This window comes from Pseudorca crassidens, chromosome 7, assembly GCF_039906515.1.
Source record: "Pseudorca crassidens isolate mPseCra1 chromosome 7, mPseCra1.hap1, whole genome shotgun sequence".
NCBI lineage: Eukaryota > Metazoa > Chordata > Mammalia > Artiodactyla > Delphinidae > Pseudorca > Pseudorca crassidens.
The window spans coordinates 3911433-4155225 of record NC_090302.1 but is presented as its reverse complement, the minus strand read 5'-3'; the positions used below and the strand labels follow the sequence as shown (position 1 = coordinate 4155225).

Genomic DNA, 243793 nt, shown 5'->3' with positions numbered 1-243793 from the left:
AGAGAGGAGCTGATTGGCCAGCTCAGAGCACAGGTGTAACCCTGGTCTCAGCAGCAGCAGTCAGGTTCAGGCCCCACAGGAGAAACACCTGTGGAGGCTGCAGGGTGGGGACAGGCAGACACCCCATAGGAGCCTCTATACCATCTGGATTTCCCACTGGTGGGGAGTAGGGAAGGGACAGGGCCGAACAAACACAGACGTGAGCCAGGGTGTCGGGTGGGAAAAGAGTTTGTGGTGACAACATGATGAAAGAGGCTGGAAATGAACGAGGGAGCTGCTTTAATGATGACAGCATCAGCGATTGTTCTGCAAGTTACCTTAATCAGACCTCAGTGGTTAACTTCAAGCACAGCGGCTGATCTGGAAATTAACACATTTGCCCTCCAGCCACAGACTCCGCCTCTCCTGGGCCAGGAAGCCCCCAGCCAGTATCACTGCGGCTGGAACCGGATGCTAATACACTCCAGCCAGGCCTCCCAATTAGGCCGCGACCTGGAGCTGAGGGCTCCAATTAGAAGAGCCTAATTTGTCCCGGCAGCCTGCGACCCTGGAGCGGGGAAGCTTTGCTATGCAAAGCAGCGGGAGGGACTGTGCGTCGCGGGGGTGAGATGAATACTATTTGTTCGTCGTTTCCGGGGGAGCTATCTACACGAGCAGGAGCGTGTTGGGCCAACCCGGCGGCGCGGCAGGGCCACCGCACTCCCCAATGGCGCGCCCGGAACCGCGCGCCGGAGCACATCTCAATGAAGCCCCGTCCCCGCGTCCAGGGCGGCGCGGGGCCCAACCAAGGCCCCGCCGCGGGGCATCCAGGATGCCTGGGGCTTCGGGACGCCGGGACGCGGCGGGGACGAGCTCCCCCGGGGTAAAGGCAGGGCCCTTGGCAACCCCGACGGCGACGGAGGGAGAAGCAGGTGCCGGTCATCACGTGGAGTTCTGGGACCAGCGAGTGACTCAGGTCCCGACCCCTGTTGCCACTTACCACGCACAGCCTTTCACAAGTTATTTGACTCCTCTGAGCCCCCGTTTCCTCATCTAGGGATTAAAAACAGCACTGACCTCAAGGGGAGCTGTGAGAATGTAATTGAGAAGGGCTGCATTTATTGAGCATGTACTATGTGCCCTATTTTCAGCCTTGGTGTATGTATTCATCACTTCATCCCACAATACGAGGTTAGTATTGCCTAGGAGGCAGTGACTACTTGTTCTCATTTTACAAGGATCCAGAGGGGTGAAGCAACTTGCCCAAGGTCACACAGCAGCATGGGGACCTACACTCCTGGCGGGGACATCACCTGCCTCACAGAGGGGGCGCAGAGCTGGCACAGCTGCTCTAACGGGGTGGGGCAGGTGGAGGGAGAGGAGGGGTAAAGGTGTGGGCAGTCCAGAGAGGAGGTCGTCCACAAAGTAAGCCTTGCTATGTGAACTAAGTAAATGAGCGTCTGATGATGTCCTTGGCTAAAGATCTACATCCAAATGGTATTTCACTGAGCAAAGTGAGACCACATTCTCTGGTACCCGGAATGACACGCAGAGGGGTAGGCAGGCCTGTGTTGGCCACCTCCCTGCTTTTGTCTCCTGCAATCAGGGGGTGCCGGGTACAAGTGGGCAGAGTTTCATCACAGCAACCGGGCCCTGTGGTCTGTACCTGGGACCTCTCCCGGGGCCTCCCAGGGCCCGAGGAGGCTTAATGTGCAGGAGCCCATCGTCAGGGGACTTTCAGGGTAGTTGCTGTTTTCCCTGTAGGGGTTGGGGGGAAGTGGGGCCTGGGAGGGGAGGCCCTGATGGAGTTTCAGGAGGTGGCACCCAGTGCCCGCGCAGCGTGAGGAGAGAGAGAGTCGGGCGGCTGAGCCACGAGGCAGGGGGAGGTGCAGAGGCCGGGATGCTGCCTCTGGAGAGAGGGCCCAGCCCCGGGAGGTGCTAGGGCAGGCCCAGGGCTCGGTCTGAGGTGACGGGGCAGAGGCAGGAGGGCAGGCCCGGAGGCCTGGCTCCAAGGACCCCAGCTGCCGGCTGGCACGTCACTGGCTACCGTGGCCAGCGCCAGGGTCAGATCTTTGCTGGAGGGACTCTGGGCTGCTCCAGGCTGGAAGGGGCTTTAGCCATTAGGCGTAGAGTCCCCGAGCTGCCCAGAGCCCGGGGGCTGGAGTCCTGGGCCCCGGCTGGCCTGGCCTGCTGAGCCCCGCGGGCAGAGCACCAGAACACCGGGTTCAGGTGTGCCACGGACCCGGGTGACCTCAGGCAAGTCACTTACCCTCTGCGGCTTTAGTGTCCTCTTCTGTCGATGGAGGAAATCACCCAAGTATCCTTCTAATGAGGTAAAAAAAATGGTGGGGGGAGGGGCTCATGAAAGAGGATCAAGAGCTCTGTCAGCCTAAGATGTCACTGTCCTGTCCCTCCAGGAGCTCCTCCTGGTCCTGTGGGCTCTGGGGGACCCAGAGGGGCTATTTCCGTGGGAGGTGAAGGCAGGCCTTCCGAGGGGCTCCAGCACGTCTCAGGAAACAGCTAAGTGTGTCTAGAGCTGCCCTGACATGGCAACCACTCACCACATGTGGCCATTTACATTTTTTTCTTTTATATAAACTTATTTATTTTATTTTATTTTTTTGGCTGCGTTGGGTCTTCGTTGCAGTGAGTGGGCTTCTCATTGTGGTGGCTTCTCTTGTTGCGGAGCACGGGCTCTAGGCGTGCGGGCTCAGTAGTTGTGGCTCGTGGGCTCTAGAGCACAGGCTCAGTAGTTGTGGTGCACAGGCTTAGTAGCTCTGTGGCATGTGGGATCTTCCCAGACCAGGGCTTGAACCTGTGTCCCCTGCATTGACAGGCGGATTCTTAACCACTGCGCCACCAGGGAAGTCCCTACATTTTTTTTTTTTAAGCAAATTTACTTTTCCCACAGATCAATTTCCATTACCAAGGAAGTATTTAATTTTAATTTTTTTTTTTTGGCCGCACTGCTTGGCATGTGGGACCTTAGTTCCCCAGGCAGGGCTCGAACCCAGGCCCCCTGCATTGGAAGCGCGGAGTCTTAACCACTGGACCACCAGGGAAGTCCCCATTTACATTTAAATTCGCGAACATTAAGGACAATTTTTTTTTTTGGACAATTTTAAAAACATCTCAGTTGCAGTGGCCATGTTCCCCGCGCTCAGCAGCCACCTGCAGCTCGTGCCGTGTTGGACGGTCAGAGAGCATGGCCCTCATTCCAGAGAGTTCTACAGGACAGGCTGCTCTAGAGACAGCGGCTTTGGTAAACTGCATTTCCTGAGAGCACAGCATGTGCCAGGCTCCGTGCTGAGCACTTCACCACCATCATCCCGTTTAGTCCCAAAGCAACCCCGTGAGGCAGGGACTGTTGTTACCCCGTTTTAGTTGTGAGAAACGAGGGGCTCCGAGGATCGGGTGACAACCCCGGGGTGCACAGCATATTGATGCTGGAGCCACGACTCATCCCAGGTCTGACCTGGTCCGCAGCGCTCTGCTTGACTGCTCTCCGGGACTTTGCCTGTCCTGTGCTCCCAGACCCCCAAACGAGGCAACCTTCCGGCCGCCTCACCGTCAGGACACACGAGACTGCACTCCGCACTCTTTATTGGCTGAGTTTCCAGAAGGTCGGGGGAGAAGGGTTCACTTTGTTCCCCTGGGGGATGCTCCTTTGCTCTTAAGCCATCAGGGAACTTTCTTGGGCAGGGGATTAATGATCCCACTCTCTATGTATTCAAAGACCGTGTACGGGTCCTGGTCCCCGTTGAGGGTGATGGCCTGCCCATAGAACTCCTGCAGCTCAGCGGAATTCCTGTAGAACTGCTCCATTCTGAGCCTGATCTGCTCTTCAGAATCCTTTGGGCTCTGCAGGAGGCGGGCCTGGATTTCCATGGTCGGAGGTGGCTTGTACATGAGGTGGTACCTGCGAGAGGAGGGGAAGCAGGTGACCCCTGGTCCAGCTCAGAGGACAGGGCAGAAAGGGGCCCTCTGTCCTACGGCCGAGCAAGCTGGTCACCATCACCGCCGCCACCAAACATTTACTCTGCACCAGCTGTGTGCACACCCTCAGCTGGGTCCGGGAGCCGCAGACAGACCCAAAGCCCAGGCCCTGCCCAGGAGAGAAAAATGCAGATCAGTAATAGGACAGAACATAGTAATATACCGAGGACCGAATGCCTCTTTCTTTCATTCCCTTCCTTCCTTCTTTCTTCTCGTCTTCATTCCAAACGATATTTATCCGCTGCCGTGGACGCCTGGCACACGTTTGCTATTGACGACGCAGTGGCAGGCAAGGCAGTTGCCTCTGGCTTTATGGAGTCCAATGGGGGATGGGACATTATAACACCAAGTGTGAGCAGAGATGACGGGAAGTACCGCCGTCACTGCTGGAGCGACCCCAGGGGCATGGCCGCGTGAAGGTCATGGTACTTGACACGGGTCAGTGAAAAGATGTCCCCCAGCAGCAAGGCGACAGATCAGACCTATAGTTCAGGATAATCCTGGTATTTCCTTCGAGCCCCTCCTCACTCCCTACTGAGAAACGTGGTCTGGTGACCGAGAAACAGGGCCTTGATTACTGGGAAGATGGAAGCGTCTACCTCTTTGCAATCGCAGAGACTATACATTGGATTTCAGCACCAACACAGTGATTGTACTTGGTCAGATGCGGAATAGAACTCAGGATTTACCCCCGAGGCTGTGGGAGGGCTCGAAGGTGAACTGGTTCCCGAGGGGACGCGTCTGAACAGCAACCACATCTGGGATGTACTGTGGTCACAGCAGAGGCCTGGAGCGCCATTTCACCCGCTGAGCCCAGGACAGAGCCGGCGAAAATTTCAACAACTGCTGTGGAACCCCGGACATTAATTTTCTTGCTGCTCTTCCAGGAAAAGAGGGGCCGACAGGAAGCGCAGAGGAGCTATAGCTGGGGGAACCCCCTTTCTAGAGTCTTCTGTCAGTCGTCACTGGCGTCATCCCTGGAAACATCGGTCAGCTACGTGGGGAGAGGGGGTCCCTGGCGGGGCGTGGAGCCTGGCACAAACCTTTCTCCTGTGACAGGGTCGGTTCTTCTCAGGGTCAGCCGCTCAATGATGGAATCGTATGGCACGTTCAGGAAAAACACCCTACGAGGAAGAACAAGCACCATGGTCAGCTGGAGGGAACCGCAGGCTGCACTCGTCCGAGACCAGGGTGGGCAGCAGCCCCCGAGAGTGGGTGGAGCCTCGGTAGCCATCACTCAGGCTCGGGGTATCAGACTCTGGACGGTCACCTGGGAAAGATGCAGGCGCGGCCTCCCTGCCGAGGAAGCTCTCCGCACCCTGATTCAGGGACGGTGCCCAGCGCCCATCACTCCCGGGGGTAGGGGGGACTCTGGGGGGGGCATCACTCAGGTGAGCTTCGGGGAGCAGATGCGCCATCCTTGTGGCAGGACAGCGTGTTCTCTGGAGTCACACAGACTTGGGTTAGAATCTCACCTCCACCATGGACCTGCTAGGCGACCTTGGGCCACTAACACAAACCCTGTCAGACTCAGTTTCCTCACCAGCAAAATGGGTGCAGTGATAGTTGCTGGTGTTGAAGATGTAAGGAAAAGAAGCATGTGACAAGCTTAGTGCAGGGCTTCCTCACTTTCTCTTTCACAGAAGAGTCCTGGACCCAAGGGAGCAGGACCCTCAAAATCAACAGTCCCAGCAGAAAAGACACAGCTCTCACTTCTTATAACTCAGGACTCCGACTGGGCCTGCCTGAGAATCCATCTCCTGAACCCCTAGTTCAAATGGTTTAATCCCTTCCCTCTTTGGCGGTGGAAGTCTTTCTTTCTTTTCACTTTTTTATTTTTATTTTTTGCAGTACGCGGGCCTCTCACTGTTGTGGCCTCTCCTGTTGCAGAGCACAGGCTCCGGACGCGCAGGCTCAGCGGCCATGGCTCACGGGCCCAGCCGCTCCGCGGCATGTGGGATCTTCCCGGACCGGGGCACGAACCCGCGTCCCCTGCATCGGCAGGCGGACTCTCAACCACTGCGCCACCAGGGAAGCCCTCCTTTAAAACTTTTATTGGAGTAGAGTTGATTTACAGTGTTGTGTTACTTTCTGCTGTGCAGCAAAATCAATCAGTTATACATATACCCACTCTTTTTTAGATTCTTTTCCCATATAGGTCATTACAGAGTATTGAGAAGGGTTCCCTGTGCTATGCAGTAGGTCCTTATTAATTATTTATTTTATATAGAGTAGTGTGTACATGTCAGTCCCAATCTCCCAATTCATCCCACCTCTCCTTCCCCCCTTGGTAACCATCAGTTTGTTTCCTACATCTGTGACTCTATTTCTGTTTTGTAAATAAGCTCATTTGTACCATTTGTTTTAGATTCCACATACCAGAGATACACTACGATATCTGTCCTTGGGAAGCCTTTCTTTATATAAAACCTGAGGAGAGAGGCTCTCGATCAGGGCCGATGTTGCCCTGAGAAGCTATTTGACAACATGTTTGTGGCTGTCACAACGGGGGGCGGGGGGAGTGCTACTGGCGTCTAGTGGGTGGAGGCCAGGGCTACGGCTCAGCATCTCACTCTGTGTAGGACAGGCCCTACCGCAAAGCATTACCGCCCCGTGTCAGTCGGGAGGCAAATGGAACCGGTGGGAGGTGCCAGCGCTCTGGCTGGGGTCCGGCTGGGGGAAGCGGGTCGGGGTGAAGGACCAAGTGTTCTAGCTCTTCCCCACAGATCTAATCCAGGGCCTGTCTTCTGGCATCAAACCATCTCAGTTTGTTTGTTTTGTTTTGTTTTTTTGGTACGCGGGCCTCTCACTGTTGTGGCCTCTCCCATTGCGGAGCACAGGCTCCGGAGGCGCAGGCTCAGCGTCCATGGCTCACAGGCCCAGCCGCTCCACAGCATGTGGAATCTTCCCGGACCGGAGCACGAACCCACGTCCCCTGCATCGGCAGGCGGACCCTCAACCACTGCGCCACCAGGGAAGCCCTCAGTTTGTTTTTAAAAAAATAAGTTCTGGAATATTCTATGGCTCACTTACGGTTTATTCATTACTCTAATTAATTCATGCCTATGTTTATTGAGTGCCTGTTGTGTGCCAGGCTCTGCAGTGAGGCCCTGTGTTTACCAGCCCATCGTATGGGACTGAGACAGGACATTTAACAAGGTTGTCATCTCGGACATCAGCGTCCCATGACTGATGCAACTTCCACTGGGGACGACATCCGTGACAGCGGTAGCGGTGACAGCCTCACTGTGCACCCAACAGCTTGTTCATGTCACTTCCGAGGAAGTAAATTCAGGCGAAAAGCACCTCTAAGTGTAAGAGAAACGTACTCGGCGATTTCCCGCCTTCACAGGTGGGTGGGAGTCTTTTCAGGGCGGATCCTCTGTCTCCTCCTAAGTTAGTGAACAAGAAGCCTTCACCGGCATCCCAGGAATTCACCAGGTGTGTTGATCAGGCCGCCAAGAGGCCAAGCTTTAGTGGGTCCAGTGGCACATTGGTCCCCATGGGCCCTGGACCAGCCTCTTGGGCCCAGGTGCCACCCCTAGGGCCAGAGCCATGACCAGCCCCCAGCCAGTGTCCTGACACCCGGGAAGCACTCAGGAAAGGAAGGAATAAGTGAACAGGTGGCACACCATTCTAGTGCTCTATTTAAATACTCTCTCTGCCTCCTGACCGACTTTCCTCCATCCCAGCCAAAGAACTCAACCAACTGGTAGAGTTGAGAATGATGCTAAATTCCGGGGCTGGAAGGGGTCAGCGTTTCCCTAATTCCCGGGGACCAGGTGCATCAGAATCCCCTTGGGAGACTGTGACTCTGCTGCATGCCAACACCCTGGCCCAGAAATGCTGATTCAGCAGACATTGGAGGGCGCCCAGTATTCCCCCCTCCCCACCACCCAGTGCCTGGAATCCGCTGCCTTGGAGAACACCTGGGCCAGGCACTCTGGAAGGTCCTGTGACCCCTGGAAATTACACACAAACTATGGAGTACGTGTGATTTTTGGGAAGGGATAGATCCATGTTTCACAACAGATTCTCAAAAGGGTCCTGGTTCTTAAAAAGGGTTAGGTGTCACCGGTCTGAGTTTCACAGGGCAATGAAGGATGTGGCCACAGCCGACGTGAGGAGGTGGCAGAGCTGGGCCGCCCCAGATGCCACACTCTGTCTTCACACTGCTTCCTGGCGATTTTCCTGAGCCCCTCTGGGGAGCCACCCGCCCACTTATCCCTATGACTTGTTTGGAGTTATCTCATCCCCGGGCTGTGGGGCTGGGCATGAGGGAGGCCCAGGTGTGGCCAATTTGAGTGCCAGCTCCTCCTGGCCACAGAAGTTGGGTCAGGGTGCAGACTGATCGAAGCCAGGCCAATGAGACGCTGCCCCAAGGCTTGCCAGAGAGAAAGGAGCTTCACTTTTTCTGGGGCTGCTAAGCTGTTGGCACGGGAGCCTGGGGTTGCCTGGGGCCTGCACCCAGAGACAGCCTACCTGAGAATAAAGCCCACCCCGAGAGAGCAGAGAGATGGTGAGAGACACTGTTTGGGGCCCTGGATCAAGCTGTACCTGAAGCCAAACGCCCCTCAATGTTTCCCCGACATGAATACATAAATCTCTTTTGCATAAACCAGTTTGAGCTGCGTTTCCTGCAATTGTTATCCAAAGGCCATCTACTACATCTAGTCTCTCCACACCTGCTTCTGGAAAATGTGTAAATTAAAAAAAAAAAAAAAAGAGTCAAACATGAGCCAAATGCTCTCCTTCAAGACCAGCATCTCCCGGGCTTCCCTGGTGGCGCAGTGGTTAAGAATCCGCCTGCCAATGCAGGGGACATGGGTTCAAGCCCTGGGCCGGGAAGATCCCACATGCCGTGGAGCAACTAAGCCTGTGTGCCACAACTACTGAGCCTGCGCTCTGGAGCCTGCGAGCCACAACTACTGAAGCCCGCGCGCCTACAGCCCGTGCTCTGCAACAAGAGAGGCCACTGCAATGAGAAGCCCCCGCTGGCCGCAACTAGAGAAAGCCGTTGTGCAGCAACGAAGACCCAACGCAGCCAAAAATTTTAAAAAAGACTAGCGTCTCCCACTGACTTTCTTCTCGTTCTCTCTTTTTGCCCACACCGTTTGCTGAGGTTCACTTCTGCCCAGTTGCCAAGAAGCCCCTCGCTGGTAGCTGATGAAAGCTGCAGCCTCCCTTCCACGAAGTGAGCACAGCCTGGGGCGTGGGCGGGAGCCATGAAAACCCACCTCTTCCCCCGCGCACATTCTCGACAACGATCTCCATTCCCCACGTGCCTCGAAATAACAGCCCCCAAATAAAACATGCGAGATCAGGAGCGTCTGAACACCGGAGCACAGATGTTTCAATGTGCTTTCATCTCTTACACTCCAAACATGCCTGCCCCCCCCCCGCACCCCCAGAACTTGAGAGGCCCAACAGCAACACCAAAACGTGGCTGTCACCGCAGCTGGCGGCTGACGGTGCCGCTCCGGATGCCGACGCCAGTAGAAAGGGAGCCAGTTTGGAAATCCGTGATAATGGATGCTGCTTCACAAACAAAGGAGCCCCCGTTGAAAGATTTTTAACCCAGCATATCAAGATCGCTTGTCGTCATTCAAGGGAATGGCTTGTGAAAGGCTGGCGAGATCAGAAGCGCAAAGGACACCAAATTGGTACTTGAAACACGTCGCTGGGAAAAGCCTCGCTGGGGAGGAGCTGTGCTTCCACACTGGAAGCTTCTGATTAGCCAGGCTCACGGCGACCTGGTGCCACAGCCAGGTGGCGGGGAGAGCGGGGAGCCTAGTCAGCTCTGCTGCCCTGTGCGTGCCCCACCTGCCGGTTTTGGGTATCATTTACAATAACAGCTAGGAAAGACAGAATGTGAAAGCAAAGAATATTCAAAGCAGGGCGCACCGGGCAGAGACACCCCTGGCATATGTGCTTGGGTTCACCAGGGCAGGGAGCTACGCCTGCCTTGGGGTTTGCAGAATTTCAGGCTGGTGGCTGCCTCAGGAGGGAGCTGGAAGGTACCTCTAATCCCTCACTCCTCGCTCCTGGACCAGCAGCAAAAGTACCAGCCCCACCACCCACCCACTGAATCAGAGTCTAGAGGGATGTGTGTGCACACCGAGGCTGCAGAAGTGCCGCTCTGATCGCGTGTCTCCCAGATCTGCCTGGTGTTGGGGACCATCTGCAGGGCTTGTCTAAAACACAGATTCCGACCTGAGACTAACACACGGTTGTAAATCGTCTATTCTTCAAAAAATAATTATTAAAAAACAAAACAAAACAAAACATTCCAGGCAGCCCTCCCAGAGCTACCAAGACGAAACCTCCACGGGAGGGGCTGCGGGACCTGTATTTGTAAGTCAGCAGCTCAGGTGATCCTCCTGCTCAGGCAGGTATGGGAAGCATGGCTGTTATCCCAGGTCTCACCTTGGCCAAACCTTGGAACCGGAAGGGGAGCTTTGAGAATACTGAGGCCTGGGCCCCACCCGTAGGGATTCTGCTATAATTGGCCCAAGGGGAGGCCTGGGAGTGGAGATTTTTAAAAGCTCCCCAAGTGATTGTTGTATGCAGCCAACTTTGAGAACCACTGCTCTGATTCAATCGCTCCGTGTACAAGATGGGGAAACTGAGTCCCAGAGAGGAGAGGGCTCACACACTGTCACCCAGGGCACTGATGACAGACAGTGAATGACAGCGGGGAGCTCCTGACCCACCCCCATTATGACCCCTCTGACCATACTGCCTGGGGCTCTGTCTGGGGAGCAAAGGAAGCCTCTTCCTCAAAGGCCTTGAAGCTTACCCCCTGCTCCAGAGCTAAACTCACTGGGGACAGAGGGATAGAATTTTCTCTGGACCCATGGATAGATTTGATAAATTGAGAGATATGACATCTAAGAACTGGCTTTAAATAAATATGATGTCCCGTTCTGTCCAGAGGCAGGGGTCTGCCCTTATTAGCCTCTTGATCTCAACCAATAAGTCTCTACTCTGTGCAAAACTCCATACAAAGCACCATGATGTAACTACAATGAGATACCACTTCACACACAGCAGAGTGGTTATTATCAAAAAAACAGCAAAGGGACTTCCCTGGGTGGTCCAGTGGTTAAGACACCGTGCTCCCGAGGCAGGGGGCCTGGGTTCGATCCCTGGTCAGGGAACTAGATCCCGCGCGCGCCAACGAAGGTCCCGCGTGCCGCAACTAAGACCCGGCGCAGCCAAATAAATAAATATTTTAAAAAACAGCAAATAACAAGTGTTGGCTGGTGAGACTGTGGAGAAAGTGGAACACTTGTGCATTGCTGGTGGGAATGTAAAATGGTGCAACAAGTGATCCAGCTATTCCACCTCTGATATATACCCAAAATAAGGGAAAGCAGAAATTGGAACAGATATTTGCACACCCAAGTTCACGGCAGCATTAGTCACAACAGCCAAAAGGCAGAAATAACCCAAACGTCCATCAGTGGACGACTGGATAAACAAAACGTGACATACACTCACAATGGAATATCATTCAGCCTTAGAAAGGAATGAAATCCTGACACCTGCTACAACGTGGATGAACCTTGAAGACATTACACTAAGTGAAATAATCAGACACAAAAGGGTAAGTATTATATAATGGCATTTATATGAGGTACCTAGATTAGTCAAATTCATAAAGACAGAAAGCAGAATGGTGGGGGAATTTCCTGATGGTCCAGTGGTTAGGACTCAGCGCTTTCACTGCAGGGGACCCGGGTACGATCCCTGGTGAGGAAACTAAGATCCCGCAAAGCCAAGCAGCTCAGCCAAAAAACAAAAAGAATGGTGGGAGCCAGGGGCTGGGGGGAGGGGAAATTTGGAGTTGTTGTTTAGTGGAGATGGAGTTTCAGTTTGGGAAGATGGAAAAGTGCTGGAGATGGATGGTGGTGACAGTTGCACAAGGAGAATGTACTTAGTACCACTGAACTGTACACTTAAAAGTACTTAAAATAGGGGACTCCCCTGATGGTTCAGTGGTTAAGACTCCAGGCTTCCACTGCAGGGGTGCGTGGGTTCGATCCCTGATCGGGGAACTAAGAGTTTACATGCTGTACGCATGGCCAAAAAAAAAGGTTAAAATATTAAATTTTATGTTATGCATATTTTCTCACAATAAAAAATAAGCACAACGGTGTGGTTAATAGACATTATGATGAAGGTAGGAGGAGGGGTGGATTTCTAGCCTTGAATAAGTTTACAATTTAATGAGGTTCTTAATATGCATATGTATACAAATAAATGGATGGACCAGAAAATATGAACCTATAATAGTACTAATTCCATACTAATTATAAGGCCAATGCTATACATACTCAGAAAATAGAAAAGGAAAGAATAGAACTTAATTAATTAGGCTGCCTTTCCCTGATACCAAAAACCAGACAAAGACACTACAAGAAAACTATAGACCAATATCCCTCATGAATACAAGATGCAAAAATACTCAATAACATATTAGCAAATTGAACCCAGCAATACATAAAAAGAATAATACATTACAATAAATGGGGTTTAGCCTAGTAATGAAAATCTGGCTCGATATTTGAAAATCAATCAATATAACCATATTATTAGACTAAAGAAGAAAACTGTATAATCATCTCAATAGATGTAGGAAAGCATTTAACACAATTTTATATCAATTCCTGATAAATATTCTAAGCAAACTAGAAATAGAAGGTAACTTCCTCCTCAGTCTAATAAAAGGTATTTACCAAAAAACTACAGCTAACATCAAGACTGAATGCTGGGTTTCTCTGGTGGCGCAGTGGTTGAGAATCCACGGGTTTGACAGGGGTTCGAGCCCTGGTCTGGGAAGATCCCACATGCCGCGGAGCAACTAGGCCCGTGAGCCACAACTACTGAGCCTGCGCATCTGGAGCTCGTGCTCCACAACAAGAGAGGTCGCGACAGTGAGAGGCCCGCGCACCGCGATGAAGAGTGGCCCCCACTTGCTGCAACTAGAGAAAACCCATGCATAGAAACAAAGACCCAACACAGCCAAAATAAACAAACAAATAAATAAATAAATAATTTGAAAAATAATAAATAAATAAATAAAAGACTGAATGCTTTCCCCTTAACATTGGGAACACAGCAAGGACGTCCGTTTTCACAACTCCTATTCAACATCTTACTGGAAGTCCTGGATAGTGCAATATATCGAGAAAAGGAAATAGCAAGCATACAAATGGAAAGGGAAGAAATAAAACTGTGTTATTTGCAGATGACACGATCATCTAATTCAAAGCCCCAAAGAATCATCAAAAAGGTCACTATAACTAATAAGTACGTTTAGTGAATTCACAGACTACAAAACCAATAAACAAAATATAAACCAACTTTTCAAGACACTAGCAATAAACAACTGGAAACGGAAATTTTAAAGTACCATTTACTATAATATAAAAATGAAATACTTAGGTATAAAGCTAACAAAATATGTATAAGATCTGTCTGATGAAAATTACAAAACACTGGTGAAAGAAACCAAAGACTTAAATACATATGGGGAGCTATACCATGTTCATGGACTCAGAGACTCAATAGTGTTAAAATGTCAATCCTACTAGATCTGCAGATTCAATGCAATTCTAATCAAAATTACAAGAAAGTGTTTTGAAAATTCCACACAAGTTAATTCTCAAATTTATATGGAGCGTTTTTCTGGAAAAGAATTAGAATCACTAAAACACGTTGAAAAAGCAGAGCAAATTGATTTCAAGGCTTACTACAAAGCCACAGTAGTCAAGACAGTATGAGTGTTAGTGAAAGGCTAGACACAATGGATTAAAGAGTCTGGAAGTTGACTCATACAAATATGACCAATCGCTTTTCAACAAAGCTACCAACACAATCCAATGGAGAAAGATGGTTTTTTCACCCAGTGTTGCTGGAATAATTAGACGTCCATATGCAAATAATGATAATAATAATAATAATCTTGACCCATACCTCACACCATACACAAAATTTAAATCAAACTGGATCACGAACCTAAATAGAAACCTGAAACAATTAAACTTCTGGAAGAAAATCTCTGTGACTTTGGGTTAAAGAGTTCCTACATATGACACCAAAATCATGACACATAGATTTTTAAATTGATAAATTAGATTTCATTAGAAATCTAAAAATTAAAGACTTCTGCTCTTCAGAAGACCTTAAGAAAATGAAAGAGATGCCATAGACTGGGAGAAAATAACTATGAAGTCTATACCTGATAAAGGATTTGCAACCAGAGTACATACAAATGTGAATTACACGCACAACTAATGACATAAAGGAGGACGCACAAATAGATCCCTTAGTACCTTGTGTTTCCAAATTTGATGTTCAAATTGGGAAAGTCTGGTCCAGGAAAACAGTTTCCTGAAAATGGCTCAAACGACTCCTCCTTCCCCAGTTCCTTCAAAGCCCGGAAGGAAGGCAGCGGAATTACCCACGCTTTAAACCAAGACTCAGCCTCTGCCACGCGGAGCCCTTTTTCGGGGCTGGAGCGTAGGCAGCAGTGGCTCTCAAGCTTTGATGTAATCAAGGGGTCTTCTCTCAAAGGGGAACTTTGCCATGACTGCCACTGAAGCAAGGAAACAGAGAGAAAGGAGAGCCACCAAGAAAAAAGGCAAAGTGACACTGTGCAGTAGAATGGTCTGCTCACCTTTAAAACGTCTGCCCCTGACACATCAGAGAGGTGAGGCAACATCAAAGCTATTGCAAAATAGTCCTCACATGACTGCAACAAGTGGGGCCGTTGGATAGCACAAAGCAGGAGTAACCATTGTTATGGACGCCTCAGGACAAGGTCTCCGCCTAGTCCAAGGGCAGGGAGAGGCCGCGTTGTGTCTAGAGGTGACTGCATTTGGGGACGGCAGTGAGGGATGGGCAAGCTGTTAGAGGACTCTAATGGGAATGATGAACGGAGAAAGATGGTAGGACTTGGGAGAGAGTGGTTCGAGGCAACAAGTGAATTACGCACAGACTATCAAAAAAACAAAAAATAAGAACTGGGTCAGCTGCAGAAGGCTCCACACCTCTGAGTACACTGTGGGAGGAGCTGTCTGAGGACAGGGGCTGGGCTGCCTTGTCTGTGCTGCAACCTTCGTGCGGGGATGCGGGGAGGGCTGAATAAACGTGCAGCGAATGAGTGGATTAGCACATGAGGGAACCAGCTGTGATGCCAGGCAAGGCCCTATTCCATCTCACAGGGACGGCCCCGTCAGCTCTCTGGGATCGGCCCCCGGGTCCACCCAGCCACAGGTGCAGGCTGATTCCCGTCACAGAATGCGACGCTGGACAGAGTTTGGAGGCAAGGCCTCCCTGGAGACCGGAAAAGTCCCCGGCCACAGTTTTAAATTTTTTACTATGTATCTTTTTTACTCTGACAAGAGTACAATTTGAAAACAAAAGGCCAAACGTCTCAACCTCATTTTAAACCCCTGCGCAGCATGCCTCCTGCCCTCAGGTAGCCGCTGCAGGGTCCCCTCCCCGCCCGCTCCCCACTCCTTCAGAAAACAAGGCTCCCACTGGCCATTTCTTGTTTAAAACTGTGCATAATTGATAATGGCAAATCTACACGGCCCACCTCTAAAATCTCTCCAGGGGCAGGAAGAACAGTCTCCACGACTGTCATTAAGTGGGAAATTAACAAGCACGCCTGGCGGTTCAGCACGCGCTGTGCAAAGTGCCCCAGTCCGGTGTAAGGAGAATGACCCCAGGTTCAAATTCCTGCATAATCCGTCTCCATCTGAGAGTCCTTGAAACATTTCTGCCTCCATCACCACTGGGAAGAAAGAGAATAATTCCTCTGTACACGGCCACCCAGACACTTCCTAGATGATCATGAAATGCACATCATTGGAAGTCAGAAAGTTCTGCAAACTTTTCCCAAAGAGAAAGGCAGATGAGCTTAAGGCAAAAAAAATGACAGTGGACAAGTGGAAAGCAAGCTAGAGCTACACTCCAGGACTAGCCAGTCTCTGCCAACTCGGGGCGCCAGCTATACCAGTGGCTCTCAGACTGGACGTGTGTGGACACAGGAGGACTCTAAAAATTCTGGCTTCCCCCGGGTCCAGGCAGGCCCGGTGTCCAAACTCTGGCAACACTGCCCTCTCCCCGCATCTCTCGTGCCCACACAAGGTCAGCAAGTCAGCCATCAGTGCAGGGCAATCACCTGGGCGGGGCCAAAATGGCTCTCAGGGGCCACTGGGCACCTACACTCATCACTGCCTTTCCCTCGGTCGTCCTTCAGCTCCGTGTCTGTGTTTGAGGGGGCCTGGCTCACCACCCAGCTGGTGTTCTTCTGTGTGAGAAGTTCCTGTGTGTTCCTGGAAACCCGTCTTCCCTGTGCAGTAGCCAGAAGCACCTTCTATCTTGCGCTCAGAGCACCTGCAGCCGCACCAGCACCTGGCTGCCTTGGGTTCCCTCCTGACAGTGGGAACACAGATCAACGCTGGTCAACCGTGACGCATGCCGGCGTGGACACCAGTTCAGTCCCGAAAGGACGACTGGGCTGGTGAACATTCTGTCAGTGCCCCGTGGTCTGGCCGACACGTGGACGCTCCGTCGGATCCGCCGCTTCAAGAGAGAATTTGTGTCTCAGCTGTAAGGGGCAGGGTCAGCTGACAGCCTCCAGCTGTAAATATCTTCCAGGGACTTGAACCCTATGTTCTTTTTTTTTGTTTTTAAACATAGCTACTGAGATATAATTCACCCCCCTAAAAGCATACAATGCAGTTCTTTTTAGTGTATTTACAGCGTGTGCAACCGTCAATGCGATATAAGTTTGGGAGATTCTCATCACCCCCAAAGGAAACCCTGCACCCGTGAGAAGGCTGTCCCCACCCCCCCGCTCCCAGCCCCTGGCAACTGCCAGTCTGCTTTCTGTCTCTGCGGATCTGCCTCATCTGGACACGTCATACACATGGAATCACACAATGCGTGGCCCTCCAAGTCTCCGTTTAGGAAAATTAAGGAAAAAAAAAAAAAAGAGGACCTCACAAGGTCGTTTTAAAAGTTAAACATAATAGTGCATATAAAGTGCTTAATGCGTAATAACAACATAGAATATCCACGTGGCCCTACATGCCGGGCATCCTGCATTTAGCCTAATGTCTTGAAGGTTCATCCCCACTGTAGCATGTATCAGAACTTCATTCCCTTTTATGGCCAAATGGTGTCCCAGGGTATGGACAGACCAGATTTTGTTTATTCATGCACCGACTGATGGACCTTTTAACCCAAGCTTTTGAGCAAGGTCACATTCTTCTGGGGTGGCCCTCGGCCAGTGAATGAGCACGGACGGGTACCAGGGCCTGGCCACTTCTGCCCCACACAGCCCTCCCTCAGGAGGTCCCTGCTGGGCCAGTGGAGTCTGGGTCAGCCTGCCTCCTGATCCCATGGCTCCCCCTGCCCCATCCTGCTTCATCCCTTTTCCTGGCTCAGCTCTTACCTGCTCACAAAGCCTTTTCCACCCCATGACTGTCTCAGCCTCTGCTTCCAGGAGAACCCAACCTGCGACATGTGCCCTGAAAGGCACCAGGAGGCTTAAAGTATTCGGTCCCATTAATGTGAACACAACTTCCTGTTTGCATGCCCATCCTCCACCAGGCTATCATCTGTGAGGCAGGGACCAGTGCATTCGTGTGGCAGTGGAGAAGAGGGGACTGGCTTGGACATGGGTTCTGAGGTCAGAAAGACCTGGGTTCAAATTCCAGCGCCACCTTCTGGCCCACTGTGGGACCAGCCATTTTTACCCTCCAAGTCTCCATACGTGAGGATTAAAAAAAAAAAAGTACCTTGCAAAGTTATTTTAAGGATTAAATATGAAAATCCATACAAATTGCTTAGTGTGTGATGATAAGACAAAATATCTATGGGGCCTACATGGCAGGCAGTCTTCTAAGACTTGACCTACCTTAGGTCATAACTCCTCATTGTGACCTTACAAGGGGATTATTATTATGTCCATTATAGCATGTGAGAAAACTGAGGGACAGAGAGATTCAACCTGCCATAGTGCCCCAGCTAGAAAGTGGCCATGATGGTTAATTTTGTATGTCAACTTGAATAGGCCATAGGGTACCCAGATATTTGGACAAATATTATTCTGGGTGTATCTGTGAGAGTATTTTTGGACGAGATTAACATTTAAATTAGTGGAATACAGAAGAAATTAATACAATATTTTAAATCAACTATACTTCAATAAAATAAATTAACAAAATTAATTAGTGGAATGAATGAAGCAGATTGCCCTCCCTAATGTGGGTGGGCCTCATCCAATCAGTTGAAGGTCTAAATAGAACAAAAAGGCTGACCCTCTCCCGAGTAAGAGAGAATTCCTCCTGTCTGCTTGCTTTTGAATTGGGACATTGGCTTTCTCCTGCCTTCAGATCTAGTGGGGTGGAGGTGGGATCGACAAGCTCATGTACCCCATCCTCAAGGCTCACTGGACCCCACTTCAGCCTTCCTGCCTTTTGGCCCTTCCTGGGGCTCCTGCTTTCGGACTCACCCCACAGATCTTGCAGCTTGTCAGTCTCCATAACCACATGAGCCAATTCCTTACGATGAATCTTTCTCTACATATAATACACATCCATTGGTTCTATTTCTCTGGAGAACTTTGCCTAACACAGTGGTGGAGCCAGGATGCAAACGCAGGCAGCCGGCTCCAGTGTCCGTGCAGCTGAGCACAGCACACCATCATGAATCTGCTGAAAGATGGAGGAAGGAAAGAAGGAGGGAGGGAGGCGGGGAGGGAAGAAGGAAGGGGAGAGGGAGGGAGGGGGGAGGGAGGGAGGGAGGAAGGGGAGAGGGAGGGAGGAAGGGGAGAGGGAGGGAGGAAGGGGAGAGGGAGGGAGGAAGGGGAGAGGGAGGGAGGAAGGGGAGAGGGAGGGAGGTCTTGGCGTCCACTGCTCAGCGCAAACCCCAAACCTCAAATCCCAAATGTGTGGCCCAGCTTCAGCTCTCTGGGCTGAGCTGCAGAGTCAGCTGGAGTCAGAGCCACCTTCCTCTGCTTTAAGCAGATCAACTGGAAGGGCTGTGGGGCAGGAGATGGGCAGATGCTCTGGCAAGGGGGCCTCCACCATGTGCTTTCCTCTCAGCCGCCCTGCTACCGGGCGCGCATCCCAGGCGCTGCTCCAGGAGCAGGAATTCGCTTCAGGGACCAGAGAGCAGGGTGCGCAAAACCTGGACCCTTGGACCGCCTGGGAAACAAGTGCACTCACCTCGTTGCCGCTCCCCGGAAAAGGGAAGCCGAGGGAGGGGGAGGGGAATTAATTTCGAGGTTTCCTTTCCCAGAGCCAGTCTCCCTCAGTGACAAATGGCACATGAAGACCTGTCCTGGTGAAGAGTTACATAAGCATGTCCCGGCCACCATCCGAATCTCCACTCTTGACTTTTCCACTCTATTTTTTTTAATAAGGTGCTGCAGAGAAGCTTTTGCTTTAACCCTTTCCACAGCTGGAGATTTCCTCAATGAACCTCTCTAGCGAAAAGCATTTTACTTCTTGGCTTCAATTTTTAACCCTTTGCCGCTCATTAATCTCCTCCATCACCATCATCACCTTCATTGCAAACCTTTCTATACTTACTACGTGCCAGGCACCTGCACTAATAAGCATATTACACATGTGTGTTGTGCCATTTAATCCAAGTAAGGTCCTGTGATCCTGCCCATCTCCAGGGTGAAAAAACTCAGGCTCCCAAGAGGTTAAGTGCTGCCTCCAGGCTGGGCTCCAGGTCCAGCTGCCTTTAGGTCACTCTTTCACTACCTTCCTACGTGTAAAATAACATCACTTGTTCCCTGCAGCTGTTGGAACATCCCTGAAGTCTCTGGTGAGAATCAGAAAGTGGGAAAGGGACCGACCCTGAAGCAGTTTAGGAGGGGAGCGAGTGGGGTGAGGTCCACACTGTCCATGCATCCCAACCTCAAGTTTCACTGAACCCCACCTCAGACTCCTTCGGGCCAAAGTCACCACCTCATCTGTGTCCTCCATCACCTGACCGATGGCTCCCCAGCCGCTGGGACGCCCGCCTCAGTTTGTCTCCCTGGGGACGCCGTGCACAGTTGCCTCTCAGGGTTAAAGATAAATAATGTGGATTCCAAAAGATCCTTCATCCCCAGTCGCAGCTGTCTTGCCTAAGGATTCCACCACTGTGTTTGTTAAACCCACACTTTAATTACTCCAAAATTATGTTAAAACCTTGCATAAATATTGCAGTGACATCTTCCAAAGAATTTCATTACAGCAAGTTGGGCTGCTGCCAGAGCTTCGGTTAAAAAGTAAGAGGAGAACAGACACATGCAGAAAAGATACTGTTTTCAAGATAAAAAGGCAGGGAGGTCATCCTTTGTCAGATCACCCAGGTGTCAAAGAGAAACAGACTCTCCCATTTCACAGACTGAAAGGGGAAAATGCCCTTCGGCCCTCCCACCTAATAGGTTTTACTTCTCGAAAAACCTAAATCTGATTAAATATTAATAACCAGTGGTATTAATTAAGGGGGAAAAGTCCATCAAGAGAACCCCAATATGTTTACAGTGTCCCCAGGAAACTGGGGAAATTCACAATCAAGTGTGTAAATGTTCTAAAAAAGGGTCCTGAATATTTTATGAATATTTGTCATAAAACAGAAATAATAACCACTGTGCAGAGCTATTAGAATTAATATTTATGCTGCCCGCCATGAAATATTCATGGGGACAGAGAAAGGGGGGGCTGTAAGACAAGAATTAATTTACATTGGGCTCGGTTTACCCGCTGGCTTGATGTTTAAAGACGGTTGACAAGCCTTCGGATGAATCCGCCAGTCACTTCCCGAAGCAGCCAGTGGAGTGGAGGGGGTGGGGACGGGTCCGGGCTGCTGACAGCTCACAGATTGAGTTTCTGACAGCCCTTAAAAAACCTAAACGGCCCCCCACCTTTTTTTCCTTCTTCCATTGCCCAAGGCGCTCTGTTCTGCCACCGCGCATCCGAGCTCCCCTTCCATCTGCTGAAATTAACGAATTAATGAGCGCGACCCGCTTTACAGCGGGGCCCTATGAATGTTTACAGGCGATTAAATTATAATGCGGGGCGGCTGTATAATTCATGAACCAATTAAAGGAAGTGTTAGTTGATTTGATGGGATGAGGACGTACAAAATGCATTTAACTAATGGGGAGCCACGGGCTGCGAGGGCCGGCTCCCTCTCTCTCGGATTACGCGGCTAATTGCCGCGCTTTATGGGGCTGTCACTGATAGCCATGCATATTTCATCGTTCTCAAATACTTCAATTGTGTGCGTCCGTGTCGCGGCTGTAATATGGAGAAGCCCGGCCAAACTTGGCTGTAGTTACAGCGGCCGGGCTGCGACGGAGGCTGGAAACCCGAGCCGGGGCATCGGGTGTCTCCTGCCATTAGGTGATTAAAAGGGCTCAGCGTAGGATCGCCTTTGCTTTTACTGACAATTGCGATGCTGGCTTCAGGACGGTGGCCACACCAGGGCCCTGACCCCCTTTTCTGCGGGGGAGGGGGGAGGGGAAGTCCACAGCCGCTGTATTGTTCCCAGCACGCCCACGTCTAGAGTTCAGGGGTCCCTTGGGTCACCCAGAGGGCCCAGTGTCCCCCAGGGCAGTTCACCAGGGACGCATCCTGAGCTAAGGGTTTCCTCCAGGCCCGACTTTGTCCGTCGGCACAAGGTAGCTGCTCAGGGTTTCATTATTCGCAGTTGGGGGCAAACTTGGACCCATCGTGAAGCTCTGCCATCAGCACGCTGCCGTGTGCTTGGAAGGAAATCGCAGACAAGAGGAAGCCTATTCTGCTGCTCCGGAAGAGAGAACTCGAGTCCACGGCTCTGGGCCTGAAGGGCAGGGAGAACGCGGCCCAGCGGGTGCCTGGTTCTGAGAGACGCCACCTTCATGCCCACCATCCCGGTTCACTCTTCGAGGCCTGGGCGAGCGCCCCCCAATGCACCCCAGACCATCAGAGCTCTGCCTCAAGGGTCTGCTGCTCTCAGTAGCCTGGCCAACTGGCCGGCCTCTGAAATGGCTCCGCTCTCTCCCCTGGCTTCTAAGTCTGGATTTCACGGGCGCTAAACACACGTGCGCACGTGACACACACACCCCTAAAATAAATGATTTAAAAACCCTGGGGTTCATATCTTCAATCCCCCGGTGTATGCCTGAGAAAGAATTTCTTCTGCTTCCACTTTTGGCACCCAGAGCTGGGAGGAGAGACTGGCCAGCGGCCAGAGCTGCACTCTCAGATCAACGCTCACATGCTTTCTCCACATCCGCGCTCGAGAGCTTTGTGACCCTGGGCAAGCCTCAGGCTCTCTGGCTCCATGATGGGGATGGGGTAGAAGAGACTCGGCCCCACACTTAGGGTTGGGTCCGGCAAGTAATAACAGCCCACGTTATTTCAGCCGATATTATTATCGTGTGATATTAGAGATTCTAACTTATGCAAGTAGGGAGGCCCATCTCACCACTTTTCTCCTCCGCAATGCACATCGTGGTCAGGGTCGGCCTCCACCCCCCAGTTGCACATGAATGCTCCGCTGTCCACTGAAGTGACTGCTGGTCTATCAGAAGGCCCAAGGAGTCAGCAGACCCTCCTCTTACAAGCACGGGGTGTCTCTTTGACTAGATCCAGGTGGAAAGGCTGCGGGAAGCGAGGGACCACAGGTAAGAAGAGCACCCAAACGGCTGCCACTTCAAGGATGGAGGAAGGGCCAATGGCAAGCTAACAGAAAGTAAGTTAACTCGGCCTAAATTATCTCCTTGCAACCTACACTTAAAGAGCAATGGGTAGTCCAGGTGGATTTAATGCGTTCTGGTTTAAAAGAAAACGAAAGTGTCATTCATCAAGTGCTTACCGTGGGCAACCAACTGTCCTACCTATTTTGCAAACATGACCTTATATCATCTTGCGAGGTAAACAGTAGGATCCTCAGTGCACAAACGGGGAAGCTGAGGCACAGGGCAACCGACCATCTTGGAATTTCTTCCAAGCAAATACTTGTGTTGACATTGGTGAAGAGGCCAAGACACACTCTTAAATTTAAAACAAAAAGTTATATAATAACATATATTATATGAGCCTGTTTAACAAGAGAAGTAAATCTAGAAGGATGTACACCAAGCTAGCCATAATGTTTATTTTGCGGGGAGGGAGTGGGGCAAAAGGGGACTTTTTGCTTTATATATATCTGCTTTTTTTTTTACAATGAGAATGTATTATTTCTACAATTAGGAAAAACGCTAATTATACAATAACAAGAAAAAGCTAATTTTTAAAAAGGGAAATTATCGATTTTAAGCTAAGGACCAGCATGATGGTGCGAACGCATATGCGTGGACCAGGTTTTCTTGTGCCCACAATGTACAGAGTTATAGTTTAATGGGTCCAGGCACCAGCCTGACACCCTGACATCATCATGGAGTCAGCACGTCATTTCACAAGAGCGGGCAGACTGGAGACAGGACACCACAGATGGTGGCCACCGAGAGCCACAGTGAGATGAATCTGTGTGTAGACCACACTGCTCACCTAATCTCCCACGTGCCCAGGTGTCAGAGGGGCCAGGTGAGAAAATAGCTCAGTGCAAACCAATGCCTCTGCTTTAGGAGAATCAACTTATGTTCATTCGTTAAACAAATATTGACCCAGTCCCTCCTGTGTGCTAGTCACCCACTGTCCCAGGTACCACGGACCTAGCGGTGAACGAGCCAGACACAGTCCTGTCCTCACAAAGCTTCCAAGGTGTTCTCGTATACATACAAACAAAGATTTCCTGCTCTTGGCACTTGGGTTTGGTTCTGCTATTAAAAGATTAAAACATGTAGTATGAAAAGACCAGTTGGCAACCAACACAGAGATGAGATGCACAAGGTATTTGGCAAACGTGGTTCAGGCAAGGCGGGTGAAGCACACCCTAATGTCTTAAGTGAATAATTTTCCAATGAAATGGCTGTTGTTAATCAGCTAACATTGACAGTGTTTGTTACGGGCTAAGCATGCTACAGATATAGCAAGTCCCCTACACATGAACGAGTTCCGTTCCGAGAGTTTGTAAGTCCAACAAGGTTAGCCTGGGCACCCAACTAACATAATCGGCTAGATAGTACTGTACTGTAATAGGTTTATAATACTTGTCACACAAATAATAGATAAAAAGCAAACACAAGAAATAAAGACATTTTTAATCTTACAGTACAGTACCTTGAAAAGTACAGTAGTACAGTACAACAGCTGGGATACAGGAGTGGTGTCGAGTGAACAGGCAAAGAGAGTTACTAACCAGAGGAGGGAGAAGAGGTGGGAGATGGTAGAGCTGAAGGATCGTCAGCAATAGGAGACAGAGGGCGAGCTGCAATTTCACTCACGCCTGACGTTCTCATCTTTGAAAGTTCGCAACTTGAAGGTTCGTATGTAGGGGACTTACTGTATAATGTTATGTCATGGAATCTCTCCCTGTACCAGGGAGGTACAACTATTATGCCCCATTTAATGGGTGTGGGAACTGGGGCTCCAAGCAGTGAGTGAAACTCCCAAGGTCACATCCTCATTAACAGCAGACTTTTTTTTTTTAATAAATTTATTTATTTCATTTACTTATGTTTGGCTGTGTTGGGTCTTTGCTGCCACGCGTGGGCTTTCTCTAGTTGCAGCGAGCAGGGGCTACTCTTCGTTGTCATGTGTGGGCTTCTCATTGCAGTGGCTTCTCTTGCTGCAGAGCATAGGCTCTAGGCGCATGGGCTCAGTAGTTGTGGCACGCGGGCTCAGTAGTTGTGGCTCACGGGCTCTAGAGCACAGGCTCAGTAGTTGTGGCGCACGGGCTTAGTTGCTCTGCGGCATGTGGGATCTTCCTGGACCAGGGCTTGAACCCGCATCCCCTGCACTGGCAGGCGGATTCTTAACCACTGCGCCACCAGGGAAGTCCCAACAGCAGACTTTTTGAGTTCAGGTTAGTCGGACACCCCAGGCTGAGCTGTAACCATTGGGCCACAGTGCCCCTCCGGACGCTCTTGCGCAGAGCACCTCGTAAACAGCTCTGGCTCCTCAGATATCCCGTGCCTGGCATCATGCTGAGGACGTGTGGACACCACCTCCCCATTTCACAGATGAGGCAACACACTCCATCGCCCTCCAGAGCATTTTCACTGCCTGTATTCAAAGGAGACCTGTATTCTGCTTTCTGTCTCCATCACCCTCCAGAGCATTTTCACTGCCTGTAATCAAAGGAGACCTGTATTCTGCTTTCTGTCTCCATCGCCCTCCAGAGCATTTTCACTGCCTGTATTCAAAGGAGACCTGTATTCTGCTTTCTGTCTCCATCGCCCTCCAGAGCATTTTCACTGCCTGTAATCAAAGGAGACCTGTATTCTGCTTTCTGTCTCCATCGCCCTCCAGAGCATTTTCACTGCCTGTATTCAAAGGAGACCTGTATTCTGCTTTCTGTCTCTGTGGGCTTGCCTGGTCTGGACATTTGGTATAAGTGATCTCACACAGGACGTGACCTTCCGTGACTGGCTCCTGTCACTCAGCATCGTGCTTTTGAGGTCGAAGTCGTTCTGAAACCAGGCCCATTTTACAGATGAGAAAATGGAGGCTCCACAGAAGGGAACTTGCCCAGGCCATGAAGCCAGTCAAGGGCAGAGCCAGGCTCTGACCGGGTCCATCTGATTCAAGAGCCCATAGCTGTACCAGCTCCGTGGCTAGGCTCTCAGTTCCTTTAGATGATTTGTTTCAGGAGGAACCGACTGAACGTGTGCACGTGCTCAGCTCAGCTCCTGGGTGTTGGCTGCTCACAGACCCCCAGCCCCTCCACTGCCCCGGCTCCTGACTCCCCGGCCACACGGCCTCCTTGCTGCCAGGAGCACACCCTCCGCACAGGTGGCCCCTGGCCCTCGGACTCCCAGTGGCCACGGGGCCGCCCCTTTCATTGATGCAGAGCTCCGCTGAGACGTCTCTCCCCGGGCCCCAGGGGTGAGCAGGGTCCCGGCGTCTCACGCCTCCTGCTTTGTTCCCCTCAAAGCCCCCCTCCCTGGGAGACATCACAGATGCATCTGTTTGTGTTTACTCTCTGTAGGCACAGATGTGTCTGGGTTGTTCTCTGCCCTACTGTCAGCTCCTAGAACTGGGCACAGCACACAGTAGGTGCTCAATAAACGTTTGTTGACTCAACTATGTTGTCCTCAAGAATCTCGCCCTGGGACTTCCCTGGTGGCACAGTGGTTAAGAATCCACCTGCCAATGCAGGGGACACGGGTGCGAGCCCTGGTCCGGGAAGATCCCACACGCCGCGGAGCAACTAAGCCCGTGCGCCACAATTACTGAGACTGCGAGCCACAACTACTGAAGCCCGTGAGCCTAGAGCCTGTGCTCTGCAGTAAGAGAAGCCACCGCGATGAGAAGCCTTTGCACCGCAACGAAGAGTAGCCCCCGCTCGCCGCAACTAGAGAAAGTCCGTGCACAGCAACGAAGACCCAAGGCAGCCAAGAATAAATAAATAAATAAATTTATTAAAAAACAAAAATAGAATCTCGTCCTTTGAAGGGTGGGCTGGAGCTGAGGGCGGCTGGAAGAATCAGGGGGAGGGTAGCCACAGCCACAAGCCATAGGGACATGGCTACAAAGGCCACCACGCAGGGTGGATAGGGCTCAGCGCCTGCATGTGTCTCCTCTTATCTCCTCCACCATCTACTTCCCCTACCTTCCTCTGCATGCTGGATTCACACTCAGCTCACCTTTACTGAGTTTCTGCCGTGCACAAGCCTCTGGGGATGGGCCAGGCCTCACCCACCCGCCGTGTCCCCCTGAACTAGCCTCTCCTCTGTCGGGCCTCCACCAGCTTCACTTCGTCCACGCATTTTTCCAAAGCAGAGGCCGCAGAGACCCTACGGGAGACACACCTCCACGGCATTCCCGACACAATTCAAAGGACTTCCCAGAATGTTCCAACTCTAGGAGATCCCCTCTGGGCTTCCATTCCAGGAAAGGTACTTTCTCTTTCTTCTCAAATGTCTAAAATATGATAGAAAGCTCATACTTGTGGGCTAGAAAGACACAGCCTCAGATTCTACAAAGCCAAATAGACTCCACCTGGAGAATCCCAGTGCAACTCAGACCTTCCGCCGTGGGCAGCCTCCGAGAGGGGCGCCCTTGGGCCCCGTCCCCTCCTGAATCTGCACCCAACTTCCGGGTGCATCCAGAGACAGTGGCTAATGGAAGTTGGGTAGAAGCTGAACCCGGAACTTCATTGATCGAAACCCGAGGAAACTTCGATGTGGGGGATGCAGGACGCCTGTCCTGGGAGGCCTCGCTCAAAGCACAGCCCCGAGGTTTGGCACTGGCAGTGCCAGGAGAAGACGCCCCTGATCGCCTACTGAGGAGAAACCCAGGGTTAAACTGTTTATCTGGTTACACTCCTGGGTTAAACTTCTTAAGTGAACCTACCTATGAGGTGAAACCTGAGTCTCCAGTTAAAGCTTTTCCACATCCTTGGCTGCGGACACAGGTCTGCAACTTGAAACTTCTGGGTTTCGATAGTTGCCTAGGAATTGTATCTATTATTCGAGCCCAGAAGCCTACGGGCTCTGGAGTCATCTACCCCAAGGGCATCTCCCTGCAATAATCCTGTGTCTGTGTTGGGGCACAGCCGCTCTCAAAGGAGAGCCGTGCGGCCACTAACACAGGGGCCGGGAGAGTGTTTGTGAACAGGGATTCACGACACATTAAGTGCAAGAAAAGGATGGGATACAATGTATGTAGTTAAAACCCTGTTTTTGTAGCATATCCCTGAAAATGTCAGAATATGCATACTATATCAAAATGGTAACAATGATTGTCTCTGGGTATTGGAAATATTCTTACTTAGCTACATTTTCTAGCTGTTCCACAAACAAATGGATTCCCTGTGTAATAAAATGTTTGAAATATACAGACAAGACCCCCAGGCGACCCACAGCTCCCAGGGGCCTCCCCTGGCCTTGCCCCGGCTTATGAAGGGCTGGGTCTCAGCCTCCCCGCTACGCCCTACCCCCCGCCCCAAGATGAGCTGCCCTGGAACCTGCCTGCATGGCTCTTCCTTCCCTCTCCCCACCGCTGGCTCCTTTTCATTCAAGTCTTAGCTTAAACAGCCCCTCCTCAGAGGCGCCTTCCCCTTAGAACCTGCCACGTCGCCCTTCTCCGCCCCACTCGGCGGTTCACCGCCCCCCGGGGCACTCTGTCCTGGCACACAGTTCCCCTTTGCTTGTTTGTGTGGCGTGTGTCTCTGCCCATGGGAATGTTGTGTTCACTGCTGTAGCCCCAGGGTCTGGGACAGGGCCTGGCAAAGATCAGCCCATAATAAACACACATGGAACGCACAGATCAACGCGTGGGTGCTTTCCTTGTTAGTAGGAAAGGCAGCTGCCCAACGGGGCTCTGAGTTGAGCGCTCTGCCCAGGGAATCACACGGCATTCCCACGGGAGAGGAGCCAGTCTTACTCTTGGCCTCTTTCAGTGACGACGAGTCAAACGTTCAGAGACGCAAGGTCACCACCAAAGTCACCCTTCAACGAGCGTTCACGTCCTGGGCCTCTTCATCTTGCCCCTCCATTGCCAAGACGCCCACTGGAGGGGGTAGGCCTGGCCCCAAGGGCGGGGCCCTGGAATACCTATCGAGGAAGGGCTTGGGGCAGTGGCCTGGTTAGAAGTGATGCATGGGACGTGTCTGCAGAGTCTCGTGCTGCTTAGACGATGGGTGGGAGCTCATGGGGGGAGGGGGCTGAAGCCGTCCTGGACTCTCCCCCAGGTGAGAGTCCTTCCCTATCCTCGGTAGGGAAGGGCCCGCTTAGCTCCAGGACATACTAGTTTCCTTGTGGGGGACTGGAGGTCATCCCCCTGAGGCGGCCCCCCTTCCCCCGCCTGCGGGGGTGGAACAGGCACCTTCACGTGGCGGGGCCCTGGCGACCACAGGAGATAAATGCTCTCACGGCCCATCCCTGCAGCCTCCTGGGGTGGCACTACGGTGACAGTGGGTCGGCAGGTGGCAAGCACAAAGATGTCCTGCCAGCTCTGAATTAAGAACTACTATCACCTCCATTCTTCGATGCAGAGAAGGGGCCTGGAGGAGAGATAACTGCCCTCAGTTAGTGCAGCCCAGAAGGGGCCGGCCCTTCGCTGTCACTCCACGGGGCCGCTCCCTCAACGACCAGCTACAGGCCGACCTTGAGAATCCACTCAGCGCAGCACAAACTCCGGGGAAGGAAGAGACAAGGATGCCGACGGCCAGAACCTCTGCGCCACGGCTCCCAGAAGACGGGGACGCGCGAGGTCGGGGAGGGGAGACGCCGAGCAGATTGCTCTCTGATGTTTCTGAAGTGCCTCGGCCGCAGGCACGCACACAGGTGCTTCCTGGTTCAGGACAGAAATGGCTATTTGCGTTTCATTATCTTTGAGCAGGACTGCAGAGACGAACGGGGTGATGATGGAGCAAAGCAGCTTACTGTTGGGCGGGGGGCGGGGGGAGCCCAAGGTGACCCCAGCCTGTAACACTGTCGCTGCATCACCGATCACTCCGATGATTACGTTTTCCTAGAAGATGGCTCAGCACGCAAGTGAGGGAACAGCCCCAAGCTCCCGGGCCTACCTGAGTGGACGTGGCGGGTGTCAGGAGCGCCTCCGCCTTTTAACAGCACGTCTCCATCCAGCCAGGTGGTGTTTGGGGCTCCCATCACTCCCGCCACCGCGCTCTCTGTGGCTGCTGGCTCGTCCTGCGGCCGGCCGTTCCACGCAGGGACACCTCAGCCAAAGGCAGCTGCCCTGACTCTTCCTGCCCAGCCGTGCCTGCCTCGCAAAGCCAGCTGACTTCTTCCCTTCTGATTCCACTTTTCCCCAACCACTTACAGAAGAAGGCCTTGCGGCCCAAACATGACCGCTGACCCGATTAGCCGTGCTTTGCTGATATCTCTATCAGCATCTTCCCTTCTTCCAGCTGACAGCAGGGAGCGCTCTGTCGGGCTGGGATATTTGGATTATAACTTGCTCGTCTCAAATACTTAACAGGGTTTCATATTTTCCGTGTGTCGGGGACCTGGAAGGTCACGCGTCCTTGGCTCCCCCTCAATTGTTTTCCTGTTGAGGGTGTCTTCCCAGGGTCGAGTGCCCTACCCTACACCCCAGGAAACACCCCCAGGAGACACTGCTATGGGTTGAGCACCCGCGAATCCCCTTCTGAAAGGCAGACTTCCGGGGGGAGGGGACCGCGTCTCACCCATTTTGCATCCCCAGAGCCTGCACTGTGTGCACGCAACACTCACCATAGGGCTAATCCTAAGTTTGCAGAATGAATAAATGACCTTCCTATTTGCTGAGATCCATGCCCATGAGCTCCAGAAGCGCAGCCCCAGTAGCGGTGCAGTATAGCACCCCAGAATCAAAGAGAACCCCAGAAGCCCTCCAGTTCTGCAGGCAGAATTGCCTCGGACCAGTGACCATCGCTAATTCTCAAAGATTTCCAAGGGAAGAGATTTATCGCTCAGAAGCTTTGCTTTTTTCTCTTATCATCACCTTTACAGACACAACAGTTCTTTTTGTCCAGACTCTTGTCCATTTCAATTCTGTTTCCCTTTGTTTTCCTCTCATAGGAAATCCCAAAGCAGCAGCTCACTCTTTATAGGTAGAGAGAATTACCCTCTCAAAAGGAGCCCCAGGTTCTACAGAGAAAAAGCTTCAGTTTCAAACCCTCTTGCTTTCTGCAGCGTCCAGAGGAAGGACGACGCTCGCTCGGGCACAGGGATGCTGGGCGCGGAGGGGAAGCAGGGCGGGGTGTGGGGGGCGGGGCCTGAAACCTATAAGAACATTAAATAAATCGTTGGCGTATTTTTATTATTATTATTTTTTTTTTTTTTTTTTTTTTTTTTGCGGTATGCGGGCCTCTCACTGTTGTGGCCTCTCCCGTTGCGGAGCACAGGCTCCGGACGCGCAGTCTCAGCGGCCATGGCTCACGGGCCCAGCCGCACCGCGGCACGTGGGATCTTCCCGGACCGGGGCACGAACCCGCATCCCCTGCATCGGCAGGCGGACTCTCAACCACTGCGCCACCAGGGAAGCCCCATTCGCGTATTTTTAAACTTTCACTGTTCTTGGTAACAAATTCCTTCTGACCCACCTGCCCACCAACCACAGACCCACGTCTCACCCCACAGGGCAAGGGTGCCCTGGCAAGGGGAGGGCACCCCGGGGGCCACGCTCCAAAACACACATCAAACTTGAACCACCCTCCCGCCAGAATCGCTGGCACCCCTGCTGGCATCTTTCCAGACAAGTCCGAGTTCACTGGATTATCTCACTCGTTTTTTTCTGCCGCGCCTCACGGCTTGTGGGATCTTAGTTCCCCGACCAGGAATCAGTCCATCCTGGGCCCTTGGCAGCGAGAGCTTGGAGCCCTAACCACTGGACCGCCAGGGAATTCCCAATTATCTCACGCTTTGGAGCTGAAAATGTGCTCTCCTATGCAATGGACATGCATCACCTAATTGATTTCTCACCAGCCCGGGGCGCAGGTGCCATTATATCACGCCCACTTTATAGAGGAGGGGCGTGACCTGCCCGAGGTCCATGGCCAGTAAATGGCAAAGCAGGATTTGAACCTGGGCAGTGTGGACGTGACTGCCACACGGCTGCTCTACTCAGCCTCAGGGACCACAGCAGGTCAGGGCTTCAAGGCAGGTCTTGCCCTGCACAGGTACACACCTGGCTGACCTTCTGGCTAACGCGGCGCTGTGTACCGGCTGGTACCCCCAGCCAGCTGTACCTCTGCCCCTCGATTCAGGTAGCTGAAGGGCACACAGCTCGAGGCTTGGTGTGAGGCAGTGCCGCCCTTGTGGCTGTGCTCGTCAAACTAATGTCTGCACACCCATAAAACGGCGCACTCACGATCGTTACCAACCCTACGGATACAGCTCACCGGATTGGTATCTAGAGAGTTCTGCCTGCTGATTTTCTCTGTTCTTCTAAGTACTCCACAACTAAATGTTCCACAAAGCCATTTCCTCCCCAAATATTTATGTTCTCAAATGCTTATTAGCCTCTCTATCATGATCAAGATTTTATGAGCACTCTATACCAACTGTGAATTAAAGACATAATTTCGAATCCATCAAATTCCAGGTTGGCGCTACATTTGTCTCTATTACGCTGCAGCAGTCGTCATGGGCGCCCGGCAGATGACAACTGAAAGCATCTGTCCAGGGGCAGCTGAAGTGACTGATGTTTCAATCCGGAAGCAAATGGGGGATTGGTGTCTACCGCCAGCAGCAGCAGAGCAGTTTCCACGGCTCACTGACACGTGGAGGATTTGAGAGCAAAAGGCAAATCTCCGGACGACACTCTCCCACCCTCGTTCTACCAACCAGGCCGCCCCCAACCCACTCATCTCTGGCACAGGAGGGCCGGCATCTCACAGCAAATGAAAAAGACAGATGGCAAAAAACAAGCAAGGCTGTACCTTCCTCTGATGAGCCTGCCTGGGGGCCTGTTGGCTAATCCAGTTCTCTTTCTGAAACACGGAAGGAGCAACAGCTCACCAAGCTGGCACAGAAGTGCTAACTGCTACCGTTTATTATTCACATTCAGTAGAAGCCGCCTCGTTGAACCTAAGAGCGCCTTTACACCATACAGGCCATTAATTCCACTTTGAAAATTCCACTCCCACCTAGAGGGTAAGCTGGTCCGTCTGATCTGTTCACTGTCCCAGCACACAGCACGTGCTCACTACTTGTTTGTCCACTAACACCAATTCAAACTCAAGTCTTTCAGCCTACGGAACGGGAGAAAATATTTGCAAACTATGAGACCGACAAGGGCTTAATTTCCAAAATGTACAAACAGCTCATACAACTCAATGACAAAAAAACAAACAACCCAACTGAAAATGCTCAGAGGACCTACACACACATTTCTCCAAAGAAGACAGATTGCCGAGAGGCACATGAAAAGATGCTAAACGTCACTAATCATTAGAGAAATGCAAATCAAAACTACAGTGAGGTACCACCTGACACCGGTCAGAATGGCCATCATTTAAAAGTCTACAAATAACAAATGCTGGAGAGGGTGTGGAGAAAAGGGAACCCGCCTACACTGCTGGTGGGAATGTAAATTGGTGCAGCCACTATGGGAAACAGTACGGAGGTTCCTCAGAAAACTAAAAATAGAATTACCATATGATCCAGCAATCCTACTCCTGGGCATATATCTGGACAAAACTCTAATTTGAAAAGATACATGCAACCCAATGTTTATAGCAGCACTATTCACAATAGCCAAGACATGAAAACAGTCTAAATGCCCATTGACAGATGAATGGATAAAGAAGATGTGGTACATATATACAGTGGAATACTACTCAGCCATAAAAAAGAATGAAATCGTGCCATTTGCAGCAACATGGACGGAACTAGAGATTATCATACTAAGTGAAGTAAGTCATAAAGAGAAAGACAAATATCATATTATATAACATACGTGGAATCTAAAATATGGCCCAAATGAACCTATTTACGAAACAGACTCACAGACATAGAGAACAGACTTGTGGTTGCCAAGGATGGGGGCACAGGGGAGGGATGGACTGAGAGTTTGGGGTTAATAGATGCAAACTAGTACATGTAGAATGGATAAACAACAAGGTCGTACTGTATAACACAGGGAACTATATTCAGTATCCTGGGATAAACCATAATGGAAAGGAATATAAAAAAGAATATATATATGTATATGTATAACTGAGTCACTATGCTGTACAGCAGAAATTAACACAACTTTGTAAATCAACTATACTTCAACTAAAAAAAAAAACAGGGCTTCCCTGGTGGCGCAGTGGTTGAGAATCCACCTGCCAATGCAGGGGACACGGGTTCGAGCCCTGGTCTGGGAAGATCCCACATGCCACGGAGCAACTAGGCCCGTGAGCCACAACTACTGAGCCTGCGTGTCTGGAGCTTGTGCTCCACAACAAGAGAGGCCGTGACAGTGAGAGGCCTGCGCACCGCGATGAAGAGTGGCCCCCGCTCACCGCAACTAGAGAAAGCCCTCGCACGGAAACGAAGACCCAACACAGCCAAAAATAAATAAATAAATAAATAAATAAAATTAAAAAACAAAAAACAAGCAAAAAAAACCCTCGGGTCTTTGAGTCCAAAGCTCATGTCTTTAACACTAAACCTACGGCTTCTAGAAGATGTCATGGCAACGCCAGCCAGAGGTCTGCCCCCAGGGGAGCCGAGCGCGCCTGCTTCCAGGTGGAGCTCTACGTCCATGCTCTTCCGAGGTGCACAACTGTTCTCACAAAGGACGGACGAGCCTGGCATGTTTCTGCCACCGGCACCAAGACAGGCAGCCTGAACGAAGAGCGGAGTTTCCAGGGCCTTGTCTTCCTGAAGGCTGGATGCCTGGGTCCCATGCCAGTGGCGAGTCGGCGCCCATGCTCTACATGTGGCAGAGGCACTGAGGTTTCTTGGAGAGGCAGCACGGCTCTCACGAGAACCACTTTCTTTCACGATTGGCCTTTACGTTCATAAGCCTGTCATGTTTTAGCTGTGGCTAGAGGCTCAAAGCATTAAAAATTGGAATAATTGTCATTACTTAAATACTCTAAGTAAATCAAAGAGGAACTGCCGTGAGCAATACAACCATTCTTGAAAGAAAACATTTAGGCATCTTTTAAATCCATCATCGAGCCTAAGAAAAAAATATGCTCCCTAAAACTTAAGTTTCCTGCAGTCAAACATTTCCACGGCTTGAGCATTTGCGTGGTGATTCAGCCGAACTGTGTCACAAACCTGGGTGGTTCCAGGGACCCACTTTGCTGCCTAGGTGTCCTCTGGAGTCCTGCAGCGTGGCATCCCCAAACCTACATGAAGTCTTTGTTCCTTGGATGGTCTAGCGGTTTCCACACACACACCTCCTTTGGTCACACAGTGCTTTATCTCCACCAGTAGAGTCCGGAGCTCTCAGGCACTTCGGTAGCACCCACTGAAAATAAAAATTACAATCCAGCAACTCCACTTCTTAGGATTTTAATCTGTAGAGATAGTCCCATGAATATGCAGAACCACACTACAGGACATCAACTGTAGCAGTGTCTGCAAAATGAAAGAAGGAACACAGCCTAAATGCTCTTCAGTAGGGACGCGGTCAAATTGCTTACTGCCTAGTCTAAGGCTGGAACACTATGTGGCTATTAAAAAGGATGAGGCAGAGCTAATGTGCTACATGGAAATATGTCCAGATACGCTACCAAGAGAAAAGAGAAAGTAAGCAGTGTGTGCAGTATGTCTCCATCTCTATAAAATAAATGCATATCTTTATAATCTCCTTATTGATGCAGAGAAATTTTCTGGAAGAATACCCTAGAAACTACGAAGAGTTGTTGCTTATGGGGAAGGATGAGAAGAAAATATTTTCCCCATTTCTTATTATGACATATTTTGATACATAAAAATAAGTTATGTAGCATATAATCATTCAGGCCACAACTCTATTTTTTTTTTTTTTGCGGTACGCGGGCCTCTCACTGTTGTGACCTCTCCCGTTGCGGAGCACAGGCTCCGGACGCGCAGGCTCAGCGGCCATGGCTCATGGGCCCAGCCGCTCCGCGGCATGTGGGATCTTCCCGGACCGGGGCACGAACCCGTGTCCCCTGCATCGGCAGGCGGACTCTCAACCACTGCGCCACCAGGGAGGCCCCAGGCCACAACTCTTTCTGGAGCACCTACTATGTGCCAGGTATTATTATTTTAGGAGCTTGAGATAAATTGGTGAATCAGACAAAGAATCCTTTACTAGAATAATTTCTATTCTGCTGGATATGGTCACTTAAGAAATGCATCCCTCCAATATTGACGTACTCTGGATGCTCCTAACCCATCCCATCCCTCTGTCTGCACACACACCCCAGGAGAACCACCGTCATGAATTTTGAAAAATGTGTATGAACACTTAAACAACACGTTACTTATATATAGTATCATGTCATTTGCATATAATGACAATTTTATCTCTTTCCTTCCAATTTGGATACGTTTTTATTTCTTTTTCTTGTCAGATTGCTATGGCTAAGACTTCCAATACTCTGTTGAACAGAAGTGGTGAGAGTGGGCATCCTTGTCTTGTTCCAGATTTTAGCAGGAAGGCTTTCATGTTGAGTATTATATTAGTGGTGGGTTTGTCATAAATAGCTTTTACCCACTTCGGTTAAGAGTTTTTATCATGATTGGATGTTGAATTTTATCAAATGCTTTTCTGCATCGATTGAGATGATCATGTGGTTTTTGTCTTTTCTTTTGTTGATGTGGTGTATCACGTTGATTGATTTGCATATGTTGAACCATCCTTGTGACCCTGGGATGAATCCAACTTGGTTGTGGAGTATCACATGGCTTAGTTTTGCTTGTTTTTGGTATCATGCTGTATATGTTCTTTTACAACTTGTCTTTCCACTGACCATAACAAATGCATAAATACGTGTGTGTGTGCACCATTGTTGCTGCATTGTTTATAACAGAAAAAAGAAAACAACTGTAAATAACTTAAATGCCTGCCAACAGAGGGCATTTAAAGACCTTATAATACATCTGGACTATGTAATCCTGTTCATAAACTATTACTATGTAATAGTTTGCAGTGTAATACTATGCAAGCAGTTAATGAGTTATAACTTTACGTAAGGATAGAGAAAGATGTCCAAAATATTTTATTAAGTACAAAAGCAAGTTACAAAAGGACATACACATGATTTTATTTTATTTTATTTTTAGACAAATTCATTGGAAAGCAATTTGGGTTTTAGTCCCAGCCACGCCACTTGAACAGTTCCCTACTTGGTTCAATCATCTAGTTATCAAAGGTGAGCATGATACAGTCTCTGCCCTCATCGAGGAGAAGCAGACAAGGCTGTGAGCGGAGAGGGAGGGGCTTCAGCAAGTTTCCCAGGAGACAACATTAAATACTCAAAACACAGTGCAGAGGGGTTGACGGAGGTGCTGAAAAGGCAGGACAGTCCTGTGGGCAGGGGGCGTAGGGCAGAGCCGGGAGCACCACACCCCATCCCACTGCCACCACTCCCTGCCAAGTGGCCTTGAGCTCCAGCCTCCCTGAGCCCCCAGTTTTAGGGGGTAAGAGATTTGCACTGACGATCCTTAAGGATTCTTCAAAGTCTGAAATTCTCTGCTGACATTCGTCAAGTGCAAGGTTGACTCAGGGCGGAATCCCAAACCTCTGGGGGAAGCTGGGGGTCTTGAGCCCAAGGGAACCCTCTACGGGGACACTCCCAAGGGCAGGGACTCCAGCCTCGCAGGCCAGAGGCACTCAGTAAATGCGAGTGGAATGAATGAATGATGGAATGAGTGAAGTCAGCGTGCAAGGAAGTGCGTAACAGAAGGGTTCGAGCACGATTTTAAAGGGAAAATTTTCTAAAATGGTTCTTCAAGGTGATGGTGAGCTCGCCTCTAGCACAGCCAAGTGCTGGGAAGAAAAATCAGCAGACAGGGCTCCCGTCTCTCATTTCTCACAAAGCCGAGGCCTTCTGCCCACTGCCACTTGCCACTCCTGCTAGGTAATCAGACCATTGTTAATTAATAAAGCTGTCAGGTGAATCGTCCTCTCTGGTCATTAGTGTCCTTCCAGAAAGAGGATCCTGCTATCACTACCCCGTCCACCCCTCGGCTTGCAGCTCAATTAACTTAATGCTATGCAAATGAGAGGCTCTTCTCATCATTAGCTTATAGCCCTCGAATGTTAATCGCGTAATTGGGCCTTCAACAGGGTAATTAGACACGATTTCGTCCATTAGTCTTACAAGGCTAATTATTGTTGAGAGGAGAACGGGGGACGCTCCCAGAGCTCCACACGAAGAGGGGCCTCTGGTTAAAGCAAACACAAGGTGGAAGCTCTTGTGGAACCTCCACCAGGTACAAGGGCGGCCACATTCCAGGCCGTCCCAACCCAGCATCCTAATCCGCCGGGGGTCAGGCGAGGGAAGGGAAGGGGGACATGGGGAAGGACAGCAGATGTGCCGGGTGGAGAAAAAGAATACACACGGCATTTAAAAGCGAAACAAGAGAGCGCGGGCCTCCCTGGTGGCACAGTGGTTAAGAATCCGCCTGCCAATGCAGGGGACGTGGGTTCCAGCCCTGGTCCGGGAAGATGCCACATGCCGCGCAGCAACTAAGCCCGTGCGCCACAACTACTGAGCCTGCGCTCTAGAACCCGCGAGCCACAACTACTGAAGCCCACGTGCCACAACTACTGAAGCCCGCGTGCCTAGAGCCCGTGTTCCACAACTAGAGAAGACACCACAGTGAGAAACCCGCGCACCGCAACGAAGAGTAGCCCCCGCTCGCCGCAACTAGAGAAAGCCCGCGCGCAGCAGCGAAGACCCAACGCAGCCAAAAATAAATATAAATAAATAAATAAAAATAAAGAGGTGATTAAGTTAAATGAAGTTGTCAGGGTGGGCCCTAACCCAATCTGAATGGTGTCCTAGAATTGGGGGAAATCTGGACACACAAAGAGACACTTGTACACAGAGAAGAGAACACATGAAGAGGCAGGAAGAGGGTGGCTGTCTAAAAGCCAGGGAGAGACGCCTCAGAAGAAACCAGTCTTGCCAGCATCTTGATCTTGGACTTCCAGCCTCCAGAACTGGAAGGAAATGAATTTCCATGTTTTAAGCCACAAAGTCTGCGGTATAGCAGCCCTGGGAAACCTGTTCAGATTTCCTAATAGGTATCTCACTCTTACCATGTCCAAAATGGAACTGGTGGTCCCTTCCCCCAAACCTGCTCCTTCCACATCCCTGGTCAGTAGATGGCCAGCCCATTCTTCCCGTTTGCTCCAGCAAAAACTGGAGTTGTCCATATCGACCGTGTCTGTTCTGCCTTCAAAATGTAGTCAGAGCCCAAGTACATCTTGCCACTTGCATGGCTACTACCCTGGGCCAGGCCACCAGGATCTCTCACCTGGGTGATGCCAACTGCCCCCTTCCTGGCCTCCTTGCTTCTGCCCTTGTCCTCATGCCTACAGACCATTCTCCACCCAGGACTCCGAGTAATCCTTTTAAAACATAAGTATCACCACTCAACTGCTCATCACTCCCCACCCCCAGTGGCTCCCACCGGACTCAGAGGAAAAGCCCAAGTCCTCCAGAAGGCCCGTCTACCTCTGACTCACCACCCCCCCCGCCCCCCCGTCGCTGCTCCATTGACAACAGCCTCCATGATGCCCCCTGAACTTGCCAAGCACATTCTTACCCCAGGGCCTTTGCACTTGCTGTTCCCCTGGCCCGAACTGCTCTACCACAGATCATCCCAGGATTTGTTTAAACCTCTGCTCAAATGTGCTCGTAACAGAAAGGCCATCCCTGACCACCTTCCAAGCGATGTGCTACCCCGCCCATCCCTCTCCACCTTCCTGCCCACCTTCCCTTCTCCCCTTTACTGTTTTACTGCTCTCCATGGGACCCAACAGAGTATGCCTCTGTTGGTTGTATATAGCCTTTCTCACGCCAGCAGGAATGTAAGCCATGTGACAGCAAGTATTTTTGGTTTTGTTTCCTTTTGTTTTCCCAGAAGTCAAGCAGTACCTGCGTGTGACAGATGCTCTGTAAATATCTGGTGCTTATCTGAACAAAATCATCCCTGTCTTGCACAGGCGGAGGCTGAAGTTCAGAGATGATAAAAAAAAAACCCTGCCCAGCCTCACACAGCCTATATGAGGCAAAGCCAGGTTTCTGGGGCCTCTTGCTTAACCACTGTCCTGTTAAGCTGCTTCCCATCCGCAGGACAACGTGTAAAGTGCCGTGAAGGTGCAGAGCAAGGAGAAGCATCAGGGAAGGCTTCCTGGAGGCGGTGGAGTTTGAGCTAAGCCTTGTAGGAAAGATAAGATTTGGACAAAAACCCAAGGTGCTCTGAAGGAAGACACATTAGGAGCAAACACTCGGTGTTTAGCAAGCAGGAAGCAGGCAGGTGTGCTCAGGTGCGGGGGCAGGAAGGGGAGGGATGGGTGGGAAAGAGGGAAGCCCTCCTCTCCTGATGCCCACCCCACTTCCTACTCTGAGGGTGGGAGTTCCAGGCCGGATGGGTTTCTTCCCAATGCATGGAGTCCTTTCCTAGGATCTAGAACCTACGCTTCATGAGACAGAGGCCCAGAGAGAAAGGAAGGGCCCCAACAGCCACATGGGGGTTCCGACCCACTTGCCCCTGGGGGAAGGGGCGGGTGTTGGGTGGGGTCTGGAATCTGCAGACGCCTCAAAGCCAACAAGGAGGCAAGGCCCAGGGTTCTATAGTCTCAGAAGAAGTAAGGCTGAACTTCAATTTGTGGGAGACCTTCCTAAAAGTTTTTTTTTATTATTATTAAATAATTTCTGTGATATTTAGGGAGGAGAGCTTCAAGCTTTTAGACACCTGCCACGTGAATCTGGCAGAGGCCCAAGCTTTTAAAGCACGAGCGGGGTTCAACAGTTCAGCACTTTATTCATGCCTCCAAGGAAGATGGAAAATTGAAGTACACTCTGATGCCTCCCGAAGTCTCCTATGGGTAAAGGAAACAAATATGATTCCTCCAGGTCATCTCGGCCTCCGTCCTCTTGTCTTTCTCTGGGAAATGAATTTAAGTCAACGGTCTAGAGTTGCGCCTGCCAAAAATGGGGGCATCTTCATCAGAGCTGGACTCAAATGCCAACTACCCGGGGCTCCATTCTGCGAAAGGTCACCTGTCACTCTCCACCGAGGCCTGGAGATTGCTTTAGATGTCTGATAGCAGGGAAGGTGTGTTTATCTCCCCTGATGTCTCAGTCACCACCGACTTAGGCCCAACTGTTACTGTTGGATAAAACCCGTTGCACCCCTAATAAGAGCTTAGAATCCACAGGGGAAACAGAAATTGAGATGTGCTTTGTCAGTGAAGAATAGTCAACCTTGATGGGGGGAAAAGGGAGAGCCGGGCAGGAGAGAAATTTTCTGACTGTGAAGGTAATCAGACGCTAAACTAGGAAACTGAGAAAAGTTGTCACTTCCTCCCCAAATGACACATTTACACGGTGTCATTTGGGGAGAAAGTGTGCTCAAGTAGAGTGTGGCAAACTCACTCTGGACCCCTCCCTAGACCTCTTAGAGACAGCAGGAGAGCCGGCCAAGCAGAACTGGGCTCTCAGAAAGTTCTTAGGAAAAAAAAAATGTTAATGGTTAATAAATACACTGAGTTAGGGACTCCCTTGGTGGCGCAGTGGTTAAGAATCTGCCTGCCAATGCAGGGGACACGGGTTCGAGCCCTGGTCCGGGAAGATCCCACATGCCGCGGAGCAACTAAGCCCGTGCACCGCAACTACTGAGCCCACGCACCTAGAGCCTGTGCTCTGCAGCAGGAGAGACCACTGCAGAGGCCTGTGCACCACAGCGAGGGGTGGCCCCTGCGCGCAGCAACGAAGACCCAACACAACCAAAATAAATAAATAAACAAATACACTGAGTTTCAATATACTACAGCAAGACGGTTAGCGTCAGTCTTTAACTAACAAAGTTACTAAGAAAATACCACGCAAATCCCTTGTTACATGTGTGCCCTGTTTCTTCCTAAAGACTAAACTCCCCGGCCCTCCATCACCCAGCACAGGCTGCCTCTCACGCCCCTGGACTGCCGGCTGCCCTGAAGTTTCCTGCCACCAGCACACCACGCACGCTGCCTGCTGAGGACAGCAGAGCTAAGCCTGTGGTCGTCTGCGCTCGCTCTCTTTCTGAGAATTCACTGTACTTTTATATTTTATACTCTGCAAGATCCTGGAGGCTGCAGGCAAAGAGTTCAAAGGTAATGTACATTTTTGACGTCCCTGCTTCAAAAGTAATTGCTCTTATGCTCTTCCAGACAGACGACAAACCTTAGTAATAGACTGTCATAAGCTAAGTTTTAACCCTCGAAAAAAAGCGGGGCCGACCTTCCACATTTGCTCAGAATCATCCTCACCAGACTTTTTCTTACACAAACATTGGAAATAAAGTGGTAAAATGTCAACAGTCCCCCGCCCGCCCCAGCGGGTGAGCAGACAAGCCTCTCGGGCTGCTGAGGGATCTTCCAAATTCAGTCGGAGAAAAAGAGCTTCATGCAGCAGGAAGGATTTGGATTAGACAGTCAAGGACTTTTTCCCTGGGAAGTGGCCAGAGGAAGGAGTGCTGCCAAGATGGCGGAGGAGTAAGACGCGGAGATCGCCTTCCTCCCCACAGATACACCAGAAATGCATCTACGCGTGGAACAGCTCCTGCGGAGCACCTGCTGAACGCTGGCAGAGGACCTCAGACCTCCCAAAAGGCGAGGGGATTAAGAACGCTGCTTGAGAGAGCTCCGGGGACGGGCGCGAGCCGCGGCTGGAAGTGCGGAGCCCAGAGACGGACATGGGACGCTGGGGCCGCTGCTGCCGCCACCGGGAGGCCTGTGTGCGAACGCAGGTCACTAGCCACGCGCCCTTCCGGGGAGCCTGTGCGGCCCGCCACTGCCGGGGTCCCGGGGTCCAGGGACAGCTCCCCCGGGAGAACGCACGGCGCGCCTCAGGCTGCAACGTCACGCCGGCCTCTGCTGCCGCAGGCCCGCCCCACACTCCGTGACCCTCCCTACCCCACGGCCTGAGTGAGCCAGAGCCTCCGAATCAGCGGCTCCTTTAACCCCGTCCTGTCTGAGCAAAGAACAGACGCCCTCCGGCGACCTACATGCACAGGCGGGGCCAAATCCAAAGCTGAGCCCCTGGGAACTGTGAGAACAAAGAAGAGAAAGGGAAATCTCTCCCAGCAGCCTCAGAAGCAGCGGATTAAAGCTCCACAATCAACTTGATGTACCTGCATCTGTGGAATACATGAATAGACAACGAATCATCCCAAATTAAGGAGCCCTGTGGATGAAAGGCTCTTGGTGCTGCAGCCAGGACTCAGTGCTGTGCCTCTGAGGTGGGAGAGCCAACTTCAGGACACTGGTCCACAAGAGGCCTCCCAGCTGCACATAATATCAAACAGCAAAAATCTCCGAGAGATCTCCATCTCAACGCCAGCACCCAGCTTCACTCAACGACCAGCAAGCTACAGGGCTGGACATCCTATGCCAAACAACTAGCAAGACAGGAACACAACCCCACCCATTAGCAGAGAGGCTGCCCAAAATCATAATAAGGCCACAGACACCCCAAAACACACCACCACATGTGGACCTGCCCACCAGAGAGACAAGATCCAGCCTCATCCACCAGAACATAGGCACTAGTCCCCTCCACCAGGAAGCCTACACAACCCACTGAACCAACCTTAGCCACTGGGGACAGACACAAAAAACAACAGGAACTACGAACCTTCAGCCTGCAAAAAAGGAGACCCCAAACACAGTAAGATAAGCAAAATGAAAAGACAGAAAAACACACAGCAGATGAAGGAGCAAGATAAAAACCCACCAGACCTAACAAATGAAGAGGAAATAGGCAATCTACCTGAAAAAGAATTCAGAATAATGATAGTAAGATTGATCCGAAATCTTGGAGATAGAATGGACAGTAGAATGGACAAAATGCAAGAATCAGTTAACAAGGACCTAGAAGAACTAAAGATGAAACAAGCAACGATGAACAACACAATAAATGAAATTAAAAGTACTCTAGATGGGATCAATAGCAGAATAACTGAGGCAGAAGAACGGATAAGTGACCTGGAAGATAAAATAGTGGAAATAACTACTGCAGAGCAGAATAAAGAAAAAAGAATGAAAAGAACTGAGGACAGTCTCAGAGACCTCTGGGACAACATTAAACGCACCAACATTCGAATTATAGGGGTTCCAGAAGAAGAAGAGAAAAAGAAAGGGACTGAGAAAATATTTGAAGAGATTATAGTTGAAAACTTCCCTAATATGGGAAAGGAAATAGTGAATCAAGTCCAGGAAGCACAGAGAGTCCCATACAGGATAAATCCAAGGAGAAATACGCCAAGACACATATTAATCAAACTGTCAAAAATTAAATACAAAGAAAGCATATTAAAAGCAGCAAGGGAAAAACAACAAATAACACACAAGGGAATCCCCATAAGGTTAACAGCTGATCTTTCAGCAGAAACTCTGCAAGCCAGAAGGGAGTGGCAGGACATATTGAAAGTGCTGAAGGAGAAAAACCTGCAACCAAGATTACTCTACCCAGCAAGGATCTCATTCAGATTTGATGGAGAAATTAAAACCTTTTCAGACAAGCAAAAGCTGAGAGAGTTCAGCACCACCAAACCAGCTCTACAACAACTGCTAAAGGAACTTCTCTAGGCAAGAAACACAAAAGAAGGAAAAGACCTACAATAACAAACCCAAAACAATTAAGAAAATGGGAATGGGAACACACATATCGATAATTACCTTAAATGTAAATGGACTAAATGCTCCCACCAAAAGACACAGATTGGCTGAAGGGATACAAAAACAAGACCCATATATTTGCTGTCTACAAGAGACCCACTTCAGACCTAGAGACACATACAGACTGAAAGTAAGGGGATGGAAAAAGGTATTTCATGCAAATGGAAACCAAAAGAAAGCTGGAGTAGCAATTCTCATATCAGACAAAATAGACTTTAAAACAAAGACTATTAGAAGAGACAAAGAAGGACACTACATAATGATCAAGGGATCGATCCAAGAGGAAGATATAACAATTGTAAATATTTATGCACCCAACATAGGTGCACCTCAATACGTAAGGCAAATACTGACAACCATAAAAGGGGAAATCGACAGTAACACATTCATAGTAGGGGACTTTAACACCTCACTTTCACCAATGGACAGATCATCCAAAATGAAAATAAATAAGGAAACACAAGCTTTAAATGATACATTAAATAACATGGACTTAATTGATATTTATAGGACATTCCATCCAAAAACAACAGAATACACATTTTTCTCAAGTGCTCATGGAACATTCTCCAGGATAGATCATATCTTGTGTCACAAATCAAGCCTTGGTAAATTTAAGAAAATTGAAATTGTATCAAGTATCTTTTCCGACCACAATGCTATGAAACTCGATATCAATTACAGGAGAAGATCTGTAAAAAATACAAACACATGGAGGCTAAACAATACACTACTTAATAACGAAGTGATCACTGAAGAAATCAAAGAGGAAATCAAAAAATACCTAGAAACAAATGACAATGGAGACACGACGACTCAAAATCTATGGGATGCAGCAAAAGCAGTTCTAAGAGGGAAGTTTATAGCAATACAATCTTACCTTAAGAAACAGGAAACATCTCAAATAAACAACCTAACCTTGCACCTAAAGCAATTAGAGAAAGAAGAACAAAAAAACCCCAAAGTTAGCAGGAGGAAAGAAATCATAAAAATCAGATCAGAAATAAATGAAAAAGAAATGAAGGAAACGATAGCAAAGATCAATAAAACTAAAAGCTGGTTCTTTGAAAGGATAAACAAAATTGATAAACCATTAGCCAGACTCATCAAGAAAAAAAGGGAGAAGACTCAAATCAATAGAATTAGAAATGAAAAAGGAGAAGTAACAACTGACACTGCAGAAATATAAAAGATCATGAGAGATTACTACAAGCAACTCTATGCCAATAAAATGGACAACCTGGAAGAAATGGACAAATTCTTAGAAAGGCACAACCTGCCAAGACTGAATCAGGAAGAAATAGAAAATATGAACAGACCAATCACAAGCACTGAAATTGAAACTGTGATTAAAAATCTTCCAACAAGCAAAAGCCCAGGACCAGATGGCTTCACAGGCGAATTCTATCAAACATTTAGAGAAGAGCTATCACCTATCCTTCTCAGACTCTTCCAAAATATAGCAGAGGGAGGAACACTCCCAAACTCATTCTACGAGGCCACCATCACCCTGATACCAAAACCAGACAAGGATGTCACAAAGAAAGAAAACTACAGGCCAATATCACTGATGAACATAGATGCAAAGATCCTCAACAAAATACTAGCAAACAGAATCCAACAGCACATTAAACGGATCATACACCATGATCAAGTGGGGTTTATTCCAGGAATGCAAGGATTCTTCAATATACGCAAATCAGTTAACGTGATACACCATATTAACAAATTGAAGGAGAAAAACCATATGATCATCTCAATAGATGCAGAGAAAGCGTTTGACAAAATTCAACACCCATTTATGATAAAAACCCTGCAGAAAGTAGGCATAGAGGGAACTTTCCTCAACATAATAAAGGCCATATATGACAAACCCACAGCCAACATCGTCCTCAATGGTGAAAAACTGAAAGCATTTCCACTAAGATCAGGAACAAGACAAGGTTGCCCACTCTCACCACTCTTATTCAACATAGTTTTGGAAGTTTTAGCCACAGCAATCAGAGAAGAAAAGGAAATAAAAGGAATCCAAATCGGAAAAGAAGAAGTAAAGCTGTCACTGTTTGCAGATGACATGATACTATACATAGAGAATCCTAAAGATGCTACCAGAAAACTACTAGAGCTAATCAATGAATTTGGCAAAGTAGCAGGATACAAAATTAATGCACAGAAATCTCTGGCATTCCTATACACTAAGGATGAAAAATCTGAAAGTGAAATCAAGAAAACACTCCCATTTACCATTGCAACAAAAAGAATAAAATACCTAGGAATAAACCTACCTAAGGAGACAAAAGACCTGTATGCAGAAAATTATAAGACACTGATGAAAGAAATTAAAGATGATACAAATAGATGGAGAGATATACCATGTTCTTGGATTGGAAGAATCAACATTGTGAAAATGACTCTACTACCCAAAGCAATCTACAGATTCAATGCAATCCCTATGAAACTACCACTGGCATTTTTCACAGAACTAGAACAAAAAATTTCACAATTTGTATGGAAACACAAAAGACCCCGAATAGCCAAAGCAATCTTGAGAACGAAAAATGGAGCTGGAGGGATCAGGCTTCCTGACTTCAGACTATACTACAAAGCTACAGTAATCAAGACAGTATGGTACTGGCACAAAAACAGAAATATAGATCAATGGAACAGAATAGAAAGCCCAGAGATAAACCCACGCACATATGGTCACCTTATCTTTGACAAAGGAGGCAGAAATGTACAGTGGAGAAAGGACAGCCTCTTCAATAGGTGGTGCTGGGAAAACTGGACAGGTACATGTAAAAGTATGAGATTAGAACACTCCCTAACACCATACACAAAAATAAGCTCAAAATGGATTAAAGACCTAAATGTAAGGCCAGAAACTATCAAACTCTTAGAGGAAAACATAGGCAGAACACTCTATGACATAAATCACAGCAAGGTCCTTTTTGACCCACGTCCTAGAGAAATGGAAATAAAAACAAAAGTAAACAAATGGGACCTAATGAAACTTCAAAGCTTTTGTGCAGCAAAGGAAACCATAAACAAGACCAAAAGACAACCCTCAGAATGGGAGAAAATATTTGCAAATGAAGCAACTGACAAAGGATTAATCTCCAAAATTTATAAGCAGCTCATGCAGCTTAATAACAAAAAAACAAACAACCCAATCCAAAAGTGGGCAGAAGACCTAAATAGACATTTCTCCAAAGAAGATATACAGACTGCCAACAAACACATGAAAGAATGCTCAACATCACTAATCATTAGAGAAATGCAAATCAAAACTACAATGAGATATCATCTCACACCAGTCAGAATGGCCATCATCAAAAAATCTAGAAATAATAAATGCTGGAGAGGGTGTGGAGAAAAGGGAACACTCTTACACTGTTGGTGGGAATGTAAATTGATGCAGCCACTGTGGAGAACAGTATGGAGGTTCCTTAAAAAGCTACAAATAGAACTACCATATGACCCAGCAATCCCACTACTGGGCATATACCCTGAGAAAACCATAATTCAAAAAGAGTCATGTACCAAAATGTTCATTGCAGCCCTATTTACAATAGCCCGGAGATGGAAACAACCTAAGTGTCCATCATCGGATGAATGGATAAAGAAGATGTGGCACATATATACAATGGAATATTACGCAGCCATAAAAAGAGGCGAAATTGAGCTATCTGTAATGAGGTGGATAGACCTAGAGACTGTCATACAGAGTGAAGTAAGTCAGAAAGAGAGAGACAAATACCGTATGCTAACACATATATATGGAATTTAAGAAAAAAAAAAAATGTCATGAAAAACCAAGGGGTGAAACAGGAATAAAGACACAGACTTACTAGAGAATGGACTTGAGGCTATGGGGAGGGGGAAGGGTAAACGGTGACAAAGCGATAAAAAGGCATGGACATATATACACTACCAAACGTAAGGTAGATAGCTAGTGGGAAGCAGCCGCATAGCACAGGGAGATCAGCTCGGTGCTTTGTGACCGCCTGGAGGGGTGGGATAGGGAGGGTGGGAGGGAGGGAGACGCAAGCGGGAAGAGATATGGGAACATATGTATATATATAACTGATTCATTTTGTTGTGAAGCTGAAACTAACATACCATTGTAAAGCAATTATACTCCAATAAAGATGTTTAAAAAAAAAAAAAAGAATTTTGCTTCATAGCCAAAAAAAAAAAAAAAAAAAAAAAAAAAATGTCAACAGTCCCTAGGCGGGAAAATAATGGGAGAACTTCCCTTTTTCTACTTCAGTCCTTATTTACCGAAGGATTAAAATGCTCCAGCCCCGGGGGCCCCGACTCCACCACTGGCCACAGTCTTGAGCTGGAGGCCCAGGGTGCACCTCCTTTCCTAACTCCAGACCCGGTGACCCAGCCACCGGCTCTGAGAACCACCGCCTGCAACCCCTCCGACCTCCCGGGTGGCTGCCACATTCCCATCACCAGCTAGTATTTATTTTTGCTACAAGGAAGCGCAACACACACTCTCAGAGCCGGGACAGTTGCTGCGTGCTTTCACAATGTGCTAAGCGGCTGTGTAACGAGCGTAGTGGAAACTGAGCTGGTGGCCTGGGAAGATGGCCTACGTCTTGGGGGGAGTAGGCGAAAGCGAGGACAAGGCAGTTTACCCGAACGGGACGCCGGAGCAGGTGATGGCAGAGATTTCAGAGACGCTGGAGAGATGCAAGTGTGGCCGGGATGGAAGACCCTTGGGCTGAGTTTTAATCTCTTCAAGGCTGTCTCCAAAAGTATGCCTCGACCGTGGAAAGGTGAAGCATACAGAATGAGGACAGGTGGGCAAAGTCCATCCCAAGAAGGACAGGTGTGATACGGCATTTCACAAGTGCTGTATCGACCCAGTTTTCAAGTCACGGCTCACAACCCTCTTGGGCAGTTTGCCAAGCCCCACTCCAAGCACTCCCCTTACCGGACTCCTACACTCCAGCCGGGGACAGCCCCCAGGCCCCGGAGCCCCTGAAATTATTTAAATTAGCCAATCCAGCAAAAGCCTGCAAAACCTAGCTAACTGCCCTCCTGCCAGACAGAAGATGCCTTCCACGGCTCAGCTGCGGTCACCCTGTGCCCAGGGTGAAGCCCCCGCACGGCCCCATGTGGCAGCCACCTCTCGTTTGGAACTGTAAGTAACAGAGTTCTGCCTTACACCGCTCTGAGCGTCATTTGGTTGTGTCCTGCCATCAAAAGAATCTTTAGGGAATTCCCTGGCGGTCCAGTGGTTAGGACTCGGCGCTTTCACTGCCGGGGCCCGAGTTCGATCCCTGGTCGGGGAACTAAGATCCTACAAGCCATGTGGCATGGCCAAAAAAAAGAAAAAAAAAAAAAAAGGAATCTTTAAATCTTACAGAACAACAGGGGACCGGTGATGCACGCTTTTTCACGGCCGCCACACGATCTGCGAGACTGTTCTAGCATTCCGATTTCCCTGTTTGTCTGGCTCCTTGGCTTCTCTGACAAAAGTGCAGTTTTGTCTTTGTGTATCTGCAGGATCATCTTCTGCCCCGCCCATCGCAGGTGAACAAGGAAGTACCTTCCTCCACCCAGAGGGGAGCAGTGTGCTCCGAGCAGCCGAGAGGCCAGCCCGGGCCACAGTTCCTTGGTGAGGAACTGGTCTGACCTTGCTTTGCAGAAGCTCTGGTCTCCACGCACAGGCCCAGAGCTCCCAATGTTTTAGGAATAAATGCGGCTGCCACACCCGGAGGCCCTCGTCCATACGCCAGGCTCTGTGCAGAGTGCTTCCACATCACCGCCTCCTACCCCCGACCTGACGTCCCCAATGCCACGGTCCCTGGTCCTCAGTTGAGGAAACTGGAGCGCAGAGAGGATAATAACTGGCTGCAGGAAATGCAGGTTTCGATATGTATCTGTTGACATCATCACCTTGGCTGTACGGAGCATTTTCTAATTCCTAGTCCCACCCATATGCATTTTCCCAGGAAATACGTACATGAATTCAGCAAAGGTGAGGTAAGAAGGGCTGGGTTATCACCCCATTTGACGGATAAGGAAACCGAGGCTTAGAAAGGTTACGCAGAGCCCCCGGACCACTTACCAGTGAGCCGCAAAGCAAGATTGTCAGAAACGCGTGTCGAACTATCAAGAAGGGGAAAGACGGATGAAAAAGAGACAGCTGCTGAATGATGAAAGAAAGAAAGAACCAGAAGAGACAAGGCCTGGAGCTGCCCCCACTCCCACCTCCATCACATGCACACTTTCTTTTTTACCCGTGACCCCATTTTGTTGAGACAATGGCTACTTCCTCCAAAGCCCTCGAACCCAAGTGGACATCTGCCCAGAGGGGCCAATGGACACCATCGCTTGTGCGACAGAATCCGAGTGGTTGGGGACCCTGCTGTGGACAGGTGCACAGCGACTCTGCTGTTAGGAGGGGACTTCCGGCTCACCGATGTTTAGGGAAGATCTTTCTTCCAAAAACAAAAGGCGCCTTGGAGCACGCAGTCCATGATATGTATTCCAGCCCATGTCTGGTAAACTCTCGGATGGTGGCAGCAAGGCAGGGTCAGCCGGGTTCTATTAGCTCAATTAATGAGGAGTAAGATGAGGCTAACATCCCACTCGTTGGGCGGCTTGGCACAGGGCTGGAGTAATGGAGTTATTAACCTCAGTCAGCCACTGAATTTTGCTGCTGATTCCAGCTCCATTTCCTAGTTCAGGCCTCCATTAATGGGCTGTTTATCATCCCTAATCCACATAAGGATCAGCTGCAGAAATATGAGAGCTTCCTGGAAGGACCAAGTGATAATAAAAAAGAGAGAGAGAGAAAGAGAGAGAGGAGAGGCGAGAAACCCTCTCGTTGCGCATTTTAATTTTTCTTTGGTCCGACTGCTGCTCTCCTAAGAGATTATAACAACCTTTTCACTTGGGCACACGTCAGAAACGGTGAAGCCATTCTCTGAGGGTTTCGCTGTGTTGTCCTCCAGAGCACAGTGTCATGTGCAACTAAAAAATAATAAGCTTTTAAGTTAAATTAGAGAGCTCTGGCACATTAACTACATATCAGTTCAGTGTTTACCTTCATAACATACCCTGATTTTCCATAGTTTACATTTAACATAGCTGAACCCAAGAAATCAAACCAGCATTCAGCAGAATAACGTATCAACATTGTTAAACGCTCTGATCACAATTTTCCAGTTTGCCTGGAACCACGGGGCCCTTCCAGACAAAAGGGTGATTTTTGTCTTTGTCTATTTCAGGGCCACTCTCTCATCCCACATGCCGCCTGGTGAATGAGGAGCTACCTTCCCCAATTCCAACCAACGGGAGTCTTTAAAATGTCTTCTGTAGGTAAGAAAAGCAAGCAGATTGTGACTAGACGGAAAATATTTTGAGTAGAAATGAGTTATTTGTACCAGCCCACAGAGTAGATACAGCAATTACTCTCTGACAGTCGTCCTTCTGAGTATAACAGTATTTGCCATTTTAGCCTCTTTTTTTTTTTTTTTTTTTGCGGTACGCGGGCCTCTCACTGCCGTGGCCTCTCCCGTTGCGGAGCACAGGCTACGGACGCGCAGGCTCAGCGGCCATGGCTCACGGGCCCAGCCGCTCCGCGGCATGTGGGATCCTCCCGGACCGGGGCATGAACCCGCGTCCCCTGCATCGGCAGGTGGACTCTCAACCACTGCACCACCAGGGAAGCCCCATTTTAGCCTCTTTTTGTGTAATAGGAATTCAAAAGCACATGGGTAACAATCATAATAAATGTTTGCATGTTTCCATGCTTCTTAAAGTGTAGGCAAATCAGTAGCTCACCTATTTAGGGCATGGAGTGTGTAATTTATTTTGTGACAACAGGAGAGAAAACGATATCCTACACTTTGAATGAGAGTCTGTCCTCCCAGAAAGAGCTGTGGGAGGGATATTCAGAGCCAGCTCATAGAGCCCCCTGCATCCACGGCACCTGCCAATTATAAATCACACTCACACATATTCCACTTACTCTCCAGAGCACTGGTGCTGTCAGGTTAAAAGGGTAGAGGTTATTGCTCCATTTGACAGACAGGAAAACTGAGGCTAATTGTAGTTTTTTTCAAGCCAGCAAGCCAGGGGGCAGGGATAGACGCTCATCGCATTGCAGAAAGGGCACAATGGAGCCGTTCAGAGCAAAGAGCTGGGGTCCCGGTTGGTCTCCTCCATGTGGCCTGGGGCAAGGGACACGGCTCCTCTGAGCCCACATGCCTTTTACTGAACCAACCTACTTTATGGGGCTACTGAATGGATTAAAGGAGACGCAAAGCAGGCACACAATTGGCACTCAGTAGACACCAGATATCACTATCATCATTCCTGTTGTCAGGGTGATGATGAGGGTCCAAGATGAGGGGGCAGGACCGGGAAGGGGAGAAGTGTCCTCAGGGACGAACAAGGCAGGACCCCTGCAGAGCAGAGTCAGAAACTGGATGCGAAGATGCAGAGGGGAGAGGAGGAGAGCAAGGGATCCAGCAGCAGCCACCTGGTCTGAACATTCTGGGCCGCCTCCGACCACTAAGCAGAGGCTTGTTTCAAGGGTCTGGCCCAGGAAATATGAAAGCTTTCAGACCCACGTGTCTGAGGGGCCAGGCTTGCACCGGGCAGGCTCCGCTTGGGTGTGGGAGTCCCAGCTCCTCCAGGCTGGGAGTTCACATCAGCCAGCCTGGGTCCCTTTGGCAGCTCTGCTCTCTGGTTCCCTGGGGGAAAGGGCTATGCTTTTAGCAAAAGCCAACAAGACACCCAGCACCAACTGGGATCCAAGTGCAATGAGAGGAGACCTGTCACTGCTTTCCCAGGGACAACTGAACCCCTCTGGGCTCCCACAGTTATGTGGGACACACAACTGTCTAGTTTAAGAAATAACAATAAACAGGGGCTTCCCTGGTGACGCAGTGGTTGAGAGTCCGCCTGCCGATGCAGGGGACGCGGGTTCGTGCCCCGGTCCGGGAGGATCCCACGTGCCGCGGAGCGGCTGGGCCCGTGAGCCATGGCCGCTGAGCCTGCGCGTCCAGAGCCTGTGCTCCGCAACGGGAGAGGCCACAACAGTGACAGGTCCGCGTACCGCAAAAAAAAAAAGAAAAGAAAGAATAAAAAATTAAAACCCACCACACTCGGAAAGGAACCTATACAGCAGTTACCAGTTTGCACAAAACAACCTGGGACACAACAAGCTAATCGAAAATACCTTCCTTGGGTGATTTCTTCATAGCCCCAAATTTAGTCCAATCGAGTAGAGAAAGAGAGAAATACTAAAGAAAACAGCAATAATAAAATCTCTGCTACCATTCTGCTCAATTCTATTGCCACTGACTCAGCGAGGGTCCCCTCTTTTACCCTCTTTCCGGGGATTTCTGAGAGACGCAGCAGCAGCTCTGACCTGGGACCTTGCAGCTGGACGTGACCCGGACCTTGCCCGCTGGGCCTGCAGCAGTACAGCCCGGGGGCCGGGGGAAGAGGTTCAAGGCATGGCCCGCCCCGCCCCCTCTGCACAGCATCAAGGTGAGGCAGGATGCAAAGGAAAAAAACAAACAAACAAAAAACCACCAGTCTGTCTGATACACTGCAAACTTCCCGACATCAATCAGAATCCTATACTCCCTCTCCATAGTAAACATTAATTTTAAAAGGAAATACCGTGCTACAAACTCGAAGCATGAAATGAATTATTTTATAGCCAGGCAGAGGGCAGGTTTCTGGATGGAGCCTTAGATACTTCTTTCTTTGTTTCTTTCTTCTTTCTTCTTCTTCTTCTATTTTTTTTTTTACTATTATTATTATTACATTTTAAGAAACTTTATAGCCCATTTTATTTGTTCTCAAATAACTTTTTCTCCTTCTTTGTGACACATCAATTACTTGGTTTGTTTCCCTCAGTGTGGGATGTTGGAACCAGGAGTTGGATACTGCTCAGCGGAACATAATTTAGTATTATGTGCCCTGGGTTTATGAGCTAGAAGTGAAACAAAACGTGGCATTTGAACACTATCCATTTATTAGCTCTAAGAAGAGACTCGTATTTGACAAGGAGACAATAACTTTGTTCCCTGATAAGCCAGAGGGGTCTACTTCTGTGTCCAATACAGAGTAGCTTACCCTTCCCCAATAACTCTATTTACTAGTATGAATCTATTTTACTAGGAAAATTGATAGATATGTAAATTTATTTTAATCTAATTTCATTGAATCCTCCTAAAAACAAAAAGAGCCTTTGTAGACTGTTTTCATATCTGAATTATAGATTTCTGTATCGTATTCCCAGATTGATTTCTAGGCTATAATTGTGTCAAGATTTCCTCCTGGTGTCAGAAACTGCAGCACCACAGCTAGGCTGCTCTATAATTGGCATCACAACCGAACCAGAATTACAGCCCTGATACTCATCCCAGTGCTAGGTGGGTTCATTTTAGAATGTTTCTCTCTTCCTTAGCCTATATCTGGACTTGAAGGTTCATGGCTAAAATTACTTTCTGAATTAATCATAAAAAAATACTTAATAGCAAGCTAAGGTGGAGGAAATGGATTGGTCAGAGGTGACAAAGAGGAGGAGAAAATACACCCTCAGTGATGGGAGAGAAATACAGAAGGATGACTGAACAGTGGCATAGGATTAAATCTATGTTGTAAACAAATATCTTTTTTATTTCTCTGCTTGTCCTCTGCCTTAGGGTCAAATAAATTAAATTGGCATTATTTACTAAGTCTTTAGAAACTGCTTTTTACTTCGTGGTGAACGGAGAAGTATTTCCTTGCAAGCCTGCCCTAAATCAAAGAGGTTCTTGAATAATCTTCCCTGCGGTGCTTTTAATAAACACCGTGTCCTCCCCCTGTTGGTCGTGCAGTCCTGGCATGGTGCACAGGGCTGGTAAATAAAACGGGCGTTCTTCCCCTCGGGGTTCAGAAAAATGAGCACTAAGTTCCCTCCCTATGTCTTGTCAATGACCCGCCCCCAGTCTTCTTTTAAGGGACTGTTTTTGCATTTTCCCTGATGCCTTTCATCTTCAGGTAGATGAGTTTACTCAGAAGCTAATTATTGACACAAAAGTCTGTTCCATCCCCAGCAAACGGAGGGTGGAAACTTCGCCTCATAGCACTGTGTGGTCCCCTGGAAATTCCCGGTCAACACAGGTGGAAAGACAGGATGCTCAGGCTGCCTGCTGGGTCCCTGCTGCCCTAGAACTAAACAGACCTCTCAGTCTTCTAGGAGGAAGCTCTCCGGACCCAACTCCAAGGATATAATTAAGACAGAATTGAGGAGAATCCAACCGTGAGGGACAGAATAATGCCCCCCACCGAGAGGTCCACCTCCTAACCCCCAGAATCTGTGAATATGTTACTTTACATGGAAAAGGGGATCTGCACATGAGATTACATTAAGGACGTTGATAGGTAAGATTATCTGGGTGGACCCATCCAATTACACGAGTCCTTAAAATCTGAGAACTGTTCCCAGCTCTGGTCAGAGGGAGATGTGGCCACAGAAGAAGACCAAGTGTTGCAACACTGCTGTCTTTGAACACAGAGGAAGGGGGCAGTGATCCAAGGACTGGGGGCAACCTCTAGAAGCTGAAAAAGTGAGGAAATGTACTCTTCCTAGAGCCTCCAGAAAGGAACGCAGCCTGTCTGATGTATTGATGTTAGCCTTACAGAATTGTAAGACAATAAATGTGTACTGTTTAAGCCACTGAGTTTGTGGTAATTTGTTACAACAGTCAGAGAAAACGAATTTTCTATCTATTTTCTAAAACCAACTCATGCTATTCTTAGACAAACCACAGAGCTATTCAAGGACAAGCGATTTGCAAAATAAACCCACCTTGGGACTCAGGTATAGACATTGCCAAATAAGGGTCCTAAAAGTTAAAAGAGAGAGAGAGAGAGAGGGAGAGAGAGAGACATAGACAATGAATACCCTTTGGAAGAAGAAGTACTCTAGGAAACAGCAGAACATTTTAGATAAAACCTTATCAATGTGCTCAAAATAATTTAGAGAGAACAGACTCTGTAATACAAGAAATCAAAGAAAAGAGGATGAGATAAAATTTAAAAGGAGATGAAAGAAAACTGGGAAAAAACTAAGGGAAACGTAAAAGCATTATAGAAATGAAAAATAAATTAGAAGCAACAAGAAATAAATATGATAAAAAATAAAGTTATCATGAAGGACAGATGTGAAAAATAATACAGAAAAGGGCTTCCCTGGTGGCGCAGTGGTTGAGAGTACGCCTGCCGATGCAGGGGACGCGGGTTCGTGCCCCGGTCCGGGAGGATCCCGCATGCCGCGGGGCGGCTGGGCCTGTGAGCCATGGCCACTGAGCCTGCGCATCCGGAGCCTGTGCTCCGCAACGGGAGAGGCAACAGTGAGAGGCCCGTGTACTGCAAAAAAAAAAAAAAGAAAAAAAAAAAAAAAACAGAAAAGAAAAGGAAAAGATAAGAGCTGCTAGAAAGAAATTGTAATTATGGAAACAGATAATAAATATCCAGCATGGACGTAATTGGTCTTCCTGAATAAGAACAAGTGAACGAACCAGAAAAATATTAACATATGAACTGGAAGAAAATTCTCCTGAAATAATGGAAATGGAAAGGATTCATAATATTCCAGAGGAAAGTAATAAAGAGAACCAGGACTGAGGCACGGCCTAGTGAATGTAAATGAACTGAGAGACAGAGCATCCAGACATAAGCAGCACATCACCTATAATGGAAAAGAATCTCGCTGGCCTCAGACATTACTGCAAGCCCACAGGGGTCAGAGCACAGTATAGAAACGGTATGGGATGCTCAGGGGTAAGAAATGTGATGGGAGAACTTTTTACCTTGCTAGACGCTGTTTACAGACGAAGCTAACAGAAGGACATTCTCACATGTGCAAGGATTTAGGAAGTTTAGCATGTCTGAACCCTTGCTGAAAATGACTCAAAGACATAATCCATTCAAATGAACAATGAATCAAAACTGATAAATGGAGAGGTTGAATCATGTAAACAGCTGGCGTTGAAATCTGAATCCAGTTGAAGAGAGAATGAAAACTTCACAAGTACAGTAATACAGCTAAAAACAGAATGTAATTGTTATATTTCTAGAAAGAAAAGCTTAGCTATCTTAAAAATAATAATCTGTGTATCATAGACTGAGGCCAAAAAATTTCAGAATGAGTCTGTCCCTCCCCACCCCCAGCCCCAGCCTGCCAGAAATGGAGAGTGGATGGGGGAGGGGAATGAGGAGGTGGTACATATGGGAGCATTTTTTCTTTCATCTTTCACTGACAGAGTCAAAATATTCTGTTTCATTTCAGAACTGACAAATTGAGAAATACAAGTTTAATCAAACCACCTTGACAAGAGTAGTAGAGCTAGAAACAGATTATCTTCGAAACCAACTTGGGGAGAGAGGAGAGAAGCCAACAATAGCAATAATAAAAGAAGGGGCTTCTCTGGTGGCGCAGTGGTTAAGAATCCGCCTGCCAATGCAGGGGACATGGGTTCGAGCCCTGGTCCGGGAAGATCCCACATGCCGCGGAGTGACTAAGCCCATGCGCCACAACTACTGAGCCCACGAGCCACAACTACTGAAGCCCGTGTGCCTGAAGCCCGTGCTCTGCAGCAAGAGAAGCCACTGCAGTGAGAAGCCCGCGCACCACAATGAAGAGAAGCCCCTGCTCACCACAACTAGAGAAAGCCTGTGCTCAGCAACGAAGACCCAACGCAGCCAAAAACAAAACTAAATAAATAAATTTATAAAATAAAAAAAAAAGGAAAACGCAGGCCATTAAAAAAAGATGGAAAACAAAGGAAACCATGATGAAGCATAAAATAAAGTGATGAAAGTAAAAAATAAGTGGGATAAATTCAACTGTTCAAAGGAAAAGACAAGCAGGTTGAATAAAAAATGTTAAACCCAATTTCATTCTGCCCTACGTGACAACTTAAAATAAAGGAAGCAAAGGAGTTGAAGCTGAGAGACACGCGAATGCAACAAAGCAATCAAGGGTTGAGTTCCGGGTAGAAATGGCGCGTTGAAACACGCATCACATTCTGTTTCCTCCCCAAACCCGACAGAAGATTGACGGGAAAGGGATTCTGAGAACCTACAGCGACGACAGGGAGAACAGCGGAAGGGAAGGCAACGAAACAAGTGTTTTTGAGGCTGGAAGGCAGCTGGACCTGTGACAACAAGCGACGGAGACGTCAGCAAAGGCCAGATCCCGAGTCAGCAGCAGGAAGAGCTGAGAACAAACCCGGAGTCCTCACCAGCACATCCTCAAAAGGAGGATGTGCCGAAACGGAGCAGGGCCCCGTGGTCCCTCCTCCCACGTCCTCCGCCTGCCTTTTGCCTGTGGAAAAACTTTAGCCAACGAATAAGTGTAATCAGAAAAACGCAGAGGCAAAGAAAACAGTCAAACAAATAATCATAGTTTAGTCATTACGCAGAGTTAAGGACCTTTAGTTCCTCCTCAGGGGCTACGGATAATATTCTGAGCCGTATCCTGTGAACTGTCTCCTAGATACTGAACCCCCACCAGGTGGAAGAAGCTAACTACATGATGACCAGGCTGTAGCCATGACATAAGCTGCCACAATTCTAAGAACTGGCCTCAAGGAAATGGGAACAAACCGACCCTGGAACTGAAGACTAACTGTACCTAAAACAGTCAAAATGACGCTGGTCAGACCACCGCAGAACCAGTTTCAAGGTGAGTGTCAGAGCTGACTGTGCTGTCGCTACATGTAGCTCCCTCCCTCCGTCTATAAAAGCTCTTGTCCCCTGACTGTCAGGAGGGGGAAGTCAGCCTTTGGACAGGAGTCCCGCCCCTCCCCCCTTGGGTTGCCAGCATTGGAAATAAAGCAAACTTTCCTTTCCACCAAACGTGCCTCTTTACTGGCTTTTGAGCCGTAAGCAGCACCTGTAACAGTCCACTTGGAAACTGGATGGCTAAAATAAGGACGATTGGTTAAACTTGCTTAAGGAGAGACTAAGCCCCAGATGCCCTCCTCACTCCACCCAGCTGAGTGAATCAATCCTCCTCCGCTTCGGTAGAAATGGGAGGTTTATTCTCTAGAGAGGATATAATACAGGCTCCTTGGACTTGAAGAATGCTGAGCACAGCTGAGAGTCTGAGTCTGTACCAAAATTAGGGGAATTAGGTTAAAAAAAACATATGCATATGGCGTGCAGTGTGTGAGACCTCTGCCCACCTTCTCCCAGTCTCCACTGTCCTGCTTCTCCCTCGGACCCCAGACCTTTACCCTCCAGCAGGAGATTGGGTGAGTCCTCTGTGAGGAATCTGACATTTCCAGAGGAAAAGACTTAAAGATGTTGAGTTGGTGGGAGGATTCTGCACAAAAGGCCCGAATCGTTCATCCTACACTGAAGACAAATTCTATGAGCTCCATCTATGCCCTCAGAGCTCCCAAATAGTTTTTTAGTTTCCCGTTCTTACATGTGAGCAAACAACCAAGGGTAACGCAACATCTTTCTACTGAGAAACAATGAGACCAAGACAAACAAAAACTCAGTAGGAACAGACTATGCAAGAGGGGAAAAAACCTCTCCTCATTACCCTCCTGCAAAAACAAGCTTGCCATTAACATCTTCAAGAGATAAAAACAAAAATCCATGAAATAAGATCAAGGAGCTATAAAAGTAATATTCAGATGACCAAAAAAAGACCTCTTGAATGTTATAAAAGTAAAAACTGCAGCAGGAGTTAGAAATTCAGTAAAAGGGTTGAAAGAGAAAGTTGAGGAAACCTCCTAGAAAGTAGAGCAAAACAAAACAAAGGCAAACCACACACATACACAAACACAAAAACAACAAAAGATATAGGATATGAGAGAGAAAAGTTTTTTTTTTTTTTTAATTTACAAGGCCAGTCCAGGAGATCTAACACCCAAATAGCGGGTTCCAGGGAGAACAGAAAAAAAAAAAAGAGAAAAATCAACAAAATAATTCAAGAGAATTTCCCAGAACTGAAGGACATGGGTTTTCACATTAATTTTTGGCCCGATGGAGTAAATGAGACCCAGACAAAAGAAATAAATGAAATTTCAGTGTGAACTTCTTCAGTATGGAGCACACGTGATGAGGGTGTAACAGCCTACTGTCGTCAAACCATCTTTTTAACTTGAGAAGCAACTGGAAGGTATGCTACACTAAAACAAGAGAGCATGTGAGAAAGAGGAAGATGTGTGATTCAGGAAACAGGGACTCCAACTCAGAAGACAGGCCAAGGGAAGCCCTCTAATCACAGTGCAGAAAAGTCCTGGAACAGCCCTGCAGTAAGCCTACAGAAAAAGCAGTCCAAACAAGAAAGGAACGGGAGTAAATAAGAAAAACCTGGAACTCACAGTTTACGTAATATGATGGACTTTGTGGACTATTGTTCTGAGGGACTATTATAAGCTGTAGGAATAAGTAGCAAATAGATACAAAGAAAACTAGGCAAGCGAAGAAACCAGGTGATTATTAACATCAGGAAAAACAAAACGAGAAGAGAAAGGGAAAACAGACAAAAAGGACATAAAAGACCTCCTTCCAGCTGAGTTAGCTCTCTGAAAGCAGGTTTTCCGGAAATTACACTCACAACTTTGTGCTTATATCTGATTGTCCAGAACTTAGTCCTGTGGTTCTACAGAGCTGTAAAGGAGGCTGGAAAATGGGGTCTTTCATTTCAGCCACCAACGCGCTCTACTGAAAACTGATGTTTCGTTACTGAGGAGGAAAGGGAAAATTCATGTTGGAGGAGACAAGTAACGGTCCTGTCACAGACAGTCGCTTTCATCAAGATGGCACTGCACAATGAACACACAGCTGACAAAAACCTTTATGAACTAAATAACATGGCACCAAAACATATAAAGCAAAAACTACAGGAAACACAAAATCAAATCATTAATAAGCTACCTCTCCCCCAAAGGGTCAGCTCCAAGGAACAGTTAGTGTTTTAAAAACTATTCCAGATACGGAGGAAGAATGAAAACCTATGAAATGATCACATCCTTGATACTATAAGCCTGACAAAGGACAAAAAAAAAAAAAAAGGAAAAATTCAGACCCATATTATATATGCATATTAATGCAAAAAATCTAAATAAAATATAGCCAATACCATCCAACGGTATATTAGTTTCCCATTGCTACTATAACAAATTACCACAAATTTAGTTGATTTAAAAAGTTCAAACTTATTATACTACTGTTCTGTAGGTCAGAAGTCTGGTACAGGCCTAACTGCACTAAAGATCAAGGTGGCCCAGGATGACCTCCCTACTTTAAAGCCAACTGATCAGTTACCTTAATTACACCTGCCAAGTTCCTTTTGCCATGTAATATAACATTCACTGGCATGACATGGCAGGGAGGGGGACTGCTCACTTTTGATGGGGAATCAAAACTGTACCTGCCACAAGCAATATATTGAAAGAATAACACGCCAAGACCAAGTGGCAGTCATTCTAGGAATGAAAGGCTGACTTATTATTAGAAAACCTGCTAACATAATTCATTATATTCATACATCAAAAAGGGGGAAAAAAAAACACATTTGTCTTAGAAGATGCTAAAAAGGCCTTCGAATAATATTCAGCATCAACTCCAGATATTTTAAATTCTAAGAGCTATACTTCTTTAACTTGATAAAAACTGTATATACCTCAAATGACAGTAGTGCCTTAGTGGCAGAATGCAGGACAGTCCTTCAGGTCAGGGGAAAAAAAAAACCTGTCCATCATGACTCAGTTCTGGAAGTACTGCCCAATGCAATTAGCCCAAAGAGTAAAATGATAAATATAAATATCGGAAAGGAAGAGGCAAAAGGATAAATATTTGTAGATGTGACATGATCACCATCCTGAAAAGCCCAAGGGAATCAACTGAAAAACTATCAGAAGCAGTAAGAAAGTTCTAGTAAGGAAGCTGGAGTATAAAGCAAATAAGAAAAATCGATATCTTTCTTATACTCCTGAGAAATCCAGTTAGAAAATAAAATGGGTGAAAATACCCTCTTATCACAACACCAACAAGAAGAACAACAGGTAATATAATACCTAGAAATGCACTTAAAATGAAAAGCATGGGCCCCATAAAGTGTTGGTCATTTCACGAAGGGGCAAAGAGAGGACAGGGCCGTAGACTGCAACAGACCAAGGGATAAACCTACTGCAATTCTAGTTAAAATGTCAATGGCAGGGACTTCCCTGGTGGGTAAGACTTCTCGCTCCCCATGCAGGGGGCCCGGGTTCGATTCCTGCTCGGGGAGCTAGATCCCGTGTGCATGCCGCAACTACGAGTTTACATGCTGAAACGAAGATCCCACGTGCCGCAACTAAGACCCGGCGCAGCTAAAATAAATAAATAAAGTATTTTTTAAAAGTCAATGGCAGTTCAGGATCAAATTATCATAGTACTCATTTGGAATAACAAACGTATAAAATAGACAATAAAGAAGAGTAATGAAAGGGCTTTGTCCTGCACTGACTTGAAATACATGATAAAACTAAAGTAGTTAAACAGTGTGGTACGACTGCAGAAATAGACTTGTGGGAAACAATAGAAAGTTTAGAAGTACAACCGAGCGTACTGAGAGACTGTATTTACGAGCAGACGGTGTTCAGACCATATATAAATACCCATCCCCTGCAGCCACCAGCCCAGGACCCAATCACCATCTGCAGCAATCAGCCCCCAACAGCCAGGACTTGATCAGTCACTAACAGCTGCCCTAATTTTGCCACCATTTCCAATTTAGACCCAAATGAGAGAAAGCTGAATATGTTCCCCTAACCAAGCACATAGGACACCCTGCTTCCAGCTGGCCGCCCCCAGCTTCCCCAGGCCCACAGCCTCGCTCAGGGAAGCCCTGAAGCCTTACCTTTCCCAGCAGAAGGCTCTCCCTCCCCTGTGCCTGCCTTTGAGATCCGGCCAGCTCCCTTGCTATATATAGCAAGCTCTGACTAAACAGCCTTTGCTTTTTTCATTTAGGAGGTCTTTGTTTATTTCCACAATATCTACTGTGGCGGGGTGATTTAGGAGGTCTTTGTTTATTTCCACAATATCTACCAAGGCGGGGTGCCCTCTAGTTCAAGTGAGTGGGAGAAGGACAGAGTAGTCAACAATATTCAACATTTGAGGGGGAAAAGAAAAGAGATTTGTACTGCATACCCACATCAAAATAAATATCAGACGCATCAAAGAGCCAAATGTAAAAAGGAAGTTGTGAAAACAGTAGAAGGAAACACGGATCGCTCGGCACCACAATCCCATGAGGAAGGCCAGACGGGTTGATGCGTATTGTCACTCACAGGTGAGACGCTCAGGTCCAGCAAGGCGAGCGGCAGAGCCAGCATCTGAACCCAAGCTTGACTCCCAGCTCCCAGCGTAAAAGGGACGAGTGGGTGGGAATGGGAATGACTAAGAGACACTCCCCTTCCAGAACGTGGTAAGGCTCCGGCAAGCTGCCAGCAGTCAGCCGGATCTGGACAGACAGTGCCTGGGGGTGGGGACCTTCCTGGGAGGCGGCGTGGCCAGGGCCGAGGCCCCGCCGGAAGCGGACTGCTCACCTGTTGGGCTTGTAGCCCATGCTATCCATCAAGCACGCCTGGTCCCTGTCTCGCGGGAAGTCGTGCAGCACCCACCCTCTCTCAACGCAGTCCTGCTGGTCCAGGCGCTGCTTCAGCACCTTCATGATGACGTAGCTGGGGACTGCAGAGAGAGGAAGACAGCTGGTCACTCTGCCGCCCTGGCCACCTCTCCTGACCCAACAGGAAGGTGAGGGAGCCTCCGCGGCCATGGCCCACGGCCTTCCTAACTTTATTTGACCCTGATTTGAACAGGTGAAGAGGCCGTTTTAGGTGGACAGGGCTGTGGGCGCCCGTTTCCCAGGACCCTCCGAGGTCCTAGCAATGGGAAGAACATGGCCACCCAAGAAGGGAAAAAAGCACTGGGTGACCTTGACCTTGAGCTTGAGTTTTCCCTGACTTTGACAGGATATATGCCCATCGGCCACCAGGGTAGCTCCCAGCCCTCCAGTGATATGTGGGCCTCCCTCCCCGATCCCCCTGCAACCGCAGGGATCCAGTTTTTGCAGCAAAAAGACTTTTCACAGAAGCATACCAATCCCCAGTGGAAGGTCTGGTTTTCCTCCAGTGGGATGGCAATGGTGCCCCCGAGGCTCTCTGCTAATTCACCATACACAAGCGACCCCCTTCTTTTCCCCTTGCCCCAGTTCTCACCTCCTTGATGTTCAGAATCAAATCTCTCTCAAGAATCACAGCTTTAGTTATAACCAGAGACTGAAATCGAGTCTCACGGAGAAGGAGATGTTGAGAAGCCCCTTGTTTACATTGCTGCAATTGACATTTTCCTGAAATTTATACCTCTCTTCTCAGATTCATTAAAAGGCCTGTGTTGCCGGTGTACTGCGTTCTGGCAATTTGCACTGCATTTCCTGCACTTTGCATTCATTTTTCCAGAGATACTTGGTAAATATTACCATTGTTTGCTATGAATGTGGGCCCCCCCCCCCCAACGAGCTGGTTTCCTGGAGCTGCAGTGACAGGCGGCTCAGCAGCCTTTCTGGAGATGCCCCGTTCCCTCCGTGAGTCAGCCAAGTGGCCCTAACGCACACGCCAAAGGCCCCCGGCTGACAGCCAGGTGAACGTGGCGGTGAGAGATTCAGAAAAATTACTGCTTTCCTCCATGGCTGTGACGCGCCTGGTTACTGCCCTGTGGCCAAGAACCATAAACCTCATCTAAGTCATTTGCATTTCCCTGATTTTGTTCTTTCTTACATCTTCAGCCTTTCTTCCCCAGTCCCTAGGAAAGAGCAGGAAAGGGATTTTGCTCTAATGAGAAGATTTGGCTGAGACAGATCGGTGAGAAGTTGATACAGCTAATCCCATCCCTTCCCTGCTCAAACCTGCCATGGCTCCCCAATGCTCTGGGGATAAGAGCAGTACCCTTCCCCGTGGTCAACAGGGCCCTGCAGGACCCAAGTCCTGCCTCCCCTCCCTGTGAATCTCCCCCAGCTCTTCGCCTCCCCTTGAATGTGCCGGTCCCTCCATCCAGAGCATCCTTCCCTCATGCCTTGCCCGTGGCCAGGCCCCAGAGGAGTGTCCGCTCCCTGGACGGCCCGTCGCTGGGTTAGCACCTGTGCTTCTTCACCTTCACTTGCCACCCCTGTTATTAACTCTCTGGCTAATTCTTTGTGTAACGCTGCCTCTCACGAGGACAAAGGACCATGCCCACCTCGCTCTTCCATGATAACACAGTGCCCGGCAGATAGGAGGCATGGAGGAAAGAGACAGGAGCCTGCCCTTTTCAAAGCTGCAATGCAACTAAACAAAGATGTTAAAACCAACTCGACCAGGCTTTGGGGAGCTCAGAAGAAGAGAGGAAGGGAAGGAGCTGGGCTGGAGGCACACACGAATGTGGGGGCTGGTCTCAGCCCTGCCCTTAGGTGCCAACCGACCTCCACTCGGTCAGGCAGGCTCTCCCAGTCTCAGTTTCCTCAACCGCCAAAGAGGATGCTGGGACCTCTCACCACAGGATCAACACGACGCACAGCTCCAGGCATGTGGGAGATGGCACTCAGATGGGGGCTGGTACTTTCCAGTTTGGGAGATGTATGTCAGGAAACAATGTTTCATGAATATGCTCATGTTTTCCCCAAGGTCAAGGTCACGGTGTGCTGAGTTGGCGCCTGGGATAAAGGATGGTTGACTTCAAACAAGCCTGGGCAGTTAAAGATGGAGAGACTTAGGGCTTCCCTGGTGGCACAGTGGTTGAGAGTCCACCTGCCGATGCAGGGGACACGGGTTCGTGCCCCGGTCCAGGAAGATCCCACATGCCGCGGAGCGGCTGGGCCCGTGAGCCATGGCCGCTGGGTCTGTGCTCTGCAGCGGGAGAGGCCACAACAGCGAGAGGCCCGCGTACCGCAAAAAAAAAAAAAAAAAGATGGAGAGACTTAGGTACCTCTGTCCTGAGTCCTCTGTTCGTATTCCGGGGGTAGTAAACCTACTGATCCCCCTGCCTCCACTCCCCAGGGGCTGTTTACATTCAGGGCAGCGGCGGGGAGGACAGAGGGGCAGCTGTCACAGCTTCGGCTCGTCCACCCCGTGCCCCCCTCCCCGCGCACGCAGGGTGCACCGGCTCCCACCGGCGGCCCCTGTGAGGAGTCAGGGTGCAGAGAGCCAGCACTAAGGCTACTGTGTGAATAAATAAGGGGTCTTTTCTCTGATCCAGAAACCTCATGTTTTCTGTCAAGAGAAATACAGATTAAAGACAATTGTGTGTTAAGAATCTACCATAGAGCTTTCCAATCCAGGTCTACCCCTAGATATGTACAGATATTCTCAGTGAAATAGTAACTAACACAAAAGCAAGCCTGTCCCAGGGATCCGTCCACTGGAGCGTTACGAGCATCTGTGCTGCGTCCAGGGACAAGGGCTTGACGCTGCCACACACACAGCACACAAGAAGCCAAGGGCCCTGCCCTCCTGAGGCTGACGTTCTAGCCAGCGAGACAGACAATACATAGATAAATGCCCATTTCAGAGTCATAAACACTATGAAGAAAGCAAACCAAATGATGGGATGCTGCTGGTTTGACTGGGTCCACGATGGTCTCTGAGGTCACAACCGGCCGAGATCTGGACGGTGAGTCCAGCCTCGTGAGATCTGGGGAGGATGTTCGGGGTGGCACTGGCAAAGGCCCTGAGGCTGGAATGACCTTGGCGCGTGGAAGGGATGGAGGAAGGGCCAGTGTGGCTGGAGCAGAGTGATCTCCGGGCAGTGTGGGTGGGGAGGCCCTGCCAGGTCTTCAGGAAGGAATGGGATCTGGCCACCCCCAGGCCATCTTGGGAATGCCCATGCTCTGGCCCTTGGTGCATATCTATTGAATGAACACGTGGGGGTTGATCTCAGGATCCTGAGCTAGGACGTCCCGGAACGCGCGCTTTGCCACGTTCGCACAAGGACTGCTTATTTTGTGGAATCAGCCAGTGGAGTCCCCAGTTGGGGTCCCCAGGTCCCATGGATGTGGCGAGTGAAGAACACTTTACCTCCTAGAAAGTCTGCAAAGAGCTTGGGCTGAGGACCCCTGAGTGCAAACCAGCTGTGAACAGCTCCAGCTTTCTAAATTTCTAAAAGGAAACCAAAAAAATTTTTTTAAAAAAAGGAATTCCCTGGTTGTCCAGTGGTTAGGACACGGTGCTTTCACTGCGGTGGCCCAGGTTCAATCCCTGCTTGGGGAACTAAGAGCTTGCAAGCCGTGTGGCACAGCCAAAAATAAAAAAAATAATAATAAATAAAAGGAAAGAAACCATCTTTTGCTGACCCCACAGGCACAGCGCCCTCAAGTCCTTGGGCACCCTGAGCAGCTGAGGGGCGCCACAAGCCTCCAGCGGCACCCCGTTAGAGAGAGGCCGGCTGTGGCAGAAAGAGCTCTCTGCACCCCTATCCCAGTCCCAGTCTCTGCGTCAGCAGACGGGGAAGGTGGGTGGCCTGAGCTCTAAGTGGGGGGCTGCAGGAAGATTTGTAAATACTGCTGCTTCTATGAGAGTTCCTTAGAATAAAACCCAGAAAAACTCAACTCTTAGCTCCCCTGGGTTCCTTTCTTCAAGCAAGTGTGAGCGGAGAGCCCAGTGGTCCGGCTGTGGGACCTCCCTGACCCTCAGAGTCCTCCTCTGGGACACCTGCCTCACTGGCTGTTATGGGGCCTGGAGACAACTTGTGGGAGCTGCCAGATGAGAGTTCTTCTTAAGGGGTGGGTCCTCGCTGCGCGCGGGCTTTCTCTAGTTGCGGCGAGCAGGGGCTACTCTTCGTTGCGGTGTGCGGGCTTCTCATTGCGGTGGCGTCTCTTGTTGCCGAGCACGGGCTCTAGGCGCGTGGGCTTCAGTAGTTGCCGCACGCAGGCTCAGTAGCTGTGGTGCACCGGCTTAGGTGCTCTGCAGCATGTGGGATCTTCCCTGACGAGGGCTCGAACCCGTGTCCCCTGCATTAGCAGGCAGATTCTTAACCACTGCGCCACCAGGGAAGTCCCTGTGTGCGTATAGTTTTAATTCCTCCTAAAAGTTTACCCAGATTCCCATCAGATGGCTACAATGAAGCTACTGGCAAGAAAATGGGATCTTTAAATTACAAACATGAAGTCCAACATCTGAGCTTGAATCTGGCTTTAGGAGAAACGGGCTTGCCCTTGGGAGAGGAGGTCATTGGGTAATTACTTTGCTGACCAGTGATACCCCAGGCCCATTAAGGCCTCAGTTGTTTGGTGGTGAGAATGGCATTGGGCCAATAATTTGTTTTCTTCAATAGTCAGGGCTTCCCTGGTGGCGCAGTGGTTGAGAGTCCGCCTGCCGATGCAGGGGACATGGGTTCGTGCCCTGGTCTGGGAAGATCCCACATGCCGCAGAGCGGCTGGGCCCGTGAGCCATGGCCGCTGAGCCTGCGCATCCGGAGCCTGTGCTCTGCAACGGGAGAGGCCACAACAGTGAGAGGCCCGCGTACCGCAAAAAAAAAAAAAAAACTCAGTGCTGTTTGGAAACCAAGCTGCACTCCAGGAGGGATGTCTGAGCCACTGAGCTTCTAGGGGCAACAGTGGGCTGCTCGTGCAGCTCGGAGCCTTGGCGATTCAGAGAGGGAAAGACCTGGTGGTTCATCCCTTTGACCACCCCCCTCATTTCAAAGTTGAGAAACCAAGTCCCAAAAAGATTGTGCCTCGAGTGACCCACCCAAGCCAGTTTCTCAGCCTGGAAGAAATCTGACTTAAGGTCAAGAAATCTGACCAGATAAAAACACAAAGAGACTTTTTGGTCTGTGGTGGTTTTTCTTCCCTATTAAGTTGGCAAAGATTTCTAGAGGGAACTTCCCAACTGGCATCAAAAGTTAAAATGTACATGCCTTTTAGCCCAGCAATCACGTTCCTAAGAATTTACACCTAAGATACAACAGCACATACGACCAAAGATGTGCACATAAAGATGTCCATTTCAGTGCTGTTTATAATAGTGACAATCGGAAACGATTTTAAATGTCCGTCAGTAGAGGACAGCTTAAATAAAGGATGCACGTCTATGCAATGTGATATTAGGTAAGCTCTAAAAACTCATTTATATTTATGTTGACTCGGAAAGAGGCCTAGAACAGAATATCAAATGGGAAAAAAGCAAGTAAACGGCTTGTATAATACGGTCTAATTTAAATATATATTGACATACATATACACACATGCACATATCTACACACGCACGCACGGGGGAGAGAGGAGGGCCCCGCTGATGCCCCATGAGTGACAGACGGTCCCTTGGGGGCTCAGGGTCCTGGAGTTGAGAGAGACAATAACACAAGTCAACACATCCTGGCTGGAAAGCCCTAAGGACATGGGAGGCGTGGCAGTGCTGAGCGCTTTGGAGGAGTGCAAGGTCACATTTCCGGAGGACTGGGGAAGACGACGGATACTCACACGGACTCCAGCTTCGAGCCAAAACCAAAACAAGCCCCTCTCTTCAGGCTCTCAGATTAGCCCTTCTCCTCCGAGGGCCGTACCACAATTGTGAATCAATCATTACTGGTGCAGTATTTGTTTAATGCCTACATTCCCACCCTCACCCCCCTCTGGAGAAAGCAGGGACCCCGTCAAGGTGTCTCATTGCTACACCCGCACATTCGGCATTGTGTCCCGCACATGGCGTAATAAACACACTTAGAATGAGTGAATGAATGAATGCAGAGTACCAATTCCCCCAAACCTGGAGCTCTGAGTCAAGTCCTGTGGCAATGGGAAACAGCCCTTCCCCCAGGGTTCCCTTCATCCATGCCACAGCCCGCCCATGAATTAAATATGCAGTCAACAGAAGACGTGTTGACGTCTGGGATTTGTTTCAAAATATTCCTGATGGAGAGGGGGGATCTTCCTGGCAGATTCCACATGCACCGGGGGTGACCATGAGCTCACATGGGCTCCTCATACTGGTTATGGGTCCCTTCATGTTCCTTATTCTATTCTCTCTGCTTTTTGCATACGTTTAAAGGCCTCCATTAACAAAGTGGGTTTTTTGTTTAAAGGAAACAATTGAAAGGCCTAAAGGAGGTGGAAATGACCACTGTGAGAGACCACTGCAAAACGACAAAGGATGAAATCTCCCTGGAGGTCTGTCCTTGAACCCCAGAAGCGGCTCCACTTTGGGGGGACCTGAGGGCTGGGCGGAGCCCTAGCCCTTCTGTCACTCCGCTCTGGGCCCTGGAAGCACTGCCCAGGAGCCTGGCATCTGCACGGATCTGCCTTCCTGGGCAATTCCGGGAAAGCTGCTGAGACCCGCACACCAGGCCATTACCCTCTCTGTGTCTCAATCAAGGTTGAACGCTGGTAACTGGGGCTCCTGGGGCCTGGGAGACAGAGGCTGCGAGGCCACGGAGGTTCGCTGGTCCCCTCCCCCTCCAGCACGGACAGCTCTGGGCAACACCAAGGGTCCCCTCGCAGGGACGGGCTGTGCTCCCCCATTGGAGACGGGGAGACACTGCTGGCGGCGAAAACAAATGACAGACCCCTCTGGATACCGCCTCGGGGGCCCTCCCGGACACAGACACGGCGTGCGGGCCCAGGGGTGAAGGGTAAGGCGGGAAGATCCTGCCTTAAGTGCATTTCCCGGCCGAACACCTGCAACTCCTGTATCAGGTTTTCTGCTCTGTGCCTTCGTTTGGCTGCCGCCTTTTTTCCCCCTGTAGGCCATCCGCTCACTTTTCCAACCCCACATGGTCTGACCAGCCGGTTCAGCAAAAATGCAGCCTTTTCAGAGCAGATCTCGGCCGCCGTGTTCTGCTGGAAGTTGAAAGTCCCCTTGATAACGCTGTCCATCGCCCTTCATCCCCCTCTCGGAGAGAGAGATTTTCAGTGTAGTCGCAAGTCTTTCTCCACTGAGTCAGGTGCCTCAGGCTTGATTTCTGGGCTTGACAGTTAACATCTTACCCTGCGTATAAGCTACTGCCAAGGGCTACCTCTCCGGAATGTCCTGTCAACCCTAAATTTAGCAAAGTGCAAGATATGAATATCCCATTATTTCATAAAGGCCACATCACATGGTTTCGGGTGTTTTTTTTTTTTTTTTCTGAAAATCTTCCATAAAAGATGGCAGTCCTCACGTTGACCTCGAGGTTATTAAAATCTCAATCCACGTATTCCCTGCCGGCCGGCTGTGCTCGAGGGGTGGACGGGGAGCCTCGGTCACAGGCGAGAGGTTCCCAGGTCCCCCACCAACCCCACCCGGGACACCCGGCCCACCCTTGGTCTTGAAGGGGAGGCGTTCCTGTTCAAAGGCCTGGGCCCCAGGTCAAAGCCCCCGCCTGCATATCAATCCTACGGCTCAGACGGAAGAAAGTACCCCCCTGAGTCAGGCCACCATGAGGTGACTGGACAGGACTCTTCTTCCCAGGCTGCAGGTGTAATATCCTCAGTCAAGTCCAGCTCAGAATGCCAGTGGCATTCGTTAGCGAGGGCCCCGAGAGAACAGCTAAGCCAGCTCATGATTTGTCCTGTGGAAACCAGAGCCGAAGGCAGAAGGGACTCTCTCGGAGCCCTTCCCCCGACCCCTTCCTGCCGCCTGTCGTCCAAGCCTCTGCATCCCTGACCCGGGGCTCGGCTGCTGGGGGAGGGGCCCGAGGGGCACCGAGGTTGCTGGCGCTGGCCCTGAACGGCTAGGACGGAAAGTGGAGAAAAGGAAAGAGCTCCCTCAGCCGGTGCTTCAAGGTAAAAAGACCCAAGGTTGATTGACGCACCCAGGACAAGCCATTTAACCCTCCCACCACCCCCGGGCAGATCAGAAAACGCTGAGGACCTCACCACACACCCTACACACTCCCGACACACACACTCAGAAACCCACCGACACACTACACACACCCAGGCACTCACCTATAATACCCCTACACACCCCTACAGGACACGCACGTTACACACCTGCTACACGCGTACCTGCACCCTACACACGCTATCCCCCCTTGTGCAACACACACACTCTACACCCCACACCCCTCTACACACAATACAGTGCACGCGCTTACCCCCTCCCCTACACACACACACACACGTGGACACACACACACGTGGACGCACACACACGCACACACATACACACACACACGCAGCCTGTAACTGCCCCTGCAACGTCTTTCCCTCTTCAAGGCCCCATTTGAGAGCAAGTAAAGGGGACACTTGGCATCTGTCGGGGGTTGTGGGAGACTCAGCATTTCCCCCCCCTTCCCAACATCCCGGCGCAGCCCCGGACCCCGCCCCCTCCTGATCAGGCCCAGTGGGAGAGTCTTGGAAAGGAACCCAGCTGCGGAGGAGAAAGAGGGGTTGCTTTCGTTTCTGTTTTTCATTTCCATCTCATGCATACTGATGCTCCAAAGAAATGGGGCTCCCATTCCCCCCACACATCTGTCTCTTCCCCACATTGCTGGGGGCTTGACCCAGGATCTGGGTTGGGCTCTTCCGGGCCCCGACTTACTATCACTGTAATTCAGTGAAAGCTAAACTCCACCATTTCTGGGAGACCGTTACCCTTCGGATGACACTGATTCCTGGCAGCTGAGGCCTGCGAGCCCTCCTCTCTGCTGTAACCAGGAATCAGGAGTGTCTTAGAAGGACCTGCAGCGCCACAGTGCCAGGACCTCAGGCCAGGCTTTCCATTAGCGACGCTCTTTGTTTATTATTTACTGCCACCTGCTGGTCAACCATGGATCCTGCGCCCCAAGTGAGCACTTAAAATGATAAACAGAACATTTCTAAAACTCGTACAGCAGATGACAAGGAGAAACCAGCTTGTTCGAATTGGTTGTACTCCACAATTCTCTGGGGGGAGCAAGCCCCTGGGAGAGCTTGCCTCCTTCGAAAACTCAAGTCACTTCCCCCGGCCAAGTGCCTGCCTTGGCCAGCCAGTGTTTCCCAGGCACAAGATGGAACGGATGTCTTTTAAGACTTCTTCAGGTTCCAAAAGTCTGTATCCTAATATCTCTATTACTTAACAACAACATTTAAATCTGCTTGGCAGACAGTGGTGCCAGGAAATAACGATTTTTAAAAAATAATTTAAAAGTTTTTGGGACTTCCCTGGTGGTCCAGTGGTTAAGACTCCACACTCCCAATGCAGGGGGCCTAGGTTTGATCCCTGGTCGGGGAACTAGATCCCAAATGCTGCAACTAAGACCCGGTGCGGCCAAATAAATAAATAAACAGATTTTTTTTTTTTCTTTCTTTTGGCGGTACGCGGGCCTCTCACTGTTGTGGCCTCTCCCGTTGCGGAGCACAGGTTCCGTACGCGCAGGCTCAGCGGCCATGGCTCACGGGCCCAGCCGCTCCGTGGCATGTGGGATCTTCCCGGACCGGGGCACAAACCCGTGTCCCCTGCGTCGGCAGGTGGACTCCCAACCACTGCGCCACCAGGGAAGCCCAACAGATTTTTAAAAAATAAATAAATAAAATAAAAGTTTTATTTCCTGCCACAATTAGCAAATGGGTTTCAACAGGAAGTTTTCTTCTTAGAGTTGACAACAATTTTTTAATATTGGCTTTTTTTCCCAAGTCCAAAAGAGTACATTAGGCCTGGGACTCTGACCAACCAGGAGGCTGGTCTGTACTCCTCATCCCTCGGTGAGCGGCTGCCCGCTTTCTATCACTCCCCTCTCTGCCACGTCTACCGGGGCCAAAAGCAAAGTTAAGATTGAGGTGCCAACACTGCTGACCCATTCACAGCTGAGAGGCGGCTCTCCAGCAGTGGGCCCCTGGGCTTCTCTTGCTAATGAGGTTTTAGACGAGTAAAAAAAGACCATTTAAAAACATTCTTCTGGGGTGGGGTGGTGGTGGTGGGATGAACTGGGAGATTGGAATTGACATATATACACTAATATGTATAAAAGACAGAACTAATAAGAACCTGCTGTATAAAAGATAAACTAAAATTCAAAAACAAAACCATTCTTCTGTAAATAAATGGGGCTTCACTTAGCAAATTAATAAGACTTTTAATAAAAATGCTCACTTAGACACATTGTGGATAATGATTTGGTAATTGGTTAATCTTAAAACGCAGCTTTACATCTTTCAGTGGAAAGTGAGAAGAGGCCAGCAGTCCAGATGTGGACCAGACTGTTGTAAAGTGCAGAGTATTAACATTAACGGTACACTGCGGATCAAAGGGTTTAAGGGGCACGGTTTTCCTTCCATTTTAACGAAGTCAGGGCTCAGAATCAGTTACTTCCGCCCACATCTCAAGGGCAGCGAGAATGCCGTTGCCCACATGACCCGTGAGGAGAAAATCAGCGACTACTGGGAAACCAGGAAACAACCATAAGCCCCGTATTCTGGGGTCAAAAAGACGCGACGGCATAGTTACTTAACAAGCATGTGTGCCAGTGCTTACTATGAGCTCAGCTCTGTTCTGAGCATGAATTTTCTCTGATACAAGTATTGATTCATGTAATCTTCATAACAACCCCATTTTACGGATTAGGAAACTGAGGCACAGAGAGAGGAAGTAACTTGCCCAAGGCCACACACTAATAGGTCGTGGAGCCCAGAATTAAACCCAGGCCATCAGGCTCTGAGGCCACCTGCTCCACCTCTGCTCTCTGCCTGCCTTTCAGAGGAAGAAACAGCATGAATTCTGCCCTCCATTCTGCATTTTGTTTGCAGCGTGCCCTTGGGTGAGTGACTTTACCTCCCAGCTGGGTTTTCTCCCTCTTTAAAAGAGAACTAGACTCTCAGTTCTCTAAGCTCCCTGAAAGCCCCTACGTGGCACGTCTGAAGTCAGGCCACCCCCAGCTCTGAGGACCCATGAGGCCATCTGGGTTCAGCCTCACCGAGTCATGGGATGCAGCCAACCCTGAACCAAACCAGAACGTTCAATGCAAGCTTTCCCTAGGGTGGCAGATTAGAGGTGGCCACTCCTACCGCTGAGAGGGGACTCTAGCCCCCCACCCCTGCCTTGAATCTGGGCTAGTCTTATTGACTAGCTTGATGGAAGTTCATTCTGGGACTTCTGAGGCTGGCTCAGCAGAAGACATAGCTCACCCCATCCACCACCCCATCCACCACCCCATCCACCGCTGCCGCCCTGGGCCTCCTTGGGATGCTTGTTCTGGGGGAAGCTAGGACCACATAAGGGGGGCTGATCAACCCGAGGCCGCCATGCTGGGAGGAAGCCCAAGCTAGCCGTGTGGAGAGGCTGTACAGAGAGAGGTCTCACCAGCCCCATATGGTCCAAGCATCTCACTCCAGGCCCCAGCAGATGCAATAGGGAGATGGGGATGAAGAATCCTGCCCCAGCAGATGCAATAAGGAGAAGAACCAAGGAACCAGGTTGACACCAGAACCGAGGACAACATGTAGGGCCCCAGAGGAGCCAGCCCAGTTGCCTCTAGCTGTTCAAGCCATGCCAAGTTAAGGCCCAAGGCAGTGCGGGGTGGAGCCGTCCCTGCCACACCCTGCCTGAAATCCTAGTGCACGAAATGAGGAACAAAATGAAACAGATGTCCTTTTATGCTGTCACATTGCAGGGTGGCTGCAACAGATAACTGAGCCCCAGACGTGGAGCAGACTGGACTTCTGCCAGTTCCTGGTGACCATATAGGGACCAGGCACCCAAAGCTGACATTAGTCACAGGAAGAGAATACGATACCCAGAAAATCCACCTATGAAACATCCGTCTACCGAACAATCTTGCTGCTACTACCGTGAGTTCTCCTACAATTACGACAATGAAAATACCGTAACTATTAATAATCATACTAGTAAGTATCCAGTAAGTGGCCTATCGTGTGCCATGCACAGCGCTAAACATTTTACAGAGACATTCTCACTTAGATACCTAACACGCCATGACTCTGATACTGTGAAAAGCTCCCCCTTGCAGATGAGGAAACCGTAGTTCTGAGCGGTCGGGTGACTTGCCCAAGGTCACGCAGCCGGGCAGTGGCAGGAACCGAGCTGGAATCAAGTGGTGATTGCACAGCCCAAACCTGCAGCCGCTCCCCTGACTGTCGAGGAGTGACCGTCGCTGGCCACCTGTCTAGAAACCCGTCAGGCTGCCTGCTGCCTTCTATCGCCTGTTCTCCCTTTGTTCCTTTGAGACAAACGGGGTCTCACCTACACAGAAATGCAGGCAGCAGAGGGGAGCTTCCGGGCCCCCGACGCCACAGGGCGTGCCTGCCTGCTCTTGCCGCCCCACACTGCCCCAGGGCACGTGCTGGGCGCTCAGCTGTGAAATCGTTCGTTCACCCACGAACAGTAGCTGAGCTCCTGGTATGAGCCACGCTGGCCATGGGGACTTGGGGGCAGACAGAGCAGAGCAGAAGCAGAAGCATGCAGCGGGAGGTGCTGGGAAGGGTCCCAGAGGAGGTCTTTCTTACCTCCCAGTAACCTAACCGTGGCCCAGTGGAGAGAGGGTGGTGAGATCAGAGTTCTAGCAGCCAAGGTCACAGCTCGGGTAAATGGAGGTCTGTGGTGAGAGGTGACGAAGAGGGAGGTGTCTCTCCCGCCCCCTCCCCTGGGTCCCAGAGCAGGCCCCAGGGAGGAGGGGTGGGAGGGAAGGGCACAGGCACTTCCCTATACGCTCTGTACTCTCCCTCACCTCCCGCTTCCTGCGTCTCTCTGCCCCAACCCCCGCTCCCTTCGTTCTACCCCGAGCCCACTTCTCGCTCAGGGCAAAGCTGGAGGGCATGGGCCCCCGCACTCCCCTCCCCGGCCGATCACAGCTGTGCCACGTTCCCCATGGGGAAGCTGCAGCGCTGCCTTCTAGCTGACAAACTCCGGCAGATCTCCAGGGACGGGACGTGGCGACCGTCCGACGTGTAGGGGTCGCAGAAGGTCACCGAGGGCAGCCTCCCCTCCACACCTCAGGCCTCACTCACAGCCCAAGGAGAAAGCCGGTGTCAGCTCCCCCTCCGGGGCATTCTGAGGGGAAGGGGCTTCGAGCTGCACCTGCCTGGAGGGGGTCGTGAGGGGCTGGCCAGACGGTTGCGCAGGGAGACCTCCTAGCTGGAGGAGAAGGCTGGGCCTTGGGGCCTGGCCTGTCGAAGACGATTTCACAGCTGAGTGGCTCGGAAACCACCAGGGCTGCCCGTGGAGGGGAAATGCTTCCAGAAGCTTTGGTCGGAGTGAGAAGGACACCCTGCACCTCTGGGCTCCCCTTCTGTTTTGTGATCTGCACGCCTGACACACGGCAAGCCCCCGATGAACATTCAGCCCAACAAAAACAGCTGAGCTGCCCCTCTTTGGTGACATGGCAACAGTAGACAGGCCCCACTCTTGGGGGGAGAGAGACGTTTCATTGACCAGATGCACGAGTGAACTGAGAGCCCCTCGCTGCCTCAGTTTCCCCGCTGCTCTGGCCACTGAACAAACAGCTTTGCAACCTTTCGGCCACAGACTTTGGGCTGATGCCCCAGCAAAGCATCATTTTAATAATGATGCTTTTGCAAATCAAAGTCTAGTTTTTACAGACTAAGAGCTGGTCCCCCTAGGGGCGCAAACCTGTTGATAAAGCTTTCTACGGCTGTCCTCATTACGGGCCTCTGGCCCTCACGACGCACCCCGACTTTGAGACCCACTGCTTCTGCTGGGCCGTCTCAGCAGGAAGACTCCTACCTAGTTTCCAGAAGGAAACCTTTGTAGTGGTCCCAGCGGAAAAGTCAAAAGTTTGACTGGAAAAAAGGAGCTACTTCAAAAGCATTGTCAGACCGCGAGGTGCGGGTGCCTTCAAAATGCATAAATTACAGGGGTGTCCATTCATCAACCGACAGGCAGCCCGACGGTGGGGCTCTGGGTGGGGGCACCAAGGGGACGTGTGGGGACACATGCGCGGGAGGTGCAGTGCGTAAAATACACGCTGGATAGAAGAGTAAATTAATGTGTTTATTACTCACTGCTTGGAGTGCGTGTGCGCGCGCGCGCGCGTGTGTGCGGAAAAATGAAAGAAAAATGTAGAGTTTTTTCAATAATAAAAAGGGAGTTGCACTGCGGGGCCCCTAAAGCTTGTGAAAAATTAAACTCGATGGATTCAAACTGTCCTATTTCCACTTCAAAAGAGAAGAGGCACTGAGCTCTTCCCAAGTTATCTTCAAACGCCCAGCACCCTAGAAAGTTTCTTTAAAAAAATAAAGGCTCCTGTTCCCCCAAGCACTGTACCGGTTACTGTACCCACTGTCTCTCCCTCTTCTAATTATACCCCTGTGAGTCTATTAATCAACTGGTAAATTATTTAGAGAGTCATGCGCTGTCTTCAGCTGGTACAAACACACCACATGCAAAGACTTGCTGGAAACGGGCTGGGGTCCCTCGGGGTCTCCCCTCTGCAGTAAGACAGCTTGCAGCTCACCAAGGCCGCACTGTCAAAAAACAAGAAATAGCGTTCCGCTTACCTCCTCGGATGGGAAGATTTACTTTGTCTTTCAACTCAGCAACTCTTTGCAAGGTTTTAACAAAGGAGAAAAGCGGATGTATTGTCGAATCTTTGGTGTGCATTTAGTGATGAGAATATTAATTCCCCCTAAAAAAAAAAAAGGCAGCACTTCGGCTGAGCTCTGATCCATGCCTCCTGGGATGTGGACTCGTGGAAGGCTCTCGAAAACGCTCATAATCATGCCAATTTGGGGCTGGTTTGGCTTGTCTGTGCTCCGATGGCTGCGTTGGCTGTGGTTGAGGTCTCATTACCAGAAAGGGTGCAAATTAGAGTCTGGAATCTCCCTCAAATCTCCCACCTCTTCTCAGGTTCTATTAGGCCATGAGGGACCTTCTCCAGATAGAAATATTTCAGAGACACGGGGTATACGGGAGGGGGCACAGGTAACACTTGGTAATGATCTGTCTTCCGCGTTACCTTTTCTACACACCAGGACTTGCGCTTTCAGGGGAAAGTTATTACGCCAATTAAATAGCTGTTTTCTCAGCTGAAAGTCAGTATATGTGTGGCATGTGCACCAAGGAGTTTGGGCCTTTTTTAATTGAATCACTCTAGCTGTCGGAGTGCTGGCAGGGGCTGGTTACAGAGGTAGAGTGACTTAGGAGCTCCCTGTAACTTGGCCAGTGAGCCAGGTTGGCAGGTGCTGGGGTGCACAGTTCTCCCTTCCAAGGCTCCTGGAGAGACAGGAGATGGGAAAAGCTAGGGTCTAACCTGAAAACCCCACCCCGGGGACACGCCCTCGCCAGCGGTCCCCCAACCTGACAATCCCAGCACGTTCGGAGCGCAGTGGGGACGGATCTAGACAAGCATCTCACACACTTAGAGCAAAAACTTAAACCAACGAGGACAAAATATGCCTTTGGCTGTTTTAATATCTCCCCTGGGTCACCGGGCTCCGGAGAAAGCGCAAGCAATGTTCGAGAATGAAAACAAGGCCCAGAGCCCGGGTAGAAGGCAGCCCTGCTGAACCAAAGAGACGGTGGTGCACCACTAATTAGACCCAGCAATCTGGAATGAGGTTACACCTACTGCCAACAGCCACGGGACCGTAAGTTATGGCCGAAATTCCCAGGAGAAGGACTGAAAATAAAGCAACGCAGACTTCTCTCTGATGGGGTGAGTTGAGGCCCATGAGAAGGGCTGGTTTTTGTACTAAGTGAAACTTGGGAAATGAGACATTCCGATGGGCAAAGACAGGGGCCCCCTTCCTCTGGAAGCTCCGCGTGCTGAGGGTTAAGGAATGTCACCTCCCAGAAGGCCCTTTGGTAGGAATGAAGCCCAGAGAAGGCTCAGGGCACATCATTTGCAGGTGGTGGCCGCTGTGACTCACCGGTGATTGAAGCACAGAACTGAGCTCTAGCTGCTCCTTTGCCCGATTTGGGGGAGAAAACAAGAACAACTGCACACGTGGCCCTAGTGCGCACTGGCCATAGCGCTCACCAGCACCGACCGTGGGACTTTAAATGGCATACGAGCAGGTGAGAAGTTATTTTTCCAAAGGCCCAGAAGAGTTTTTACATGTTCTGCACCCACATAAAAGCGACGGGAGCTCCCGGGCCGTCAAGCCTGCATGACACGCGGCCTGGCCCTACGGGTCATGGGCGGGCCCCGCTCCGTGGCTGCCGGTGGGGGGGGGGGGTGTGTGGCCACGCTGGGAGCGCTGCACGGAGTGCAGCTCAAGTCGGAACGAGTTTAGGAGGTCAGACCTACGTATCTCAAAATCCGGAGCTCGGAATAAGCATCTCCCCACAGCACCCAGAGAGGCCGCCAAAAGCCCAGGATCAAGAGACTTAGGACGAGCTAAGCCGGGGCCCTGGAGTCCTTAGCCCAGTACATGTGGAAAGATGGGAAAGCAACAGTTATTAATTTTGCTGCTGATTTGAAAGGAGGAGGTGTTGGCAGCACCTGTGAGGACAAAAAAGAACGTAACTGAGCCTGCAGAGGTCACAGCTGGGACATCACATCATGAGGCCCCGCAGGGGGGAAAGAAGAGGAAGTGGCTCCCTGGGGGGAAGACGGCATCTGGATCTCTTCTCGGAGCTGCTGGTGGCGGCAGGGACCTTGAGGGTGGCCGGGATGCAGTGATAACCCTGCTGCCCGTCACTGGGGCCTGCAGCTCCGAGGCACGTGGAGAGAGAGATGGGCAGCGGGTGAGGCCGAGTCAGCCAGCGGCCAGGAGCTCGGGGCAGAGTCCCCAGTGGAGGAAGTCCAGCCCCCGGAAAGGCACTGCCTGCCTTCAGCCGGCGGGGGGGGGGGGGGGGGGGGGGTGAGGGGGGCGGTTTCTACACTAGGTTGACTGCAGGGCAGGATGTTCCGGCAGTGACATCCACCAGCTCCGAGGTGCTGGGGCTCTGCCCCTGGGGGGTGAGGCCGCTATGTCCTTATGAGAATCTCTGCCCCTTTAGATGAGCTCCCTGAACCTTGTAGGATTTCTGGAACCTTCTGGATTTCACGTGCAAACCACTGGCAGGGGCTTCCCAGGAATGCTGCTGACACCCAGCAGAGATGTCCGACACACGCCCAGGGTTCTGTGAAGGGAAATCTGCATCGCCTCGATGGTCCCACAAGGCGGAGAGGCAGCCGTGTCTCCTCCTCCCAGAAAATCCTGTCAACGGGCTGAAAGCGTTCGGGGCCACGCCTCGCTGCTCATGAGGATTCGGGAGGAACCTTCTGATCCAGGGCAGTGCTGGGAGGATGTGCTGCCTCCACCCCGCCTCACTCTTGCCTGGAAAGGAGAACCACTCATCCGACGGGCCTTGTCCCTCCAGCTGGCAGGCCCTCGCCCCTGGTGTAGAGGGATTCCCTTCCCACTTAAGCCCCTACTCGGGGCTCTTCCTGGGGAGCCTGGGCTGTTCTCCCCAACCTCACTGTCGGGGTGTGGCCGTTTATTGTAAGGTGTCACCCTTGCATCCCAAATGGCTTGTCCCCAGGCCTGGACTTGGGGGGCGGGGGTCATGTTAGGAAGCCCAGCTGTGCCCTCAGATCCCGGCCACATTCTCCATCCGATGCTCCCAGCAGACCCTGGGTCTGTCTCCTACTGGGTTCAGAACTCAGGTGTGATGTGGTTGATTCCCACCCCCAGATCTGCACCTGCACCTGAGACCCCAATGCCAGATGCCAGCGATGCTGGCTTCCAGAAGCTGTCAGCCGCTGTCATGAGAGGTGGCCACGCAGAGCTTCCGGGTTCAGTCTGACCTCGTTTTCAGACCCGACTTCAGTGGAGAATCATTTAAATTTTGGTCCTGTTTCCGCTGGTGGTGATGCGGGCGGCCAGACCCGGGTGGTTCCCGAGCTCGTCCTACCAGCCGAGCACTTTGGTTCTCCCGGCAGCGTTTCCACAGCCCACTAATGAGCCCCTGTTAGTGGTGATGAATGTAAATGCATTCTTTGTTATCCCTGTGAGATCGGGATTAGTGAAATGACAGAATTTATTGCTTCTGTTAGGAAGATATGATATTGGTGGTGGTTGTGTCTTTCATTCTGTAGGAAGTGCAAAAGTATAGAGCTACATTGTCTAAGTAAAGAGAAGGTCGCAGAGGGAAAAATTTAGCACAAAGCGTTGAAGATCGAAGCTACCAGGGTCTCGCTCACTTCATAGGAAATTGGGAATTTTGCACCGTCTCCTAGGTATACACCAAAAAAAAGAGAAAAAAACAAAACAAACCCCCTAAACATCTCTGCCTCTTGCCCACCAGTGAAAAGGCTCCTTGGGTTTATTTTCAGGGGTCAGAGAGAGAGAGAGATTGGAAGATGCTGTACTACTGACTTTGAAGACGGAGAAAGGGGCCTCTGGAAGCTGGAAAAAGCAAAGGAAACAGATTCTCCCCAAGGGATTCCTCAGGAAGGAGTGCAGTCCTGCCAACACGTGATTTTAGGACTCCTGACCTCCAGGACTGTAAGATAGTAAATCTGTGTTGTTTTAAACCACTAAGTTTGTTTCAGCCACGATAGAAAACAAATAACCTGGCAATACCCAGAGATGGCCAAGCCGTGGAGGACTCGAGCGTTCCGGGCACGGCTGGGAGGGGGACGCCTTACTTCGGTGTCACGAGTCACACCCGCTCATGGGTCCCAGGCATCAGTTCCCCCTAAGATGCTTAGGGGTGTCTGCAAACCCGTGCCGGCACAGGGGACGCGTCACAGTGCTGCTGAAGGAGTGCAGATGTGGAGACCACCTGAATATTCACTTTCCGTAACGTTTTATGTTGAAAAAAAATTCAAAAGTACGGGAAAGTTGCAAGAAGAGTCAAGGGATTTCCGCCTCCCCTTGTCAGAAATTTACCCACTGTCCACAGGGCCTCATCTGCTTGGCCATCGTCTCTCTTCCTGAACCACAAAATGCTTTCTCGTGGAGAATTAAACAGATTACCCTCCAGTCCGTGCAGTGGAATACTACGCAGCAACGTTTACAATGACATAAATCTATTAACTTGTTATCCTATTCACTCATTTATGCAACAAATGTTCTGTGGGGTGCTCATCACCTCCCCACCCCCCTGCCCCAGTAAAGGGGAAGCTGGCCTCGCTGGAGGGCAAGTGTGCTTGAGGGGGTGCCAGGCCCCCGTCCCTGCTTGCTGCTCCCACCCCTGGGTGCACACACCCCAGCCTGTCCTCACGGCAACCCTGCAACCCGGGGTTTCTGTCTCCATCTCGCCACTGGGAGGCCTGGGCTACGTGGCCGGGGTGGAGGGCAGCGGGACCTGAACCGGACAGGGAAGCACCAGAGCTGGCACTGGTTTTCACTGGCGCCCAGGTCTCCTGTTCACACATCATCCTATTCACCACCCCGGTGACTCAGGAGTGAACAGACTCGCCTGCCGAGAACATCATGTCTCACCACGCAGATCACTGTGCCTGAGGGATCCCATGCTGCCTCACCTGAACTTCACCCTGGAGACTAGAACACCTCAGGGAAGGCCTTGGGAGGGCCAGGGCGGGACATCCTTCCTGGGGGGCTCTTTGGGCTGAGGTCAGGAGCAAGCGGCCTGTCCCACGCCTCCCAGTCACAGATTACTCCATCCGGAAAACAGTAGGAGAAGGGGAGGGCATCCTCACAACACGCGCACTGCCCATCACAACGGCCCCTCCTCTCTGGGTCAGTTTTCTTCACAGCAAGTACCTGTCCATATCAGACTTGATAACGAGCCTGTGCTGATTGCACAGAGGAGCTACAGCCCTTTACATAAGAGTGGAAGAGATAGGTGTGGGAAACGCACTGCCCGGGGATGAGCCCAGACGTGAACTGGCTCTGAGGTCCTCAGTACCTCGGTCCCTTCTCTGTGGCTCCTTTGTGGACTCAGGAGACTGGAGAGAGTGGTCTCAGTGGTGCCCTTCCTGGGGGTCAGATCTGGGGGATGCTTTCAGAGCATAGGTCACAGAGGGGTCTGGAAAGATGATCTGGTCCAGCCTCCCCTGAGGACCAATGGCTGGTCAGTCCTCCCTATCTGCAAAGCTCTCTGAACCTTCTAGCTTCTGACTGCTGATTAAATTGGAATCTTGCCCGATGGTATTTTTCTGTACACCAATTAATGAGGTGGGCGGCACTATGGCCTCTCCCGGCTCCCAGGTTTTTTTTTGTTTTGTTTTATAAATTTATTTTATTTATTTATTTTTGGCTGCGTTGGGTCTTCGTTGCTGCATGCGGACTTTCTCTAGTGGCGGCAGCTGGGGGCTACTCTTCGTTGTGGAGCACGGGCTCTAGGCACGCGGGCTCAGTAGTTGTGGCTCGCGGGCTCTAGAGCGCAGGCTCAGTAGTTGTGGCGCACAGGCTTAGTCGCTCCGTGGTATGTGGGATCTTCCCGGACCAGGGCTCGAACCCGTGTCCCCTTAGTTGGCAGGTGGATTCTTAACCACTGCGCCACCAGGGAAGTCCCCCCTGCTCCCAGTTTTAAGCGTTATCAGTTATGGAAAGCAAGCATTCTTGAGAAACAGGAATATTCCACACCACCAGTGAAATGCATCATGTCCACGGACCCCTCCCCCTCACTTGGAAGCCAAAGGGACCAACCAGGGAACAAAACCAGAGCCTTTGCCTGCCGGAAAGCCCAATTTCCATTCCCTGGTTCTTTTCCCCAGTTTGGGCCCCCGCGTGCCCAGAAAGCCTCACACAGAGGACTCTCTCTTCAGAGCCTAGAAGGTCGTGGCAGTCATGGCAAGTGTGGCCTACCTGCGGTCTCCTTTTCGAAAAAGGGCTGGATCATCTCGCCATACTTGGACTTGTCTGCCATGGCCTCTTTGAGCAGTTGCCCACAGCAGACTAGAGGAGAGAGGAACAGAAAGACGCCCGTTAAATTTTAAATAGAAGGAAGAATGAGAAAAAAAAGAACCCCTCCCAGTGCTGCCTGCTGCGGGGAAAAAAAAAAGGTCACTGAAAAAAAATATAAAAGTGTTTTTCTGAGTGTGGGTGTGTGTCCAAGTGAAAGTAAGTATCAAAAAGGAATAAAAAAGAAGCCAAGGAGGAAGATGCGGAATGAAAAAGAATGCATTTGGCAAAGAACATATTAAAAATGGACGGTGTGGAGAAGACACAACAAGGAATGTCACCACCAGAGAAGGCCCCGCAGGGCCTCGGCGATACCCAGGGTTGCTGGCCCCAGCCCCGGAGGGTGTTGAGAGTGAACGTTCTGGCGGAGAACCGCGTGGACCTGCGTGACATCCATGTTCACGCTGTTATCACGCAGGGGAGGGTGGGGACGCTTCTTGTTTCCATAGCCCCCTGGGATGACGGCTCCACAGACATCATCAGTTTCTATCACAAAGGGACACACAGGTGCCTTCCTGTCACAAGCACCACTGTGTCTCTAGACCCCAGCCGGGGCCAACACACAGGGCGTGTCAGTTAACTAGTGTGGAAGGAATTAACACAGCTGCCCTCTCCTTGGCTATGAAAACCGTAACAGCCAAAGCCAGAAGGGCCCAGCCATGTTTTCATGAGTTGGTAATTGCACAGGCTTACTTTTCTTAACTTTAAAGCTAAGGACTTTACTTCCTGCCTTAAAGAAACCGAAACCAATCCTAAAATTAACTGCATAAAGGGAATGTTTAAGACAATGACCACCACCAAAGACGTATTCTTCCGTAATGACATGTTAATTCACTGTGTGATGGCGGTGATCGTATCCAGCGTGGCTGGCAGCTTCGCTCACTAAGGGAAATGTAAGGACTAATAAAGGCTGTCAGCTACTGAGACCTCTAGTTACGCCAAGCACTATGCTGGGCTTGCTTTGTATTGTCCAGTCCTCACAACAAACTGTTGCTTTGTAGATAAGGAAACTGAGAACTGAAGATGCTGTACATACTGTCCTAGGTCACGGAGCCAGTAAGTGGCGGAGCTGGGATTCACACCCAGGTGCGTGTGACATCAAACCTAGGCTTAGCTTCCAGTTCAGGACAGGAGGGAGGTGCAGGTATCATATTCACCTTCTGTCATACAAAGCCATAAAACTTAACAAAATATAAGAGGCAACTCTTTTCGGGCACTGGACAAGACAGGCACGGGCTGTGATCCTTGAGAGACGGGACACACACAAAGTGAGACCCTCACTCGCCCTGGATTTCGACCTATGGGCACTTTCCAAACCATGGCTCGGGAGGAGCGGAACCCAAACACAGCAGCAGGAGACAAGGATTGGAGTTTGGGGCCCTGAGGCAGCTGGACCATGTGGGACAGAATAATGGAGGGGGGGTGGGGCAGGAGGGGTTCCGGAACCTGCCTGAGGGTTTACTTGAGTCACTAGTCAATGCAAAACTGCACGTGTGCAGGGGAGACGCCACAGGGCCTGGGAGACAAAAGCTATGGGGAAGCTGGGAACTGAGTGGCATCTGCCAGCCAGAGTGAGAGATCTCGCTCAACACCCCAGACATGCAGCTGAGACTCCAGGAAGGCCACGCTTCAGGTGTAGGGATACACGAGCCCTAGGGGAATCCCACCCTAATCCCATAGTAACGAAGACTAAAAATAAGCCTCAGTGGGGTCAGGTTGGTCCTCCAGTTACTTAACCGCCTGTTAGAACTCAATTCTTTTTCATGCGATATTCTCAAAGCAGGATCACACAATCCAGACTCTCAGGAATGTGAGAACCACAGTGTCCAGCATATAATGAAAAACTACTGGAGAGGAAAATACCACCAGGGAAGTGTGACCCCTACAAGGAGAGAAAACGGGCCATAGAATCAGATCCAGAGATCACACAGATATCAGAATCTGCACCTAAGAACTACAAAATGTCTATTATGAAAATGTTTAAACTTTAAAAGATGATTAAAATGAATGAAAAGATGGGGAATCTCAGCAGAGAAATGGAAACTATAAAAAAGAACCAGATGGAATTTCCAGAACTGGAAAATACAATATCTTAAATGGAAAACATCACTGGATGGGCTGCCATCAGTGAATCTGAAGACATGAAAACAGGCACTAGAAAGCATTCAAACTGAAGCAAAGAGAAGGTGGGGAGGGGACCGGAAATAAAGAAAAGGAATAAAACCTCAGGGAGTTGGAGGATAATAGCAAACAGTTTGACATACATGTACCTGGAGTTCCAGAAAGGGGGGGGGGGAGGGAGGGGGAGAGAGAGAGAGAGAGAATATCTGAGAAAATAATGGGAGGAGAATTTCAAAATTGGATAAAAATATCAACCCACAGATCCAAGATTCTGATGCCCAAGCAAAACAAACACAAAGTAAATCACACTTTGGTACATCATCGTTAAATTTCTGAAAACTAAACAGAAAATACTAGAAGCAGTTATGGGTGGGAGTAAGATGCTTTATATATAGGAGAAAAAAAATAAAACTAATCTCTGAGTTCTCATCAGAAGCAATGCAACGGAATGCATCAATGCAACAACGAAATGACATCTTGAAAGTGTTAAGGTGGGGGGGGACCCTGTCAACACAGATTTCTATAAGCAGCAAAAACATCCTTCAATAAGGAAGGTGAAATAAAGACATTTTCAGACAGATGAAAGCTGAATTTCACCAGCAGACTTGCACTACAAGAAATGTTAAAGGAAGTTCTTTAGGTTGAAAGAAAATGATATCAGATGGATCTTAGATCTAAACAAAGGAGTGAAAAGTGTTGATATTGAGTATATATAAAAGCTCTTTCCCCCCATATGTTGACTTAAAGAAATGACTGTTTAAAGCAAAAATAATTACAATGTACTGTAGGGTTCATAACATATGTAGAAATGAAATGTATGACTACAATTACACAAAGAACTAGAGCAAGGTGAAGGGAAATACACTGCTGTCAGGTTCTTGTGTTATACATGAAGAGGTATAATATTAATTCAAGATAGACTGTGATAAGTAATGGATAACAGTTAACCCCTAGAGCAACCACAAAGAAAATAAAGCAAAGAGATATAGCCAAAAAAGGCAACAGAGGAAATAAAATGGATTACTGAAAAAATACTTGATCAATCCAAAAGTTGGCAGGAAAGGAGGAACAAAGAACAGATAACACAAGTAGAAGATAAAAAACCCAGAATGGTAGACTTGAAACCAACCATATAAAAAATTACTTTAAGTGGAAATGGACTAAACAATTAAAAGGCAGAAAACGTCAGGCTGAATTTTTTTTTAAAGCAATTATATGTTGTATTCAAGACACATATTTAGAATATAAGACATAGTTAAAAAAAAAAAGAATAGAGTATATACTTATCAGACAAAGTAGACTTTGAGAATTTACTGGAGAGGTAGAGGAGCATTTCCTAATGATAAAGGGATGATTTCATCAGGAAGAGATAACGATCCTTAGTGTATACCCACTTAACATAGCTTCAAATTACACGAAGCAAAGACTGGCAGAGAAATAGAGAAATCCACAGGTAAAGAGTTGGAGATTTTAACGCACCTCTCTCAGTTACTGAAATAACAAGTAGAGAGAAATCATTAAGGACGCAGAAGAAGTGAACAACACCATCAAACATCTTATCCTCATTGACATTCTTAGAGCACAATATTCAACAAAAGCAGAATACATATTCTCTTCAAGTGCACATGGAATTCACCAATCGAGAGCATATGCTCGTCCATAAAAAGTATCAATACATTTCAAAGGATTGAAATCATATAGGGTATGTTCTTCGACCAAAATAGAATTAAAGAAACAAAGAAAAAAAAATCTGGAAAATTTCCAAATATTTGGGAAGTAAGAAATACACTTCTAAATAATACATGGGTCAAAAAAGAAACCACAAAGGAGATTAGAAAATATTCTGAACTGAATGATAAAACACAACACATTAAAATTTGGGGAGATGCAGCTAAAGAAGTGTTTGGAGAAAAGTGTGTAACGGTAATGTTTATATTAGGAAAGAATGGTTTAAAACTCCTGTCTATAGCCACCTCATTCTGCAAGATCCTATGAAGACAGTACTGTTAACAGTCTGCTCTTCCTAGAGGTTCCAAGTACTAAGGCTTTAGACACACATGACCTGGGACAGTGTTGGGAGGAGCCCCGCCCCACCTCATTCCTTCCCCCAGCAGGGCCCACCTCCATCCTGAAGGGCCTCTCTTCTTCTTTCTACATGTTCCCTATCTGTGTACCAAATAACATGCACTGCATATAGCAAGCACTCAGTGAGTAAAATTAATAGTATTTTAATAAAATGCTCCATGGTTGTTCCTTGTCAGAAAATTCATGCTCGGTGCAGGGAAAAAAAAAAAGTCAGAATTGTGTAATACGTGTTTCTACAGAGAGAACCAGTTTGGTCCTTCAGCTGTTTTCTTGAACATAGATTAACACATTTTTTTGAACAAAAATGAGATCATTTGGGCTTCCCTGATGGCACAGTGGATTACAATCTGCCTGCCAATGCAGGGGACACGGGTTCGATCCCTGGTCTGGGAAGATCCCACGGGCCGTGCAGCAACTAAACCCGTGCGCCACAACCACTGAGCCTGCGCTCTAGAGCCCGCGAACCACAGCTTCTGAGCCCGCGAGCCACAGCTACTGAAGCCCACGCGCCTAGAGCCCGTGCTCCGCAGCAAGAGAAGCCACCGCAATGAGAAGCCCGCTCACTGCAACAAAGAGTAGCCCCCGCTCGCCGCAACTAGAGAAAGCCCGTGTGCAGCAATGAAGACCCAACGCAGCCAAAAATAAATTACAAAAAAAAAAAGAGACCATTCCCTGAACACTGTTGAGTGACTTGCTTTCCACCCCGCCCCAACATAACAATACCTCACGGACATCGAGTCACTTTACAGGTTTCTTTTTAATAGCCGCCCAGAGCTTACTTTAACTAACCCCCTCGCGAACAGAGTTTGGGGTTGCCTTTGTTTTTCATTATGCATCCTTCACATCTCTTGTTGAATACTGTGGGGAGTGTTTCAGCAGAATAAAGTCCTGGGCGTGAAATCACTGGACCAAAGGGTTTGCACAGTTAGCCTGGAAATCAGGAGTGGCCTTTACCTTTCAAAAGGTTGTACCTGTTTATATACTCGCCGATTATAGACAGGAGCCTTTCAATAAACCTTGTTGGAGTGAATGCTGGTTATTTGTCTGGAGATGTATTCCCACGACCGAGAGGTTCATAAATATGGAGATAAGAGCCAAGGCAGGGGATGGCCGGGGGGGCTGGGCGGGCAGCTCCTGGAGCCCTGGGTGCAGACAGGACTCCGCAGAGAGACCCCAAAGGACAGCTCGGTGCTTGCCTCTGCAGACCACAGGTCCCCTAAACAGGTTTACGGAAATCTCATGAGGTCCTGTATTTCTCAAGAACACCTTTGAGAAATGTCAACTTTCTGAGCCAGTCTCCAAGTGCTCGGTTATTGAAAAGAGGCCCCAAATGGCTCTTCTGCTGCAAAAGCAAAAACGATGGCGAGCTTTTCTATTTTCCTTTTTGGAAAAATCTAGGCAGGTAGTTTCATTTCTTTATGATTGGTGTGCTGAAAACAATTTAAATTTAAAAATACTTTTCTTGAATGGGAGCGTCTGCATAAACAAACTCCGGCACAGTGACAATTATTTAAATTAGGCTGTGCACTATATTAAGGTGTCACTGTTGTGTTTTTCAGACCCTCCCTCTGCCATTAAGGCTCTTCTCACTGTAACTCTTCGTATGTCTTCACGTAACAATAAGTGCAGGCGCGTAAATAAATGTGGGTGTGGCCACACGCAGACTGTGGCCCATTCTTTACAAAGTCATCCCTAACCACAGCTGGAATTTTATTCTTATAATACTCTTAAGAGGAAAACTCCGAAGGAGAAGGAATTATTTGAATAATTCCATTAAAAACACCCGTTGATACAAGCATGTTTTATCATAAAGCAGCCAGGTGAGTTTTCCATACTAATTAGATCAGAATACTGCTATTTAGCATTTCTACTAAAATACTAATACAACTATTAGTGGGTTTTTCCATACTAGTCAGAATAATTGCTCAGTTCTCCACCTTCAATCTATGGGTATGATATTTGTCATTGATTCCTGGCTGGGAATCTCAGTGGCTTTGGAATCTTAAGCTGGAGGAGACCTAATTGAAAAGGATTTTTATTCGAAACTTGATCTTTCTGGGGTGGCATGTATATATTTGTGCATGTCAGTATACATGTATATCTGTATGGTGTATATATATCATTTGCGGGCATATACATGCATATTTCTGTATTTGGGGGTGCAGGTCTCATGTCTCCTGCTTAAATAGAGGTTATTGAGGCTTCTGGAGCACCGAAGTGGGAGGGGGTCAGTGCCTTTAACTCCCTCCAGTGCTGTGTGTCTGCTATAGCCTCCCTTCCAGCCCTTTATCCTCCTGAAACCACGCTGGCATCCAAGACCATCTGGGACCACCCCAGGAAAGACCTGGAGGACTAATTTCAATATTTTCTCTCTTCCTGGTAAAATATTTATTGAAACTGTGCTGAGCTAGAAGTCTTCCTCCGGTTCAGAAACTGTTTGCCTGTAAACACACTGACCTGGGTTTGGGGAACCAAACAAGACCGGAGAAAATAAATGAACAGCAGGTCCACATTATGCAAGAACTCCGGCTTCTGGGGAGACTGCAGGGGCAGAGCACAGAAAAACCACTGCGCCAAAGGACGTAAAAAATGATGACCAGAAAACGTTCCAGCTCTTTGGGCTGCGGGCGTGTTTTTATTGGTTAATGTTTTTATGGCCATATTCTTTGGGAGGCAAAAACCTTATCCCTGCAAAGATGGATTAAATGAAAATTGTTCGCAGCAGAGAGCAAGAAAGAGAAGTGATGCCGATCTCCTCGCCGCTCCCGTAACACGGGGAGGTCTGGGAGGGCAGGAAGCAGGGGAGGCTCTAGAAGCCGGGTGGCCGCCGGGGCACTCACCGTTGACGAGGCCATATTTCTGGGCCAGGAGGGCGGCCTGCAGACTTTTCCCGCTGCCCACGGGCCCGCACAGCAGCACCCTCGGGGTGAACGGGGCGTTAGATCGATGGATGGTTTGGACATAGGTCAGAGCTGGAACGAGAGGATGTGAGGATAATAAACCAGGGTCCTAAAGAAAGGGAACCAGCTTACGACACCTCTGCCTGGGCTCTTTTAACGGCAGTAATTATTTCTCTTTTACAGCTCCGTGGAAACCCTCTGTGAATCTGCCGGGTAACCACAGGGTGAAGCTGCGGGGAAGGAATTACCCTTCAGGCCGGGGCACCAAGGCGGGAGGGGACAAGGAGAGGCACAGAAGCCACCCTCCGAGCAGAGCACTGCCCTGGATCCCTCTGACACAGCACAGGGGCCGTGCTGCCCTCCTGGTCAAAGGACGGCTGGCCGCGTGGTTGGGGGCTGGTCCCAGGACACAGAACACACACTGAATACTGGGTTAGGGTGTTTCCAAATTGAATCCGGGCTGAGCCTCACCCTGAAGCCCCGGGACCAGGCCGACCTCCTAGAGTCAGACACGGGCTTTGATAAACACGACAGGCCACGCGGGGGCCTCGTACTCGGGGACTTCTAAAGGCCTTCGGAATTGGTGGAGAATAATTTGCAGCCGCGCTCCAGTGACACCAACTTTATTGCAAGTCTCCAAAGAGGCAGTGAACAAATGGGTCCCGGGAGTGGGCAGATGTCGCCCTGGCCCAGGGTGCCCCTGGCAGCTGAGGAACAAAGAAGTAGGGAGACAGGGCTGAGGTACGTGCACCGTGGGGGTCACTGGATGCCCAAAGCGACTGAACATCAAACCAGGTCACCTCCCTTGAGAGTGGAGGGCAGAGGAGGGGGCACGGGTGGGCTGAGGAGGCTGCTGAAGGGCAGCCACTCGGCACCTGGGTGAGGGGAGCGGCCCGCCCGCTGAGGCAGAGGGCGGGGGTACCTCCTCCTCAGTCCCCCTTGCATCCAAAGGGGGTCTCCCTCCCCGGCCCCGCCTCCTGCCCGGGTCCCCGGACCATCCTGCGCAGGTGCCGGGCTGCCTGAAGTCAGCATGTTGGCCCCTCGCCCAGGATGGAATCCATCCGAAGACAGGAAGGTGTCCCCAGGCACCACCTCGAAATCCGCGACAGGTGTGCAGGGTCTTCCAACCTTGTGCTTGACGTCGGGGCACCTCCCCGGCCTCTGCCCACCAGTGCTGTCACGCTCCCTAGCTGTGACAGCCACAAACGTCTCCAGACATTGCCACGTGTCCCACTGTGGCTAGAGGGCAACATTGAGAACCAATGACATATATTCACTGGGCAAATTTTGAACTCTCAAATCTTTGTAGGATGTTTTGATTGGAAGGGACATGAGAGATGCTACGATTCCCCTCTGTTTTAGAACTAAAGGTGCAGGTAAGTTACCTGTCTTCAAGGTCAAGATGATAGCCAGCATCTTCACGGCAGGGATGCATCTGCTGCTAAGCTAAACTCTACCGGCCTTACCTTATCTGATCCGTGCACGGTCCCACGAGGGATGTGCTTTCCTTGTCCCGGTTTTACAGACAGTTGGCAGGGCTGGGGCAGCTCTCCCAAGCCCACTGCCACGGGTAACACTTTCCATCAGCGAGACGAACCCGGAGGAAGAGATAAAGATAAAGACAGCAAGGCTGTCTTTATCCTCAGACCTTCCAGGATCCAGCCCGTCTGAAGAGCACAAATACTACAGGCAAAGCAGCCTGCTTACAAATGATGCTTAATTTACAGTAAATAACCAAGTTAATTAGAAGTAATGATCCCCCAGACGGTCTCAACAGCTAATTATTCTTTTGAAAAATATGTGGTTGCTGGATGCATAGCAGAGATATTAAAAAAAACAACACAGAGAGAATTTTGCATTCCAATGTTCAATTTCTCTCTCTGCATTATTAATTAATAATAATTAATATTCAGACACTCACATTTTTATTTACAATTTCAGGCATGAATTCTTTATGAACGATCGTATGAACTTTTAAATTTAATTAAGTAGTTTGGAAGTAATTAATGTGTAAATTCAGAATCATGGCATAAGATAAATGTTGTGGTTGTTTATCTTCGGAGCGCAGTGTTTGCTACTAAAGACTCTTCCGAGATGCGAAATCACTGGAAATTTATACGGCATCCATAAGCCTGGCATTTTTCAAAGTAGCATCACTCTCCAGACATGCCCCCTCGTATACCGACCCCCTTCGGAGAGCGAGGCTGTGCCGGCTCCGGCTCTCGCTCTCGGTAAAGCAAAGCCGCTCAGACAACAAGGCCACCAGCAGGTGGGGGCCGGTGGGAGGGCCGCTCCGGGGAGCTCAGAACAACCTCCCCACCAAAAGTAAACGTCTCTTGAAGAGATTTGAGAGAATATACCAAAAAAGGGCATCGTAAACCATCAAGTGTCTTAAAGTCCCTGCGGAGCTATTTTCATTGTGTCAGGCACCGGCATCGCACAGAAGGGGATAACTGCTTGTGGAGACAACTGAAGCTCGGCAAGACTTTTAAAAAATGAGGGAATTCCCTGGCGGTCCAGCGGTTAGGACTCCACGCTTTCACTGCCAAGGGCCCGGGTTCGATCCCTGGTGGGGGAACTAAGACCCCCAGAAGCCACACAGCGTGGCCAAAAATAAAATGAAATCAATAAAAGAAAATAATAAATTAAAAAAAAATAAAAATGATAAATGCAGCTGCTTTGGGGGAGAACTCGTCTAACTTTCCTTGTCTTTCGGGACCGGATGTTGAATCCTGATGATAGCAACGTCCGATGTTTACTGAGCCGTTCTCTGCACCAGCTACTGGGCTCAGGGCTGCAGATACCTGCGTTGCAGGATCTCACGGAGCCCTCACCTAAGTCCGTGAGGAAGGAAGGATTTCTGTTCCCATTTTGGGGATGACAGAACTGAGGCTCAGAGGGGTTAAGAGAGTTGCCGCAGACTGCAGAGCTGACGTGTGGTGGGGCTGAGGTCACCTGGCTCCAAAGCCTCGGGACTCAATGGTCACACCCCTGACCCCCAAACAGGCCTCTTTCAGCCCATTTCTGAACATCTGTTACTGTTCCCAACGGCAGGGCCGTGCCCGGCATGCAACTGCCTATCCCTGCCCTCAGTGGGCTCAGGACATCTGAGTTGTGTTGTGGTTTTTTGGGTTTTGTGGCGCTGGTGGGTTTGGTTTGTATGTTTGTTTGTTTGAATATTTATAAATTTTCTCTTCCTCTTCCTTCATCCTCAGGGCAAGACTTCTTGCTGCATGTCCCTCCCACCCCGGCCCTCACCTCTCCTCGCCCCCACCCCCCCGTCACTGTCAAGTCCGCTGACCATGCGGGCTATAGAATATTAGCCCAGGGTCTCAGAGGACGACGCTCCCAGGGACCCCAGACTCGTTTCTGGGCAGGGACCTTGGGCCTTCCGTGACTTGACTCCCGGGCTCCCAGGCACACCCCGGACACTGGACACTGGCATCACTGCCAGAAGAAGTGACACCAGGATGAGAGGGGCCGAGGGTCCACCTGGATTTACCCTGGTAGAAGACGTCCACGCACGGCTGGTCGGCAGTGATGACTTTCACGATTTTGGGGTACGAGGGGAGGATCCTGACGATGTTCCTGTGATACTCCAGCAGCCTCCGCGCCGTCTCCCCTTCCGAGATGCCTGCTGGCACTATCAGTCGGTTCTGGATTTCGGACTCGGGGGGCCAGTCGAAGGTGGCGTGATAAATCTCTACCAGAGAAAGGGGCACGTTTAGAGTTGCCCGCCCGACCTGGGGGCAGAGCCCGCGGGTCCCAGGGGCGCTCGTCCGCCCACCCCGGCAGCACCGCGCTCGGCTTTGGCTCCGGGCCCGCCCCCCCGTCGCTATTAACGACAGCGAAGTGGCGATGATGTTCAGCGCGAGGGGAAGGGTGGCCGTGACTTTCGGAGCGCTTCCTCTGTGCCAGGCTCCCACCCCCAGGCTCTCATGTCATCCTCACAGTGAGCAGATCACAAGGCAGGGCTCAGCGTGTTCATCCTCAAGTCCAGGTGAGAAAACTGAGCCTCAGAGACACTGGGCGACTTGTCCCATGTCACACAGCTAGAAAGGGGCAGGGACCACAAACCCGGGTCTGTCTGCTGCCCAAGCCTGAGAGTAAGTGCTCAGTGAGGGGTGGGCAGGGCTGTTACTAGGATTCCCTGTGAGACCCCACGGGGTGGTTGGGGGAAGGTGGAGACAGCCGTACCTCCTGTCTGAGGGTCGATTCTCTTCCCCAAATTTCTCTCAATCAGGACCGTGTCTGGAGCGCTCAGCACGACTGGGTAGAGAAGGAAAGAAGCAAAACCAGGCGTGGTGGGCAGCCGACCTGCTGCTGTAAAAGGCATTAGAGCAACCACCATCTCCCATCCCCAGCAATGCCTTAAAAGAGAGGTCAGAACACAAACACGTAATCTTAGGACAGAGGAAGCCCACGCTTGAACACTTCGCCCGAGGACAGGCTTCAGTGACATATTTGTGCAGGACGCTTTTGCCACATTTGGGGATTATCTCCTAAAGAGAGTTTCTCAGATGTGAGATTCCTGAAACAAGGAATCACCAGGGTCAGAGCAAAACCTCACGTTTCTCAGAACAAGCCCCGAATGCACTTAGCTCCGTGGAAAATTCGACTGTGCTGTCCTCCTTTTTCCTGTTGGGCCACAGGCCCATCAAACCCCCTTCGGGGATGGTGCCTGGGCACCGGGGAGCCGCTGACGCAGAGTGGAGTGCTCACTCGCGGGGGCTGCAGGTCTGGGGGGAGGGCTCTCCAGGCGTGGGTGGGGCTACTCACTGACATGTCTGGGGGAGACGCCGAGGGTCTGGATCAACAGGGCCTGCTCCCGAGTTTCAGGGATGCCATCCAGAATCCAGCCCTAGGCAGAGAAGGTGGAAAGGTGCTCACCTATGTTTACTTTTCCAGATGTTTTTGGAACTATTATAAAAGGAACATCATACCTTTATAGAAAGACTGGAACTTTTAAGGTCAGAGAAAATAAACGTTCCTGACAGCCGCCTCACCTCACTTAACAACTCCTCTCATAATACCACATCCCCTTCTGAATCTTACTTTTAAAATGATAGTCACACCATACGTATTTTCTGTCCTGATTTCTTCCATCCCGCGTTATAACCACCACCGTATTTTTCCTGTCGGCCCACCTCCTCGCTGGCCATATAACATTCCACCGAGTGAGCTGCCTCACGCGCTGAGCCGCGCCCCACGACCAAACGCTTCACCTGCTGCGCGTTCGCACCGTTACCAATAACACCATAAGAACATCTCTGTGCTACAGCTCTTTCCACATTTCGGATTATTTCCTAAAGGGAGTTTCTCAGATGTGAGAGAAAAGGAACCACCAAGGGCAAAACAAAAACCCACTTTTCTTAAGAACAAGTCCCGAACAGAGCATTAAGGGGCCCGAGTTCAAGTTTCTGTTCCTAAGTGAACTCGTTATAGGGCTGAAATCCCTCAGGCGTCTTCTTGGATCAGCTGGGGAGCTGGTTTAGAAGATTTATTTTCATTAACCCTTTAAGTCCAATTGTGAGAGTCACATATGACTGTTGTACACTCTGTGGGAACACTAAAGAGCTGAAATAATAATGCTAGTCACTGGTAACACCACCGATCCAAACTAGCCACTGTTAACACCAAGGTGTATCTCCTTCCGGGCTTCACATAGAGATATCTATTCTCCTGGCTGGCAGGGGGCGGGGGGGGGGCGCAGGGGGGGTGTGGGGGGGTGTGGAGAAAAGTCACACTGCACGTACTACTTTGTAGTCTGTTCTTTTCACATAGTGAGAACGTTTCATGCATATTTCCCATGTCACAGGATGCTCCTCTCCTGGGAGTTTCCGTAGCTGCCAGGCATCGCTTGAATTGACCTGCCAAATGCGAATGCATCGCATACTGCTGCTCATTTAGTTTCATTCCATTATAAAAAAAAAACAAAAACTATTATTTAGGGACTTCCCTGGTGGTCCAGGGGTTAAGACTCCCTGCTTCCACTGCAGGGGGTGCGGGATCGATCCCTGGTGGGAGAACTAAGATCCTACCTGCTGAGCAGCCTGCGGCCGAAAAACAAACAAACAAAAACTATCGTTTAAAAAGTGCTATAAGTACATCTTGAGGTACACAGAATATCCTCATGATAAAGTTCTAAAAGTTGACACCTTCTTTTATAACTTTTGACACCTTTTGCCTCATCACAGTTTCAAAATTGCCCACCAGTTTCTGAATCCAATGGCAGATCACCTGTTTCCCTGCATCTTTGTCAATGTCAGGCTTTATCCTGGGGGAAAACCTGTCCAGCAAACTAGAGTACACGGTAGCTGCTTTAATTTACATCTCTCTGATCACTAAGGAGGTTCAACATTTTTTCCATATGTGTATTGGCTATTTGAATTTTTTTCTTTTCCAAAATGTCCATTCATGCCGTCTGTTCACTCTGCCCTTGGGGTTTGGTCCTCATTTGTTTACAGGAGCTCTTTACATATTAAGAATATTAACGCGTTTTGGCAACTGCTACCACAGACTCTGAGAAAAATGATGTTGCCAACATTTTCCACAGTTTGTCTTTTGTGTATGGTGTTGTTTCTGACACACAAGTTTTTGGCCAAATCAATCAGCGCTTTCCTCTTTGGATTCTGGTGTTGCGTGGATGTATAAAAAGGCCCTTGCCACTGCAAAAGCTGATACGTGTTCACTTGCATTTTAGCTGAGTTCTCTTAACCGTTTACTCTTTACACTGAAATATTTAAAAGAGCCACATTTTATTTTGAAAATGATGTGAGCCTTGATCTCATCTGTTTCTTTGTGGATCTCCAACTGTCCCACGGTCATCTATGAAATAGCCTGTCCCCTCCCCTCTGAATGTCACCTTTTAGTCACAGCTACATGCTGATACGATGTTGGCTCTGACATCTTTCTGCCTGTAGACTCTTGCGCCATCCTCACACCATCTGAATTATCGCTGTTTTGTAGTTTATTGTTCTATCTAATAGGAGATGCTCCTCCTTCTTTTTATTTTTTTCAAAACTTTGTTCCTCCAAGTAGGCAGAAAACTATTTTGTCAAGTTCCAAAATATAAATTCTACAAGGTTGGGAATGACATTAAACGTATAGAGTAATTTATGGAGGATGGACATTTTTACAATATCAAGTCAACACATTACCTTCCTGGGAATCTCCTGGCTGTCCAGTGGTTAGGACTTGGCGCTCTCCCTGCCGGGGACCCGGGTTTGATCCCTGGTCTCAGAACTAAGATCCCACAAGCTGTGCGGCCAAAGAAGACCACAAAAAAACCCAAAAACCATGATCTTCCCATTTGCTTACGCTGTTTTCTTTTTAATGTACCTCAGCAATGTTCACATTCAACAATTTCTAAAGTCCTTTCAAATCCTATGAGCCTAGAGTTATACACACATACACTAACACCTTCCATCTGATGCTCAGATAAAGTAGACAAAGTGAGCTTTGGAAGAGTGAAATAAAGCCGCAAATTGTCTCAGGTCTCCATTCTTTTTTTTTTTTTTTTTTTTTGGCTGCAGTAGAAAAGGATAGCTTTATTACTTTGCCAGGCAAAGGGGGACACAGCGGGCTCCTGCCTCGAAAAACTACGTGTCCCCCTCAGGTCTCCATTCTGCAGTGAGGCGGGGTCAGACAGCCCCAAGTAGAAGCCCAGGTTTCTGATGCGGGCTCCCAAAAGGGGCCCCCTGCTCTCAGTCATTATAAGAACTTGCCTGCCGTAAGGTCAGAGGATGGACTGATAGGGTGAACTGAGACCCAAGGTCACCCATAACTCGTAACACCTGATGTACAGAACACCGTGTGGTTGAGGGCAAGGAATGTCTTTCTTTTAAAAAAAAAAAAACGGGGGGAGAGCACATTTCTTCAATATTAAAATATTTAGGTTCCAACAGCCTCAACTGACAGTTAAAAAAAAAAGCTAAACAAATTTACAGAGTAAAGAGTATTGGAAAAATCAGGCATGCTTTCATTAATTCCTTAAATTATGCAGGAGAACGCGCAGCTACGGAGCCCCTGGATTCTAGAACTAATGAAGCAAAACTGCAAAAAAAATTTTTAACAGCCTTTTGCTCCCTCAAGTCCTTGTTATAGGCAGCCAAGCGCTGGCTGCAGCTCTTACAAAGAGCAGACACCTACAGATGTGCGCACCCCTCCAGGAATCAGGAAGCACAGGGTCTGAGAGCTTCCCCACTTACAGTTCTGGAAGCTGAACCCAAATGTTCTGAACCTTGGCTTCATTCAGACCCCTTTATTTTTTCCTTATTTGGAGGGGAGGGAGTCGGAGCCCCCTGACTGCTTCTTCTAGGACAAGGGCTGGTAATTCTGTTTCGAATCCCTTTTTGAAGCTGAAAGAAGGTTGGAACCCCGCCTTCACTCAGCACTGAGAAAGGCCTCCGCTTTTAATATTGCATTACTGAGCAATCATTATAATCTTGCCCGTAAATTTGCAGCTGGTATCGGTATGTGGTCCAAAGCTTTTAGAAGTATTCAGGGGAACAGCTCTCGCCGACTGGAGAAAGCGGGCCTTCCAATTACACAGGAAAAGTGCAGCAAAATGAGGAACATCTCCCTAATTAACTGGCCTCATTGGTGCCTCATTCTGGTTTGGATGTGAAATTTAAGGAAGGAGAAGAGAAGGTGGGTGGGGCGCGCTCGAAGCGAATCCCAGGCCACCTGCTCTCTGGGTTACTCTTTCAGACTCAGGGAGACGGCACCATCACCCAGGTGCAAAGAAACGAGGGCCCTGGAGGACCTCTTAGGGCAGCAACCCCACCCCACCGGTGCAGCTGTGGAGACCCTTCATCCCCGCATCAGTCCGCTTGGGAAGGAAGGGCACAGTGACCACGGCCTCTGCGTCACGGAGTGTGGGTCCTGGAGCATCCTCGAGATGGGAGCCCCAGGCTTAGCGCCTGCCAAAGATCTTCCTTCCCAGAGCTCTTGACTTTATAGAGGTTATATGCAACTGCCCAGTGGCAAAATGGACCGCACTTTCAAGGCGAAACAGCACTTCTGGTTGAGAGCAAGCTAATGGCTGCAAATTCTGGCAAAGCAAGGAGTCACCGATCAGTCAGTAGCATCCCATGCCGGGATGGGACGCTGGTGAGGTGCATCGCGAGGGTCGCGGTTCTGACTTCCAGGAACGGCTGGATGCGGAGAGAGCAGTCAGTCCCTAATTAGAATACATCATCCATCTTCCTGACACTTCAGTGAAATGTCTGTTCCACTCTGGAGCTGCAGCTTTGTTCAGAGCAGGTTAATTGATATTCTGATGCCTTCGCTCGCCGTACCCCTGTGGCTCGCTTCTGTTTTATCACACATCAAAAAGGCCGTATGCTCAGGGCACTCCCTGCACCGGCACAGAGCTGGAGGTCTGCACAGCTGCGAGGGGTACGGTATCACAGGAGGGACAAGCACCGAGCAGATGTCACAGATGAAAAAACGGGGAAGAAAAGCAGCCAGCCAGCCTAGGGAACGTGGCGAGGCCCGGCAGAGCGCTGCCGGATGCCGAGTGGGCGGCCCGCCCTGTGTGAACACTGGCCTCTTCTGCCCTTCTGACTGTTATTAAAGCGCAGTTAGCAACTTCCCACTGCAGGACTCTTGCCCTCTGGGCCCCCCGCCTGTTTGATGCGGTGGCCCTTGTCTCCTCCCCTCTCCTCAAAGACCAGAGCGGGGTGCTCCCCTGGGTTCTCCCTAGGACGCCCTGATCCAGCTTCCGGCTCCAACCGCAGCCTCTGGAGCCTCCAATCCCAGGCGCTCCCCGGAGCCGAAGGCTGATTCCTCACCGTCCCAAGGAGGCCGACTGAGGCTGAAGGTTTGGACTCGATCAGACGCACTCAGCTCAGAGTGTGAACCAGGAGACACACCGCAAGAGGCATCATGGGCCACCACCTCCCTCGCTTTTTTCTGATGAAACGTTATACGGTTTCCCAACATATAAAAGAGGAAAAACCGGGAGATTTTTATCAGCCAGAAAAGAAATGCATATTAAAAGATCAAGTTTGGGAAATTGATATGTTTCAAGACAATCGGTGAGAACAATTTCGATGAATACAAAAAAATGTTGACATCAAATTGCCCCAGTACTGGTTCCTTTGGTTTATACAGAAACATGACAATCTTAGCCTGCCATGGCATCTTCGGACACCTTCCACATGCAACTCATCTGAAAGGTGACTAGCGGGAAGTTTTACTTTGAAGTTTCATCTCAAACAATAGGCAGCAGCTGCCGGCATTCCTGACCACGTTCAAGCACGCGCTGCAGCAGGGTGAGACACTCCTGTAACTCGCCAGCACACTGGCTCTGCCGCCCCACCGAGGCTTGGCCTGGCCGTTTCCTGTGTGCAGCCCAAAAACGCACGTGCCCAGACAGGCTGAGACGGGCAGGAGAGATGTTTCTGAACAACCGACAGTGCCAAGTTCCACCCTTGCTAGCAAATCGGTGGACACAGGCCTGACGTTTTTCTATACAAAGGTGAATGTGGGAAAATCCGTACTCCTAGGTCTGCAGGTTAGAAGCCACTGATCTCCAGGGTGTTAAAATTTGGTAAAGCACAAACGTGAATGTCTAGGAGGCTTTTTATTCGTTCCAAATAGCTAAGAAAATGTTTTAAAGTCAAATTCATATAAAATGTCTGTGGGGCCACTCTGCAGAGGAAGATACAGTCAGAAAAACACACTGTTCCATCCCCAGCAGACCAGTCCCACCCCAGCTCCAAGGCTGGGCGATGCCGAGATGACCCACCGCAGAGATAACGTGCTTCACGGCATCACTGTCTAGTTCCCAGGTTCAGACACAGTGGCCTCTGGTTGAAAGCACAAGAAGTGGATAATCCAACAACGTCCAGTTAATGGGTCCATTCCTTTCAAACACTTCAGAGGATGTTTGTGGTGTGGACCCATCTCTTCAGAAAGACGATTAGTCTGTTAGGGTGTCAGTTTATCATATGCTGGTGCAGAGCAGGGGCTTGGGAACCAGCCTGTGCCACTGCCAGCCGTGGGACTTTCAACCAGGGACTCAGTCCCTTGGGGCCTCGTTCTCCTTCTCTGCAAAACGGGGACACTAACAGCAATCTACCCCACAGCTGCTGGGACGAATAAATGAGGACCATAAACAAACAAACACATAAACAACAACAAAACAAGCACAGTGCCTGGCGATGGGGAAACGGCCCAGTCCATGTGAACTGGTTTTATCATTATTATACTTTTGAGCAAGGTGAACTCTGTTCTTTTCCTCTACCTCCTGTCAGGAAGGAACCCCACTTAAGACTGTAGAACTTGGGGACTTCCCTGGTGGTCCAGTGGTTAAGACTTCACCTTCCAATGCAGGGGGTGCAGGTTCAATCCCCGGTCAGGGAGCTAAGATCCCACATGCCTCAGGGCCAAAAAACCAAAACATAAAGCAGAAGCAATATTGCAACGAATTCAATAAAGACTTTAAAAACGGTCCACATCCAAAAAAAAAAATCTTAAAAAAAAAAAGACTGCAGAACTTAATATAAAGAATTCATTTCAAAAGGCAATCTCAGGACTTCCCTGGTGGTCCAGTGGTTACGACTCTGCACTGCCGATGCAGGGGGCACGGGTTCAATCCCTGGACGGGGAACTAAGATCCAACGTGCTGCGCGGTACGGCCACAAAAAAAAAAAAAAAAAAAGGCAATCTCTTGGAAAGAGCAGTAAGTGGCATCCCAGATGTGAACTGAGGAAAGCTTTCTAATCAACGAGGACTTGGGAAAAACACATTTCGGTAAAAGTGAGGGAGTCTAGCGAGTCGTGGGCTAGCGCACGCTCACTCCAGCGTGCTCATCCGTTTTCCAGTGCCTGCCCAGGAGCCACCTGGGGCGCCAGCCTGGGTCCAGCAGACGGGAAACAAAAACCATGCTTTTACAGTGGGGTGGGCATTTCCACAGGAAGACCTGGGGTGCATTCATTCGTTCATGCACCCATCCGTTTATCAACTCATTGCCGTATTTATCCACCACTGTGTGTGGTACACTGTTCTTTCATGTTGAAAAGTTCAGAAGCCCTGGGTCTGGGGGCTTGTCCAATAGATAGCACCTGGGGGTGGTCAGTCACTGGTTCATGTAACTAACTACCCCCCCCCAATCCGGCTGACCCAACTCTGTTACTTAGGACTCTTTCCTAATTGGCCATTTGACTTGTGCAAGGCACTGAACTTCATCTGTAAAACGAGAGGATTGGACCAGGCAACTTCTAGCAAAGACATTTATGGTCTAACAAAGATATTTTAAGAGTGAACAGCTACTCATAATTATGCAGGGAAAATAGGCATCAACCAGGACGAGGGACTGCCCTGCCTCTAAGGGTCTTTGCACATTAAAACATGATAATTTACTTGCAATCATGCAGCCTGATTCTGCTGTGAAATTCTGCCAGCTCTCGAAATCATGAAAAGAAGGGGGAAAGCCCCGTAGGCAGTGGGGGCAGAACTTGGGGGCCGCTGACGAGTTACCTGGGTCTGATCAACACCTGTAATGACTCTTCTCCCAGGGAATTCCGAAGTACACACTGAAGGTCAAGTGCTGGGTCTGAGCTGGGTGCACACGTCAGCCCAGAGCTCCTGGCCTCATTCTCAGAGGTTGCAGTGGCCCGAGTTCACTGACCCGATGGTTTCTCAGGCCTCATTCCTCTCTCTCCATTCCAAATCCACTGATCCTGGCACGGCTCGCAGCCAAGCAGCCAGCCTGTAGCTTCACGCCTCCTCCTCAAGCTGGTGCCCTCTCCCCCTTTATCCTGGGACCGCCACACCTGTCCATCTGGGCCCCGGTGCAGGGAAAGCACTGGCCATGGGCAGAGTTGTGGCTGGGTCCACAACTGGGCTCCAACACTGGAGCCTTGTGACCATCGATTACCTAAGCCTTGAGTCTCAGCCTGTAAGGTGGGGGCAGTCAGACCCACCTAAGAGAAAATCCCTGCAATGATCGCACAAGATTATTGATGACACGTGTGAGGACAAAGCTCCTGACCCAAAGCAGGCGCCTCGCAGACACGGGTGCCTTTCTCTCTCCTAAGAACCGTCTGCAGTGCGAGGGCATTTGCGTTTCCGCAGGACTGAAAGAGGCTGCATCTCCAAGTGGCTGACTTTACAAGGCTGCCGTTTCAGGCCCCAAAAGGTGGGCAGTAGTCTGGGGGACGCTCTGGGCCTCACCTTCATCAGGAACAGCTGTCCCTCCATCCCCTCTGTCGGTGGGTGCTGGTCACCACTGGTCCCTTTCCCTCTGTCCGGCTGCCCCTGGCGTGTCTGGGTCATTTCCTTCAGAAACACGTCCCATTTTCATTCCCTCTCTCCCAGTCAAAACAGCCTTCCCCTGCGGGCTCAGTTCCTTGGGGACATTCACTCTCAACACACCCGGAGGCCTGGACCACTTTCCACATCTTCCTGGGCTCATCTCAGCTCAGGCCTGTGTTCTCCTGCTGCCAGAGACCAGACACCACAGTGTTGCTCCAGGAAAACCCGACCTGACCAGCTGTGGAAAGCGCAACGTGAGAGGATCGATGACGCGTTCAGAGAATGAGAACTCATCAGTCTAAAGACTAGTGAATTCCACACAGTCTCAACAAATAAAAGGCACGCCAAAAAATATATATATGTTTGCTCTGGTATTCTAACCAATACTCTCATTTATAATTAATATTATAGGTAGTATGTTTATAATTAAAATTGGGGGTACTTAATATGTTACAGATTATAGCTAAAAATCATCCACTTTAGTTTCCACAATTCTTCCAAATCCCACTGACTGACGGTATTAAGCTACAAGCGGACCCCCAGACCCCCACATACCAACTGTTTAACAATCTCCTTATCTGCAAAGTAGGGATAATGCTGACGGGCCGACACTTCCTGGTGTTCAAGGTTAGGTGCAGTGATGAGCGTACAGGGCCAGCTCAAGGTCTGGCCAATTGCAGGTGCTGGAGAACAGCAGCTGCAACCGTCTCCGGTCTCTGGCACACGCCATGTTTTCACAGTTGACAGCTAGCTGCAAAACTAAGCCACAACAAGAGCCTGGGAATGGGCGATTGAGGATGCCCCTCTGTTCCGTCCTCCTGGTGGGCGTTTCCAGCTCTCGGGAGGCAGGTCTCTGATCTGGCCCCTGGATCCGACCTCAACCTGCCAAGGGTGACGTGGTCGGTGGTTCTGAGTCCAATGCGGTCTCCAACATCACCGGGCCTCTCCAACGCTCTCTGCTGCTCCGAAGTCCACTTACAGTGGCTCGAACATCGGGCTCTGTCCTGCGTTCCAGCCATCTTTTTTCCCTCCCCGATGGCAGTTAGAAGGATCCTAAGGGCGTCCCAGGCACCAGCTGCCCGCAGAGCACCCGGGGTGCCTGCTGCTTAGCCAGCAGATAGGTGGGCCACACACACCATGAACAAGCCCGAGACCACACCGCAGGGTCCAGAAACACCCACAAACGAGGGACCCACAAGGGGGTACTCACGGCGTCCAGCCCAGCCCGCAGAGCCCTGCCTCGCTGTGACGCATGCCGTTCAGTTTTCCGAGTGGAGTTCCGACCTCCCCTCCAGATGCCCAGCCATCCTGACTGCATTTGTGTTAGAGGAACACACAGCCCCGGGCCTCAGCAGAGCTGTTGATCAATAAACCCGCACTCCTCAGAGGACGCGAGTGACATCTACAAACCCGTGAGTGTCAGAACAACGGCAAGAAAATCCCGCGTTCCCACCGTCAGAGGATGAGAGCTGGGTAATTCATGCCAGCCCAGTGATGCCGCCAGGAGAAGTAAAACAAACAGCGGGGGGTTCTGTAGACCAGAATCGGGCTTCTGCGTTCCGTTAGCGTTTCCACTATAAAACACTCACTCTCGTTACGGGCAGGGATGCGTCAATCTGGGACCAGACAGGAAAAAGTAAACAAGAGTCTAGAAATCTGCCAAGGAAATGTTAGACTCTCGGTTCTACAGTCAGAAGTGTGCTCCAGCAACATCTCCTTTATCATAAGTAACGGAGCATCTCCACGATATGAAATGAGATCAAAAAGAAGTTGACCTGTGAACGCAAAGTCTCACTTTGCATTTTCTGTAAAGGAAACACATGCACTGATCACGGGGGGCGGTGGGGAAGCGACCCCCTTCCAGGGTGCCTAGGAGACCTTCTTCTCCCTGACTTAGCAAGCTGGGGGCGTGGTCAAAGTTTTGCCTTTGGTGATGTCGTTCTGCAGCTCAAGGAGGGAGATGGCGAGGTGCCAGACACCGGAACTTGCTGGATTTCTGGAAGAGCAGTTCTTTTTTCAGGCAACACACGGATCCTTCCTTTGGGTCAGCAGTGGGGGTCCGGCACTGCAGCCTCCTTTTCTGTAAAGTGGGAGAATCACAGTGCTAAACGCCTACCTGCACCACCAGCCACGGGCCCGTGAAAGCGGGCACTCTGTTTCCTTCGTTCTGTTTTGTCCCTCACACAACCTAGAATGGTCCCTGTCACACAGTACGTGCCTGTAAGTCTTGGTTGTTGTAAACCTCACAGCACAGCTGTGCGGATCTCACCAGAAAGTGCCTCTGAGCGTGGCAGTGACTTGCACCATGTGCTAGTCAAGGCTGGCTAACCTTTGGTACCTTTACCTCAATGGACCCGCATTGCTGCCCAGCACCTGTGCTGGGCTCAGTGTTGGCCTCTTCGGTGTTTTGTTTTTTAAATTTTTATTGGAGTAGAGTTGACTTACAATGTTGTGTTAGTTTCAGGTGTAAGCAAGGTGAATCAGTTATACATATACATATACCCATTCTTTTTCAGATTCTTTTCCCATATAGGTTATTACAGAACATTGAGTGGAGTTCCCCGCGCTGTACACTAGATCCTTATTAGTCATGTATTTTATATATAGTAGTGTGTATCTGTTAATCCCAACCTCCTAACTTGTCCCTCCCCCGCCCCACGTTTCCCCTGCGGCAGCCATGTTTGATTTCGAAGTCTGTGAGTCGGGCTCTGTTGTGTAGATAAGTTCCTCCGTATCACTTTTCATTAGAGTCCACACGTAAACGGTATCACACGATTTTTGTTCTGACCTTCACCACAGTCTCAGGCCTGACGAGTCACGGGCTGGGTTGATATTTCCTGAGCTCCCTGAAGGAGGGGCCTGCTTGCATCCCATTTAAGTAACCACAGGTCCCCGGGGAAACGTTCCGTTGTTCACGCCTCTGCTTTTTGTGGAGGCGTTGGGAAGACTTCCTGACCAGCGGCTGGGGATGAGGGGGTGCTTAGAACTCAGCACCCTGAGCGCAGGCAGGGCAGCGTCCCTCCGCAGGCCTCTGCTGGGCCGCCCCGGGGGACGCGGACGCAGCAGGTGAATCTGTGTTATCAGGGTGTGTTATCCGCTCGGGTGGGTGGGACTCCAAGCACCCTGGTTTGGGAAACAGAAAGGAGAGGTGCTGCAACACAGAGTGCGACCAAGGGGGGTGCCGACTACCACGTGAGCGTGCCGATCCCTGCCCAGGTCACACTAAAGGTCGCTGCCGACGGCCCCGCTCAGCCTGCAGGGGCTTCTGGCCTCACACCTGGCGAGAACCAGCTCTAACCTCCGGAGCAGTGAACTCCAGCCCAAGTGGACGCTCACAGAAGGAAAGAAAAGCCAAGGCCAATGGACAGAAGCCAGGGCCGGGGAGGCTCCAGGTAGTTTTGAAATTTCATTGTTTTTCCCTCCAGGCACTACAATTAAAAGACTGCTGGGACTTCCCTGGTGGCGCAGTGGTTAAGACTCCACGCTCCCAATGCAGAGGGCCTGGGTGCGATCCCTGATCAGGGAACTAAGATCCCACATGCCGCAACTAAGAGCCCACATGCTTCAACTAAAGATCCCACACGCTGCAACTAAGACCGGCACAGCCAAACAGATAAATTAAATTTAAAAAATAAATAAATAAATAAAAAGACTGCCAACTCTCATCCGTGCAGGTACGGGATGTTCCAGAGCTCACTGGAGCAATGACTCCAGAAGCATGCTGTGGGCTCGCTGGCGGGTCAGGAGCCAACCCCGGAGGGTACAGGACCCCTGCCTAACACACAGGGAGGCCCATGGGGGCAGCAGGCTTCCCCCACCCGTTAGTGATCCTGGTTTGCTCTCACTCGGCTCACTTCGCATGGGAAAGCGGGGTAACCCTGCCCAGTGGGCCACAGGGCCAGGCACGGTGCTTGTCCGACGCGCTGCGCACCCCAGAGCCCTCGAGGCCTGCCTGCAATCCCCGGGCGCCCACACCGAGCCGCACTGAGGCCCGCCCAGCTCCCCCACCAGGTCCTGCTGCCGCCCACCAGCCCAGATGTGCGAGGGATGGCACAGGCCAGCAGAGGCAGACACGAGCCATCCGTGAAGGCCTCTGACTTTTCACGGGTGATGAAACTCCCAGCGCCTGACAAGCCATCATCGTTGGGCACAGCTGCTTCCTCCCCACAGCTGGGCGAGGTGGCTGGCCATACACGGAAACATCTCTTCTGTCTCTCTTAGCCTGATGGTCCCTGTCTGTGACATTCCAATCAGCCTGGTCCTGGTGATGCAGAAATACCTTTGTCAAAGGGATGGCACAGGGTCCCGGGTTCCCGGGCTGAAGCCGGGCCTGGCAGTCAGGTGTGGTGGCAGGTCCACACCTGTCCTGGCCCGCTGGTCCCCTGACCTAGGCTAAGTCCCTTCCTCCATTCGGACCTCAGTTTCCCCTTTCATAAAAGGTTTCAGGTAGGAATAGTTCTCAAGACAACGTTTAAAAAAAAAGTTGATGAGGGCTTCCCTGGTGGCGCAGTGGTTGAGAGTCCGCCTGCCGATGCAGGGGACACGGGTTCGTGCCCCGGTCCGGGAAGATCCCACATGCTGCGGAGCGGCTGGGCCCGTGAGCCATGGCTGCTGAGCCTGCGCGTCCAGAGCCTGTGCTCCGCAATGGGAGAGGCCACAACAGTGAGAGGCCCGCGTACCGCAAAAAAAAAAAAAAAAAAGACAGATGCTTCTCTGTGTAACAAATACTCTTCAGAAGGATGTTCTTTCAAGGGAGTGTTAACAGCAGCTGACTCCAGGTCAGCTTGGTTCCAGGGAAGGGAGCCAAGTGGCTGGGGGACAAGAGTTTGAGGGGGACCTGGGTACCTTTGAATTTTGAACCATATGAATGTTCTGCAGTCAAGAAATAAATCTGTTCATTTTTTAAAGCAATCTCTCTGGCAGCGATATGAAGGCAGGATTAGGAAGAAAGAGACCACGGTAGCTGCAGGGAGATGGATTAGGTGTCAAAGAAGGGAAAGGGATTCTTGGTAATCCAAAAACAAATGGAGAGCAAACGGTGACTATGGTGAAGGTGAGATTTAGATTCTCTTTGGTACTGAGCCTTTCCCCTCACATTTCCTGAACTCCCTGCCTTACTTCTTAGCTTCCCTTTGCCCTACAGATGTGGTCTCAAGAACTGGGCACTCCCGGACTCCAAGAACTCAGCTGCCCCTAAAGAAAAGTCAATTGGTCCCTGAACGCAGTGCCCACCTGCTTTCGATAATTCCAATACAAAGTGCTAATTTCTCTTTCTCTAATGTATTTGATGGTCACTTCAAAGACATTCTTCAAAGAGATTGCATGAGACCAAAAAAAAAAAAAAAAAAAAGAAAGAAAAGGAAAAAAGGCAACATTAACTACAGAATCCTGAAGGGTTATGATTGCATTCTTTTTCCCTGAACACTATTCCCTGCCTCCGTTTTGTGCTCTAAATTACCAATTCTAGTCCCTGCGAAGTTAAATAATAATCATCACCATATAAATGAATATGCATATGTGCCATTTTTCTCCCTAAAAGCAAGAAAGCCTGTTTATTTTGGATGAGGGTTCGTTTTGTTTCTGAACAACCAGAGCACATAATTAGGACCTCATCTCTTACTCTTGAAATCCTGTCTCCACCGGGAAGAGATGAAAAAGGTACTGGATGTCCCTGGAAGCTCAGAGAAATTTTCAAACAAATTAAAGAAGATATTTCTTTGCTCTGCAGGTAACAATGGCTTGGACACGATCAGAATCAGAATGTCAGGCCAGAAGGAGCTCCAGTGCTCGAGCCCGAGTCCAGTGTTTTACAGATAGAGCAACAGAGGTCCCGGGAAGTGAAGTACTCGCTGTAGACACACAGCGTGTGATGGTCAGACAAGTACAGAGTGGCCCAAAGCATGACTCCATGTTTGTATCCTGGTTCTGGGACTGACTGTGGGGCTTTGTGCAAGACTCTGCAAGTCTTAAGCTGCTACATCCCTAAAACAGGGGTGATGACAGCCGCGAGGCTCCATTGCGCTGTCGTACAAAGGAAATGAGATCGCTGATGTGGCACTCAGCCCTAAACCGCCCATCAGTGGTCACCACCAACAGTATAATAATTACAGCCTCTCTGCGTGGGGTACTCTCAGTGGGGTGTAGGGGACCAAGTGCCAGACCGGGGCTCCCAAGCCTCTGTTTGGAGTCCAGACAACATCTGCCACCATCATCAGAATAGGAATGATAATGATAATGAATATGATAAATATTAAGACAAATAGTATTAATCCCACCGACAGTGTTAAGTGTAATGCACAGTACAGTCACAGAGTACGATGTAACTAACAGTGACATCACTTTGATATAATTACTTAGTAATGCTCATAAACGTTATGACCATTTTGAGGATGGTGGTAGCTGTCGGCAAGGACCTGGGATGCCTGGGCTCACGCTGTGTCCGTGCTGCAGGTGAGCTGTGCAGCCTGGGCTTTCAGAGAAGCTCCAGAAAGCCTTATGGAAGTTAAATGTGTGTTTGAGAGACTATTCTAGATTACTGAGGGCAAATCTGGGATGTCCAGTTGAAATCACAGAGAAAGTCATCCTATTTTCCCCAGAAACCATGACTCAATGACTTACAGAGGTTAAAAAATTTTTTAAATAGACAATCAGGGCTTCCCTGGTGGCGCAGTGGTTGAGAGTCCACCTGCCAATGCAGGGGACGCGGGTTCGTGCCCTGGTCCGGGAAGATCCCACATGCCGCGGAGCAACTAAGCCTGTGCGCCACAACGACTGAGCCTGCGCTCTAGAGCCTGCAAGCCACAACTACTGAGCCCGCATGCCACAACTACTGAAACCCGCACGCCTAGAGCCCGTGCTCCACACAAGAGAAGCCAACGCAGTGAGAAGCCCGCGCACCGCAACGAAGAGTAGCCCCCGCTCAACCCAACTAAAGAAGGCCTGCGTGCAGCAACGAAGACCCAGTGCAGCCAAAAATTAATTAATTAATTAATTAAAAAAAAGTACAGCCCCCATCCCGCTGAGGGGTTCCGGTCTGGGTGACTTGGGTGCACTCATACCAAAGAAGTGACACCCACCATGTGACAAGCAGTGCTGGTGAAGAGGAGAAACAGCTCAGCTCCGAAGAGCAAAGAGACGAAAGGCAGACCCAAACGCTTCCTGCCTGGGGATCCGCAAGGCCAGAGTTGAATTAGACTCGGCAACTCATAACCAATTACGGATTAAGGCAAAGAGCGTTTTGTACGAGAAAGTCCCGTCCCGTTTCCAGTCACTTAGGGTGCTCTGCCCTCCCCTTCACTCCTGACAAACGATTCTTTCACCATTTCCCAGATAAGAGGGTGACCGATGGGTGGGTCAGTTTTAGGAAGAGTTGGTCTGAGGTTGGTTGAACTAAGGTGGTGGTAGGGGTCGGGGGAGCTATATTCCCAGTCCTGCCTTGTCTGCCTGCCGGCCCCTCTGCCCAAGACAGCCTCTCCGCAGACTGCCCCGCCCCCATCTCGAGAGGCTTCGGTGACAACTCGACTCCCCGGGGCCTGGTTTCCCTTCACACTGTGTTTGTGGCCCCATCACGAGCCTCCCCAGTCGGCTTTGCTTTGGGCACGTGAGGCTCTGTCTCCAACTGCATGTGGTGAGCCTGGGGCCCAGGGTACCACCCTGCTCATGGGGAATTGAGAAGGGTGAGTGGGGGCAGGGGGCAGGGTCCCAGCAGGATGGACAATGCCGTGCCTACAGCGGGCACTTGACTGGAGTGGGTGGAATCGAGCCGGGGGGCTTGGGAGCCGGGTCACTGGGAGGGAGCTTGGTTACAACCAAAGTCTGTGGTTAAGTGGCCTTTCTCCTAACATTGCTGGAAGGTGGAGGTCTGTTTTTTATTTAGAACTGAAGAGAAAGGGTAGAAGTGTTTTTATCATCGTGTGAAAGTATCATTTAGGACAAGGGTTAGCAAACCACAGCCTGCTACCAGTTTTTATAAATAACGTTTTACTGGAACAAACCATGTCCTTTCATTTATATATCATGTATGGCTGCTTTCACATTACATCAGAATTGAGAAATTGCGACAAAGACTGTACGGTCTGCAAAGCCTAAAATATTTACTATCTAGCCTGGACAGAAAAGAATGTGTCTACCCCCGACGTAGACTGGCCTCTGAGCTCTGGGCGCTTGCCTAGGCCTGGGCAGTAAGAGACAATCAGCTCGCTGGGAACAATCTGAAGTCAGAGGAAATGAGGCTGTTCAGACCAGACTTTGAAACTCAGACTGCAGCTTACCTGAGGCTCTCTCGTGATTTAGACCCACGCGGCCGAGGACCATGCAGAGCACGCCTGTGAGAACTGCTCCTCCTTCACCAGTGCCCTGGGAAGGTGCCCAGGCATCTTTCCAGATGTGGGCCTCTCAAGCAATTTTTAAGCAAGAGAGTGTATGTATGTGTCTGTGCGTGTGCGCACACGAGTTCTGGTTCTGGGCAAGACAGAGTAAGCCCACTGTAACCTGTCACCCCCACTGAAAGCAGCTACGAAGCACGGACAGAATGCAAAGGGCGGCCGTCTGAGGACTCAGAGAGTATAAATACAGTAGTAGGTGAACTGGGGAAGAAGATCAAAGTTCAAGATCCCTGCAAGCCGGCGTCCCCGAGCTGGTCTCTCCAGGCAGCCTGAGACCTGAGATGGGCAACAGGGAGGGACAGAGACGGGGCCAGGAGCCCCTATTTCTGGCTCGAGAAGTAAGAAAGGGGACTCCTGGGCTTCCCTGGTGGCGCAGTGGTTGAGAATCCGCCTGCCGATGCAGGGGACACGGGTTCGAGCCCTGGTCTGGGAGGATCCCACATGCCGCGGAGCAACTAGGCCCGTGAGCCACAACTACTGAGCCTGCACGTCTGGAGCCTGTGCTCCCAACAAGAGAGGCCGCAACAGTGAGAGGCCCGCGCACTGCGATAAAGAGTGGCCCCCACTCGCCACAACTAGAGAAAGCCCTCGCACAGAAACGAAGACCCAACACAGCCAAAAATAAATAAATAAATAAATAAAATTAAAAAAGAAATGGGACTCCCAACACGCAGAGAGAGCAGGGGAAATCTCCCTGTGTTTTTTTTTTCTTTTCTGTTTTTCTGCACTCCTGCCTTGAGGCCATCCTGCCTGACAAAGGGGGCCTGCGGGGGCCTGAAACTCTTACAGCGCAGGGGACCCTTCCTTCCCAGTCCCTAGAAAATGTAGCAAAGTCCCGTGAATTTTTCCTCTCACTGTCCTCCCGCCACTTGGCCCTGGTCACAAGCATTGTCACAGGAAGACTGTGACAGAGCCAGGTAGATAAAGGCCCAGCTTTCTGGCCAAAAGATCAAATAGAGGGACACCAGGGGACTGGAGGTCACCAAGAAGACGGCAAAGAGGGGAGCGCGCGAAAGCAACCAGATGACGTCGTTTATGGAGCCCCGGCTCACCCCCGAGGTGTGCACGCATGGGGCTGGCCCCGAACAGCCTTGCAGCCTTCCTGAGAAACGACCTACAGCACGCCGCTGCCCAGGCCCCCCGGGTGGCACCCACGCAGCACAGAGCTGTAGAGGACCACACAGCTCTGCAAAGGCTTGCGAACAGAACTGAGCTGGAGACCACAGCCCAGAGAAGGCGGTTAGGACTTGCGACCGAGCCCAACTGAATCAATTGTCTGCTAAGACGAAAATATCAACATTCGCCGTAGGATTCAAGCAAGACCCAGAGTCTCAGGGCAATATTTTGCACGTTCAGGTACAAAATTACTTAGCACAGGGAGAACCAGGAAATTTCAGCTCACGTGGGACGGGACATTAGACACCACTACCAACGTGACTCAAGGGCTGGAACTGTCAGACAAGACAGTGGAGCAGCTATTACTGAAACAACGACAACGACAAAGCTCCCTGTAGACAAAGGCACATAGAAATCCTCGGCAAAGAAACAGAAGACAGAAAGGAGAACCACATGGAACTGGCAGAACTGAAAAATACAATAATCAAAATTAAAAACTCACTGGGCGGGCTCAGGAGTAGCCTGGAGATGAGAGAGAAGAGATTTAAGGAGGCTGAAGCTAGTTCAATACAAATTATCAATCTCATCAACAGAGAGAAAAAAAGATAGAATAAAACAAAACAGAACAAAACAACAGAGCTTCAGCGACCCATGAGAGCACACCCGATGGCCTGACCTTCATGCCAGTGGCGTCTCGGAGGGAAGAAGAAAGAGAACGGTGTGGGAATTTAGTTGAAGAAACAATGGCCGAAAGCTTCCCAAGTTTGGAGAAAAACATAAACGTATAAATTCAAGGAGCCCCGCAGAGAATAAATCCCAAAAAATTCACGCCCAGACGCATCATAGACTTCCGAAAATACAAACAAAGAAAACAAGCTTGAAAGGGGCAAGAGAGAAAGGACACGTTATTTATGAGTTTGAATGACTGGATTTTCACCAGAAACCACAGTGTTAAAAGTGAAACATTCTGCAAAGGGCTGAAAGCAAAAACTGTCAGTCTAGAATTCTGAATCCCGAAGAAACTATCCTTCAGGAATGAAGGCAAAATAAAGACATTCCCAGATGAAGGAGAAGCGAGAGAATTAACTGCCGGCATACCTACCCTAGGAGAAGTGCTAAAAAGTTTTTCAGACGGAAAGGGACACTTGGAACATCAGGAAGGAAGGGGGAACAAGAGCAATAGTAAATACCTGAATAAATATAACAAACTATTCTCCTCTCGAGTTTTTAAAATATGTTTGACGATTGAGACCGAAAATTATAACATTTGCCCGATGAGATTTTTGATGCATATAGATGAAAACATAAGACAACTACAACATAAAGAGAAGACAGGAAAGAGACCAATATTGCACATTCTGCCTGAAATGGTAAAATACCGACTCTAAGTAGACTGTGGAAATCTAAGTTTGTATATTGTAATTGTTAGGTCATCCACTAAAAAAAAGAAAAACAAAAACACCTACAAAGAGATAACAGTAAAACACACAAGGGAAAAATTAACATGGAATACTAAAAAATTCCCGAACAACTGATAAATGGGACGAAGACCAAATACACATTTCTTCTTATAAATCACAATATCACAACCCCCGCCCACGCCCCAGGAGGCTGACCTCCACGGACGGCCTCACCCGGACCCCTGCCCTCTGGCTTCACGGGGTCTGGCGGAAGAGAGCGCTGGCGAGAGGTCAGAGGATGGAAGGAGAGTTCGGGGGCCCCCCAATCCTCCCTCTGCCCCTCCAGGTCCAGGGCGTCTCCCTCCCCACTTCTGCAGCTGTCCTTCCATTAAAGGCTCTCCTGTGACCCCATGGGGTGGGCCAGCTCTTTCCTACAGGAATCCCGATGGGCTCCCCAGATGCCACCTTGCTATTTTTCCTCCATCCAAGGTGAAATCCACGTGTACGGCCTGACCTTCACCGAGTTTAGGTTCTTACCCTTCTCTGCAGGTCATCTCTGCTCTGGGACATAAACACACGGCCCTCAGTCTCCTTCATCTGGTAAAGGAGGCCCCCTCTCCCCGGAGCCCCCGCTGGCTCCACGCAGGGCTTCTCACCCGCCTGACGCAGTCCTCTTCCCTCAGGCGTTCCTGAAGCAGTCTGACGAGCAGCATGTTGGGCAACGTCTACAGGAAAGATGACACAGGATGAGAGTCTGACCTTCCGTGTGGGGCTCAAAGGGACACAAGCTGGCAGGCCAGCAGGCTCGCTAAGAACCAAGGACCCGGCCCTGTGGACGCGAAGCTTCTCCAGGTCCCGGACCAGGGCCCTGTGGCCTCTATGAAGCCCAGGCCCAGCCTGCGGCCCTGCCCTCGTCCAGCCTGGGCTCCTCTTTGATGACCCCCCCAACATGCATGCGCACCCACCTCCATGCTCTGGCTTCTCCTGAGCCCCCGCCCCAACGCTCTGCCCCACCGCCACCTGGGCGACTCCAGGTTCCCGCTGAGCCTCAGCCCCAAGTGCCACTGCCTCCAGGCAGCCCTCCCTGACCCTTCCCGGGCTGGGTCAGCGGCTGCCATAATCCTCGATGGCAAACTCTGTTACTGCACTAACCAGACGCCCTTCCAGGGGCCTGCTCACATGTCTGTCTCCCCAGAAAGTTTCACAGTTCCTGGAGGAAAGGGACTGAGTCTTACTCGCTTTGTCCCCCAGACAACGGTGTACGAGAGGGAGCCGGTGGTGCACATCTCTTCCCAAACCCATGTTCCGTGACCTCACGGTGGTAGCCTGAAGCAGGCCCTGGTATTCTGTGGCATTTGTACCACGGAAATAGGCAAATGCTACAAAGGAGGGCTTTTTCCCTCAGAGAGCTGGTTGTGAAACATTGACCAGCACACCTCTGCCCCTGTACCAAAACAGCGTCAGGGATGGAGGAAGCCCCTGCTGACTGATGACTTAACGAAATTTCACGTTCCCTAATTCGCTCAGTAAGTACTGAAAATGCTGGTGGTTTCTGCTGAGCGTGTGCTGGGTGCCAGGCTACAGTAGTCAACGTTTACAGCTCTGTGCAGTCTGTACTATTTTCATCCCCTTTATACGGATGGGGAAGCTGGGCGCCAGAGAGGTTAGGTCACCTCCCTGGGCTACACAGCCAGGCAGGAGCAGAGGCAGGACCTGAACCCGGGCCGGCCAGGTTTGGGAAGGACAAACAAGCAGCGGTCGTGGGGGACGCGGAGTGACACCTAGAGTGGCCTTCCTTCTGCTTCCTCTCTTCTCAGCTGTCTCTCTCGGATCAGAAGTGACATCCCATTTTTCACAACCAGGTCTGCTCTTTCTAACAAAACCTCAAACGCCCCAGAGCCCATGCCCCTGGAAAACCCACTCCCAGGTGTCCCCTTGACCTCCGGTCACTAAAAGCGGGTGCTTCTCCCCAAACTCCCCAACACTCGGCCAAGGGAGACTCCTGGGCCAGCCCTGGGCCACACATCCCAAGCTATGTCCGGGCTGACCAGCCTCCAGGAGGGGGCAGGGCCTCTGCCACGTGAGGGTGAGGGCCCTCAGGGCCACGGCCCAGCAGGGGAGTCCAGAGGCACCCAGCTGTGCAGTGAGGGGCAGGGGAAATCTACCTTACACTCCTTTTGCCAAGCTGGGGACCCTGAAGGCGGAACACGTAGGTCCGGGGGAACGAGCACTTTTCCCTAATTTCCCGAAGTATCCTTAGGGCAAGCGGTGGGCCTGGCAACATGTCAGTGATGCTGGAGAAAAGTCTGGACCTCTCATTTTAGAGTCAGCGTCCAGAGCGACCAGATCCTGCCTCGGGAATGCTGCCGTGTCTGCCTGGAGTGGTGAAGGAGCACCTAAAGGGACAGAGAGCTGGGACATCATGGAGCCTCTGGGACAGGCTGTGGGAACGCTTGGGGCTGCTGACTTAGAAATGGCATTTTAATAAGCGTCCATGCACGTGGCAGAACCCGTCCACACCTCACTCTCGTTACGTCCTGGGAGCGAGAGTCAGGGGAATAGACAGCACTCGGCCCCCTCCACGTTTACCTGCGCGCAGTGAAGCGGCTTTGGTCAGTTCGCACACAGAGCGATTCCGAGAGAGGGCGTGGGGAACCAGATGTGCAGAGAAGGGCTGGGAGGTAGGGGGCCAATCCCCACGGGGGCTCGAGTTCTCCTTGATTCTACAGGCGGCACCCTGACCTGTCTTCTCTTTGAGCCGTTGGAATGGGTTCCCCGACAAGAGCAGGCTGGGCCTGGGCATGTGGAGGTGGCAGTGAAGGGTGTCCCGGGAACCGGCTCACAAGGGAGGGCCAGGGGCTAGAGGGGGAGGAGGTGGAAGGCCTGTGAGCTGTGATCCAGAAGGCTCTCTCCGGCTTCAGGAGAAGGATGGCCCGAGTGGGGAAAGAATGTTCCCAGGGAGCACCTTGGGGGACGACTGGATTGGCCGGGGACTCAGACACTCATGATTTGGACCTTGGTCACCTGCTGAGTGACCCTGGACAGTGCCTTCAGTGCTCTGAGCCTCACTTTCCACATCTGTAAATGAGACGAAGACCAAGTGCTTCAAAGAGTTGCCATGAGGATTAAATGAGGTAATACACGTGACGCCTGGGACATGCGTGGCCCCCAGCAAGGGCTTGGTGCTATGGAAATTGTTACCCTCAGGCCCCCTTAATAAGCCCTGCACCTCCTTCCTCAGCAAGGATCTGGATGAGGAAGCAGCTCTGCCCAGTGGGCCACTGATGCCTGGGCCCAAATCTCTCCCAACTCCCACTCACACCTCTGATAAAAGATGTGGGAAGTCAAAATAAATTCCAAATGCTAAGGCCCATTGCTGGGGGGTGGGGGATTCCTGGAACAGACGTTTTTATGTAGAGCAGAGACTCACCCTCAGCATTAGGGCTCATCCCCCCAACCCCTGCAGGAAACTTGCTTTCCACTGGATCTGGAGCTGAGAGGATGTAACAGCTGGAGCTGCAGCAGCCACTTTGCAGGCACAGGGGGGAGTATAAGGGAATAAAACCAGTACAAAAGGGGAGAGAGAAACCAGGTCTCTCAGCCCCAGAATGGCTTTTCCAGGATGTGGAATTGGAAGAGGAAGAGCAGACAGTAAGAGGATAAGGGAGGGGGCGCCTCTGATGGGAACTTGTAATGTCTCCCCTTGAAAGTTATGGGGCCACTATGGCTTCTAGAAGTGGACAGCAAAAGTCAAGAACAAGAGTGAGCGGGGGAGAGAGAATGAATGAATGAGTAGGCCAGAGACAAGAGGGAGGCTAGCCGGCATCTGGTCCCTGGATTCAGTATCTCCTAAGACACCTCTGTGTCCTTACATCTGCCCTCTGCCAATTTCCTGCTTCAGCCAGTAGTTCTCAACTTGAACGTGCATCCCGGAAGAGCTTGTTAACTCACAGATCACTGGCCTCGCCCCAGGGTTTCTGACTCGGCAGGTCCGGGTTAGGCTGGGAATCTGCATTTCGAGTAGGTTTTCAGGTGATGCTGAGGATGCTGGTCGGGGGACCACACCTGGAGCATCACCGACTTAAGCAAATTCCAGCACCCAAGACCCTACCCCACGTGGAAGAAGTTGCTGGAGAGGGAGAGTGTCCTGCTGGTGCCCATATGCCCCAATGATCCCAGGAACCGCCCCACCCCCGAGGCTGCCAAGAGGAACAGGGAGCAGCCCTGCCCCTCCCCTCCACATGTCTTCTATCCTTTCCTGTCCCCTGATGTCCCCCGCTGCCCCAGGCGCAGCTGGTTTCCATCCTGAGATTCCTCTCCCTTCCCTGCCATCACCCATTCGGGAAGCAGCATTCAAACAGGTTCTGGGACGCGGGAGACGAAGGGGGTGCAAGCTAATCAAAGAACACGGGTTGAGGGCTTCCCTGGTGGCGCAGTGGTTGAGAGTCCGCCTGCCAACGCAGGGGACGCGGGTTCGTGCCCCAGTCCGGGAAGATCCCACATGCCGCGGAGCGGCTGGGCCCGTGAGCCATGGCCGCTGAACCTGCGCGTCTGGAGCCTGTGCTCCGCAACGGGAGGGGCCCCAGCAGTGAGAGGCCCACGTACCGCAAAAAAAAAAAAAAAAAAAAAAAAAAGAACACGGGTTGAAAGGCAACAGGCCCGGGTGGAGCGCGGCGCCCCCCCACGGCGGGGGACAGGCCGGCGACTTTGAGCGTGGCCCCTCGCGAGTGCTCTCCCCGCCGCTCACTGCCTCTGTGCTGTCTCGGTGCCAGCTTTGATGTGTCACGTCAGCAGCGGGGGCTTCCCAGGGGCCGCTGCTCGGAGTCCTGCCAAACTGTCTTTGCAAGAATCAGGCTCCCTCCTTCCCGAGCTCTGCTGTGCTCTCCCACCCCAGCCCCCAGAGCCTGGCTTTTGGGGGACAGTCAGGGACAAACAGATAGAGCCCAGTGCAGCCCCTGCTGGTCACCTAGAAGGCCCAGCCCAGGTGCAGGCCCCTGGCCCCCCGGCATCCCACTCGGTGGCAACGCGACCGCCAGCCTGCCTCCTTGCCGTAAAGGGCAGAATCAGCTGTGTTGGCCCCGGTTTGGACCTTTCTTCTCCTCCCAGCTCCCAGTGCCCAAGCCCGGGGCAGAACTGCTAGCCTGCGAACCTCGGAGGTGCCGCCCCTGCCCCAAAGACGCAGCCCCTGGAGGCTCAAGCCCTGGCTCTGGCCCCTGGGGCACCTCACTGAGCTTCTCCAGCCTGGGCTTCCTCCACAGGATGGCAGCAGCCCACAGTCCCATCACCAGGCCCCAGCCTCAGGGCCCCTGACGTCACTGTGTCATGTTCGGGTAACACTTGCTCAGGAGTTGTGGGCATGTTGCTGATCAACTGTATGAACTTCCATCTGGAGCAAAGCAGAAAGGGGAAGAGTTGAGACTCCTGGTCTGCCAGGAGGGGAGAGGCCTCCCTAGAGGGGCTGCTGGTGGGGGAGGGAAGGCCCGTACTTGGACTTGCGCTCACTTAAGAACTGATCCGAGAATCCTTTAAAGACAACTCTCCTTTCAAAGTTTCTGCTGCTACTCGGGGCTGTCAGAGCAGGTTTACATGGCACGGACTCTCCTGGTTCTGAGAGGCAGGGCCCAGGCAGAGTCTGGAACGGGGACAGGAGGTGAGAGGAGGGAGAGGACAGGAGATGAGGCTTTGAAGGGAGAGCAGAGACCCCCACCACGGGGCACCGACAGGCCCACAGAGGGAGGTGGCCGGGAAGGGAAACCCGGTAGTGGGAAAGGCCAGTGAACTTTAAAGGAGCTACAGAGACTGGTCTTTGGGTTTCTCTGTCTCCATCCTGGGCTGTCCCCATCCTCCCCCCGCCCCAAACCTTCCAAAAAGGACCATTCCGCACCACTGCCTTGGGTGTCGCACAGGGAAGGACAGAGTGTGCGGGCTCCTGCTGGCTCTGTCTGAACACAGCCTCCAAGACAGAGAGCAGCCAGGTGGGAGATGGAATGGCCGGAAGGGAAGGAGACAACCCAGAGGACTTGGAAGCCAGGACTGCGGGGCAATTCCGGAAATCCTCAGAAATACTTGCAGGGGACTACACCTCTCTGTGTAGACAGAGGCAGGACAAGGGCACAAGCGCTATTATTTGGATGTTAAAGAACGGTGACTAACAACTGGACGCTTGGGTACATCATGTTACACCAGGTTCTTAAGTTTTAAATGGGACTGAAGTTGGGAATTAAACGGACTGAAGGTGGGAAGAATCCAGCTTTGGCTCCTTCTGGTCTGAGCAGCCGTTAGAGTGTGGCTCACTTATTCACTCAACAAACACAGGCAGCTCTGCTCTAACGCCAACAAAGAAACCTTGATTTAGCAATAACTGTGCTGTAAAAGTAGTAACTGCCATGAGAAAGGGGGAATGGTGTCTGGGCTGGGCTCCCAGACGACCAGACGAGAACTCCCTAGGGAGTGTGTTTACATCCAGATGCCTGGTCCCCCACTTCCAGGGATTCAGACAAAAAGAGTCTGGTGGGGGCCCAGGTGAGTCTAATGTGCTGCTCAGGTGGAGCACCTCTGGACTATGCAGTTTTAAATTTGCAAATACATATGCTTCCTGCAGGGATTTCAATAATAAAGCTTTCCTTTTCTTTCTTTTCTTTTTTTTCAGTAAAAATCTAATACACTCTAGAGCAATCAGCTCCATCCAACTCCTGCTGCAAAGAAATGTCCTTTCCCCATGGAACCTGTATGCTCTTCCCCGCCCAGAGCCACGTCTAGGGCTTAGCAGGTGCTCACAGGACACTCAGTAAATGAATTAGTCAAGCGAGCCACCGACTGACTGTATGAGGGCTTTCTGGCCCTGCATCCTCGGTTGGGTACCCTCGGTCTCCCCCACTGGCTAGAAGTTCCCAGGGGCGAGGAGAAGGAACTCATCTCTGGGTCTCCCACGGCACGGCACGCAGGACGGTGCTGGGCATACAGGAGGCGATGAGGAAGTGTTTCAGAAACCATTTGGAAGTTCCGAAGATGGAAGCGTCTTGGTTAACACCCGCTACATAAGAGAATTCTGTATAGGAGGGCAGAGCCAAGATTAGCAGGAGAAAATTATGTATTTGAAGGTATTATTGCTGCTTGCAGAAAGAGCTATGAAGCCTCCAGGTCAGCAGATGCTCTAAAGACAACACTTAATGAGTGGCCTCGCTGGGCGGCTGCGTCTGCGGCAAGGCCACGCACCCGCCCCCACTCCTCAGAGCACGTCCCTCCTTGATCAGTCCTGACGCCTCGGCCTTTCATCTTCCCTCCACCGGCTTCCGAACCAAAGAGCCCCAACAAGACACCCTTGAAAGCACTTGGATGTAGTCTGAAATATGCTGATAATTAGAGTAATGAAACCCAGGAGGAATTTCCTTAAACGCCCTCCTCGCCGTTGAATTTTCTAACCCTAATAAAAGCACCTTTATCCTAGAAATGAGCCTGCCTCTCCCACCCTGAAAAGCTTATCTTCTGCAGGAAATGAGAGACCCACTTTCTTTCTAAAACTGTATTCCCACCCCAAAAGCTGGTGTCCCCCAAACTCTGACCACACGCTCTGACTCCTGCAAGACGGCAGGGCAGTGCAGGGGTGTCACTTGCTTGCCCTGAGAGTCCCGGCCAGGTGATGTGGGGTCCGGAAGTGCTCTGGGTTAAGCGGTGTTCGAACCGGTTCACCATTTGGGTAGCGGGGCGGGGGGTGGGCGCTGACCTTGCTGAAGGAGGTTTTCCTTCACTTCCCTCAAACTGTTACTATCGGCAAACTTGAGGTTGGGAGTTTGCCTAAGTGACACCCTCATCTCCAGGAACTGCCCGCACCCTGCCGGGCCCTCCTGGCCATGGCCGTGCTCCATGGCCTTGATGCACCTGCTGTGCACACCCCTCACCAGCTGGCCTGGCCCTGGGGCCACCTGACCAGCTAGCCCACACAAATCCCTTTTCTGGAAATTTGGCCTTGCAGCTGCCTCTGTGGGTGGTGTGAACCGAAGACACGGGAACCTGGACGAGGGTGGTGGTCGTGAGTGGCCGTGGAAGGCAGAAGACGAAAGGAAAGGAGAACCACAGGGAGAATGGAGACAGAGACAAGCAGCTGCACGGGGCAGAGGCCAGGGTGCTGCCCAGTTTCCGGCCACAGAGCCAGGGAGGTGGGTGCTCCCTCCATCCGGGGCCCAGGAGTCACTGCATCCCCCTTCCGATCCCCTTCTCTGCCCTGGGCAGCCCGGGCGGTCTCTGCTACTTGTCCCACCAGCCATCATTCATGGGCAGCCCACGAGGTCAGGAAGCTTCCTTCCGAGTTCTTGGAGGAACAGTGAGCACACGGCCACATGGTCAAGACCCGGCCTGATGAACGAGGATGAACACAAGAGGGGCGGTGACCAGCTCTCGGCTGCGGCCTCTGCAGAGACGGGCAGGAGAGCCAGGGTTCTCGGGTGGGGCAGCCCCGGGTGGGGCCTGAATCCTGCCCTGGCCCTGGGCACTTACTCAACCTCACCAGGTACCAGCACACCTTGCAGGAAAATCGTGAGGCAAGGAGGGGAGGCCTGCGCACACTTAGCGCTCAGCAGACACCAGGATCCCTACTCTTCTCAGCTGTCTCCCCTCACAAACAAGAGAAAGCCTGCGTGTCAGCACAGGACACCCGAAGCAGCAGCCCCGCTGCTATGGGCTGAACGCCTGTGCCCCCGCCAGTTCATGTGTTGAAATCCTCAAGGTGACGGTATTGGGAGGTGGGGCCTTTGGGCGCCCTAAGAAGAGGCTCCAGAGAGCTCCCTGCCCTCGCGCCACGTGAGGCTACCGTGAGAAGACGGCGGTCGGCCAACGCTGAGCCTGCGGGCGCCATGGCCTTGGACTTCCCAGCCTCCAGCATTGTGAGGGACATTCTGCTTCCAAGCCACCCAGTCTCTGTGACAGCAGCCTGAACGGACTGAAGCATCTGCTTATGCTCCAAAGGGGATTTTGCAAAGATATTTGGAAATTTCTATTTGCATTTAAGAGAACCAACATGATCAAGCCCTATATTTCCCCTTTAAAAATGTCTTTTGGGCTTCCCTGGTGGCGCAGTGGTTAAGAATCCGCCTGCCAATGCAGGGGACACGGGTTCGAGCCCTGGTCTGGGAAGATCCCACATGCTGCAGAGCAACTAAGCCTGTGAGCCACAACTACTGAGCCTGCACTCTTGAGCCCACGAGCCACAACTACTGAGTCCACGTGCTGCAACTACTGAAGCCCGCGCACCTAGAGCCCGTGCTCCGGAGTAGCCCCTCCCTGCTTGCCGCAACTAGAGAAAGCCCGTGTGCAGCAACAAAGACCCAACGCGGCCAAAAATAAATTTTTTAAAAAAGTCTTTCAAATATAGTGTTGGTGGGATTTTAGAAACAGACCCCTGATCCTCCTGGGATGCCACAGGGTGCCCACCCTGAGGGGCGGAGAGAAGTGCCCCTGAGCCGCAGCACTCAGCGTCTTTCCACTCTGGGGAGAGCTGGACCACTGCCCTTTAAACTCCCCGCCAGCTCAGGCCTGCAGGCCCTGGTGCAGGCCAGCAGGCGCATCACCTATGGGATGGAGACCCCTGCCCTGCCCCCACCCACTTGATCGGGCTGACCCTAAGAAGAGCAGGGCTGGGCCACTCCATCGGTACAGAACAGCATCCTCACAGCTACTGATTCTTTCCCACCACAAACCCCTCACCTCCGTGCCCACCGGGACCTGTGTGCCCTACTGAAGAATTCTCTCCTTCCTGCTGTCACATCCTTCCTATATTTCATTTTACCCCAGTATTTTCTCTCACTTAATCCACCAGGAAATGGAAAGAGTGGGGTAGGTGATGGGGGAGACTTGGGAGCTCTCACCCCGTCCTGTTCCCCAGGACCCATCCTACCTGGAACTTCTGATAATGCGTCCTGGCACTTGCAGCCAGAGAGGAATATTCTTTTGCTATCAAGTTCTCCACGCTGAGCAGATTGCTATTCAGATGTTTGCCAAGCCACATTGCCTGAAGAAAGGAAAGAGGAAAAGAACATTTTTGTGAAAGGAATAATTAAGAGGACACCATTACAATGCCCGGGTCCTTCCATATGCTACTAGAAAAGGCTGTCACAGGGAAGCATAATTATTTCTGGCTGGAAGGAGGCCACCAAGGGAGACAAACCCATAAAACCCCTCCCAGCCGTGGAATTCTGCTTGCCTGCCAGTTCTTCTTCAACCAGCCATTGACTCTAAATGGACCTGGGAAACCTATGCTTTACTGCCCTGGGCCTGCCTCTTCAAGCTCTGTGGACCATGAGTTCTTAACTCAAGAAAGGTTTGGAACAGGAAACACGGGGACAGGCCCTAATAGGGGTCACGACCCATACTCAATGTTCCTTTTTTCTTAAAGAATGGGGGATGGCATATTCTCGCCAAGTGAATGTTTAGTTCATCAATGGCCACTATATATACTCTACCAGGGAAGAACACATTTGAAGGTATAATCGTGCAACAAAATGTTCTTAACACCAAGATTATACTGATGACCATTTCAGCAGTGGGATGATTCAAAAGGCCCCGGAGGGGGAGTTCCCTGGCGGTCCAGCGGTTACGACGCGGCGCTCTCACTGCCGGGGCCAGGGTTCAATCCCCGGTCGGGGGACTAAGCTCCCGCCAGCCTCACGGCGCGGCCAAAAAGAAAAAGAAGGCCCTAGGGGTCCCCCAGGGCGGGTATGAACCCTCATCTTTCTGTTCCTCGTGCTGGGAAATGTCAGTGACAAGATCAGGAAAGAGCCCGTTAGGCTTTCACTAGGTATCATCTTATTGTAAAATGAGATTTGTGTGTCCCTACAGAGCAGACAGGGGTGGAAACAGTGAATTCGTCCAAAGGCTTGTAGCTGAAACACCAGTTAGCGCCAGCGACTGCCAGGTCCCCAGGTCCAGGAGCTCCTGGTTTCTAACAGTGAAATGGTGATCGGGAGGGTGGACTGCGGACAGGAGTGAAAGCTGACAGCCTGACCCTGAGGAACGAGGCAGAAAAACTACAGAGAGATAGACGGATGGATGGATGAACGGATGGACAGACAGATAGGTGACAGACAAACAGAAGAGCTGGCTATCCTAACTCCAAAAGCAGGGCAGATGCACGTGGTTTTATGTAAGGACCAGACATCTTGACTCCTTTTCAGAATAAAGCCAGGCGCCAGCTAGTCGGGGGAAACCACCTGCCGCATCATCTGGGCCCAGGAGGAGAGCTGACAGCGATGATACAGCGATCAAGGAAGAGTTCGCTAATGTTTATTTTTTTAAGTAAAGTATATAGTTGATTTACGATGTTGTGCTAGGTTCTGGTGTATAGCAGAGTGACTCAGATATATATATATCTCCTTTTTCAGATTCTTTCCCATCACAGGTTGTGACGGGATACTGAATATAGTTCCCTGTGCTCTACGGTGGGACCTTCTTGTTTATCATTAACTTGCGTTACCTGATGCTCACTAACCAGGCTTTTGCAAACAGAGTTCCATCTCGGATGAGTGTAACTGAAGACGCTTTGGCACTTAAAAAAGGAGCCGAAAGACTAAAACCATACATGGAATGAAGCTTCAGCTTCACGACAGGGGTCGCCTCCAAGGAGGGAGAGACAAAAAGGAGTGAGGGAAGTGGGGTGAGGGATTTGCCGTATCCTTAAAGTTCTACTATCTTTGAAATGGAGAGAAAGTCGTCAAAGCAAATATGACAAAACGATAAGTACCTGTAAAATCCAGGAGTGGGATACATGAGTATCTCTGGTGTAGTTTCTCTGCTTTTCTGACTGGTGAAAACATTTCATAATTAAAATTTTACGAGTGAATCTGAAGATTCCACACCAAAAGTCTTTGCAATGTGTGTGCCATTTGACCCAGCGCTTCCCCTTCTAGAAATGTATCCTAAGGATGGAACCAAGGGTTTGCCAGGATGGTGGCCATGTAGCCATGAGAAAACCCTGGAAGGAATGTCCCACACATTCAAAGAATGCTTATCTCTGGATGGTTGGGGAAGTCTACTTTTGTTTTTTGTATTTTCTAGGTTTTCTACTACAAACACATACTGCCTCTTGTCATGAGAAGATAAGAAGTAGGAGAGAGAAAAGATGAAGAAAAGCTCAGTTATGTTGAAAATTCGCAGACGTGCAGTCTCATTCCATCTCTGCAGGACAAATGAGATACTCCCGTATTACCACACTTAATATGATACACTTACTATAGTTGTTTTCCCCGAGGCGGGTGGACCTAATATTACAATCTTCGGCACTGTGGAATAAAGAGATTTGAGTGTCACCATTCAACATGACAAAGCAACCTCCCGCGTCTGCAGAGCTCTGGGTGTATGTATTTCTTTCCTCCCCAGATTTCATTTTCTGGGAGTGACGCGGCCGTTTGTAACCCAGTGGCTCCGAGATGCTCCCACCACAGAACATACTCTCTGTGTTTAGAGAGGTAAGTGATCACTGAGATGGTTTATTTTTCTGTCTCCAGGGGGATGTGGACAGGGTAACTTGTTTGCCAAACTAATAAATATCGAGAAAAATTGGGATTTCAAACACCATAAAGCATTTTAAACAGGGACTTTGTCTCAGGGACACGCTCTCAAATAAAGCTGTATTTTATGTAAATCGACCTTCAAAGGTGGTTTTTTTTTTTTTTTTAATATCTATGCCTTTTTATTTAGCAAATTGTATTCCCCATCATTTTACAGAGGGAAATAATGGGGAAAAGCCTGGAGTGTATGGGCCAGATTTATAAAACCCCAGATAGAAAAGGCTTTGTTTTCAAATACGGGCATTTCTATGAGGATGGAAACCACTGGCTTCGGTGTGATACTCCTGGGTCTGGAAGGCTCCCGACCCTGCAGAATTCCCGAAGACACTACCAGACTAGCAAGTAGGTACTGGCCATTGGAAAAGAAAAAAAAAAAAAAAAAACCAGCATCTTAAGAAAAGTGCTGGAAGGCGTGTGCTTGGGTCAAAATGAAGGAAACGTAGTGTGGTGTCTGGACAGGTGAACCCACACTGGTTCCTCCCTGAGTGCCACCTTGATGATGTCATCCCTCCTCCAGCTGTGGGAAGCGAGGGGTGCAGCACCCAGGTTGCGGAACCAGGCCTCTGCCTCTGCCTGTCAGCCTGGCCCCAGCCCACGGGGAAGGATGAACAGTGTGCACAGCAACTCACGGGTCCCCTTCCTGCCAGGCCTCCGAGAGGGAGCCTCATCCAGGTGGAGGACCTCCTAGTTTGGGAGTGGACACAGAGAAGGAACTAGAGGGTCTGGCCCCCGAGTTCACGATCATCAGCAGACCTACACCTGGCCAGGCTGCTTGGGTCTAAACAGACTTGTGCCCCAGTTCACAGCACCTTCTCATTTGCAGGGGAAACGCAGAGGGCAAGTTCAGGGTAATTCACTGATTCACTCCACAAACACCCATCGAGCGCCTCATCCAAGCTCGCACTGGGCTGGATGCCGCCGAGGAAAGCAAGGTGGCCTGAGGCCCGCACCGGGTCCGCGAGGTGATCGCGTTAGGCCAGACCTGAGAGGCAGGGCCGGCCTCTGCCCCGTCTCCGCGAGGAACTGCCTCTCCTCAAGCCCACGAAGGATGTCAGACACACGTCACAGCTTTCTGCTGCTGCCTGATGTCTGTGTGCCTCCAGCTGGCGGCCTCAGAGCAAACGCTGTCGCTGTCCATGTTTCTAAATCTGGTCCACTGGCCCCACTGCTGTGAGATGTAAGCAACTTGCTTCTCGGAAGCCCAAAGCCTTTCCTGGGGCTGGCGATGTGAATCAGCGGTGTGGGACAGGAAGGCCCTGGTTGGGCAGCACCTGGCCTGCTGCCAGGAGGCGCGGCCAGGCTCCAGCTCAGCAAACCCTGCACATACCCTTTCTCTCCAGGTCACGCTCGGCAAGGGAGCCTCTGGGCCTCCTCAGCAGGGCGGACTCAGCTGCCAGTGTCCTTCTGGCCAAGGGGCTCTGTGTTCCTTTAAGTCCCCTTGGACCCTTGTTGAGGGGCCTGACCCTCACCAGGAGGCTGGGATGTGTCCTGGCATCCTAACAGCCTCGCCTAGCTGGGGACCCTGAAGGTCGCCCAGGAGCCCCGAGCAATCCTCTCCCTTGACCTTGGACTTCCTCGCTCTTCTGATGATGTTCTTCCCATGTCCCTACCTTGTCACCCGTCACCTCCCCATCAGGAATGTCCTCCTCACCCCAACCCCCCCAGCCCCACTGGCTTCCTCTTCTGAGATTCTCACCCCACTCCTGATTAAGGGGCTGCTGCAGCCTTGGTGAGTTCTGAGCCCTGCTGAGCAGCTGACGGGTCCCCAGGGGGCAGCAACCAACTCTCCTCCTCCTTTCCTGCAGCCGGCGTTGCGAGGAGCCACACACGCAGCAGGACCTTGGTGGCCTCCTCCTCGGCTGCCGCCCTCTGTGGCCACTGAGTGTTTGGTTACCTTTGTCTCCACCATCACTACCTCCTCACAAAGGCGTCTTCTGCCAGCTGGCATCCTTGGTTGCAAGCTGCAGGAAGCAGATGAGGCTGAGTCGGGTAGAGAGGGGTTTATTCAAAGGCCAGCGTGGCTCAGAGAATCCTGCCCAGGCGGGAGGCAGGCCCGGGGCCACCCACCAGGAACAATGCCCCACGTGAGGCCACCAAGGGGTGTAGGCAGAGCAGCACACACTGCTGCACACGCTGGGCCCCTGACACTGCAGCCTGCGTCCAGAACGCCGCTCACGCACGGCCACGGCCACCGGGAGCCGGGCTCTGCAGGGCCGCCAGGGACAGCACCTCCCAGACCGTGTCCACAGTCGGGGCTCCACTGAGTGGAGCAGCTCAGGGCACAGGCCCAGGGCAGGCAAGGCACTTTCGGCTGCGGGGGTGGGAGCCAGGGCGGGGCTTCACAGCCCATTCTCTGCTCTGGCCTTGTAACCTGGGGCAAGGCCTGCCGGGGCCCTGCAACCTGAGGGGAGAAGCCACAGCAAGTGGAAAACACTGCTTATGGGATGAGCCTGGAAACCAGGTGGCTTGGGGAACACTTGGTCAGGGGAGATCGGAGCTGGGATGCCACGGAAGGCTGGCGGGGAGGGGCAGGATCAGGGCAGCAGGGAGGGAGGTCGAGGGCGGAGGGGACTGGTGCGCTGACGCAAAGAGCTCGCTCGGACCGCGGGGGAACGCCTGCTTGCCGAAACCAGAGAAAGACAGGGCGGTGGGGCGGCGGGGGGAGGATGGGGGTCTGGCTCAGGTGCCCGACGCCCTGCTGCCTCTGCAGGGCTCTAACCCCAGGCCTCCGCTGAAGCTCCCTAGAACTTGGGCCAGACACAACAAGGCCCAGGGCCTGAGGGACCGGGCAGAAGGGGCTGGCCGCACCTTGACAAGAGCATTTTGGGAACGAGCTGACTCCCAGGTTGCACGTTCATTTTGACAAAAGTTATGAGGCTCCATGGCTGCTGGGGAAGCCCTCCCCTTCCTGGCTCTGTAAGCGGCACCCAAATTGTACACATCTATGAAAATGCTTTAAAAGGGGAACATCCACGGCCTTTCTCCCCACCTAATTTCTTGCACACATTTATGTGATTAATTTCAGTTTCTTAAAATCTAACACCTTGAAACTCCAGGCCTGCTCATGAGTAATTATTTATAAACAGTGTCATAAAAGGCTGCTTGACTGCCAAGAGTAATCAACTTCTTCAACCCACTTCAAAGGAAATCAAAAACCCTTTCCATCCACAGAGCCTTTTGAGGTTTAACTAGGAGCATGATTTAAAATTCACAAGAAAACCCTTAGGTATTGGAGCTCTAATACACAGCTTTCTTGGACAAACGTTTGATAAAAAACGAAACATACCATTATACACACCATCGCCTTCTTTCATATTGCCCAGGGCTACTGTAAATGCTCACTTTGTACTAAATCTGGTTTTCTCGCAGTGAAGGGGCTGCCAGCCCCTGTGCCGGCGGCTCCCCTCATTCCCTCACATGCACGCTCACCGCCAAGAGTCCAGAGTCTTCTGTCCCTCTACACTAGCCAATGGCCATGCCACTGTGCGTCACAGCGAACCCCTACGCACCCGATGCCCACATCCAGGAGGGAGAGGGTTGAGCGCCCGGCTGCAGTTAACACGGGCCACTGCATGGCCGGGAGAAGGCAGGACCGACCAACCCACTAGCCCGGGGCTGCAGAAGTGCTCGCTGGACATCAGGGGACCTCTCCAGGCCTCCTGTGCTCTTCTAGAACCACGAGGGTTGGGTGAAACTCTTTTCACCTTCGCCCTCTCCTAGAGAAATTCCGGAAGCATGGTCTTCTCCCCTCCTCCTCCGGCCCCCCTCTTTCTCCCACATTTTTCTTCACTTGCAGGTGGAGGCCTGGGCACGGAAGGGGAACTCAGAGATGCCCCTCTCTTCATTTAAGTGGTTGAGCCAAGGGGCAAAGATGTCCCAGCGCCCCTCAGAGCTGCCGGCCCAAGGCCTGGGAGTGGGGATGGAGGGCTCTGGGAACAAATCAACCCCTCATAACAGTGGTTACTGGGATCCAGTGACTCGATTCCCTGAGAGAGCACCTGGACCAAAAGCCTGGACTCCAGCCATGGGGGAGGACAGCCAGGAGGCCCTCCAGCTCCAGCTGAACGGGGAGGGTCTGAACTCTCCACCCCTACTGGAGAGCAACAGAGCAGGTGTGACGTGGAGAAAGGAGGCAGGGCTCTGTGGAGGGCAGCCTTGGAAAGGAGGCCCTGGCAAGAATGGAAAGGGGTGCTGAGGAGGGTGGAGGGAGGTGGGAAAGGGCAGAGGAGCAGGTTCTTACAGGTGGCTGCAAGGCCAGCGCCCGAGAGGACGGTCCCACCGATGCCGACTGCACTGCATCAGATGACATTTGAACTTAAGAATTCTGGTCAAGTGGATAGTTTGACACTGAAAATCATTTCTGCACACAGAGGAGCAAGATTAAAGCATAAAGATGGACTGCGCCTCAAATTTCAGGCTCTTGAATTTCTAGCAGGGAGACTAACGAAGCCTTCAGGTCTGTGGTAGAACACACAGCGTGGCACACACGCCCCTAAACAGAATTTTTCAAACCATAAGTAGCAAGGGCCACCACAACCCAACTCAGGGTCAAATGGTTGTATTATTATCAAGTGTGGTTTTCATTTAGAAAATCCTCATTAAGCTTTTTCACAAGTGGACACTTGCGTGGCACCACCTGAAGCCCGGCGGCAGCATCAGGGCCTTGTCATCCCTTCCCACGGTGTCACTGACCAGTTGCCATGGATGAGGCCGGAGCTTTGCCGCCTCCATCTCTGTTACCAGACGTGCCCATTTTACAGAGGAGGAAACTGAGGCCGAGAGAGAGCAATGATCTCTCGCCATTTCGTCGCACTTAACTAGGAGATGTGAGCACAGATGTGCTGGAGGCTCCCTGGTGGGGGGGATGGCGGGAAGGGACACCTCCCCGAACTGCACTTCCCTGCACTTCCCTGCTTTTGCTTCGCTCTTCACTTTGAGTTTACTTCACTGTTACTTTACCTTTATCTGGCCTTCAACTTTTACTTCTTTTGACTTTGCTTTGCTGTATTGATTGGGAGGGGGCAGTACGAGAGGGGAACACGGGCAGAAGTGCTCCCAGCAGCCCTCAAGTAACAGAACTTAGCAACACCGGGCCCCGCGAACAGCCGGGGGGCAGGGGGCTGCAGAAACGTCTTCCTCCGGCCAACGGACGCCACTTGGTGAGGCCAGGGCAGCAAGCTGGGGTCCGGAGCAGGGACCACCAGGAAGCAAGGGGGCTTCTCACCCCACAGAGCACATGAGTCTCCCTCCCGCCCTGACCAGAGCACCAGGGAACGGAGGCCCCTTAGAAGACTCTCCACGGGGCAGACTGCAGCCCCCACCTCCGTCACCCCCCAGCTCAGTCTCCGCCTGGGGCACACGTGCTCACACTCAGTGTCCGTTCTTGAATACGCCTCCCTGGAGGCTCAGAAAATGGCACTCCTGGGGCTCTCGCAGCACACTGAGCCGCCCTGCTTAGGCCTCTGAAACGGCCCCTCACTCCGATGCCCTGACCCTGCCCAGGCCACGGGGAAGAGGCCAGGTGTCCCTGGCAACCTGCAGGCTTGGAGTCTCCTCTCTCCCCGTTTCTTTTTTAAACTACTTAGCATCCCCTCTCATCTTAGGCCTCTGAACCCCATCACGGGGCACCTCAGGCCTCCATCCCTCTCGACTGCACCAAGCCCTCACTTCACTGGTGTGCTGGTAGCCCCTTCAAAGCGGCTAACGCTCCAGTGAAAGACACATCACAGCTCCGAGACACTGGCCTCCCTGACAGCTCACACAGGACGGCAACGAGCCTCCACGTGGGCCGAAGCGCCTCCTCTCCCACCTCCCTGTCAGGGGCTCCGGCCTTGGGTCTGGTCGGCCTGCGCTCGCTTGGGCCAGGTTTAGGGAGCTCTGGAACTCATTAACGGGCGCCGACAACAAGACCATCAGGAAAACCCGAGTGTTGCCTGTCTGGGTAGACCAGAAACCACATTTACACCTGACAAGTGGAGTGATCACAGCGCTTAAACCCAACAGGCGACATCAGCTGGGGCGTGCCAAGGCATTAATAATTAATTCTGCGGGCCATTCTGAGGTTTTCATTTTAATCACTTGGCAGGAGAATTTGTATGAGTTGTGTGCTCCAAAAGAAATTAAGGCATTTTTCAATTAACCACCTCCCCAAGTTGGCAAAACCTTTCCCCACTCTGTTCTGACCTCCCTTTAGACATGGGGAGGACAGAGTGGTTCCCAGAGGTTCCCAGGAAGGGGAGGGGAGGGAGACAGAGGGGGAGGGGGGAGGAGGCCCACTCCAGTGCTCACCGTAATCATTGTCTCGTTGCAAATGCTCAATCATGAATGTGATGGGGTCCTTGGGCTGCTGGATCAGGAGCTGCTCCAGCATGTTCTGTGGGCACAGGGCAGACACCCAGGTGGTTAGCACCTGCATGAGCACCCAAGGCCCCAGGCTCAGGCGGCCCAGCACCCTGGTATAGCAGTGGACACCAGTTACGGGGCCTGATCTCCCCCCTGCCCCCCACCCTAGCTGGCATCTGTTTGGGTCCCTGTGAGCAGAGGCGTGAGGGAGGGGCCGTGTGGGCTTTGCTGGGGAGGCACCCGGACAGAGGCGGAGCTGGAGGGATGGAGCGCCTGACTCAGAGCAGGCAGTCTCGGGGCCCTCGCCCCTCACTTCCTTGGTGACTCCCAGACCAGCCTCCTCTGGGTTTCTCTCCCGCGCTGCACCCGTTCACCCCTCAGAGCCCTAGCAAATGCTGTTCCTTCAGCTTGGAACACTTTACCTCAGGCCTCAATGGAAACATACCTTCCCGATGATACTCACTAGGTCAATCCTGTCCTATGTCCCTGCAGCCCCCGTGCATCCCCTTTATCGCCTCCCCCTTGTCCCAGTGCCCGGCACAATCCCAGTAGGTGCCCCACGCGGACGTCTGCTGGGGGACGTGGCCATCGCTGCTACCTGTGTCCCTCCAGAGTGGAACAGATATCTAAAAGAGTCCTGGGATTGTCTGGTTATTTAACTCTAAGGGAAAGCAGCTTCCACGGTTCCAGAACAAAAGGCTCAGAAATTAACCAGGTGGCTGACAGCAGCCGGGCTGGTGCACTGAGGAGCAGCCTTATGCCCTAGGGACAAGCAGGGAGGGGCTGTAGCCCTTTGTGGGCAGAGGGAGAGCAGGGCAGTAAAAAACAGCATGAACCATGAGAAGTCCTAGCCCCACTCCGCTTCTCACCATCAACACCCTTCCCTTCTCCGGGCCTCAGGTTCCCTGCCCATTAAAAGGCACAGTTGGACGAGATCCCTAGTCATGTATCACTGGTGAGACGGTGTGAGATGATTTTAGGTGGTTCTCAGATGAATATTTTAAATTTCACTCGTACACAGTTGCATATCTAATGTGTATTAGAAAAATCAGTATGTTGGGCTTCCCTGGTGGCGCAGTGGTTGGGAGTCTGCCTGCCAATGCAGGGGACACGGGTTCGGGCCCTGGTCTGGGAGGATCCCAGATGCCGCGGAGCAGCTAAGCCCGTGAGCCACAACTACTGAGCTTGTGCTCCGCAACGGGAGAGGCCGTGACAGTGAGAGGCCTGCGCACCGCGATGAAGAGTAGCCCCCGCTAGCCGCAACTGGAGAAAGCCCTCGCACAGAAACGAAGACCCAACACAGCCAAAAATAAATAAATAATAAAATAGATAAATAATCTGGTTTATACTTAAAAAAAAAAAATTCAACTTGATGGCAATACACTCTGAAGAGTAACTTTAAAAAAAAAATCAGTATGTCAAACCTATGATTTCAAGGATATTGCTTAGGATGAGGTGAAATAAGTTAATATTTTTAAAGTGCATTGATTTAAAGAAATGATTAAGTTAAAATGGAAATCTGGTTTTGGTTATATGAATCTATACCTGTGATAATATTTCATAGACTCATACCCAAAAAATGAGTGCTGGTAAAAATGGATGAAATCCAAATAAGGTCTGTACTCTAGTTAATAGCATTGTACCAATGTCAATTTCCTGATTTTGACGATGTACTACAGCTACCTTAGATGTTACTACTAGGGGAAGCTGGATCAAGGGTACACCAGAACTCTGCACGATTTTTGTAACTTCCTGTGGGTCTAAAATTATTTTAAAATAAAAACATTGGGAATTCCCTGGCAGTCCGGTGGTTAGGACTCAGTGCTTTCACTGCTGTTGCCCAGGTTCAATCCCTGGTTAGGGAACTAAGATCCCACAGCCTCGCTGCACAGCAAAAAAAAAGCCAGAAAATGGAAATGGTAAAAACCATGGAGGGAGCACACAAATGACTAAGGACTGGAACTACTGGACCAAAAGCTTCCTCAGGCTGCTCCTTCCAACAACTGCTATGAGATACACCAGATTCTCTAGAGCGCAGCACAGTGCTCCCAGGAGTTGCCCCATCCTGCCCACCACCCAGCGACTTAGGACTCAGCTAGCCATCTTCTTTAGTTAGATTGGCCACCCAGTTTTAGAACTCTCTCATGTGCCCTCTATCAGTTAACACTTTCCAAAGGAAGCCTGTGTTTGCTGGAGACATGGAGACTCAGGTTTCTTAGTCTGAGTTCTTCTCTCAGAGCTGTCAGAGGCTCAAATGGCCACTGGCATCACCAAGGAGGTGCCTCTGGGGACGGGGTATACCCGGAGGAGCAGACAAATGCTCCAGCTTCCCTTTGGCCCTCAGAACCTCGGAGTGGCTGACAGTTCCTCCAGTCCGGCTCCTGAAAGCCTTTACTTCCACGAGATGCAGGGACCTCTTCCAGATCATGGACTTGACTGGGGCGGGGCCAGGACCAAATCATGGCCAGCATGGCCTGCCCCCTTTCCTCCCTCCAGGGAGGGTCAGGGAGCATCTTTTGGTCGAGCGGTCCCTTGGGATACGATGGCACAGGAGTCGAACAACCCAATTTGGGCGTCCTCTTGTGTAACAAACGTGACCCCTCCCTGATGCGGCGTCGCCGGCGCGCAGCCGGACCGCAGCAAAAGGTTCCCCGGCCACCGCCTGGTGTCGCGACAGGGCAGGGCTGCCCGGGTCACCTGCATCAACTCGAATACGTGGTTCGCCTCCCCATACTGGGGCATTTCCGGGGGTATGCGGTGCGGGGCCGTGGTCGCGTCCATATCGCCGTACAACGCGTCCGCTCCCTGGTGACCGCTGTCGCTAGGGCCTCGCGTCATCAGCGCGCGCCGCTCCCTGGTGACCGCCGTCGCCAGGGGTGCCGCGCCGTTGCGTCATCAGCACGCGTCGTGCCCGCCCACCGGCGAGGCTGGAGCCTGGCCCGGGCACCCGCTCGTCCTCCGGCGCGCTCAGCCGCCTGGGGCAAGTGCTTCCCTGCCCTGGCCTCGTCCGCGCCCCTCTGCGCGCCCCCAGCGGGGCACCTCAAGTCTCCTCCAGCTGTGGCCTTCTGGGGTCAGAGGTGTCCCCTGATAGGGCCCCCCTGTGCTGAGAGACCCCAGTTAGGAGCTCCTTGAGCCACCCCGGCTCTGCTCTCAGGGCCTCAGTTTCCCCGTCTTTAAAATGAAGACGCTGAGTAGATGTGGGACAGGGTGCTTGAAAAAGGAGGGGCGGGAGGGTCGAGGGTCCCGTCGGAAACCCTCAGCCCAGCTTGCACTTTCTGAGCCCCCGAGACCCCGCCACTTGCTCCCGGGGCGGGGCGGGGCTGCCCCGTGACCCGATTGCTATGGCACCGGCGGTAACAGTCTGGCCCACGGCCCCGCCCCTTCTCACCTCAGCTCTCCCCACCCCACCCACCCCTTCTCCCAAGCCCTGGGAAGGGCCTCCCCGCCCCTCCGGGGCCCCAGACACACACGGAGACACTCCAGCTTCAGGGCGCTCTGTGAGTGAAGGCCGCTCTAGGACAAGCAAGGTTAAAGCAGGCCCGGGGAGGGCCCACCCAAGCCCTGGATTTGGAAACTGGAGGGTGAGGGGGGTGGAGAATGGAGGGGGCCGCCGCTGCTGCCGCTGCCCTGAGAGAGAGAATTGGCGTGGGACGCGGAGGGGGGAAGGAAGTCTGCGAATCGTGTTAATCCCCGGTGGGCAGCCTGGTATCTGACGCGGCACTGAATTGGGAGCTCTAGCTCTTCTCCGTTGCTATTCTTAGGAGGAGCTACCGTAATGTGAGCATTATGGAGCGGGAGTATGGCATAGTCAATACAGATTGCCCAGAGTTCAAATCCTGGCTCCGCCCTTACTAGCTGTGCCAGCCTGCTCTGTGCCTCACTTTCCTCCCCTATTAAGTGGGGATTATGGAAGGTTTCCATGAACTAATATGTCAGAAGTATTAGTAACTGGTGTGTAGTAAGTGCACAATGCATAGGGGCTACTATTAGTAATATATCCCATTTAATCTTTGCGCCAACCCTGAGAAATAGGTACCTTCATTCCCATTTTACGGGTGAGAAATTGGAGGCTCAGAACGGTAAAAATTGGTTAGCTGAGCCATTTCCCTTTTCTGGACCTCTTTCCTCATCAGCTGTTGATCATGGAGCGTTAGAATCAGAAGAGCCCTTGAAAAGCCTCTAATCCAAACTCCCTCATTTTACAGATGGATAAACTGAGGCCTGGAAAGGGGGAAATTCTAGGCCAAGGTCACTTGTTAAAGGTAGAGCCAGGCTGGAACTACGTGTCCTGACTCCTAGCCAAAGCAGCTACCAGCCTGGAGACATGCCCTCCAAGGGGAAGAGGCTCGCTCCCCCTCAGAACTGCCTTCTCAGAGCACATACACACTTTGGTAGGCTTGTCAAATTCAACTGCAAAGACAGCTGGGGAAGAAAAGGAAGCTGCCTCACCCTGAACAAAGAACACAACCACCAAGCCTGCAATTTGCACTGGAGAGGTTCAGTTTGCTTCCTGGACCTTTCTGAAATGACTTGCCTTCCTCCTCATTTATTTTAAGCCCTAGGCGCTTTTCATACCACGATTTAATCTTCTTTAGCAGCCTGAAAAAATACAAATCAATTAAAGCCTAAAACCTATCGGATAATCAGTTTTTTCCTTCCTCCTCCCCCAGATCAAGAAGTGCCTGCACCCTGCGCCTTTCATCCAGACTAATCTGGCTGCAGTGACGCTTGTTCAAGGGACGATCACTTTGGATAGCTTATTACAGCTCCTCTCACAATACTCCTGGTGCACGTGTCACAAGTCGATAGGATCAAGAACCAAGTCGGTTTTGCTCTCAGGGGCTCTTGGGGCCACCAGTCAAGGTAGGGCTGCTGTATCCCTAGAGAACTTGGCAGTTCCAGGAGGGTGGCAGGGAGCTGGGCACACGGGGCAGCCCCCTGAACGCTAGTCCTCGTTGCTCTGCGATGCGGAACAGGGAACAGTCTCACTCGAGCGGAAGTGAGGCTCAAGGGTCTAGGTAGTGCAGGCCCTTGGTATCCACTCCCCACCCCCACCCCACCCCCACCCCCAGCCACGGTCCATCTGGTATCTGGCGTGTTTCTCTCAATGGGCCATCACTGGGGGCTGGGGGGCGGGGGAAGGAAGGGAGGTATCCAAGATCCCAGGCTAAATAAAGTCGGGCAGAACTGAGTGGGGAAGCTGGTTTGCTCCCGTCCTAGCTGCCTGACCTCGGCTCTGTCATCTGTCGTCTGTCGTGTGGGGGTGATCGTGGTACCCCGCTGAAAGGGCTGTAGCAAGGATCTGAGGTGATGCCTGTCCAGGGTTTACCCAGAGCCTCATCGAACCAGCTGGTATTAGGAGGATTGGGCCGAGCCATCTGGGATCTCAGCTCCAGTTCACCCTGCCCTGCACCCACCCACCTCCTGCAAATGCCCCCCTTGCAGACTGTGTAGCCCTTCTGGCCATTCCCATCTGGCTTCCCTGCTTGCTTTTCTCCTTCTCTAAACGACCGTTCACTTCACTTATCCTCATTGTCTGCCTCCCACTCTTAAAGTCCCTCCAGGGTAGGGAGTTTGTCTATTTTGTTCAATGCTGTGTATCCAGCCCAGCACCCTGCAGGTGTCTGGCACCTGGTAGGCACTGCGGCATAAATGAATGAACGAATGAATGAACGCCTGGAGTGCTCTGCACCTCCTTGGCTAGAAGCTTCTGTGTTCGCTCCCACAGCTCTGCCTGACAGTGGGCCCTCAGCCTCGCCCTGCCCACCGCCCCCGCACCTGCTCACGACATTCCCTCTTCCCACCCTCTGCCCAGGGTCCCACCCCTCCGCCCACCTGCCCTCCTCCTCTCCAAAGCCGGCCTTCTTTTCTTCTCTATAAATTTACTTATGTATTTATTTATTTTTGTCTGTGTTGGGTCTTCGTTGCTGCACATGGGCTTTCTCTAGTTGCGGCGAGCCGGGGGCTACTGTTCGTTGCGGTGCGTGGACTTCTCATCGCAGTGGCTTCTCTTGTTGCAGAGCACGGGCTCTAGGCGCGCAGGCTCAGTAGTTGCGGCGCGTGGGCTCAGTCGTTGTGGTTTGCGGGCTCTAGAGTAGTTGTGGCGCATGGGCTCAGTTGCTCCGCAGCACATGGGATCTTCCGGGACCAGGGCTCGAACCCGCGTCCCCTGCATTCTTAACCACTGCGCCACCAGGGAAGCCCCCGGCCTTCTTTTCAAACCTCCCCTCCCCCAGGAGGTCGAGCCCTCAGCAGCCTTGGCTTTTCAGGGTGCACATCACGCCTGCTTTTACCTGTCTTGATTGCTGTGTTTCTGGCACCCGCTTACCTTTTGCAGCAAGGTGTGGGCCTCGCTCTCCTTGCCCTAGGCCAGGTCCTGGTAAGCCTGCCTCCATGCGAGGTAACAGAAAACCACTGCACCCCAGGTCGACTCATTTCTGCCTCCAGGATGGGGCTGGGGGGCCTTGGCTGGCTGTGGCACATGTTCAACAAACAGCGGGTCCCACAGCGTCCCCACAGCCCGGCTCCCCTCTCAGCTTGTGCTGAATGGGGCGGAGGTTGAGTAGAAGGAGGCCACTGCCCTGCGTGGCCCTGGACCAGGCCTGTCCCCAGTGGAGCTGCGCTGCTCTGTTGGCAAACACAGGCTACGGCTCCCAGGGGTGGCCTCAGGACGCTGCCGCTAGAGCTGCTCCATTCAGTTTGCAGTAGACCCACCTGGGCTGGTGGGGCACGATTGTCGGGCCCCCTCCTGGCATGGTTCCTTTTTTTTTTCGGCCGTGCCTCACAGCTTGCGGGACCTTAGCTCCCCGACCAGGGATTGAACCCGCGCCCTCAGTGGTGAAAGCTCAGACCGCCAGGGAATTCCCTGGCGCGGCTCCTTTATGGCAACGGGGCTGCGTTTAGCTCCCAGCCCAGGACTGCGGCTCCCAGCTCCAGCTCCCCAGCCCTCCCTCCTGTCGTGTCGTGGAGGCCACCTGGTGGTCTGTTCGCCTTTCATCCCCCTGATGCCGTCTCCTCTTACCACAGAGACTCCCTCATTCCGGTCCTGCTGTGTGAGGACGCTGAGGGAGACCCATTAGAAACAAGCCTCCTCTCCAGCTGGGAGCTGGCAGGAAGCCTGGCTGTGTTCTCCGCACCCCCCACCCCAGTGTTCCGGCCCCTTCCACTTGCAGCATCCCACTGGGGCCCCACCTCAGCGCAGCCTCCTCTGACTGACGCAGGGCACGTCCAAGCCTGGGCTCCATGTGTGCCAGGGCCTCGTGGTGCAGGGACAGCCGGCTGTGGCACCTTCAAGGATGCTGGTTAGACACCAGGAAACCCAGGACCTAGTGTGTCTCTGGCACAAGCCTGCTGTGACCCCCCGGGCCTCAGTCTCCCCCGGAGGTTAAGGGGAGTTGATCTACTGAGCTTCCTTCCAGCCTAAACGTTCCATAGATCCGTGACCTGGAGCATTTTGCACGTGCCCAGCAGAACTGTGATGTCATGGGGGGCAGAAGCCGCTGCCTTTCTCTGCTCAGAGGAGATTCTGGACACGTCGTGGACCTCCTGGATGACACTGGGACAGTTTGTGAGGCACCAAAGGACAGTACCTCCCCGCAGCGTCAATGTTTCCAACCAGGGTCATCCCTGCAAACTCCACAGGAGGCAGGGAGGGGGCACCAGCGGCCAACTGAGGCCCGGAGAAACTCACGTCTACAGCTGAGGGAAGGAAGTCTTGTTTCACGGCAAAGAACGTGCCCCTGGAGGGTAAAAGGGCTTTGGGTTGGGCTTGGCTCCGTCGCGGACAGCCTGCCGGGTTCTTGAGCAAGTGCACAGCCTCCTAGGGCCTTGTTTCCTTCTCTGCAAAATGGGGATGAAAACAGTCCCTGCTCCCCAGCGTTGTGGGGAGCTGCTGAGCCCTGTGCGCCGCTGAGAGGGGCCGTGGGCATCTCACAACCCCCGAGCTGGATCCGCGGGTCTGGCCCTGGGAGCTCGACTCTCCTCTTCCTTGCGCAGACTCCTCCTCGCCTGTGAATGAGCAGACAGGATGATGAATGAGGTGAAGGAATCCCTTCGAAGTGTGGAGCAGAAGTACCAGCTCTTCCAGCAGCAGCAGTTCACCTTCATTGCTGCCCTGGAGCACTGCAGGGAGAATGCCAGCGACAAGATCCGGCCCATCTCCAGCATCGGGCAGGTGGAGGCTCGCGGGCTCACGAGTGGGGCCGGGCCTCATCCCCTCACTTGAACGCTGAAAAAAACCCCAAGGCCCAGAGAGGGCCAGTGCATGTGTGCCAGAATCAGGCTCAGATCCTAACTGGTGGAATGAGCCGTTCACTCGTTCCCTCACCAAATATGTGAGTGAATGGCAAAGCGGTTGAGAAGTGGGCTCAAGACTCAGCCGGCCAGGGTTTAGGTCCCGGCTCTACCACACGCCACCTCTGTGACTTCGGGCCAGTGATTCATCTCTCTTTATACATTTCATCTGGGAAATGTATAAAGAGCAGCGCACACCTCCTAGGGCTCTTATGCGGATTTAATGAGATCATCAGCAGAACCCACTCTGTCGGCACCTGGTGGTGTCGGCCTGGGCTCAGGACAGGGATGTATGGGGAACAGATGCACACGGTCCCAGCCACTGGGTTCCACTGTGGTTTAGAAACTGCGACCTGCCACGCACATTGCTAGTCACATTTGCAGACGTTGCAGACAGGCCAGGAGAAGGGGATCACAGACCAGTTGTTCCCAGAAGCCCAGGAAGAAGTGGGATGTCTGGAGCCCGATCCCATGGGCGTCAGCACCACTAGCGTGGTTCCCTAATTCTGAGCCCTGGGGAATCCGCAACACTACCAAATTCTGGAGGAAGCTGTTTAGATACTAGGGTAAAAAGAGTCAGAGGGGCTAAACGGTGTACTTGGGAGTGATCAGAGCAGGCCTCCACAGCTCGTGATCCACGCCTTTCACACCAGGATCTCCTGGGGGCTCCTGGGCCCTAAACCCGCTCAACCGCCATGTCTGGCACCGAGAGCCTGGCCTGGTGGGCGCACAGCTCTAAAACCTCCCAGGGGGGTTCTGCAGCGGGGGCAGCTTTAGAAGCCCCTGCCCGAGGTCTGGGCCGCGGCACGGGAGTCCCTGGGGCAGGGCTCAGCCGGCCCCTCTTGCCGCCCTGCAGGTGGCCTCCCGACATGGCGAACTACCTCAGCTGTCACGAGGCCAGGAACCACTGTGGAGGCGTGGTCAGCCTCATCCCCATCGTCCTAGACATGATGAAAGAATGGGTCGCCCACTCGGAGAAGCTGCCCCGCAAAGCGCTGCAGCACGTGAGTGAGCCCCAGGCCACAGGTACCCAGCCTCGGCTAAGAAAAGACAAGTGGGCAACCGACACAAGACAGCCTCAAACCTATAGGGGCAAAACAGTGTTCAAAACCGCCCTGGAGACCAGCTGGTGGGAAACTGTAACTCAGCTGGTGACCTGCTTGATCCCAATCCCATCCTGTCCCATCCCGTCCCGTGGGGCACTTTGCTACTAAGCTTGGTTTCCACTAGTTGATCCATTTTCACTGGTGCCCACAGTCTTTGCCACTTATTAACCCCCAAGGGGACCACCCCACGTATGACTGAGGACCTCTTTTCCTCTTGTGCTGTGACTTCTAAATTTTCCTCACCTCTGAGCGTCAGGCTCCGTACTGATGAAGAGGACCCTCACTTAGTGTTGCCTGTAGAGGGTGTCCCAGGGAGGCCGGGAAAGGGCTAGGGCACCGACTGTCCCACCCAGGCCCAGCTTTCCCAGCTGAGCCGTGCAGCTGGAGGAGGCCACTCAGCTCCCTTCCCGCCGCAGCGGCAGCCATAGGCGAGACGCCACTCTCTGCAAGACAGGGCTGCTCCCGCCTCCCGGGATGCTGAGGGCAGCATGCTGAACTGCTCAGTGTGATCAGGTCTCTGGACCAAAGCCCAAAGGGGAACGAACCCACCTTGCCTCTCCTTTACTTGGGAGAGACTGAGAGAAGCCGGAAGAATTGATTTTGTGGTTCCCGTCCGAGGACAGTTACCTGGTTTTCACAACATAATCGAGGCCCAGACATTGTAAAATGCGTCACTGGCTTCCGAGCTTGCCAGAAGTACTGTCTGACTGTTGGTTTTTGCCTCTTCACAGGGGGCAACTTAGCTTCTGTATTCTTGCTTCCTAGGAGGCGACAGTCAAGAATAAAAAGCGTTCTGCCACCTCTTTGCCTGGCCTGGTTTCCTGGGATTTATCCCTTAAAGAAAACGACATTCACCCTAAGACCCCAGAAGATGCTGGGCAGTAGCCCCACGAGCAAAACCACTAGCAAAGCGCTACCACTGTGGAGGAGAACACACCCAGCTCCAAAGAGGGTCTGCTGTGAAGAGGTTTCTGCCAAAGGCCCACAGAAGGCCAGCCCAGTAACTCCTTGTATAGTTAGAGACCTACTCAGACAAGAACATCTGAATTTTCCAGACAAAACTTAGAACTGCCACCTCGATGTCCTGTCCCGAAGGAGCTGATCCCGCTGTTAAATGGGCAGAGCTGACCAATTTCCAGGGCAGCTGGGCAAGCGAGCAGTGGAAAACCACACTGCAGACGTAGCTCTTCACCACTGGTCCTTTCCCAGTAAGGCCAGGGTGGATCTTGCAGTCGTTTGAAGGTAGTTTCCCTCCTTCCTCCAAACACCTGATGGCGTAGGGAAGGTGGTGGACGCGAGCTGCACTCCCTCTTCAGCACACTCGTAAGACACAATCGGCAAGGCTCAGGGTCTGTAAGCGTTTGACAACTTCGGTGCCACCTGCGCTCCTCCAAAAGGGCTGTATTAAACCCGATGTGCCGGCCAACCCCCAGGAAGGCAAGCACACACCAAAAGCAAGGCTGGATGGCTGTGCAGACCCAGCCCGCCACCTGGTTTTGAGAGCTTCTGGTAGAGATGGCTCCAGTCACCTCCCCCCACACCACCATGACACTTTGTGGGAAGAGCGTGAATTTGAGGCAGATACAGGTAGGATTTGTGGCTCTTTGCCAGAACAAAAGGATCTTACAGGGACTAAAGCCAGATTCCACTTGTCAGCACCCGCTCCAGCCACCCAAGGTCACCAACCAATCCAGACCCTGAGGCTTTCCATCTTTGGACAAGTTCCTACTTTGCCTATAAGCCCCTCAGAGGCCAACGTGAGTCACTTCATGTCAATACAGCAAAGTAGTGCAAAACAATAAATTTTTATTTGTTCACAGTTAAACACAAGCAACTGCCTTGACATTTTAGAACATTCTAAGAAGGACAGCAAACCCTTTTGATTCCAATTCCCATTCACTAAGATTGTACCATTTCCTCTTGCAGTTCGCATTTATGGCATCTGATGTGGATTGTTTGACATGCTTTTAAGATCAAGACGGGAAGGTGTAAACCTTTTGACAAGAGATGACTTCCTTAAATTTAGCTAAAAGCAGTCAGCCAAAAAAAATCTGTTTTTCAGTGATGGGACCCCTTTAAACTGCAAGTCAGCCACATATGGTTGATCCATGATTGAGTTACAAAACTAGATTATGTCTTAGCGAAATCTGTTCCTCCATAATGTATTTATGGTCCATAGACGTCTTCTGAAAAGTGATCACTGATTCTTCCTAGTGCAAAATGCCTGGCTGCCTCTTCAATAAGCCAAAGTCTCTGCCGCCAAGAGCAGCGCCGTACCCTCCTGTCCAAACCCTGTATCAAGGTGGGGAGAGGGAGGAGGGGTTGGCCTGGGGGGGAAGGGTCTCCTCTAAAAGGTCTACTCCAATGGTTCAACTAGTCTACTTATCCCCGAGGATGGACAATTTTGTGGCACCGGGACGGGAAGGGGGAGAGAAAGCTCCTCTGCCTTCGTTAACTCGTTTCAAGGCCAGAAGCCGTCGTGGGCCCAGGTGCTCGACTATCGCAGGCAGGTTCCCCTTGTAGCTACAACCATCTTCTCTCAGGGCGGCACATACAGACTGCAGGACGGAGTGGAGAAGACGGAAACACCACTCCCCCGGGCACATCAGAGTCACGGACGGGGAAATGAGCCACGTGGGGACAAGGGTCACAGCAGCAGCCCGGGGGCCAGGCCCCAACCTCAATGTGTTCTTTCATCTATAAAGAAAAGCTTAATCAAGTGCAATCAATTCCTCTGTTGTGGTCTGGGGGAGGGCAAGGGCACATGTCAGAGAACTCTGGATGTAAACAGATACGCAAACATCTTCGCATACTCGTGGCTGGTCAATTTTAACGCACGTACCTCGAACAGTGAAAATGCCCAGAGTGAGACGTGCCGATTTGGGTCATTCCACGAAAGACAGCTTTCTTCCCCACGCGAGACGCACACTTCTGGGTGGGCTCGGGCTGCTCCCGGAGCCACTCTGAGGAGACGGCGGCCTCTCAGAGCATCCGCACAAGGTGGGTGGCACTCCACCTCGAGAGCAGCTCTGGACTGAGTCTTCACTCTGCCCAAACCCTCCTTAGACCTGTCCACACTTTCTAACACCTCTTACTGCTTTTGGTTAGAAAAACCGCATCTCCACGTAGTACTGTCTTTCACTTGTTCTTCAGTTATTTCTTTCTGGCTTCAAGTGGTATGTTCTAGTATTTGGTGAAAATTCACATTGACTGGTCATAGCACTTTTGTTATATTCTCTACACAGAAACACCAATTTTTTACTCTTAACCGTGAGTCTGAACATCTGTGGTCTCCACGGACCCTCTCTCATCATCATGATCATCTTATTTATCCTCTTTACAAAACTACTAGAGTTTTATCTTTCTCAACAAAAACACTGGAAACTACATGTGCTGTTGCAAATGGGGACGGCCCAGGTCTGGAGTTTTGTTTCCCACTGTCCTGGTTTTGCCCAGTGGGAAGCCGGCCTCTGTGGCCATGGTGGCACGGTGGGCTAATCTTTCCAACTGTCAGTGGCTTCCAGGACACTTCCCTGGATTGTAACAGTTTACCTTTTAAGAAGAGTTTGGACTATTTCCACCTAAACACATGACATATATTCTGGCTCACAAAGCAGCTTATCTATCACTTCTCTCTCCACTCACAGAGCCTAATAGGAACCTTCAGCAGCTTATTCCCAAAGGTTGGGCAGTTCTCCCTCCTGAAAAACCCTGCTGACAAGCCTAGGGAGGTCACATCTACCCATCCACCTTATATGGTTGGTCCCAGCACTCATCTCCAAGGAAACCTCTGACCCAAGAAATGGTCTTCATCTCCTACCTTTGGATTTCAGTTAGTTTTCTTATTCATGACCAGATATTTCTTCCAATTCCACAGTGACAAATTTCATAGACTTGTGACAGAACCTTGTCAAAAGCTTTTAAAATCCGTGAAAGCTCTGTCTGATAGAGATTCATGTACTTACCTACCTGTAGTAGATTCAGGAGCCCATTCTCTCTATGGAGACCATGCTATCATCTCCCCTCCCGCCCTCCGCAACGATGCTGCAGTGCTCCCTTTTAAAACAAGGGTTCGCGCTCCCAAGACTCCCAAGAAGCAGACTCCAATCTTCTCTCAGGGTCTACGCTGACCCTGGTTAGTGTCAAGTGCTGAGCGGAACAGGTTATGGACACTTTTGGCCAAACAGCTCTGAAGCGGAGGCAAGCCTGCTCCAAGCGACTCCGGTGGAGGTTAACCCTAATGTCTGTGAATACAGGCTCTGCCTTGAATGTGACTGTTCTACTGCCTTTGCCCTGCCTGTTCCCAGGCCTGAATTCTCTCTCGGGAGTTCCTCTACCACTATCACCTTTCCATCCTTAAAAATACTCACTGCAGCATAATCGACTGACCCGCTGACTCTTGGCAAGTCTATCATTTTCAAAACCAAACCAAACTTTACTATCGATTTACTATCGACTCAAGTCCTCTGCAATATAAAAGCCTAAATGTTCAGGCTGGTAACTTCAGCACGACTCCAGGCCTCCGTCCCCCAGCCGTGGCTGAGTAAAATCCATGGCCTCCTAGAGCCCAGAGGAAGCTGCGCGCAGCCGCTGGGGTCGGCCCGGTTACGAAGCTGAGCAAACGCATGCCCCGGCGGGAGGAGTATGCCAAGGGCCTCCAGCCCGGGGCCCCAGTCCACTGTACCACGCCGCCTCCTTCTTCCCTGTATTTTTACAATCTGTCCATTAAACAAATGTTCTCCTTTCTTTACATTGGCCCCCTTGCTTTTGCAGTTAGGGTACAGGCCTTGATTTAAGTGCCTGGTGCCTTTGCTCTGTGGCACAGATCTCCTGGGCTTGGGGAGGCGATAAGCATTTAGAAACAGGTTTAATAGTTACCTTGTAACTTTTCTTTTCCTGGATTTGTTCACGTTTTCCTTTTCTAAATAAAACTGTAATAGGAAACCAGAACGTATTGGATTTTAAGCTTTCCTTTGGAAAAAGCTGAATTAAACATCCATGGTGTCATTAATACTCCACATCAGGCAACCAGCGGCAATTGCTGGCCCCGCGCTGGGCTGGAGCAGTCGGGCACACACCCTTCCTCAAGCAGGGATCCATCAGTCACACCCAGAAATCCTGTCCCAAGGAGGTGGTCTGCCAGTACAGCCATGGTGACGTGGAGCCTCATTCTCTAGCTCCCTTTGGTTATTTAGGAGGCTAGAATATTTATTGCCACACTTTAAAAAACAGACTTTAACCCTCATGTGCTGGAAGCTTCCATACGCACTAAAGTTTCGTACCATTTCAGTTTGCCGTTTCCCTCTTCATGGATGAACGCTTCTACACTTTTAACTGAAAGATGAGAAAGAAAAAAGCCAAGTTCACTGGCTCTTTCCTACCAGTCTCCCCCTGCCTCAGCCTCGGCTGGATCACCAGGCAACAATTCTTAGGCTTCTAGCATTCACTTCAGGAGCACCTGCTGAGTTCAGATTCTCTGCCACGACCCATGTTCTGACTTGCGTCACCTCTCCCGAGCATGTGCAGGCAGCCCACTGGGTCCAGGCAGCCAGCTCTGTCAACCCTCTCCAGGACTCTGCTTTAATGCTCTGCCATGACCAACATGTGCAAGGGCAGCAGCATCAAGCCCCCTGCAGGGTCGGCCCCTGAAAGTCAGCATTGGTGTGAAAAAGCTGTTACCTTTTTGGTGGCCTAGAATCTACTATAGCGAGGCAACTCTCACAGCCTGAGACACGATGGTCGTAAAACTTTGAAGAAACTCTTTGGACCTTCAGAGCCTTTCTGCTGCAGCATCCCAGAGAAGCTGACGTAAACAGGAGGCACATGGGACAGGGAAGAGAGGCAAACAGCTAGCACCGCCCCGCCTGCAGGGGCAGGTCCTCATCCCTGCACTTTCCTTTTCAGGGAGCTGCTCCAGCCACCATCCTCCCTCCTGCAGAGAGCACGCCTGACCACCCACACCCCAGCCTGTAATCAGAACAGTACCAGCTTTCAAGCAAACGCCACATAGGCAAGAGGTAGTGGGGTAGGGGGACAGAGCGTTCCCGAAGGGGAGCATGGTCTCCACAGTGCCAGCTCCAGACTTTTCCAACAACAGACCTTTGTTCACATGGAACTTTCTAGGAAGCTTATCAGAACCGCCAAAAGAACTTAAGAGAGAATAAACCATCGTTTTTCTGGATCTGCGGCTTTAGATGATGGATGTTAGAACCAAAAGCAGTGACAACATCTCATGTAAAAGCTCTCATGTGAAGATGATCAACTTTGCATGTCACATCCTCCTGGAAAGGGACAAAACCAGACTTACCTGTGATGCCAACAATGACCTGGGCTCACAGAGAGCCCGCCCAGCTAACTGAGCTTCAGGAAAGGAGCGGGTGGTGTGTTAGACTCCAGGATTACATTTGGCCTCATATTGCACAGGTTCAAAGGACACAACGATTTGGGGGGAAAAGGAAGAAAATAAAGCTAGTGAGGAACGCACCCTGGCCCTCGGGTTAGTACACGCTGCCAGGTAAATGAAAGAGAGGGTGGCCGAAGGGAAACCGAAGAGGCATTTCAATGCCAGATGCAAAAACCGTTCTGCATTCAGTCAACCGTCAAAGGACCCCCATCCCATTTCCTCTGCGGGAGCTATAGCCCCTCAACGCCTGGAAACAGGAAAGCTCTGAAACGGGCACTCGCGCCTCCCGTTCCAGGCCGGCGATACACAAGTTAACACTGATTGACACCGTCCCTAGCTGTGCTCGTGCTGCGCCTCATTGTAGTCCATGATACGGAGCTGTCCCACGCTGTCTGGCTTTGGGGGAGGTGGCTGCGGGCCGTCTAGGTTCAGGGGTGGCTTGGCTTCCACACCCGAGTCTTTGCCCAGCTCTGTCTTTAGGGTCTCAGAAAGGCTACTGCTGGTCAGGCTGTCCTCATCGCACTGGCTCTCACTCTTATTACGAAATAGCTCTCGAGCCTTCATGCCCAGGAAGCTTTTTGAACTAGGAAGTGAGCCGACAGTCATAGGGATGCCCGTAGTGGGCTCTCCCACGGCAGTCTCCCACCGACTGCTGCATGGGCCCACCCTCGGGTTTGGGGGTTTCTCTGGGGTAGAAAGCTCACTGCCGCCGCTGCTGCTGCTGCTGCTGCTGCCGCCTCCGCCTCCTCTACTTCCGCTACCGCCCCGGGCGCCGCCGGGCCTGGGGGGCTTGGTCTCCCCGTTAGGGCCAGATGCCTCTTCATTGTTGTGCCCTGTCACAGAATCCGAGCAGCCGTCACGACAACAGTCGAGCCTGTAAGAAATCCGAGGACGAGAAAGGGAGCCGGTGGTTGCAGTGCCCGTGTTTGGGAAGCATGGAATTACCCGGACGCGCGCTCGCCCCGACGCTGAACTCTGCCTGCCCCCCCTATGTTCTAGAAGAGAGGACTCCCGTGTTGAGAGCTCATGAAGAGAAACCTAAGCCACAACCAGGGATATCAGATGGCGATCTTAAATAGGAACGCCTCCCAGGACCATTATCAAGTGCCTCGGGCCCCAGGACAAGGAACTCAGAAGGGTGGCTGGGTGCTCTGAGGGATGCAGCTGAGAGCTGCAGGCTCGCCTTGTCAGGCTGGGACCGCTGCTACCACCACGCGATGCCTCCCTGCTCTGTCAGCGGCAGCCTCACGATGAGGCCATGGCTGCCGACTCTTTGCTCCTACCTTTCTTCCGCCGCTTCGGCTGCTTCTGTTTTTTCTTCTTCAAGTTTTTTCAGGAGGCCATCCTTCTCCAACCTGCCGTATAAATCTAAGATCTCCAATTCAAACACTTGGGTGATCCTCTTCTGAGCTTCATACCTGCTCTCTGCGGCCTGCAGCTGTCCTCTGAAAGATACAGACCACCCCAGAATGTGGGAAGTTCTACTTAAATACATCACAGCAAAAACCTTTCCCCCTGAAAGTTACCTTGCCTGGAGTTTGACATCCTCTAAATATTTTTTCTGTTCCAAAAGAAGGTGGTCTTTCTTGGCTAGATGAGATTCCAGTTCCAAAATCCGTTTTTGAGCAGTATCCAGCCTCTGATTCTGCTGGAGAACATGGCTTCTGTTTTTTTCTAGTTCTTTCCGATATGCAGTTTTCATCATTTCTACTTCCTGATAACAAAACAAAACAAACAAACAAAAAAGGAATTGGAGTTAGTACTTTTAAAAAATGAACATGCCATATCCACTTTGAAACATCAATGTAACAAACACTGAGAAGGTACTTTATTAGTATATTGCTAGTGGAAATAGAAACTAGTACAACTTTCTGGAAAGTAGGCTGGCAGTAAGTACCTACTAATCCTTCCCTGAAATCTATCCCTTAGGAAATCATTTGAAACATGAATAGACATTTGGGCACAAAAATAATCAGCACAGCATATTCAGAATAGCAAAAAACTAGAAACTATGAAGTCTAACGTCAAGAAAGTAAATTAAAGTACATCTTCTATTTAATAAGATTTTTAAAATTATTTGTATCAGTAAAAGATAAAAAAGCAGATTATAAAGCCACGTGAATAGTGTGATCAACTATGTTAACACACACATTCTGAAAACACGCCAATATTCAGTTATGATTTCAACACAGTGGAGGCGTGGGCCGGCACAGTGGTGGTGCAGTTCAGTGCAGTGGAGGTGCAGTTCAGAGTGGTGGCGGTGTAGGCCGGCGCAGTGGCAGTATGGGTTGTTTGTTTTCTTTTATACTCTTCTCCCTCCCCTAATACCAACTAAGATAAAGCTAGAGACGCAACAGGAATGAACATCTGCAGACCAGGTACCCTGACAAGGTTTGTCAATCACGCCAGGAAGACAACCTGCCTGCTGACCGATGGAAACAGCAAGTGTGCGCTATGCTCAGAGAGAGGTGGAAAGGATGCTCTTCTAACAAGTATATGCTACGTTTGTGTTGTGTGGCTTTTTTATTGTGGTAAAATATGCATAAACTTGAAATTACCATACATTTGTCTTTTTAAAAAAGATAATAAACCATACGGAGCAAGGAGATGAGCTTGCCTGAAGGCACCCCACCTCGAAGATGGCCAGCAAGCCCAACGCTTCCTCGGTCAGAACGGGATCGAGTTAAGCTCAGGACTGGGACCAGATAATGCGGCCGCTCCAGCTATGCCTGATGGCTCCAGGCTTCGGCATAGGTTAGGTAAACAAACTGAACTCTTGTCGGAAACGACAGTAAGTACTTATGGAGAATCAAACAAAGCACTGAACTAGGAACATCTATGCACTATCACTAACTCTCACAGCCATGTAAGAGGGGCTACACCCAGTACCTACCAGCCATTCCCCACCTGATGCTCAGATACCCATTCCTCGTCCCCTACTTGACTGACCAAGAGGAAGCCCAGCTCCAGGTCCAAACACAGGTTCAAAGCCATGGCTAGCTAGGGATGGACACATGACATAATCGTGGCCAATAACAAGGGTGGGAGGTCTGGTGGAGAGTTCCTGGGAAAGGTTTCCTTAATGACAGAGACCTGCAGGAGGCGATGCTCTCCTCCTCCAGGGGACATCATGACATCTACCTGTGACAGTGTTCACTGTGGCACACACTTTGCAACCAGGAGCACAGACTGCCCAAAGACAAGGTTGAGAGGATAGGTCGAGTGGTGCAGAAGAAGGGAAAGAACGAGGCTCCTTGCTGCTGTCCCTCAGCTGCTGACTTGACCAACCTGGAACTCACCTGCCTCGGGACTTCTTGTCAAGAGATATAATGAAACTCTTTATGGCTAAGCTGGTGAAGTCTTTTTTTGTTGCTGCTTACAGCTGAAGGTTGCAAGTCAGTATCACCATGCGCATTTTATGAACTGTGAAGCCAGGCCCAAAGAGGTCAGGTGGCTTGCTTGAGGTCCCAAGGGGGTAAGTGTTCCAACCAAAAGACAGCACCGTGGCACCCATCCACATTTCTCTCGGGAGAGTTAGGAGTGTGTTTAAGTAAGCTTTTTCAGAGGTTCTCTAGTCCCTCAGGTCTCTTTTCCCTTCTTTCTTTTTCTGAGGCCATTATACTTCCAAAATTAATGAGAGCTGGTTTCTAGAGAAAGTTCCACATTTAACATCCTTCTAAAGGGAATCTGAATCTGAGAGTTGAGAGAAGCTGAGAAATAAGAATAACTATTATGAAAATTCCATCTCTCTGATTCTAAGACTACTCCCTACATTTGGCCAAGGGAAAAGAAAACAAAGCTTTACAAAGCAAAAGCCCAAGAAATCCTAAAAAGAAAGCCTGTGTGTGATGAAGAAGTTAGTGACAGGAAGCATCTAAGCATTTATTCTTAAAATTCCATTCCCAATTCATTCACCAACATTACCCGAGGCTATTTATAAAGTGACATGAAACTTCTGCCTCAACACCACTGGTAAGGCACTAATTAACGTAAGATCATCCCGACACTGGCCTTGTTGCCAGGCCTGAACCACCATCTGCTGAAATCAAATTCAACATTACGAAGAAAAAAAATATTTCTAGCAGTATAAACCCACAGCCCAGAGAGTTATATGCTAAACAGAATTGGCTCCCCATCCTTTTTCTTTATCTGTTAGCCTGTCTCTCTCTCTTTAAAGACGGAGGCATGGGTAAGAGAAGGAAAACACTTTTGGGACTTCCCTGGTGGTCCAGTGGTTAAGACTCCACGCTTCCACTGCAGGGGGCACAGGTCTGATTCCTGGACAGGGAACTAAGATCCCGTATGCCACGCGGTATGGCCAAAAAAAAAAAAAAGAAAGAAAAAGAAAAAAAAAGAAGAAAAACACTTTTATCACCTAGTCTGTACCAATTACCATTATGTGCTTTCACATATAACTGATTTAATTTCAAAGCAACCCAACTAAGGGAAACAAGTTTGTGTGACAGATGAAAAGTGCCTGTGTTGCCAGACCAGGGAGAGATGGAAATGACATTAGGTCTGCCACGCCATCTTTCAGGAAACAATTCATAAGCCATTCTCTGTGCTGTGCCATAGACATATTGCCTGGGTCCTAACAGCGTCCCAGGTAGGGTCTGGTTCCTCAAGCCCACATACCTTTGTGGTGTCTGAATGCTTGTTCTGCAGTTGTTCCAAATACAGCTCGTTGACTTCCCCGAGAACCAACAGCTGCCTGTTCAAGAACTCCATCTGCTGTTGGACCGACTCACTATTTGAGAGCTAACAAAAACACAGAAACAAGCAAAGTGAAAGATCTGACGACACAAAGCTAGCAAATGGACATTCAACAGGGAACCAGCTAGGAGCACACTATTTCAGGGCTGAGTCAGTGTAAACAAGCCCCATGGTTTCAAAGGCCACACCAAAACGGCTGGTGGGGAGGAAGGGATACAAGGGCAACAAAAATGGACAGAAACGTACTTCAAAATTGTCCCTATGCAAAGGGGAAGAGGCGCAAATGCTCCACATCAAAACTGGCCACCCACAGGGCACCTCGAGGAGATGGGTATGTACACAACCACCACAGCAGGGACGTTAGGTCCAGTGGGATAAAGCCCTGGAGTAAACCCACAGGTTCTTGAGTAAGTGATTTACATATGAGTGCAATGACTTCCAAAGAGGGAAAGATCATAGCTCAAAAGCCTGAATGAACTCTTCACATTTATGTGAACGAAGTATTAAGAACAAGTTCCCAGGATACACACAGACCAGGGCTCAGGCTAGGTAGTTCCCTGCTGCAGGGCCGTCCATGCACTGTCTGATGTTTAGGAGCACCTCGGCCCCTCCCACTCAATGTCAGTAGCATCAAAAACGTCAACCAGTGGTGGTGCAGTGGTTAAGAATCCGCCGGCCAATGAAGAGGACATGGGTTTGAGCCCTGGTCCAGGAAGATCCCACATGCCGCAGAGCAACTAAGCCCATGTGCCACAACTACTGAGCCTGCGCTCTAGGGCCTGTGAGCCACAACTACTGAGTCTGCGTGCCACAACTACTGAAGCCCGCATGCCTAGAGCCCATGCTCTGCCACAAGAGAAGCCACCGCAATGAGAAGCCCGCGCACCACAGCGAAGAGTAGCCCCAGCTCACTGCAGCTAAAGGGGGCCCACGCATAGCAATGAAGACCTAATGCAGCCAAAAATAAATAAAACACAAAACAAAACAAAAAACGTCAGCCAAAAATGTCTCCAGATATTGCCCAATGTCCCCTGGGGGGAGGGGAGCAGAATCACTCCCTGTTGGGAAGCCCTGACACAGACACACGAGTACTACACGTGTCCTGTCTGGAGGAAGGACATCAGCAGTGGTGTGAGCATGGCCCAGCTTGCTCGCCTCTTACCTTCTGAGACACCTGGCTGAGCAGCAGCTCGGTGTGGCACACCTTGCTGTTGGCCTTCTTCAGCTCTATGCGCAGCTCCGCGATCATGTTCCTGCAGTCCTCCAGCTTCGTCTGCCCAAGGAGACATGCCAGGAAGTTACAGGGTGCCAGCAGGCCAGGCCACGGGTGCACCTGGCCATCGGCCCACAGAGAACCGGGAAAGCCTCGTGCCTCTGTTGCTCTACTATTCTTGGGCCATCAGGCTTAAAACTAACTTAGCTTTAAAAAGTAAGTTATAGTTAATTTCTGAGTTTCTGACTGATTATCAAAAGGAAAAACAAAAAAGCGCTTATTAAATCTGCAGTTCCCAAACTGCACCAAAGAGCCCTGGGGCTACACAGCAGGCTCACAGAGGCGCTGTGGGGCTAGTTTTAAATTTCGAGGGAAACACAGCGACATCTACTGGTCATGATGTGAACTACTAGCTAGAGGGAGCTCAGCGTTTCAGTTATCAGGTGCTCTACGTGCCTGTGGAACACGTATTATCTTTGCAAAGCTGGGCTTGTACGCGGTTGCTGTGATAAACATCACCATGAGAAAACCAATGTGAAACAGGAATTGAGGGCGTCAGTGTCTCATCTGATTCCAAGGTCTGAGACTCGGCAGTGCCCAACAGGTACACACACCGCATTTGTAAGTGACCATGGTCACTCAAAAATGAGATTGAAAATTGAAAAAAAAGTATGTGTATTATTTTCTAACAGCTACTAAGTCATTAGGACCTAAATCCTAAGTTGTCTGGATCTACTTACTAGGCAGAACTGTTAGATGTTTCTTTTGGCTGTGGAGTACCAGGAAAAAATTAATGAAATGCCGACAGAACCGTGAACCCAGAAAGCTGGGGACCCTCTGCCCTAAATAAAATGTACCTGACGTGAAATCTACGTGCCACGATTTCAGAGCTGAATCAGGTGCCTTCCCGCCCTTTCCTGGCGGCCTCTGCCGGGCGCCGCAGCGCGTACCTGTAACTCCTGGCTCTGGTTGTAGAACTCCTCCCGGTCATGCTGAAGCTGTCTGATCTGGCTGTGGAGCTGGGTGACCACCGTGTCTCGCTGCTCCTGAAGCTGACTGTATCTGGCTTGTTCTTTCTGCAGACTAACCTTCCATATCTGGATGTCTTTCTCTTGTAACTTCAACTGGTCTTTCTAGCAGAGACCAAAGAGGCCATCATTTTAGCTGCCTTCCAGCACGGGCAGTGACCCTCAAGTTCAATGCATGCTGCAGACACTTCATCTGAACAGGCACGAGCTAACCACAGGCCCAGAATCTGACAGCTCACTGCTGTCTAACTTGGCTTTTGGGCAAGGGTTTCCAAATTCCACATTAGCAAATGGATCAAAAGTTGCTTAAAGGACTTTTCTCAGCGATCAACTTGCTCCTGATACTTTCAAAAGTCCTAAGCACCAGCAATGAAGTAAGTGCTGGTACTGGCCAAGGTCGCTCAAGTGAGGAACACTGACTGAACGCTTACCTTGCACCAGCAATGCGCAAATGCTTACTGACACGGTTTTTTTAACCACCACAGTTAGAAAGTAGATGCTGCTATTATTATTCTCATTTTACAGAATGGGTAACAGAGGCCTCCAGAGGCTAAATGACTTTCCTAAGGTAATGAGTGTTAGAGCCAAGGTCACTCTCCAGGTCTGACTGGCTTAACTGCCCTCCAAGTTTCTGCCATAAAACTGCTTCAGGAGAGCCGGTTTTACATTTGGAGAAACAAAATCACCTTTGCCTCTGTTATCATCATAGCCAATTACAGACCAACAGACACAAAAAAATCACTTGTCCCCGTGGATTAGAAGAGCTGCAAGGGAATTCAGGGATGTGGCCGTTCACATATTAACCTCAGAGACGAAGTGACCTGCCCCAAGCCGCACGAGCGGGCAGAGCCAGGATGGAGAGCTCTGGCCTCGACCCCCGCCCGGGCCCCGAGGTGCTCACCATGGCAGCGTTGTGCTCCTCCAGAGCGGCTGCCCTGGTCACCTTGCGCAGGAGCCGCCTGTTCCGAAGCGCGTGCTGCTGCCTCTTAAAACGCTCATAGAGTAACTGGTTGTGCAGTAAAAGCAACTGGTTACGGAGGGAGCGGGTCTCATCTGAGGGAGCGGAGCCTGATTGTAAAGCAGAGGGAGGGTGGCAGAGACGCCTTTTACACAGCGGTCAGTCAAGCCCCAGCCAGCGGTTTGTTAGCTTAAGAAACACGATTCTTGAAGAAACAAAGTCACTCACTTTGCAAACGACCACCTGGTTTCCAGCCACAGTCACTCAATGGGGAAGGGGGAGGGGCAGTACCTACTACCCATCTTCCTTTTAAAGGAACGCACAGGGGTACAATGTAGGATGGCTCTTTGAGAGCTCCAAGTGTTTTTCCCCACAAATCTGCTATCTATCTATCTATCTATCTATCTATCTATCTATGACTCCATTTCTTGCTTCTTGGTAGGTTATCGCTCAAGAACTGTCCCAGCACCACTCACTTCACTTGGATCTTTTCTAGGGAAGGCTGGCATGAGGCCTGCCTCTTTGCACTTCTGTTCTCAAGCACGTGGTACTTGCCACTTTTCAAAAATAGGAAATGCTGACTTTGCAACACGTGAGAGACTCTGTACCCAAGCAGATAACCCAGCTGGAGCAGTAGGGAAGGGGAGATGTTTCCTATAGGGCGCCTCCTTCAAGGACAGAAAAGGCAACAAAGCAGGATCTCTATGGGCTGGATTTGGAGCTAAAGTAACAACTTTACCTCCGAAGTGGGTCCAGTCGACAGACTTGCTGGGTAAAGACAACCTAGGAAAAAAAAGTTTTTGAGTGAGAAAGTTACAGATCTTACCTAGAAAAATTTAACTGGACTTTTAATTGCAGCAACATTAAGTCACTTCCTTGTGGTCACAAGTGCACAGGCATGAGAAAGTTTCAAACACAAAGTCCACCTGGGGTAAGAGGAGGGGCCTTATAGCTGATGGAAGGGGCCCCCATTAAGCACCACCAAGTTTCCAGAGTGGAAAGGCCCTAACTCGGAGCTCATACTGTAGCCTCTGAACTTTGGTCAGCTCTCCAAGGCAACTGAGTGATCAAACACACTGAGAGCTGTTTTCAACCCTCTCTGTTGAGAAGCTACTGTCACCCAAGGTTAAGGAAAAAGCAGGTAATTTACCTGAGTCTATTACACTAAACTTCATTCAAAAAGGGATCATAAACATTAATCTGTCAAATTCCACCTTAGGTTATTCTACAGAAGAAAAATTTAAACTAGCATTCCCCAAGAGCCTGTTTAGAAATGGCATCACTGTGGACTAGTGATTCCCTTATTCTTTCTCTAGATCACCTTTAAAAGTGTAATAAAGAAGGGGTGAGAACAGTGCTCTCTGGCAGGTTCTTAACCCATGTGAGCAGGGGCAGGCTGCCATGAACTTGCATTGAAATGCTGACGGTGTTTACCTTCCATCTAATGGACTATGTTACCAAAACAAAACAACAACAAATCTGCAGCTGGAGAAGGAGACTTCGTGACCACTATTTCTATATTATTTGAACACCATAACCTCATCCTCAAATTTTCAGAGAGCAAAGATGAAAGCATTTGAGCTTCTTCACAGCACAGTGGCACAAAACAGCCCAATATAAAAGACTCATTTTTAAATGGCCTGTAACCTAAGGAATTACCTGAGTTTAACGCGCCTGTGTGGAGGATACACACATTCATGTACGTCAAAGGCAACAGGCTAGAAGGACGCCTGACAAAACAGCGAACCAACTGCCTCTGGTGAGCACAAGAATAATTCCTGTTTCCAACCACCAGCTTCTTGTAGTTTATAATCAAACGGAACGTTTAAAGGAAAAGAGAACAGCGCTGCCGCGCCTCACCTGCTGAGCTCCTTGCTGTGCGCGTCTGCCCCTTGCTGTATCAGTCTGTCCAGCACTTCCATGGGGGAGGCAGAGGGCATGAAGTCCTCCTCCGTGTTCCCTTTTGCTTTCTTTAGCAGTCCCTCCGTCTTCTTGCTGACAAAATGACGGGCAGTCTTTGGCAGTGCCACCTCAAAAAGATGATCGTATGGGGGAGGTTGCCCACCGCCAAACCCCACTCCCCTCTGAGGTGGAATTTTAAAAGGGCTGGGAGTGAGGATGCTGCTCTCCAGAGAGGCCTGGCGCTCTCTGTCCCCAGCAGGGCTCTCCTCGGCGCCTCCGCAGGGCAGGTCTATGGGGGTAAAGGCTTGCTTTGGGGTGTCAGGCCCCAGCCTGTCCAGGGCGGAGTTCAGAGGCTCAGGGTTCGCACCGGTGCCCTGGGCACTGGAGACGGCTGAGTGGGTCTTCCGCGGGCAGCCCGGGAGACTGTCCCGGTAGAAGGGAGAGTCAAAGCCTCCGCGAGGAGCTAGGGGCTCGGCGTCGGCTGTTGTGATCTCAGAGAGTTCTTTAGATATTGCCGCTGCGAGCAGGGAGGGAGAGAAGAGACAGCACAGTCAACAGGCCAACCTGGGTAAGGTCAGGCAGTGTGGGGTTGCACGCTGCCCTGGGCCCCCCAGAGGGACAGATAAACAGTGGCCTCCCTTTACTGGGCACAGGACTCAGAATACAACTCCCATCTCCTCCCCCAAGAGAAGAAAAACCAAGCAAGCCTGTGTGTGTTGACGCTAAATCCTGGTACTAGGGCACAACGAGGGCTTTACCAACTCGCAGCGATCCCACGCAAGGCCAGGATCCCGCACGTGTTACCTTCTTCTTTATCTTTTTCAATACTGTCTTCTTCAGAAGCCAGGTCACCTAAAAACCCTGGAAGATCACTGAGAGTGACAGACCCTTTGCTCCCAGGTAGCTCTTCTGAAGAGAAACAAAGACAAAGAAACACACTGGTCACCCCCGTCACTGTGAAACTGCTTCCACTGTAACAGAATAGGTCTACTATGGTTCCTTCTGCTGAAGACAGAAAGCTACCACAGAAAGCCAAAATATGACAATCATCTAACTAAAGGTACCAAAAAAGAATCCCACAGAAAATATAACTCTCTGTTCTTAACATCTCGGAGAACAGATAAAGCCACAGTTCGACCAGCTCAAAACACAGGCACTTAAGAGCTCTGGGGGCTGTTGTTATGAGGCTGGTTTTTCGAATTAATTATGTTTCATTATCTCTGGGCTTCAGTGATTTGCGGTGCTCCAGAATGTCCCTGTCTCCACACATAGCCCGTCAAGAACCAAGCAAGGTCTCCTGTTACCCGAGGTTTTACCTAATCCTCTGTCATTCGGAAGATGGTGTTGTCTATGTAGACAGGGCCTTGCAGAATCTGTTCTCTCTTCCTGAAAAGACAGGTACCACTTATATCACAAGGCAGAAAATTGTGTACATGTTCTCTAATATTAGAGAAATATCCTAAACACCTACAATTTTAGCATATTGTAGCGGAGTTTAAAGTTTAGCCCCATGGTTCTCAAACTGTTTGGTCTCAGGATGCCTTCCTATTCTTAATAATTATTGAGAATCTCAAGGACTTTGTTTATGTAGTTATACCTATTGATAGTTATCATGTTACAAACTAAAACAGAATTTTAAAATTATTAATTCACTTAAAAATAACAAACCCAGGAATTCCCTGGAGGTCCAGTGGTTAGGACTCCGGCTTTCACTGCTGAGGGCAGGTTCAATCCCTGGTCAGGGAACTAAGATCCCGCAAGATGTGCGGCGCGGCCGAAAAAAAACGACCCAATACACGTAAACATAAATAACATTTTTATGATAAATAAAAATAAGTTTAGTGAGAAGCGTCAAGCTGCTTCACATTTGTGCAATCCCTTTCACATCTGGCTTCGGGGAAGAAAGCTGGGTTCTCATGTCTGCCTCTGCTCGCTGCTAGGCTATTCTGGCTCAAGTGTATGAAGAAAACTCTAGGGCCCACAGATAAGTAGTTATAAAAAGTAAACAGACTGTTTAGATAACTGTGGATAGCCATCTTTGATACTACACTAAAACTTGACAAGGGGTGTTTCTTCAAGGTTAGTTACAGTGCAGAATCTGGAACCATGGCAATTCACTCTTCACACCGTGTCGAGATCCACTGGTCTGCCTTGTCCCCCAAATGCGTCTTTTACCTACGTGTGATTCTATAACATATACACTGGGCATGTAGAATACTGGGTCACCAAGGTATGCAGATCTTCTAAGTGTGGCAACATTTCATTATACAATATCAAAAACTCAAATTATTAACCAAGCTTCCCAAGACTTTTCAATCTCATCATAAAAGACTTGGGGAAACTATTAAGCTCTTGGTGCCAGATATCAGTTTTTTAATATTCTAGTTTCACCTTTTTATCACTGGCAACAAATACCGTCCGTTGTTTATCTTGAAGTGACAGACCCAGTTTGTCATCTAAGAAGCTAACTGCCTGCCAGACACTCAGGTATGAGTAACCATAGTTTGTCACCAGTTGTTCTTTCAAACAAAACTGCTGCTCCATGAAAAAAAGCAACTAGTTCAGCTCTTAGCTCAAATAACGGCACAAGTGCTTGTGGTGGCCACCACACACCGGTACGCACTCAGGTGCTTGATGTCTATTTCCTACTTCATCACAAACAATATTAGACATATGCGTTCTTTCTATGGAATACGCAAGGTTTGTTTTGTTGTTGTTTCTTTTCTTCTGTTAAACTGAAAGAACGCATCGAGGAAGAAGAATGCAATGCCTACTAGGAGAGTGTGATCTGTACTAAGGGGCAGCCCTCTTACCCACCATTGTTTCTGTGCCATGAGTGTAAGTGCCAATGTGGTAAAGAGGGCGAATAACCACTTAGTATTACTAAGAAAGGAGTTCTGACCTGGCAGATGCCCTTGAAGCGTTTTGAGACCCCTGCAGTGAGCAGATCACACTCTGAGAGCTGCTGGTTAGTCTATTTTTTCTACCTCAACAAAATAAAGGCCATACAGGGTTAGTCTATTTTGAATTGATCTGATTCAAACCCATTACATTTTAGGTCAAACTTCTATCTGGCATAACAGGCTTCACAAAGTGAGGCTGGAAGCACGTCACCGTGCTCGGGCGGGGGGGTGGGGAGGGCAGCAGAGGAGCCCAGGCAAACCTTCTTGGGGGCTGTGGCCATGGCCTGCGGGAGTGAAATGTGCACGTAGTCGTCCGAATGGCAGGGTGGGGCTGGAGGAGGAGAGGTTGCAGGGGTTCCCAGAGGAGTTCCTTTTCTACCTGCTCAGAGACAAGAGCAGAATATACACACTTTGAGGAAGTAAAACAATTAGGAAAACTGCCAAATTTGTTTCCGCTTAACTATTACTGCAAAGAAAGCTGCTAGAGTTAACTTTCTGGGGATCTAGATCAGTCTTTTTTTTTTTTTTAGGTTCACTTTATGTGTTGTGAAAGCTCCAGGGGTTTGTATTGTCAAAAATAGGTTTACTACTACAAATGGCTCTCAAACTCACTATTAGATCTAAGAGATAGTTCCTTATCATAAAAGGCCAGCCCCAACCAACCAGTCAAATCTAACCTAAGACATACATACCCGCTGTACCAAAGACTTTACTGTAAGGGTGTGACAAATCAGGTGGGACATTTCCAGGAGAAGTTGGAGGAGTGGTCATCCCACAAACCACAGATGGGCTCCAAAGAGTAGCCTAGAAGTTAATAAGGCAGGTCAGCGATGAGGAACGAACAGCTACGCCTCCCGAGTTTTAAGTCCATGATCAATGATCTTAAACTTAGCCTTTCAACTGGAAAAAGGCATCTTATTAAAGCCTTATCAAGAGACACATTGCATTTTGTAAGTCTAGACTCCAAGAGAAAGCCAAGTGGCAACAGTAACTTTTCTTGCAAATGTCATGCATCCTTAAAAACTAACTCCTGAAATGAGCAGTGAGAGATTTTCCCAACCATAGGCTAAATCCTGACCCAAATGGTCAGCTTCACCAGCAAGCAGAGAAGAAAGCAGGCACACTATTTGACACCATACTTGTGGCGGCTCAGTTAACAGCCGTGTCGACAGGGAACTCAGAGTCTGAGGTAGCTGCCCTGGCGTGTTTAACAACATCAGCCGAGAAGTGGAGTGAGGGGTAGAAGTAGCACTGCCTACAATGGAAGGGAAAGAACACAGGGGGTCAGCGTGTGGCTTCAGATTATCCTGATAAAGAATTACGGTCCTCGAGACCATTTGATCATTTAAAAGCCTCTTTAAATACCCTTTGGAAATAAAGTTTAGTAAGGTTTGATGTCTAGTTAAGCTTTAGGATAACTTGAAAAAGCACAACCTGTATGACAACTTCGCTGGGTGCTACCTATAGATAAGCCTAGACTTTTACATGAATCCAGTTCTGAATTGTCCAGGTTCATTCAAAACTGTGTCAATGTGACAGCCCAGAGGGCCTCACTAAAAGTGTCTGAAAAAATCTAAGATTCCTTTATGAGCTGGAGCCTAGAAGCCAAATCCTTTAATCCATTTTCTTTGTTAAGTGTTGACACATCCCAAGTCTGTTGACATACTATCAAGAAGGAGATCAAGGACATGGGACTGTAAATTAAACTTAGGGGAAAATGGAGCCAAATTCAAATTTTAAATATTTGGGAAATAGTTCCTAGGAGCTGACCTAAGTCTTATTCTAGGAAAGGGAAAAAAACTCAACAAAAATAAACAATGCTTTCTAGAGACAAAGTTGTAAAGCAGATAAGTACCAAAGTCACTTTTTACCATAGCTATTCTGTGTGTCAACATAAGAGCTGGCGGTGACATCGGCTGAACGATGAGGAAAACGGGCTGAGATTTGGTGAGACACAGAATAGCCATCTTCATATGAGGCTTCTGTAGGGTCCAGAGAGATTTTGGCACATTCTATGACAACATCATGTGTTTCTAATCTCTTCCACCTGTGAAAGGCAACGAAAGTCAAGAAGTGCACGTTATAATCCATTTATTCAAACCATCAAATACTGAAGAGTGCTAACTCAGTGCCAGCCACTGAACTATGGCTAGCAAAGAACAGGCAGAACCGCGCCAGCCCAAGTACTAATCAGCACTATGATATAAAGAATTAGCCATTCATTTTACAAACCTATACCCTCCCTATTTAAAATGGTTATATCAAGTTATCAGAAACTAGTCCGAAACAAAAATTCCATCAACAAAAGACCAGGCATAGCCTCAGAAGAGAACACAAACTATGCAGAGCAGCCACCAGGGGAAACTCTCCTTTGGCACAAAGGTAATCAAACAAGAGGGAGACCTGGAAACCGCCAGGTAGCTGAGGCTGACTTAAGGTCTCCTATCAAAGCCTCAGGATTCTAATCCATCCCTAGACCAGAAATACAATGCAGCAAGTCTCAAACTGAGAGAAAGCCCATGAGGATATCTGAAGAATTGTCTGAAGAGTCCTGTTATGTGATCCAGAGTTCCACTTCTAAGAATTTAGCCTATGGAAATAGACACACATCAAGATGGACAACACTCAGCGTAGCTTGTAATAGAAAGAAGAAAGGTCCAACCAAAGAGGAAGATTCTACAGAAGAAAAATTATTACACCACCGTGAAAAAGCATGCTTTCAGCAGATCAGTGGTTGCCAGGAGTGAGAGAGGAGACTGAACACCCCTCAAAGGGCATGAAGGAACTTTTTGGGCAGCTTCCAATTTTAGCTGCTTCCAGCTGAATTGTTACCCTACCTCCATATTTCTATGCTTCAAATTTCCTGATGTCTGAATTTTTAGACATCAACTATTTTTTTAAATTAATTAATTAATTTATTTTTTGGCTGTGTTGGGTCTTCCTTGCTGCACGCAGGCTTTCTCTAGTTGTGGCGAGCTGGGGTTACTCTTCGTTGCGGTGCAAGGGCTGCTCATTGAGGTGGCTTCTCGTTGCGGAGCATGGGCTCTAGGCGTGCAGGCTTCAGTAGTTGTGGCACGCGGGCTCAGCAGCTGTGGCTCGCGGGCTCTAGAGAGCAGGCTCAGTAGTTGTGGCACACGGGCTTAGTTGCTCCGCAGCATGTGGGATCTTTCCGGACCAGGGCTCGAACCTGTGTCCCCTGTGTTGGGAGGTGGATTCTTAACCACTGCACCACTAGGGATGTCCCAAGACATCAACTATTAAGGTCCTTATGGTAGGAGAGGATTTAGGTCACTTCCGTATATCCTTTTCCCTTCTCCCCAGTGCTCTCAAAACAGTGTGTCATTGTTTTGTTGTTTCAAAATTGATTTTGAACAATTCATTATAATGACTAGATAAGCACCACTCATGGCTGAGCCAAAGAATATACTACAGTATTTCCTTTGCTGCTCAATCTAGTTTCTCCTGGAGTTTGAATGTTGTTGCTCCTTTTCCTCAGTCTTCTAATGTGTCTATTACTAATCCTTCCTAATGTGGCTCTAGCAGTTCTGAAATAATGCCTAATATAATTTGTTCATAATGAAATGCAAATAGTCTACCAGGATTATTCACCCTCTCCTAAAGAGCTCCCTGCTGGAGCCCTCCCTCTCCCACTGGTTGTTCTCAGCATTGCTGTGTTATACCAAGACTTCCCTTGACCAAGACCCTAAGTCAGGTCCTCCATTTCGTGAACTCTGTGTCTTCCTCGATTTTACTCTCGTTTTGGTGGAAGACATGCTCTAGTGGTTCACTGAGGAAGGGTACATGTGAGGTAAATTTGAGTCCTTGCATGTCTAAAAATGTCTCATACTTGATAGGCAGTTTGGTTGGGTATAGAATTCTAAGCTGATAACCTTTTTTCTCTCAATTTTGAAGGTGTTTCAGAAGCTAACCTCATTCTGATTTCTGATCTTTATAGTTTTGGTTTTTTCTCTCTGAAAGATTTATCCCTGGTGTACTGAAATTTCACAATATTGAGGCTTAGTAGCATTCTTTTTCATTGACTGTGCTGGGAACTAGATAAGCACCTTCAATGTGGAAACTCACGTCCTTCAATTCTTGTATTTTCTTGTATCATTTGTACTTGTACTGGAAATTTTCTTCTGTTATTTCTTTCACAATTTCTTCCCCCACCAAAGTTTTCTCCTCACCTTTAAAGACTTCTTTACTAGACTTCCTGGACTGATTATTTTAAATTTCTTCTTTCATTGTACTCATCTCTAGCCTTTGATTCTGCTTTCTGAGATATTCTCAACTGTACCTTTCAATTCTTTTACTGCAATGTTTATTTTGGCTATCATTTTTCATTTTCAACAGTGCTTTCTTTAGTCTCTGACTGTGCCCTTCTGTGGCATCCTGACCTTTATCTATGCACAAATGCTTCCTCTCTGTAGGTACTGTAGATGTTTTCTTCTGCTCTCTGTATTATCATTGTTTCTAGCTCCTTTTTCTTCTCTTTACATTGGTCTCTTATCTTTGGTGTTAGAACTTCCTTCAAAGGCCAGATGACCCATCTATCCAAGGTGAAGGAGGCTCTGTAAGTTGATCCAGGAGGCTTCCGAGTTAACACAGATTGGACATACACATCCAATTGTAGACTCTCCCCAAACCCCACCAAGCCTAGAGTAAAGATTCCTTTATTTGTTTCCTTTTAAATATAAACCCACAAGAAAGAAAAGAATGAGAAAACAGAGAACAGCACCACATGTTTTTGAAACTAGAAAGCAGATAGGCAAGTGGTGACTGACTCAGTGAATCCAGGAAAGCAGAATCCTAAGCTGCCAATGTTTCAAAGCTAAACGTCAACCTGATTTATACTGAGGAACCCTTAAAAAGCTAAAGAATTGGTATACGTCGAGTACTTCTGTACACCTGTACTTCTGGAGATGAGTGACAGGTAGGTGAGGGCAGCCAAAATCAGTAAGACAGGGTAGAATCTACCGAGGAGCAGTTAGAGCCCTGAGACTCTGACTCTACACTCCCACTTTTCTCACCAGAAATCCAGATTATTCTCTGAGGAGGTTAAACAGAGAGTATCGGGACTGAGGTACTCCAGAAATGGCTGAGGGCACGAGTACTATTCAAACAAGAGGATTAAGTGAGCAGGTACATTCTGAATGCCAAGACCACTAACCTCTCCCCACCAAGCAGCCTCTTCCCTCTAGGAGTGGCCAAATCCTGGCCAGATTAGACACCAGAAGACCCTTTCCTGAAAAAGTCCGACCAGCTCAAATGGGAACCAATACTGACATCAGCATCTCCGACAGATGCTCAGATCGACCTACAAGTGAACAAGCCCCATCCCTGTGAGCAAAGCTTTTTAGTCTCCTCACCCAGATATAAACCAATCTCTGCAGAAAGCCTCAAATTTTTAAAAAGAATAACAAAAGAGCAGTTTAAAGGAAACAGGTTATGTAGGGAAAAGAAAACCTTAAAAAAACGCCTATCAATCTTATCAAAGACATGAGAGACTCCATCCATGAAATAAAAACAGGCTACTATAAAAAAGGAGCATTCAGAGAACTAAAAAGAGCTCTTAGGTACTGAAAACGTGGCAGAAATGGAACTATAATAGAAAGATCAAGAGCTAAAGACAGGGAAATCTTTAGGAATATTTCCTAAAGAGAAGAGGAGAGCAAAGAAAAGCAGAGAACTGCTCCAGGAAGTCCCAAGCAGAATACTAAGAGTTCCAGAAAGAAAGACAGAGACAGTCAAGGAAAAGAAATCAAGCACAAATAATTAAAGAAAATTTCCTAGAATTTAAAGATAGGAGCTTCCAGATTGGACAATGAGAACACATTCATATCAAGGGACATCACTAGGAAATTTCAGAATATTACAAGAACAACCAGAAGACAGTAAACACAGATGATCAGAAATCAAAATGTCTTTTGATTTCAATAGCAGCATTGGAGGCAAGGCAGCAATGGAATAATGCCTTCAAATTGCTGAATGAGAATGACTCCCAATCTAGAAATCTATACCCACATAGAAAATGACATCCTTTCTCTAAAAGCTACTAGAAGATATATTCCATGAATGTAAGAGTGACCGAAAAAAGAAGGCATGAGATATGGGAAATGGGAGAACCTGCACAGGAGAGAGGCACAGAGAAGCCCCAGGAGAACAAGATGATAGCTGTGTACGAGGCACAGAAGACAACCTGGTCAGATCAGAACAGACATGCCAAGAGACAAGTGTGTTGCAGGCCACCTCTAAGGTTTCTGCTGCCACCATACCCTCTTTGTAACTGAGGGACAGAGTGTCTAGGTGACAATAACTTGTTGGTACTGAGCTTGTCTTGTTATGCACTAATGAAGTTCCTACTCTCCCTTCTCTGCCAGGATCAGCTGAGGACATTCATTTCATCCCACAGAATGATTCTGCTCTGACCTATTCCTGGAAGCAGCCACAGTGATTTCAGGAGCACAAACAGAGCAGTCCCCTCCCTCTGCCATATTTCGGCAGCACATCCAGCCCCTGGCCCTCACTATCTGGCCTCGCCAGATGCCCTGACTAGGGGAAGCCTTATGTTTCCCAGGACTTGTTCATGACTTTGCCCACCGACTTCCCTGGAAGGGACTCCTGTAAACTCTCAAGGAAGGGGACACCCAACCAAGACTCAGACACTCAGTTCCTCCTCTCGCCTCCTGGGAACCTTCACCTCATGATGACAAGACGGCCTTTTCCAAGGCCAGACTTTGCTTCCTAATTAGCTTTTCAAAATGAAACGATACATGTGGTCAAACTATAAAGAAAAGAAAGAGAATGATTAAAATAAAAGCAAGAATAGTAGGTGCCTCTGAGGTGAGACATGGAACAGGGAGAAAGGTGGCTGCAATTGCGGAGGTTAATGTCCCATTTTTTGCAGCCAAGTGGTAGCTACACAAGTATCCATGTGTTATTACTAAACTTTTCTTACACATTTGCTATGTTTCTCTACATATATTTTACAGCAAGTTGCTTTAACCTGAGGTTCGTGTGGCAGAAGGAGGGCTCGTAGAGAAGTGAAATTTGCTGAAGGGGGATCATGCCGTGAGCCACCTTTCCCAGTGGGAGATCCTCCAATGTCAATACCCGTGGACCCCTTGTCCCCCAGAAGGCTTCAATCCCCAGCCTGGGGAGCATGAGGCTGGCAGCCAGCCAGAGAGAAGCGGCGGGGAGGGGCTGAGCCTCTCACAGCTCAGTGTGTAGGATTTCATCCTGGTCCCCCCTTTCCAGTCATGACTCAGCTCCACCCTCCATCATGCTTGGCGTCCTCAAATCAGGAGCCTTGCAGGCTCCACTTCCCCAGAGGAGGAACCTGGGCACTTCTGCCAAGCCCTGTGGAGGATGGCAGTCGCTTGGCTAAGCAGGACAGAGAAAGGGACCCGGGGAGCCCGGCCACTCGACGTCCAGACTCTCCACAGTGCACTTGGTTGCAACCACACACCTCAGCGCCCGCCTTGCACAATCACACTGAGCTGCGAGCCTTTCTGGGGTTCTGCGGCGTGGGTACCTGCACTGCAACCTCCTCCATCCTGTCTGTGAGGAATACGCTTTAGACTCACGCATACAAAGTTATTTTACTGTAAAAGTCCATATGGACTTTTATGGAATGATTCCATAAACAGAAGAACATGCTTCCCCAACAACACCTGAGAAGGGACACCTCTGAGGTCACATTTTCAATTTCTTAAGTGAGCCTATAAAATTCTGTGTCACTAGTTCAGTTTCTATACCTTCGAGGGTCCAGTTCATGGTCCTTGGATCCAGTCACTAATTCTGGGTGAATTCGCACATGCTCCATCATTGGCTGGAAGAGTTTGGGTTGACAAGTTATAAAAGGCTTAACTTTCTATGGTATTTCTACACAATGAAATATTATTTGACAATAAAAAGGAATGAAGTACTGATACATGCCACAACATGGATGAATCCCGAAACATTATGTTAAGTGAAAGAAGCCATTAACAAAAGACCACATATTATATCATTCCATATAAATGAAATGTTCAGGACAGGCAAGTCCTATAAAGGCAAAAAACAGATCAGTGGTTACCAGGGCTGGGGGCAGTGGGCAGCACAGGGAGAAGGCTGAATTTCTTTTCAAATTTCCCTGTCTATCATTTAATACAAAAGTTATAAATGCAGCCTATCTACACAGTTGCTATGTAGCAAATAAATGAGCTTTTGCTACTTACCTTGACCACCTCTTCAAAAGTCTCCAGGTTCTCCTTCATACTGTAGTGAGAACGTAGGAAGGAGACAAAGTTGCAAGGGTACATCCCATACAGGCGATGGAAGAGAGCGTAAACGCTGGCATGGAGGTGGACGAGATAGATTTCCGTTACGTGGCCTGAAAAAGAAAACATTGAAAGGAGTCACCGAGCTGAACACAAGACTGATGTGTGTGAAACAGACATGAGAACAGGGCTGCCAGCGTGACTCTGCGTACATGTGCTCCTACCCTGCTCCAAAGACAGTTAAGTAAGTAAGAGCGGTTTTCTAAAATCCAAATCTGAACACACCAGACACCCCTGTCTGAAACCCATCAGTGGCTCCCCATGGCCTCTGGATAAACTCCTATCTACTTAGAGTGACCCATAAAGGCTCACACCGATCTAATCTCTGCGCTCCTCTCCAGTCACCCCTAAAATAGGACCCCAGACATTCTCATAATACTGAACCGCCTTTACAACGGTACTCCCTGAAATCTGTAATCACACTTCTCCACGGCCCTCCTCAGTACACGTCTCTTGAGAACAGCACTGACTCACTCACCTCTGTACCCTTAGTGCCTCGCACTGGGCTTGATGCATGAGAGGCGTTCATATATTTGTGGAACGAATGTGTGAGAATGTTTTAAAATCAGTTTGTAGTCTTAGCTATGCAGATTTGTAACTATAGAGTGAAAAACTACCACCCAGAAATTAGCTTAAAGAGCTAAGAGTGGGAGAATTAGAAAATTTAATTCATCTAGTGTTACCTAGACCCTATGGAAAACCCCAAGTCCACAGTATACATAAAGCTCCTCTAAATTAATGGACATCCCCAGGAAAAGCCTACGAGACAAGCCGGCATCACATGCGCCTCAGGCTTGTCACTTAATCCTGCACAGGAAGCCAGAGTATTCCATTTCCCAGGGCTGACACATTTCATTCTTTCAACACGAATATCTCATGCTGGGATGACCAAAGGATTCCAAATTTTGCGTGTTTATATAGCTTCTGAATCATTTTGATAGAGCTGTACTACCTGTCGATATGGAAACAAAACCCCACTGTATTGGAAACTAGAACACTAATTAGGACGTGCTGCATTCTCTCTGCTCCTTCCACATTTACGATGGACAAGTTCTCTGAATCTGAAGCTTGTGTTCTGTCACTATAGACCAGCAGAGGAAGACAAAAGATGTACCACAAGCTTAGTCCTATACTGCTATGACACAGATTGAAGTTGTTTTTCAGTTTATTGAAAATCAGGAAGTTGTACCTACCACTCAGTTTCTCTGACAACTAATCCTTCTAAGCCAACAATATAAGGAAGGTATCTCAACAGTCGTGCTGCTTCTTTTTTTTTTTTTTAATTTGTTGGCCGTGCCACATGGCATGTGGGATCTTTGTTCCCTGACCAGGGATCGAACCTGCACCCCTTGCACTGGAAGCATGGAGTCTTAACCACTGGACCACCAGTGAAGTCCCAACAGTCATGCTTCTTATTTGTGCCTCTGGTGGACGTACCTGAGGTATTTCCTCATCTGGCTGGTGACAACCAGCCATCTGAGCTTTAGAATGCTACAAGTCCTTCCCTTCCAGCACGTGATCTGTTAACCAATCATGAAAGCACTGACTTGGTGGGGCATGACAGGTATAGAAGGAGATCTTTACCTGGTTTCTTCAGGCACCATGACGAAAGACGGCCAAAAATATCAAAGAAATCACGAAGGTGCTGCTTCCCCGACTGTGGAATCATCGGTAGCACGGTTACCAACACTAAGGCCCCTGTTGTGAGGACAATGGCGTCGGTGTCCACCTGCAGGAGGGACGGTCAAGAAAGAGGAAACACCTGTCAGGTGCAGCATTAGAATCCGCACGCTTGGAGGTTCTAACACCAAGGGGTCACAGGTTAGACGCCCAGCACAGACTCATCCTCCTACCCCTAAGGGTGGGGGCACAACACTGAAACAGACGCCACCAAAAGCCACTGGGGACCAGCCCGGCCATGCTAAGTCTGCAGGGACCACGCTGACGCACCAAACTCATCTGGGGTAGGGGCCTGAGCGGGGCGTGGGGACACCCAAACCCAGAGACTTAGGATGTGCTATTTCTAGCCCTTGGAGGGAAGCACAAGAAGTTGCTTTTTAACAGAACAAAAGAACGCTGCTATTCTTGTTCATTCAACCAAATCATAAAATACTTACTTTTTAAAAGTCAATTAAAAAGAACCTTATACATTGACAAGTCGTTCACTATTTTCAAAGGATTACAACAGAAGTATAATTTAACAAGAAATTAGTATAGTACTAACAAGTCTACTTAATGGCTCACCTTCACAGCAATATTTAGAGACCAGCAAATAAAAGAAGATATGGTGACCTCTGACCATGTCTACAGTTTAAATATCAAGTCATATAAATTTAGACTAATTGAAGACACTTAATAACCAATGAATAATGAATCAACTCAGACTAGCTACAGCAGCTCACATGATCCATAATTAAATTATGAATGTTTGCCAAGTAACTGGAATTCAGATTGAAGAAACAAGATATTAATCAAAAGACTACCATGCAGGCTAAGACATTCATTATTCCTACTAAAAAAGGAATCTACGAGTCTGGAAATAAAGTTTTAAATATATTTAGCTTTTACAGCAAGCACCAAGCCATTTGTTGTGGCGGATATCTAGTAGGAAGAACATACAATACTGGTAGGAGAATCAAGAATCTATAATGAGTTTGGATAAAAAGGACTAATCCTAATTTTGGTTAACAAAACATTCTTACTGAAGGTTTGAATAACAGTCCGTAAGTAATTTTCAAGGTTTATCTTTTTGGAAAAGATAAGTATTTTGCAATCTGAACTAAACAGTGTGCCTCAAAATAGGATTATATTCTCATCGATCCATTCACTTAAAAAAATTGTTAAAATTGTTCCTGCTTTTCCTTAACATTAAATGCACATTTTTATGATACCCTACCAATATGACTCCTTGAGATCCACCTCTAGGGAGATTAAAACAGTTACCCTTGTTGGCAGAGACAAAATCAATTTGCATCGTGCTGTGTCAGATGACTCCAAAGGCACTGCCATTCTGGCACAAACACTACTGGATATTTTCATGTCATATCTCTGTGAGGTACAGATAGTTCATATTAACCACATTTCCTTATTTTATAGATAGGAAACAAGTCCAGGAGCTAAAACAGACTAAGCAAATAACGCTGAGTATTTCAGCAAGCCACGGTCAAAACTAAAAGCACAAAGTTCTACTTAGGTTTTGACTCCCTCTGTAGAAAAACACATTACGGTTAGTGCAAAAACGTAGAATGCAACTCAGCTGCAACCAGAACATGCTCCTAAATAGCTGAAAGAGCCTTTCAGCCATTTTTCTATTAGCCAAAAGAGAACTTAGAAATGGGGGTTCCCTCAAGACAAACCAGTATGTTTTCAACAGAGGAAAGGCTAGACAACGATGAAATCAAAAAGGGCTGCAACAGCATAATGTCAACCGATCTGACCGAAATGTTACCACATTTGCTTGGACCAAACATATTGCAATAGTCACAGAGATGCACTGAGAGCTTACTAAGTACCAATTTTGGACTACGTTACATTCGAGAAAAACCAAATGTCCAGAAGTTTTCAAACTCTCAAAGTTAACATCTAGCTTGCTTGCTTTAAGGTACTCAGAATTTCAGAAATTATATTCACAAAGCTATTTCGTTCAAATCCTTACAAACACTGTACCTTGAGACATTTTAGTAAAGAAGGCAAAAGAGGTGCTTGAGAGAGCTTATGTTTCCAAGACGGCTGCAGCCTCACAACGTGGCCCAGTAACGAGAGGGTGGATAACCGAGAGGCGGCTTTGCCCACGTATTCATTCATTTTGTCCAAGAGGTGCTGAAAATGCACAAGAACAAGAGAAATATATCTCAATAAAGCTGGGAAAAATCAAGGGACCAAGGGAAACGCACATATGAATGTATGAAGTTCACACAAAGAGAGGCAGCAGTGATACAGCCCAGTCTCTCAAGTCTTCCCTTTGATGTAAAGAAAGGCTCATGCAGGTAGAGATCAAATTCAAGATTTTTTAAAACCATGCTAGCAAACAACACACTGTTGCCTTTGGCCTGAGGGAGGGAAGCCAGTTTGCAACTTCTGAAAGAGGATCCCACAATACAGGTCTATAAGCCGGGGGGAGACTCCTTCATAGGCCTTCTTTCTGTAATACATATAGGCCACTTCTTATAATAACCAATGTTATAATAAGCCTGTGGTAGGTTGTTGAAGCTTCATGGGATCCTGCTGGAAGCAGTTACTTATTGCTCCCATAGCCCAGCCTACATGGATTTGGCCCCAGATATAAATCAGGTAGTAGTAGAAGTTAAAATTCAGCCCAGAGTTAAAAAAAAAAAAAAACACCCAAGATGTACTGTAAAAGGCAGACAATGGCAAGGCCTTCAAATCCCAGTAAAGTAAATCACTAACACATACAAACTCAAGACGTACCAAAATCTGTAATTGCAATGCTTTGTTAGCTATTTACCATCAACAAAAATAAAAACAAAACATGAAGGAGTCTTCCAAGTGCCTGGTGCTGTGAAACAGCACTAGTCAATTAGCCCCATTAGTTGCCCACACTTACAGATTCTGCCATATTGATTAAAAGTCTGAAAATCCTACTCAGAGCATGGGTTTAAAGATGGGTACCTTATGGATCAAACTGTCACTATACAATTATAGTTTAGGATTACAGGATTTCTTTAAGCAGAAAGAGCCTTAAAAGCCTCTTGAATATGTTGTATTTTGAAAACTTTTCAGGAAACATAGGTCCTGACAATTGTTTTTATATGTAGTTATAATCTGGGGGCAGTATCATCAATGGCACGCATAAGTTGAAGGAGTGAGCTCTGGACAGACTGTGCACTGGGGCTGCACAGACACTGTCACACCACTCATAGAAAATGTATTAAATCTCTACCATCAGTTCCAGCAGTTACCTTATCATGTGGCTCTTGCAAGGTAGTCAGGATGTGCAATACAGGCTGAGAATTGGTTTCCAGGTAATAATCCACCAAGGTGTTCACAAGCATCGGACCACGGTCTAAAGAAAGAAAAGGGCAGTTTATAATAATTTCCTTTAACTTCTAAACTTACCTCAAATAGTTGCCTGTCACAAAATCCAGAAAACGTCTCTTTGTATGCTACCCAAAGTTATATGAAGTGTTGTATTTCTGCTTCCTTAAATGAATTTAGGTTTAACAATAGGATAATACCAAGTTTATTTGCCTAAATAGCCGTAAGAGCACAAGAAATACTATCTTCTTTTTTTTTAATATTAATTTATTTATGTATTTGTCTGCATCGGGTCTTAGTTGTGGCATGTGGGACCTTTCACTGTGGCGCACGGGCTCTCTAGTTGTGGCGCGCAGGCTCAGTAGTTGCGGAGCACAGGCTTAGTTGCCCCGAGGCATGTGGGATCTTAGTTCCCCAACCAGGGATCGAACCCACGTCCCCTGCACTGGAAGGTGGATCCTTAACCACTGGACCACCAGGGAAGTCCCCTATCTTCTTTTTTTCTTGCTTTTTTAATTACAAAAAGAATTCATGTCTATTGTTAACAATTCAAGTTATATGAAAGTACATAACATGCAAGTGAACATCTTCCTCACCACCTGCCTCCCAACCCACTCTCCAGAGACAAACACCCTTGGGTTTGGTTCATGTCCTTTCAAAACTTTTCACACTTGTACAATCACACACACCTAGGCCCCGTGTCCATATACCCATGGTCTGTGTATGTGTGTTTTTTCCACTCAGCAAGGTGTTGTAGACACCTTTCCATGACAGCATCTATGACTTACTTCATTCTCTTTATTGAGCTCCTTGTTCTCCACTGCACGGCTCTACATAATTAATTTAACCATTCACCTGCTGAAGGACACTTAGGTTTTCCCAAGTTTCCACTACATTTCATTCAAGGCTATAATGAAATACAGACTCTTGTAAGTCTGTAAGCCAAATGGCACACGCTTTTAAGTTGATGACAGATACTCCAAAAGGGCAGAGCACCCATGTATTCGCCTGCTAACAGTGCCCATTTCTATGACCAATATTTGATTCCTGCCAGCCCGGTAAGGAGGAAAGGGTACTGTTTAAATTTATATTTCTCTGATAAAAAGAGAGGTTAAGCATGTTTCATATTAAAAATTACATGTGATTTACAAATGAAATGATATACCTGGGATTTGCTTTAAAATACCTGGGTGGGGGGAAGTCAGGGAGGTAAGATGAAACAGGAAAGGCTGGGTATATGGAGTTCATTATGTGACTCTTACTTCTATGTTTGTGTGTATATTTGAGTATTTCCATAACTAAAAGCTTGAAACACATGTAGAATGTAGAATGAATCCACCGATGTATGCTTTTCCTTGGTGGTTTTAAAGACTCTCTTTAGAAGATGAAAACCAAAATTTATCAGTAGGATTCTAGTCATCTCTAGGTCAATCTCGTCTGATTAGCAGATAAGCTAACCAGGGTTCGATTCTGCTTACCAGAATTGAGGTTCTCTTTAAAGACAGCTGTTACATCATCACGCACACTCAGCATGGGGGAATCCAACATGGAGAGGAGCTCCCCAATATTTGCTTGTTGGGCCATTATCTTACACGAATGCGCTGTGCTGGGTCCAGGATGTGTGTTAAAGACTTTGAAGGCTCTTCATTGGTGCCACTACCAGACTGAAAAGAAGAAGAGGAATGGTGTAACAAAATGGCCCCATTTTTCCCCACAAAAAACTACCTGCCAGACAAACTGAGCATATATTCGAAGCAGTGAAAAGTTTGTCCAGAACTTTGCTGATAAAAGAAGCTAGGGCGTGTAAATAATTCTGTCCTTGACACATTTATGAAGAGGAGTTCTAGGGAATGCAACAGAGAGAAACCTAAAAAAAAAAAACAATACCAGTTGGAATCATCACAGCAACTTAATAATGGGACCAAATCTAAGTTTTATTCCTACTCTAAGTCTCCCTTGGGTTTTGGCTAAGACTATGTTTATGTTTCAAATCAGTGATCTAAAGAGTAGATGAACTATTTTCAGAAAGAGAGCTGAAAGCATGCTATCTTCTTCTTGACAACCCCATCAGAGTCTAGAAGTTAGTATGGCCAATTAGGTCACAAGTGCATAAACCTCATTTGAACCAGGGATGGTTCCTCTATTTTTAGTGTACGCGCCTCACCCCAGACGTCTACCACACACTCAAATGCTGCTAGTTACAGGGAAGTAGGCATGAACGGGGGAAGCCTGCACCTTCAAAAACTCAGTCCTTTATGGCAGTGGAGCAGTCACCTTATCTTTATAGAGAAAAAGCAGCTCATTCTCCAGTGTCACTATACACATTTACAATTATTCATTTCTCCCCACTATGGTCCCTAAAGCTATATTTTCAAAACCAAGTAAAGACAGCTACCATTTATTAGACAGGCACTGCACACCTTTCCCAAACATCATCAAATACACTCCTTACATAACTACAGTATGACTGGCTCTTTTGTCCCCATTTTACAGGGAGAGGAACAAAGATCAACCCCATTTGCTTACGGTCAGAAAGCTAGCAGGAGGCAAAGCCAGGGAGAACTGAAATTTGAGCCGAAATCTGCTTCACTCAAAGCACTAAGCCCATAATTGTGACATTAAACTAACTTGTGGTTTTGATCCTCACAGCAACTGTGAGGTAAGCAGATATTATCCTTATTTTACAGATGAGAATATGGATACTCAAAAAGGATAAATAATTTTGCCAAGGTCACATAGTAAAGCAGAACTTAGATGCCTCAGCTCCCAGGCCAACAACTGTATACATCACTTGCAGTCACATCAGAATATATTCTTATTTTCTATTTGCTTGTCTTTGGGTAAGCTAAAGTAGCAGTTCTCAGGCTTCAGTGTGTATCCAAACCACCTCGGATCTAACTTCTGGGCCCATTCCAGAACTGGATTGTGGGCTTAGGAATATGCATTTTAATAAGCACCCCAGAATAATTCTTATATGGGTGATAAATAAGCCGCACTTGAGAAACACCACGCTAAGGGAAAACTCCGCTAAAGAGTTAAGCTCCTACAAGGATGCCAAATTTAAAGTAGCAATGACCCCTGAAACTGGCGAGTATTAACTTACTATCATCTATGCTCTGGTTTAATTACAACCTGGTGATATTCACTGATTTTGCTCTTGGTGAATCAGAAATTCATTAGCCAGAAAAATCAATTAAAATGTATAAATGTATTTTTGATAGAAAATCCTGATGTAGAAAGTATGATGTAGGAATATAATACAAATTTATATTTACATAAATATAAATCTTACAGGTAAATCATAAAGGAAGTCAATTTCAAAGGACTCAGAAATGTGAGACCATAACTGGTAAGATTTTATTGTAAAAGTTCAAAGCTGAAAACAATAAAATTTCACCTTATTGTGAGATGGATTAAATTAAATTTACAAGTGAAGATAATACCAACCTGTCAGGGTTTATTGTTCACCAAGAGGATTAAATGACACAACGTGTATCACACAGTTAGCACAGCACCCGGCACAGATAAACACTCACTGAGTAGTACTCACACATTATCAGAAAGAATACTGGTAAAAACCTTTGGGCCACCACTTTCAAGATGACTGGAATAGCACATTTATCTAGCTAGCCTCCACATTCATTTCTACTTCAGGTAAATCACAAATGATTCTCAGGCTTAAAAGTAATTTGCCCCTAAGTTTCGTTTTGTTCCAATAAAACTGCTACTTACCCAGTCTCAGGCTAGTGAGACTCCGCGTTTGTCTTCTGTATATTCAGAAGACAGTAATGTCAGAGCTGTCCCTCCAAATGCAGGCAGCCCAGAGCAGAGCGCCATGAGCTCAAATCTAAACAAAGATGGCGCCCATCCAGTCACCTTGGCGATACTCAGGGCTGACCGTCATGGGTCACCTAGCTTGTTTTTCAGATTGTAAATGTAATTTAGGTATAAAAGTCTGATTTCTGGAGCCTACTCTTTCCAGATGCTTTACAGAAAGCAAAAATAAGGTTTTATTCTAACATACATTAGTATCTATTTTTGGCAACAAGCTTTTGTTGCTCTTCTCTCCAGTTCTAAAATTCTACCTTTTAACCATATTTTTTAAACCTCAGAAAAAATATAAATTATGGGCTTTGTGTGGGATTCTTCATTTAAGTGCCTCAAGTTCAAGGATTTTTGACATTCTAAAAAGCCCTCACGGGAGTTCAAGCATAAGCTTTTGGAATTAGTTCCATGATTGGAATATCTCCCCTTTTAAACTTATTCAAATATTTCTTGAGGGACTGAGTGCAGGATGCTAAGTAGGGAAGACAGACTTAGCAAGTGCAATGAAGAACTATATGTACACGAGCAGGAAATGGACATGATTTAGTGAGTACACAAAGGAGGGAAGGGACCAGCTTCACCTGGATGTGGTGGGAATGGGTGAGTTGCACACATGTTAAACACACTTTACAGCCTAGAGAAGATAAGGGGAAAGTCCCTGAGAGGTTAGCACCACAGGCACATGAAGCATCCACTTCAGCCATGAAAGTCTCTCTTGCATCTTGGAAGTAACCAAGTATAGAAAATAGACAGGAGAAGCCAAAAGTCAATATTTAGTTAATACATTTCTGTACCCTACACGCCAAAGCAACATTCCATTTAGCTTAATATTATCTTTGGGGCTTCCCTGGTGGCGCAGTGGTTGGGAGTCCGCCTGCCGATGCAGGGGACACCGGTTCATGCCCCGGTCTGGGAAGATCCCACGTGCCGCGGAGCAGCTGGGCCCGTGAGCCATGGTCGCTGAGCCTGTGCGTCCGGAGCCTGTGCTCCGCAGCGGGAGAGGCCACAACAGTGAGAGGCCCGCGTACCGCAAAAAAAAAAAAAAAAATTATCTTTGGCGCCCACAAGCCACAGTACCGCGCTATCGATGATGCTATTTACATTAGGGAGCCATGACTTCCAACGCCCGCCCCGCCCCCACCCCAAGACCTGTCACTCTGATAGTCTCCTGGACCTCAGTAAAAGGCATGGTCGTCAGTCTCTAGCAAACGTCTAGGTGACATCCGTGCTCTTCCACCACTCGTACCCTCACATCTAATCCGCTGGCAAACCCACTGACTTATCCCTTTTGTTGTCACCCCAGCCCAAGCCCCCATCATCCCCCCTTGGAGACAAGGGAGCAGCAGGCTCCCTCACTACCCTCGCCCTACAACTTATCTGCCACCAAACAACCACAAAAGACTCTGAAATAGGGAAATCAGAATCTTTCACTCCCCTGTTTAAAATCATCCAGTGGCTTCCCATGGAGCTAATAAGCGCCAGCTCCCAAGGGGCTGCAAGGCTCCACCAGATTGGGCCAGTTGTGAAGTCCCCACTCCCTCTGCCTCCGTTTCACAGCACTCCACCCCCTCGTCTCTCTGCTCTAGTCTCAGGCTCCTGAAACTCAGGAAAACAGCTTCTTGCTCAGGCCTCTGCACTTGCTGTTGCTCTTTTCCCAGATCCTCGTGTGGCTGTTTCAAGTCTCTGCTCAAAATGTCACACCATCTCTGAGAGGCCTCCCCGACCACCCAATCTAAAGCAACAGCGGGGTTCTTAGTCACCACCTTTGAATAAGCCAAACTGAAACTCTACACTGGTAACCAGATTTGAGATTTATGGTTGGAAAATAGAGATTTACCAAAGTTCGATTTTAGTCTCTATACTTGGCCAAAATCTGGCTGCGGCCTTGGTCTTTAGGACTGAAAGTTGAACAATCGCCCACTTCTGCAGCATTTCTGGCATCTCTGACTGTGTATGTGTGACCAACAACTATATGTTAATGTTACCATCATACCTAATCCACATGATGTCAGTAATGCGGACAAGGCATGCATACAGAAGTACTATTAATATCTGAATAAAGGTAAAAACATTCTAGATGTAACATCTAAGTTTTGTGTTTTATTAAGTTGAAATTCTGTCAATACAATACTTATTTATACATTTATTATTACAAAAATAAAAGCTTCAGTTAACGATGTGATTTTTATGTTCAAAAACAATTAAGAACTTTCAAACAGTTAAATATATTAACTAATATTATGAGTATTAAGAAAGTAGATTCGCTAGATAGCTTTACAAATAACAGTAATTATTCTTTGAGCCAAATGTTTATAAAAATTTTAGTAACACATGGTTAAATAACAGAAATTAAACTATATTTTAATTCTAACTTTTATAGAATTGTTTTATAACATTTATTATGAACAGAATAATCTTTAAGAACTTCACCTAATTTGTAGTCCTGATTTGTAGTCTTTCAAGAAAAAGTCATATTTGGGAATACCTCATATCTTGTGAGGGTGAATTAAAAATAAAATGCCAACCTGTCACCTCAATTTTATGACATGAAAAAACCCCAAAATCACAGTCAACAATATCCATGATAAATCACCTTCAAGCCAAACATAAAGAATATATAGAGGGGCTTCCCAGGTGGCGCAGTGGTTGAGAGTCCGCCTGCCAATGCAGGGGACACGGGTTCGTGCCCCGGTCCGGGAGGATCCCACATGCCGCGGAGTGGCTGGGCCCATGAGCCATGGCCGCTGAGCCTGTGCATACGGAGCCTGTGCTCCGCAACGGGAGAGGCCACAACAGTGAGAGGCCCGCGTACCGCAAAAAACAAAACAAACAAACAAAAAAAACCCAAAGAATATATAGAGTATGAAGAAAACAATGTTAAGAAAAAATGAAATACTCAAACACATTTTGTACTCACTAATAAAATTTCAAAACAGACTTTACAAAACTGTTTTAAGAAGACAATTTCTTGTAGTTGTGTGTATACAGAGGCTAAAAATTTAATCAAAAAGCTTTTCAAAATGATTGGTATAGGGCTTCCCTGGTGGCGCAGTGGTTAAGTGTCCGCCTGCCGATGCAGGGGACACGGGTTCATGCCCCGGTCCGGGAAGATCCCACATGCCGCAGAGCGGCTGGGCCCGTGAGCCATGGCCGCTGAGTCTGCGCGTCCGGAGCCTGTGCTCCGCAACAGGAGAGGCCACAACAGTGAGAGGCCCACATACCACAAAAAAAAAAAAAAAAAAAGATTGGTATAGACTGTCAACAATTTTTAGTAGCTGAAGATGAAGGATCCTTGAGGCTTGCCCAAGCCATGAATCCCAGGTACAGGTTCCTTCCAGAAAACAATTTAGCAGAAACTCTCCCGAATTACATTCTGCTTTGTCTAAAAAGGTTAGTGACGGGACTAAACGCGGCAGCTGAAGACAAATGTCCTTCCGGTATCAAACACGTGTTAACCCAGGAGCAATCTAGCGGCTGACACAGCTGACCAATTTGCTAAAATTTCAAATTTTAACAATCTGACTACTAAAACGGAATACAAATGCAATACTGAAAAATGTTTAATAAAATCTGAGATTTGTGGGACTTCCCTGGTGGTGCAGTGGTTAAGAATCCGCCTGCCAATGCAGGGGACACGGGTTCAATCCCTGGTCCAGGACGATCCCACATGCCATGGAGCAACTAAGCCCGTGCGCCACAGCTACTGAAGCCCGCGCGCCTAGAGCCCATGCTCTGCAACAAGAGAAGCCGCCGCAGTGAGAAGCCTGCACGCCGCAATGAAGAAGCCCCCGCTTGCCGCAACTAGAGAGAGCCTGTGCGCAGCAACGAAGACCTAATGCAGCCAAAAAATAAATAAATAAATGAATAAAAATTAAAAAAAAAAAATCTGAGATTTGTGATGTGTGATGTTCAGCTTGGGTCTCAATGATTTGATCATGACCATCTGACACTGGGTTCAAATTCATATGCAGTAGATTTCCGACAAAGGACAGGGTGAAGTACACATAAAATATTTTAAAGTAAAAAGTTAAACTTAGAAAGCTTCCCCTACTCGTGAGGGAACAATACTTCCACCTTCTTGTTAGACAGTCTACAATCTGTATTAAGTCCCTGTTTGTGAACAGACACCAATCTTTAAGGCAAAAATCTCCACCTTATTTCACAATTCCTAGGAGGTAAGGTGAGGAAGACAGTGACAGAACACAGCAAATAGCAACCAGTGAGGCATTAAATGAACCCCATCAGCCACCTGTGTATAAAGACAGCAGACCAAACACTTCCCTATCTCCCCTACACCCTTCCTGCAGACACGGAACGCTGTTGCAGTGCACACCCCTGCCAGTAAACTCAAAATTAGAGCTCAGGGATCAGTCAGGTCACTCAGACTACACTAGTATCCACAGAAATGCCAAAGCCTCAATATTTAGGAAGGATATATTCCAGGGCTCTGAGAATCCTCCAATTCCCAGAAACCACGATAGCATGCAACTCATCCCCAAAAAACTAAGACAATTAATAAATAAAGCCACGTTACAATGTAAATGCTAATTCCTTAGCTCAGGGGTCCTCAGCCCAGGACGTACATTATAATCACCTGGAGAGTCCACACGATCCTGAGCAGGTTAAGGGGTGGGGTCCAGACAGGACGTCTGGCTTGTTTTATAGGCCTGTGTGGATTGTTAAGGCACAGCCAGGGTTGAGAACCTCTGTGCTAGTTAAATGACTTGCTCAGACACACAGGCTTCAATTTTATCTAGGCGTTAGAACCAAATTCTGCTGCTAGATTGAACTGATTTGAGTCGCAGGTACACCAGGTACTAACTATACAACCTTAGGAAAATTACGTAACATTTCAGAGCCCAACTCCTCATCTGTAAAACGGAGATACACCAAAAGTGTGGCTGTGAAGAACAAAATAAATAACCACAGAATGCACTTAACACCATGCCTGGCACTGAATAAGCAGTTAAAAAATTACCGGTAATTTGACTAATTACTTCACGACACAGAAGGTCTAGTTCCTGGCAAGTAGCTAAAACCATCAACGTTAATCCTGAATGCAAAGAAATATCTTTGCCCCAGTACAACCACAGACAGGATAAATGATTCTCTTCCACCTTCCCCCAACCACTGGATTGAGTTTGCACCTTACCTGTTCTGGGGACAATTGGTACTTCAGTTTCCAGTGCTGTCAACCTGGTGTCTTTCATGGTCACTGAAGAGAAGAAACACGCATCTGTCAATATCAATCTCACAATGAAGTGAGATCCCAGAAGCAATCAGAGGAAGTTCAGGATTCACTGGCTTCCACCTCTTTCCTACTGCACATCCCTGACAGGTGGCCATCCGGTTTCCGCTGGAATGAACACTTATAATCACTGGGTGCACATGCCTCTCCCCGTCTACATTTCTGAACAGTTGGTTGCTGGAAAATTCTTTATATTGTGCTGAACTTGTAAACTCTGCCTTTTGTTAACTGTCTTTATTAGAGCTATAAACGAATGGGCAGGAAATGCATGGGCAGGATGGGCTCCAGAATTAGAGCTCCGAGTTGAAATCCAAGCTCTGCCACTGAGTAGCGGTGTAACTTTGGGTGATTTATCTTATGTCTCTAATGTCCAACCTTAAATTACGTCACTGTACAGTGAGAAGAACGGTGGCGTCTACCTCACTAATCCAGGAGAGGAACGCCCATAGCCCTCGGCACGGTACGTGGCACAGAGAAACCACCCGAGGAGCCCGAGAGGAAGAGCAGCGCCAGGCACGAAGCGCTTGGTGGGTCTGCATCACTTCAAACCCACCACGCCCCCTCCCTCCCCACGGCCCTGCCCCACTAGCCACACAGTCTCTCAGCCAAGCCACACACGTCCCCACTTCAGGACCAGGTACATGTTGTCCCTGTGCCCAAGAGACTCTACCTCTGCCCCCTCCCAAGCTCAGTCTTCACCCTGAAAAACCTCAGCTTAAACATGCGCTTCATCAGAGAAGCTTTCACTTCCCTCCACTCAGGACCAGACCAGGTCAGGCCCCATCACATACTCTCAGCAGCCTGTATTTCTTGGTGTCACGGACCACAACCGACTAAGCAAGTGTAATTAGTCACTGAATATGTCCCCCTCACCAGAACAGCAGTTCCAGCCAGGGAGAGACAGGGGCCTCTCCAGTACTGTGCCTCTTGCAGCTGCCACAGTGCCTGGGACTTGTTCACTGAATGATAAGGAGTTAAAATATTTCTTAAATAAATGTACAAAGTTGAATTCTGCCTTTGAAACCACACAACCTTAATCTAATCCTTCTACATGACAAGCATAAAATATTTGAGAACAGCTATCATTTCTCCCTATTTTCTTTCCCTTTTTGCCCTGCTTTCTACCTAAATTACCTCATATTAAATATCCTTGTTAAATATGAGTATATGTAAATACATTCCAGTTTGCTTTTAAAATGTGGGCCCTTCAAACTATGTTTAGGTACAGCCTGATCACTAGATTGTAAGCTCCATGGGGAGAGGGACCCAGGGCCTATTGCAGCATCTGGCACACAAGGGGCAAATATACCCCGTTCAAGTCAACAAAGATTTCATCAGCTTCTTTGGTAGCCATTCCAGGGTTGAATACAGATATGAAAAGCTGAACCTCATACACTATATATGCCTAATTACACTGAACACGGAAGAGGTAGGAAACAAGACGTTCCACATACAGTCCTGGTCAAAGTTGAACTAGTGTGTTGAGCAGCTCTCTAACAATTAAAACCTCTTGCTCCAGATGACGCGGTAATTATACTTCCCTGTAGAACACATTCTAGGCACTAACGCCGTTAACTGTGGTCCTCAGTGGCATACTGCAAGTGTGTGCAGAGCTGGAAGGCGGGCTGGCTTTCCAAAAAGGCCAACGAAACCATTCACACAGGGGGTGCTTGCCCAGCCACAGTCACTCAACCAAAAGAGCTAGAATTAAAACACTGGAGCCTCTGATCTTTAGAATCTTAACTTCAGCTGTTACTCCACTGAGTCATGTAGACTTCCTCTTGCAATTAATCCCAGTTGGATCTTTTACCTGAAAAGGAATATCTAAGGCAAGGGTAAAATTAGGATGTATACAAGATGAGATCTTATAGCCTGCCTAGCCAGGATCACTGTCCTATATAAAGGAACTGGCATAGGAAATCAGAATGTTTTTTGTCCAATGCTCGACATTGAGACTTCTTACCTTCTTTATTGCTATGCTAAAAAATGGTAATGGTGATAAATGTTGGCCAGTCAGGGGCTACCTGGCATTATTTATATTTTAAGTGTTTACTTATTCATTTATATTTAAATCCTGCCCTATGGAGGTACTACTAGGTAAAATCATGCAACCTGTGAACTTCCTGATCAGAAGTGAGGAACGGAGAAGACCCTCTTCAAAAATGTGTACCCTTGGGGGGTACGGATGGAAACACCTGTCAGAGCATAACAGGGCCAATCCATGTTCTTATCTTCGAAAGCCAAATTAAAAAAGAAACATGCCCTCAGATCTGGACTCTTCCTCTTGGACCCAAAAGTTGTATTCTCATCAGAAAGCAACACTGTAATTGCACTTCTACAAGTCTTTTTGAATAGAAATAAAGGATAGGTTTGGGGAAGATGACAGCTCTGTGCTTTAGTGTTTTGAGATTAAGCAGAAGGAATATAGGTCAACTTGTTTTCACATTTCACCTTCATTTCATTCTGTAGGTGTTTACAGAGCGACGGTGTGTATATGTGGGGTACACACAAACTCCAGCTCAACAGCCATGTAGAGATGTCATTAGCAGGACTTGTACACAGTTTTTCACACATCTCTGCCCTAGGCAAGATGCAGTACGAGGCATGAGAGACCTGAGAGCTGTAATATACCTTTATGAAATACTATTGGCAGGTACCTAAATGCCTTCACGAAGTATTTTATCTGAAAATATCAGCTGAGCATTCAGACTTTTGGAAAATCAGTGTTGTGTGTGGCCTTCTATCCCCTAGGACTCCTCAGAACCCCAAATCACATAAAATATGTAACTGCATATCACATCGCCTAGATAATTTTGTGCAACTTTTCTATGATGTAAAAACACAACTACAGGTATAAACGAAAGCAGATGTCTCTTCACTGTAACTTGTTTTCTGTACTGAGGTTTTTATCTAAAAAAGTTCAAAGACAATTCAGATACAGGTTCAGGCATAGATAGACTATTTCATTATCAAGTACAGTATAAGTAGAACAGAAACATTACACAGATAATACAGATAATAATAATATGTCAATAACACACTACTGGGCTTCCCTCGTGGCACAGTGGTTAAGAATCCGCCTTCCAATGCAGGGGACATGGGTCCGAGTCCTGGTCTGGGAAGATCCCACATGCCGTGGAGCAACTAAGCCCGTGTGCCACAACTGCTGAGCTGACGTGCCACAACTACTGAAGCCCACACGCCTAGAGCCCGTGCTCTGCAACAAGAGAAGCCACCACAATGAGAAGCCCATGCACCACAACGAAGAGTAGCCCCCGCTCGCAGCAACTAGAGGAAGCCCACGCACAGCAACGAAGACCCAACACAGCCAAAAATAAATAAATAAATAAATTTATTAAAATTAATAATACACTACTACACAATTATGTTTGGCTCAGCAACGCTCAGGTGATTTCTTAGAGTAATATTCTATGAAGTGAATAAAGTTGCCTTCAGCACAAATGCATCCAAAAAAGGTAAGCTACAAGCTCCAATTCACTCTTCCTACCAATGCACAGAAGGAAAGAAAGGGGTAGGAAATACCACTCAGTGTGTGAAAGTAAAACAGCTGGTAGCAAAACCTGCCAAACTGTGTAGTCACGTGTGATCTACATGGTCTCAGCAGTTGTGGTCTCTCTCAAGGCTGTATAAACAGGGGCAGGGGAGCTCCAGATTCTCCACTCAGAACTTTTGCCATGAGGGACCTGGAAGGACAATTCGCTGAAGCGTATACCTACCCTATTTCAGAGGTAAATCCTCTAGTAACTTGCCTGCAGGGACAGAGCTTGATTTTGGTAAGGTGTAGCTCTTCTATAAACAATGTTTCTTATGTTTTAACTTTCTATTAGCATGAACAAAATTATTTACCAAGAAAATAAACCAAATATCATGTATGTTTCAAAAACAGAGCTTCCCTTAAAAGAAATCTGAGAGGGGCTTCCCTGGTGGCGCAGTGGTTGAGAGTCCGCCTGCCGATGCAGGGGACACGGGTTCGTGCCCCGGTCCGGGAAGATCCCACATGCCGCGGAGCGGCTGGGCCCGTGCGCCATGGCCGCTGAGCCTGCGCGTCCGGAGTCTGTGCTATGCAACGGGAGAGGCCACAACAGTGAGAGGCCTGCGTACCACAAAAAAAAGAAATCTGAGGAAAACTGTTAAGATTTCTTTAGGTTTCAAGTTCACAAGACTAAAACAGAAATATCCTAGGGAATAAAGGCACAGGGTTTGATAGTCTAGGACTAACACATGTGGTTCTCAAATGTGGTCCTCACACCAGCAACATCAGCATCACCTGGGGATTTGCTAGAAATGCAAATTCTTGGGCCTTGAGCCTTGGTGGTCAGAGACCTCTGAATCTGGGAGTGGGTCTTCCTGGCGATTCTGATGCCCACAAGAGGTTGAGAACCACTAGTCTAGGAAGAAGGATGAAGGCAAGAAATATTAAAAATATATATTTTATATACACTTTTGAGGTTCTAAAGGAAAAAAACAGTGCATAAACCCTGGGGAAAAAAGCCCAATGGAATTCTGCCAGGTGCTAAAGGTACACACAGACCGAATGCCAAGCTTGACAAGCATTTAGCAAGGTACACACCTGAGTTCTCCACTTATAATTTTTTTTTAATGTGGCACCTAAGGTTGGTCTCCCAGTGAAGTGTAAAGAACCTTTCAATATAACAGTTTAAGAAAATGATTTATAATACAAACAGTACATAGTCCATCTTTAAAAGACGTGGGCCTTTCCTATCTACTGTTTTGCTTGTTGTTTCTTTTTTAAAGCCCAAGTCCATTTTTAAGAGCAGTAGTCTATCTAGAATGATCAGCTGGGCTTTAGGCTGGGTCTGTGAAGTTCCTGAAGCCATATCCAGAATTTCATATCTGTATGAATTTTGTTCTTGGTGCTGATGGGACAGAAAACGATATTTGGTCCACAGCTTCCCACAAATCCTCAGAGGGTAACGGAGGCCCCCCCAAAACTTAAGAACCATTGACCTTTGAGTTAGTTTATGAGATCAGCAGTTCAGACAATTTATCACAGTGCAAGATTAAATGTGTGTGTTCTAGAGTCAACCAACAGGGCTCAAATCCCAGCTCAGCCACCAAATAAGTGACCTTAAGCCTCAGCGTGCTCATCTCTCTCTCCCGCCCCTTAAGGCTGTGGGAAGAGCTAACAGGATCATGCATGTAAAAAACATAGCACATTGTTTGGCACTGTGCCAATAAATATAAACTTTATTATAACAATATTACTACTAAACAAAATGGGTACATAAGCCTTAGAAGTCTACATTTAATAACTTATACTTGAAACACTGATACAGTCATCCTGTAGCTTAAAATGGATACACTTCATGTTTGCTGCTGTACTCGTGTGCTCTGTGGAACTACTCAGAGCAGCACAGGTCTTAACAACTGCAGACATTACGGTCACCACATCTGTTTTTTCTTACCACGGCCCATTGTGTCCTCTATCACCGACCAAAGGGTAAAGTTGTCCCTTGTTACTCAAACACGTCTTGGCTTCTATTGCCATTATCTTTACTCTAGAAAGTGACCTGTGAATTCTAGGCCAGTAACTACCATGTCTTGCTCTGTATCAAAGCTAGGTTTTTAGGGCACTTTACTCATTAGATGACAATCTGAATCCATTCAACCTTAAAAAGTGTTCTATAACCTTTTGCTACTTCCCTGTATAGAACAAAAGTTAGTACTGCACGAGAGAATGGACAAGAAGAAATTAGCAAGGTCCTGGGATTACATATGTTTCATATATACATATTTTTTTAAATTCTCCCCCTCCCAAAAATAAACACTAGACATTAAATTACTAATGTCTAGGAACTACACGCTTAATAAGTAAATCAGAAAAAGAATAATCTAAAATTGCTGATGGTAATTTTAAACCAATTTAATTGGTCTAAAACCTTTTTCAGACCAATAGAAAAAATAAGTATTTCATGCAAACTAAACACTGAGGGGGGAAAATTCAGTTTTTGAGTATATGCTAATTATAAATATATATGTATTTTTAAAGCAAAAAGCTCGAGATTTAAATGCTATCGAGTATACTTTTCTTTCATGCTTGCAGCTACTTAAATGACAAACAAAACTAATACAAATAAAACTAATCTCTCGAAGAGAGATTTATAATATGAGGAACTTTTAAGGAATACCTTCTTAAAAATGTGATATAAAGGAAAGGATAAAAACAGGTCGCGCTAAAGGTCATCCACTTGCTCAGTTATTATAAAGCCATTAACACTTTGATTCAATCAATGTAGAATCTTTAACTGAAGCCCCAGAAGGACTTGAAATCTCAGAAATTTAGACTTTGAAATACTCATTTACAATCCAACTCTCTTATTTCACAAATGAATAAACTGAAGCTCAGAGAACTTAGTGGCTTGTTAGAAGTCGAAAGCTATCTGACTTCTAGAAAAGCTTGAAATGGTTGATGTATTGCTGTATTTGGCTCATCTGCAGCCAAGAATATCCAGTTAATTCCAGAAAAAGTTAACTTTAGTCTACCATGGCCCTAAACCCGGAAAAGAACCATACCTGTACCTTAACAAACTCTGAAAGAAGACAGATCTGTACGATCAAGTCAGCTCTAATTCAGAGCCCCAAACTTACCCACCACTATATACACCAGAGGTTAGAAGCTATTTTAAGAAATGCCTCTGCAATAAATTATAAATTAAAAGAAAAATAGCCAAAGTGGCTACTTTAGCCACTGGTCCGCAACCCCTGGTGCACATCAGAATCACCTATGACTTCTTCCAAAATACACTTAAAGACCAAATATGCAAATCTACCTACTAGGGGGCCAGATACCTGTGCATGAAGGTTCTGATGGACATTACTGTTAGAGATCTCTCGTTTCCGGTAATTTCATTACTCTATAAACATCCCATAGACAGGCATGTATTTGATTTGTCCTAGTAAGACTGTTCAGTTTCACCTCACAAATGAAAACAGGTATGCACAGAAAGCATCTTATTACACCCGGACAGCAGCAGCATGGGACATCTTTGCTCTCAAGAAACCAGTGAGGAAGAGTACAACTGAGTCACAAGATTTGGGACACTCCAATTTCATGAAAACAAGTAAGAATGCGTGTAGTTGCCTAGGAATCTGTCTAGCTAGGCAATTAGGAACATCCCAAAGTCTTTATGACACCAGGAAATGCGTGAAGCAAAGAAAGCTTACATCGTTCGCCCTTCCATGCACGTGACGTAAGAGCGTCTGGGTAAGATATATAGTTTGGTAAGAGGATAGTTTCCATTGACACCCTCTATAAATACCCCTTAAGTTTACACCAGGTGGTTAGAGGGAGAACCTGTGACTCCCCAGAGAAATAGCAAAGAATCTGTCAGTGTTTCTGAGGCACCTCATTGGCCCGATGCGTGACTGTTAAAGGTGCATTTCCCCGCTCGACCCTACATCAGTTTTCACACGTGCATGTTCCAGGTTTACTCAGGAACGGGCAACTTAAGAATCACAGGTGGTTGCTCTGTAAATCAAGGGCTCCCACAAGGGTTGGTTTTATGACGCTTCTCGAAATTTACAGCTCCACTTTGCCGGCACGTGTGAATTCAGACGACTCCAAGTTGATCCCCAAATTATAAACCGATGGATCTCAGAAGAGTATTATTCTATTTTAGTACTTTTACAGCTTACGCTATGTAAAATGAAGGGCTATTTCCATGCTTTCTATAAAAAAAACCCAGCAAGGATTTTAGCACGACTTCTTTCTGCAGTAAACGCGTGAGTTTTATGAAAACATCAAATACTTTCTGGCGTAATTTAGATTAACATGTTTACAGGCACAACCCTGCCACCCCCAACAAAAGCTAAGGTATATAAGCAAGGGTGTCCCTCCTCAAAATTAAAGACACACACACACACACACACACACACACACACACACACACAGGCACTTATGCACAGACCTCGGCCAACTGATTAATTCTAATCACCTACTTAGAATGACGGGCCAGCTTTGATCAAATAAGAGATAAATGAGAGAGTCATAGGTGTACAAATAGAGACAGGAGCACAGTCTGGGAGGCAGTCAGACCCCAGTTCCAGTCCTGGCTCACATAATCCTAGAGGGGTGACCTTGGGCAAGGGACCCTCATCTCTCGGGGCCTCAGTTTCTTCATCTGAGAAATGGAGGCATTAAGAGTGGCTGCCTTTCCCCTTTGTCTCGAGGGCTACAGGAGAGGATGAGTGCAAAGCACTTGCACAGCGAGCGCCCCATAAACAAGCTGCTGTTGTCGAGAGGACCGCGCCCCCTCCAAAGCCTCCCCCCACACCCCCAAATCCGAAGCAAAACTCTTGCAAAGGAAACACAAAGAAACAGCTTTCATTCTCAAAGGGCTCTCTGACTGCGGGCTCTTCACCCTCCAGTTCCTCAAATGAATGAATGAGCGTCTAGGAGTGGCTCTGCAAATAGCTGTCTCTTAAGAATCACCTCTGCTGACTCGAAAGCAACTGTCTTTCACCGTCGATTAAATACCCACGAGCACACCCGGAGCGACGCGCTCGGTCATGCAAATTTCAGCGGAGACACCGAGTCCAGGCGGGTCCTTGATGCCCACAGGCAGCCTCCATTCATCCCCCGCCCCCCCAACCCCTGACCCCTCTCAACAAGCCCGGGGGCCAGCCCCACCGCCTGGCCCCGCCCCCCAGCCGAGGGTCTCTCCCCCGCTCTCCGCACCCCGCGGGAACCTGTCACCCCACCCAGCGAGGGGCTGGCGACCAGGCCCACCTCACCCCTGCCCTCGGCTCCGCGGTGCGGGGGTGCAGCCGTCCCCTCCGTCGCCGAAGAGGGGCGACGTGCCGGCCGGGGCCGCCTCTCCTCCCCAGAGACCCGCCAGCCTGGCCGGGCCCCGCCGGAGATAGAGCGTAATAAGAGGGAGGGGAAAGCTCTCCGAACCCTCCTTCCCGGAGTCCCTTCTCCGGCAAGAGAGCCCCTTGCCCCAGCCCCACAGGGCCTCCCAGACTGAGGCCATGGTGCCAGGACTGCCCTGAGAAGCCCCCATGAAAGGGAGGGGGCGACACCCTCATCCTCACACACCGTCTCCTCCCCCTCAGCTGTTTACCTCACAGCTCCTCCAGCCTACAGGGCGCCGCCATCTTGGACGTACAGCACCTCCCCCCTCGTCGTGAAATGTCCGCGGCCGCTGCAGCCTCCGCCACGAAAAAGAGTCCCAGCAGGGTCTCGCCCCCCACCCCGTCGAACCCGACGACAGATGACCGCGGTCGGCAGCACCTTTGGAAGGAAGGGGAAGTTCTGCTCATTACTGATGATGCTAACCAGTCGAGAAAGAACCAAGGAGAGTTTGTAAGGTAGGGGGGCGGGGACGGGCGGAAGGATTCCGAAAGGGAGCCGCTGAGAGGTCTTGTGACTGCGAAGGAGGCAAAAAGAAGGGCCGGCGCGGCGGGAGGAGCTACGTGAGAGAGCGAGGGGCGGGGCGGCGGGCCGGGCCGGGCCGGGCCGGGCCGGGCAAGAGGCGTAAACAAGTTGGCCCGGCTGGGTGTGGTTGGAGTGCCGCACGCCTTCCGGAGGTTCCTTCTCCGCTCGCAGACCCGGGTGCCCCTTCCAGGGTCTCCGTGTGCCCGGCCGCAGAGCTGCGTTCATGTTTCCCGAAGAGCCCGTAGGGCCCCTGTGGGCGAAGGGTCTGCTGTGGAGCCTTGGAGGAGTGGCAGCTCATCTGCGGAAAGAGAAAAGCTGCACCAGGGCAGCCTTCTTTCCTTCGCGGAGTATTTACAGAAGCCCACTTCTGGGCCTACGGAGACCCACGGTGGCTTCTACCCTCAGATTGCTGGCGTTTCAGACCTGGTCGCGACGTCTATGGAAAACCACCCTGATCAGAGCAGGCAGCTTTAAAAGCAGAACCCCTCAGTTCAGTTCCTGCTCCGCTGCTTCCTAGCAGTGTAAACCTGGGCAAGTCTTGAAGGCCCTTGAGCCTCAGTTTCTTCCTCTGTGAAATGGGCATAAGAACAGGAGTGAAGTGAGGATTCAGGGAGAAAAAGTATGGAGAGTGTTTAGCACGGCGACCCGCGCCGAGTGAATGCTTGAAGGATGATGGCCCTTATCAGAGGCAGGGTGTAGCAGACGCTGTGACTGGTGCAAAGCAGCCTGAGAGAGGCCGCAGTTGAGCTGTGGTGTCTGAAAGGCTTTCTGAAAGAGTGAGCATCCCGCCGGGTTTTAAAAGAAAGGTAGGTTTCATGAAATAGGAATGGGAGAGGCGTTTGGGAAGAAAAGAACTAAAGTTTGGAAAGAAAAGAACTAAAAGAAGCAAGGGCCTGCCGGGCCGGGGGAGTTATGGAAATAACACGTTTGGTCATGGGAACTAGTTGGGTCACGAGGCAAGGCGGCATATGGCTTAAGGGGCCTGCTGTGTGAGTCGCTAGCACGTTGGGTGCTGTCAGAATTCCAAGAGGCCCAGGGGGGTCGGCTACTGTTAGTCCGTGGGTTGCCTTTGTGAGAATTAAAAAAAAAAGGCACTCCTTCTGGGCCCATAGCCCACGTGAGCAGAGCCCGGGCTGTATTTTGGCCTCTACCCACCTACCCGCACCCACACTCCTCCTGGGGACCCTTGAGCCGTGCACATCCTGTATAATCATTCTGGCTTCTGGGGGAGGTGAGCATTGACCTGGAAATTCCACCAGCCTAACACACCATGGAGGCAGCTGGGGGAAGCCAAGAGGTCGTGATTCAAACAGACGAGCGTGAAGGCAGGTTTCTGCCATCGTGCGGACTGGGTGAGCCTTAGTTTCCTCATCTGCAGCATAGGGGTAATAATAATGCCTACCTAATGGGGTGGATTCAATGAGACGTTAAGATGTAACCAGCATAGAACCTATGTCAATAAATGTTAGTTTTGTTAATTTGTTAACTGCACTCACAGTCAGCATGCAGCCACTGCCTGGAGTCAGGCCACCCAGTGCTGACTTCCGTGTAGTTACCCAACATAGTCGGCTCGGGGCCCAGAGATGGAAAGTTTGGGGGAGAAGGGATGGGGTGGTCTGGGTTCAGGAACAGATTCCTGCCTTTGCGTTAGCACCATGGCAGGAACTCAGGGACATTCTGAGACCACCAGTGAGTGGGAGAGTTAGGTTAAGGGATGGAGTCGGGGGATGGGCACTGCTCCAGAGCTCCAGCCCAGGAACCCCCCTTCCCCACCCACAATCTTCCTGGGCTCCGTGATCTCATCCTGCTGGAATGCTCTCCTCCATGGAAGGGAGCAATGATACAGGAGCCTCATCAGCTCCTGGACCTCAAGGGGGCCATAACCACACTGTTACTGTTTATACAGTGTCTGGAAGAAGAATGGTAATTCTCTCAATATGGACCACCAGGGGCTGTGAGAAGAAGCTGGGAAGAAAGGCAGAGGCAGCCCTGCCACTGTCTCCGTCCACTCCCCAGGGGCTGCCTTGCTATTTTCTGCTTTTCTGGAGTTGATTTTTGTCATTGGCTAAATAGACGTTAATCAGACCACTACCTTCCACGTACCACCCTGGAGCCTCCCCATGGCAGGGGCTTCCTGACCGGGCTTTCTCCAACCATCATGTCCAGCCTGTATGAGTGTGACAGAAGACAGAAGGGGTGAGCCCTTGGAGGCAGGTGGCACCCACTTGATGTGTGTGAGGCATTCATCTGTACAGCAGCTCCCCCTCCCCTTCCTGGGGACAACCACAGCATCACCCTCAGGCCACAGGCACCTGGACCAGGTCTAGCCAATCCAAAGTCCTGGGCATCCAGCCAAAGGGCTTGGTACAGTTGGACATGTGACCCAAGTTGGGCCAATCAGGGTGCTTCCCTGAGTCTGTATACATGGATGCTGAAAGAGATGTTGTCTTTCCTCTGGGGTCACTAAACTGGGATGAGAAAGCTGTGACCCTCCCCCTCTCCCTCACCTACACCAAACGCTGTGAGGAGTCCAGCCAAAAGATGGAAAAGACACAGAGAAACAGAGACAAAGAGAGACGGAGATGGAAAGAGAAATGTAGGTTGCTACCCCCTCAAACTCCGGAGTCCCTGATGCCAGCTTCACCCTGGTCCTCCGAGTTCCATGAGGCAAAAACTATTTCCGCTGTTGTTAGTTTCAGTTGGGTTTCTGTCCCTCACAAACAAAAGACCTTCCAGATGCAATGAGATTTGAAGGCCTTTGGAAAGACACCACTAGTCAAAAATATGTCCTTTTCTATGTCATAAGTTCATCCATTTGAGTAGTTCTCTTGCTTCAGCTTTCTGTGTGGCAGCCCCTTGCTTTCAGGGGTCACACATTTACTGGAGGGTGGACTCCAAGCTCCTGGCAGTAGCCCCCGAGACTCTCAGCAGCCCTGGCCGCTCCAGTCCTGTCATTGTGCCCTTGCTGTCTAGCACTGTGTCCGAATGGACACATATGTGTATAAATATATGCATATATTTCTAACTTAGTTGAATGGATTATGTCATCAATGGCGATCTGCTTCTTACTTTTTTCCCCACTCAACTTTATGTCTTGAAGCTTCATGTTCCTTGCCCTGTATATGTGCAGCCAATAGCTTCTAACTGCTGACGATGATTCAATGATGTGGATCTGCCCTGATCTGCTCTCCACTCTCCCAGGGAGCAACACCCATAGTGCCACCAGAAACAACACTGTGATAAACTTCACTACTTGTTCCCGTACGCGTCCAGCTGAGAATTTCTTTGGGATACGTAACTAGGACTAAAACTGGTGGATCATAGACTATGCATGGACTTACTCTGTTGTTTTTAGAGAAAAAAAAATTAGCTTTACAGGGGTATAATTGATACACAAAAGATTAATGTTATATCTTGATGACTTTGGACATGGCATGCACCTGTGGTACCATCACCACAGCCCAGGTACTAAACATATCCATCACCTCCAAAATTTTTACACAGACTTACTTTTAAGAAACACCACCCAACTGTTCTCCAGGACAGCTGCCCCAGGCTACAGTCTCACTAGAAGTCTACAAAAATGCCCACATCCCTGCCAACACTCTTAATTGTAAAGTATAATAGGGCTATAGTGACCCATTCTTGTTTTAACTTACCTCTCTCTTAATGAGATGGAGCATTTTTTAATATTCTTGTCAGTCTTGTGGGTTTCATCCTCCATAAATGGTCAGTTCTTATCTTTTGACCATTTTTCTCTCAGGAGTTACTATCTTTTCCTTGTTGCTTTGCAGGATTGCAACACACGGAAATGTGTCCTTTGCTGACTATAGATATTTCAAGTGTCTTCCCCCACCTGTTATCTTCCTATTAACTATATTGTACTTTGCTGGAAAAGAGACATTAATTTTGATGTAATCAACTCCTCCTTTTTTGACTTATAATTTGGGTTTCTGTGGTTTTGTTCAAGAATGCCTTTTCCAGCCCTTACTCATAAAGGACAGTTGGCATGGCGGCCACAGGTGTGCAGTGCGCGAACCAGCATCTGGGGAGGACAGAGGGAGTAAGGCTGAGTTGGGATCCTGGTTCTACAACTTGGCAGTGTGCCCTGGGTGAGTAACCAAACTTCAGTTTCTAAACCTGGACGTGGGGATGCCACCAATAACCTTAAATACCCAACTCAGAGGGTCACTAGGACGGTCCAGTGAGAGACTCATGTAAATGCCTATCAGAGCGCATGCCAAAGTGTGGGCACCTATGAGTATCGTCATTACTGTTCCCTGATGCGTGAGTGTCCTCAGGCTGCTGTGACAAAGTACACAGACTGCGTGGCTTTAAACCACAGAAGTGCGTTCTCTCTAAGTTCTGGACGCCAAAAGTCTGCAATCAAAGGGTCAGCCGGGCTGGTCCCTTCTGGGGTCTGTGATGGGGAATGTCCCGTGCCCTCTCCTACCTTCTGGGGGTTGCCAGCCGTCTTTGATGTTCTTGGCTTGCAACTGCGTCCCTCTACTCTCTGCTTCCCTCTGTGCGTGGCCGTCTCTCTCCCTGTGTGTTTTCACATGGCCTAAATTTGGTCACTGGGTTAAAGAGGTGACAGCAGAGAGGCGACACACTTCTCTGTATGTGTCACTGCGTGTCCTTTCTTTTTATAAGAACACCAGTCATGGGGAATTCCCTGGTGGCTCAGTGGTTAGGACTTGGCGGTTTCATTGTCGCGGCCCCAGGGTCAGTCCCTGGTCAGGGAACTAAGATCCCACAAGCCACGTGACACAGCAAAGAAAGAAACAAAGAAAGAAAGAACACCAGTCATTGGGTTTAGGGCCCACATCAATTCAGTATGACTTCATCTGAACTGAATTACATCTGCAAAGACCCTATTTCCAAATAAGGTCACATTCTGAGGTTCTCGGTGGGTGTGAATTGGGGGTGGGGAGAGAACACTTGTCAATCCCCTACACCTGCTTTTAAGGTGCATGGAGTCCAGCAGATGAGACGGAAGGGGGACCCACCGCAGTGTGACTCAGAGTCAGGTCCAGCCCAGAACCACTTTGCAAAGTGGCTGCACTTGGAACGATGAGGGCAACTTATTGGTGGGGATGATGTTTGAACTTTGCTTCCAGTTTAATCAGAAGTCTGATAAATGGTGTTGAGGCAGGTGGGCTTTTCAGGAGGAAGACCCAGCTTGAATAAAGGCATGGACGTCAGACCACGTAAGGCTCATTGGCTGATAAATTGTCAGATTTAAGATATACATGAAACAGGAGATAAGAAAGGCAAGGCATGGAGGGTCCCGAGCTGAAAAAAATAACGAAGACTGATGGATATAGATACGCTACCAAATGTAAAATAGACAGCTAGTGGGAAGCAGCCGCATAGCACAGGGAGATCAGCTCGGTGCTCTGTGACCACCTAGAGGGGTGGGATAGGGAGGGTGGGAGGGAGGCGTGAGAGGGAGGAGATATGAGGATATATGTATACATATAGCTGATTCACTTTGTTATACAGCAGAAACTAACACACCATTGTAAAGCAATTATACTCCAATAAAAATGTGAAATAAAAAAGGAAATAAGCCTGAACTGTATCTGGAGGCAAGGAGGATCCTCTGAAGGTTTGAGAGTTGAGGAGAGAAGAGGCGGAAGTTGTCTGTTGAATATTGACAAAGGCTCAATCTTGACTTTCATGCTTACCAATGTAACTTTGAAATCCTGGGCTATCTGTCTCCTTGGCAGGCCACTTCCTCACCCAAATCCCCAAGCACATCTCTGTACACCCCTTGCAGTATGATGTGTAGGACCACAGTACGCAGTGTTCTCCATGTTTAAGAGTTTCCTGGGGCTTCCCTGGTGGCGCAGTGGTTGACAGTCCGTCTGCCGATGCAGGGAACGCGAGTTCGTGCCCCGGTCCGGGAAGATCCCACATGCTGCGGAGCGGCTGGGCCCGTGAGCCATGGCCACTGAGCCTGCGTGTCCGGAGCCTGTGCTCCGCAACGGGAGAGGCCACAACAGTGAGAGGCCCACGTACCGCAAAAAAAAAAAAAAAAAAAAGAGAAAAAAGAGTTTCCTGGCCATCATGAGACCGTCCCCTTCCCCAAAGCAGAAGCATTCACAACCAGAGGTTTTATTTTAGCTGGACCCCCTTGAAGAATATGCAGGGACTATTTGGGAAAGATAAATCTGGATCCCTACTTCACACCCTGTAATCAGGAAAAAACTCCAAAGGGATCAGAGCTCTTAGGTGTCAAAAGTGGAACCATAAAAGTGCTAGAAGAAAACAACACAGGTGAATTTTCTGTAATCAAGAGTGAAAGGGTGGGATAGGGAGGGTGGGAGGGAGGGAGACGCAAGAGGGAAGAGATATGGGGAGATATATATGTATAACTGATTCACTTTGTTATAAAGCAGAAACTAACACACCATTGTAAAGCAATTATACTCCGATAGAAACGTTAAAAAAAAAAAGTGAAGAAAACCTTTCCGAAAATGGCTGAAAAGTCAGAAGCAAAAGAAGAAATGGCTGATGAATCAGACGACCTCCAAAACAAAGTAAAAAACAAAACAAAACAAAACTCCTTTTGTAAGGCAAGAAGAAAACAAGCAAAGACAAAACAAATAAGCTGAGACAAAATATTTGCAGCTTATTTCACAAATAAGCCTCCTAATATAGAGAGAATTCCTTAATGTCTTTTTTTTAACTCACTTATTTCCTAGAAAAAGAGGGCAAAAGACATGAACAGTTCACAGAACAAGAGATGTAATTGATTTCAGACTTCCGGCCTCCAGAACTGAGAGAGAATACACTTCTGCTGCACAAGCCACCCAGTTGTGGTCGATTGCTAAAGCAGCCCTCAGAAGCTAATACACTGACCATAAAAAGGAATCTTTGGAATGTAATGTAAATCATTGAAAAAATACAAATCCATGAATTCATAGTGATACTCAGAATTAAGGGGGGAAAAGGAGAGAGAAAATTTTAAAAATCCAATTATGCCAACACCTTATTATGGAAATCAGCAATTAAAAAGAAAAGATGAATCATTTACACCCTGATATTTGGAAGAACTCTGGCTCATCCACAGTTAATGAGGGAAAGCTCATCTTTACAGAAAAAAAAACAAAACAGTTAATAAATGTGGAAGGAGTGGAAGAATTAGAAGGATCACCATTTTGCAACCATCAATGAAACAGTTGATTCAGCGGTGGAAGCTGAACCCATTAGGAGAAGCTGTGGGGAACAGGATGCTTGCATGACGACAAAGTCCTACTCGACAGCCTGCTTCTCACCTCACCTTTATGATGGAGAGAGCTGGCCGTCACCTCTTTAACCCAGTGACCAAACTTAGCATCACTAAGGTGGGACAACCTGACATTAGGTACCGCCAATGCTGCGGCACACACAGCATCACCTGAGAAATATCCTTGCCTAAGACATCTCAGCTGAACAGCATCAAGCCTTGGCCCTAACGTCCAGTATACATGGGATGGAGGAACAGGTTAGACGGCACCTCAAGGAAACAATCAGACAAATCCGGAAAGCAGACCCTTCTACCAGGCTGGCCTGAGCTCTTTTGAGGGGGTGGGGGTTGGGGGGGGGAGGAATCAATGTCAAAAGAAAGGGGTAGGGGGCGCTGTTCTATCATAAAGGAGGCTAAAGAAACAGGCAAACGCAATGCTTGAAACTTGGCATAATCCTGATTCTAAAAGAGCCACTCTACGAGAAAATGGGGGGAGATTGCAAAAAAAAAAAAAAAATGTGAGTCTGAAATGAATATGCAATGATACTAGGAAATTATTGACAGTTTTCTTAGGTGTGATAATGACAGTTACATGATGATATAAGAATATCTGTTTTTAGGAGATACATGCTCAAGTATTTATGGGTGAAGTGTCATGATGTCTGCAATACATCTTCAAAGTGTTTTATCAAAACGAAACACATTTATATGTACATATATATGCATATAGAGACATAAAGCACAGTTGGCAAATGATAACTTGTTGAATAACAGTGAGGGATATATAGGTGTTCATCAGACGTGTTTCACTTGCTTTCTTTTTGGAAATTTTTCATAATAAAAACTTGCAAAAATACGTGAAGATCAGAAAATAATAATTGGACTGCACAGCGAAGGGAAATCTGAGATCCTCATCACGAGATGGTGAGATACTCCGGGCTTCACTCTCACTCTCTGTGTCTGTGAAAATGAAGGATTGGGCAGACGTTTGTTTTTAACTTTGGTAAACTGCGCATCACATGACATTTGCCATCTTAACCATGTTTAAGTGTACGGTTCGGGGGCATTAAGCACATTCCCATTGCTGTGCAGCCATCACCCCCATCCATCTCCAGGACGTTTTCATCTTGCGAAACAGAAACGCCGTACCTATTAAATAACTCATCCCTCACCCACAGCTTCTAGCAGCCACTATTCTACTTTCTGTCTCTGTGATGTTGACTTCTCCAGATACCTCGTGTAAGTGGAATAAAGTATTTATCTTTCTGTGATTGGCTTATTGTACTTAACAGAATGTCTTCAAGGTTCATCTGTGTTGTAGCACGTGTCAGAATTCGCTTCCTTTTTAAGGCTGAATATTCCATTGCACAGATGTACTCTATTTTGTTTGCTTATTCATTTGTCGATAGACCCTGGGTAGCCTCCCGCGCTTGGCTGTTGTGAATACCGCTGCTGGGAAGACGGGCATACGGGTATCTCTTTGAGTCCCCACTTCGATGCTTCAGGTGCACACCCAGGAGAGGAATGGCTGGATCTGGGTGGGGTGATTTGTAAAGGATTCTTTCCTGCTTTCCAAATGAGCTTATGACACGTGTCCTTTTAAACTGCAAAACACTCATCTTGCAGAAACGCGTGGAGAGACCACCTCTCAAGGATGTACCAGCTGTAGTCACAAGACTGCTATGTCCTCACCCTCTCCCCAGCTTCTACATTCTTTTCTTCAGAGAAGGAGACCTCCCTACATGCTCTTGGGTAGATAAGAAACAACCGGAAGAGAAAAATGCTCACCCTTCAGGGGACAGTGATAAAATGGTAATTTGAAAACCTCTGAAGGTACAGGCAAAATAAATGTAAATTGAGTGCAAATCCTAGAAGCTGGAAGGCAGCGCCCCCTGCAGGTCACTTCTAATGCTGATCAGCCTTGAGATAGACTGCTCTTTCCCAGATGGGTTTGTATTTCGAGTTCTCTGCAGAGAGGTGTATGTCGTCCTGAATGTCTTTCCTCGGCTCTCACTTCTTTATGGGTTCCTTTGAGGCTTTGCTTCCTCGGTCTGGAGACTGAAGCCATGCCCCAGGCCCAAAGCCCCCTGACGCACGTAGGATATCGGGGGAGAGAGGGCCTCTCCCCGCTCAACAGCCACAGAAAACTCTGATGGCTGAAACTACGCAGGCAGCAAGGCCACCACTCCCTGGGGCTACCTGATGGGGCTTGACCGAGGAGGTGAGGACCCACTGGGGATTTTCACCCTCCTCAGGCTGGCTAGTGAACCACCCCCCCCACACACACACACACGCACAGTGCTTGTTGGGAAGAATACAAACTAGCATCCATGCGTCACAAGCTCACTGATCCTGGAATGTGCCAGGCATGGTGCTGGAGAAACCCTGGGGAATAGGAGGTGGGGTCCTTGCCCTGGTTGGTCAGGCAGATGCCCCCACTTACCACTGTGTGGACTTGGCTATGGTACCAGCTGCACCTGGGGGGTGGTGCTTGGTTTCCCATCATTTGGTCATTACTTCCAAGTGACAAAATGCTACCTGGGACTAAAAGAGGCGAGGCTTGTGACAGCCCTGCACCCTCTCTGGCATGGGTGAATGTTCACGAGACTCTCATTCCTTCCTCTGTGCCTGCAGCCTCGCGAGGGCTTCCTGTGAGTATCCAGAGAACACAAGCGCGGAAGTCACCGGGAGTTTATGGCGCAGTAACCAGATGCCGTGTGTTTCATTAATAACCAGCCTGCCATGTAAATTAGCACAGCCCACCTGGTAGGAATCAGGCTGACGCGCCCTGTTTGCTTGTTTGCCCTCAGCAGCTAAGGCTTCTGGACTAGCCCATGAAAGAGAGGGCAGAGTTCCACAGCTGAATATTTCTGGTGAGATGTGATAACTTACACATTTAAAGCATTTTAGCATTTATAAAATGTTTTGCATGTATTATCTCATTTGCTACCTACAGCTCCAAGGGAAGCTTTATCTTAGCCCTGTTTTAGAGACGGCAAGTCTGAGGCTCGGGGAGACTCATGTCTGCCTGTGGTCTGCAGCGGGTGTGTGTCAAGGCCAGGAGCAAGCCCAGGTCTGAGTACAGGCACGATGCACCCATTGCCCCCAAGTGACTCTGGAGAATCCGACGTTATCCGCTCTGTTAATTGCCACCGGGGATTTATGTTTTATAAAACATATATGAGGGATCCCCTGGTGGCACAGTGGTTGAGAGTCCGCCTGCCGATGCAGGGGATGCGGGTTCGTGCCCCGGTCCGGGAAGATCCCACATGCCGCGGAGCGGCTGGGCCCGTGAGCCACGGCCGCTGAGCCTGCGCGTCCGGAGCCTGTGCTCCGCAACCGGAGAGGCCACAACAGTGAGAGGCCACAACAGTGAGAGGCCCACGTACCGCAAAAACAGCAACAACAACGAAAAAACAAAACATATATGAATCATCTAGAAGGGAGGCAATAAAACACCAGTCTCCATTATGAAGGGCTGCCTCCTGCCAGAGGCTTTCATGAAGTCGCTGTGGGGTAGAAAGAGCAGACGAGCTACTTGACAGGGTCCCAGCGCTCTGTCTGATGCCCCTCCCGGGGATGCTGGGAGGCATCAAGCAGGAACGCTGGCCCTTGAAGGCTCCTCTCTTGTACCCCCTGCTTCCCTGCCTTCCCTGATTTCTCGAAGCCCCTCTTTCCTGTCGTGCTCCTCTAGGCGAACCAACCATCTTGTGAAGTGAAGGCACCCCAGAACCTCACGCCGTGGTCTTCCACCAGGAAGCTGCCCGTCCCCATCTCGAGACTCCTGGAGGCAGGAGGATGGGAGGGTTGAGCTCACAGACCGAGGGAGATAATGCCTGTGTGGTACCCAAGAGCAAAGGGCCAATAAAGATTTGTTTGAATCGAAAACATTATACACACATATGTATGTGTGGGGAGAGGGAGACTGGAGACAGGGGGAGAGGAAGGAGAGGGAGAGAAAGGGAGGGGGCAAGAGGCAGGGAGAGAGGGAGGGAAATTAAAAGGATACACGTCAGGATGGAGGTGCATATTTTATTTTCTTCTTTCTACTCTGATCATATTTCATTCTTGTAATTTAAGCAGTAATTAGATAGATGGATGATGGATGGATGGATGGATAGATAGATAGATAGATAGATAGATAGATAGATAGATAGATAGATGGATAGAGTTTTCGGGCTGGTTTTTGCTAAAGGAAAAGTAGGCAGGAGCGCCACCGTGTGGCGAATTGCTGCCTCCCGCGGAGCCCGGGCGCCTGGGAGGTGGGGTCGGCCCGCACGGAGTGCCGTCCGCGAGGGGCAGGCAGGGCGGGGCTCCCTCCACCTCAGCTGCCTGCAGCTCCTGGGCTTGGACAGAGCTCCCCAGTCTCCCTGAATGACTGAGTCGCAGCAGGACCGCGATGGGTGCCTTTCCGGCGCCAGGAGACAGAGGAGGATTGGTGGTGGTGGTAGGAGGGTCACCGTTGGGCAGCATCTCGGAGCCCTCACCCCCAGGGCAAAGACCACCTGGTCCATCCTCTCGTCCCCAGGACGGGTGGGCTCAGCTCAGCTCCCGCTTGCTGCATTCTGTGGCCATTCTAAGCCAAGGCCATAAATGTACCCAAGGTCACAGAGCCGACACCAGCTGATGCTGGGACCAGAGGCTGAACCCTGCAGCACACCCAGCACAGCACAGGCCAGCCTTACTGGGGTCAGTCTGTGCCTGTCGTCTGCTGAGACAGGATTCCACAGGATCCTTCCCCTCAGATAGCTGCTGGTCTTATTAAGAAGCAGCTGAGTGCCCATGACAATGGACAGAGACAAGAATCCAAGGGTTGTCGTGGTGGGCCAAATCCTTTATACTACAGGTGACCCAGAGATTGTGGGAAGTCTGGAAGGCTTCCTGGAGGAGTAGACTGAAGAAAAAGGACATTCCAGGCAGGGGGAACAGGAAGGGCAAAGGCAGGAGTTGGAATTTGGTCTGGTGGATAAAGAACTCACCTGCCATATCAGTAAACAAAGGATGTTGTGGCCACCAAGCCCTCAGCCACTGCAACCACACACAACGGTGCACCCCAGGGGATTCAGGATGGAGAAAAACAGGATACTGACCCTAGATAGTTAAGATGCATATCAAAGGAATAATTTCATTAAGCCCAGACTGTTGCATTTTCCCATTCATAGAAAAGCCCTAAATTCATTAACTTGAGGTGCCTGGGTGTTTTGGCTGTGCTGTGCGGCATGAGGGATCTTATTTCCCCGACCAGGGGCAAACCCACGCCTTCTGCAGTGGAAGCGCGGAGTCTTAACCACTGGATCGCCAGGGAAGTTCCCCGGTTTTTCTTTAATTAGCAATCATCTTTTGATGTTCAACTACCTGCTTTTTGTTTTGTTTTGTTTTGTTTTGTTTTTGCAAAAACTCCTATATATCCTGGCTCCTCCCTTACCTCTTTAGAACAGTCCCTCAGAGCTACCTGCGAGGCTGTCTCCTGGGCTTAAGTCCTCAGTAATGCCCCCAATAAAATATAATTCTCAGCTTTCAGGCTGTGCTTTTTTTTTTAATCGACAGTCTCCAGCAGGAAGGACACAGCATATTCAGGTGACAATGAGAAGATGGTTAGAAGGTGGGAGCTACACCCCTAAACACTTTTCTGGCTTTATTCTGTGTCCTTGCCCAAACCCTTTTTCCACTCTCCCGTGGTTTTAGCAGGTCGGCCAGCCCGGGCCAATGAGAGGCCCCTATCCCTCTCCCCGATACAGTGAATGGTGCAGAGATGAGCCAATCAGAGTCACTCCCTGGCCTCTAACTGAAACTATTGCGAGAGCAGCTTTCTTTGCACTGGAGTTTCTAAGCTTATAGACTCAAACTGGTAGTGCTGAGGATCTCAGCCGCAGGCTAAAGCAAAGCTGAGAGATGGAAAGTGAGACATTCATGCATTGATTGATTGGTCCATTCATTCTGTAACTACGTCATCAGCATCTACCATACACTGAGATTCAGCTGTAAGCCAGGGAGATGAGACCCCTGCTCTTGTAGTGCCCACATTCCTTGTGGGCAGTGAGGCCCCAAAAATAAATAAAGAGGAGATAAATCCAGAAGATATTTTCAGTTAATTATGAATGCTAAGAAGAGTAAGGCTGATGAAACAGAAAGTGTCTGGGGTGGGAAAGTCAGGCTTTAGTTAATGGCAAAGGAGGTCTCGCTACAGCGGTGACATTTCAGCTGAGACCTGGATGACAAGGGGTCAGCCATGGAAAGATCTGGGGTTGGGCCATCCAGCAGAGGGGACAACGAATGCAAATGTCCTGAGGCTGGAACGAATGAGATCCAGGCAATATCATGTGAGCCTCTGGATCCAGCCATACCTGAAGTAGACTCTTTGCAGTGACATGAAGTAATTGTTTTGTTCTTTTTTTTTTTTTGACAACTGTGTGGCCCCTGACCACAGGGAACCATTTTCTTTTTAAATATTTATTTATTTATTTATTTATTATTTATTTTTTGGCTGCATTGGGTCTTAGTTGTGGCATGCGGGATCTTTCATCGAGGTGCACGGGCTCTTCATTGCGGCACACGGGCTTCTCTCTAGTTGTGGCCCACAGGCTCCAGAGCACACAGGCTCAGTAGTTGCGGCATGTGGGCTTAATTGCCCCGTGGCATGTGGGATCTTAATTCCCTGCCCAGGGATCGTCCCCTGCACTGGAAGGCGGATTCTTAACCACTGGACCACCAGGGAAGTCCCTTGTTGTTCTTAAACAAGTTTAAATCGGGTTTCTGCAAGTTGCATCTGAAAAAGTTCTGTCATTTGAAAGAGTTCTGACACCATGAAAACACTGAGCGCTAATCTCTGAAGCTGAGATTTCTGTCCTGTGGGCAAAGGGAACTCCTTAAAGGTTTTTTTTTTTTTTTTTGCGGTACGCAGGCCTCTCACTGTTGCGGCCTCTCCCGTTGCGGAGCACAGGCTCTGGACGCGCAGGCTCAGCGGCCATGGCTCACGGGCCTAGCCGCTCCACGGCATGTGGGATCTTCCCGGACCGGGGCACGAACCTGTGTCCCCTGCATCGGCAGGCGGACTCCCAACCACTGCACCACCAAGGAAGCCCCTCATTAAAGGTTCTAAGCCAGGCAGGAATCTTCCTGATCGTGCTCCTTCTTTCCTCTCTAGGCTCATCTCTCGAGTGTCCTATCCTTCCCTCCCCTTCCTTCAGTTGCCACCCTCCACTCAGACTGAACTTGGCTGCTGTCACTTCCCTGAAGGTCCTGGCCTCCAGCCCTTTGCACATCCTTCCCTACTTTCCTTCTCCCAACCAACTCAGCCTGGCGTCAACTTAGATGCCACTTCCTTCACTAACTCTCCAAGTCTGGGTCCATTTCCCGATGCCCCAAGCTCCTTGTTTACATAAAAACCACGTTCACATCACAGCACTTATTAGCCCAAATTGTAAATGTCTGGGTATTCTGTCCCACCTGCTAGACAAAGAAGAAGCTCACTAGGGCTCCTGTCTGGTTCTTGTTTGAAACCCTAGCATCTGGTACCTAGTAGGTACTCAGTAAACATGTATTAGCTAAGGGAATGTAATGGACCAAATGTCTGTGTCTCCCCAAAATTCATATGTTGATGAATGAATGTGATGGTATTTGGAGGTGGGGCCTTTGGATGGGAGATAGGTTTAGATGAGGTCATGAGGTTGGGACCCCCATGAGGGGATTAGTGTCCTCTTAAGAAGAGGAAGAGAAACCAGAGCTTGTCCTCTCTCTGCCATGTGAGGCCTCAGCAAGATGGCGGCTGTCTACAAGCCTGGAAGCTTGTCCTCACCGGAGACTCAATCTGCTGGCAACTTGACCTTGGACTTCCCAGCCTCTGTGAGAAATAAATGCTGTTTAAGTCACCCAGTATGTGGTGTCTTGTTCTGGCAGCCCGAGCTGGGAGGAGGGAAGGGGGAAGAAGGAGGGACCTGGCACGTGAAAGGTACCAACAGAACTCGAATGAATGGGCACAAGGATGCTGATGTGACCTAGCCCTTGGAAGAGTCTAAATGAAGGCATTTAATTTCCAGGACTGCCTACCAAGAGGAGTGGTGTTGGCTCTGCAGGCAGCCCTGGAAGGGATCCAGAGGCTGGGAGGTCTCAGTCTGCAAGAGCCTATGAGAGGCTGCCTGGGGCCTCCTGGCTTCAACTGATGTGCTCATGGGGCCTGGCCAGTGCTCTCCCATAGAGGGGCTCCCAGGTGGCTCCAGGGAAGGCCTGCCTTTACTTGCAGGCTGGGATCCTGGTCTAGGAAAAGAGTCCCTGAGTTGGTTACTCAAGGGGGAAGAGAAGGACCCTAAGTGGGACTACATCTTAGGACAACAGCTGAACTGTACATGCCTGATACAGCAACTTTACACTAGAAAATACCCCACAAACTAAATGCCCTGAATGGAGATGGTGATTGGTAAGGTAAGCCATGAAAAGCCGTGAAATCATTAAACATGTTAATGAAAGCCACAAGAGAATTTAGGAGGGCCTGAAACAAAATAACATTCAGTGAAAAGAAAAAAAGACCTGCTGGTTGACAATAGCAAACTGTGGACATGTGTGTATACCAAAGTGAATTAAGGGACAAGTCCTTGAATTAATTTGTATTTTTCTTTTTATTTCTACTATAATCATTTTTCTAATTATTTTTTTATTTTCCTGAACGTCCTTGAATTCTTTGCATAATGACAAAGAGTTCCAGTTGACTATGGGCAAACTGCGGCATCCAAAGAATATTCCAGGAGTTTCCACTAATCTCTCTGTCCACCAAGAAGAGAGACCAGTCGTCTCCTGTGTTTGGCCTGTGGTCCAGAGAGTACCAGCACCGCACAGACCAGGGTGACCCACAGGCTGGCGCTCCCTCGATGGCCTGGCCCAGCAGCAGTGAGACCCTGCCCGAAACCCCGCCTTTCTCTCCATGTCGGACCTTGGACTTCAGTTATGTCGGGGCTTCCTGTTGCCAAACTCGTTTTCTTTAGGAGGGAAACATAATCTCTCCAGCTCTGGGCTGGCAGTGCATATGCAAATCAGCCTAACACTGCTCTATTTTGTGAGTTCTCATATGCAAAACCTCCTGAAATAAATCAGCCATCCCGTAAGCTGGGGGAGGCTTGAGGGGCAGAGGAGGAAGAAGGAGGTGGCTTCTGTGCCCAGTGGGCTGAAATGTCCGAGACTGGCCATCCCAGCCTTCCCGCTGGTGACAGACACCTGGAGGCAGCCCCCATCGCCCGGCCCTCCCAGTACTCCACAGCGGCCACCAGATGGCAGCACACGCGGGCCTTGGGACCCGAAAGCAGCCTGCCCGTGGGCCTGAGCGGCTGAGGGTCCCGCACATGCGGGAATCACCCACGTTCAATATCACACCTGCTGCTCCCCACTCGCTCTAGCGTCAAGTCTGGGGAAGCGTGGATTTGACTTTTTTCTCAACGGCGACCTCTGCAAGGACAAGAGGGGCCCCTCTAAAAGCAGTTTGCAGCAGCACAAGCCAAGGGCTTTGTAGGGGAGTGCTCCAGGCTGGGGATGCTGAGTGCTGGGCTCCTGGAGTGAGGGAGGGAAGGAAGGAGAAGAAGGAAAGGGAGAAAGGAAGGAGGGAGGGAGAGAGGAAAGAGGGAAAGAAAGAGAGAAAGAAAGAAAGAAAGAAGAGAGAAAGAAAGAAGAAAGAGACAAAGAAAGAAAGAGGAAAGAAAGAAGAAAGAAAGAAAGAAGAGAGAAAAAAAGAAGAAAGAAAGAAGAAAGAAAGAAGAAAGAAAGAAAGAAGGAAGGAAGAAAGAAGAAAGAAAGAAGAAAGAAAGAAAGAAGAAAGAAAGAAAGAAAAAAAGAAGGAAGGGAGGAAGGAAGAAAGAGACTAACTTATGAGTTCTCTACACAAAATCAGGTTTATAAGTAAATGTTTTATTTTAACTCCAATTTTTAAAATTTAATAATTTAGCCATTACTTTTTAAATCCACATGTTATTAAAAATTTCCGGAGAGTGCGTGCTGCTCCAGGAGTGGCGGGTTAGAGAAGAGAATGGAGAGTCTTGGCTCCTGGAAAGCTTTGATAAGCAAATACAGCCCAGAGCTCTGGCGCGCTCTCTATTGGCTGTTCCTTCACCGCCAGATTTTGACACAAATAATCAGATTGAAAATCAGGTAGGGAAACAGAAGAGGAAACACACACACACACACACACACACACACACACACACACACACACACACGGAGAGAAGGGGGGGGAAAGGAGAAGTATCTACTTGAGCAGAGAGTCACAAATTGACCGGGTGGCACCGTCCCCATAGGGAGCAGCAAGCTTCCCACCGTGGACGAGGAGCTCCGGACAGGTGAGTGAGTAGAACGCCCCTGCCTCTTCTTTTGAAATTTGCATATCCGACTTAGATCGTTTCCAAGCAGTTTACCTAGTCCCTTTGGCAGTCCTAGGAAGACTAAGGTGGGCTGGAAAATCTCTTTTATGAGAGGTGGCTTTTAGTCCTTGAACCCAGAGAAGAGGTGGCAAGGAGACCGTCTCCTCTGAGATGCTGCGAGCCCCCCGTGTACCTGTGGAGGAATTACCTTCCGCCAATTGTGCATGTATACCCGTTGTTGTTGTTATTTTTGCTTTTGTTTTTTGGCCGTATGGCATGCGGGATCTTAGTTCCCTGACCAGGGATGGAACCCGTGCCCCCTGCAGTGGAAGCGTGGAGTCTTAACCACTGGACCGCCAGGGAGGTCCCATGAACGCCCTTTGAAGATTTGATTTTAGGCTGACGGAGATCACCTACCTGCACGATGTCATACCCACACCCCAGCTCTCCCAGGGACCTGGGCAGGCGAGGCAGGACACAGGTGGAAGTGCCCGAGTTGGTGTCCATCTTCGGGGACAGACTGGCCCTGTCCCCAGGGCACTCTGAGCCTTTCTTTGGCTGTGAAATAAGAGAGTGGGATTGAGGACTCTGAAGGAAGTCTTAGCTTCAGCACCCACAATCCCAGGCGACCTTCCCCAAAGTTCCTGGGACGCTTTGAGAGGGAGGCATTTCACATGCAGAGCCTCCTAAGGGGAGCAGGGGACTGACATCTCCACAGCGCCGTCTCACCCAGCCTCCAGGAACAAGAGATGGGGAGGTGGTGCCTCAGCCGCTTCTACCTAATTTTGAAGAAAAAGCCAAGTTAGAGTCTGGGCGTCTGGGGAGAGGTGCTTGCTCTAACGTAGGGCTTGTTAAGGGGGGCAGTCCACTGAATCACCGTGGGTATGTGCCTGTGTACGTTTTGCTGGGAAGAAAGTCCGCAGCTTTCATGAGATACTATGGTGGGAGGTGCAAAGTAATTTTCGGTCTCTGGACGTGGATCTGGTGGGAGCCAGCTGAGCTGCACCTGCCCACACGGGCTCACTCCTCTGCACATTTCTTAGTGGGCAACGGGTAGAAGACTTCAGTCTTAGAGAAGGGGCAAGTTTCTTGTCCTCAGAGGTGGTGCAGAAGGGATTCTTTGGATAAGAAGGTGTGTGAGGTTTCTTCCAACTCAGATTTCGGGATTGGAGGGAATTCCCTGGTGATCCAGTGGTTAGGGCTATGTGCTTCCATTGCAGGGGGCACGGGTTCGATCCCTGGTCGGGGAGCTAAGATCCTGCAAGCCACTCGGCCAAAAAAAAAAAAAAAAAAAAAAAGATTTGTGGGTTGGTATGTCAGTTTCCCAGCAGAAAGTTCTTGGGGACCACCAGGGAGTTACACTTGGGTTAGGTTTGATTGATGGAGTCACTCAAAACCAGTGCAGAGCACTTTCTCAAGGCTTTCAGGAGACTGGGTGGTGGTGTCCTACCGGAGAGTACAAGGGCTCCCGAAGCCTTTGGGGCCATATCCCCCCCCCCCGGGAAAACTAACATGATCACGTATGATGCTTCACTGTGACACAACCTCTCAACCCTTTTCAGAAACAACAGAAAACTTCACCCTTCCTCAGTCTAGAGGGTGGTTTTTGTTCCTTTGTTTCCAGGAATTCAAACCAATGGGAACTGCTTTAGCTCTAATTCAGAGATGCTCAGGAAATGTTCTGTTCACTCCTTTTTGTTTTGTTTTTGTTTTTGAAATTAATTTTTATTGGCGTATAGTTGCTCTACACTCCTTTTTGTTTTTATTGAGGTAAAATACATATAACATGAAATGGACCATTTTAATCATTTTTTAAGTGGCCAGTTCAGTGGCATTAAGCACATTCACATTGCTGTGCTACCGTCACCACCATCCATTGATAGAACTTCTTTCATCTTGCAAAAAACTGAAACTCTGTCCCCAGTAAGCAATAACTCCCCAGTCCTCCCATCCCCCCAGCCCCTGGCCCCCACCATCCTACTTTCTGTCTCTGAATTGGACTACTCTAGGTAACTCACGTAGGTAGAATCCTACAGTATTCATCCTTTGGTGTCTGGCTTAATTTCAAGTGGCATAATGACCTCATTGTTCACCCATGTTGCAGCATGTGTCAGGATCACTTTCCTTTTGAAGACTGAATAATATTCCATTGTGATGTCTATACTATATTTTGTTTATGCACTCATCCGTTAATGGACACATCGGTTGTTTCCACCTTCTGGCTATTGTGAATAACACTGCTATGAACCTGGGTGTACAAATATCTGTTCAAGTCCCTGCTTTCGATACTTTTATATACCCAGAGGTGGATTCACCTCTTTTTGACATTGCATCCTCTGAACTTAGGAAGAGACATTTGAGAACTCCTTCCAAATTTTGAATAAAAGTAATGACTACGCTCTGCTGGGGCCCCAAAAAGGACCTGGGCTCACGTCCCCTGACTCCTACATGGAAAGGGTGATTTGTTTGTTTGTTTGTTTGTGTTTCCCCTTGAGTCGCATCTTTAAGCATAAAGGAAGTCCAAAGGGTCCTCTGTAGCAGACTCTGAGAAACAATGGAGTGTCTTACTCAATCCTCCCAAAAAGGGAACCCGAGTGATGAGTTTCTTAGTCAAGGTAGGTCGGTCCCGTGCTAAAAGTCAACGAACCCCAGCATGGGATTTTAGAGTAAAAGGGAAGTTTAGAAATCTCTTAGTCCAACCGTCCCTTCTGAGAGATAGGAAAACCAAGCCCCAGGTTGACGGCTGACGTGGTTAGGCTCAAGGTCACAGAATCCGATTCAGCCCCACGGGAGGCGCCTCGTTGCACGGAAATCACAGGCCTGCTGCTCTGGCTCCGTCTGGAAGTCAGGGTGCGGGGCTGCCCCTCTTCAGAAGTACTGGCCGAGATTCTGACTCAGGGTCGGGGAACCCTCTATTGGGATTGGGGGTTTTTGAAGAGATATTAACAGCGAGGCTCTTTCCGGAGGCCCGATACCATCAAGGCCTCTGTTATGAAGAAATCTTGGGCTTCTTACACAATCTCTGCTCGTAGCTCTTTCTCAGGACAGGTTAGTGTGAATCAAACCGTGTGGTTGTTAATTAACTACAGTATAGGTGATTGGTTCCTTTTTTTTTTTTTTTTTAACTCAGCTCACAGGGGTCAAAAGGAAGTTCTCTGGGTGCATTTGGCTTGATGGCTTCGGTGAGCTTCATGGCTTCGCCACTGTCACTTTGCCAGGCTGAGCGGAGAGAATGTTCTAGGGAGGGAAGGGGAAGAGATTGGGGGCCCCGGGGGGATCACTAGAGTGGGCCCCGAGAATCACCTTCCTGGGACCCCCTTGCTCCCCTGTGTACGTGCTTCTGAACCCCAGAGAGCCATTGTGTTGTCATGCCAGGTTCCAATGAGCTGACCTCTAGGGTCTCCTTGGGTTCTGAGCCAAAGGGATCACTGAAGCTTCCTAAAAGAAGCCTGTTCTCTCGCCTGCCTCTCCACCCCAAACTCCTCACGAGCCTAGATGGGGCCTGCTGGATCCTGGAAGAGTCCAAAGATCAGGGGAATTTGATTTGTCCCCCATCTCGCCCCACCAATGAGACTTCTCCTCCCTTCTCCAGGCAGGCTGTCTTCATCCGGTGTTGAAAGGACCACAGGTGCAGATGGGCAGAGCTTGGGGCCAGGAGTCAAGTCCTAGCAAGCAGGGGCTCTGGGTCTGGCTCTGCTGTGAGGCCCTGGACAAGCCACTTGCCTCTCTCAGCCTCAGGTTCCCCCCGTGACCCGGGAAGACAATCACTGTTTCCCTTGCCCCGGTGGGTGTCAGATTCAGTGACGCAGTACACGCTGGGGAGCTTCACGCGCTGTCCTGGTTTCCTCCTTAGCTTGTCAGCTCAGTTGCCACCGCCCCGAACAAGAGCCCACCCCGTGGTCTGACAGCCAAGAGCACGGAGGCCTGGGAGGCAGATGACCAAGTCCAGCTCCGCCTCACTCTGCCCTGGGATTGTGAGCCCGTCTCTAAGCCTCAGTTCCTCCTCTGTAAAGTGGGGTAATAGCCACACAGCTCACAAGCCAGGATTATCAGAGCTGAGGCTCTGCAGATCCAGGCTGCAGGAAGTATTTCCTGGTGTTCTAGCTCAGCGGCTTAAAGCCTACTTTTGGTTCTAGTTGATTGACTAATAAAATACTATGTTTTTAAAAAATCATGGCTACGGAGGTCCCCCCAGAATAAAAGGCGAGGGGAACCCAGCCCCACGGCCCTCCCCCAGAACGTGAGGGTCTCCTCTCGCTCTGCCCAGGCTCTGGCCTCTTCAGGGGGCTCCTGAAGCCAAGAGTTAGAAGGGGGCAGGAAGGGGCAGTGTGTGGAGCCCCGGGCGGGGGGAGAGGGGGAGGCATGAGGAAGAACACTGTCCCTGGGAGATAAGAGCTGCCCCACAAGCCTGGGGAGGACAGCAGGCTGGCTGAGCCTCATGTGGTCAAAATCTGACAGCTGGACCGGACCCCAGAGGCCATCAGGTCCCACGCCCTCATTTCAGGGCCCAGGGGGAGGGCCTGGAGCGTGTCCCGGCTCCTGGTCAGGGCTTGACCCCATCCATAGAGCGTGCCGGCTTTGGGTCAGGCGCTGGGGATGCCACCAGACCAGACAGGACCCAAGGAGTGCCTGCCCTCCCGAAGCCTCTCCTCTGTGGGCTGAGCACCTCCGTCCCCCCAGCAGCCCAGGCACCACACTGGGCCCTCTACACAATTGTTTGTAATAAATAAAGTTCCCTTCTCTCCCCAGCAGTCCCAGGAAGTTGGTCTGAGATCGCCATTTAGCAGATCCGGACACTGAGGCCTCCATTCAGGAAGGCTGGGCCTGGGATGGCCCCTGGCAGAGTGGCATGGCCCAAACTCCTGCTGCCCCCAGAGGGGCGGGCAGGTCTGGGCACGGGTGTGGGTACCTCTTCTGCCTGCTCTGGGTCATCCCCTTGGGGAAGGGGTGGCTCCCAGGGCCTCTCCCAAGGCAGAGCTCCAAGCTCCCTCTCTAATCTGCCTGCTCCCAGCCGGCTCCTTGGCCACGGCCTTATCAACCAGGCCCTCGCTGTTGTTCAGAGCTTTTTCCCGTGATCTGTTTCCCCGCGCTTGGCCCTATCACGCCTGCAGCCTTGCCTGGTGCCTGGGCTGGCCCAGGAGTGGGGGGGCTCCTCCTCTGAGGCCGGGGGAATGGGCCCAGCTGAGCTGCCATCAGCACCGGCATCGGCTGGGTATTTCCTCTGAGCTTCTGCCTGGGGGGTGGCGTGGGGGGTGGCGGGGACAGAGGACCACCAGGAGATGCTCTGTCTCCTGGGAGCCCTCAGGAGAGCCTCCTGGCTGGGCGCAGGGATGTGAAACATCTTGGGGGGTTGGGGCAGCGGGCAGGAGATGCTCGCTGCCCCAGAGGGCTCTGCACCAGAAGCCAAGAGTACCGGGTAGTCAGGCTGGTCCAGCTCTGCACTCCCCGACCCGCTGACCCGTGGGTTCAGTGATGGGCCTGGGCTGGGCTGCCCTATGCTCAGTCCCTAGAGTTGGTGGACCTCGGCCTCTTCCTCCCTGTGCACAAAATGACCTCAGGCCTCCAGTGGGGTCCTCTCAGGCCTCGAGCTCCACATAGAAGCTCAACCACTTCCTCCACCCCCGAGGAGAGAGGAAAAGCCCCTCCCTCTCTGGGGGCCAGATTCTGGGCCGGAGCTGTGGACAAGGTGCAGCCCCGCTCTGGCTACGTCAGCACCCAACTTGCACAATAACGTGGATTTGCGATTGAGGTGGCCCCCCTCGTTGCAGCCCACCTGCCAGGTTCCTCTCTGATAGGCGCTGAGCACGTACTAGGCACTCACCAGCACCATCAACCTGGATTACCATCTTACAGAAAAGGTAATAGGCCCAGAGAGGTTAAGCGTCTGCCCCAAATTGCACAGCGGGTGAGCTGGGATTCTAACCCGTGAGCATCTGACTCCAAAACCTGTGCTCAGACCACAACTTTCCACGGCCTCTGAATGCAGACCCCACCGGGATGCAGATGCAGTTTTCTGGGTGCAGGGTGCAGAGTGTTTCACAAATGGAGGTACCCCTGCCCTTCCTTCTCGGCTCCCAGGGTAACTCAGGGCATGCAGCAGGGGCAGGCTGACCTGGGGTTTTCTAGAAGTGGGTGTATTGGTTTTCCAGCAAGAGAGGAGTGAGGGACACTAGGCTTTGTAGCTGCTGTAAAAAAAAAACATAAACTGGGTGGCTTGACACAACAGGAATGCATTCATTCAGGGTTCTGGAGTCTAGAAATCCCAAATCAAGGTGTCGGCAAAGTCAGCTCCTCTGGAGTTTCTGAGGGAGCATGTGTTTCAGGCTTGTCTCCTAGCTTCTGGTTTGCCAGCAATCCTTGTCTTGAAGCCGCATCCCTCCAAATCTCTGCCCCCATCTCCATGTGGCCCTTCTTCCTGCACATGTCTGTGTCTGTGTGTCCAAGTTTCCTTCTTCTTATAAAGACACTTGTCACATTGGATTTAGGGTTTCTCTGCACCTAGTGTGACATCACCTTAACTTGATTACATCTGCAAAGACCCTATTTTCAAATAAGGTCACATTCACAGATTCTGGGTGGATGTGAACTTTGGGGGACAGTATTCAAACCAGGACAGTGGATTTTGATTTTAGGAGGAGGTCCTAAAATATAGAGGAGTATCGTCCTCTCGTCCTTCCTAAACTTTCTCGTCTTCTCCCCCTATAGGTGTGGGGCACCCGGTGACGATGCCACGCTCCTTCCTGGTGAAGAGTAAGAAGGCTCACACCTACCACCAGCCTCGTGCCCAGGAGGATGGGCTCCTCTGGCCTCCTGCCCTTGGTCCTGGTGAGTCATAGCCCGGGCTGGCCTTCTGCTGTACCCACCAGGACTCCCTGCCCATGTGATGGGGGTGCAGCAGCATCCCACCGGAAGTAGCCGCTCTTCCAAGTCTGGAAACAGGAGGAGTTCAGTAAATGTGGGTTGAATGAATGAATAAATGCACCTATCTCTTCTCACCCCATGGGGGTGATGAGAGCATCCTGATTGGCGCTGTCCTCAGCAGCTGACGTGTGACTCGTAATCAGAAGGCTGATCTAGGGCTGAGGGTGGGTGCTCAGAAAGATGGAGACTGGTCCGAGAGCTCTCCTCGGTGGGGGGGAGGGGGGAGGGGGAGGGGAGGGGAGGGGGGAGGGGGAGCGGAGGGGAGGGGGAGGGGGAGGGGAGGGGAGGGGGAGGGGAGGGGAGGGGAGGGGGAGGGGGAGGGGAGGGGAGGGAGGAGAGAAGGGGGAGGGGAGGGGAGGGGGAGAGAAGGGGGAGGGGAGGGGAGGGGGAGAGAAGGGGGAGGGGAGGGGAGGGGAGGGGGAGAGAAGGGGGAGGGGAGGGGAGGGGGAGGGGAGGGGGAGGGGAGGGGGAGGGGAGGGGGAGGGGAGGGGAGGGGGAGGGGAGGGGGAGGGGAGGGGGAGGGGAGGGGAGGGGGAGGGCAGGGGGAGGGGGAGGGGAGGGGGAGGGGAGGGGAGGGGGAGGGCAGGGGTCTCCTCCTGGCCTCCACGCTGCTCCCACCATCCTGGGAAGAACCAGGGGCGGCAGCAGTGGTCTCTCTCTGGTGCCCCTCCTTCCCCCAGTCCCTCCGGACTTCCCAGAGCTGAAGTCTGACGGTCTTGTCTCCCCACAGTGGCCAGGGACCAGGTCCTGAGCACCAACCCTGTCCTCAGCACCCTGTTCCCAAACCAGTGCCTGGACTGGACTGACCTCAAACGGGAGCCGGAGCTGGAGCTGGACCAGAGCTTGATGACCAGGATGGCCTCCGCCCCAGGTACCCAGCAGGGGACCCCCACCACTCCCCAGCGGGTGCAAGGGGAATGGAGGATGGATGGGTCTGTGGAAGTGGGGCCCCTCGGAGTTGTGGAGTCAGGGAGGATCGACAGTCCAGGCTCTCAGGCTTCTGCTTGAATCCCTCCAGGACGGGGAGTTCATTCCCACATGAGAGCTTCTGTGTGGTGGGGCAGAGGAAGCAGCTGGACAGGCCCACGTAGTGGGTGAGGTGGGCACTCTGCAGGGCTTGGGGCACATTTCTGGACTGAAAAGTCAAGGAGCCACAGTGAAGACCCAGACCCCCCCCCCCAGTAAATAATCGGGGCTACACACCAAAGCCTCAGCATGAGGTCACAGTGGAGGGTGGCGGGGAGTGGGTGCCCTGCTTTTAATGTCACCACTAGGTATATGTCCCACTCTCCACAGAGGGGCCTGCTGTGACGTCCCGACCCCAGGATGAGGGCTCGCCATCCTCCGACTCACCCCCGTTCTACAAGCCCAGATTCTCCTGGGATGCCCTGGCTTCATCCTACGGGCACAGCTACCAGCAGGCCCACTCCACCATGCAGTCTGCCTTCCTGGAGCGCTCCGTCAGCCTGTACGGCAGCCCTCTGGTGCCCAGCACAGAGCCGCCCTTGGACTTTAGCCTCCACTACTCTCCGGGCTTGGACGCATACCACTGCATCAAGTGCAGCAAGGTGGGTGGCCGGGATGCGGGTGGGCTCTTGGGTCCTGCTTGCATCGCCTCTCCAGCACCCTGGCAGCTGCGAGTGCTCAGAGCTGGGTGCCCCCTGTGATGTGACTCTTGGGTCCTCTGGTGGGATCAAGGACTCACAACATTCACCCTCATCACCGTTCATTGAGCCCTGACCATGTGCTCATCCCTGTGCTAAGCACTTGACATGCATGAGCCCCGGGAGGTGGACGGAGGGCTAAGGTTCAGAGACGTTGAGTCACTTGCCCAATGGCACGCAGCAAGTAGATATCACAACCAGCATTCAAACCTGGCTCTGCCCAGCTCCCACTTTTTAACCGCCATTCAGCCTCCAGATAGGGCCAGGAGGGGCCTTCCAGATCCCCCCTCCCAGACTCCATTCTATAGACAGGAAAGCCAGCCGCAGAGAGGGAAAGGGACCTTCCCAGGACACACAGCACGTGGCAGCAGAATCAGCAATCCAGTGTTCCTTTTCCTGTACACCCACCTGTGGCTTAGCTGGGTGCAGAGGTGGGACCCTGGCCCTCTCCCTCTCTGCACCCCCGGGGCCTCATGCTCTGCCCTTCCTGCAGGTGTTCTCCACCCCACATGGGCTCGAGGTGCACGTCCGCCGCTCCCACAGTGGGACCCGGCCCTTCGCCTGCAACGTCTGCGGCAAAACCTTCGGCCATGCAGTGAGCCTGGAGCAGCACACGCACGTCCACTCCCAGGTGGGCAGCTGGCTGAGCACAGCACCCTCACTTCCCACCCCTGCTCTGTGCTCCCCCCAGGAAGCCTAGGGGGCATCGGTGGGTCTCTCTCTGTGCCCCTGAAGGTGACAGATTGGGGGGCCCTCATTATCTGCCGCCCTGATCTGGGTCTCCGTCACCCGCCCTTAACACGTTTGAGTCCCTGATGGACCAAGCTGGCTTCATGTACAGTTGGAAGAGGCTAGGAGCTCAGGTGGGATTTCGGGGGCAGCGAGATGTCTGGGATGCTGAGGAATGACCCCACCTCCTGGGTGGTCAGGACAGGTTTCTCACCTCTGAGACCCTTGACTCTTAGAATCTTGAAATCAGGCTTAAATGTTCATCTCATCCCACTTAGCCCTGCCTGATGCCGAAATCCCTTCCTCAGAGTCCCACTCCAGGGAAAGCACCTGACACTGACCTGAGTTGCTAACACCTGGGTAGATATAAAAGCTCAGGTGGGAAACGCAGGAAAAGATGGTTAGAATGTGCCACGTGCCAGTTGCCAGCTCAGTTCCCGACCTCCAATCCTCCCAACGATCCTTTGAGGTCACTACCCATAACGATCCAATGTACAGATGGGGAAACTGAGTCCCAGGGAGGTTCAATGACTTGCCAAAGGTCACGTGGTGAGTAAGAGGCAGAAGCCAGAATTGGGCCCCAATAATTCAGCCGCTTAAACAAACCACAAGGGGAAATCCCCTAATAGGAGGCCACTCAGGGGCCAGGCCTCGGCCCCTCCTAGGAGGCAGGAATGGGGGTCCCTGGTTCCTGCTCCTCCAGGCCCCATCCTCGAGGCCACCCCAATGGAGTGTCCTGTTCCTCAGGGGATCCCGGCCGGGTCCAGTCCCGCGCCCAGCCTGGCAGTCCCGGGTCGCGAGGCCCCACCTGCGCCTGACCCCCCGGGGCCTCGTTTCCTCCGGCAGGGGCGCAGCTTCGAGTGCCGGATGTGCGGCAAGGCCTTCAAGCGCTCGTCCACCCTGTCCACCCACCTGCTCATCCACTCGGACACGCGGCCCTACCCCTGCCAGTTCTGTGGCAAACGCTTCCACCAGAAGTCGGACATGAAGAAGCACACCTACATCCACACCGGTGAGGCCGCGGCCCGCGCTCTGCCCCAGCAGAGCTCCTCCCCGGCCTGGGTCCGCCGACCCTCCCCCCACCCCGCCCCCACCAAGCCCCCCACCCCAGGGCCCAGACAGAGCCTGCGGGCACCCAACCTTTCACTGTTAAAAGGTGCGGGCTTTAGGCCCCGGGTGGGGAGGGATGGGGGTGTCAGGTTACACAGGGGAGGCCACCCCGCTCCAACAGGAGGGCGGGGTACGCTGTGTTACTTACTGCCTAGAAAAAGTACTGGAAGGAAATAGCAAAATGTCGACACTGATAATCTGTGTGTAGAAGTGAGACCAGCAGGTGAATTTCTCCTTCGTTCATCATTCCTTCATTCGCTCATTCCTCCAGCCATTCATTCCTTCATTCCCACATTCATTCATTTCCCATTTGGTCATTCATTCAGTCATGCTGCTACTCACCCTTTTGGTCCCCCACTCATTCACCCATTCCTCGTTTGGTCACTCATTCATCATCCCTCCAACCATTCATTCATCCTCATTCATTCCTCCATTCCTTCATTCCTCCATTCCTTCATTCCCCACTCTGTCATTCAGTCATTCATTCCTCCATCCATTCATTTGTTCCCCCATTTGGTCACTTTTTCGTTCGTCCTTCCAGCCATTCATTTATCCATTTCCCTATTCATTCTTTCCCCATTCGGTCATCCATTCACTCATTCTTCCAACCATTCATTCATCCCTCCATTCATTCATTCATTCATTCCCCATTCATTCATTCCTCAGCTGTTAGCCAGTGCCTCTTTTGTGCAGGGTCCTGTACCAGGTGCTGGGCTTCATTGATAAACAAGGTGGACCCAGTCCCTGCCTTAAAACTGGGGTACAATTGGCCGAGGGGTTGGGTGGTCAGAGTTGTATTTTTCTTGTCTCCCTTTTCTAATTATTTTCTAAAGTGAACGTGCAATAAAACATAATAAAATTCCAGAGAACAACTGCAGGGCATTGGGGCAGCAGGTCTGGTCCAAACGGCCCTGACCCTGTCCTTGCCGCCCCGCAGGTGAGAAGCCACACAAGTGCCAGGTGTGTGGGAAGGCTTTCAGCCAGAGCTCCAACCTCATCACTCACAGCCGGAAGCACACGGGCTTCAAGCCCTTCAGCTGTGAGCTGTGCACCAAAGGCTTCCAGCGTAAAGTGGACCTGCGGCGGCACCGCGAGAGCCAGCACAACCTCAAGTGAGGCTGTCCCCGCTCCCAGCTCCTGACCGGCCTGCCCCAAGATCGTGTCACCTGGAGGGAGGCCAGCTTCACACACCCAGATCCCCAGTCTCCTGGAGGCAGCACTGGACCGGACTCGTCAAGCTTGTTTTGAGATTCACGAAATTGCTGTGTGACCTCGGGCAAGTCACTTTCCCTCTCTGGACCAACAATTCTCCTGCTGCAAAGTGTGGCAGCTGGATCTTTTCTGAGCTGATGTTGTCTACAGGTCTAAGGGCTCGGTGCCTTCCCCCCGGGGCAGAGCCCAGGAGGCCAGAGTAGCCCCAGGTGCACTGCGATGCCAAGAACAGACCAGAGCTGGGACCCACAGAGAAATCCTCCCCCTGCCTGCTGCTCACGGGGATCTGGTCAGCTCGGTTTTCAGCAGGCCCCTTTCTGGCTGCCGTGGGTGGTCAGAGCTGTCTCCTGCCCCAGTCGGAGACCTAGAACCCCTCTGCTTCAGCCAGCGTGCTGGCTGTTCCCCACTCCTGACGGGCGCTCGGGCCACGGGGGTTCTAGTTCTGCGGTCAGACCACGGGGAAACCAGCAGTTACTGCTGTCAAAAGCCTGTTCCTTTCAACAGCTGTAAATAAAAGACACAGATTTACTTACCTATCGCCACCATTTTTTAAACGCATACCGGGTGCGAGCTAGTGCCGGAGGCTCTGGGGAGGGATGGTGGGAAGGCTTGAAAGGCATAGAAAGCTCCGGAGTCGCTCGCAGACACATCGGGGGACCAAACTGATAAAGCGCTGAAACAGAGGCGTGAGAGACCCGCGTGACGAGACCCCAGGCGAGGGCAAGGTGGATGCAGCTGGGGCTGTGTCAGCTTCCTGTGGCTGCTCTAACAGGTCACTGCAAACTCGGTGGCTTCAGACAACACGAAGGGGGACTTCCCTGGGGTCCACCTACTCAGACTCCGTGCTTCCAACGCAAGGGGCGTGGGTTTGATCCCTGGTCGGGGCACTAGGATCCCACAGGCCAAGGGGCACAGCCAGAACATTAAACACACACACACACACACACACACACACACACACACACGTATTCTTTTACAGTTGTGGAGGTCAGAAATCCAAAATGAGTCTCATGGGGCTAAAAGTCAAGGTATCGGCAGGGCTGGTTCCCTCTGGAGGCCCCAGGGGAGGTTCTGTTTCCTCATCTTCCCCAGCTTTTAGAGGCCGCCTGCATCCCTCAGCTTGTGGCCCCTTCCTCCATCTTCAAAGTGCGTCACCTGGACCTCCCACCAGCCCACCTCCTTCCTCTGCTTTTGACCTTCCTGTCCCCCTCTTGCAAGGACCCTGGTGATCACATCAGGCCCACCTGGGTCATCCAGGGTAACCTTCCCATCTCAAGGTCCTTAATGGAATCACCGTGGTAGGCAGAAGAATGGCCCCCAAAGATGATATCCACGTCCTAACCCCTGGAACCTGTGAATGTTATAAGGCAGAAGGGACTTTGCAGGTGTGATTAAGTTAAGCCTGGTGCTGTCCCTCACTAGCTGGGTGACTCCAGGCTGAGCCCCCTCCCCTGTAAAATGGTAAACGTAGCAATCCTTTCCTGTGGGTTGCTGGGAGGATCCCCTGAGGCCACGAGTATACAGCAGTGAGGAGGGCCTAACACAGGATTAGTGTTGGTAGGCCATGAATGTGCCCTCTTGAAATCCTGCCCATCTACAGACCTGCTCAAATGCCACCTCCTCCAGGAAGCCTCCCTTGGTCATTCCAGCCAGAGGTCTTCTCTTGCTTCTAAACTGAGCTCTTTGGGCTCTTTGCTTACAGCTCAGGACCCACTGAACCTGGACTGGCGGTTATCTGTGGGTAAGTTTCCGCTCTGCTAGAAGGAATTCCCTCTGGGCTCTAGCTTTCAGCACTAAGCCTGTCCCTGGCCCACCACAATGAACACTTCTGAATGAGTCCCTTCCGGGTAACAAGCTGGGCTCAGGGTTTCCATACATTGTCTCTAACCCACGTAGCCCTCTGCAAAGGAGCTGTCATTACCCCATTTTACAGAGCAGGCAACTGAGGCTCAGGGAGGTTGGCCGTCTTGCCCAAGGTCACCCAGCAAGCAAGTGCAGAGCTGGGATCAGGATATCTGATCCAAGTCTTCTTCTTTGAGTCTCTGTCTACCCTTCCTCCCAATGACACCTGCAGATGTTTCCTCTCTTCCGCTGTGAATAGAGGATTCTGAGGCTCCTTAAGGAATGGTAACTCCCTTGACTCCCAGGCTCTGGGTTTGGCTGGGCACGACCCCATGGTGTAGTTCATTGCAAAGGCCCTTCCTGTTTACTTTAGCAAGAATTCCCCTACACAGACCTGTCAGGTGTGCAGAGGGTGGGGCGGAGGTTCAGGATTTGCATACGAGGGTGGTCTGGTCTCCTCAGCAGGCTTTCAGATCCTGTCCTGCAAGCCTCACTCTTGAGGTCAAAGGAAGACAGCCTCTGGCAGCCAACCCACCAGAGCCACCAGAGCCTTGGAGAACACCTGCTCCCCCCTCCTCCTCTTGCCCATGAGGACCGTGTAGCCCAGAGAGGGGAAGGGACTTGCCCAAAGCCACACAGCAGGGCCAGGCTCACCCGGGCTTCTGAACCCGGAGTGCGCCTGAACTTCCCAGAGGACGGACGGACACACACACACACACACACACACACACACACACGCGCGCGCGCGCACACACACACACGCACAGAGGAGCTACTTTGCATGTTCCTTGTTTGCTAACTTCTGCAGCAGGGCGGGTCAAGGAAGAGCAGCCGGACAGTGTGTCTTTCTTCACCTGCTGAGGTCGGGAGCTGGGGATTTAGTGTGTCGACCCCTCCACTGAGTGCCCACAACGGTGGGAGGGCCCTGCAGCCTCAGAGCAGGGGGTCTGGACCCCCATTTGTACACACATTGCAGAGAAAGGGGGCCAGTGGGTGGGCAGGTATGGGGGGGCGGCGAAACCTGCTTCCCCGGGGAGAATCGGCACCGCGTGGAGGGGGAGAGCCAGGCTGCTGTCCCTTCCCCACGCCCACCCCTCAGCCAGCTGCAGGAACCACAGGGCGGTCACAGGAAGGATGGGCTGCCCTGCGCACGCAGAGCTGCGGCCCTGGAGAAGGCCTGCAGGTTGGCACCAGCCACAAGCCACCGGCAACGTTCCCGCCAGTGGGAGCAGAGGTCCCGTCAAAGTCCCGTCTCCTGCGGGATGCGAGGGCTGCGCTCATCATGCTGGGGTCGGGGGCCCAACTCAGTGGGTGCGGTGGGGCCCCCAGCTGCTGTCTGTGAGTGGAGGGAGTGCAGTCAGCCGTCCTCAGCCTTCGCTCCGCTTCCACTCCCCACCCCCCGTCTGAGATTCCCAGCATCAGAGTCACAGCGTGTGAACCGGGAGGCCCCGTCCAGCCCCGTGAGGACTGCCCGTGGCTTCCCTTTGCTGCACGAGGGCACGGGCCCAGGGAGGGGGCAGCGGTGGCCCCAGTCACATGGGCGGTCGGCAGCGACGTCACACAGAATCCAGGTTTCCTGACCGCCCAGCCTAGGGGCCTCTCCACCAGAACTGTGGGGTTGACTGCACAACTCCAGGGGGCTCTACTTACACAGACCACGGAGCCAGTGGCGGCCCCTGAGGCTGCACGGGGAGATGAGGGGCTGCCGCTGCTGAGGGCTGGGAGGGCGTGGGCGGAGCAAGTGAGGCTTCAGGGTGGCGCCAGAGACTCAACCCGTAGGATCGACATTCTCCACGGGAAGTAACAAAACCAGAATTTTAATATTAAAACAAAGCAGTCACCTTAAGGCGCAGAAACCAACACCGGAATTCATTTTCCGATGAAATGTCCCGCCAGCGGTGTCAGCTTCAGGCAACATCTCCGGGCCCTGCCAGCCCCTGAGGGACATTCTGGGAGGTGCCCGGCAGCCCTCCAAGGAAATCACTGGTAAGGATGGAAAGGCACCTCCCAGGGTCAGCCCAGGAGTTCACACGGGTGGCTGAGCTGACCCCAGCCTGTCCCCAAGCGTGACCGCCCAGAGCTGACTGCACTGGCCCGGAAGGCGTGGATGGATGCGGGAATGGAGGTGGCAGAGCCTGGGCGCTGGGGCAGTGCGGGGAGTGGAAGGATGTAGGGTTCTGGATCATCTAGAAGAATAGGACTTGTTCTGAAAGTTCACCAAGTGTGCCTCCGTCCATCACCTGCAGAATCGAGTCCAGGCCCTGGCCATGACCTAACCTTCCCAGCCCTGGATGGGCTCCCCCTGAGGCTGGCACAGGCTACTCCATAGGGGAGGAGCAGGATGAATAAAAGGGTGAGGGTGGAGGACAGGGGATAGAAGAGACACGACCAGAGAATGATGAAGAAGCTGGGCCGGCCAGGAGCATCCAAAGCTGGGAGGGCCACACACCTTGGGGCAGAGCCTGGCACGGGCCAGGGGCAGCAGGAGAGACCCAAGACCCAGAAGAATCTTCCCAGGACCCAGAAGAATCTTCCCAAGGCACCCGAGCCATTGATTGTTTTGGACCAAGGGAGGAACCCAGGAGACAAGGAAGCTGAGCTTCAGAAAGACAACCCATGGTGGACACACGGTGTGGTCTGGGGAGCCCAGCGGGAGCACTGGGGACTGGAAGCGGTTCCAAGTCAGGTTCTGAGTCAGTATATTGGGGATGATAGCGGCACCAGCTGCCCTGAGCTCCTCCTGGCTCCCTGCTGAGGCAGGTCAGAGAGGGGAGCCCCCCGGGATGGAGGGAGGATGCACAGGAGACCGTCGCAGCCGCACCATCCCACTTCCCTGGGATTCTGGACAGGAAGCCAAGTCTTTCCTGTTATTCCCCCAAAGACCTTTAGGGAATTCCCGATGCCATTTCCCACCCTTTGCCCACGGTGTTCCCTCCTCTAAAATCCCCTCTCCCCTCCCCTGAACCCTTGAAACGCAGCTCAACTGCATAGCTTTTTCTTTTCTTTGTTCTTGGCCGCGAAGCGTGCGCGATCTTAGTTCCCCGACCAGGGATTGAACCCGCGCCCCCTGCATTGGAAGCGCGGAGTCTTGACCCCTGGACCACCAGGGAAGTCCCTCAAGTGCATAGATTTTTCAACACTTGTTCACCCCACTGACCCTCCGTTCCACTCTTAGGAATTTGTGTGAAAGAAAAGTAGTCATGAATGGGCCACAGATTAGCTACAAGATCATCTTCTGAAGCCTGTTGAAAATGGAAAAAACAAATTGCAACCGTCCTAACCTCCCAGGAGAGGAGATTGGCTAAGTGACCGATGGTGCACCCAGGCAATGGTCATCCAAGCAGCCATTGAAAGGAGCTGGTGTGCTTTATTTATTTATTTTTTTGCCTGCATTGGGTCTTCGTTGCTGTGCTCAGGCTTTCTCTAGTCGCAGCGAGCAGGGGCTACTCTTTGTTGAGGTGCGTGGGCTTCTCACTGCAGTGGCTTCTCTTGTTGCAGAACACGGGCTCTAGGCGCGTGGGCTTCAGTAGCTGCAGCACGTGGGCTCAGTAGTTGTGGCACACGGGCTTAGTTGCTCCGCGGCATGTGGGATCTTCCCAGACCGGGCCTCGAACCCGTGTCCCCTACATTGGCAGGCGGATTCTTAACCACTGTGCCACCAGGGAAGTCCCTGGATCCAGTGTGCTTTATAAGGACTGACCCAGAAGGAGCCTGGGTGCTGGTGTGGAGTGAGAAACGTTTGCTTCACGATTGCGTGCTGGTTCTGTAAAAACAGCACAACGTACATTTGTAGATGCTTAGAGAACCAAACCCGAAGAAGGTCCATCAAACCATTGATAGCCGTTGCTTCTGGGGGCTGGGAAAGAGGGTTGATTTCACCCTCGATGCTATCTATAAAAGAGACTTGGATTTGTGTGTGTGTGTGTGTACTTTTACTAAAAAAAAAATTGAACAGAAAATAGATTTTGCAGAATAAATGCATCAACATAGGAAGCTGTTCATGATATCTTAAGTGAAAAAGTGGTTTAAAATCAGTATACACCATACGATTCCATTTTGTTAATTACACACACAGAAGGAAGGTTGCAAGGATAAAGAGAAGCGTATCAACAAGGGCTGCACAGAGGGGGCTGTGTATTTTCTTCTTCCTTCTCAGCGTGTATGCTGTGTTTTTCCGTCATGGGCACGCATGATAACATTATCACTGGCGTTACAAAAAGACTCCTTCGGCTCAAGTATTATTTCCCTGCTTTGAGGTTTGCCTCCCCACTCCTCCCTCCAAGCTGCTGGCCCTCCACAGCTCCTCGGGTCGGTGTCCTTTCTCCTTCATCAGGGCTGGCTCTCTTGAACCCAACCCCCAAACCCGAGAGCCATCTCCCGGCAGACACTGCGGCCAGTCCTAGCACTCAGCTTAGGACCCAGCACCTAGGAGGTCCCCAGTAATTCTGAGAAGGATGTGTAAGCCCATCAGGGCCCCTGGCTCCTTCGTGGCAGGTGGGGTGGGACCCCTAAGGTGGAGCCCCTGGCTTGGGAGCAGCGGGCCAGACACTGGACCCTCAGCTCTTCCTCCTGGTCTCTGTGGAGGGCTGTCCCCTCCCACCTCCCTGGGGTCCGGCTGGGATTGGGCAGGGCCTGGGGTTCCAATGACGGGGGCCGGGGGGCTGCAGGAAGGCAGGAGGAGGGAAATCTGAGACAGAGGCTCGTGCTGAGCGGCCCGTGCCCAGGTTTGGCCTGATAAGTTTATCAGACGGTGCCGCCTGCCAACCGTCAGCGCGGAGCAGGCCAGCGGGCTTCGGCGGGAGGGTGCTCCCAAGCCGATAGGACTTTCCAAGTGTTATCAGGGGCCTGGTGGGCCAGAGAGCGGGAGAAAGGGAGAAGCAGAGAGAGAGAATGAGAGAGAAAGAGAGGGAGGGAGCCTTCCAACCACTTCGCCCAAATGACAAGAGCCAGGGAAACGAGGCCTCTGAGGTTCCTGGCGGGGCCTTGGCATCCCGGCCGCACGGGCAGAGGCAGCTGGGAATCAGTACCACAGAGGCGCGGGTGGGAGCCTCCATGTCTCCCTGGGCACGGCCTTCCAGGCCACAGAACGGGCCTGATGCGGCCCTGCTCCTCAGCAAGGCTTAAAGAAAAAGTCCCCTTTTCTGGAAAGTTCCATGCCCCGAAAGGCACAAGGGAATAGGAGGGTACTTCTCCACCATTCTTTCCCACTCCAGCCTTTCCTCTCGCAGCCCCTGTGGTCTCGGGGTGAAAGTCAGTCTCCGTTCACATTAGGGACCAGCCCCTCAGGGAGTCGGGTCGTGGTCATCCCTGCCTTACGAATGAGGAAACTGAGTCTCAGAGTGAGTGTAGACGAGGAGGCCAGGAGCGGGAAGACAGAAGGAGGAGGGGTGAGAGGCTGAGGCCTGGGACCCTGCCCCCGCGCCCCGGGGCTGGAGCTCCCGCACAGAGAGCCTGTGCTCTGCAGGGGCAGCCGCTGCAGACGTGGCGCTGGCCCCATGCCCCCAGGCCCCCGCCCTCGGCGATGGCCATCCGAGGGAGGGGCAGATCCCCAGGTCTGCAGGGCTATCTTGGGGGGCAGCATCACGGTGGATTTTTACAATTCCCTTTTCTAGACTTTTCCTGACTTTTCCATGATTTCTATGATAAGAATGTGGGAATGTTGGGTGCCTGGGGGAAGAAAGGTGGTTTACTTTAAGAGGGAGAGAAGGAGAGAGGGCAAGCGTCCCTGGTGAGCCAGGAATGCTGGGCCTTCCAGCCCAGGAGCACCACGCCTCTGCCCATCCTGGGGCACAGGCATAGGGCCAGGCCTGCCACTGTCTGCAGAGCCGACAGCCGAGTCCCCCAGAGTCCCATATGACAGCCTGGGTCCAGGACCTTCCAGAGGCGCAAAGCCTGCCCTAATGGGTCGGAAAGCGTTCATTCATCAGCTCCTATTCACCGAGCACCTGCCGTGAGCGAGGCTCCTTTCTAAGTGGCCGAGGAGAGGGCAGTGGGAGAAGCTCACAGTGCCCGTGCTCACGGCACCGAGCGGGGACACAGAGGAAAAACAGACGAAGCCAGGAGGAACGGGCGCAGGGTGTCGGCGTGGGGATCGCAGCGCATGGTACGGGGGCGGCCTCAGCCTGGAGCCGGCCTTGTGAGAGGTGGGGAAGGAGAGATCCCAGACGGGGTGTCGGGAGGCTGGGATGTCGCTGTGGCCCCTGCCTGGCCGGGAGTCTTTCGGGCACTTCCTTCTAGTCTTCGGTTTCTCTCATCTGTACAATGAAACCCGTGGTCTTCAGAGATCTCAAGATTTGGCCCTCACCCTCCAGGTCCCAAGATTTCCTTTCGTCGGCGTTTCTTTTTTTCTGCAGTCGTTTGCATTGTAATGAATGGATTAATTAATATTGAGATCGAGTTGACATATCACATTCTGTACGTTGTGCGTGTAGCCCATAATGATTCGATGTTTGTATATATGGTGGAATGCTCGCCCCAATAAGTCAAATTAACGTCCGTCACCACACAGAGTAAAAAATTTTTTTTCTTGGGACGAGAACTTTTAAGATCTCCTCTCTCTTTCTCTCTCTCTCTTTTATTGAAGCATAGTTGATTTACAATATTGTGTTAGTTGCAGGTATACACAATTTTTTTTTTTTAGGAAAACAAAGTATTTTATGAAAGAAACGTAAGTTAAAACCCGGTCTCCACATCTACGAGCCGCAAAGATGTACAGCAAAGTGATTCGACTGTAAAAACATAGGATTTTTCAGATTCTTTTCCTTTATAGGTTATTGCAAGATGTTGAACGTAGTTCCCTGGGCGATGCGGTAAGTCTGCTGGGTTTATCTATTTTATCCATAGCAATGTGTATCGGTTAATCCCATACTCCTAATTTATCCCTTCCCCCCTTCCCCTCGTGGACTCTCGAACAAGGGAACGGAGGGCGCAGGTGACAACTGTCGGAGACAGACACTGGAGCTTGCACATTCATGGGCCGGCAGCACACGTGGCTTCAGGCCAGCGTCCAGACATGCAGCACGGTTTGAAATTCGGGAAGATAGAAAAGGGGTGACTGACACCCCTTTCTGCAGCTTAGACCTCTGCTGCTCGCGCCTGGTAACACCTTGACTCTGAGCCTCTGCCCTTTGTCCACATTACGCACAAATAAACGTGGCTGTTGTTATCATCTTAGCCAGTGGCTCTGACCTTGGAGCACAGGCCCCGGGCTGGATCCCCGGGTCCAGCACCCTCCCGGCCACCGTGTGATGAACTGACCCAGGCCACACTCGTGGGCTGCCCCTGCTGACAGCTGGGGCCAGGCTGACGTTCAGAGCTATTTCTGCAAAGGGTGACTTGGGACTTCCTCTCGGATCTCTTAAAAATAAAGGGGTTATCGTGGTCCTCAGGCTCTTTCCTCCACGTGAGGAACCCTGACATGATTTCTGGGGAAGAACTGCACCCCCCGAGCCTCCCTCAGCCCAGCGAGGACTTATCTCTGGGCTCAGTCGGGCAGCAGGAAGGGAGAGAAGCGACAACCGCGGCCAGCTCTTCCTGCCCCAGAAGCCCCTTTTGGGAGCAGCAGGGGATGTGGCCACTGACTCAGGGGCGTCAATCACCCCTCTTCCCCGGGGCTGCGGTTGCCCACCGGACTCCGGGGGGAATCAGAAATCAGGGGGGCAGAGAGCGTTCTGGGGAAGCCTTCAGCTCGTCCAGCCCAGCCTCTGCCCTGGGCCTCCCACTGCACCCAGCACGACCCTGTCTCTGTATGTGGCCCACGCCCTACCCTGCAAAGCTGATGGGACATCAGTCTCCACTAGATCACCAACTCTAGCAGAGGCTGGGAGACCCGCTCCTAGAGGTCAGGCCAGCCTGCAGGGAGAGTGAGGGCCGAGGAGGCAGAGGCTGTGGCATCCAGGGCCCAGGTGGGGCCCACCTCCCCCTGCCAGGGGGTCCACTCTGCAGCAGAGAGCGGCCCAGGGGCCAGCCCATCCACTCTGGGGATTCCTTCCCACCTTGCAGGCCCCAGGATTTTAGTCCCAACAGAAGGCAGCTCCTCTCAGTGTTTCTGAGGAGATAACCTCAAGGTTCTGCACAACAACCTGGGCATCCACTCAGGGCTGGGCCCTGATGAAGCAAGACCCAAAAAGGGGACATCTAGGGGACTCTAGGAGGCTGAGAGATCACCAAGCCCAACCCTGGGTCAGGGAAGTCTTCCTGGAGGAAGCAGACATCTGAAAGATGAAAAGAATTTTTTTTTTTTTTTTTTTAGGCCACAGGGCATGTGGGATCTTAGTTTCCCAGCCAGAGGTTGAACCCCTGCCCCCTGCACTGGGAGCAAGGAGTCTTAACCACTGGACTGCCAGGGAAGTCCCATGATGAAAAGAATTTGATCTGTCAAAAGTGCAGAGGGTTGGGGCTTCCCTGGTGGTGCAGTGGTTGAGAGTCCGCCTGCCGATGCAGGGGACACAGGCTTGTGCCCCGGTCCAGGAAGATCCCACACGCCGTGGAGCGGCTGGGCCCGTGAGCCATGGCCGCTGAGCCTGCGCGTCCGGAGCCTGTGCTCCGCAGCGGGAGAGGCCACAACAGTGAGACGCCCGCGTACCGCAAAAAAAAAAAAAAAAAAAGTGGAGAGGGTTGCCCCAAGCCAAGGAATGGCCGGTGCAAAGGCCCTGGGGAAACATACGGCCTCCATCTGCTCCCAGCTCCATTCCCAACCTGCTGCGGGCTTTGGCGCCAGCCGGTGCCCTGTTGGGGCCACAGAGGCCCAAGTGTAGAGCGAGGGTGACCTGGAGGGGTCACAGGAGCCATCCTGGGACTCCCGGTGCCCAGTCACATTCACCACGGCTTGCTGTCGGCTCTCACGGTCCCAGCCAGCCAGTCCCTGCTGGCTCAAGGATGCCCACCTGTGGCCGGCCCTCCTCTGGGAGGAAGGTTCAGCCCCTGAGCTGAGCGAGCGCCCCCAGGGCAGCTCTGCAGAAGCTAACAATCTTAGCTGGAAACCGTCGCAGCTCGGGGTTTCCTCCCTGCCCGGCGCCCCGCGCCCCTCAGCCCAGCCTCAGACTTATCACTGCCCTCCAGCTGCCTCACCCCACGGCCCCCTCCAACCACCTCCCCGGGATGATTCAGCAAATCTTCCCTCCCTGGGGGGAAAAACAAGGGTAAAAAAAAATCACAATGTCAGATTACAAAGCCCCAACTGTAGGACAGGCCCCTGGTGGGGAGATAAGGGTCCCACTCGCCCTCAAAGCCCCCTCTGGCAGATAAAGCTTCTAAAACAGCAAAGGCTGCCGCAGGTGTGGGATGTGGAGGCCTGGCCTAGAGGAAGTCGCGGAGGCATGCCGTCGGGTGGCCAGAGGGCCCAGGGCCACCGCAGAGCTAGCCAGGCAAAGAGGAAGCACCCCGCCACAGCAGCAGCTGGACTTGGTGCTGCCGTCCCACCACACCGGGGAGGGAGAAAGAGAAGGGTGGGGGCCTTCACAGAAAGTTCAGTTGGAGGATACCCACGGACGCCCTCCACCCCGGGTGGCCCTCTGCAGCCCGGCCTGCAGACCCTGCTCCGTGCACGCCCAGCCACATGAGGAGGTGAAGGTGCCCGTCCTCTGCAGGCCTGGTGGAGGGAGCGGCGGGCCACTGCAGGGCTGGGAGCATCCTCCGAGGAGGGCGGGGGGAGGCTGAGGTCACCTCAGCCACGTCAGCCCTGGACACCTCTCCAGCGGGAGTCCAGGCTTCCAGGCCAAAGTCGGGCCAGACCTGGAGCCCCACCCTGGGCCTCTGACTCCCTCTCAGGAGGCCTCTGGACATGCGAGGGGGCGGGGGACTGAGGCCACTGGCTTCCTCTACCAGTGGGGTCGGACAGATGGACCGATGATGGGTTTGAAGTTAGGGCTTGTGTGGGGCTCTGCCATCCTAGGCAAGTCATTTCTCTACTTTGGGCCCAACTGCCCGTCTGTAAAAGCGATCACAAAACCCGTGGCAGGGCTGTCCTGGGGAGTGAAGGTGCACATGCCCGACAGGAGCAACCCCCAGCTCTGACCTCCGTCTCCGAGGCTGGGGGTAGAGGTCAGCATCTGACTTGGGGACAAATGCCCACACCGTGCTCGGCAGCCACACGGGGCCGAGGGTCCGACTACCTGGCAGCTTTCTGAGGCCATTTCTCGGGAAAGGGTGAGATGGCTGGAGTGAAACTGGTACTGGAGGGGACCCCCAGGCACAGGCTTGGGTCCAAGGGCCTTACGCCCCTTTAAGTCCTCCGAGCCGACTTGGAGCTCCTCAAGCCTTTGCTGTGACTTTGAGGGAGTCCTCTTCTTCCTCTGGGCCTCAGTTTCCCAAGATGCAAAAGGGAGAGAGCTGTTCACGAGGGGTCTACCATCCCTACATGCCACAAGTTCCCAAAATATCAACTGCTCACGGGGTGTGTGCTTGGCCCAAGGTGCTGAACAAGAAGCAAGGAAAACCAGCGGGCTCACAGCAGCCACAGCGCAAGCAGCCCGTGTCCATCGAGAGACGGTGGATAAACGAAGTGTGATCTTTCCCTACAGTGGAGTATCTTTCAGCCTTAAAAAGGAAGGAAGTTCTGACACATGCTGCAACATGGATGAGCCGTGCGGACCTTATGCTGCGTGAAACAAGACAGACACAAAAGGACAAATCTCATTTCTATGAGGGACCTAGAATGGTCAAATTCATAGAAACGGAAGTAGAATCGTGGGTGCCAGGGTCTGGGGGCGAGGCGGAATGGGAGTGAGGGTTTAATGAGGACAGAGTTGCAGTTTTACAAGATGAAAAGAGCTGTGGGGATCGATGGTGGTGACGGTTGCACAGCAATGCAAATGGAATTAATACACTGAAATGTGCACCTAAAACTGCTGAAAATGGAAAATGGTATGTCATGTATATTTTAGCACCATAAAAAACAAATTAAAAAAAAGCCAGTGGGTAGAGTGTAGTCTTAGTGTTTGTTGAACAAAGCCTTTGGAACCAGAGCCAAGCAGCAAACAGCTGGTGGTGCAGGTGAAGAGACGGGCAGCAACGTCCTCCACCACCGAGGCCAGCCAGGCCAGGCACGCTCTGAATGGAGCAGGAAGGGACCTGGGGGCTGCGGGAGAGCTCGGGGAGAGGCCGCTTCCCTCCAGGACCAAGCAAGTGAGCACCCACAATGCAGCTGCGCCAGAATCCCAGTGTCCTCCTCTTCCTCCCAGAGGGGATGTGCTGGCCTCAGGGTCTCCCAGAAAGCTGTCCCCTCTGCCTGAATGCTGGTTCCCTCAATGCTTCACCAGGTTCGTTCCTTGTTCATTCTAGTTTCAACCCACGTGCACCTTCCGAGGAGGCCTGGCTTCGCACGGGACAGACTCTCACAGCCCTCAGTGATTCTCCCCTCTGACATTGATCTAATTGTCATCAAATAACCATTTGTGCCATTGTCTGAACACAACCCGTGAAGGTCTCCCCTGCTTCCCCTGCATCTAGCAAGTAAATATTTTTCAACGGATGGATGGGTGGATGGATGGGCAAACAAAATAATGGGCCTGTCCCCCCTACACCCCAAGGGGCTGGTGCATGGTGAGGTCCCAGGGCTGGGGTGGGGGGCTGTGACTTGGGGTCCGGAAGCCCCGGTCAGTCCTACCTGAGCTGCATGGACTTCCCGGCCATTAGCGAACGGATGTGAGACCCTACCGCAGGGAGAGAGCCCCACTACCCATCGGGAGGACCAGCCCTCAGTGTGATCCGATCGTCTTGGAAGACCCATCCCAAAGGGGACCCTGCATGCACACGGAGGACTTCCCGTGTAAATAGCTGCCGCTATGTATCCCTGTTTTACAACCGTGGAAACTGAGGCGTAGGCTTGTCCATAGCTTGGATGAATTTTAAGGGACCTCTGCCCAAAGGCTTTTTAATCTGAAGGTAAGCCCTGCCCCAAGGATCGGGGATTCAGTCCCGGCTCCGTGGCCCGCTCTCCTCCCGACACCCACACCTCTAGTCCTGGGTACCGAGGTGGCATCCCTGCGTTGGGCAGACCGCCAGGGGTCGAGCCCGGAACGCTGGCGGTAGCATCCAGGACCGCAGCGCCCCTTCCCTCCCTCTTCCCCTCCCTCTTCTCCCCCTCCTCCTCCCCACTCCCTGCTTCCCCCCTTTCTCGCCCACCTCTTCTCCCTCCCCATCTCCCTCCCCCTCTTCCAAGCGTCAGGTGGGGCCGTAGCCCTGGCTAGTCCTGAGGCCGGAAATGCTGAATTATTAGGGTCGTTCATCCCTTTCCCGCGGGGACCCGGCCGGGATCCTTGCGGAGTCGGGAGGGCACGGCGCCCCCTGGTGGCCGCGCCCGCAGGGGGCGGCGCAGGGCGGGAGCGCGCGGGACTCCCGGCGTGGTTCCGCTTTCGCTCCCTGACGATCTCATTCATTAGCCGCCCTCTGTCTGTCTGTGAAAGGCGCCGGGAAACGGGCCAAAGAGACCCCACCAACCACAAGCAATCGGGCGGGGGTGGGGGGTTCGGGGTAGTGGGCACCACGTGTGCCGTGTACAGGGGCCTCTCCAAAGTGGGAGACGGACACCTGTTCTCAGAGGTCGCCCTGAGAAGAAGGGGAGGGCGGGGGCAAAAGCACGGAGGCTCTGGGGGGCCCCTGGAGCCGCAGGGTTAGGAATTGGGGGCGGGGGGGTAGGGGGCAAAATGGATGTGGTTTGGAGAGTCTGGGGGAGCAGGACCCCAAGAATCTCTGTTAAAGGTTTTGGGGTCCCCGCCTCCCTCAACCCCAGCAATGAGCACCAAGGCTCATTGAGCGAGAAGCGCCCCCTGGCTTCTGCGGGGCGGCAAGGCTGGCACCAAGCCCTGCGAAGGCGGTGAAGCCGGGGAAACGGGGAGGTGGAGGTGCCCAAGGCGGTCAGGGCTGGAGGATGGCCTGAGGCCCCCACAGGTCCCTGTGACCCTCACACAGCCTGGCCTCGTGGGGGGTGGGGAAGGAGAGATCATATAGGGTTGTGGCCCCAATGGGAGGACCTTTGGTGCCTCCTGACAAAATCACAGATGTACATGCCCTTTGAGCCAACAATATCTTACAGATATCTGCCCATGTGTTAAGTGACACACAACAGTGATTCATTGCTACCTTGTATTTGCAAAAGGTTGGAAACAACCTAAGTATCCCTCAAAGAGGACTGGTTAAATAAATCATGGTCCAACCATATAGTGGAACACTGTGCATCTGTTCAAAGAAATGAGGAAGTACCATGTGAACTGATACGGACTAATTTCCATGACATATCGTCACGCGAAAAAGGCGGGTATGGAAGGGAGTGTATAGTAAGCTATCATTTGTCGTCAATTCATCTAGAGTTGACTTTTTTTTTCTTGGCCGCACTGTATGGCTTGCGGGATCTTAGTTTCCCGACAAGGGATCGAACCTGTGCCCCCTGTAGTGGGAACACAGAATCCTAACATAAAGCAAGTCCCCCCAAATTTCAAAAGGGTGAAATCATACAAAATATGTTCTCTGACTATGGTGGAATTAAGCTAGAAGTCAATAACAGAAAAGACAATTTTTAAATTCCCCAGTTTGGGAATATCAAGCAATACACTTCTAAATAACCCTTGGGGGCTTCCCTGGTGATGCAGTGGTTAAGAATCCGCCCGTCGACGCAGGGGACATGGGTTCGATCCCTGGTCCGGGAAGATCCCACATGCCACGGAGCAACTAAGCCCGTGCACCACAACTACTGAGCCTGTGCTCTAGAGCCCACGAGCCACAGCTACTGAGCTCACACGCCACAACTACTGAAGCCAGCGCGCCTAGAGTCTGTGCTCCACAACAAGAGAAGGCACCGCAATGAGAAGCCTGTGCACCGCAACGAAGAGTAGCGCGCGCTCGCCACAACTAGAGAAAGTCTGCGTGCAGCAACGAGGACCCAACACAGTCAAAAATAACAAATAAATAAATAAATAAATAAATAACCCTTGGTATAGGTGCTACAGGCATTGAAAAGACCCTAAGAGAAGTTTCAATTTCAGTTAGGATGTAGAAAGTTGTGAAGGACAATTGCCTCCACCGTAACAATGAAAAAATTGCGGACAGTTCCAAGATTTGGGGGACTTGATGCTTACACAAGCTTAGGGTCGTTCTTTAGGCCAAAGAAAACAAAATTAAGAGTAAAAGATAGGTATCCAAGCAAATAGCTATGTGGGACGAGAGAAGAAATCCTAACAAATGATAAATATTTAAAAAAATAAAAAAGAACCCAAAACAAACAAACAAAACAAAAACAAACCGAAAAAAAGTAAAAAAGAAATTTAAAAGGAAGAAAAAAAGAAAGAAAAATTTTAAAATCCAGAAAACTATGTATGTGAATTAACTGTTGGACCTCTCTTTACGTACCTTTTCCCTACATTTTTTTGGGTCCACACTCTTTGCTTGCCTCCTCTTACAACAATGATGTTGTAATATTTTCTACAGAGAGAATGGAAATTCTTTAGCATGGTTGATCAAAATGTAGCTTTTGGGGGCTTCCCTGGTGGCGCAGTGGTTAAGAATCCGCCTGCCAATGCAGGGGACACGAGTTCGAGCCCTGGTCCAGGAAGATCCCACGTGCTGCAGAGTAACAAAGCCCGTTCACCACAACTACTGAGCCTGTGCTCTAGAGCCCGCGAGCCACAACTACTGAGCCTGTGTGCCACAACTACTGAAGCCCGCGCGCCTAGAGCCCGTGCTCCGCAAAAAGAGAAGCCACCGCGATGAGAAGCCCGCGCACCGCAACAAAGAGTAGCCCCCATTCACTGCACCTAGAGAAAGCCCGCGCGCAGCAACGAAGACCCAATGCAGCCAAAAAATAGATAATAAAATAAATAAATTTATTTTTTTAAAGTGGCTTTTGTTACCGCTAGTTAAGAACTGTTTTTTCAGCTTCATAACCTATGATTGAGGATCCTGAGGTAAGATTTGGTCAAATATGTTTAGGGAGCATGAAATATGCCACTTTGCCCCCAGATGCGCGGCTATCTGAGGTGCTGCTACAGAGCTGGGCCCTGCACAGAGCTCTGATAAATCCTATTTTGTGTGAACGTCATCAAAAACAAAAATGTATGCTGCATTTATACCTTTATACTTTGCATTATCACATCTATTCCTGATGGGAGAGAACTTCCATTTTCACTGTTGATGAGAACCGAATCTTCTGCTTACAATTTTTTACAAAAATTGTGGTGAAAAAAACATAAAATTTACCATCTTCACCATTTTTTAGCGCATAGTTTGATAGTCTTAAGTACATTCACGTTCCCGTGGAACCATCACCACCATCCATCTCCGGAACCTTTCCATCTTGCAAACTGAAACTCTACATCCATTAAACACTAACTCCGTATTCCCCCTTCCCCAGCCCCTGACAACCAACCTTCTACTTTCTGTCTCTATGGATTTGATTTCTCTAGGTCCCTCATATAAGTGGGATTATACAGTATTTGTCTTTTTGCGACTGGTTTATTTCACTTAGCAGCATATCCTCAAGGTTCATCCATGTTGTAGCATACGTCAGAATTTTCTTCTTCTTTCTTTAAAATTAATTAATTCATTTATTTTTGGCTGCACTGGGTCTACATTGCTGAGCACGGGCTTTCTCTAGTTGCAGCGAGCGGGGGCTACTCTTCGCCACGGTGCGTGGGCTCATTGCGGTGGCTTCTCTTGTTGCAGAGCATAGGCTGTAGGCACGTGGGCTTCAGTAGTTGGGGCACGCAGGCTCAGTAGTTGTGGCTCACGGGCTCTAGAACGTAGGCTTCAGTAGCTGTGGCGCACGGGCTCAGCTGCTCCATGGCATGTGGGATCTTCCTGGACCAGGGCTTGAAGCCGTGTCCCCTGCATTGGCAGGCAGATTCTTAACCACTGCACCACCAGGGAAGTCCCATAATTTTCTTCTTTTTTAAGGCTGAATCATATTCCATTGTATGAACGGACTGTATTTGTTTATCCATTCATCTGTTGAAGGACACTTGGGTTGCTTCTGCCATTTGGCTATTGTGAATAATGCTGCTATGAACATGGGTGTACAAATGTGCCTTTGAGACCCTGCTTTTACTTATGTTGGATGTGTACCCAGCAGTGGAATTGCTGGACCATATGGCCATCCTATTTTTAATTTTTGAGGAACTGCCATACTGTCTTCCACAGTGGCTGCACCATTTTACATTCCTCTGCTTACAGCTTCACACGTCTGCAGGATGGAGGGATTTTCCATAGACAGGCCTCTGGCTCTGGCTGCTATCCTGCCTTTGGCCGTGGACCTTCATATCACACCACCAGCAAACCGTCACAGAAGGCGGTAAGAGGGTATTTCTGGAAGCCATTCTTACGTGGGTTGGCCACCAATAACTTACCTATCACAGAAGTGACTACATTCTCAAACTAAAAACAGAACTATGACCCAACAATTCCACTCCTGGGTATATATCTGAAAAAAACAAGAACACTAATTCAAAAAGATACATACACACCAATGTACATAGAATCATTATTTACAATTGCCAAGATATGGAAGTAAACTAAGTGTCCATCAACAAACAAATATATAGATATAGATATACATATACATATATATATATATATATATACAATGGAATACTACTCAGCCATAAAAAAGAATGAAATTTTGCCATTTGCAACAACATGGATGGATTTGGAGGGCATTATGCTAAGTGAAATACGTCAGACAGAGAAAGACAAATACTGTATGATATCACTTATATGTGGAACTAAAAAGCCCCATCAGACTAAAGAATATAACAAAAAAGAAGCAGACTCACAGATGTAGAGAACAAACTAGTGGTTACCAGTGGGGAGAGGGAAAGAGGGAGGGGCAACGTAGAGGTACGGGATTAGGAAGTACAAACTACTCTATGTAAAATAAGTAAGGTTGAGAGTCCGCCTGCCGATGCAGGGGACACGGGTTCGTGCCCCGGTCCGGGAGGATCCCACGTGCCGCGGAGCGGCTGGGCCCGTGAGCCATGGCCGCTGAGTCTGTGCTCCACAACGGGAGAGGCCGCAACAGTGAGAGGCCCGCGTACCGCAAAAAAAAAAAAAAAAAAAAAAAAAAAAAGCCACAAGGATATATTGTACAACATGGGGACTATAGCCAATATTTTATAATAACTATAAAT

General features: G+C 50.1%; 4 protein-coding genes and 1 long non-coding RNA gene across 13 annotated transcripts; 3 read left to right on the top strand and 2 right to left on the bottom strand.

Annotated features, from left to right (window-relative positions):
- Positions 1-3565: 3565 nt before the first annotated feature.
- Positions 3566-138162, bottom strand: AK8 (adenylate kinase 8). 6 transcript variants are annotated; one of them, XM_067742861.1, is made up of 13 exons: positions 138003-138162; positions 135252-135336; positions 128626-128675; positions 126296-126409; positions 117063-117131; positions 97020-97101; positions 96438-96509; positions 95743-95943; positions 92181-92312; positions 85039-85128; positions 63980-64121; positions 5019-5099; positions 3566-3898 (listed from the first exon to the last, which is right to left on the bottom strand). In XM_067742861.1, exons 1-13 carry the CDS (start codon positions 138141-138143, stop codon positions 3661-3663), a joined length of 1497 nt encoding a protein of 498 aa, XP_067598962.1. In that variant the 5' UTR covers positions 138144-138162; the 3' UTR covers positions 3566-3660. The 6 variants fall into 6 exon arrangements, with proteins under 6 accessions (XP_067598962.1, XP_067598965.1, XP_067598964.1 ...); XM_067742862.1 differs by having other exon boundaries at positions 3796-4084; XM_067742864.1 differs by lacking the exon at positions 135252-135336 and having other exon boundaries at positions 138003-138085.
- An 80-nt stretch (positions 138163-138242) lies between these two features.
- Positions 138243-146736, top strand: SPACA9 (sperm acrosome associated 9). The gene is made up of 5 exons (XM_067742867.1): positions 138243-138832; positions 139976-140168; positions 143301-143478; positions 144454-144601; positions 145469-146736. The coding sequence occupies exons 3-5, from the start codon at positions 143332-143334 to the stop codon at positions 145486-145488; spliced, it is 315 nt and encodes a 104-aa protein (XP_067598968.1). The 5' UTR covers positions 138243-138832; positions 139976-140168; positions 143301-143331; the 3' UTR covers positions 145489-146736.
- On the bottom strand, positions 146490-195433 carry TSC1 (TSC complex subunit 1). Of its 4 annotated transcripts, none has more exons than XM_067742855.1 (23): positions 195317-195379; positions 186117-186179; positions 178618-178803; positions 177064-177167; positions 175811-175963; positions 173729-173873; positions 172043-172197; positions 171581-171654; positions 165695-165870; positions 164963-165078; positions 164516-164627; positions 164084-164202; positions 162237-162306; positions 161725-161829; positions 160879-161437; positions 159758-159801; positions 158962-159128; positions 157983-158165; positions 156982-157092; positions 155742-155864; positions 152633-152820; positions 152390-152551; positions 146490-151980 (listed from the first exon to the last, which is right to left on the bottom strand). In XM_067742855.1, the coding sequence occupies exons 3-23, from the start codon at positions 178721-178723 to the stop codon at positions 151440-151442; spliced, it is 3513 nt and encodes a 1170-aa protein (XP_067598956.1). In that variant the 5' UTR covers positions 178724-178803; positions 186117-186179; positions 195317-195379; the 3' UTR covers positions 146490-151439. The 4 variants fall into 4 exon arrangements, with proteins under 4 accessions (XP_067598956.1, XP_067598957.1, XP_067598958.1 ...); XM_067742856.1 differs by having other exon boundaries at positions 195292-195363; XM_067742857.1 differs by lacking the exon at positions 178618-178803 and having other exon boundaries at positions 195317-195433.
- A 7782-nt stretch (positions 195434-203215) lies between these two features.
- On the top strand, positions 203216-206752 carry LOC137227300 (uncharacterized). The gene is made up of 3 exons (XR_010944779.1): positions 203216-204676; positions 205499-205737; positions 206559-206752. It is a non-coding gene; the product is annotated as an uncharacterized lncRNA (long non-coding RNA).
- Positions 206753-213049: 6297 nt separating this feature from the next.
- GFI1B (growth factor independent 1B transcriptional repressor) lies at positions 213050-224741 on the top strand. Its single transcript, XM_067742388.1, has 7 exons — positions 213050-213180; positions 219907-220026; positions 220853-220993; positions 221419-221690; positions 222280-222417; positions 223263-223527; positions 224563-224741. Exons 2-7 carry the CDS (start codon positions 219927-219929, stop codon positions 224739-224741), a joined length of 1095 nt encoding a protein of 364 aa, XP_067598489.1. The 5' UTR covers positions 213050-213180; positions 219907-219926.
- The last annotated feature ends 19052 nt before the right edge of the window (positions 224742-243793 follow it).

What these genes read in the sequence shown, in the direction of transcription:
- TSC1 (XM_067742855.1), bottom strand. Translation starts at nt 178,723, where the DNA reads ATGGCCCAACAAGCAAATATTGGGGAGCTCCTCTCCATGTTGGATTCC. An exon ending in AGGAGCACAACGCTGCCATG is followed by an intron (nt 158,166 to 158,961) that starts GTGAGCACCTCG and finishes GGTCTCTGCTAG; the next exon opens with AAAGACCAGTTGAAGTTACA. An exon ending in TCAGCCAGGTGTCTCAGAAG is followed by an intron (nt 155,865 to 156,981) that starts GTAAGAGGCGAG and finishes TGTTTTTGTTAG; the next exon opens with CTCTCAAATAGTGAGTCGGT.
- AK8 (XM_067742861.1), bottom strand. Translation starts at nt 138,143, where the DNA reads ATGACGCGAGGCCCTAGCGACAGCGGTCACCAGGGAGCGGACGCGTTG. An exon ending in AATCGACCCTCAGACAGGAG is followed by an intron (nt 95,944 to 96,437) that starts GTACGGCTGTCT and finishes TTTCTCTGGTAG; the next exon opens with AGATTTATCACGCCACCTTC. An exon ending in GACCCTGTCACAGGAGAAAG is followed by an intron (nt 3,899 to 5,018) that starts GTTTGTGCCAGG and finishes CTCCTCTCGCAG; the next exon opens with GTACCACCTCATGTACAAGC.
- SPACA9 (XM_067742867.1), top strand. Translation starts at nt 143,332, where the DNA reads ATGATGAATGAGGTGAAGGAATCCCTTCGAAGTGTGGAGCAGAAGTAC. An exon ending in CCATCTCCAGCATCGGGCAG is followed by an intron (nt 143,479 to 144,453) that starts GTGGAGGCTCGC and finishes GCCGCCCTGCAG; the next exon opens with GTGGCCTCCCGACATGGCGA. An exon ending in CCCGCAAAGCGCTGCAGCAC is followed by an intron (nt 144,602 to 145,468) that starts GTGAGTGAGCCC and finishes CTTGCTTCCTAG; the next exon opens with GAGGCGACAGTCAAGAATAA.
- GFI1B (XM_067742388.1), top strand. Translation starts at nt 219,927, where the DNA reads ATGCCACGCTCCTTCCTGGTGAAGAGTAAGAAGGCTCACACCTACCAC. An exon ending in CAGGATGGCCTCCGCCCCAG is followed by an intron (nt 220,994 to 221,418) that starts GTACCCAGCAGG and finishes CACTCTCCACAG; the next exon opens with AGGGGCCTGCTGTGACGTCC. An exon ending in GCACACCTACATCCACACCG is followed by an intron (nt 223,528 to 224,562) that starts GTGAGGCCGCGG and finishes GCCGCCCCGCAG; the next exon opens with GTGAGAAGCCACACAAGTGC.